The 229,240-nt window shown below is 40.1% G+C and overlaps 9 protein-coding genes and 2 long non-coding RNA genes across 24 annotated transcripts; 5 read left to right on the forward strand and 6 right to left on the reverse strand.

Annotated features, from left to right (window-relative positions):
- Positions 1 to 4,090: 4,090 nt before the first annotated feature.
- Positions 4,091 to 75,494, reverse strand: LOC145458784 (obscurin-like). Of its 5 annotated transcripts, none has more exons than XM_080337267.1 (51): positions 75,335 to 75,494; positions 71,025 to 71,130; positions 69,381 to 69,529; positions 69,194 to 69,322; positions 69,065 to 69,108; positions 68,920 to 68,983; positions 68,600 to 68,667; positions 66,786 to 66,864; positions 66,646 to 66,728; positions 66,390 to 66,590; positions 66,245 to 66,330; positions 65,790 to 66,187; positions 63,469 to 63,552; positions 61,348 to 61,431; positions 59,768 to 59,851; positions 57,961 to 58,044; positions 55,332 to 55,391; positions 54,680 to 54,822; positions 53,528 to 53,779; positions 52,250 to 52,385; positions 50,925 to 51,067; positions 48,666 to 48,917; positions 46,705 to 46,840; positions 45,561 to 45,703; positions 44,511 to 44,762; positions 42,911 to 43,046; positions 42,005 to 42,147; positions 41,007 to 41,258; positions 40,760 to 40,895; positions 40,440 to 40,582; positions 39,073 to 39,324; positions 38,141 to 38,276; positions 28,848 to 28,993; positions 27,623 to 27,874; positions 26,713 to 26,848; positions 26,283 to 26,477; positions 21,485 to 21,627; positions 20,990 to 21,241; positions 20,635 to 20,770; positions 18,767 to 18,909; positions 16,486 to 16,737; positions 16,176 to 16,311; positions 14,976 to 15,118; positions 12,279 to 12,524; positions 11,696 to 11,831; positions 10,417 to 10,644; positions 9,926 to 10,068; positions 8,990 to 9,241; positions 7,384 to 7,519; positions 5,608 to 5,691; positions 4,091 to 4,529 (listed from the first exon to the last, which is right to left on the reverse strand). In XM_080337267.1, exons 1-51 carry the CDS (start codon positions 75,456 to 75,458, stop codon positions 4,492 to 4,494), a joined length of 7,779 nt encoding a protein of 2,592 aa, XP_080193393.1. In that variant the 5' UTR covers positions 75,459 to 75,494; the 3' UTR covers positions 4,091 to 4,491. The 5 variants fall into 5 exon arrangements, with proteins under 5 accessions (XP_080193393.1, XP_080193392.1, XP_080193395.1 ...); XM_080337266.1 differs by having other exon boundaries at positions 26,268 to 26,477; XM_080337269.1 differs by lacking the exons at positions 48,666 to 48,917; positions 50,925 to 51,067; positions 52,250 to 52,385 and having other exon boundaries at positions 26,268 to 26,477.
- Positions 75,495 to 77,022: 1,528 nt separating this feature from the next.
- Positions 77,023 to 100,186, reverse strand: LOC145458786 (uncharacterized). Of its 6 annotated transcripts, XM_080337271.1 has the most exons (18): positions 99,936 to 100,186; positions 97,977 to 98,082; positions 97,320 to 97,468; positions 97,130 to 97,258; positions 96,120 to 96,163; positions 94,445 to 94,508; positions 94,204 to 94,271; positions 93,310 to 93,400; positions 93,170 to 93,252; positions 92,913 to 93,113; positions 92,768 to 92,853; positions 92,323 to 92,711; positions 91,821 to 91,904; positions 91,468 to 91,551; positions 91,115 to 91,198; positions 84,271 to 84,354; positions 78,398 to 78,481; positions 77,023 to 77,588 (listed from the first exon to the last, which is right to left on the reverse strand). In XM_080337271.1, exons 1-18 carry the CDS (start codon positions 99,979 to 99,981, stop codon positions 77,584 to 77,586), a joined length of 1,881 nt encoding a protein of 626 aa, XP_080193397.1. In that variant the 5' UTR covers positions 99,982 to 100,186; the 3' UTR covers positions 77,023 to 77,583. The 6 variants fall into 6 exon arrangements, 5 of the variants coding, with proteins under 5 accessions (XP_080193397.1, XP_080193398.1, XP_080193399.1 ...); XM_080337272.1 differs by lacking the exon at positions 91,468 to 91,551; XM_080337273.1 differs by lacking the exon at positions 91,115 to 91,198.
- On the forward strand, positions 85,296 to 90,263 carry LOC145458788 (uncharacterized). The gene is made up of 2 exons (XR_013921186.1): positions 85,296 to 86,035; positions 86,722 to 90,263. It is a non-coding gene; the product is annotated as an uncharacterized LOC145458788 (long non-coding RNA).
- A 3,175-nt stretch (positions 100,187 to 103,361) lies between the features above and the next one.
- On the reverse strand, positions 103,362 to 118,268 carry LOC145458790 (uncharacterized). Its single transcript, XM_080337280.1, has 6 exons — positions 117,371 to 118,268; positions 116,679 to 117,123; positions 114,604 to 114,742; positions 113,044 to 113,205; positions 111,731 to 112,027; positions 103,362 to 107,802 (listed from the first exon to the last, which is right to left on the reverse strand). The coding sequence occupies exons 2-6, from the start codon at positions 117,040 to 117,042 to the stop codon at positions 107,148 to 107,150; spliced, it is 1,617 nt and encodes a 538-aa protein (XP_080193406.1). The 5' UTR covers positions 117,043 to 117,123; positions 117,371 to 118,268; the 3' UTR covers positions 103,362 to 107,147.
- Positions 118,269 to 123,937: 5,669 nt separating this feature from the next.
- LOC145458793 (ankyrin repeat domain-containing protein 45-like) lies at positions 123,938 to 131,888 on the forward strand. Of its 2 annotated transcripts, none has more exons than XM_080337283.1 (6): positions 123,938 to 124,313; positions 125,666 to 125,835; positions 127,128 to 127,295; positions 129,783 to 129,880; positions 130,347 to 130,485; positions 131,430 to 131,713. In XM_080337283.1, the coding sequence occupies exons 1-6, from the start codon at positions 124,204 to 124,206 to the stop codon at positions 131,573 to 131,575; spliced, it is 831 nt and encodes a 276-aa protein (XP_080193409.1). In that variant the 5' UTR covers positions 123,938 to 124,203; the 3' UTR covers positions 131,576 to 131,713. The 2 variants fall into 2 exon arrangements, with proteins under 2 accessions (XP_080193409.1, XP_080193410.1); XM_080337284.1 differs by lacking the exon at positions 131,430 to 131,713 and adding an exon at positions 131,753 to 131,888 and having other exon boundaries at positions 124,083 to 124,313.
- On the reverse strand, positions 127,138 to 129,046 carry LOC145458794 (uncharacterized). The gene is made up of 2 exons (XR_013921187.1): positions 128,679 to 129,046; positions 127,138 to 128,095 (listed from the first exon to the last, which is right to left on the reverse strand). It is a non-coding gene; the product is annotated as an uncharacterized LOC145458794 (long non-coding RNA).
- Positions 131,889 to 134,948: 3,060 nt separating the features above from the next.
- LOC145458791 (high affinity cGMP-specific 3',5'-cyclic phosphodiesterase 9A-like) lies at positions 134,949 to 152,533 on the reverse strand. Of its 2 annotated transcripts, none has more exons than XM_080337281.1 (7): positions 152,373 to 152,533; positions 138,892 to 139,260; positions 138,594 to 138,732; positions 137,739 to 137,916; positions 137,481 to 137,670; positions 136,352 to 136,529; positions 134,949 to 135,287 (listed from the first exon to the last, which is right to left on the reverse strand). In XM_080337281.1, exons 1-7 carry the CDS (start codon positions 152,453 to 152,455, stop codon positions 135,129 to 135,131), a joined length of 1,296 nt encoding a protein of 431 aa, XP_080193407.1. In that variant the 5' UTR covers positions 152,456 to 152,533; the 3' UTR covers positions 134,949 to 135,128. The 2 variants fall into 2 exon arrangements, with proteins under 2 accessions (XP_080193407.1, XP_080193408.1); XM_080337282.1 differs by lacking the exon at positions 152,373 to 152,533 and adding an exon at positions 140,657 to 142,919.
- Positions 152,534 to 161,389: 8,856 nt separating this feature from the next.
- LOC145458789 (toll-like receptor 10) lies at positions 161,390 to 172,960 on the reverse strand. 3 transcript variants are annotated; one of them, XM_080337278.1, is made up of 17 exons: positions 172,774 to 172,960; positions 170,289 to 170,461; positions 168,485 to 168,659; positions 168,224 to 168,417; positions 168,016 to 168,158; positions 167,271 to 167,368; positions 165,842 to 165,966; positions 165,239 to 165,374; positions 164,995 to 165,180; positions 164,641 to 164,936; positions 164,378 to 164,575; positions 163,995 to 164,093; positions 163,728 to 163,915; positions 163,077 to 163,253; positions 162,982 to 163,019; positions 162,866 to 162,916; positions 161,390 to 161,602 (listed from the first exon to the last, which is right to left on the reverse strand). In XM_080337278.1, the coding sequence occupies exons 1-16, from the start codon at positions 172,934 to 172,936 to the stop codon at positions 162,873 to 162,875; spliced, it is 2,433 nt and encodes an 810-aa protein (XP_080193404.1). In that variant the 5' UTR covers positions 172,937 to 172,960; the 3' UTR covers positions 161,390 to 161,602; positions 162,866 to 162,872. The 3 variants fall into 3 exon arrangements, with proteins under 3 accessions (XP_080193404.1, XP_080193403.1, XP_080193405.1); XM_080337277.1 differs by having other exon boundaries at positions 162,856 to 162,916; XM_080337279.1 differs by having other exon boundaries at positions 162,833 to 162,916.
- A 2,011-nt stretch (positions 172,961 to 174,971) lies between these two features.
- Positions 174,972 to 180,808, forward strand: LOC145459087 (KICSTOR complex protein kaptin-like). The gene is made up of 5 exons (XM_080337683.1): positions 174,972 to 175,486; positions 176,098 to 176,263; positions 176,359 to 176,525; positions 178,311 to 178,517; positions 179,823 to 180,808. The coding sequence occupies exons 1-5, from the start codon at positions 175,121 to 175,123 to the stop codon at positions 180,285 to 180,287; spliced, it is 1,371 nt and encodes a 456-aa protein (XP_080193809.1). The 5' UTR covers positions 174,972 to 175,120; the 3' UTR covers positions 180,288 to 180,808.
- Positions 180,809 to 197,477: 16,669 nt separating this feature from the next.
- Positions 197,478 to 209,567, forward strand: LOC145458333 (sodium/glucose cotransporter 4-like). Its single transcript, XM_080336670.1, has 13 exons — positions 197,478 to 197,656; positions 198,523 to 198,699; positions 201,079 to 201,243; positions 201,974 to 202,160; positions 202,227 to 202,432; positions 202,495 to 202,630; positions 202,693 to 202,809; positions 203,729 to 203,870; positions 204,753 to 204,921; positions 204,989 to 205,204; positions 206,255 to 206,335; positions 207,271 to 207,337; positions 209,244 to 209,567. Exons 1-13 carry the CDS (start codon positions 197,522 to 197,524, stop codon positions 209,447 to 209,449), a joined length of 2,004 nt encoding a protein of 667 aa, XP_080192796.1. The 5' UTR covers positions 197,478 to 197,521; the 3' UTR covers positions 209,450 to 209,567.
- A 1,609-nt stretch (positions 209,568 to 211,176) lies between these two features.
- On the forward strand, positions 211,177 to 226,691 carry LOC145458336 (tetraspanin-18-like). Its single transcript, XM_080336671.1, has 5 exons — positions 211,177 to 212,573; positions 215,127 to 215,321; positions 218,831 to 218,989; positions 223,535 to 223,783; positions 226,395 to 226,691. The coding sequence occupies exons 1-5, from the start codon at positions 212,511 to 212,513 to the stop codon at positions 226,464 to 226,466; spliced, it is 738 nt and encodes a 245-aa protein (XP_080192797.1). The 5' UTR covers positions 211,177 to 212,510; the 3' UTR covers positions 226,467 to 226,691.
- Positions 226,692 to 229,240: the final 2,549 nt, after the last annotated feature.

Below are 229,240 nucleotides of genomic sequence, written 5' to 3' on the forward strand. Positions count from 1 at the left end.
TGATTTGCATTTAGAAAAACGATCTACACCGATTAAGCGACGCTGTTTCATATCTGATGAGTGAGTGAAATTTCCTTATGGTTTGATTTAGCGAGTTAATTATCGGTGATTCAATCAGATACAAGTAAGATCTTTAGTGACAGAGTATTGTGATGACATTTACTTTAGCGAATGACAACGGAAAAATTCTCGATTACATTGTCGGTGTATGTGTTACACAAATAATTCTAGTACACCTAACCATAGGGTACATTTGGCAAACATCGTACAAAGTGTTTCTTTGTGTTGGTAACGACTTTCAGCGGTTTGGTTTCATGTCGGGAATTATTATTTGAGGGTTCAAAAAACAATTTCAATCAATGCTACAAATGAACAACAATGCAAAACACGTTTAGTGAATTCCAGTGTAGCAAGTACTTCCTTAATATTACGATTGTTGTGCACTAGACATTTCTAGTTGAATTGAATGCGTCGAGCAAACATATTCAATTTACTTTTGTAATGATCAAAGTCTTAGAGTGCAACCTCGTGATATTTTACGTTTAGCACGTTCTATAGAAAGTGTGAACGGAGTTGAGTATTAATCGTGTACTTGGGATAGTGCTTTGATATCAAAGATATATTTTCACACTGTGTAATGTTTCGATTCTCTGTTGTGAATACCTCCAGTAACGACATTGATGTTAAATCCTCACTCTTGGTCATTGTAAGCGAATCCTAAACATCGCAACAGTCGGTATGGAAATCGAACGCATGCATACTTTTAGATAGGCGACACTAACAAGTTTATTACATCCGTGAAATACTCTGAAACGTCGATTCGTGATTGTGTTAGCTATATTCATCTTCTATATCTGTGGATACAAAGAATTCTTAACTTTGGTTACAGCTCATTCGTAACGAATTGTTGCGTGCAATCTAGAAAAGCACAAGTCGAAGACGAATGATTTGATTTCAATAAACTAAAAAAAATTCCTTTTGTTTTGATGTTGGATTTAATACAATTTGTATGACTATACCGAATCCGAATCCGAAAGTGCAATGTTACTTTAGTAGAAAAATTGGATGACTCGCATTTTGATATTGATAGATGTGTAGAGTAATATGACTAGTTTATAAAATCTCGGTAATGTTTTTTTTTGTCATGTCTGTGATCAACAAATATGTGATCAAGTCTTACCATTCGATATTAACTTTCGCAGTCGGTGTAATTTGTTGAAGTAACAACACCGACGAGTTCAATAATATTCTCCATCGATGCATTCGAATAATCCGTCAGCTGCACGCGGATTTAAAACTTGATGCTGTTTCGTGGTTAACTCAAGTCAGTGGTCGTGTTTGTGTTGATTTCAGGAATGATCATGACGAGTTGCCTGGGTAGATTAGTTAATGTGGTTGTAACTACGGCCGTACAGAGTTGCTGACACCCCAATATCTTTTACGCTGTAATATACGGATTTAATTGTGATAAATTAATTCTCAGTTATTGTTTGGACATTCAAATCTCGTATACTCAAAATATAATATGTCCAAGTCAAATCGTATATGTACCGATTAGTAAATACTTTGTCTTCAGAATAGTAACGACCTTTACAATCGAATAAAAAAGACCGATCATACGAATACAGCCAGGATGAATTAATTCAAGTTTGTGAGTTGTAGTGATATAATCAAGTAAGTGAAAACTAGATTTTTAACAATTGTTAATGTTGTGAAGAATTCTTTTGAGTATGGTAAGATGCTAAAATATCTCTTTGACAAACGGAAAGCGGGATCGCGAATAGAGTTGCAATGTTTCATTACTTGTTTCAAATCAATGTGCATATAATATCGAAATGGGACTGCGGGAAAGTTGGTAGTCATGTTTGTCAATCTATTTCAATTCAGACTATGTCAAAGTCCAAATATTTCATTTTGGATTATTTGGATTTACCTTTAGTACATCCGCGAATGGATTTAAAGTTGGTAAATTACCAAAATGATTGAATATTATCGGGTTAGAGATAGTTGGTATTGATTCTATAACTGTTAAAACAGCGGCGTGGAATGTGTGAATAATTCAATGTGACTGAAAGTCGGTGTCAGTAATATTCAGATTACGGTCGAATCAAAAGATCCCATTAAAAAGATTTCTCAAATTAATTAGAATTGTACCGAATTAACACATTCAGATACGAATCAACTTGAGCTGTGTAGTAAGTTTCATTCCATTCAATTGATACATTGCTTGAATATTCGCATGATTCTTATCATACAACTAAAGTCAAACACGGACAAAGTGTCAAAAACATATAGCGACCATACCAGAAAGTGTCAAATTGTTGGTTTACGAATCATCGTCTGCGACGACTCTGTGACAAACTAATTACGGAAATATTACCTTGTGAGCGGGCATGAGGGATCGCTTTGTCTGAAGCATTACCCTGTGAGTGTCGTAGGATTTTAAAATGATATCACACCCTTTTGAATAAGCGTTCACTTCACAAAGGATTAGGGTTAGAGCGGAAATAAGTGACAATTTGTCGCTATTCAAGTTACCGACACTGGCGGTCTGTTATTCGTTACTTATTAAATCGTACGAGTGAAATCAAGCTCTGTGCCAAACTGCTTACGAAAATTTCACCGCGTGAGCGATCGATATGCCTGTAACACGAAGCCGCGAAAGATGGTTATGTCCGAGACATTATCTTGTCAGCGATCGCGGGGTTTTGCAAACTATTTCACACCTTTTGAAGTGTTAGTATGTGAACGCGGCTATTGTTGGTATTTGAATCACCGTCTACGCCGGCTCTGTGGCAAACTAATTACCAAAATATTACCAAGTAAGTGATTCCTAGATTTAGCAAAATATTTCACACCCTTTTTTGCTAAAAGTACGACATGCCGCCCGCAGTCTATACACGAAAGTGCGAATCATCGCCGCATCCATAAGAATAACGATATATCGTAGTCGCGCTCACCGTAAACGTTGGGATTACTTCAAATTGGTCATATATAATAATTTGCGATATATACAATAATTAAGTACCAATCACGTGACTATTTACCATACCTGATATTCCACGCCGTGCGAGAGATAACCTATACCGAAAATGGTCACCGGTTCAAGACGAGTTTCGAGGCACCGGTTGAGTGATCCCTATACCGAAAAGGGTTACCGGTTCAAGACGAGTTTCGAGGCACCGGTTGAGTGATCCCTATACCGAAAAGGGTTACCGGTCGAGAGATGCCTATACCAACCCAGGCACCGGTCGGGTGGAAGGGGGGTCTGAAAGGGTCACCGGTTCAGGACGAGTTTCGCGGCACCGGTCGGGTGCACCCATAAGAACCCCATTGCGTCATGCGAGAGATCTATATAACTACTGGCGGGGCTGACAAAGAGCTGTTACGTTCCTTGTGGGGAATGAAGGCTCGGAATAAATCTGAAGTGGGGAATTAAGACAAAAAGGTTGGGAACCACTGCGCTAGGCGCTCAACATCCACGCATAGCATGGAGGAGAAAGTACGGTGGCGCAAACTAGATAACCCCTTGCTTAAAGGTCGTATATCACATCTCCGTCGTGAAAGCATCTCGATGGTGCAGGCGAAAATATATCTACCAAGATCTTAATTTTGGACTTCGATTCGAAGTAGAATTAGGCGGATTGGATGATTGCGCAGTGCGCATGCACATCCTGCATTCGAAAGGGCTCGTCAAGGTTAGGATTGGTATCATTCCACAGTCCACACACCAGCTGCAGCGAGTCATGATGAGCATCGTAGAGATCCCTGATCACCCAGTATAATGTCTCAATTATTATATGTCCATGCCGTGATAACACGCGTGTGTCACGTGACTATTTACTTCTACGCATCGCGTACTGGTGATAGCGGATATATTTAAAGTATTTGTATGAGACTCTTAACGACAACCAGGTCCCTTTTTTCGATATTGTGGAAGAGAAATATATTAGTAGAGTTGGTGTGGTCGGTAAATTCACGGTCGGCGCGACAGCCAGTAATCGACTCTCGGAGGCAGCAGATTTATTTGGGCAAGGCAATTTTACCTGACTCAGCATTTAGCAAACAAACTACCACAAAATCACATGAATACCATTATCATGAACATATTTAATTACGAACAAAACCCTCAAAATGTCACTCTACAAAAATATACAAAATCTTTCTCCAAGCCAGAAGCTAATTTTAGGGAATATCTCAATAAAAAAACAGATGTAGACAGGAATCAATTAGGCAATTTTCTTGATAAGCATCATAACAATAAAACAAGTAACAGAACAATATAACAAATAACTGAAATGGAACTAGCTCAATACTTGATTGTCGTGGATGTTGATAATAATCATTATTTCCCAAGCTCAAGGAGAGAGAATTAGCACTCCGCTGTAGTTGAGTTCGGGAAACTGCGGTTCCAACTTGAACTGTCGCCAAACACGGGCACGACCTCTTTGAAGAACATAGATGACGTAGTCATATTATCTGGGGATGTTGTTAGCGGTAATTCCACTTAAAGTGCGATATGGCATATCCTGCGAAATGAAAGTGAAGTGACATCCTGCACTTGAAAGCTTTATATCGCTGTATACCACACCAGCTGCTGAAACCCATCTATATATATTACATTTGGCAGGTTAAGCAAAATTACATCTGGGGAATCCTAAATTTTTTGCCAATTTCGTTTCTAACCGACAGATACTGGGATGCAATGCAAGTGATAAATAACACAACACAATGATTAAACGTTAGCAAGGTATATAAGGCATCAGAAACTGACTAATAACCAAGAATTCCTGAGAGTTGGTCAATCCTGAACAACTCGAACATGGGCAGAGAAACACAATCTCGTCTATCGATTACGACACCACACACGTTTCCCTTCCCTGCATTCAATTGTATTTATGCCAGAAAACGTTGTTTCCGAGTTTACATAGTACCGTAATTCATGAGGGACAGTCGTGATAAGGGCTTTTTAGGAGCACGGCGTTGGAAAGTGTATCATTGGATATAGACCTGTGAATCAGAATTTACTTATGCACATAATCGTTGCTGCGTTAATGCTTAGGGGAAGTTAATCGGAAAATGCAGTAATGCAGCCTAACCCGCATTTATAACAATCAGCACACAATTGTAAAGGCAAAACCCATACGAGAAAAATTATTATTGCAATCATCGGTAACAGTTAATTCTAGGCGGCTAGATACATTAGCACTTCCGAATTGTCTTGCAATATTACATGGCAGTATGTAGTTAACTCATTGCTCATACAGCGTACTACATGATTGACATGGAATATAGCATTAATATCAAAATGTCCAATCTGTCAGTATATTTAATCGTAAATATTACCGCACGGAAATGTACCACACCACAACAGTAAATAGATAAGTAATGTCAGGTATTGACACATTTATATGCTTTTGATGACTTCTGTCACAGCTACGCTGAACACTTCAGGTGTTAGCTGTTTCCTTCAATTCCTCAGTGACTTCTAGCAAAACCAGTGTATTTGTTTGAATGGACATCTTTCCATATAGGTTGCATGATGTTCATCAACAATGTAATGATATATAATAATAATAATTGGAATGAAAATAGTTTGGTCTTTACCTGTATGAGTTACTTTGTGCTGCTGCAAATGATGGCGTTGGCTAAATGTGGCCCCACAAATCTCACAACCAAATGGATTTTCACCTGAAAAAGCCTTGGGTAAGAGGAATGAAAATATTTGTAATTCTAATATCTTTCAAAAGCGCACTGTCTCCTTGACGCAATAGAAAATGGAGGTTGAGTGGATTATATTCAAAGTTTCCGCTACCACAATTTCACAAATGCCATATACTAGGCTGCACAGTGCTTTGCAGTGGTACGGGTGCCTAATTTGTCATCGTGTTGAGGGATATTTTGACCACGGCACACAATCTCGAGTCACAAAATATAAACGTTTCTCTTGCACGTTAACTCAGGTGAAGCCACGTAGACTACGATTCAAGCTAAGAACTCCGCTTAAATAGGGTTACCATATTTTGAGAACAGGAAGAAAGGACACTTTTTCCAAATCACAAAACTTGTAATATCGGACGATGAAACATGTAATTTGAAAATTTTGAAGAAAATAATGTTGCGTTGACTAGAAAAGGGTCATTTTTCCAACTCGACTCCCAGGAGACCCGCATTGACGTAGTTTAGGTTGTGGTTGACTTTTTTTAGTCATCCTTGCCGTCACTGTAGTCGAAATCCAGATTTTATGGCCCTTAAAGTTGTACCTCTACAATAGGGTTGCCACACGTCCGGAATTTCACCATTAAAACTACGTCCGGGTGGAATTTCTAAAATATGCCTAAATGTCCGGAATTTGGAAGGCTTGAACTAAGCTCATAATTTTTTCGTAAATCAACCTAAACAATAATATTTTTGGGCCGATTTATGCTGCATGAAATTTTTCTTCGGGCTGTGCGCCATTTAGGAACACAAATTTTGGTTTTGATACGGGGACTGCCACCCTCGCTAAAACTGCAATCAGAAATAAATAAAAATACCATTCATTTCCAAAAATAAGTCTGTTTGTAATCGCAATTACAAAATAATGGTATATTCATAGAGTCGGTTAAGGTTGTTGGGATGCTCATTCAAAGATGGTGGACTGCGGTGGTTCTAAACCTGGGGGTAGTTTGCCTTTATAAAATAATAAAGTAATATATGGAAAAACCAATATTATTGACATAATTCGTTCAAATCATTTAACGACCAGATGCATATAGAAACCAAATGCATATGGTAAGTCCCCAGAAGTTGCATGATTACCCTACGGTGAGCTCAAGATCAGTGTTTGATGGGACGGGGCTGAAAAAATGTGGCTTCGGCCCTGGTTAAAACTTACCTCACACAACCAGATTCTCCTGAACCGGATCGTGATCACTTCTAGTTGATAGACTAGGCTTTGCTGGTGTGACGCCATATTGATCGACAATGTGCTCATACCTCTTTCTAAAATCCGCTAGTGTGGGCTGAAGAGTGACCGGAATTTGGGTCACAAAAATATGGTAACCCTACTCTACAATCCCTTGGCCGTTAAAGCTACAAATGAGAACGAATTGCCAAAAGGAGTACAAATCCTCCTATAAGGAGGACATATGGTAACCCTAGTTTAAAGGGGTACTGCGCTCTGACTATGACAGGGTCTCGAATTAAAAGTGAAGATGTGAAAGCATTATTGGCAGCGAGCATTTTGCTCAGAAATCCAGCATACTCGAACTACGACTTAAAGATTATCACTCTAGCCATCTCTGTAATAACGAGGGAATTCGCCCTGTGATTATAGCAACTGTTATCAAGATTTTACAAATCGTAATAATAATAAGCGGCGAACAGTGATTCTCACGGTACCTTGCACATCAAGCTTTGTCTTTGATTTATCCTTGCCCACTTGAAACGAATACCGGCCGGAATCTTCAGCCGTGCAATTCCGTATCGAAAGGCTATGTTTAAAACCTTCCACGTTTGTAGAAATTCTGTCGGTGTTCTACAAGGAAAGGTGTACATTGGTCATATGAATTCACAATTTCCAAGGTATCTCAGTTCGATATATTGATAATTTCATCATTTTGAAACACAAAATGCGTTAAAATGTAAACTTAGAAGGAAGGTGTGGAAATACCTAGTCTTTAAATCAAACACCTACCGTAATTTTCCATGTATAATGCGCAAAATTTTACCGATTTTTTGCCCTAAAATAGGGGTTGCGTAGTATACATGGGTACAGCAAGCCTTGAAAAAAATACCTCGATCAAAAACTTGAAATCACACCATTCTTCATGTTTGTTTAAATCGCGCATCACCTCTAGCCATTGGGCCTCGTAATTCGTATTATAGAGTGTAACGGGCTGCCAAATAGAGCGCGTTGCCGATTAACGAAAAGCGTGTTTCTAATTAACGAGAGTCGTCTGCAAAGCACACGACCTCTTGTTGAGTTGGTTTACAGTTTGTACGCGAGTGAAATCAGGTCGCTGATTGCTACAAGTGTGCGCGGCAATCCTTGTTGATTCGTCGCGTCAACGACAGGCCTTAACAATCGCATACACAAGAGGCCATGTGCGCAAGATATAATTGCTTGCGTAATCAGTCGCATCTCCAACAGGACTGGTGCGCCCGACATAACCGTTGGCCTGAGCAATCACATCTGTAATTGTAATAAGACTCGTGTGCAAGATAGATGTTGTGTGTCGCCAGCCTAAACTATCGCGTCGCCGACCACACAGGCTTTGGCTACTATCAACTCTCGTTTAGAGACAATGCCGTTAATTGTATTTTGATTAGCGATCATTATTATGTCATGATTGTTCGACAGTGACATCGCAAAATGGAATAACATCGTGCACTAAAACGCAACTATTCATGTACTGCGAATGCAGTGTGCGTACTATACATGGGTACAGGCTTTTTCCCAGAATATACACGTCATTTTAAGGGTGCGTATTATACATGGGGGCGCACTATATTCGGATAATTACGGTAACTTGGCCAAGAACTACGGCTGAGCAAAACCGAGTACGTGAGTGATCCAATTGCGAATCAAGTATTAGGCTTCGAGTCGCGTTCATTAACATGTCATAAAATTATGGAAAACGTTGAAAGCTTAAAGATATACCCTTTATGTGAGCACATAGAAAAAATGACGCTTCTACTCCAAATAAGGGCAATATGGTATATTTTGGGTCAAGGCTACTTCATTGCACTTTGTTACAATGATGTGGGGTGTAGCTGTGGCATGAATTGACTCGGAACTCTGATGTACAGTATAATGAACAGAAAGTAACAGTAGATAGCAGAAAATGAAATGTCGGTATGCTAAATACATACATCATATCGCGGTCCGGTAATCTTGGACGCACACTAGTATTCATTCAGTAGAATCTGCTTATCTTTTACAGTTACAAAATCACGATTGAAAAGGGAGTTTACAGATGCATTTTATCTAGTAGGCCTACGTTACCTGAATACGACTTCCGTCTTTAATCCAGCAGTACATATTCGACGGAATGTCCGGGTGCGTCACTTTACATTCGAACACAACAGCTCCCGTGTCTTTGATTATAACCGGCTTGATTTGGGATGTGATGCTGACCGTCTGCACCGTTAATCTTCCTGAGGTCTTGAATATACCGCTGTGGAAGGAATACTCCCCCGAATCGTTTTCGCATACGTTGCCGATGGTGAGTTGGCGCAACCGCCGTTCGCATTTCGTCTAAACACCGCGCATAATCAACTCCAGTCAATAAAATACATAAAACGTTGAGGTAAAGATTAACATATCTGCAGACAAGGTAACATGACATTGAGGTTTAGTAGATCAGACCAGTTACACCGATGACAATGTACTGTCTTCTAAAATATCCAGAACGTTCACTGATTCTATTCAACGGTGAATCCAATCAGCCCTTTACTGGTAGATCTGCAATCACAATCACCAGAGGTGGTCCGTGGTCAAAGTAGTCATCGTTGTTACTCAAGTAGATTACGAATTTACAAGACATGCCAAAACGACTTCAAGTGGAGGTAGAAAATTAAAGATAAGACAAGAAGTAGTTTCAAACAAGTAGATGTGGAAGGCGGTCGCATGGGAATAGGACGCATCTTGGCAACCAACTCAAAACGATCAATGACACTGCAAATATGTGCATTTGTGCAATTTTCAACTACAGATTTAGTTACCCCGATTCAGTGACTATTTACAGTGGTTTTCATGACAATTTAATTCATAAAAATGATGAAGACTTGTGCTAAAATCGTTTTTTACTTTTTAAAATCTAAAAGTGTAAAATAATTACTGTTGCCTAAACTATTCAAGCAAAAGTGGGAGCAGTTGAAAATCATCACCACTTAAACAACAAAAATAATCCACGATTGTACCTTCAACAAATCAAAGCACCTGAAATTTCTCAGAAGACTGCAGGAACATGCCGTCTTTCGCCCAATACCCATTAATTCCGTCATTGGCCACCTCGGTAGTGAAAGTGGCGAGTCTATTCTCCATAATATGTTGGTCTCGAAGCTCGCGGATTATATCAATCGCTATAATAAACGACACGCACGCATAAACGCAAGGAAAATGTTACAACAAATTCACCAACACAAACATGTCACCTTACACAGAACACAATCAATTTTGACGTATTTCGTACATGGACTAGAAGTCCTTATTTCGTTAACAGAGGAGCACATATGTCCATTTACAGGAGAGTATAAGTGCAATACATTCATATTCACGACAGTATAGCTACTATGTTTCAGTGCGCATATTAATGTGCTTGAACGATGCAAATAAATACAACGATAGGCTAACACAACAAGGGTCTTGGAGCCTGAGCAAGGACTCTAAGAAAACATGCAACGATATGGAATTTCTTGGTGTGCCTTCACCTCCAGCATAAATTCTCCCAGAAGAGCTCGCGGAACCAGTCACATTGCCCACAGTCAGTCTGCATCTTTGGTCGTCCTTTCCTATGAGGTACTTTGCTCCATCGTGTTTAATATCACCATCCAGCTCCCATTTCACATTGATATTTTGCCGTGACAACTCCCCGGTAAAGTCTGCGTTGGCAGCATTGGTGACACAGATGTTTTCCAGAGCATTGCTCAGCTTTATCCCTGTAAAGATGACAGTCTTTACCTGCGGTTTTTAAACTGAGGTCAACGTACCACCCGCAGTAGTTGAAACTAGACAATTTTCAGTTTTTTTAAAAGTAGATTAGAATGGAAACTACTAAATTTGCTAAAACGTGGAAATTGAATTAGGCACATTTAGAATTGGAAAGAAACAAAACAAAAATTCAAGTTCAGATCACATCAAATCAGATTTCATAATCATAATTATGGCCACAATACACACCAACAAGATATCTAATTGATTACTAGTGCACAAAATGAACTGTGCATCAACAAAGTGTTAATAGAACTAAACCATTTTAATTTTCACACAAAACGAAAACATAATAAAGAATATCTATTGAAAATCAGAGTAACATCTGATGTTCTCATTCAGATATCAGCTCAGAGATGCGAGGCTCCACAGTGGAAAGTGTTATTGTATTGTTTGGTCGAAACGCAACAGCGAGATACCCATTGCTTAATTATTATTGAACATTTGATATTGATATGGCATTTCAGAAGGACGGGGTTTAAATTTTGAAACCCAACCTCTCCCGTACACGCCAATGCACACAACGTACCAACAGAACCGTCACAATTCGAATAATAATCGGGCCTAATTGCCTGCAACCAATGATGGCTAAGACGGGCACACTACAAACCATATGTATGAGCTGTGTGTCTTGACCTCAGCGGAACCCCTGGGAATGGTTCGTGGAGCCATAGGTGTCCCATGGAACACCGGTCAAGAACCGCTGAATGTTTTTGCAAAAGTATTTACACAGTTATGACATAACTATCCAACTCTTGAGAGAAAAACCTTTTTTTTAAATGGCATGTTTTAAACAAAGTGTATTAAAACAGTTCTTGGTTCAAATGCAACCCTAGTAGTATCCTATCGACATATCTCTGCCTCGCTACATTTTCCAGTCGATTCTTTTGGAGGCGTTAATTTGAGACAACCCGCGATCAACTGATCAGCCCTGCTATCACGATTCTAATGATAGTAATATCAGTAGTAATAAGCAGCAACCGGTTATTCTCAAGGTACCTTGCACATCAAGATTCGCCTTGGATGTAACCTTGCCGACTTGAAACGCGTGCTGGCCGGAATCTTCGGTCGTGTAATCCCGTATTGTAAGCGCGTGTTTGCACCCTTGCACGTTTGTAGAAATTCTGTCGGTGTTCTATGAGTAATTGCGTCCATTGGTCATATTTGGTCACGACTTCCAAGATATATTAGTTAAGTATATTAATAATTTCATGACACGTTGATAATATAAGTCCTTGTGGAAAAACGGTGTACTCGAGAAAATCATTTCTAAATACCACTCAACTCTAATCACTACAATCAATACTCGATTCAGATTCGAGGACTTGAAGCATTGTGAATCTAAAAACATAGCAAAAGATACATGTACCAGTACACTGAAGGAAAATTAAGAGAATGCAGAAAAGGACAGGTGATGAAAATTATGTGGCATATGGCTATATGCTGAATAGATACGGCATATCGCGGTTTGATAATCTCTAGCGCAGGCTAATTTTCATTCAGTAGAATCTGCTTATCTTTTACAGTTGAATAATCATGAATGGAAAATGGATTGACAGATGCAATTTATCTGGTCTGTTACCTGAATCTGACCTTTGTTCTTAGTCCAGCGGTTCGTATTCAGCTCATTAAGCGATACTGTACATTCGAGCACGGCCGTTTCGGTTTCTTTGATTGAAACGGGGTCGATTTGGGATTTGATGCTGACCGCTTGCACCGTCAATCTTCCTGACGTCTTAGATTTACCAGCGTGGAAGGAATACACGCCCGAATCGTATTCGGATACATTACCGATGGCCAGTTGATGCACCCGCTGTCCGGATTGTATCTGAACGCCGCACATCATATCAAATGCACTCATTGAACTACACAATATGGAGATAATAAAGTTGGATTAGCAATAAAGTCCATTATCGCGTTCGTCAAGATTTATCAACCCAAGATTAAGGAAACCGGTTGATCGCAGCGCATAAAGTTAGTTTTAATCTAATGATTTAACAAGGTTAGTCTACTGATTCAACTAACCAAAACAAACTATAGATAACTAGTTATCTATAAAAACTGCAAACCATTCCTACTCATAAATATTCCCGATAATGACCGAACTGATTGTCTCCTAGGCCAGCGGTTCTCAACCGGGGGTCCGCGGACCACTAGGGGTCCGCGAAGCAATTCCAGGGGGTCCGCGAGACCTCTAAATTTTTAAAATGGTTGATAACCTAATTTTTATTTTATTTTTTATTTTGAGAAAACATGCGGCAGTTTCGCACCACAACTGCTAAAATATCAGATCATCATAATAATCGTTTGACATGAACTATCGTAATGTGGAAATTCATTTTCATTGCCAATTTTCCATTAACCTGCTGATACAAACATATTGCTATTTAGAGACGTTTTGTTGGGATTTGTGGAAAAAAATGAAAATATGGCGATAGCAACGTCAATCAGGGTGACGTAATATCTGCGAAACCTTCTCGGTTTGAAGTTGTCAATCTCATCAAATTAGTGTGCAATCGTTTGAAATAAGAATTTCCGAAGTATTTCCCTAATTTGCCCCAATACAGGGATTGAAACCTCGTCACGAAATCCATTTTATCATGTAACATACATAACCACTATTTGAAGAGCTTCTTGGAGGTACAGAACTTCAATATACAATTTAATAGTATATTCATATCGAAATGAACCCGAAAATTTTCGGCTTACAATCGTCATAAATCGAACATGCTCTTAAAGCTCGGCTATCAGATTTGGCGCATTGTTATTGTGGATACCCTATCGACAAGGCTGGTTTTTTGATGAACAAGGAGTGTTTCGTTACTATCACAGCATTACGCTCCAACCCTGAAATTCATATCACCAGTTATATTGGTATGCAGCTTTGTCTTGTTCATGTTCAATTGCTCATGGTCGAAAATCTTTGCTCGTAAATATGTATGTAAACCCGAACAGGACAAGTCGTTTCATGACAGTCTTTCTCAGGTTGGAAAACTTGGATCCATTCTTTGGCGCATAAAATTTGTCTATACTTTTAGATAAGGATTTCACTTTGACGGTAGAAACTCTCTGCGGGCCGATCAAAATGCCGTCGCGGCGGCCGAATCCGGCCCGCGGTTCGTATGTTGCCCGTCCCTGCGCTAGATGCTGGTCATGATATGTTCATAAAATATATGTTTTTTCATTTTGGTGCCATAAACGTTGCGATCACACCAAATGTATCGTCGGAAGCGTTATGCGTTAATATTGCATTAGCCTCCATCTATCTTTGCGGAAATGGTTTTCAGCACTCCTCGTTCATATCAAAACGAAGACGCGGATTTTCAAGACACAACCACGTACGTCAAGAAATACAGCAGCAAAATTATCTTTACCAATTTCTCCATAAATAGTATGATGTTATTTTCAAGAAAAATCATTATTTTGCTATACATCACAAGCCTACAGTTCATATTTGCACAAGACAGATACGAAGGTTGCATCATAATAGAGCTAAAATTGGACTAAAACTCGAGGGGGTCCGCGAGGGTCCGTGACGGTCAAAAGGGGTCCGCGAAGCCAAAAAGGTTGAGAACCACTGTCCTAGGCAATAGCTTCACTAAACAATCAACGAATTATGTACCCACAATTGCAGAGCGATATCGATATTCTATATTCTGTTTTCTTAGCTGTACCGCACTAGTTTAAAACGACCATTTAGCGGTGATGATAATTCTACCAATTACAGTGGCAGTATCGTAATCAGCAGGCTGTTGTTTCATTCAATAAATTGACAACTGAGAGCCAATAACACGTTTTCGCATTATGATACAACAGATAACGCCACTTGATTGAAAACTCAGGAGAAACTGACTAATCATCGCGTGTAACCTCTTCCAACTTCATGCGTCGCGATTAGAAGTACAACTTTATTATTTCCGCCTAAAATGCATCCCGATTAACAGTTTTTAATCTCATCATTAGCATTTTCCAGGATCAGCTATCTTTATTATCTGCGCCCGTAGAGATTAACATGTATGCAGACAAGCTAACATTCCATAAAAGTTTAGTTATTTAGTAGATCACATTTGTTAGATATATGGCAATGTTGAGTACTGTCATCTAAAATATCCAGGACGTCTACCAGCACTTTTTTACCGTCCACCCCAGTAACAATTTACAACAAGAGGCACACGTAAGCAATACAACACCACACATTGCAGAACTCTCCGAAGTTGTTGAACTGGATCAAGTCATGACAAAAATATTAAACGATTTAAACTTCCACAAATCCAAGCACCTGATATTTCCCAGAAGACTGCAGAACCCTGCCGTCCTTCGTCCAATACCCAGTAATTCCGTCAACATCCAACTCGGCAGTAAAAGTGGCGAGTCCTTTCTCCATAATATGTTGGTCTTGGAGCTCACGGATTATAATAATCGCTATAATAAACGACTCACACGCATAAACAAGGGAAATGGTACAACAAACAAATATTTGGTACGGAAAATAATCCCTTTCGACAGATTTGATTCAGCGATCAATATATATCGTTGTTTCGTGAGTCAACGGATGACCACAAAATGTGTAGTCGCAAAACATGATTATTATATCTACTTCAGTGGCTTTAATTATGCGATGGAGTGGAACGATACCAATGAATATAAGGACAGACTGAAACAATATATCACCTAATTCAGTGCTTCTAAACCAATTTTATTTCTCAGTTTTCAAGAATATGAGTAGGCTAGTCCATTAAGCAGTAATACAAATACCATATTTTGATCTGATTTGGAAATTTGCGGATACGCTCAGATACTCAGATATCCATAAAATCTGCAGACATATATGTAATATAAAGGTCATGCATCATTAATGACGTGTCTAAGGCAGAATTGGAGAAATATAAAATATTCAGCTTTTTCAAATTATACAAAAATTACAATTACAGCAGCACCATTTTTTCAAATTAGATTGGAATTGTAATTATGGCCAAACATGACACAGAGTGAGCTGTGCCTCAACGGAGTGTTAATAGAACATATCCATTAAAATTCAGTGTAACTTCTGCTGTTCCCATTCAGATATCAGCTCTGAGATGCGAGGCTTCACAGTGAAAAGTGACACCAATCGTATAATTGCAATTGAACTTATAAATCGCCTATTGGAGATCGATTTGGCATCTCAGAAGGACAGAGCTTAAATATCGAACCCCCTCCCACATGTACGCCAATGCATACGACGTACCAACAGAACCGTTACAATTCGACTACTAGTTGGGCCATGACATAACAATAAAACTTTTGAAATGGCATTTTATTTAAACATGTTTTAAAACACTTCTTGTTTCAAATGAAGCCCTAGTACTGTCTTATCGACACGCCTTTGCCTAGCTACATTTTCCAAATGTATTCTTTTGGACGTGTCAATCGGGGCCAACCTGTGATGTGATCAGCCCCGCTATCACGATTAAGCGAAGACTTGTTATTTCCGTGGTACCTTGCACATCAAGCTTTGCCTCAGATGTAGCCCTGACGACTCTAAACATGTACAGGCCAGTATCTTCGGTCGTGCAATCCCGTATAGTAAGTGTGTGTTTGTGCTCTTCCATCCTAGCAGAAATTCTGTCCGTGTTCTATGATGAAAAGTATGTAGCATATCGCTATATACAGAATAGGTACGTCACATCGTGGTGTGCTTATCTCAAATACAGACCCGCCATTCATTCAGTAGAATCTGCTTATCTCTTACAGTTGAAAAATCACGAATGGAAGAGGGATTTAGAGATGCAATATATCTAGTATGTTACCTTAATACGAATTCCGTTCTTAGTCCAGCGGTTCGTTTTCAGCGCAATGTCTTTACGCGATACCGTACATTGGAACACAGCCGTATGCGTTTCTTTGATTGTAACAGGCTTGATGTGGGATTCGATGGTGACCCCATGCACCGTTAATCTTCCTGACGTCTTGTATTTACCAGCGTGGAAGGAATACTCGGCCGCATCAGTTTTGCATGCATTAACGATGCTGAGTTGATGCATCCCCCTTTCGCATTTTATCTAAACACCGCACTTCATCAACTCTCGTCATTGAACTACATAACATGGAGACGGAGAGATTAACATGTATGCAGACAAGTTAACATTTCTTGAAGGTCTGGTACAGTGGTTCCCAACCGGGCGAAATTCCACCCTTGGGGGGAATTTTGTAATTTTAAAGGGGAAATTTTTCTTTAGAATTGTAACAGCTTTACCAAATATTTCATCCGGAATATCCCTGTATTTCATGCCAAGACTATCAAGTAGTCAACTAGTTACTTTCAAACTTATGTTCCCTTTCGCTGGTTTATTGCTAGAAATATGTTCAAATGCTATTTGAAATCTCTCCTCTCCTCTAGCGAAAGTATTGATCTTATTTTCGAGTCAACATTTTCCAGATAGTGACAAAACATTCCAACGTCATTGATTTAAGTCAAAGAGATCGCAAGTGAACTTGCTTTATTTTTAGTGAACAGCTAGTGAGTGAGCAGTGTCCGGCCATAACTACGGTGATATGCTTAGCTAGGACAAAATGGGTAGGGCCTAGCTAGTCTCGGACCGCAGATACAATTGCTGTATCAGATTGCCCTGACCATATACTATATATGCACTGTTGCTAGTCTAGTTCAAGGAATTTAGGCTACGCAAAGCCACAATTATATTCTTGGCTCTACAAAGATTTCAATGTTTTGGTCGACTATCTCATGCGCAATCACAAATGTGCAATTCACTGGATTAGGGTGTTGAAAGTTGTCATTGTTGATAATCAAGCAGAAGTAGAAGAACAAAAAGGAATTTAATAGTACATTCATATTGAAATGAACCGGCTGTTCTTTTGAATTCTCTACTAGTTGCTGACGATCACCCCTGACGAGTGTCAGTCAAAAATATTCGGATTCATTTCAATATGAATATACTATGCAATTGTATATTGAAGTTCTGTACCTCCAAGAAGCTGTTCAAAAAGGAATTTGAATAGTATATTCTTATATGAATATTCTATTTCAATTGTATATTGAAGTTCTGTACCTCAAAGAAGCTGTTAAAAAGGAATTTACAAGACATGTCAAAACTACTTGGATTGGAAGTAGAGAAAGAAAAGTAAGACAAGGGACTTATTCCAAGAAGCATATTTGGCCGTGGGTCGTAAATTGCGAGATGTATCTTCATAACTAAGGCAAAACCACTTATGACACTACAATCAGGTAGAATCATTAAAAATAAATTTAGTTACCAACATTCTGCGACCACAGTGGTTCTGATTTGACACTAAAACTGATTTGTACTTTTCAAACTCTAAATTATGGAAGAAAATACTTTTCCCTAAAATCTGTCCAAGTGGAAATAGTCTAGAATCATAATGAAATGTATAAGTACTGCAACAGGTCACAGTATACACTCCGATACTCTGAAAATACAGGGTTGTATTGACTCGACTCAAATCCGACTCGAGTCACGATTTTCTGATGCCTCGACTTGACTTGGGTCATTTTCTCAAAATACGGAAATGACTCGACTCGAACCAAGTCATATGACTTGCGACTCAGACGGCCAAAACCGACATTTCATTGCAATTTCGATGAGTAGTTAAGTTACCACACAATCGGGATTTCGTCTATTGGTACTGGTACTTGAAAATGTGACCAGAATCTGCTAAAAGTGAGGAAAATTGGTGTTTTATATATGCCAACCATCCGATACCACCAAACAGAGTTATAGAAATTGGGTTTAACAGGAATTCAACCGGGAACTGAGCAGTCAGCACAATGACTTGGACTCGAGTCATAATACTTGGCCCTCTGCTCGCTGACTTGGACTTGACTAGGCGGTGAATTGAAAATGGCGAGACTTGACTCGAGTAAAAACCATAAAAGCGAGACAAACTTGTGGCTTGGTTATAACCCTGCGAAAACGTAGCAGTATGGCCACCTCTAAAACAATCTACACCGGGATTACAACACCACCCATTGCACAACTCTGCTATGTTGTTAGACTTTATTAACTCATGATAAAAATAACCCATGATATAAACTTCCACATATCGAAGCACCTGATGTTTGTTAGAAGGCTCCAGAACCACGCCGTCTTTCGTCCAATACCCAGTAATTCCGGCGTCATTCAACACGGCAGTAAAAGTGGCACATCTTTTCTCTGTAACTTCCTGGTCTTGAATCCCACGGATTATAACAATCGCTACAATAAACGACTCACACGCTCATAAAAGCAAGGAAATGGTACAACAAATTCAACAACACAAACTCGTCAATTTGTACGGAATATAAACACACTTTTGATATATTTGATTCATCGAAGGCCTATAAATCGATGTTTCGTGATTCAACAGAGGAGCGCAAAATGTATAGGCTCAAGACATATTTATGACAGTATATATAATTTCATAGCCGAAAAAAACTATATAATTTAGCGATGGAACGATGCAAATGATTGCAAGGACAGGTTAGCACAATAGATCACCTAGTTTAGTGGATCCAGATATCACTAAAATATGCTTACACGCGTCGTAAATGATGTGTCTAAGGGAGAGTTGGACAAATATAAAGTGTTCGGCTCCTCCAAATTATATTAGAATTGGAATTATAGCTAGACATTTTTACAAAGTAGATTAGAATTAGAACTACTGATTTCGCAACAGAAATACAATAAAAATTAAGTTCATTTCATGTTAAATCTGAGTGCAAACTCACAAGTACGGGAATGGCAAACGTCTGGACAGCAAGCTTAGCTCGTTTTGGGCTGAAACAGTGATTCCCAAACTGTGTGCCACGACAGATTCTCAGGTATACAGCGAAACTTTTTGTAGTTTTTGAACAAAACTTCATAATTTCTTTAATGAGACATGCATCCTAGTATATGTGACTCTAAAGCACTCCGACTGCTTCATAGCCGATAAATATGCACATGCGACCACTACAGTGGAACCAATCAGAGAGAGAGAGGATATTCATTTTCGCTTGCACCATCGACATGCTTTGACGATGGATATGCGATCGATCTTTAGTAAGGTCACATAGCCTGCAACCCCGTTTCCCCCTCCATCAAGAACTTGAAATCACACCTTTCTTCATATTTGTTTCCAATCGCGCATCATCTCTAGCCATCGTGCCCCGTAATTCGTATAGAGTGTAACGCGGTGCCAAATAGAGAAGCGTGTTGCCAATTAATGCCAAGCGTTTTGCCAATTAAAGAGAGTCTTTTGCAGAGTACGCGATCTCTTGCTGAGTTAGTTTGCCGTTTGTACACGAGCAAAATTAGGTCACTGATTGCTACAAGCGTGCGCGGCAATCCTTGCTGATTCATCGCCTCAACGACAGGCCTTAACAATTGCATACACAAGAGGCCATGTGCGCAAGATATCATCGCTTGCGTAATCAGTCGCATCCACACACAGGACTGGTGCGCCCGACATAACCGTTGGCCTGAGCAATCGCATCTGTAATTGTAATAGGCCTCGTGCGCAAGATGTCGCGTGTCGCTGGCTTGAGCTATTCAAAACGCCAGCCTCGCAGGCTTTGGCTACTAACCACTCTCGTTTAGAGACAATGCCGTTAATTATATTGTGATCAGCGATCGTTATATCATGACTGTTCGACAGTGACATCGCAAAACAGCACAACATCGTGTACTAAAACACAGCTATTCATGTACTGAGAATGCAGGGTGCGCCCTATACATGGGTACAGGCTTTTTCCCAGAATTTACACGCCATTTTAAGGGTGCGTATTATACATGGGGGCGCACTATATTCGGAAAATTACGGTATATATTATATACAATGGTATATACATAAACAATAAAATAAACGTTAAATAAAAATCAGTGTCGTAATAAGCCCCACTGTCACGATTTTGCTAATAGTAATAATAATAAGCGGAGAGTGGTAAGATATTCTCGCGGTACCTTGTACATCAAGCTTTGCCGCGGACTTGAACCTGCCCGCATGAAATCCGTACTGGCCGGAATCTTCAGTCGTGCAATCATGTATGGAGAGCGCGTGATTACAGCCTTCCACTTTTGTAGAAATTCTGTTGGTCTTCTACGAGGAAAGGCGTCCATTGATTGTACGCAATAACAATTTCCAAGGTATACCAGATCAGTATATTAATGACTTCATCATTTCAAAACACAGATAGAATGTAGACATATAAGAGAGGAGTTGAAATGCCAAGGATAGTCCGTCAAGGAGTAGTCCGACTTCATAGCATGAGGAAAGCTTCAAGACAGGGCCTCAAACTCAAATTATTTGGTGCGTTACCTGAATTTGACTTCCGTTCTTAGTCCAGCGGAGCATCTGCGACGTAATGTTCGGGTGGGACACTCTGCTTTCGAACAAAACAGTTTGCGTTTCTTTGATTGTAACAGGCTTGATTTGGGATTTGATGGTGACCGCTTGCACCGTTAATCTTCCCGAGGTCTTGGTTTGACCGGCGTGGAATGAATACTCGCCCGCATCGTATTCGCATACGTTGCAGATGGTAAGCTTACGCACCAAACTTTGGCTTTGTATCTAAACACAGCGCTTAATGAACTCCAGTCGATAAACTACGTAAAATGGTAATGTAGAGATTAACGGATACGCAGACAAGTTAAAATGTGAAAAAGCTTTAGTATATCAGATCCGTTTCACCGATGGGAAGATAAGGTTGTGTGCTGTCATTTAAAATACTTGAGTACTTCAAAAATGTAGCAGTACCTCATTAATGACCACCTATGATTATGCCACGACAAAAATAACCACAAATCGAAGTACTTGAAATTTTTCAGAAGTCTGCAGAACCACGCCGTCTTTCGTCCAATACCCAGTAATTCCGTCATTGGTCACCTCAGCAGTGAAAGTGGCAAGTCCATTCTCAATAATATGCTGGTCTTGAAGCTTGCGGACAATATCGTTTGCTATAATAAACAAAACGCATGGAAATTTTACAACAAATTCCCCAACACAAACACGTCACTTTATTTGGATAATAATCGATTGTGACATATTCAATATTTTGATTATAAAAGTCGTCACTTCTTGCATCAACAGAGGAGGCAAAATGTACATTTACAACTCAGTATACGCCTGAGACCTGGTACGTAGGTAGGTATTAGGGTAATTGGGCTAATATGCTTGGCTTTTTCATCGGGATAACAAAAACAACATATGGTGAATTCTTGTGTCCGATTGTCTGGTCCTTTGCAAACAATTAATCTCCAATATGATTAGCGATTGCTGTCATACTGTTTCAATTATAGTTACGTTGTCAAAAATGCACCTAAACTTACTTCATCATTGGTTTATTAGCAATTTTATCAGTTCAATACACCACAAAAAATGCGATACAATGAATAGACAGGAAGATGTCGAAGCGACTTGGATTTGTCAATTGAATCGGACACCCACCTTGGCCTAGGCGTAGTAAAGAGCAGGCATGCACACTGAATGAAAGTAAAGAATACAGTATAGAAAAAGAAAGCGACAAGAAATAGGGCGGCATGTCATGGGAAGCGAGATCGATAGGTCAGTCGTGGTCCGGTAATCTTGAGGATGGACTGTATTTATTTAGTAGTAATTGCTTGTATTTCGACTTGAATGTGGACATGCTCGTCGACTGTCGGATGGCCGGCGGGATACTGTTCCACACATCAGGTCCGGCATATTTGATGGAGCGATGATCTTTTCGGTCGATCATATGATATTTGGACGACGTGGACGCGCGTGTGTTGTACTTGTGCGCTTTTGATTCAGAGGTAGAGAAGTCATTGAAATATTCGGGGCAACGACCGCAGTGAAACTGATACATGAACTTGGCGATTTCTAGTTTCCGCATATCTTCTATGTTTAGGACGCCGAATCTCTTCAGCAGCGACTTATTGGATGGGCAGCCAGGCCCCTTTGGGGCCCTAGCTATGATTCGGAGCACTTTATGCTGTAGTTTCTGCAGTGGCTTGAGTGCAGTTTTACTGGCAGCCCCCCAACAGAGGATGCCATAATGTAACTTCGATTGGATTAAGGATTTGAAGAGTATCAGGAGAACCCATGCTGGCATGAAGCGCCCAAGGCTGTAGAACAGGCCGCACTTCGGTGATAATTTAGTTTCTAGGGATTCAATATGACTCTTCCAGGACATGTTCGAGTCCAGTAAAACTCCGAGATATTTGGCATTATCTGTGTTGGAAACGGGCTGACCAGCGATATTAACGGTTAGGTTATTTTTTGAATTTACTGTCAGCAATTGCGATTTCGAGGCGTTTATGCAAAGGTTGTTCTGGGCCGTCCACTCATGGACTTTGGGCATTTGGTCACCAGTCAGGGCATCCAGCTCTGCCGTCGAAGATGCGGAAGAGAGGAGGTGAGTATCATCAGCGAACAGTGTGGTGTTCAATGAGGAGGTTTCAAAAATGTCGTTGACATATAAGGTGAAAAGGACCGGTCCAAGTACTGAGCCCTGGGGCACACCACAGGTCACCGGGTGAGGAGAGGACAAGGTGTCTGAGATCGCAACCATTTGTTGGCGTCCAGTGAGGTAACTTTTCATGAGCTCAAGTTGTGGGCTCCGAAGTCCGTAACGCGCCAATTTCGAGATGAGAATTTTATGGTCTACGCAGTCAAACGCTTTTTTTAGGTCGAGAAAAATGCTACATCCCACATTTCGCTTCTCTGAGATATCATAGTACTGTTCGGCCACTGTTAGGAGGGCATGAGCGGTTTGGTGTTTGTTTCGGAAGCCAAATTGTTGAGGGGAAATGACAGACATTTTGGCGAGGAATGAGGACAGGCGGGAGAGGAGCAACTTTTCGAATACAATCCCGATGCATGGGAGAACGGATATCGGACGGTAGTTGGTGACATTAGTTCTATCCCCAGCTTTGTGTACAGGGACTACTCTGGCTTTTTTTAGATAGCTTGGGTAGACTCCATTTTCTATCATGAAGTTGAAAAAATGGGCCATATATTGACCGATATGCAGGCTTATCATTTTTAAAAACCATGATGGGATTTGGTCATAGCCGTCGGCCTTGTGCGATTTCAGTTTGTGGATGGATACTTCTACTTCGTATTTGGTCGTAGGTTCAAGCACAATTGACTGGGATATCGATCTCACCTCTGACCTGGCCGATACAGGTTTTGTAATAGAAGAAGCAATATTTGGGCCTACGTTACAAAAATATTCATTGAAGTGATTCGCGATGGCCGCCGGGTCTGAAAGTTTGTTTCCGGTATCCGAATTCACAATTTCCGAAACAGACTTAAGCTTATCGCAAAGAATCAGCTACACCCGTCAGATTGATACCATAAAATCAAAGTGTTGTTTACTGTTGATTTTTTAACGGGACGTCATGAATCCAAAAAATGCCAGTAGACGGTGGCATAATTATCTTTGAACCAGAGATGCCACTCCTGGGTTTTTCCACCCAGATCTGGGTTTTTCGAGCATCACCTGGGTTTCTGGTTTTTTTTTCAACATCGTGTTCGTCAGGTCAATTTTACGGCGCAAAATTGATTGTTAGATTAGTAAGATCTTCTAATGTCGACGAATTCCACTGTGATTGAAACGGCAGAGTCCAAAGAGACCCATTTACTATTAAAATGAGAGGTCTTGGCGTGATGCGATAGAGCCCTTCGTTAAATACTGACTACTAGGTCGCAGAAAGTCATGTTCACAGGGCAACTCTGATTTAGGACTTGAATGCTACCGGTAGCGCTGCAACAACTTCGTTGGCTGTCAGTAAATAGTATGTAACTGCTGTAAAGTATGCAATTTATGCACATGGAAAGACCAATTGTTGATCTAACTAATTTACCATGTTCACATCAGAGCATATTCACTTTCAACAGGGACACTCAAAGAGAGACATTTTGGGCAACCAGGCAAGTTATTCAGAGTGAGAGGGGTTTGTTAAATGCAAATGTACTCTTGATTTCATGATTTGGCAGTTTCTTTTTCGACTAAATATCCCAGATAAAAGTGTTTGTCCCAGGTTTAATGATTGGAAAGCTAATTCCAATCTATCTGGTCAGCTAGCAGTCACTAGAACTACCCTACAATCATCCTCACCATAGATGGGGATTAGCATTGTTACTAACATTACGAATATATAAAACACTACGTATTGACCCCCCATACCGAATGCCTGGTAGCAATGTATCGAGAGGAAAACATCATATTTCGATGGATTTGCTCATTAAACTGAGCAACATGCATATTATAGTATGGAAATGAGCCGTTGGGATTTCAATATCAAGGGCTAAAACTTCTTCTATGTCCGTATAACTGTCATTGATGACTCTCAGTCATTGTTTTACAGCTATATCATAGAAATTTGAGTGAAATAGAGGATCTGGGTTTTTCTGGGTTTTTTTAACGTCCAAATCTGGGTTTTTCCAAAATATCTCAGTGGCATCTCTGCTTTGAACGTTTGAGAACCACTGTGTTAGCTGGTGGTTCGGTAACTTCGGAGGCTGATCAGCATTCAGCATTTCCTATACCTTGCAGCATTCCTCATTCTCATTTAGATCAGGCTTACTACCGACTTGATATGTTATCTGGATTCAGGTGTACGAGTTCTGAGTAAACGTTAACAGGTAGTTCCATGCCACAAAGGGTTGAAGAGTACTGATACAAAGATCATGGTCTCTGTTTGACTACTTATATTACACCACACTGCTACAATGTTACACCAAGCTGCTTGAAAGTAGACTATAATTCGTTTAGGACCAGTGGTATGTGATGGTTAAGAAGATATTTTTAACAAAATCTCACGAAATCATAGAGTACAATTTAGCGGCGTTTGACAGTGAACCTATCAGACAGCAAACTCACATTTCCTTCAAAATAAACTCAACAGTCCAAATAAAGTTGGTCATTTTAACAGGACTTTGCCTTACAGAGACTTCAGAATAACTTCCCACTGAATTAAAGCTCAATTCTTCGTTATAAGCTGGACAGTTTTGTCGTAATTACATGTCGGGTTTATTCTGATTTTTAAAAGTTCACCTGTCCGCGGAATTTTATTTGAAATTTTGCCGGACCGCGAGCTTAGAAAGCTGAGAACAATTCATCTAATCCAGCGGTTCTTAACCTTGTCAGCACCCCCAGGGGGTGATTTGGATTTCGAAGGGGGCAGAGACGCTCAGGGGGCGTTGGGCTCAGAGGGGCGGTATGGGGGGCGCAGAGGTGAACGCAGAGATTGGCACGTATTGCCAATCGCAGAGGTTAATTCGGGATGTGTACATCGGGCTCAAATCAGATGACATGAGCTCGTACTCGATGGTTGTTATAAATAACAACCTTGATTTGATCCCGAATATAGCAGATACAATTATTACTAAAATTGTAATTATTTGAGTGGTCCTCGGGCGAGATTAAAGCGCGAAATAATTCCAATAGTAAATCCCAATCCATATAGACCTACCGGACTTCGATCACTCACCCATTGTGTCTTACTGCATTCCTTAAAATAGGGGGCGTCAGACCCAAGCAATTTGTGAAAAGTTGGAATAAAGGTCAAGAACCACTGATCTAAGAAAATCTGTAACGATAAAGAATTACTTGGAGTGCCTTCACCTTTGCCAGAAATTCTCCCAGAAGTTTTTGTGGATCTAGCGACAAAGCTGCAAGCCCCAGTATCTCGCTGCGACACGTCGCGCACGGTCGGGCTGCATCTTCGGTCATCCTTTTCTGTGATGTATTTCGCACTGCCTTGTTTAATCTCGCTATTTTCCTCCAATTTCACGTTGTCCATTTTCGCCAGAGATAAAACTGAGAAATTGAATGAGATTACGAATTAGAAAAAAATTTGGGTTCAGTTTATATCAAGTCACAGTTATCATAAGCATGAAAACGCCATATGTCTATAAATATATATAGGGATCCCAGAAAACAACTATCATAGACATAGCGGGCAAGACTTGTGATATGATAAGTGCCACAATCATGATTTCACCAATACGGTAGTAATAGTATTAAGAGGAGAGTATCGTGATTCTGATGGTACCTTGCACATCCAGCCTTGCCTCGGTTATATCATCGCAGACTTGAAACGCGTACCGGCCAGAATCTTCAGCCGTGCAATCCCGTATCCGAAGCGTGTGCCTGTACGCTTCCACATTTGCAGAAATTCTGTAGGAGTCCTACGAGGAAAAGTGTCTGCTGGTCATACGCCATCATAACTTCAAGATAACTCAGTTCAGTATATTAATACGGTACGCTCTCGTATTCGAAATTTCATGCTGGTGACGTCATATTTTGATACGATTGTTGATATACAATGTTCTTTCCAATTCTCTACTAGTTGCTGACGATTACCCCCGACGAGTGTCAGCCGAACATATTCGGGTTCATTTCGATATGAATATACTATTGAATTGTAGGGCTGGGCAAAATCGAGTACCGGAGTGATTCGATTCTGAATCATGTAATATGCTTCAAGTCGAGTGACCGCCAATTAAGGTTTCAAGGCTTCAACAGTGGAAATTAGTATCGAAACTATAATTCTCGTTGATAAATTAACTTTCAGTGGTGAGAAGCGCATTATTTCGGTACTCATAAAAATTGTCTTTTACCACTATACTTGAATCATTAAAATTAATACTCAATTCAGGTCCGCGTACTCGAATCATTGTGCCCAGCCCTAATCAATAGTATATTGAAGTTCAGTACCTCAAAGAAGCTCTTCATATAAAAAGAGGCATGTGAAGTACACCAAATGGAAAGCAACAGGAGATAACAGAAAAGGATATGAGGTGAAACTGAAGTGGCATTTTCTCCATATGCTAAATAGATACGGTTCGTCATACCGTGGTCCTGTGATCTCGAACAAAGACTAGTATTCAGTCAGTAGAATCTGCTCATCTTTTACAGTTACCGGTACAATATTTACAGATACAATTTATCTAGAACGTTACCTGAATCGCCTCTCCGTTCTTAGTCCAACAGTACATATGTCGCAAAATGTTCGGGTGCGATACACTACATTCAAACACGACATTTCGCGTTCCTTTGATTATAACCGGTTGGATTTGGGTTCTGATGCAGACCGCCTGCTGCAAAAATCGTCCCGAGGGTACGTATCCTCTAGTGTGGAAGGGATACTGGCCTAAATTGTTCTCGTATACGTTGCCGATGCTAAGTTGGTTCGCCCGCCAATTGCTTTGTATCTAAACACGGCCCACGGTCAACTCTAGTCAATAAACCAGTGTTATGATCAAGTGACTACCTCTAAGTCACCAGTCGTCTCGGGTCATTACAAATTTTGACCCGAGTCAAATTTTCTAAGTATGAAGCGTGACTCAGGTCACGAGACGGACTTCAGTCCTGCTACTTGAAAAATAGGGCCAGAAACTATTGGGACTGAGGAAAATTACGATAATATGAATGCGAGCCATTCTATGTCACTTGAGCAGTGTTGAAAAATGGGTTGAACCGGATTGAACTCAAAACTGAGCAGTGGACACAATGACTCGGACTCGGTGATAAATTGAAAATGACTGGACTTGACTCGAGTCAAAACTGTAAAAGTGAGATGGACTTGTGACTCGAAACCTTGTGACTTGGTTACAGGACTTGGGCATTCTATGGCCTACATATGCGTAGAAATACTAGACTACGTCAGTAACTATCAGCCAAATAGATAATAGGATATGAAACTTGGTGAGTAAATATTGCGCTGAAACGATTCTAGGGCGATAAATTGCAAGAGGGGCAACCTCAAAAATCAATTTGTTTCCAAAGCATTCATGCGCTTTCTTTGAATCGCAAAATGAATAATAAAAACAAAGCAGGCATATGTAACTAAAGCAGGGAATTGATGATCAAACACTCTTGACGTTACCATATTCTACATGGGTGCACGATTTTAGTAAACTTATAATAGCTACAAAAAAGCGCGTAAGTCGGAAAGTGGGGCCCATTCTAAAGCACCTATATCAACACGAGGTTCCCCGGTGACCGTTTACCTCGTCTACCCCAAAAGCCACCACTACGGTAAAACCACTTTCTACTTTTTATAATCTAAGTAACAATTTACACCATGATACAACATAATTCATTGCAGAGCTTTCCAATGTTGTTCGTCTTGATGACGTCACAACAAAAATAACCCACGATTATAACTTCCACAAATCGAAGCACCTGGAATCTCTCAGAAGGAATCACGTTTTGCACAAGCACGCCGTTTTTTGTCCAATACCCAGTAATTCCGTTACTGTACACCTTGGCAGTGAAAGTGGCAAGTCTTCTCTCTATAACATGGTGATGCTCGCGTGCGGTATCAATCGCTATAATAAACGACACACACGCATAAACGGAAAGAAAATGTTACAACAAATACACCAACAAACATACCCCTTTGTACAGATGATATTCAATTTTGATATATTTGATACATTGATTATAATTTAGAATATCATGAGATTCCGCGTCGGAGGTTTATCTGGGGTCCTCTGCCATGTCGCTGTTCTTAAGGCGACAAAAAAAGCCCAGAAAAAGACCCAATGAAAGAATGCACTCACAAGGAATGGAAAGCAGAGTTGGATCAATTACATTATTTCAGTTCAATTACAATTACAATTACTTTTATGAATGTTTCAATTACATTACAATTACAATTACTCCATGCTAAAAATATCAAATTACAATTACAATTACAATTACTCCTTGCATGCTTCAATTACATTACAATTACAATTACAATTGCTGCTGTTCAACATGTAATTTAATAATCATAAATCCAACCGTGCTCCTTGACAACCGTAGCGTCGTATTTAACAACAATTCAAGTCTAGTTCAGATTGTGTAGTAATAAATGCGTTTATGTGCGTACATAGTATGCTATGTGAGATGTCATTGTGACGTAATATAAGCGTGTTTTGAATGCTCGGTAATTATGGCTCACGTAATTGGAAATGTAAAATGTTATTTACCTAATTTCCTTTGGGTTAGGATTAAGGATAGAGTGCAGTATGTCGTTGAAAAAGTATTATAATATATGCACGTGTTGGATTTGCGTCTATAGTATATAATTAAAGAAATAATATTATTTTTATCGAGGGACGTAGGAATTAGGATGAGTGAAAACAAAACCGTGCTTTGTCAGATAAGACGTTATATAATACCCAGTGGTCTGGTTAGTTAGCCAGACGAAATAACGATGCAGCATCGTGATCTGAAATCGTATTGTAGATGAATGCACCGACAAACATACTGCAGAGCCGGCTAAAAGCAGCAAACTTTGTAGTCCTAGAGCTGGCGATCCATACGTCCAAATTTGATGCATCTGGTCTTTATCGTAAGCTATTGATGTACTAATTCCGAAAATACAAAATAAATCTCGTCAGGGCTATGTAACTGCTCCAAAATAGCCGTTTAAGGCCGACTGTTCTGAAAAGTGAGAGCGCTGCAGCAGCATGACCACAGCAATTACCAATTACGCCCAGCGATTGTTCAGAACAATGCCGATTCCCAGACTTTCACGACTGTTTTGGGATGGTACCATTGCCTGGAAATATACTTTTATTCGGAATCAGTGCGCACTAGCTTTCGATTAGGACCATACATATCAAATTTCGACGCTTGGATCGCCAGCTATGGGAATATCAATTCTGCTGCTTTTAGCCGGCTCAGCAGTTCGCTTCTCGGCGTATTCAATCGTGAGCCACGTGTTGCGAATCCATCCGTTGGTTAGTAATCTAAAAATTGTATACAATAGCAGCGGAGGCCAGCATAGCGGCAAAAATAAAAATTCGCCCGAAAGGGCGCAGTCAAGGGCTTCCGCGAATGGATCCACCGAATTCCTTGTCGAAATTTAAAGAGAATGCATCATAAGTCAATTGTTTTATGTTGTGCTTGTCAGGTCTCAATAGCAATTTATTGTAATTGAAATTGTAATTGAGCAAAATTTTTGTCAAATTACAATTACAATTACACAAAATAAAATGCTTCAATTACAATTACATTACAATTACATTGAAAAATGTAATTAATTACATTCAATTACAATTACAAATTACAATTGATCCAACTCTGATGGAAAGAGCAAGAAAGGGGACAGACATTAGCTTTAATATGAAGTCAAGTACTTTAAAAGATCTCTAAAAATAGCCGATAGTAAATAAAATAGGATTTGTATGTACCGTACCAACCATTATTATTGATGTTATTGACATCATTGAAAATCTTAAAGATATTATTTGCAAAGTGCCTGCCATTCACTTGCATAGAGAAGGAGCAATGCAAGATGCATCTCATAACTGATGAAATAGCGAATCGGTGTAACTTTTGGAATATACCTTGATACGGTGAAAGAGTAAATACATCGTCCAGTTTAGCAACTGACAACATCACTTTTAAAATTGATGCAAACATAACCGAACATTGCTTCCCACTTGACAAAATCAAAAAAATTCTAGAGGTCGCTCGGCCACTTATGTCGAACAAATAGTGCAAGTCGTTCATGCATACTTGACTAATAGGGTGGAGTGAAAAATGGAAAATTTTGAATTTCAAAACGGACACTTGATATGTGGTGCCAAATTGAAAAAAAATAATTTCTATAATAATTTTGGGCTCATGCACCCTCTAGTGGTCGTGCAATTGCACCGAACGAGCCAAAAATAGCTAATTTCGCTATATATTGATTACCGCTTATGCTAGAAAGCTGGTTTTGGGCTTGAAAGATGCGGAAGCAACAAGTTTCTATCTCACTTCCACAGAACTTTTGTCTTAAAAATGAACAGAAAAAAAGTTACAAGCAAATTATTGATTTTTAGGCTGTTTTTAGGTAAAATTAGGCACTGAAGCAGTGGCTATGATGCCAAAAGCTTGTAGTGATTGATCTTATGACTGACAACTCCATATTAAAAGCACATAAATTGCAAATCCATATTGAAAACACAAAAACATCAATTCTATATTGAAAAAAGATATATTTCAATATGGATTCACGACCAGAGTATTAGTATGCACAAACTTTAAAATCTTGTTTCGTAATAAAGGATTTCATCTGCTTTCGAGATTTCAGTCTTTGTGTGATGAGGCCATCTCTACGTTCTAATCCCGACACATGGGCAATGGGCATATGCTTCAGTCACCACTTTAACGTCTCTTTCCACTGCCTGGTTGTGCCAAGGATGATTGATCCTTAATGGTGATGACCTTGGATTTTCCAGCTCAAGATATGAAAAGCTTTTGATTGCTGGTGGATGTTCCGCATTTTTAGATGCAAGTTGACAATTTGGTGGTATGACTAGGCCTTGATGTTTATAATTGGGATTTTGAACAATCTGATTCTAGTGTCAACGCTGTTTTTAGGTTTCGGTACATTAACATATCCTCCTTCTAGGTCGCCAATTGGAATCTGATATTCTGTTTGATCTGCTCATAGTTATAGACTTGCAAGTCTTCTGAGGCCTTCATCATCATCACCAAGCATTCCCAGATGTGCAAAACATGCCTTTTGTTGTAGCAAAGATAGTGCAAGGTTACGAATTGTGTACTAGAAAGCTTTTGTAACATGGGAAACTATGTTGCAGAAGTTTTTAGCACCATCAACAATGGAATTGTGCCTTTTTATTTCAAACCATGACGGAAAATAAACCTCAATGCAGAATTGAGCAAGATAGTTCAGATCGCTTGATGGATGACTTTGTCGCACATAGAAACTCAAAATTCGGCATGTTCTATGTGGGACTGAGCAGTGGTGGCCCTAGGATTGGGGGGGCCCTGGGCGAAACTTCCAGGGGGGGCCTCATATATCTATAAACGCAGCTTCTGGGGGCTACGCCCCCCAGACCCCCCTCCCCTCTCCATACAACTATTACATATTGCATGTCTACAGATTACGTCATACTATATCGAATGATGATGCTGTATGTAACTATTTACTATAAAATCAATCACAATGTACACAGGCAACTGTGTCATTCAAGTTCAAGATGTGATTTTCATGCGTGAAAGTAATCACAAATACAGTGGCAATGGAAACTTAAGAAAAAGTTCATACTTTTTCAAGGAAACGATGGCAGGATTCCAATGACTCGACTAAGGATATTTTGGTGACTCGACTTGGCTCAGATCAAAATATAACTAGAATTGATATTTGACTCGGTTACAACCCTGAATGAGGACCAATAGCTAATCGATCACCAAGGTGACCAAACAATGAAGTTTATTGAACACATACATATAATTGAAACTTCCAATGAATGAAGAAACTACCATGACCGGACAATTGAATTGATGCATTTAGTACTTCAAAAATGTAAAAATCAAAATGATGATCTAGCAAATATGACACCAAAAGTAAAAAAGAACAACTAAATGGAAACTATCATACGGGTACAAAATGATATTGGCTTCGTGTAAACTTACCGAAGCAGTCGAGACATTATGATTCATGAATACTCAAAACAACAACAACAACAAATGACAGTGACTTCCCTTCTTTGAAAAGATGACTCAACCAAGAGGAGTTTATGGTCCTCAAGAATTATTACCGGATCACTCAACAAGGATTAACTCATGGACTATATTTGTACAGTGAAAATAAAATGATTTATTCCTAACAGCTAACACAGCAAAAGTACCTACAGAAAAGAACAAATACCGGTATATTACAAATCACCACTTGTCCCAGAAGTTTCCTAACCAAGACAGCTGCATGTTTATGGTAAATTTTACAATGAATGCTTGCAATGGTACCGGTCATAAAACAGCTTAGCCAGACAATATCGTCTAAACGCCTAAAGATAGAATAGAAGAAGCTCTTGATCCTGACAATAAAATGAAGTAAGGGGTCAGAACTAGGCTCATAATTTTCAAAATCAGTTCATACACAGCGTCAAATTCAAATATTGTTGGCGCAACACTGTCCACACGAAGATTTCGAACGCTAGTTTTAAGAGGAACTTAACATTATCCAAATCGCCTACTTCTGCCTACAACATACATTGCTGTCTCAACTTAAAAACTATATATTCCTAAAAACTCATTTTTCAGCATTCTTATAATAGCTTCCATATGATGACTAGTGATGAAAATTTTCAAGTTGACAGAAATGAGAGGGATACTCCAATGATTTTCATTAGCAATGACTGTAAACTTAGTGCCGTACACAAAAAGCTAAATTGTAACTTGAATTATATATTAGATCAACTTCTACAAGATAGCTCATGTACAGACTACAGACCTACCAGAAATTCTATCAATTTTACGATGGAATGAGCCGGAAAAGCTTGTTTTTCATCATGCGCTGGCTTGAAAAGCTGGATATTGCATTTAAAAACTTGAAATTGTGATGTAGGCTACTAGGATATATTTCAAAATCACTTGATCCAAATTTCTGTCAAATTTCAAAACTGAAATAAATTAAAAAACTGAAATAATTTGTTTTAGGGCTACTGACATGGAGTTAGCCTGTTACCGAAAATGAATGAGATGCACCGGTCACTGAAAATATATACTTCCTGTATATACTGTAGTAGTTTCTTGTCAATGTTATTGTAATTTTAAAGCACTGAGAAAAAGGTGTTGAATATTATTCAAAAATATCATGGAATTGATAATCCTTCACGACAAAATTTTACGTTAGCGGATGCGATCGCGTCTCACACACAAATCACCAATTTGATGATCGACAACCGTTTACGGTACCATATTTTACATGGGTACATATTTCACGGTTATTCGCAAAATGTTAACTATAAATTATTTCAATATAAGTAAGCTCTTATAACTCGTGCAGAAATTCAATTATCAACAACTGTTAACAGTACCATATGCTACATGGGTAGGCCTGCATGTATTTTCAGTTATTTGCAAAATGATAACAAAAAATTGCGTGAATGTAGCCCCCCCCCCCCCCCCTCATATATCGAAGTAATCTCGTACAACGCGTTCAGGATTTAATGATCAACAACTGTTTACGGTACCATATTCTACATGTGTACATATATTTTCACGGTTATTCGCAAAATGATAACCAAAAATTGCGTAAATGTAGGAGGGGCCCCCCTCATAAATCGAAGTAAGCTCGCACGCACAACGCATGCAGAAATTTAATGATCGACAACTGTTTACGGTTGGCCTACCATTCTACATGGGTAGGTCTGCATGTATTTTCACGGTTATTCGCAAAATGATAACCGAAAATCGCATAAATGTTGGAGGGCCATCCCTCATAAAATCAAAGTAAGCTCTTTTAACGCGCGCAGAAATTTCATGATCGACAACTGTTTACGGGACCATATTCTACATGGGTGCATTGATTTTCACGGTTATTCGAAAAATGATAACTAAAAAAATTAGAATTGTGATTGACCCCTTTTTACGGTACTGTACCGTATTCTTTATGGATACAAGGATTTCCATGGTTATTTAAAAATGGTAATAGTTGTAAAAAAGCGCATAAACCTGAGAAATAGTTGGTAAAAAGCGCGTAAACCGGAGAAATAGTTGGAAAAAAGCGAGTAAACCGAGGAGGGGGGGCCCCTCGAAAGCGCGTAAATCAACCAGGGGGGCCCTGGGCGGCCGCCCACCTCGCCCACCCCAAAAGCCACCACTGGGACTGAGTCATCCATAATTGTACCTTTTTATTTCAAACCATGACGGAAAATAAACCTCCATGCAGAATTGAGTAAGATAGTTCAGATTTCCTGATTTTTTGAGGTTCTATACATAGCATACATGTGCGACAGAGTCATCCATCAAGCAATCTGAACTATCTTGCTTAATTCTGCATGGAGTTTTATTTTCCGTAATGGTTTGAAATAAAAAGGCACAATTCCATTGTTGATGGTGCTAAAAACTTGTGCAATATAGTTTCCCATATTACAAAGCTTTTTGATACACGAATTCGCAGCCTTGCACTACCTTTGCTACAAGGAAAAGCATATTTTGCACATCCGGATAATGTCTTTTCGGAATGCTCGGTGATGACATAGGCGCCGAACGCTAATTTTCCTTAGGCATGCGAGTTCGATGACGTCACAAAGGAATGACGTCATGATCCGACGGAATTGATAATTAGGGATAATATAGCATCAATTCATGAGAGTTAAGTGCCTGCATAAATGCCGATTATGCAATATCTTCGTGTTAACAAACTTGCGCGTATGATAAGCTTGTCAACGAGTCCGGAAGTGCTGTCAATTAGCGAGTTCCTGATCGCTAGCGAACAATTAAATACGCCGCTTATCAACGCGTATTACGTAACCTCGGCGACGATTTGCGCAAGGCAAAATGTCAGAGTTGTTATGGAATCTGTTCTATAATGGCACGGACTTCAGGTTGTTCAAACCTTTCTCGTCTTTTACAACTCAAGCCTTGACAGTTGACACACATCTTCTGATGGTTATGTTTAGGTATTAGCGGAATTCACTTACGCATGCACGGCGCACTCACAATCGCACCTGTCTGCGGACATTCGATGTTATTCAGGTCAGCGATGTCGCTCTTTAATTACAATCGCTAACCAACAAACACCTAACGGCATTGTCACCAAGCCATCGAGAGATGGGAGCCAACGCATGCTCGGCTCTAGACGTGATAGTTGGCCAGCGATGATATCTTTCGTACCAGGCCTGTTGCAGATGCGATTGTGTAGGCAAGCGATAATATCGTGCGCGCCAATGCAGATGCGATAGTGCAGGCAGCGATGGCACCGGGCCTACTGCTGATGTGATTTCATGCTCAAGCAAGTGAAACTAGGCTTGTCGGAGACACGATAAAGCAGGCAAGCGTCCCAAACGATGATTGCCGAGCGCACGGCAATGAATGACACAATTTCGCGATCATCTCAGCGGGAGATCGGGGTTTATGCCGATTCATGCCAAACCGAATTCTAGGCATGCCGCATGCCTAAAAAAATGTCTAGGCATGCCTGGCATGCCTTGCATGCCCAGGTTCGGCGCCTATGGGTGATGATGATGAAGGCCTCGGAAGACTTGCAAGATTACAACTATGAGCAGATCAAACAGAATACCAGATTCCAATTAGCGACTTTGAAGGAGGATATGTTAATGAAACGAAACCTAAAAACAACGTTGGCACTAGAATCAGATTGTTTAAAATCCCAATTATAAACATCAAGGCCAAATCATACCACTAAATTGTCAACTTGAATCTAAAAGATATGGAACAGCCACCAGCAATCAAAAACTCAACATATCCCGAGATGGAAAATCTAAGGTCATCTCCTCAAACATCCTTGGCACAACCAGGCAGTGGAAAGAGACGTTTAAGTGGTGACCAAAGCATCTGTCCATGTGTCGGGATTTAACCGTAGAGATGACGTAATCAGAGAAAAACTGAAGTCTCAAAAGCAGATGAAATCTTTTAATACAAAACAAGATTTCAAAGTTTGTGCAGACTAATACTCTGGTAGTGAAATCATCTTCGAAATATATCTTTTTTCAATATGGAATTGATGGCTTTGTGTTTTCAATATGAATTAGCAATTTATGTGTTTCCAATATGGAGTTGTCAGTCATAAGATCGATCACTACACGGTTTTGGCCTCGTACCCTGCTTCAGTGCCTAATTTTACCGAAAAATGGTCTAAAAATCAATAATTTGCTCGTAACTTTTTTTCTGTTCATTTTTAAGACAAAAGTTCTGTGGAAGTGAGATAGAAACTTGTTGCTTCCGCATCTTTTAAGCCCAAAACCAGCTTTCTAGCATAAGCGGTAATCAATATATAGCGAAATTAGCTATTTTTGGCTCGTTCGGTGCAATTGCACGACCACTAGAGGGTGCATGAGCCCAAAATTATTATAGAAATTATTTTTTTTCAATTTGGCACCACATATCAAGTGTCCGTTTTGAAATTCAAAATTTTCCATTTTTCACTCCACCCTATTGACTAAGTAATGCATGCAGACAAATACTATTTGACTACTCCCAAAATTTTGTTTACGTTTATTCGTAATGAGAGTATCTGTACTTGTCAACAGTATTGTGTTTAGTGTTAGAATTTGCATTATTTGCCAACTCGTAGACAACAGCCGCACTTGTATTCTTTTTATCCACATAATAATTATACAGGATGTGATATATATAGATATGTATCATTTTGAATGATTTATACATATTAAAGTATTCAATGTTCATAGCTTGTCTATGTTGTTAAAACTTATAACGAACGAAACAAGGACGGATATTTCAATATGATGACAATCATACTAATTGCACAGTGAGGATTTGCTTTAATTAGCCAAATTAGACAATTAGACTTATCTAGTTATTCAAGTCTGCAATGTATGCAATGTCACTACAAGACGTTGTAACAAAAGTTGAATGGTATATGATAAGCATTCCGTTTATTAACCCTTATAAATGAAGCACAGAAAGCCTGTGATGTGACAATCTCAATATCAGGATTTTACTAATATTTAATAATACCAAGCAGTGACTAGTTATTCTCAATGTACCTTGCACGAAAAGCCTTGCCTCGGATTTATCCTTGCCAACTTGAAATGCATACAGGCCGGAATCTTCGGCAGCGCAATTCCGTATGGAAAGCGTGTGCTTGTACCCTTTCACGTTTGTGGAAATTCGGCCGGTATTCTACAAGGAAAAGTGTCCATTGGTCATACACAATCACAACTGCCAAGGTATCACTGTTCAGTATAATAAAAATTTCATCATTTCAAAACACCGCAAGATTATGATAAAATGAAAACCTATATCGAGTCGAAGTGCTTAGGGGTACGGTAGTCTTTCAGCCAAGCATCCCACTTGACCTGGAAGAAGCAGGGACCTGATTTGATTCCAAATCGAGTACTAGGCTACGACTCAAGTATTCGGGTATGACTCATTATGACGTCATCAAAGTATGTAAAATATGCAAATCTCAAAGATCTACCTTTGACGTGACCTCAAAATACCTCTCCTACACCACATTAGGATAATGCTACACTGAAATGACAATTCCAGAAACGTGTGTATCCTTGTACAACAAATTTTCGATGCTGTGATACGGCCAATCAAGGTTTGAAGGCTTCCACGTTGGCAAAAAGTATTGAAACTATATTACTGGTTGATAATAATATAATATTTGTGGAAAATTAAAATAGGCTCTAACTACTACATTCGGATTCCAGTACTCACGGCATTGCGCCCATCCCGATTTAAAACATATAAATAGAGTAGCCTACTTTACACTGAGCAAAAAGTAAAAGCTAACAACAGAACAGGACAGGCGATAAAAATGAAATGGCATACTTGGGTATGCTAACTAGATACGTCATATCGTGATTCGGGAATCTCCAGAGAAAACTAGTACTCGTTCAGAAGGATCTGCTTATCTTTTACAGTTACAAAACCACGAATGGAAAACGGATTTACAGATCTCATACATTACCTGAATCAGACTTCCGTTCTTAGTCCAGTAATTCATATTCGGCGTAATGTCCGGATGCGATACTGTACATTCGAACACAGCCGTTTGCGTTTCTTTGACTGAAACCATCTCGAGTTGGGATTTGATACTGATCATTTGCACCGCTAATTTTGCTGAGGTCTTGGAACTACCAGCGTGGAAAAAATACACTCCCGCATCGTTTTCGCATACATTGACGATGGTGAGTTTATGCACCCGCCGTTCAACTCGCATCTAAACACCGCATATCGTCAACTTCGGTCAACAAACCTCATAAAATAGGGATGTGCATATTAACGGGTACACAAATGATCACTAGGCGACATTTTTCAAATTTTTCATTCTTTTTTTCAAGCATTTAATTGCGTTTACCTAATTTGATTATGCTAATTCGGAATTCGCAGTCAGAATTTACGCATCACGTCACACTTTTTTGCAAAAATTGAATGAAATTTTCTTGAAAAACGGCTGTATTAAGGGCACCGTTCCAAACTTGGACTTCCGATGTGAGAACCAACACAGTTTGAATATAATTCCAAGCAGAATGAACTTAATTTTACAAAAATTGGAATTCAGGGTCAATACCATTGACTCTTTTATGCGGGTTTTACCAATGTAATATTCATATGCTGGATGACATTTGAGATTTGACACTTGGATTCCCAAATATCAGTAGCTGTTTGATGGTCTATATTTCCAAGTGGTTAAACTATGAAGGAAGTTGATCAATGATCTGTAATCAGTCAAGAGTCACACGATTTAGATCAGTGGTTCGGAGCCGCATTTCAAACTTCAGAGTACGTATGGAGCCACATGAAAACACTCCAGTATAGGCTACTTATAACGAAAATATAAAGGTAGCTAGCCTACCTCTTGATCTCACCATCCAGCTGATTCTAAAGCATGCACATTGCACATAGATTTCGATAGATTCTATAACGGTTATTTTAGCATTGATAAACGCAGATTGGCGAGTGCTATACATTGAAATATACTGAAAATGCCTATCATTACTATAACATACTATTATGTGATAGCTCTTCATACATTTCAGCACATAATGCACAAGGTTGCAGGGATTATACATTGAATAATATTGAACTTATTGCAATTTATACTTGACTATGAACCGTTATTTTGATGTTAGTAAGTGCCAAAATTTACTCTTCAGAGACGATACATAAAGGTCTATGACCAGCAGAGCTCAAGATATATCCATGTCTGACGGACACTCATCAATGTGTTTGACGCCAAGTCTGCTATAATTCTCTTTCCCGGTTTTCAGAAGCGGCGTTGGACGGGTTTAGAAACGAATAATCCCCAATTTAAACTTCCACAAATAGAAGCACCTGATATTTTCCAGAAGACTGCAAAACCACACCGTCTTTCGTCCAATACCCAGTAATTCCGTAATAGTCCAACTCAGTGGTGAAAATGGCCATTCTTTTCGCCATAATAAATTTGCCTTGAAGCTTGCGGGCAATATTAACCGCTGTAATAAACGACACAAACACATAAACACAATGAAAACATACCAACTGAATTAGTGTAATTGGACCACTAGACTTATCTAGTAAATATCCAAATCTAAATGTACAAGTCCCTGTCACTAAACCGAAATGGTATATAAGTATTAATAATAAGACATGAAAAGATATTCTCATTGTACCTTGCACGTGAAGCATTGCTTGTGATTTATTCTTGCCCACTTGAAACGCATACTCGCCGGAATCTTCTGCAGTGCAATCCCGTATGGTAAGCGATTGTTTGTACCCTTCAGCGTTTGTGGAAATTCTGTCGGTGTTCTACCAGGAAAGGGGTCCATTGGTCATACGCAATCACAACTACCAAGGTGTATCAGTAGAATCTGCTCATCCTAGACAGTTAATCAATCAAAATAAATTTAAGTACGTTACCTGAATCTGGCTTCCGTTCTTTGTCCAGTATTTCATGTTCGGCGTAATGTCCTGATGCGATACTGTACATCCTAAAAAGGCCGTTTGCGTTTCTTTGACGGTAACCGGCTTGAGTTGGGAGTCGATGTTGATCGTGTACACGGTTAATCTTCCCGAGGTCTTGGATCTACCAGCGTGGAATGAATACTCGCCCTCATCGTTTTTGCATACGTTGCTGATGGTGAGATGATACACGCGCCGTTCCACTTGCATCTAAGCAACGCCCATCGTTAACTCAAGTCAATAAGCTGCATAAAATAGGCATGCAGATCTTTAAGGGTATACAGATAGGTTGGCATGTAATAAAGTCTTAGCAGACAAGTCTCATTACATTACACTGACATACAAGTAAGTACAAGTAGAAGCCTTGACCATTTACAAGACAGGTCTTCAAGCGAGAATAAAAATTGAAGCGTTAGACAAATAGTTCCAAAAAGGAGATTAGATCGTGGGTCGCATGCTTCTATCAGATAATCAGAGGTGGTTACCTTCGAAATTATGAACTGTATCTTCGCGACCACTGTAAAATCACCAATGACACAACAAATAGGTGCAATCTTTAGATATAAAATTAGAAGCTACAATTCAGCGACTATTTACAGCAGTGGTTCTTAACCTTGACTATCCCGCGGAACCCCAAATTGTCGCTAAGTCATAAAAACAAAAAACTACCACAATACATACATCTAATATATTACTACAGATTACTGGCGCACAAAATGACCTGTGCATCAACAGAGTGTTAAAACAACAACACCATTAAAATATCCTCTTCACACGAAACGAAACAAATACAATGAATATTTATTGTTCGCCTTGGAAAGTGTCATCGTATTGTTCGGTCGGAATGCAACAGTGTGATTACAAATGAGCTTATACATCTTGGGGACATAATTGTAATTTGATACGGACAAGTTTTCGATTTCGATGCAGATTCTAACTTGCACATATCAATGCACCTGAAATCTCTCAGAAGACTGCAGCGCGACGCCGTCTTTCATCCAATACCCAGTAATTCCGTCAATGTCCACCTCAGCAGTGAAAACGACACGTCTTTCCTCCATAATATGTTGGTCTCGAAGCTCGCGCACGATATCCATCGCTATAATAAACGACACACGCGCATGAACACAAGAAAATACTACAACTAATTCACCAACACAAACAGGTCCCTTAGCACGGAAAATCAATCGCCACATATTGGATACGTCGAATATAATCCGTCATTAACTCAGTGGACAGAGAATCGTAATGTACTTTTACGGCAGAGTATGGACACAAGACATGTTTACAGCAGTATATATCATTTCGTAGCAGGAAAAACTATGTACCAGTTCCTGCAAGTGTGCGATAGAACGATGCAAATAAATACAAGGATAGACTAACACAACAGATCACCTAGTTCAGTGATTCTCAACCACAAGGCCGTGCCAATTTTCCAGCCGGTCAGTCAATTATCCGTCACGCTATGGGGTTCTTGGGGGCGAAGCCCTCAGAAGTTTGGTTTATCACGCTTTGGGTGCGCAAGGCAATCGTTTTTAGGGGGTTGACAAAGTGCTGTTACGGCCCTCTCTCTTACTCATTGTCTTTATTACATTCCTTACAATATGAGGTTGGGGGGCGCTGGAGCACGATAATCTTTGAAAGGGGGCGCTGGAGGAAAAAAGGTTAAGAACCACTGATCTAGTTAGTATCCAAGTCCACAATGTACATTGTACAAGTCCCAAGTCACTAAGCCTAGATATATGATAAGAATCCCATATAAATAACCCTTATGTAGGTAGCACACAAAACCTGTGATGTGATAAGCCCAATATCACGAATATTTAATAAGAATAATAGGTGAATATTTATTCTCATTGTACCATGCACGTAAAGCTTTGCCTGAGATTTATCCTTGCCCACTTGAAACACATACTGGCCGGTATCTTCAACTGTGCAATCCCGTATGGTAAGCGTGTGTTTGTACCCTTCCGCATTTGTGGAAATTCTGTCGGTATTCTATGAGGAAAATTGTTCATTGTTCGTACGCAATTGCAACTGCCAAGGTATCTGAATTTGGACTATCAACAATTTTATCGTTTCAAAGCACCGTAAGATTGTAATATAATGAAAATAAAATGAAAGAATGAAGTTAAAAAGCCTAGTAATATTTCAGTCATAATCTGAGCTTGGCCTAAAACAAGCATGTACCTGAATGATTTGACTCCAATTCGAGTATTAACGCTTCGACTTGGGTATTCGTATACCATTCATTATGACGTCATCAAAGTATGTCGAATTAAGAAAGCCAAAAGATTCACCCTTGATGTGACATCATCGAAAAAAATCAACTTTTCCACACCAAATATGGATAATTTTTTTTTTTTTTGGCCAAACCTATTTCATTGCCATTTGTCACAACGCCGCGGCAGATAACTGCTTTACAGAACTGACATTTTCACAAACGTGCGTAGCCTTGTACCAATAGTTTTGGAGACTGCGATGTGAACAATCATTGTTTGAAGGTCTCCACGTTGGCAAAAAGTATCGAAACTATAATACTCGTAGATGATATATAACTCTTTGTGGAAAAAAAATTTTAGTACATAAAAATAGACTCTGATTGCTCGAAATATTGTGCTCATCCCGGTTTAGTAGGCTACATAGAAAAAGAGGCCTGAACTTCATACTGAATGACAAGTAACAGGAGATAGCAGAAAAGGAGTGGCATACGTCGGTATGCTAAAGAGCAGGGTTGTACTCACTCGAATCACAATTTTTTGGTGACTCGACTTGACTTGAGTCATTTTTTCAAATGCATGAAATGACTCCACTCGACTTGTACTCTACTCGAGTCATTGTGCCTGATTCAGACCAAGTCATATGACTCGAGACTAGGGCGGCCAAGACAGGCATTTCATTGTAACTTCGAAGAATAGTAAAGTTACCAGATTATTGCTATTTTGTCTGTCAGTCTCGAAATTTGGAAAATGGGGCCGGAAACTGTTAAGACTGAGGAAAATTAATACACTATGTATTTGAGCCATTCTATATCACTCGAATTGAATAAGAGAGTTGAAAGGGATTGAAATGAAAACTGAGCAGTGAACATAATGACGTGGACTCTGACTCGACAATGAATTGAAAATGACTCGATTTGACTCGAGTCAAAACAATGAATGAGACTTGCGACTCGGAACCTTTTGATTTGGATACAACTATGCTAAATAGATATATCATATCATGGTCTGGTAATCTTAAGTGCAATCAGTAGAATCTTAAACAGTTCATCAATCACAGATGGAAAAGGAGTTTACAGAAGCAATTTTGAACAGCTTCTTTGAGTTACAGAACTTCAATATACAATTGAATGGTATATTCATATTGAAATGAACCCAAATATTTTCGGCTGACACTCGTCAGGGGTAATCGTCAGCAACTAGTAGAGAATTCAAAAGAAAGCAATTTCATCTAGTGTGTGACCTGAATCTGACTTTTGTCCTTAGTCCAGTAGGTCGTGTTTGACATGATGTCCGGATGCGATACTGTACATTCGAACACTGCCGTTTGCGTTTCTTTGATTGTAACCGGCTTGAGTTGGGATTTGATGCTGACGGTTTGTACAGTTAATCTTCCCGAGGTCTTGGATCTACCAGCGTGGAAGAAATACTCGCCAGCGTCGTTTTCGCATACGTTGGCGATGGTGAGTTGATGCACCCGTCGTTCGACTTGCATCTAAACACCGCACATAATCCATTTCAGTCAATAAACTACATGAAATAGGGATGTATATATTAATGTCAATTACGCGTACTGTAATCTAAAATACCAAGAGTGTATACTATGACCAATTGACCATCTACCATCTGACCATATAAGAGTTAATCCCAACAGCCATTCATTGGTATATGTAGAATCAATAAAGGTGGTCAAACTAGTCATCGTTGCTACTCAAGTAGGAGTAGAAATAACAACGTAATTTATATGAATGTACAAGTATAAGTGGCGATTTACAAGACAAGCCAAAACTACTTCAAGAGGAAGCAGAAAATGAAACAAGTGACAGATAGTTCCAAAAAGTAGATTAGATCGTGGATCGCATGCTTCTATCTGATAATCAGAGGTAGCTACTTTCTACATTTCGAAATGTATCTTCGCGACTAACGCAAAATCTCCAATATAGATTTAGTTGCCGGTTTTTAGTGACTGTTTACAGTGCTTTATGACAACTGAACTCATGAAAGAGATGCAGACTTGTGACAAGTAATTAGTTTTCCCTAAAAACTTTTCAAGTAGAAGTTGAGGTAGTCGCAAACCATTATCACTTGAGTAAGTAGTACAAGTAGTAAAAACATATGCTACAGTACAACAGATTAATAGAAGTACTTCATTACTGACCATCTACATAACAACGTACACTACGATACACACAAACAAAACAGCACAATTTATTACACAACTCTTGAATGTTATTGGACTTCATTACATCTCAACAAAAATAACCCTCAATTGTAGCTTCACATAACAATGCACCTGAAATTTATCAGAAATCTGCAGAACCACACCGTCTTTTGTCCAATACCCAGTAATGCCGTCATTATCCACCTCGGCAGTGAAAATCGCGAGTTTTTTCTCCATAATAAATTGGCCTTGAAGCTCGCGGGCAATATCAATAGCTATAAGAAATGACACAAATGCGAATAAAGTACTACAACTAATTCACCAACATAAACACGTCCCTTTGTATGGAATCAATTGTCATACATTTGATATATCGAATACAACTCAATATTACACAGATGCAAGACATATTTACACCAGTATGCATAATTCCGTAGCAGATGAAATTATATATCAGTGCTTACAATAAGGCGATAGAACAATGCAAATAAATACAAGAACAGGCTAACACATCAGATCGCCTAGTTCAGTGTTTCTCAACATCAGGTCCGAGTCAATTTTCTGACAGGTCTGTCAAATATGTGACAATTTTACTCTCAATTTACAAAATATGTGAGGTTGGAAGCTTGTGCCTCAAATAGAGATTATAAAGCCTACCGGTACCATATTTTGACCTGATCTGGAAATTTGTGAATACGCTTGGATATTCCAGATGACTAAAACCAACAGACATGTCATATAAAGGTGACATGTTGTCAATACCGTGTCTAGGGCAGAGTTGGACAATTAGAAAACGTTCAGCTTTTCGAAATTGGAGTAGAATAATACTTATAGCTAAACATTTTTCAAACATAGATTTCAATTATTGAATTCACGAAATTGGTATGACAAAATCCAAGTTCAGTTCATGTCAATTCTTAGGCCATGTAGTCGAGAACGAGAATGGAAAATATCTGCACATGAAAGTTTGTTCGTTTCGCACTATACAGTTTATATGTAACATTTTCAGGAAATTATACTAGAATCAAAATGAATTAGAAACATTTCACTAATTATATTACAATGACATTTTAATTCTTTTAACTAGTATAATTCGACAACTAGTTTAATTTCAAGTTTACAACGTACAAGTCCATGTCACTGAGCCTAAATTGTATATGATAAGAATCCAGTACAATAACCCTCATTTACGTAGCACACCAAACCTCTGATGTGATAAGCCCAATATACCCAATATTTCCTACTAATACGTGGTGAACAGTTATTCTAGTTGTACCTTGCACGTGAAGCTTTGCCTCGGATTTATCCTTGCCCACTTGAAACGCATACTGGCCGGAGTCTTCTGTCGTGCAATCCCGAATGGAAAGCGTGTGTTTGCACCCTTGCACGTTTGTGGAAATTCTGTCGGTGTTCTAGGAGCAAAAGTGTCCATTGGTCATACACAATCACGACAGCCAAGGTATCTCAGTTCATACTAAAAACAATTTCATCATTTCAAAACAACGCAAAACTGTGTTAAAATGAAAATATATCAGCAAGGAGTGGAGAGGTCTAGTAGTCATTCAATCAAACACCATCTTGGTCTAGACCAGGGGTGGGCAAACTTTTGAGCTCGCGGGCCGCATTCAACATCTGAATCCATTCGCGGGCCGCACTATATAAAATTGGGACTATAAACCAAAACGCAATATTGGTATTTGATTATGTAGTGAGGACATGGAGATAATATATATGCTTATTTACAACAATCCACATATTGCTTTGATGATATCGTACAAGCCTCAGACACAGTGGCGAGATTTCATAGGCTGGTCGGCCTCAATAACCAATTTGTCAAAACTATAGCGATGAAAGTCGGTTATCCCGATTCTTAGAACAGGATTGAAATTTAAATCGCAGAGCAGCGATCTGTTCAAAGATTTACTAATTCAACTTTTGGTTCAGTTCCAGGACACACAATGCTGACAGCATCATAACCATGTTAGCTTCAAACACGCTTCTACTATGTGTAGATAAAATATAAATACCCTAATTCTACGCACACATAGATCGAATCTACCTAAGACACGCGCGAATCGTTTTTATAAGCACATCACTGAAATAATTAAAACTGGAGTGGCCAATCTGAAATCACACTCGTGATCCGAATTATGTCAATCTCGTTTAGGATTTTTGTCATGTTTAGCAGATGAAACCTTTCAAACTGCGTGGGCTGATGGTTTGATGGCATGGAAGGTTACGACTGTGGATGAGAGATTTTTAAATATGAAATTCAGACTAAATACTGGGAAATAATTATGAATAGGATGTAAATCGCGCGAAGCGCGAAAAAAATTTTCAGTTGAGCTCAGCTTCGGGCCCCTGCCTTAGAATTATCATGGTGAAATAGGTTAAGAAAAAGTTTAATCAAGTGTCTGCATTAATTCGATATTTAGTACGCGTTTTATCAATATTTTTAATAAGTTTCTTTATACTCTCGCGGGCCGCACAGAACAGTGTGGCGGGCCGCATGCGGCCCGCGGGCCGTAGTTTGCCCACCCCTGGTCTAGACTCTAGACCTAGGGCTGGACATAATTCCGAATCCGAATCGAGTATTAGACTTCTAGTCGAGTATTCGGGGTCATTCATTATGACAAGATGTACCTTTTATCTGGCTGATAGAAAAAATATGCCACGTCCACACCACATAAGGATAATTTTGTATTTTTTTCAGCCAAGCCTATTTCATTGCACTTTGTTACAAGGTTGTGGGTTGTTAACGACCTCAAAGAAAGGCCACTTCCCCTAACGTACGTAGCCTTGCAAAAACAAGTTACGGATGTTTTGATTCACCTAATCACGGTTTGAAGGAAGGCTTATATGTTGGAAAAAAGTATCGAAACTATAATACTCGTTAATAGTATGAATGGAAAAAATTGTCTCTCACTACACGGCTCCAATGATTGCAAACAATACTTGATTTGGATTTGACTACTCGAAGCGTTGTGCCCAACCCGGTCCACAACATACAGAAAGAGACACGAATGAGGCACTGAATGAGAAATAACAGATGACAGAAAACGACCGGCGTTGAAAATGAAGTGGCATAGGTTGATAAGGTAAATAGATACGTCATATCGTAATCCTGTAATATTGAGAGCAGACTGGAATTCATTCAGTAAAGCCTGCTTATATTTTACAGCTACACAATCACAGACGGAAAAGGAGTTAATAGATGCAATTTATCTGGTGCGTTACCTGAATTCGAGTGCCGTTCTTGGTCCAGTAGTTCATATGCGACGTGATGTCCGGGTGCGATATTATACATTCAAACACAGCAGTTTGCGTTTCTTTGATTGTGACAGGCTTGATTTGGGATGTGATGCTGACCGCCTGCACAGTTAATCTTCCAGAGGTTTTGGATCCGCCAGCGTGGAAGGAGTATATGCCCGAATCGTTTTCGCATATGTTGCCGATGGTAAGTTGATGCACACGTCGTTCGACGTGCATCTAAAGAACGTGCATCGTCAACTCCAGTGAATAAAGTATATAAAATGGCATGTAGATAAGGGTATGGAGATGAGTTAACATGTCACAAAGGTTTAGTAGATCTAACTCATTAGACCGATGACAACGGGTATGTTGCGTACCATGATCAAAAATACCCAGAACGTCTACTATTACCATACAACAGTAGATCCCAATAGGCCTTTATTTGTATATGTAGAATCACCAGAGTGACCAAAGTTGCTAGCGTTGCTGCTCAAGTAGGAGTGGAAGTAAGGCCTTAAATTTATACTTAAGTACAAGTAGCCATTTATAAGACATGGCAAAACTACTTGAGTAATTGAGTAATTTCAAAAAGTAGATTTGGTTGAGTTCTATGCTTTCAGCAGACGACTTTTTTGTAAATTGTGATGTTTGTTAAATGTATCCGTAATTGCAATTGTGAAATGTATCTTTGCAACTATAGCAAAACGGCAAATGACACCACAAATAAGTGCAGTCGTCAAATATAGATTTAGTTACTGAAATTCAGTAACTATTCAGTATTTCTATGACAGCTTCACTCATAAATGTGTTGCAGACTTATGCTCAAACTAATTTCTGCTTTTCAAATCCAAATTGAGATTAAATAATTATTTTACAAATTGTTCCATTTGAGATAGAAGTGCTGTAATCATCACCACTAGAGTGAGTAGTCTTGAGTAGTCATAATTTATGCTTCAGTTCCACGGAAAATTAGAAGTACCGCATATACTTACTGTTGGGATTCAGCAGGCGCGTAGCCAGCCGAAAAATAAGGGGGGGTTGAAATAAAAGGGGGGGGTTCGATTTTTTCCGAATTTAGTAACGTAGCATAGACTCATTAGGGTTAAGTACATGCGATGCGTAAATAACGAATATACAACATCCCCGTGTTGGCGATTATAGGCGTATGATAAGCTTGTCGACGAGTCCGGAAGCGCTGTTAATTAGCGACTCCCTGATTGTCGTGAACAATGAAATACGCACGCGTCGAACATTTGAATACGCGCGCTTATCAACGCGCTGAACAATTAAATTCGCGCGTTTATCAAAGCGTCCAACAATTAAATACGCCCGCTCATCAATGCGTCTTGCGTCTTACGTAGCCTTGGCGACGATTTTCGCAAGTAAAATGTACGAGTTTTTATGGAATACGTGCTATAATGACGCTGATTTCAGGTGGTTCAAACCTTGACCTCTTATAACTCAAGCCTACTGGACTATAACTGAAGACTAGTGGAAATCAATTACGCATGTACGGTGTACGCACGCGTCGAACATGATTGCGGACATTCGCTGTCATTCAGTTACGAGATGTCACTCTATGATCACAATCGCTAATCAGCATATACTTAATAGCATTTTATCTAAGCCATCGAGAAATAGGAGCCAAAGCATGGTAGGCCCAAGACGCGGTAGTTAGGCTAGCGATATCTTTAGTACTAGGCCTATTCTAGATGCGACTGTGTAGGCCAGCGAAGATATCGTGCACACCAAGCCAATGCAGATGTGATTGTGAAGGCCAGTGACGATATCCTGCGCACAGGGCCAATTACAGATGTGATTATTCAAGCCGGCGGAATTAGGCTTGTTGGAGACGCGGTAAATCAGGCTAGTAATGATTGCCGAACGCCCGACAATGAATGACCTGATTTCGCCAATCATCTCAGCGGGAGATCGTGTCGCGTTACATTGTGCAGTGCAATGCGCACAGACGAATCTCGGCTAATTAGCAACACGCCTTTCGTTAATTGGCCGCGCCGCCTTTCGTTAATTCGCCGCGCGCAATACTGGTAATATGACTGATTGAATTGCAACCGAGTATTAGCGTCAGAGCGGTCATTTAAAAAGAGCAAGGTTTCGCGTTAAAGGAGGGGGTTTCGAGTTTCTAAAGGAGGGGGTTTCGACCCCCGAAACCCCCCCCCCTGGGATTCAGCATGTCACAACAACAATAACCAACGATTTAACAACTGCCACAAATTGAAGAACCTGAAATTTCTCAGAAGACTGCAGAACCACGCCGTCTTTCGTCCAATACCCTGTAATACCGTCAGTTTCCACCTCGGCAGTAAAAGTGGCACATCTTTTCACCATAATAAGCTGTCCTTCAAGCTTGCGGACAATATCAACCGCTATAATAAACAAAACATACACATAAACGCAAGGAAAAAAAATACTACAAAAAAAATATATCCCTTTGTACGGAAAATCAGCTGTGAGATAGTTGATACATTCAATAGGCTGTTAAGCGTTATTTTATGAGTCCACAGAGTAAAGAAAAATGTACTTTTTCAGCAGAGTACTGGTGCAAGACATATTTACAACAGGATACATTATTATATAGCAGACAAAACTATATAATAGCGCCTACAATAATGGGATAGAACAATGCAAATAAATACAAGGTTAGGCAGATACACAACAGATCAGATCACCCAGTCCAGTCATTCGCAACCACCGCTTCACGTCAATTTTCTGGTCGCCAGTCAGCCAAATATTTGTCAATTTTATTCTTAATCGTAAAATATATATATATCATATTTTGATCTGATGATTCAAACCAGTGGAAGTCGAGGTCAACCATATTGCAATTTCGGCCATTTCTGGACATAATAGTATTTATAGTGGCAAATATCATGATTTCACGCTACCAAAAATCGTGTTAAAGTACTGACCGAAGAGAGAGTGATCGTTATCCCACGCCATTTCAACCTTGACTCTTGCATGTGGTAGGCTACAGCTTCAATAACGACAACGATATGATTAATTAGAAAATTATGACACTGATTAGCAAGAAATTAGTGACATCCGAGATGGTGATATAATTACAAATAAAATACTTTTCACACTAAAATTTATCCTATATCACAGGCCCGAGTTAAGGTGAAAACGCTTGGAAAAAGTATCACTCTCGCTTCAGGCACGCTTGAAAAACGATTGTTGGTAATGTTGAAGTGACAAAATTTGCCACCGTAAATACTGTTATTGCCATAAATTGCCAAAATTTCAATCTGGCTGACCTCGACTTACACTGGTTCAACTCAACAGAAATTTACGGTGAAACATTTTTGACGCAACCTGACGATGTAAAAAGTGCGACGATGGAATATGGAAAAAAATTAATACCCTTAAATTGCTGAGATAACCCAGATATCAGAAAAAAGCAGACATTTCATATAAAGGTGGGCTTTGTTAATAACATTTCTTGGGGAGAGTGGAAAAACTATAGAATGTTTAGGTTTTACCAAAACTGAGATGTAATAATCTACACTATCACAATTTTACTGATATTCGACTGGTTATTCTCATGGTACCTTTCACTTCAAGCTTTGCCTCGGATTTATCCTTTCCAATGTGAAACGCAAAATGGCCGGAATCTTCAGTCGTGCAATCTCGTATTGAAAGCGTGTGCTTGTTCCCTTCCACGTTTGTAGATATTCTGTCGGTGTTCTACGAGGAAAGGTGTACATTGGTCATATGCAATCACAACTACCAAGGTATCTCAGTTCAGTATACTAATAATTTCATCATTTCAAAACACCGCAAGATTGTGTTCAAACGAAAATATACAAGGAAAGAGTCGAAACGCTTGGGAGTAGTCTTTTAATCAAACACCTTCCCTCGAACTTGGGGTGGACAACATAGAGTACCTGAGTAATTGGATTCTGAATCGAGTATTAAGTTTCAGGTAGCGTATTATGGTAGCATTCATTATGACGCCATCAAAATATGACAAATATGAATAGCTCGTCATCATCATTTTAGTAAAATCACAAGATTGCCATATAATGAAAAGATAGGAGGGTGCTGAAACGACCTGTAGTCTTTTAATCAGACACCCACCTTGGCCTGCAGCACGTAAATAAGAGGCATGCACACTGGAATAAAGAAAGGATAACATAAAAAGAAGCAACAAAATGAATACTGGATGTGTTGGTAGGCGAGGTGGATATGTCAGATTGTGGTCCGGTAATCTTGAGGGCTGACTTGTATTGACTCAGTAGAAATTGCTTGTATCTCGATTTGAATGTGGACATGTCGACTGTCTTTTACGCAACCTCATTGAAAAAAGATTAATTTGCTATTTTGGGGCCAAGCATATTTGATTGCACTTTGTGACAATGCTATGTGTTAATAACGACTTCACAGGAATGCTACGTGCGTAGCCTTGTACAACAAGTTTTCGATGCTGTGATATGACCAATCAAGATTTAAAGGCTTTCACGTTGGCAAAAAGTATCGAAACTATAATACCCATTTTATTAATAATATAACTCTTCGTGTTTACGTGTAATTTCAGTACTTGAAAAAACGTCTCTCACAACTCGACCATGATCATAACAATCAATGCTTGATTTGTATTCAAGCATTCCCTATGAAGAACATATGAATGAAAAGTAACATGAGCTAACAGAAAAGGACAGGCGATGGTTAAATGAAGTGGCATATGTCGGTAAGCTAAATAGATATGCCACAATGGGGTCCGGTAATATCAAAACTAGTTTTCATTCAATAGAATCTGTTTATCTTTTACAGTCACAAAATCACGAATGGAAAAGAAGTTTACAGATGCAATACATCTCGTACGTTACCTGAATCCGACTTCCGTTCTTAGTCCAGCAGTTCACATTTGACGTAATGTCCATGTGCGATATCATACATTCAAACACAGCCGTTTGCGTTTCTTTGATCGTAACAGGCTCGAGTTGGGATTTGATGCCGACCGCTTGCACCGTTATTTTTCCTGAGGTCTTGGATCTACCGGTGTGGAAGGAATATTCCCCCGAATCGTCTTCGCATACGTTGATGATGATAAGTTGACGCACCCGGTGTTCGCTCAGTATCTAAACATCGCACATTGTCAACTCCAGTCAATAAACTACATGAAATGGGGATTTAGAGATTAACGGGGTATGCAGAAAAGTTAACATAAAGCTTTAGTAAATCAGATTACAGATTAGGCTACTGTATAGCAGTGGTTACCAACAGCCTTTTATTGGTATATGTAGAATCATCAAAGGTGCGCAAAATAGTCACCGTTGCTACTCAAGCAGGAGTGCCAGTAATGCTGTAAATTTATACTCGAGTACAAGGGGAGTACGATTTACAAGACATGTCCACACTACTACAAGTGAAAGTAGAACATGAGGTCAGACAATAAGTAGTGTCGAAAAGTATATTTGGTCATGGTCACATGTACGGCTGGCCAAAATCGAGCACCACAATGATTCGTTCTGAATTGAGCATCAGTATTCGAGTATCACTCCTTATGACGTCATAACACTATGATGGATGTGGAGTGTTCAAATATGCACCCTTTATGGTATCACAAAGAATATAATTCCAGTCGTACATCACATAAAGGTAATGTGTAGTTTTGTAATACTGTACATGTTTTGTATGCGGTGATACTACCAATCAAGAATGATCGAGGTTTCCACAGTGGAAAATAGCATCGACATAACATATTTCGTGGATAAATTAACTCTTAGCATGGAGCGTATAATATCAGTATTCGAAAAAAAAATCCACTCTCACTACTGGACTAGAATCATTGTGTACATATCTAGTCAAATGCTATTGGCAGGTAATCGGAAAAGTACTTCGTTACTGACCACTGACCACCTGCGTGTACACTGCGTTACACACAAGCAATACAACACAATCCATAGCAGAACTCTCCAATGTTGTTGAACTTAAGAACAAAAATAACCTACGATTATAACTTACACAAATCAAAGCACCTGAAATTTCTCAGAACACTGCAGAACCACGCCGTCTTTCGTCCAATACCCAGTAATCCCGTCACTTTCCACCTCGGCAGTAAAAGTGGCGAGTCTTTTCTCCATAATCAGCTGGCCTTGAATCTCGCGGACAATATCGCTCGCTATGATAAACCACACACGCATGAACGCAAGGAAAACATTACAACAAATTCACCACCATGAACACATTACTTATTATGGATTGTGACATGGAATATAATCGTTATTTCCTGGGTAAACAAAGGAGCGCAAAATGGACTTTTGCAGAAGGCTATAAACACTTGACATGTTTACAAAAGTATGTTAATTTTATAGCAGACAAAACTATATTCCACTGCCTACAATACTGTGATACAACGATGCCAATGCATACAAGGATAGCCTAACACAACAAATCACCTAGTTACGTGGTTCTCAACTGCTGGTCTGCACCAATTTTCCGGATGGACAGTCAAACATAAGTCAATTCAATGCTCAATTACAGAAGATATGATGTATCCACCAATATGTGATATTGACACAATTTAATCTGATTTGCAATTTCGGTATAGAGTTCATGGTCCACAAACAGCATGCGCAATTGCCAACAATAACGAAGGGAATAAAATCATTGAAAAAATTGGGCCAACACCTGTATCAGTTCTTTCGTGACATTGCAAATCTCTTCCATCGCTAAATATCGCCCCACAGTCTGAAAAAGTTTTGGATAAGAAGACTTGAAACACTATTTTTCGTGATGGGACAAGCGAAATCAAATGAGCACATCTAAACACTTCGATTGTGTTATCATAGAAGAATAATGCGCATTAGGGGTCTTCAAAAATGAGTTTTTTTCTCAAATCGTACTGGCTACTTGATAAAATTGTTAGGTTACCTAATTTAAGCCTACACACCAAATTTGGTTCAATTCTAACCAGTAGCCGCATTGCTACAGGAGAAGAAAGTTTCTATTTATTATAAAAATAAATAACGACAAATTTGAAAATTTTCTGTTCACCCCATGAAAGTGTTAGGTTGTATATAGAAACGATGTTCACCAAATTTAGTTCAATTCCAACCAGTGTAAGCGGAGTTATTGCCGTCGAAAAATTTGGATTTGAATAAAATAGTATTTACGGTGGGCACCATTATAATAAATATTCAAAGAATTGGTCACCGTAAATACTATTTTATTCATAATCCAAATTTTTCGACGACAATAACTCCGCTTCCACTGGTTGGAATTGAACCACACCGCGGAGAGTCCTTGCGGTTTCTCTGCAGATTTGGTATAATTGGAAATGGCAACAAGATAGTTTATGAAGTGGAACAATTCACAATAAAACATGAAACTAAATTCATATCAGAACTAGAGAAATATGATAATCGAGCAACAAGCGATGTTGTAAAAACACTCAAAGAACAATAAAACCAACAAAGCTCAGAATAGCTTTTCGTTCCATAGTGGAAGTGACAGGTACAGGCTTAAGCTTTGTGATCGGTAGCAATTGGGAAATGGGTGAGTACCTGACCGAATCCTCCACCGAAGGACGAATAAAATTTTTAATTAATGAGGAACTTCATATGTGATGATATTTATTCTGTATGCCAGCTAATAAATTCGAACTGCATGGTGACAGCCGTCAATACATGGGTATTGAATTGGAGCAGGGGCGGCCAACCCCTGGCCTGCGGGCCAAATGTGGCCAGCGAGGTTTTGAGCTTGGCCCAAGATGTACTGTAATTTTCTGAATATAGTGCGCCCCCATGTATAATAAGCACCCTTGAAATGGCGTGTAAATTCTGGGAAAAAGCCTGTACTCATGTATAGTACGCACCCTGCATTCGCAGTACATGAATAGTTGTGTTTTAGTACACGATGCTGTTCGGTTTTGCGGTGTCACTGTCGAATAATCATGACATAACGATCGCTAATCATAATACAATTAACGGCATTGTCTCTAAACGAGAGTAGATACTAGCCGAAGCCTGCGAGGCCGGCGACGCGATAGTTCAGGCTAGCGACACACGACATCTTGCGCACGAGGCCTATTACCAATGTTCCCTCTAAGCTGCGCACGTGCGCAAATGCGCAGTACTTTCACGGTCTCTGCGCACAGAAAATCCAAGTTGCGCACAAAAAATCAGAAGCGATGACCGTTTTTTAGTCGTTACGCACTGTTTTTCAAGGGCCTGCGCATTGAGTTGGTGAGTGCGCGCAGACCCATCAAAAATTAGAGGGAACATTGCCTATTACAATTACAGATGCGATTGCTCAGGCCAACGGTTATGTCGGGCGCACCAGTCCTGTTGGAGATTATGCAAGCGATTATATCTTGCGCACATGGCCTCTTGTGTGTGTATGCGATTGTTAAGGCCTGTCGTTGACGCGAGGAATCAGCAAAGATTGTAGCAATCAGCGACCTAATTTCGCTCGCGTACAAACGGCAAACTAACTCAGCAAGAGATCGCGTGCTGTGCCGTTGACTCTCGTTAATTGGCAACACGCTTTTCGTTAATTGGCAACACGCTTCTCTATTTGGCAGCGCGTGACACTCTATAATACGAATTACGGGGCACGACGGCTAGAGATGATGCGCGATTGGAAACAAACATGAAGAAAGGTGTGATTTCAAGTTTTTGATCGAGGGAGATTTTTTCAAGGCTTGCTGTACCCATGTATAATACGCACCGCCCTATTTTAGGGCAAAAAAACGGTAAAATTTTGCGCATTATACATGGAAAATTACGGTAATTCTTGAAATTAGTTATAATATCAAAAAAATATATTACAAATGTAATTTATTGTGAACTTGCAAGATCAACCGAGAATTGAATAGCCTGACCGCGCTTTGGGATGTTGATGATTAAAATATCAGTTCCGACGCAGTGGCGTAGTAAGGAGCCACTCACATTTTCGTAGATCCTCATATATAACCACAAAGTAGAGAGTATTTCGTGGCAGATTTATTTGACTTGATATTTTTTAGCACTTTGCGCGAATTATTGTCACTCGATTCCTTGGTTTAGTATTGGTGCCCCTCCTGAAAATTGAAAATTAAAAAATACGCCCAATTTATGGAATTGAGTCTAGTTATATTCGCATTTATGAGAGAATGTGTCGTCCAACATGCGACTTCACGTCTGCACTCGCAGAAAGATCGATGAATAGCTACTCAAAGCTCACAAACTTTTTTGTGACTGGACAAACGTTGCATTAATAATGGCAACTCAGTACTTGAGAAACATTCTGTATGCAATAGAAACCAGTTGCTGTGTACCTGTATGAATTCTTTTGTGGTTCTTCAAACCATCTTTTCTGAAAAATCCGCTTCCGCACTTATCACACTTGAATGGTTTTACGCCTGAAAGAGTTTGGGAGGATAAGAGGACTCAAATCACAGTATTCCTTGCGATCTAAATGATACATAAACCTGATCATTTTGAAGCGATTGAATTTGGTATTTTTTTATTTTTCTATTCTAACCACGATCAACCATAGGTCGTAAGAAGCTTCTTTATTTCAGAAGTCATGAATGAATAATTGGATACCAAAACGGTACCGGTACATATCGGACATCGAATCTGTGTTTACGAGGGAAAGTATGTCTACTCGCTATAAGTCAGAGGTCTCAAACTCAAATGTACTCGCGGGCCAAATTCCTAGCTAATGCTGACGCCGCGGGTCGAAGTATCAATAGGTAGATCAACGGTCTTTCAAAGTAAGCCTTGCCGATTGCCATCCCACACACATCGTGAAAATGAGTTTTACTATTGTACTAATTCATGCCTGGCACGAATAAATCACGATTTCAAATATTGAATAAAATTGTGTTGTGCTTGATAGGGAATAAGCATAATTTGTAAAAATCATGAGATGATGCGGAGGACATATTCATCATGTCACCATAAAAGCTTGAGGGTTATAATTGCACAGCTAGCGAACATTTGATTGCCTATTTTAGAATTTAACAAAGATTCAGGTAATATCAAAGTATTCGAGCAGTGTTGCGTAATCCTGGTTTCGGGTATACCCCTGATCTATTGGCTATTGACCATTTAATTGCTCAAGTCAAATTAAAACAGCGATTGATTTACCTTCGAATATAGTAACATATATATCACAGCATAAATACAATGTCAAGTAATAGAGATGTCCGATCGCCGAACTACCAATTGGCTTTACAGCGATGGCGCGTACTACTGTGCTGCTCGCCACCTTTCAATGGCGTTAATGACAAGGATAAAGGACCCAAGACGTAACTAACTATATGAAGAGGCCACAGAATGCCAACGGTTGTCATAATTTGCTCAGATAACGGCATACCGAGTTACGACCTTCTGATCTATTTATCCGCATTACACACGAATAGTTTGTTGCGTCCATGGTTGTACCCAAGTCAAGTTCCGTGGCATAAGTCGTTCTTTGATTTTAACGTTTGAACCCAGTCAACTCGAGCAAAGTTTATGTTGCCACCAAGTCAGTTCAAGTCCCAGTAATTCTACGAAAAGTCGCGTCTAAGTAACAATTTTCAGCAACGAATCATCTACGGGTCATGTTCTATCAACATGAATAGGCAATGTGACGTAATGCAGATCTTCCACCGCATGGTGGTATTTGAAAATGATGTGAGAACCGCCGCTATAAGTCATACTTCAACAAAAATCCGCCATAACATCTGTTGGATGCTGGAATCCCCTGAAAATGGCTGATTTGTTGATACTTGAAATATTCTATATGATGCCTTTTTGCACTTGAATCAGTAGGGTTTAGAGTCGTACCTTGGTGTGGACACAAGCAAATCTCATGGCTCAGTGCCATTGGGTTGCGACATTCTTTCCAATTGACCAAAGGCAATTCACGGCACTATTTAGACTGGCTTGCCGAGCGCGAAATTTGATAAAATTAGTATCAATCGAAAGCTACCGCTTATTACAAATATTTAAATTTTAATCTGCTTGTGGTCCTGGAAACCGCCATAATCAGCCATGACGCAGTTTTCTGACAAGTGGAAAGCATTTTTAATTACAGGGCAAATGCAACAACAATACTGGTATTGACCATCATTAGAAAAACTTGACCCTCACCTGTATGAGTAACTCTGTGCGACGCCAAACCATCTCTTCGCCTAAATCTTGCCCCACAGATCTTACACTTGAACGGTTTTTCACCTGAAAAAGTTTTTGATGAGAGGACTGGAAACTTGATGTTGATAGTCAAGACAAGGGAAATATTTTGGAATTTATTTCTTGTGAAACGCAGAACCAAAAATTCGAGCTAGGCGAGACAAAAATAATGTTTTTTAGATGCGACACCACAAAGGTCTCCCATCGTCCTTTCCGCTTAAGACAGAATACGAGTCTCTTTCCCCATATTCTTAGGATAGAGAACAGGGTTTTTATCGTTCCGATCACAAATTTCGATTTGAAAATGTTCTGTGACCTATCTTCTCAATTTCGGGAGCTGAATACTAAAAAACTGATGAGAACCTTTACCCAAACCTACTATGTGGGAAGCTGACGACTATGTGCACAGCAATAGCCATTATGAAGACGTCAACCTATGTCTATCAACACCATAGCAATGTATATAGATCTCTCGTAACGATTTCTATCGATATTCAATCGAAGTAGTCAGGTAGGCCTAGTGCTAATTCGAAATTCTGTGTCACACAAAATTCAGATAACGATTCAGCTGCGTCGAGCGTGTGTGTGTGTATACACTGTTCATGCATTGCACCAGTCAAGGCTGTGTCAACAAAATGAGTTCGTGTACCATCTAAAAATAGTACATTGAACACTCTCTAATACGAAATTTCATGCTGGTGACGTCATATTTTATGATACGATTCTTGATACACAATGTTCTTTCCAATTCTCTACTAGTTGCTGACGATTACCCCTGACGAGTGTCAGCCGGAAATATTCGGGTTGATTACAATATGAATATACTATTCGGTCATTATATTGTAACTAGGGTCGAGTTAAAATTTTTGACATCACCCATTCTTTCTATTTGCTAAAATTACGACGCAGATTCTCTGGGACGGTTATATATAACAGGGAATAATTTTTTGTGGGTTCCGAGATAAGGACAGAATCATGCCTAGCCAGCAAGCAGTCAATAATTGTGTGATTCGCAAGTCACACCACAGGTTTCGTTACAAACTACCAGTCATGATCTTCTAAAATGAATGAAGACTTCTCCAAATGGCATCATTGAGGATTGATAAAACAATCCACCGATTGGAATCTATTTAAGGTGTTTTATTCAAATCAAGCAAGTCAAAGCAAACCAACATCACTTATCACATTTTGGGTAGGCTACACAGTATGTTGTAATTGACACAAACCGTTTGGAATGACAGCTACCAATAACATAGATAGATAAGTGCTAGCTGAGTTATGCAAAGCAATCTCGTGTTTGGAGATCCATCTCAAATCAGAAGTCTTTGCGATCTTAAAATCGGTTCACTTGGTAACACCAAACACATGCACCCTCATTTTGAAACCCCTGTATCACATCAAACCTGTATCCGCAGGCATCACACTGACACAGTTTTGTGCCTGAAAAGTTTACTACCATGTGAAAAATATTGTTCATTACGGGAGAAATGAAACGATAATAATAAAAGGAATGAAAATAGTTGAAAACCCTTGACCTTCACCTGTATGAATCATTTTGTGTGCCGTCAAACCACCTTTTCGATTGAATCTGAAACCACAGATCTCACATTTGAACGGTCTTTCACCTGAAAACGTTTTTGATGACAGGATTGGAAACGTAACGTTTCAGGGGAACGAAAATATTGGGAAATTTACTACTTATAAAACACGCATTGCAGAACTAGAAATTCGTGCTAGGCGGGAGAATAATAATGTCCCTCAGATGTGACATTTTCGGTTGGGACCGAACACTTTTTCCCATACTCCTAAGCAAATGACAAAACCGAGGATGAGCACGTTATATCCAAAGGTACCGCATTTTCGCATTCACATAGACTCCCAATCATGTTGGAGACTTTTGTTTATTGATCACATCACCGACTTATAGATCATTCCATTATTACTGGACTCATATTTCGAGTGCAGCTTTCTAAGAATATCATTTGAAGCAATATCTAAAATAACACTTATGTGTGGCGTCATCAATCATTCTGTGTTAATGGTGCAATATTGAATTCTTTCCTAATAAACCTTGCAATATTGTAAGTTGTCATCAGTTCAGTTCAGTTTATTATTGGAAGTTCATCATTTCAAAACACATGACTGCGATACAATGAAAAGATAGGAAGGTGTTGAAACGACTTGGAGTTGTCTATGAGATCAGACACCCACCTGGGCCTAGGCCAGGGGCGGGCAACATACGGCCCGCGGGCCGGATCCAGGTGGGACGGGATTTTGTCCGGCCCGCGGACATTTTCCCGACTTACATGATAATTTGGCCCGTGGCTCCAGTCTACCGAGATTCCCACTTCTTGCTTCAACGTCAAATTTTAGTGACTGTATGCAAGACCGTGACTGCCACACCCCAAACCCCCGAATTGGGGGGAGCGGAGCTCGAAAGGGGCCAAAAATATTTCGCGAATTTTACCGAATTATGAAGTATTTCTTTAGAAATTTATGCAACTTTTTCGCGCTGCACACGATTTAATGTTGACAATTACCTTCGTTATTGGGTACCTTTCCCCCAACAAAAATACGCATGATTTATAGAAATGGAGTCTTTGGCATTGGCCATTACCGCGCCACGACGCACCTAGACATATGAAGTTATAGGCCATGCTGCAACATGCGACTCTGAGAAGTGTGCCAGATCGATCAGCAGTGAGAAGACCTTGGCTGAAAAGGACTGCCCTTGTGCTGACCAAAAACTTCGATATATATATATATATATATAACTATAAAATATAAGTTTAAATGTCCATTGGCGCCTAAATGGCTGGCGCCGAATGTTCCTGTCCTGGCGCTCTGACCCCCATAACACAAGTGCAATAAAGCAGAGAAAAATTATATTAGCCAGTAAAGATCAACGTCTGGCGAAACGAGAGAGTAGCTCAGGACGCAACAATGCTGTCTGGCGAAATGAGAGAGTGACTCAAGAGAAAAAGAGCCAGACAGCATTGTTGCGTCCCAATGCCAATCTCCATAACAATGAAAAATTCGAGGCTGATTGTGGGAGTTCCAGGGCCACGAGCGGTATAAAATTTCTATTTTCGTAATCAGTGCAGAGTCAGCTTTCGATTGACACCCGCTTTACCAAATTTAATGCTCGGCAAGCCAGTCAAAAATGACCGTCAAATTGCCTGTAGGCAAATGGAAATTGTGACGTGAATCAATTTCACTGAGGCGTGAGATTTGCCTGTGTCGACACCATATAGGACACTATGATAACATGCTAAGTGTCATCATTCTAAATAATTTTTGGCCCTAATTTTGATGCACGTGCACTGGTAGCTACGAAATACCAATAATGTGGAACTTGACTATTCTTCGAAGTAACGCTGAAATGCCTGTCTCGGCCGTCTGAGTCCCCAGTCATATGACTCGGTCGAGTCATGTCGAGTCAATACACAAATGAACTGAAGTCGAATCAAGTCATTTTCAGTATTTGAGAAATTGACTTCAGTCAAGTCACCGAAACATCGCCCCTCGAAAGGTTTTTTGTCTGAAAATGATATGATGACAAATCCTTTTTGTGATGGGACAATCGTTACATTAATACTGGGAAGTGGCAACGAATTACATGTGGAACGAAGAGTATGCAAAAGTAACCGGTTATTTTATACCTGTATGAGTTCGTATGTGATACGTCAAAGCATCCCTTCGGCGAAATTTCCTTCCGCACGTATCACACTTGAATGGTATTTGGTCTGAAAAAGTTCGGGATGAGAGGACTCGGCTCTTGGTATTTTTTTCATATAAATAACCTACGACAACAGTGTTCATCCTGCGACTGCATGGCCGTGAACAAGTAATTTAATGATCATGTTTTGGAGTCGTGCGTCATTTCATAGAACTGTGTTGTGTACAATTGTTGTCTGTGCATACGCCCGTCAAATCGTAGCATACTAATAATAAAAATGCATTATTTTTTATGTGTGAGGCTTGGCTTGCGAGATGCCACTAAAACTCAAATGTTGGTCACGGTTTAAAAATTTTAAGAACCCCTGCTTTAAGGTTATTGAACTATGAAATTCCAAGTTGGATTGAGCTAAAGATAGTGAGAATCATGAAGTAGCAGGCTCCAATGTGCCTACTGCCTACTCTCCTTGATAGTTTTGTAGCTTATTTTCCAAACCATCAGGCAGCATTAGAACAAACAGCCCTCCAACGAACTAGAGTCTCGGAGACCTGTGTCATACTCGTAAAAAGGATTTATGCCAGAAAGCAAAGCATATTTCACTTGCGGTAAATACGCTGTTTTTTTAATAGGAGAGCTGGATGGTTCTTATAAAGACCACCGGACCATCAAAGCACTAGAGGTTCTGGTACAAAACCCAACAACTTCATTAACCGAAAACGATTTGGGTGCACTATAGTTGAAATAAACGGTGGAAAAGAGTTGTCTTTTTAATGACACACTTGATGGCCTAAACCGGTAGCCCACTTTTTGCACATCTGAACAAAATTGTGTTAAGTATCTTCATTTTCATTTAACAATTTTCGGTTGGTTTGTGCGCATGAAATATTTTCGATGCACTGTCTGCCTTTATGCATGACCATGACCATGCAACAAACAACTGATTTTCCGCTCAATTCGGAAAAAGCTGTTTCTTTGCATAATTTGACCAAAAGTGAGCAGAACCAAAGTGTATTTAAAAATTATTTGCTGAATAATACCTGCAATACCAGAATACAATCGAAAATGCATAAGAATAAAGTGATGACAGAGTAATAAATACGTTGCAGCTTTGGCCTGTCTAAATTTAAACTGGAATTGATTCGTCGTGTTTTACGAAGGTAAGTTACAGCTTTACCAGTGTGAAATCGGCTAATTCTTGATTTCTAATATTTGAGATTGCAAATACTTTTATCAAATCAAAACTAATGAGCAGGTCAAAAACGTTAGAAGCTACTAGTCTACACGCTTGCTCATTTAGATTGATATGTCAGAATCTTGTGGCCCCAATTATCGGAATGAGAAAATTAGGATTGTAAGTACTATTGCCTTTCTGTACACAACCCTGTATATATCAATATTGGCAGAGTAGAATTCATTAGCCCACTTCCTCCAATTCGTAAGATGTCACCCATGACGACACTACTTCAGCGACACCCCGTATCACATCATTTTATCACAACTTGAAGGTAAAATTGAAATAAATTTGAAGTCACTATGTGTGAGTCGGTTCCCACACATTCACACGCAGTATTATAGAGCTGAAAATCTTTGAAGTCCGGAAACTATAAGGCACCACTGCCCGAAATATACCCGGACATGATAGCTCAGAAGCAAGCCATCTTATTATTCAGAATCAGGATAACAAAATTCACAAATCCCAGTATATTTCCTGATGTGGCCAGGTTTGTCTCAGTTTTTTGCTGTGCGAAGTTACCATTCTCGAATTGCAATGAAATGTGATCATAGCTGGTAAGATTATAGTAAAATGACAGGGGTTCACAACAATGTTCATGTCCATACAGCAGAACCTACCAAGGTTCATTTGCAAAAACGAATCTGTGAATTAACACGGCTTGCATGCCGAACCCTGACATGAAATTAAGGTGCACATCATCCCAAGTAATTAGTTAAAATCGGATCAATTAGCTTTCTGAGACGCAGATGTTACTATTTGGAAAACCGCCAACTTCCTACATAAGAGAAGTTTGAAAACATGATTGTAAGCAAGCGACCACAAATCAGTTTGCTTATATTGTATCAACAACAATACGATAAGTTTTGTTGAGATAATGATGTGATAAATTGATACTGATTTTTTTAAATATGTTGACATTGTGTGTCGGAGTCAGTGCTAGCATAATCTGCACATTTTCTTCTGTAAGCACTTAGCAGCACTCGCAGACTTTGCTGACCCCAATACGCAACCCCAAAATGTGGCATATAAAAGTGCAGGAGAGCACAAAAAAATAATAATCACAACCTAACCTGCTGGAGTCATCTGAAGAACAGGTTGTGTGGTCAACTCCTCATCTTTTGCAACCACCGTATGGCCTTGCATGGCAAAATCAGAATAAGACTTTTCCTCAGATTGTCGTCTTGGAGAACAGGAGTTATCCTTCACGTCAGCATGATCAGATTTTAGATTGTCTAGTATTTCAGTCCCGTATCCTTGTTGATCTCTTGAAACTGGTTCCGATATAGCACTCTCGTTAGAGGTTGCGGGACAGAATTTTTGCTTCAACGATCCCTGTATACCGAGCTGTGACGCAAATTGACTGCCGTACCAAACAAACATCTCGGTATTTGGCTTAATATCGCAGAATGACCGGTAATAAATCTCCCCTCGGTATTGAAAAGCAACGAGATTTTGTTCTTCCTGATACCTAACATATGACAGCTGGATTGAAAGTCAAGTCATTGAATCCCTTAATCATTCTAACCTTGCACAATTGATGAACCTCATCCAATTGCTTTTCGAAGCATCACTGCCGTCAATGTAGTGGGATAGTTTAGATTTCTTATAGACCTGATGCATAAAATAGTGTGCCTGATTCAGTTGCTACTGTAGCTGGAGTAAGTCTTTACCTCCCAAGAATATCCCCCGCTGCAGACTTTCATCAAATGCTTGACATCATACCTCCCAACAATACAGCCTTCGTAAGGCCCAAATACTGTATTCTTTGGAACAGCAACATCAGCCCACACTCCGTAGCCTGCGTTGTAGACTGACGATGGGTCAATACTCAGTCCCGGTGGGCAGGTACGTCTCGCATAGTCGTGAGAACCCTGTTAGAATGAGTCTGGATTTCACTAGTTACATTGAAATTTGCTGGCTATGCACCTCCTTTGCATCAGAATCCTTCATTATCGTCAGAGGATGATCGGGACAATCGTCAAGGAACGATTTCTGGCAATCTTCACAATCTGAATAAATCCACTTACACTAATCGCAGCCTCAGTGTCAGCTCGCAGAGCACTTACAGACAAAATGGTCATCTTCAGGCAGGTACGGCTCCGCATAAGGTATATTTCGAGTCCCTCTGGTTCTATATCTGGAAACCTGATATTTGGCAAACATTAAGAGCTGACAAGAAATAAATGGAAGCAGTGACAGACTAGCGAAGCTGCAAGACTCATGTTACAGTTTCAAAGTTATGAGAAAAGAAAGTGCTGTATATTTTCAAATCATCACTCATTGAACAATTTATTTGCAATCGTACATGGTCGATGTGAGTTTGGAATGTGTTCATGTCCCTAGACCAGACCTGGGCAAAGTGCGGCCAGCTGACCTATTCTGAGCGGCCCGCGAACTGTTACTCGGAATACAAAACATAAAACCTACATTTGAATGTTTCAGCATGGACTAAAACCATAGAGCGTTTACTGAACCAGAAATTCGTTTACTTTAAAGCCTGTGCAATAATATACCGCTGTTACGTAGCAAAGTATGCCATAACAATTAAAGTCACACTTTCTACATGGTTTAGTTCAAACCTTGTTATTGTCACATTACACGCTCCATGGTCAGTGCCTCTGATTGTTAAGTGATACGTTTCCGAATCCATAGTTGGTAAAACAAGTCACTCAGTGTTCATGATTACTATGAGTTATCATTGCCCATAAAGAATTAACTAGCATGTCATAAAAATAAAACCGAAAGTTGAAACTTGAAGGTTTGTAGCACCAAATTATTTGTTTACTGAAAGGAGTCAGGACACAGACACCTGCCCTAGGGAGAGCTAATTTCAGAACTTCAAGCGTTGCGTTTAAAGAGAGTTTGAAATGTATCATGTTTAACATCGTTTCGAATTATGGAGGCAAATAAATATTATTTTTGTCAACCCTTTTCCCGCGGGTGGATCATATATGATCCATGCACAGTTTTTCACAAACACGCTTCAATCACTTAACGACATCTTGCGTTGTAGTGGTCATAAACGGTTACAGTTATCGTCTATAAATAGCTATTGTCGATACGCATACGACGAGCTATATATAACCCGTTGCCTTATCACATAACCTGTTCAAAATGCAGATTGAATACAGAAAAACGTTTCCTGCAAAATACAATCTGTAGCTCAGGACGCCTGAATGAACGCTAATCATATAATCCCTTATACCTTCCGTTCTACACGTCGTAAGCAGACACAGTTGTCGTTTTAGAGTAGTTGTTGATCGCAAGAAGTTCATTGAATCCATAATATTGGATATTAGTGGGATAGTTGGTGTGAAATGAAGCAGTATTCTGTTACGTGAAAAATGTTGCGCACGTGTGAGCATTGCCCCATCGCATTGCCGCATAAGGCCATATACATTCACTTATGATTGCCTTATACAGTTGAATGTCACACACATAGTTAGATGCAGTCCATAACACTTCAACTAGATCAGTATCACGGAGGTTGGTCTTATAAAAGTTACCCGACGCCAGTGCTAAACACTGCAGAAATGGATGTGTAAGTTACGTAAGTATGGTACTCGCGTATGTAATAACAACATCATACAGACAGTTGAATCATCCGTTTTAGATGTTATACGAAGTTACTGTAGACTTCAATGAATAGATGTTGATCATATGCCAATCAATATCAAATTGATCATCCCTGGCGCTACTAGACTACTATAGTAAGCATGTGGTTATCTAGTTATGTTGTTAGTTTGAAAACAGTGGAGTAACAGGTATGCAACTTATATAATCGCCAGTGCCGCCTTAACAGGGATAGCTGTCACTTTTGCAAAATTCGTGTGTTCCTGACATTCTTAACTCAAAATGAAACCAGAAGAGAATGACAGACCTCTTTGAAAGCTTCAAACTTTGGTTTCTCATCAACAACAATTCTCTGGGGTTCCGTGGGTTTCAGTACTGCAATGTAAAGCATTTTCAGGCATTAACAGTCACTAAAGTATCAGTTGAATCATACTCTATACTGGGGCATAATTTGGATAATGCTTGAGCGTCGGTCACTGATGTCCAGTGTTTGAGACATTGACACTAGTTTCAGGGGATTATTCAATTCACTGAATAAGAATACAAAAAAGAGGAATTTTGAATCTCATATGACCCAGCATGGAGTATTGCAACCAGCCTAGAATTAAAATATCTCAATGATGAAACCTTTCTTTCTTTTCATCTTCTGGCAAACAATCCGCTTCCCCGACTCCCGTTCTTCACAATATTTCTACGAAATGCACATTTTCAGAACACAACATGCATTTAGTGACAAATTAGCTAAGCTATTTTCAAGGTGTCCATCCCTTACCGCGATAAAGGACATGCGGGCCGCAGTTTCATCCCCCGATAACCCTGAAAAGACATGGTAATCTCTGTTAGTAGGTTCCTTGTTGGATAAACTTATTTTATTTGTGAAACGATTTCAGTAAGCACAAACCTCTCAGTAAAGTTGGATAACGGCTCGATTCCGCGTCTGAGTCAGAATCGGATGCTTCGAGTGGATGAGAGATTTGTCGCGGGAGACCGATTTTCTCGCGAATAATGTCTTCATGAGGAAGCGGTAGATCTAAACCACAGTTGCTCTGCATGGTATTTCTATCAGCCAATAAAGAAGAAACACGTACCTAATCGTAAAGCAAGAGTGAGCTTGTTTTCAATCCTAGAAATTCGCTTCTGATCAAATCGACACAACGATTCAAACTCTCCTGGCTTAAAAAGCTTTCTCAGGTTGACACGTTGGGCTGATGATAGCAGAAGGTCACCAAAATCCAATCTGGAAACGGCAAGCGACAATTTATAACTGAAGATTATTGAAATCTTATATGCATCGTATCTAATCTGTCTTCAGGAGTGTTAGGCACTTTAGGAATGATTGACAATCTGTAGCAAATAGCAGGCAAAGAGCTACTGGACTACGTTTGCTTCGCAAAAATCAGTCATCCTGGTAAAAACAACATCTAAAGTGGGAATAGAGGATAGCTGCAGTATCTCAACTATTCCTTTCCAAATGTGCCTAAAACTGGGAATCGGGAAATGAAAAATTGAAAAAAAAATTTCAATTTTTCTGTCGACCCCACGAAATTGTTGAGCTGTCTTCAAAGACCATGCAAAACAAATTTGAGTCAATTCCAACTAGTAGAAGCGGAGATATTTGAGTTTTTCTTTGATAATCCTCGGAATATGACCGATCAAGGATAATCCGAGAATTTCCGAAAATCCGAAAATTTGAAATTTTTTTTTTTAAATTTTTCATTATAAACTAAAAATTTTAATTGGATCTGCGGAGCCTTATACTTGATAGAATAGAACCGAATTTGGTGAGCAGCGTTTTTCAGGGTAAACTGACAATTTAATGCCTGAATGGCTGGAATCCAGAAGCAAAAGTTATTTTTGAACAGCCCTAGCATACAGGGCGCGTAAAGTAATTTTTTAGTTTCTTTCCTTTCTCTTCTCTTCTCTCTTTTGCTCGTCGCGTAAAGAGCCTTACGCGTAATGGTTAAGCGTCCAGCTTCTTGATAGGTAGGTCTTGGGTTCGATCCCCGGCCGGATCAGACCAAAGACCTGATTAGTAACACTGGTATCCATGACTTACCTGCTTGGCACTCATGCATTACTGGGATAGCATGGAGGGGTGGTGCAAGACTTAGAAAGTCATTAATGGCTATATCTGCACCTTCCTTGTCCAGCGGCATATGCACATAATGCACTCATGGTATGCATATGTACAGATCGTGTGTATGTATATCATGAGTCGGTGTATATGCCGCAAAAAACATCGAGGACAAAAATAAACTACGTCCTTTCCTTTACGCGGAGAGAGCAATTCGTACGAGCGTATTGTTGACTTGCCGATCTCAACTGTGAAAATTGATACCCACAAGGGATTGCAAAAGGCTCAGCTGACGCTCGGCAGCAACAACATGCGGAACAGTGCTAAATTTATTCTCGCTTTTCGTTCAGCGATGACGTAATCTCTCGTTTTGGCCAATTTAGTGAGAGAGTGAGAATCGTACGCGCGTACGTTTTACGCAAATGTGCACTACGCTTAAAATCTATCTTCAGCACAGTTGAGCACTTTACGAATGATTGACCATTTGCAACAATTACCATGCAAATGATCACGGCATTATTGGGCTACGTTTGCTTTGCAAAAACAGTCATCCTGCTTAATGTAACATATATAGCAGAATATAGATCAGAGCTGCAGTTTCTCAACTACCTACTTCTTCGTAAAGGTTACAAAATATAAAGGAATCTGGAAAATCTACTTATTGAATTCTTCAACTATATCGCCATCTTCTGATTCCAAGTCCGAACTGGATGTGTCATCGCTGCTCGAGCTATCTTCACTGCAGCTGGATGATTCAGCTTTGTCTGAAAACGGAAAAAGGAGGAAGCTGATCAAAAACACTTCTAAGAGACTTTGAGTTGGCTTTATCAAGTGTATGCCCTCACCAGACATGGGGTGATTACTTCATGAATGTAATCGATTGCGATTACGATTACTTCTGAATATCGCGATTACGATTACGATTACAGCAAAATCAGGAAGTAGTCGATTACGATTACGATTACATTGGAAAAGTAATCACGATTACTCACGATTACATTTATTTTGCTTCTTAAAATTTTATTTGAACACATATTGGAAGACAAAATAATGATTTTGATGTAAAGGCCTCATGAGAAAACAACTTTATTTTTGAATGAGACGTCATCAGGTCATCTTTGGTTACGTCATAATACACCCATTGCTCAATTATACAGCTAATGATTTGTTGCATCTAAAGATTTGCATTCTAACCAGGGCCGTAAGCAAACCTTCCAAGAGGGTGGGGGCGAAGGGCGAGCTCGAATTAACCTAAATTATTGAGTATTTTCGAGATGTTGATAATTTTAAAAAAATTATTCGCACTTCGCGATTTAATGTCGCTAAATATCTTGATTTTGGAATGCATATACCTCTCCCCCTCAAGAAAAAATATGCATACTTTATAGAACTAAGCATTTCGGTGCCGGCCATTACCGCGCCACGATACACCGGGACATATTCAGTTTTTGCGCGCTACCAAAAAGAGACCTTGGCCGAAACAATGCGTATGTGTCCATTTTCCATAACCACGCTGGATGGGCGCGACGAATAACCCTGTCCTACCGATCTGAGCCCCACAATACAAGTGTCACCCGGGACACATCAGATGAAAATACGCCCGTAAAAATGACAATTTCTGTGGGCGTCTCACGAAAGATTTTCTTCAGTTTACTTTAGTCGGCTACGTTTGGGCGACTCCAATAACTTTTGACAATAACAGGCGTGTGGTCACGAATTGGGCTCGCCCGAAGACATTATAATTATGAATTGCGTGTCCTAAATTTTCGTTAACACCATATCCCCAAGCTCGACCGGTATGACCACGGGGCTGAGAGAGGATCAAAAATGAAAAGTAATGTATGGAATTACCATGCAATACTATAGACGAAATTTAGTCATGAACTTGAAATATTTTTGGCACTTGGTGCGACTTGAAAGCAAATGCACAGCGAATCTACATTATACATCGCATCAAAACATGTCATTCAGTTGTGGCTAAAAGCCCGGTCATAAAAGAAGGTAACAGATGAACTTCGCACGTCAGAATTTTGACTGATCATCCTGGGGGCGAGACTAATGTTTCGGGTACGAAGTGTTGTTTCGATCCTGATTCTAGCTTTAACCCACGCTAGCATGGTTTATAAGTGGATGACTATGGTGGCTGATCCAAATGTTCAGTAACGAATTGCGAAGTAACGATTAATCCCCGTTTCAAGTAGGGCCATGATAATAAGACAAAGTGAACATAAAATTCGGCCTACAATAAAGATATCGATATTGAGTCATTTATATTTAATTCTTTGATGCTGTTGCCGTCATGTTCAATTAGATGAGTACAAAATTTCAAATCTCCGTCCGATGTACCTAAATGGGCCTATACTGCTCGACGCTCGTCAACCAGCAAGAGTCAAACTGCTTTATAACTAAGCGTAACTAAACATCAATACATACGATACGATTTAAAGCTAGGCTAAGTTGTGATTATTATTCTGCTGCGAGATAGTGGCATCTAATTGCATTGATAACCTGGTATGAGGCATGGTGGATGTTCTTACAATCACTCAACACATGTACAAATTGTACATCGAATACCTATCTATTTACTACGCGTGGACAATACGTTGCGCAATTACGAGCAAAGCGAATAGGCTACTAGTGATGTGACATAATAATGGGCAGTAGCGTCTGAAAATCAGACGTATGAGTAATGGCATATTATCGCACTCCTCATTTTTCAAGAATGCTCACTGTGCAGTTCATGTCATAGTCCTTGTACTAATAAAAAGTAATCGTTTTTTCACGAAGAAATCGATTAGATATGTGAAATAGTCGATTACGATTACGATTACTTTGGATTTTTTTCGAATGTAATCGATTGCGATTACTCGAAAATGCTGTAATCGTCGTAATCGATTACGATTACTAATCACGATTACCCCATGTCTGGCCCTCACAATGGCGAACATGAGTCTGAGAAAACCTCAACGGTCAAAGTATCCTGACTAGAATAAGACTGCCTACAAGACAACAAATATAGCCACTGATTTAATCATACATAATGGTGAGTGCTGACTCCTGAAGATCAGCTCGCATACAAGTTCGCCTTTCAAAACTAGCTAGAGGGCTTTTTTTCTGAGGAATGTGTCTAAAGAAGATGTCGAGGGGTGAAGCAAACCGAAGTCAGTAACAGACCTTTAACATCGCCACAGAAATACCCCCCAGTTACGAACAGGTTGATTTACTGAGGTATAAGAGGACAGCGCTGAGCAACACACCATCCTGATAACACACACGTCGCACATATAATCTGTGGTTCTATTATTTCCATCCACTCAATATACATAAGAGATGATATTCTTTTTCGCCTGCACTATCGATATGCTTTGACGACAGAGATGAGATACAGCCTTTTTAGAGAGGTCATCCAGTCTACACCCCGTTTTTTTTTTCGCCTCCATGCTATCCCTGATTGTTGAGCGCCTAGCATGATAGGCTCGGATACCAGTTTCCGATTCTTTGGTCTGATCCGGCTGGGGATCAAACCAACGTCCGATCAAGAAGCCGGATCACCATTACACTATCTTGCTCGTAAGTACAATAAAAGTGAGACCTAGGCAGCTTTCACACTTCATTTCACGTCAATTTACGAATGAATATAGTGGTGTCTTCAAAAATCTAGGCCTCCAATGCCGCACTGTTAAGACTATCTGTGTAAATCTTGCGAGTTAGCTTCAGGTTGGTTCATTGTTATTATATTTTTGTTAAAGCGTGAAGGATTTTGTTAATCACAGCATTCAAACATGCAGACATGTCACAATTGCTCCGACAAAATCCTTCAAGGGTCACGGGAAACATGGCTCATCTTTTATGAGACATTGTATGGCGTCAGAATTGTTGTAATCAAGGTTCGGAGTCACAAGTCAATCTCACTTTTATAGTTTTGACCCGAGTCAAGTCCAGTCATTCTCAATTCACCACCGAGTCAAGTCCAACTGTCCAAGTCAGTCAGTACAGAGTCATAGTATTTTGACTCGAGTCCGAGTGAGACATTGTGTTCACTGTTCAGTTTTAAAATCAATCAGCTTGAATTCACTTTTTTCAACTGTTCTCGAGTGATATAGAATGGCCCGCATTCATAATATCATAATTTTCCTTTATCCTAGGAGCTTCTGGCCTTACTTTCCAAGTATCAGGACTGATAGACGAATACCAATCATGTGGTGACTTTCCTATTCTTTGAAGTTACAATGAAATGTCTGTCTTAGCCGGCCTAATCTTGAGTCATGCACAAGTCGAGTCATTACATAAATTGACTCGAGTAGAGTCAAGTCATATTACGCATTTGAAAAAATGACTCGAGTCACCAAAAAATCATGACTCAAGTCGAGTCATGAGTTGAGTAATTACAACCCCGAGCTGCACAGAAGTTGGAACATATACCGTAGCCTACAGCAGGCTGTCAAAATCAACTTGGGTCATGCATGATGCCGTCTGGGAGCAGGTGAGAAGCAGCGCAAACCGCAAGCGTATTGGCCCTTGTTGCGCAACCGATTGGGCATTCACACTCTCAATCTTGTGCGCACATGCTCCTGAGCTGCTCCGGCGGCATAGTTGCATCACAATACCATACGGTAATGTAATATTCGAGGCTCATTTTGGGGGGTTCCAGAGCAAATTGCCTTTGGCCAAATGAAAAGTGTGACGTAGACCAATTTCACTGAGCCTCATTTCATATTTGCTTGTGTCAACCCCATATAGGACACTGTCGTTTAACACTCACTGATGTACAGAATGAAAAACTGTACCGGTATGTCATGCTTACCACTTCTTGCTTACAATATCAGAGGGCTCGCTAGATTATAATAACTGTCAGTAAAGATTGTCAACGATTTCAGTATGACATGCCATATTATTTCGAGAAAACAACGTCGCAAACCTACAGGCCGACCTTATCGAGATCGAGATGGCAAGAGAGGTGTGACTTACCTTTAACGTCTAGTTCATTATATTTTACATCAGCGCCATGCAGCGTGGAGCTTGGCACCATGTTTGTTGGGATATTTTCGCCCACTTCAGATGGTTTCAAAGGTGGCAGGCTGGCACCACACATAACTATTTCGTAATTCCCGAGCAATCATGATTTCCAGAGAATGATTCGTTACGCTTTCCGACCTCGAATTATTGATTGTGACGTAGAATGCTACTAAGCTGCGTCATCGTTCGCCTTGTCGAACTTGCATCACAATGCAAAATTCGAGACTGGTTATGAGCAAAGAATGTACAAAGACACGAATTACGAGGCCACTATTTCGTCACCTTGACCTTATCATTACGCAGCGGAAGCCATTTTTACTTCAGGGGCTTGACCGATATTTTGCACTGACAGTTACGAATTGCTACGTCCTCCATTAGGAGGATTTGTCCTTTTTCAGGATTTTGAAAATGTCCGGCGAGGATGCCGAAATGTTTTCCTTTTTGGCAATTCGTACTCCTTTACAGCTTTTAGAGCAAAGATAGGGGATGGATCCGAGTGAAAATGGGCAGAAATGACGTTAAATAGGAAATTCGTGGTTCGAACAAAAGTACATGACTTTTTTACTCTTAACCAACGTGAAGGGTGAAAGAAGAACTGTATTTCTGGAGTTGAGCCGCAAAGTTGACCTTTTTTTTAGTCAACCAACCACAATGTCGAGGAAAATTTACCACAAGTCTGAAAATTTTGCGAGTGTCCTCCTGTCTCGTTTCCAAAATATGGTAGCCCTAATAGGGTTACCATACTTCCGCCTTTAGGAGGATTTGTCCTCCTTTTTCGAGTTTCTAAAATGTCCTCCGAGGACGCTGAAATGTAGGCTACTTCTTTTTGGCAATTCGTCCTACTCTAGAGCTTTTACAGCTAAGATAATAGATAGATTCGAGTGAAAATGGACCTTTTTTATCAGTCAACACCACTAATTTTAAGGAAAAAGTGTTTAGACGGGAGTCGAATAGAAGTGATGACTTATTTTTAGTGTTTTACAGGAATAAATAGCGAAATCGGCTGTTTTCAGTTTTGTCCAAGTAGGCTTACTTTTCTGATTTGGCCAGTGTCCTCCATTCTCGATTCTAAAATCTGGTGTGGTGTGTTCTGGTTACGTTCCTACAATGACTTTCATGAGAGCTGCAGCGGGATAATTCTCTAACGACATGAACTTTGGTGATTCTAATCAAGCAGTAAACGCCGCCGAGTTTGAATGCGGAATAGTGTAATTTTATGAACGAAGATTGGTGCTTCGGTACTTGGCAGCCTTTTTAAACTCAATTTGGAAGGATCATGTAATCCGATATGTAGTACACAGTTATGTATGTTACAGGAATCGAGATTTCGATGAAGCGTCAACAAATGTGAAATCAATTTCGTTCACTACTGTCGCGTGAAGCGGAGTCGGAAGTGTCACTATGAGATTGTAACGTGTGGCAGTCACATGACGATTTTATACAGCCCCAATCGCGATCTGAAGTTGAGTGATTGTTTACGTGGCAATGAATCATATCGATCTCGTAATGATCTGTACCTTCATACCTGGCTCGAGGCTCTTCCTAAACAACGATTCATCGACTTCTGCTATTGAAGCCGCATCGGCCACCAGACTACAGTATAAAACATAGTCAACCATGTCGAAAAAGCTATACGGACACACAAGAAAATAGCTTCATTTATTTAACCACTGTAAATAACTTGCACAAATAGAAAGAAATCAGGAGGTACGGACACGAGGAAAGAAATGCCTCAGTTATCTATGTTCCGTTAATAACTCAGAGAACTTACATAGAAACAAAGAAAATTCTTCACGAGGATATTGCCTCAGTTATTCAATTATTCCTAATAATTCAAAGAACTTGCATACAAACAAACAAAATTCTCGACAGGTATAATGCCTCAGTTATTCAAGTACTGTTAATAACTCGGAAAACTTACATAAATACAAAGAAATCAGGAGGCACGGACACGAGAATAGAAATGCCTCAGTTATTTATGTTCTGTTAATAACCCGGAGAACTTGCATAGAAACAAAGAAAATTCTTCATGAGGATAATGCCTCAGTTATTTAAGTATTCCTAATAACTCAAAAGAACTTGCATAGAAACAAAGAAAATTTATAGGCGGATAATGCCTCAGTTATTCAGGTATTGTAAATAACGCAGTGAACTTCCATAAGAAAATTCTTCATGACTACTGGAAGGCTGAGGGCCGATTTTCATCCTGCAAAGAAAGATTATTATCGTGAAGATGACTTGCCGAATGATATGGTGTATCCAGATATCATCTCTTCGTTCAGACCCTGACCCAGTTATCAACTTTTAGATTTCAACTTTTAGCACCCTAATAAGGTAATTCAAGAATTAACTTTGAATACATGAATGAGTTCTTCTGTGATGCCGTAAATAACATCATTGCGCAAATCTGGCCTTAGACCTGAATGGTTTTGGAAAAGAATGAACCCAACCCAGACAGAGGGTTTTGGCCTACATTCGACTGTAATTTTGGGACAAGCAATTTTCGACTCTCCTATACCCTGAAACCGTTGCTGCAAGACTTGAGGTTCAAATTTGTTTCGGCGTCATGCATAATCAACGATCAACAGTTGTGGTCAATCGGGCTATAATTATTTAGTTGTACTTTTTACAAAGCATTTTCACCGGTAAATATATTTATATTATATTGACCGCCAATCATGTGCACTTATGCACCGATTGAGTTCTGGTACAAATTAGGGATTTGAAAATCATTGATGTAACAATTCGCAGTACAGACCGTGTAATTTGAAATGTGGCGATAGCAGCGGACAAGGTGAAACTATGCTATATGCTCGAGTTCTTAAACTTTTTGAGCGCGGAGGCGGACCCATAGTTTTTTGGGGGGGCTGTATTGACCCCCTATCACATAGATTTCTGTTGAATTGGATCAAAAGTTATTTCATCTAACCTTGGCCCAATTGCGGAACCATTGACATCTGATCTATTTGATATTGAACGACCTACCTGATCATAATTGAAAAATTAGACCTTCACCTGTATGAGTTCTTTTATGCTTGTTCAGATTAGATCGTTGGCTAAATGTGGCCCCACAGATCTCACACTTGAATGGTTTTTCCCCTGAAAAAGCATTGGATTAGAACCCGCATACATATGTAAAATTAACATCCAGTGCCTATGCACACAGTGATACATATATAGGGTTAAAATAGTACATTCATTCATCAAATACATTCATTCCTACACCAGGCAGAAGCGGCTGTAACGGTATTTTCACTTGGACAAAATTATGCCACAATACAATATGAATTAAAAGCTGAAGGATTTTAGCTGGTAAGGAAAGCAGTCATGGAAATAATGCTATCTGAAAGCTAAATCCACAAATCACAATGCTTCGGTGGGTTAGTACGCCCTTATATGAGCTGATTGTCCATTGTTACTGCCTGGAACAGAAAAAGTATGAATCTGTGTATTCTTCAGCAATATGCTTTTTCAGTTAAGCGAGTTTCGAAGCAATCTGTGCAGAAGCCAATGGTAGCCATACCACCCTTTTTCTATAAGCGTGGTAAATTTGTAACAGCAACTTTTTTGCAATCATACAAACTTCATATCGAACTCGACTCAATCAATTTCTAGCTTATTTGCCCTAAAAATCTATTATATTGTACTGATAAATGAACAATTATCAGCAGGCAGTATTTGACTTCAATTTTAAGATTTTCAAAGTGGGGAATTGGGTGGTTCCGATCCAGTAAAACGCCCTGTCTTGATCTCACCAGACGTGGCTCACCTACCACAAGAATAATGATGCCGGCCGAAAATGATAATTTACATTGATACCGTATGTCACGTTATCCCACTGAGATGTGCAATTGTGCATTTATTAGTAAGGCAAATGGATATGCCATCTCCTGCTGGTTGAAAATATGTTGGTGACATCGCATCATGCCGGTAATATGATGAGCAAATGAAATTGCATCTTTGTTTGTCTTCCAGTTGAAAACAATAATAATTATAATATGCATCAGATTATATTTTCATACGATCATGACACATAATTTACATGCGATACTCAACACACATAGAAAGCAATGTAATAACCAGATAGGATGCCAAGACGGCCAGTTGCTACCTTGGGAAATTTGCAGAATTCTCTAACCTCCTCCTTTACTTCACAGCTGGGTACTGATTTGCTTGATAGTATGGTTATTTTGTCACCATATACAAGGGGCAAGGTAATTGGTAATATTAAACACTCGAGACTAGCCATTTGGCAATTACACAGCCTAGTTATCAATTCGGCCACATTATGATGTGACCCCATTGTGACGTCTTTGAACCCACACACCTAACAAAATCATATATGTTTACAAAGCTACCAGAAATTGCTAGCCCTTTCTTGGTGTCCAACCGTGCGATCACGTATTCGGCATCCATCCATAGGCAGGCAGAAGTTGACTAGCCAAGCCAGCTTACCGTATTGTATTGATTATATCATTGCCTTACAACTTTATTAAACACCATCCGCAATTTGCAAAAAAAATCATCCGCACAAACCAACCAAAAATTGTTATACAAAAAAAAATGAAGATACCTAAAAATAGTTTTAGATGTGCAACATCTGGTTCAAGACATCAAGTATCCCTCATTTTGATTTAAACCAGTGCTTTTCAACCTGTGTGACGGTTCGCACCTGTGCGAATGAAAAAAATTGCAGTGCGAATGACGAAGGTGGTGCGAACGGGGCGAATGAAAATCCCGGATGAGTGCGAATGACGAAGGTGGTGCGAATGGTGCGAATGAAAATCCCGGAGGAGTGCGAATGAAATTCGTGAATAATTATTGGTAATTTTTCTGACCTGGAATAATTCAAATAAACCTAATAGGAAATTCAAGGGCAGTTTAACTTCTGTTGGTTCGACACAATTGTAAAAACTTGTTCAACTTACGACGCACCACTAATCGTAGCTCTCACAAGCCGTAGTGAACTAATATATTCGCACTAAAATTATTATGTAACCTAAAGTCTAGTTGGAAGCTTGTGTAGTGGCAGACATACAGCACAGCATATCAGCCCGCCTGAGCCCGCGACAGGCTGAAAAAAATGACCTCAATTTGACTTTCCGCTTTCATTCGCTAAACAATCATCACACTTTCGTAATAACTGTTCGATTAGTGCGAGGCACGAGGATAGTAGTAAATGCCATTTTTAGGCTATATAGTCACATTTGCAAGTTAACCCCTTCAAGGGTTATTAAAGTATGGACCACAACGGGTATAATTTTGAGTCGAGACGGTGCCAGAGATAGGCTATCTGTTAATATGTATGTAATACTTGTTTAATTTATTGCAAAAAATCCTGCGATAGTTTTTACAAATCTAAGGTCACGGTGTTGGGTAGCCTACTGTAGCCAATAAGCGAGAGACGCAGCAAATATGGCTTTATCATGAGAATTCATGATAAGATTTGTCCGACTGGTTTTTCTGGAAAAGGGGTGAAAGACCGTTGAGATGAACTAGTGTAGGGACTAGGGATGTGCAACGAGCGAGTTCAGGTCTATGAGACTCATTCTTTTCGAGGTCAACCCCTTCTGCGCCGGGTCACATGAAGACGTAAAGTTTTGCACAACAATCCGCTGATTAAATGCGGTGCCAAAAACATGAGCGTCGACAAAACCTCGGCCAAAAAAATGACCGATGCTGGATGGCCAAACCATTCGATATGGATATGCTCCGTTGTCGGCACGGAATAGTCCCGTTCTTGCAATCTGAGTAGACAGTAGTAGCCTACAACTGCGACACGCAGAGGAATTTCATTCACCCTAATTTGAAATCGCGGGAGTCAGACATATTTTGTACAGAGCTGTGTTGGATAGAATTGTGGTGTGCGCTAGGGTTATGACTAAAAAAAAATTTTTTTGCCTGTAGCAGGAATTGATGAACATTTTGGTATAAATTAATAAAATTATAATCATTTTGTTCAAATCGAAAAAAATGTCCCGCACAAACTAACATCAATTTTTCGACACTGGTCCAAATATGGAAAAAATTTAAAATTCAAAGATATTCTTTGCTACAAATTTAATCTTCAAATATATGTCCTTTCACACTTATTGCAAAGTTCATTCATCAATTTGACTTCCCTTTCTGTTATTATGTTAGCGCCAGGGACATCTACGATGGACATATCCGACTTTCAATGGGGTTTTGGGGCACTTTATCGCTGCAGGACATTCGACCGCAAAGATAGCAGAAAATAATCTTTGGTATATTCTAGAGCCCGACCGATATTGGATTTTTGGGTCGATACCGATAAAACCAATATCTCACACCTTAGCCGATAACCCCAATACATTCAGCCGATATTCAAAAGAAGTTGGATGTATACATAAGCACATTTTCAAATCTTCAGAGGGCATTTATTTGAACATCTTTACAGCCATTGTTATACTTGAACATGAAATGAACAAGAAAGGCTGCATCTGGGCACCTATAAAGTGTAAGCTATATGAAATATATCAATATTCTCAGTCTAGCAATCAAAGATTATAGTTTTCTGGCTTCCTTCCGCCATGTTGTGACGTCACACGCAAATTGCCGTTAATTTTCCAGCTCCAATGGCCGATACCGATAATTCTTTCAAAGTGAGATATCGTCTCGATATTATCGACGAACCGATAATCGGCCGGGCTCTAGTATATTCCAGCTTTAGACATCTGGTTAGAATACCAGTCTTCCTGACAAGCATTTGCGATAAATAAGCATCTCCAGAGTTATTCTCTATCTGGGGAAGTGGAAGTACGCAATAATGGCCCTTGAGCACCCTCTCGCATTACGTTTATGCCATTTGATCAGTGGTAATCTATAATATCTTCTTTGAAAGAACAGCATGCTCTGCACATGCCATAGATAAACTTAAAATCATCCCTACATCCTCGGTTTTCTAATATTTTCATCTGAAATTCGTGCTTGGTGGATTGCAACTAGTTTTCGTAGTGTTTTACCACATCATCTCCAAATTTGTAGCTGAGAGTTGGATTTCTTGAAGACGTTGGATCGAAGAACTCTAATATATGCTTTAAGAATCGATAATATGATGTTGGCAAGGGATATGAAAACCCATGCTCATTGCATTTCACAATTTCGAAACAACGCCATTCTGCCGTGTACAGATGCTACGGTGTCACATATGATGTATGAGATTTTCAAATTTTCCTGTACATCATATTCTTCTAAGCGGTTTTCTAGACCGCTGAAAATACCAAGAGTTGTTCTACTTTCGCCTTTTCGAACACCCAGTTTGATTTCTGCCAGACAAATTGAAATTATACGATATATACAGTCTACATCTAAAATCGGAATTAATAATTATTTATTAATTATTTAATATTGACTGTAAACAAGAAAACGATAGAAATAATTCCATATGGGCGATCAAAATGTACCAAAATACTATTTTAAATCTTCGCAATTGGATTTGGGTCCGTTAAATTCAAATCAGTCGATAAATAAATTATATAGTCTGTATCTACAAAAGAAAGCCTATCCTCCATACAGTGAAAACTGGAAAATTTTTGTGCGGGAGGTTTTTGTTCAAACAGTATTAACTTTTGTGAGTTTTGAAATCAGGACACAAAAGCTCATCATTTGTGACTACAGGACACACAAAATTTTGAATTTTTTTTTCTAGTCATAACCCTAGTGTGCGCGTTCTGTATGTCATGCATGTCCGTAAAATCGCAGCATACTGCTACTGTAATATTAAAAATGAATTCCTTTTCATGGGTGAGGGAGGTTCGGGTCGCGAGATGCCACAAAAACTCAGATTTTGGTGGTATGCTAAAAAGCTGCTTTAACGTTAATAAACTGTTACGAATTCTCAAGTTAGATTGATCTAAAGAGCAGAACACACAGCAGTATCGTGAGTTATTTGCTCTTCCCCCATACTGGCGAGACAGAAAATGGGAAATCGAAAAAAAAAGTAGTGGCAACCTATCATAAGGTAGCGAGCTCTAATGTGCCCACTCTCATTGATCGTTTGGACCTTATTTTATAAGACATAAGGCAAAAGACTCAACACAAACAAGTGGGTTTTTCACCCTTCCGACATACTGGAGCCCACTAGACCTTTTTGTCAGCTCTCAAACTCGATTTCTTCCAGCAAGCATTTTTCACTCGTGAAAAACACGCTGTATTTTGGATAGGAGGCCAGAACAGATTTTAAGACCTGGCCGTCCAAGCACTGGTAGACGTTCTCGTACAAAACCCAACGACTTGTTAGGCCGAGAACGGTTTTAGTGAAATAGTTGAAATCAAAACGAGCGAAAATTGTAGCCTTTTTAATGAGACACTTAATTGCTTACGATACCTGGTAGCCAATTTGTTGTACAAACAAATGTTGTATTTCATCTTCTTTTTGTATAACAATTTTCGGTTAGTTTGTGCGAATGAAATATATTTTACAAAAAAAGTGCGAATGAAGCTCGAAAAGGTTGAAAAGCACTGATTTAAACTATAGCTCACTAAAACCCTTTTCGGCCAAATAAATTGCTGAGTATTGTACAAAAACATCTAGTGCTTGGATACCAGGTCAATATCAAAACCATTTAGCAGTCCTCTCCAAAATGCAGCGTATTTTCTGCGAGTGAAAAATGCTTTCTGGCAGAAATCCTTTTGTAAGAGATACAAAGGCTCCAGTTCGTCGAAGGGGTAATAAACTCACACATTTGATTTGATCCTCCTGCTTGATGGCTTGGAAAATAAGCTCCAAAACAATCAAGGAGACTGACCACATCAGAGTTTGCTACCTGACGATACGCTGCTCCGAATTGTGTTGTGTTTTCTTTTTTCAATTTCCCATTTTCTGTCTTGCTAGTAAATGAGATCAACAAAGAAAACTTGAACTTCACCTGTATGAGTTCTCTTATGCAACTTGATATGACCTGCTTGTCTAAATCGGGCCCCACAGATATCACACTTGAATGGCTTTTCACCTGGAAAAGCTGGGATTAGAGAACTGAACAGTGGACACGTTACGTTGATAATCAAGGGAATGAAAATATTAGCAATGATATTACTAATTCTATCACTCGGGACAAAATACGAGTCTCTTTTCCTATATCCTAGAATATTGAGCCTGTTTGCAGCAATATTAAAGCAGAGGAAAAGCGAATTATATTCGGAGGGGCCACTCACACAATTTCATGAATACCAGATAATAGAAGTTTGGATTCACATTATTGCAGTAGATGTCTGCTGCACATCGATTTGCAGCACCATCTGTGCATACTTTGCTTTTGCGTCAAGGGGAATATTGACCGAAGCACGTATCCTTGCGTCACAAAATACAATCGGTTCACTTGTACATAAACTGAGGTACCGTCACATAGACGCTAAATTCAGTGTAGAACTTATGTTCAGTTGCCCCATCGCTGACTTCCAGCTCATTTCATTATAACTTCAACTAAATATCAAAATTTGGATAACAATGTCTAATTTTTATAGGATAAAATGATCCGCACTTTTCTAAGACCTAAAATTGCTTGAGCAAATTTCTGTGGCTCCTTCGATATGAGCGTAGCCACAAGTATGCTCTAGGCCAGTGGTTCTCAACCTTTTTCACCTCGCGGACCGGTAAAATTTCAAAAAATGTCTGGCGGACCGGTGGACTTTCAAAAATTGAAAGGAAGCCAAAATGTAAAGTATGCAATCGTTTGATGCAATTATATGGTGCTGGAGAGTGATATTTATAGGGTTTTTATCATAATTAATTATATTCATGATGGCATCCATGTGATTTTATTGTACTTCGTCTGTTGTGTCGAGGTAAAATTGCCTTGTACAGTTTTTCGCGAAAAGGCCGTGGGTTTAACCGACCACGCAAACTCGAATAGTCCACCCCAAAAACGTTGGTCTTGAACGACCACAGGGCGATAAGCCAAACTACTGGGGGCTTCATCCCAGACTACACAGTTGGGTGGGTGTTTTCACCTGTACTTGTGAGCTATTGGGTTGGGGTAAGTAGACGTTTCCTTTAGATGAAGATCTCGTGTAATGGGAATGGACATGTTTAGCAGGTATGAAAAAGTCATCAAACACAGGAGGCAGACTATTGGAAAAATATTTGTGAACAACTTTTGATACTTCGAAGCGATACAGTTCATCAACTCGCAAAATTCGATGCTTACGGTAGTAAGGCGATAAATTGGTACGTAAAGGTACAGATGAGATCAGCCGTATCGCACGGTTTTGCAGGGTTCGAATTCTGCACAAAAATGTTTTACATGCATTTCCCCATACTACGATTCCATACTGCAGATGCGAGTGGAAAAGAGAGAAGTAGATGGTTCGTAGTACTGATCTGGAAACCAAAGATTGGAGACGGGTCATTATTCCCACACACCGAGCTAGTTTTGATATTGTGCATTCAATATGCTGCTTCCAAGACAATTTGGAATCAATGGTGACGCCGAGATATTTTGCTGAGTCACATATTGAGATTTGTTTATGATTGATGTTCACAGTGAAATTATGACTGGCATTATTTAAAACGAGCATCTCGGTCTTATCTGCATTCAAACTTAGTTTGTTTGCTTGCAGCCATCTCGACACTTTTGGGAGTTCCCTATTCACAGATGCATGCAAATCATCGACAGTGTTGGAGGTTATGAAGAGGTGAGTATCATCAGCAAATAGCGTTGTGCGGAATAAAGATGCATTAACAATGTCGTTAATATAAATGAGGAAAAAAGTCGGTCCAAGGACTGAGCCTTGTGGCACTCCACAAGTTATATCTCTGGTAGTCGTTCTTAATGTCCCCAGTTTAACAAATTGTTTGCGGTTTGCCAGGTAGCTTTCAAGTAGAGTTGCTGCAATACCCCTGATTCCATAGTGTTGTAGCTTGTATCTTAAGATTCTGTGGTTAACTGTGTCGAAAGCTTTGCGGAGATCGATAAAAATGCTGCAGCCACTTTCTTTTTGCTTGATGGTTTTGTAATAGTCCGTTACAATTGATAGTATTGCATGGTTGGTGTTGTGGTTGGATCTGAATCCATGCTGAGTCGGAGACAGTACTGCATTCAATTCAAAAAAGTTCTCAAGTCGGCAGTCAATCAGTTTCTCAAAAACCGTGGCAAGATTTGGCAAAACAGATATTGGTCGGTAGTTAGAAATTAGCTTTTTACAGCCTTTCTTAAACACTGGCATTACTCTGGCAGTTTTCAGTGCATCTGGGAAAATGCCTAGACGTATCGACTCATTAAAGAAAATGCATATAACATCACCAATAATATTAAAGACTAGCTTCAGAAAGTGAGTTGGGATGAGATCGGGTCCTACTGCTTTGTTACTTTTCATTTCAGATAATACGATCGCAACTTCTCCTTGACTTGTCGGCTCAAGAAAAATGGATTTCTGAGGACCAGGACTCAAGTACGAGAGAAAGTCATCGGAGGAGTTTGGTATTGAAGCTGCAAGATCCGGACCAATGTTGCAAAAATACTGATTGAACTTTTCTGCTACTGCAAGCTGGTCTTTGATGATGCTGCCATTCTCGAGTAGCTGGATGTCATCAGTACTCTTGGGAGCATTACCTTTAGTTAGGTTGATAATTTCTCCAATGGTTTTCCATGTGTTCTTGGGATCTTTGGAGCACTCTTCGAATCTTTTTTGGAAGTATGCTTTTTTGGCATTTTCTTTCATATGCGTCACTTGGTTTGCATATTTTTTGTACACTTTTTTGCCTTCGATGGTGCCTTGCAGATAGTAGTGCAATCCAAGATTACGCAGAGTGTGATGCCGGGTACATCGAATTAGCAAGGGATATTGGTCGCTTGCGCTACAGCAACTTAAATTTAAGGGATCCGAGCCCTTAACCCTGGGTACGCCACTGCCTTGACCTCTCAAATACATGTTTATGCTGCCACGAGAATAATGATTGTGGCCGTTAAGAAAATTTACTAACAAGATGCTGCAATATCGATAAAATTAAGTACAAAATTAAAAATCTGTCAAAGAGCCATATCTTATAACCAAAAGAGCCATAGGTTCTCGACCACTGCTATAAATCATGCGTATTTCTTGGAGAAGGGCACCTAATAAGCAAGACATTTAGTGAGACTAAATTGCGCAGTGCGCAAAAGAAATTGAAAATTGTTGTAAATACTTTCAAAAAAGTATGCCATGATTTCTGTTCATTTGCAAAATAATTTTGGGCCCCTTTCAAGCTCGGCCCCTCTCTAATTGGGAGGTTTGGGGTGCCCCAGTTACGGTCCAGCACGAAATGAATGAATCGAAAACAAATGATCGTGGAAACTGCGATGTTTAGCGATGAGTCAGCTCTTATCTGTTCTGTACAAGTCGCTCGCATGTCGTTAAATGACACGTCTTGAACTTCAAGTCAAATCGAACATGTTCCAGCACTAATGTAGGGTTACCATATTTTGGAAATCTGAAAAGAGGACATACACAATACTGGAGTAAAATCCGAAAAAATGCTAAATTTTCCCGACTTCGTTGTTAGTTGACTAAAAGATAATTAAAAAGGTCATTTTTTCGACTCGGCTTCAGAAATTCACACTTTTGTTGAATTCTCCGTTCGTTAACTAAAAAAAGGTCAACTAAGCTCCAGAAATAGCCGCCGGAGCGTTACTTCAGTGCTGATTTACTGTATCTCACTCGAATTTAACCCTATACTAAACCAAAACTGTCAAAAAAGAGGACATTTGGGCGTCCTCCGAGGAGACTTTCCAAAAGGTCAAAACAGAGGACAAATCCACTTGAAAGAGGATGTATGGTAACCCTACCTACCCTAATGTTACCTCACGAAGTTCTGAATCAGTTAAAAATTTTATGTTTTATTTATTTTATCAATGGACAAGCCTTTAACATTGCATCTTGAAATTAAGGTATAAAATCGTAATACACCTGGCGGACCGGCAGCATTGTCGGTCCGCGGACCGGCGGTTGAGAACCACTGCTCTAGGCGGCCTCTGAATTGAGGAGAAAAATCTCTTTGGAAATATCCGTAGAACAACATATTGTCTATCTCAGACTATGGATAACTAACCCAAGGATAGATGCTAAACACGTGACTGCAATGTCAGACAACCAGAGAGGACCGGAAATCGGCATTGTTGCGAACAATCGGAGCGACGCAATAGGTCACTGTATTGCTGCGCAGCCATTGTTCAAAATAATGTCAAGTTCCTACTTCAAAACAAAGGGAAGTTGCGGTGCCCTGACCATATATATAAATATTTTAAAAATCATTGCAACAGTAGCTTTTTTATTCAAGACCACTGCTAATAAATTTTGTGCTTGTTATAAAATGACCATATATCAGTAAACTACCAGAAATAGCTAGTGCTCTCAACCGTGAAGTCATGTGTTTTGCATCTATCCGTAGCTTAGTAATCTATAATCAGACACCAAGCGTAGACATCACAGTTACACTTCAATGGTTCTGTAGCCTCATTGCACATTTCCTTGATAATTATTATCAGACACGTATTTGCATTATAAAATGTACCGTAAAAAATTGTCACATTGTGAGTACGCTACATCGTATATTGTATTGGCATAAACCGTTTTCAATGACAGCTACCGTAAACCGGGGTAACTTCGAACAATTTTCAACAATTTCACTTTATATCTTGGAAGAGCTAGAGTGTAGAAGAGGCACGTTTTGAGTTTTTCAGGGGTTATGGAGCAAAGATTAGAATTAACTAATCCAAAATCTTCATCGTCATAAATAAGTACCTTATTTTTGTAAATTACCCGTGTCCAAAGTTACTCCGGCATGTGGGGTAACATTGGACAATGTAGTTTTTTGTATGTCTTTACACTTCATTGTTTATGAAACCTCCTAAATAAGGCCTATTTGGTAAGAGTTAATGAGAGTAGTGGCTAAAACTGAAACAAAATAGTATACGTCAGGCATATTGCATGATTTTTTACCCCCTAAAATATGAAAAATTAGGTAGTTTATGAAGGCTAATGCCCCCTAATCTCAATTTCCTCTCATGTCTTCCCGAATTGGTAACACAACATATGGTTATCAGGGGTACCCCACTGGCGGCGGCGGCAGCAATCAACAGCAAACATTAAGCATGTTACCATGATTTATTGCTGATTTCAAAAATTTTACTGCTCTTTAAAAGATGCACTTTCCCTTTCCTATGTCCTCTGATGAATATATTTTGTTGCCATTTACAGTATGCCATATTCAGCAGGCGGATCCTTAAGAGTACTGTAGGTGATAATTTTTTCAAGGTAGCTTACACCCGATTACAATCTCTCCGCTTATTGCATACCAGTTTTTTTGATATTTTGGCAAATTCCTAATTTTTTAACTTTCTCATTCCATTTTAAAAAGCCATGAGGCAGGTCATAACGAATATAGTTGACGATACACCTTGACACAGATGAAGCAGCCACTTTCCAGAGCTCTAAATATCACATTTGAGGGGGTAACTTTGGACATCACATTTTCTTATATTGAGATTACTTATACTAACATTATTGCCAAGATGTATCTGCTGCCAAGTTTTGAATCCATAACTCACATGCTATCTTTGTTTGGTTATAAGAATTTTACCAGCCATAAATTTTGATGAAATTGACCCCTGCCATTAATTTATCAATGTTGGGTCAAATCCACCTTTTATTGAGACTACTTGTGATACTGTTGCCTCATGAAAAAGAATTGGAAATCCAGCGGCAACCCTTTTCCATCAATAACCATTTAAATATTTTACTGCTTAGTGTCCAAAGTTTCCCCGGTTCACGGTACCAATATCAGTGATAGATATAGCTGCCTTCTGCAAGGCGAGCAAGCTTCCCCCCCTGTTTCTCTGACTACTATCAATCTTGTATTTGCATAATAAAATGTACCGATTAGAAATTTCATGTCTCCAAATGTCATCACAAGGGATGGGTGAAACAAGTCAATCATTTGAGATTCATTCATATAATCTTTTATGAATTTTGACTCGCATCAATAGGTCAATTACATTGCTGGCACGATACATGGTATTTTGGTACTGGCATAAATCGTTTTTAAAGACAGCTGGCAATAGAAGTGATATATAAGTGTCATATGAGTTGCGTCAGACAGATTTGCTCAGACGTCCTTTTCAATGTAAACGCATAGCACAGTCACAACTCCTTCCGATCTCATAAGTTTTTACAGTCACACTTAAGGGACGGTTCCCAAGCTCATAGTGACCTGGGTTGCAAATTTTTTTTTGGCCGTGGCCAACTTTCCAGTTTAAAATTGTTCTCTGTGTCTCACTTCTTGTCCTAGAGTCATGGTCCTGTTCAATGAGTGGTAATCACCGGCGCCGATCTGGCTATTTCTCTAAATTATGCTGATTTTTACCTCTATTTATATCTAGCTAGACCTCCAGGGACATGAAATCATGCAAAGCGCGACGAAAACTTTCAAGTTGAATAATTCTCCTCCCACGAAACACCAACGAAATAATTTTGGTTTTTTTGATTACTCAAGCACCAACTTCCAGTTATTACGCCTATATATTTAAAATTATTTTCGTTGCTGTTAGCAGTAAGTGGTCCATGACCCACAGGTTGAGAATCCCTGCCCTAGCCTAAAAACCACAGTGTAACATCAAGCCTGGATTCACGGGCATGAGGTTTCCATCCTGAAAAGATTTCTGGCATGTAAAAAAATTGAACATTGCATGAAATATGTAACGATATTATATTACCGTGATTCGAATATTTGACCTTCACCTGAATGAATTCTCCTGTGGTACAGCAAATTACAACTCATGGTGAATCTAGCTGAACAGATATCACACTTGAATGGTTTTTCACCTGAAAAAGTGATGAAAACCCATCAAAAAAGGTCAATAATCCCTTGGAATGGTGATAACTACAAGCTCCAGTTAGCAATTTTTCACATACTACAATTGTGATCAAGCGCCAACACACCATTTTACAGTCACATTTTCGACTTACTTGCGGCACAGTAGCATTAACCTACTTCTTATATTTTTCGAACAACAATACGGTAACTCGATTTGCTTGGCAAATCATGTGATAGTGCTTTTCGAAATTTTGACATCCAAATATTTGATCTTCACCTGTATGAATTCTCCTGTGGCGAAGCAAAGTACTTCTAAAGGTGAATCTAGCTGAACAAATATCACACTTGAATGGTTTTTCACCTGAAAAGGTAATGAAAAACCATCAAAAAAGGCCAACAATCCCTTGGAATGGTGATAACTACAAGCTCCAGTTAGCAATTTTTCACATAATACAATTGTGATCAAGCGCCAACACACCATTTTACAGTCACATTTTCGACTTACTTGCGGCACAGTAGCATTAACCTACTTCTTATATTTTTCGAACAACAATACGGTAACTCGATTTGCTTGGCAAATCATGTGATAGTGCTTTTCGAAATTTTGACATCCAAATATTTGATCTTCACCTGTATGAATTCTCCTGTGGCGAAGCAAAGTACTTCTAAAGGTGAATCTAGCTGAACAAATATCACACTTTAATGGTTTTTCACCTGAAAAAGCAATGAAAAACCATCAAAAAGGTCAATAATCCCTTGGAATGGTGATAACTACAAGCTCCAGCTAGCAATTTGTCACATAACACAGTAACACACCATTTTACAGTCACATTTTTCGACTTACTTGCGTCCCAGTAGCATTAACCAACTTCTTATATTTTACTAACGACAATGTGGTAACACGTTTTGCCTGGCAAATCATATGATAGACAGTACTTTTCGAAATTTTGGCATAATATAAAGTCGGCATCACCGCTTGCACAGTATGCAGATTTTCTGTGAGCGACGCTCACGTAGATTGTTGACTTTTGTCAGCAACACTAAATAATAGACACATATCTGGCATGATATACAAGTGAGTGACCGAGAGAGCAGAAATAACTCACTCTGGTCATAATTGAATCAAACTGACCTGCAATAGGTCTCTGAGTAGGAGAACGTGCCGATAACTCCTGATCTTCAGTAACTGCACTATGACTTTGAGTGGAAACGTTTGAAGATGACGATTGTCGGCTAGGAGAACAAGAGCTGTCCTTCACATCGGCATGATGAGCTTTTGGAATGTCTAGCATTTCAGTCCTGCACCCGGTTTGTTTTGTTGAAACTTGTTCAGGCAAATCACTATCTTTACAGGTTGGGGAACGGAATTTTGGTTTCAACGCTCCCTGTATACCAAGCTGTGTCGCAAATTGACTGCCGTACCAAACAAACATCTCAGTGTTTGGCTTGATATCGCAGAATGACCGGTAATAAATCTCCCCTCGGTATTGAAAAGCAATGAGATTTTGTTCTTCCTGATACCTGATAGATGACGGTTTAATTAAAATAAATTCTGAAAATCCCTCAATCATTCTAACCTTGCACAATTAATGAACCTCATCCAATTGCTTTTTGAAGCATCACTGCCGTCGATGTAATGTGATAGTTTAAGTTTCTTGTGGACCTGACGCAGAAAATAGTGAAGCAGACTCAGTTCCTACTGTACATAATGTTAGTACCTACTTCCCAAGAATATCCACCGCTGCAGACTTTCATCAAATGCTTGACATCATACCTCCCGACAATGCAGCCTTTGTAAGGCCCAAAGACTGTATTTTTCTTGACAGCAACATCAGCCCACACTCCGTAGCCTGCGTTGTACACTGACGATGGGTCAATACTCAATCCCGGCGGGCAGGTACGTCTCGCATAGTCTTGAGTACCCTGTAACAATGGTTTCAGATTTCGCTAGTCATACCAAAATTTACATCTTCTCCGACCTCTTCTGCATTGGAATCCTTCATGATCGTCAGAGGATGTTCTGGGCAATCGTCAAGGTACGATTTCTGACAATCTTCACAATCTGAATAAAGCAACCATCACTAACCGGAGCCTCGGTGACAGCTCGCAAAAAACTTACAGATGAAATGGTCGTCTTCAGGCAGGTCTGGCTCCGTGTACTGTACAATTGGAGTCGCTCTGGTTCTATACTCTGCGCGGGACGTGGAAACCTGCATTTTGGTTAACATTAGGAGCTGTGTGTGTGCATGTCTGTCTGTTATTCGCAGCGCCTAAGCCGACATGGGTGTATAATTTCAAAGACTACTCTCAAAGTCGCTACAACAGCCCTTATTTCAGGAGTAGGAATTCAATCATTGTACAAGAGAAAATATTTCAACTTGAATCACCAGTTTGTCATCACCTGGATTTGCAAATTACCAGCAAGTTGGAGCTGGAGGACAATCGACTCACTCGCCTCATACTGATGTAAGCGGACGCAATCAGGGAAATACATGTCACTTTGTATGTATGTTCCAGACTCGAAATCAAACCACAGATGCTACATAGCATAGACCAGAGGTCACAAACACGCGGCCCGCCAAAAAATTTTGATATCAGATCAGTCTCTATTATCAATCTGTTAAATTCAAAATATTCATAGTAGCTGAATAATTATATCCCGATAGCTTTTATGATGGCATATCATACATTTGTCCGTCCATATGGTTTCTATATCTCATAATTAATCTATGTCAAGTACAACAACATTTCTATTCAAATAGTTATAAATGTGATGATTCTTTTCGTGCCAGTCCTAAATTGATACAAGAGTAAATCACATTTTGACGATGTGTGTTTACTGTCAGTCTGCTGGATCGGCTCACTTTCAATAGGACAAATTCATTCCCGCCAAATAAGGCCTACTTGGAAAGATATAGAATACCCATATAAATGCTGCGGCCCGCGGCGTCGTCAAAACTGGAAAACTGGCCCGCGAGCACATTTGAGTTTGAGACCTCCGGCATAGACAAACCTTTTTAAAAGCTTCAAACTTTGGCTTCTCTTCAACAACAATTCTCTGGGTTCTTGGCGGTTTCGGCACTGCAATGGAAAATATTGTCAGGCTTTGCTCAATATCAACGACATAATGGCACGGTATGTGGTGATCATTTCAACATCTTTCAATTCATTGAATGAGAATGCATAAGACAGTTTTGAATCCCATTGTGAGCCAGCTCCATGTCAAAGTTTAAATATCTGAAAATTCATGAAACCTTTCTTTCTTTTCATTTTCTGACAAACAATCCGCTTCCCCGACTCCCGGTCTTCACAATATTTCTACAAAACGAAAATTTTCAGAACATGATATGTATTTACGTGAAAATCAGGCGCGTAGCCAGAGGGGGGGTTTCGGGGGTCGGTACCCCCTCCTTTAGAAGCGTGAAACGCCCTTCTTAAACGCGAAACCCCTTTCTTTTGAAATGATCGTTCTGACGCTAATGGTCGGTTGCAATTCAATAAGTCGTATTATCAGTGTTGAGTGCGGCCAATTAGCGAAAGGGCGTGTAGCCAATTAGCGTCCGTGCGCGATGCACTGCACAATGTAACGCGACACGATCATCCGCTGAGATGATTGCGAAATTAGGTCATTCATTGCCGCGTGCTCGGCAATAGTTGCTAGCCTGATTTGTCGCGTCTCCAACAAGCCTAGTTCCGCTGGCTTGAATACTCTCATCTGCTATAGGCCCGGTGTGCACGATATCATCGCTGACCTACACAACCGCATCTGCAAGCGGCCTAGTATACGAAAGATATCGCTAGCCTAACTACCGCGTCTCGGGCCTACCATGCTTTGGCTCATATTTCCCGATGGCTCGGATAAAATGGTCGTTAAGTATATGCTGATTAGCGATTGTGATTAAAGAGTGACATCTCGAAACTGAATTACATCGAATGTGCGCAAACATATGCGACGCGTGCGTACGTACATGCGTAATTGATTTCCGTTAATACTTGAACATAACCATCAATAGCTGTGTGTCATGGCTAAAAAGAGGTAAGGTTTGAACCACCTGAAATCGGCGTCATTATAGCCCGTATTCCATAAAAACTCGTACATTTTGAATTGCGCAAATCGTCGCAGAGGCTATGTAAGACGTAAGACGCATTGCTAAGCGCGCGTATTTAGTTGTTCGACGCATTGATAAGCGCAAGATATCATTGGTTGGCCTACACAATCGCATCTGCAATAGGCCTAATACGAAAGATATATCAATAGATCATCGCTAGCCTAACTCCATCGCTAGCCTAACTATCGCGTCTCGGGCCTAACATGGTTTGGCTCCTATCTCTCGCTGGCTTGGAGACCATGCCGTTGATTGTATGCTGATTAGCGATTGTGATTAAAGAGTGACATCGCGAAACTGAAAGACATCGAATGTCCGTAAACATGTGCGACGCGTGCGTAATATATCTCCGCTAATACTTAAACATAACCATCAGAATATGTGTATCGACTTGAGTTATAAACTAGGACAGGTTTGAAGCACATGAAATCGGCGTCATTATGGCACATATTCCCAAAAATCTCGGACATTTCGACTTGCGCGAATAGTCGACGAGGCTGCGTTGATGAGCGCGCGTTTTCAATTGTTCGACGCTTTGATAAGCGCAGGTATTTAATTGTTGACGGCAGATCAGGGAGTCGTTAATTAACAGTACTTCCGGACTCGTCGACAAACTTATCAAACGCGTATAATCGCGAACACGAGGAGATTGTATAATGTATAATCGTCATTTACGCATGTACTTAACACTAATGAATTGACGCTATATTAAGTAAAGATCGAAACCCCGCCCTTCTATTTTAAAACCCCTTCCTTATTTTTCGGCTGGCTACGCGCCTGGTGACAATCCATCAAAGATATTTTCAAGGTGGCTTTTCCTTACCGAGATGAAGGCCATACGTGCTGCAGTTTGATCAGTCGATATCCCTGAAAAGACATATGGTTATTAGTAGGGCAATTTTTTTTGACATGTCAAAAAAGTCAAAATTAGGTCAAAATTGTAGCGTTAGGTCAAAATTTGTCAAAATTGTTTACAAAGTCAAACATTTTTTGACCTCTGCATTTCGTTTGTATCGTAGATTTTGCGCTGTCGGTGAACTTATCATTTGATATTTTACAGCTTGTAGCCTGCTTTATAGGCCTACCGTTGTAAACGGACCATCGTCTGCTCATTGTGAATCATAAATGGTCAAATGAAACAAATAGTGACATGGTTTTATGGTCAACGTACCGCAATATCCCAGCTGAAGCAAGACTGCTTGGACATTGCATGGTTCTTATATCAAGAAGCGCAAGCTGAAAAATTGTGATATAGACAACATTGTCAGAATGAAGCAACACGGTTTGTCACCAGCAGTGTGCACACAACTTGAGTGTTGTCAGCCAACAAATGCTGCTGTTGAACGTTCTTTCTCCGTTCTTGGCAAGCTACGTAGTAAGGACAGACACTTTCTACCCGAGAATGTAGGAAAGGATCTTTCGTTGTACTACAACAAATTTTAATTATTTCCACCAGAATACGTAATGTAACTACTGGAATTCTTCATAGGGCCAGATTTCGATAAAATACTAGTTTTTCATGTAAAAATCTGTCAGTTTTTGAGCCAAAAACGTTTTTTCAGGCCAATCTACTTTGTAAGGACAGACAGTTCCAACCAGAAATGAAGATAAGTAGTACAATTTTAACATTATATGCGAAAACACCTAATATGCATACGTGAGGTCAAAATTTGGTCAAATTTCAGTTTTTTTAGGTCAAAAAAGGTCAAAATTCAGATTTTTTACGTCAAAATCTTCCGTTTTTTAGGTCAAAAAAAAATTGCCCTAGTTATTAGTTATCTCTGTTGGTAGATGAACTCATTTTATTAGCAAAACATTCCAGTCAGCACAAACCTCTCAGTAAAGTTGGATTACAGCTTCTTTCCGCATCCGAGTCAGTATCGGATGCTTCGATTGGACGACAGTTTTTTCGCGGGAGACCGATTTTCTCTCGAATAATGTCTTCATTTGGGAGCGGCAGATCTAAACCACAGTTGCTTTACAGGCTATTTCCAGTAGCCAAAGAATACCAATCTGCACTTACTTAACCGTAAAGCAAGGGTGAGTTTGTTTTCGATGTTAGAAATTCGCTTCTGATCAAATGGACACAATGATTCAAACTCTCCTCGTTTAAAAAGTTTTCTCAAGTTTACACGTTGGGCTGATGATTGCAGAAGGTTACCAAAATCCAACCTGGAAACAGAAAATGACAATTTATTACTGAAGATTATTTGAAACTTTTATATATCATGCGGAATCCATCATCAGCAGTGTTGAGAACTAGGAATGATTGACCATTTGCAGCAATTAACTACCAAATGGTCACTGCATTACTGGACTACGTTTTCTTTGCAAAAACCGTCATCCTGCTTAATGTAACATATCGTGGCAGTGGTATCAAAGTAGCCTATGTCCAGTTTTCAAATTTTGACGGTCCATTTTTAAAACTGGAAAATTTTTTTTTCTCGATATCTTGGCCATGATTATGTCTGTCTCATGAATTCAAAGTTAATCAGGGCCAATATATGACTTAAAGAAGATGAAAACTTAACGTAAAGTCGATTTTCTCAAAATGTGTAGGATGGACACAAGTCACTTTGATACCACTGCGACGGTATATAGCCGAAAATAGAACAGAGCCGCAGTATCTCAACTACTCGTTCGTAAAGGTTACAAAATATTAGGAATCAGGAATATCTACTTATTGAATTCTTTCACGATATCGCCATCTTCTGAATCAGAGTCTGAACTGGAAGTGTAATCACTGGTCGAGCTATAGTCACTGCAGCTGGATGATTCATCTTTGTCTGATAAGGGAAGAATTAGGAAGTTGGTCCACAAACACTTGGAAAGTGGCTTTGAGCTGACTTTACTGAGTAAATGCTGTCGTATTGGGAAACAGGGGTTTGCGAAAATCTTAACGGTCAAAGCATCCTGATTCAAATAAGTTTACCTACAAGACAACTAATATAGCCACTGCTTAAATCTGATTTACCCATACATAACAGTGAATCCCGACGACGACACGCTTGGATGTAAGCTTGTGTTTCCGAACATTCTAGAGGGCGCTTTTATCTGAGCGATGGGTGTAAAGCAACTATGTCAAAGGGTGAAGCAACACACCACGCTCCCTCAAATGGAGGTCGTACAGATATGCATATGTCAAAGTGGGCACCAGCACCCGCTGGGGGTCACTGACCACGACCTAACATCAATCTCGCCTTCCGCCACATGTCACTTCATTTTGTCGCTTGCTTTTCATATTCTCTGCTTTACTTTTCATTCAGTGTGCATGCCTCTTCTTTACTTCGCCTAGGCCAAGGTGTGTGTCTGATCTCAAAGACTACTCCAAGTTGTTTCGACACCTTCCTATCTTTTCATTGTCTCGCAGTTTTGTGGTGTTTTGAAATGATGGAAATATTAATAAAACAGACTGATTGATTGACTATGAAATGGGCGATTGGCGGGCGCTGGCTACACTACAAAAAAAAATTGGACAAATTTGGTCTCAAATTTAAGAAATGAGGATGATTTGGTCTCATTTTCAACGATTTCAGTCTCACTGATGGTCTCATTTTACCCACTCACCATAAATGCTATTTTCGACTCAGACAACCATATATATATTGATCTGAATAGTACGTGTGAATAGTAAGTGGCATGTACCTTGATAACTATATCTAGTGAATACCTTGTAAACATAGTACAGGATCGTCTCAACACTGCAATTTCTGGTCTCTCTCACCCTTCCCCTCCTACGCTCAGACCCCTAACACTGAAAGGGATGCCCCCAAGGCACTGCTACTATTTTCGATCAATTTCTGGCTTACTTTTGAGACATAAAGTACTTGGTAAGACTAATTGGTCTTTAAGACTTTTTTTTTGTAAAAAATCGATTTGAGACATTGAGACCAAATTTGTCTGATTTTTTTTGTAGTGTATAAATTGAGAGCTACAGTGGCGCTGATACTTGACTTCTCGTGCAAGGGGCTCCAGCAGAAAATGTTTGGGACACACTATGCTAAAGAAACACAATGTAGACTAGTTTCAATAATTTTGCACTAGAAACCAGCTATAAGATTACCAAAGTCTCAAGGATTCCAATAATGTCTACAGATTACAGTAGCGGAGTGGCCTGTAGCTTATAATGAAAAATCATCCAACCCTTTTATCTACCGCCGTAGTATAGTTTATTGAACAATAATTGCAATCAGTATCTTTGCAGCAATGGGCCTACACTCGTTATTACCTCTTGCGCATATTTTGGTCAACTGTAGGCCTATGTATGTTGATGAATTATAAGGCAACACAGAGTTGGAAACTGTTTCTTATATAAAATAGAGTTATATTAATGATCAAGTAAAATGAATGTAGACTGAACAGCTGCTGCATATAGAAGTTGAAGAGCCACCGGCAGAATGAATACCGGTATCGATAACAGTAAACAAATGGCACCACTAGAGCTTGCTTGGTACTTACCCCACCGGTTGTCTGACTAAATATATAAAGACAATTTTTCGCTTTTTCCAGGTTTTGATATATGTTTAATCAATCTCTTGGATTTTTTGCTATATTTTACAAGCCTACCGGTCGACATTCATGGAGTTGTAGGGTATATGAGTTAACAATAATACGAGACGGCAGGAGGTGCGTGACTTACCTTTGACGCCAACTTCGAGCATTTCTGTGGGAATACTTTCGGCCATAGCAGAAGCTTCCAGTGGAGACAAAGCCTATAAGTTTAGCGTCATCATATCATAATAAATAAACACTGCAAGACTTGGCGGGAAACCAGAGGTTGGCATTTCGTGACCGGTTCCGGAGCCGAAGTAAGAGCGGGGCATTATCACTGAACTGAATCAACAAACACTGAATCAACATAACATTATCGATAGGGCATAATTTCGTCGATTTTAATCACTGAGCTATAGTCGGATTACATCCGGCTTTTTAATTTGCTTCGAACATTGGAGTTAGGATTTTTTTAGTGAAATATGGAAAAGAAGGAGGATTTCAGCAGGATTGTTCGGACTCTGAATTGTAAATTCACCTGGCACATATTTTCGAACTCGAAAATCCGGATGGATTCGTGTTCCGAAAATTGAGAATTCAACCATCTCCGTGGAAAACTGTTAGAGATTTCTTGATTGACGAGAAGAGGTGAGCGGATATCTAAATTTCGGAATCAGAAGCCATCCAGCCCTTAGAAATTTAGAATCCGAAAAAACCGCCTGGTGAATTTCAAATTCAGAGTACGACGGGGAAATCGCACTCAAATTATAGTAGTTACTCGATACGGGGTTTTCCGATCACCATGAAGTTTTAAAGCGCACGCTGAAATCTCTCACCTCCAAACCGCACCATCTGAATTTTCTGACACCCGTATCACAAATTTCCAAGCTCGCAATTTCTAGAATTCATTGTGTGTACCGGGGCTGTGCAGGTAAATTCGGTAAATTTTACCACCGACTCCAACTCCGACTCCGAACATTGTCAGCCAGAGATGAGCGGATTTGAAATTTCTATGTCCTAATCCAATCCAAAGCCGAATATTCAAATCCTAATCCGTGTCCTAATCCATAAATTTTGTATATTGCAAGATAGATAGATAGAGAGAGAGAGAGAGAGTCTTTATTTTCCTTCAAAAAACCGACGGCAATGATGATGGTACAGAAAATATGCACGCACACTTAATTTGCACAGTATTCGCTATCAAATAGGAATGATCAATACGACCGTGAAGGTCAACTATAGTCTGAACACGCCAATCCTAATCCTATCCCGATATCAACTTGGAATTCCTCTAAGAAATCCCACATCTTAGGCCTATAATTCTGTAAAAATAAATCATAAAACGCATGAGTGCATAAGTGCATCAAAATACTTTGGTAGAATGAAAAACTTTGTCGCCATTCGCCACATGACATCAATCTCCCGTAAGTCGGTAAATCCAATCCTAATTCTAATCCATTGAAAAAAATCTGAAATCCTAATTCACTCCTAATCCGACAAAGTTTAACAAATCCGGTTCTCACAAATCCTAATCCATGCTCGTCTCTGATACAGATTACAACTCCGATTCCAACTCCCGAGTCGAACCCAACTGAAACGGCCGGCCTCGAGTCCAAATTTCAATGCATTTAGAAAAATGTTCATAAAATCCGAACCACGAGACTTGAACCGACACCCAGTATATCGCTGTAATCGTGAAACAGCCGCCTAACCAACTGAGCTACTCTCAAAGCGAGAGAGAAACAGGTGATGCCCCTATACCAAGAAGTGTTCTCAACTTTTTGAAAATAAAAGAGAATTTGCTTCTTGAATTTGCGACTACGTCATACATAGACGTGCTCGGGATAGAATCATCGCCTGACTGATTTCACAGCAATATCAGGATTCCAAAATGACCTGAGTGAGGTTCTTACGATAATACAATCGACTGTAACGACCGCTGATATACCGATGGCTACAGTTGGCTATAGCGCGATTGATGCCAGGCGTCTCGCATTCAGTGCACATACACGCGCCGCGTGTTATTGTAGTATTGACGACGCTCATTCAATGATTCAATTCACAGTGCCGGACGCCGATGTATGTAATCGCTTCGTACGAGTTACTAAGTACTAGATAGTGCTTTATCGAAACACACCTTGCTCTTGTACAACAAGTAGAAATGAATATATATTGGTTGGATTGACAGGTAGTCATATCTGCAATATAAAATGCAGTGTTTCACTGCTATTTTACTGGGCATTTGAAGAAAGATTAGGTCATACGGGGCCTACGATAACTTATCGTAGGCCCCGGGTCATATTATGCAAGCCTTTCATCCACAATGGTGATGTAGACAATCGCTTTGAGACAAGGGCTGTCTATTGAACCAATAGGCATCCTGATAACCCAGCTATCACGACATGCGCATCACAGCAATCAGTTTCGAAGTGCACAACTCGACCGCCGACTCTACATACCTATTTCTTCGCTAATTTGACAATGGACATTGAACATTCAACCATATTTAGGTTTTGTTCTCTACCATGGGCCAGATCTGAAACATTTTCACCAGAATTGAAGCCATTTACGGACATAAATTTTCTGTCATATCGATTGCGCTTTGGAGATCTTGTAGCTCGCTGAACTGAACACCATCATGTTGGTAATGCTGTATTAGTATGAAAAGCAGCAATCGATATGCGTAATCTGCAACAGCGAATCTTCGCTAATCACAACAGCAAATATATTACCGCGTGTTATTGTTTGGGTGATAACATAGTATCGCGGACGTTGAAATGATTCATTTCACAACGCCGGTATATGTAATCGCTTGTCCATCCTTTGTACGAGTTCGTGCCATGTGTTGAAACTAACATTGCTGTTGTACAACACGCACATCGCAGCAATCAGTTTCGAAGTGCGTTCGTGACCGCAGACTCTACATACCTCGATCCGCTAAATTGAAAATCGACATTCAACCATATTTTTGTAAAGTAATTTATTGCGTGGCGCAATATATGCCATTGGCTTTGCTGGTCGTCAAATTTTCATGAATGACCTGCGCGTTGTGGACGGAAATCTCGAGCAGACACGAAAACACCTTTCAATACCAGAATCGCGACTGGAGCTTTGATGTGCCGGTACATTTCGTTTTATTCGCTAGGCTACTACGGGAAAGACGTGAAACATTTTCACCAGAAGTGCAGCCATTTACGCACATAAATTTCCTGTCATATCAATAGCGGAGATCTTGTAGCTCGCTGAACAATTACTACTGAGCAATTACTACTAAATAAATACAGTCCATCCTCAAGATTACCGGACCACGACTGACCTATCGATCTCGCTTCCAATGACATGCCGCCCTATTTCTTGTCGCTTTCTTTTTCTATACTGTATTCTTTACTTTCATTCAGTGTGCATGCCTCCTCTTTACTACGCCTAGGCCAAGGTGGGTGTCCGATTCCATTGACAAATCCAAGTCGCTTCGACATCTTCCTGTCTATTCATTGTATCGCATTTTTTGTGGTGTATTGAACTGATAAAATTGCTAATAAACCAATGATGATGATGATGATGATGATGAACAACATCATGGCAGTATTGGTGTATTAGTATGAAAAGCAAAAATATTCAATATGCGTAATCTTCAACAGCAACAGAAAATACATTGCTAAAACCCGCGCATGTTATTTCGTAAAATATTTTTACTTTCAGTTCAAATAATCTTCTGTGCGACTAATTATTGATTATAAGTATTCCAATAGATGGGCAATGGGCATAACCAACGCATGTTAGGAGAAAAGATCTGCAAATGAATTTGATGTCTCGGCGATGCGCTGATTTAGGTCACGGGCGCTGGTTTATCTCACGCGCGCACATTCACGCGAACGCCGTGGCGAATTGTATTTTGCGCAAAACGTTTTTATGTATTCAATCTGCATTTTGAACAGGCTATTCGATAGTATAAGATGTTATTTATGGCTCGACGTATGCGTATTGATAATAGCTATCCATCTGTAATAGTTGTAATTGTCTACGACCAGAACAACCCAGGAAATTTTGGATTAAGTAAAGCGTGTTCGTGAAAATACGCTCAGTTATCATTAATGAGTATGCCGTTTCGACCGCACCGACTCCTACTATTTTCCTCACAGAACTCCGACTCCAAGAATACTACAAATTTACTTCGAAAATTATATATGTCACAAGTGAAGGTTTAATGACTTTCATATAACCATTAAACATATCCAAACATATTTTTCACGATGGTATCCAGAATTGTTTCATTGTGGCATAGCTCTCAATACTTACTGCACAATTAACATGGAAGTTTTAATTTAGAAATATTCTTCATTTTTTCATAAGTTTTTATAACATATAGACAAGCCACGGATATTCTCTAATATTATATAAATCATTCAAACATGTTATATATTAGGCTTACCATACGTCCTCTTTTAAGAGGATTTGTCCTCTTTTTTGACTTTTTTGAAAGTGTCCTCGGAGGACGCCCTTTTGTCCTCTTTTTTGAGATTTTGTCCTCTTTTTTTAGGATTTAGAGCAGATTTAGAGCCAATTGCAAGTGATATGCCGCATACTAGCACAGAATTGAAGCTCCGAAGGGTGAAAAACGGTGATTTTAGCTCTGAGCGGAATGATGACCTTTTTTTTTTTTAATCATCCACCTAGCAATGTGGAGTGGAAAACGTTAATCTGAGATCTGAGCTGAAAAGATGACCTTTTTTTTTTTTTTTTAGTCAACCGATCACAAAGTGGGCGAAATTAACCGATTTTTGAGAATTTCACTGCGGTTTTGCAATTTGCAAATTTCTGAAAAAGTGTCCTCTTTTTTGATTTCCAAAATATGGTAAGCCTATTATATATCCCATCCTGTATAATTAAAATGTGGATAAAAACAATATAGTGTAGCTCTTGTACATGAGTCAGCAAATAATACAGAGATGTACAAATTTTCTCACTACACACTATATTCTGATTCAAGCACACGCTCTCTCACGACAAATAAAACGGTGTTCAGAAACGAAATTTAGGGAGTAGTCAAATAGCATATGTCTACATCAGGGGTCACCAACACGCGGCCCGCGAGGTCCTATTTTGCGGCCCGCGACCTGATTTGAAAAAATTTCAGAAAAACGCTTAGTAAATCATTTTGAAACGCTGAAACATAATGTTGTTGTTGTTCATAGTAATCCATTCTACTGTGCCCAATATCACTATTCCTCACTAGTAGGTACGGCTTCGGCATGGTAATATCATTCCATGGATGAAGAATTTGCTGGTACGAATGGGCATATTGCCTTGACGTGCAATGGCCCCACCACTGCCAAGACCGAGACGCTTGAAAAACGACTTCGGGCTCTCCAAAAGACCATGCTTTACGAGGAGATAGTTGTCTAGCAAGTAGGCCTATACCGTGTCTAGCTAACCCCAATATTGATTCTTTAATCCAGGGGTGGCCAATCTGCGGCAGTAGAAGGGCAATTATGCGGCTGTCGACACTTTTAATAACTACCCTAAGTTTTCGAAGATACACCCTGCATCAGCTCTATCGGTGAATCTGATCACATTGGCCGAGAAAGGATAAATATTTTATAGTAATAGGTGAAACTATACTAATATTTATTGACGAAATTCATTCATGAACATGAAAATTTTTTCGCGCTTCGCGCGTCTACTGAACGGTTTCCTGTGGCTCTTTACAACATAACTACTAACGCATAGTAAGCCAATATGCGTAAATAGATTAGTTCGGAGTGTACCGGCAATGGACAGGGACAGTTTAACGTGGGTATTTGGCCCCAGTTAGTTTATCGCGACTAACCACCGGTATGCGGCCGCAGGCTACATGAGTGATCGAAATGCGGCCGTGAATAGCAAAAATGTTGGCCACCCCTGTTTTAGCGGCTACAGAGTGTTGTCAGGTATCGTGTACAGCTCATAGTTCAAAATATAATGAAATTGATGATACTTTTCGTTGTATTTGTGTTTGTTCAATAAAATATTATTTCTTTTGTGGTGACTATAACAGTCGCGCATGTTAGAGAGCACAGCATTGTAATAACGTGGAGTTATCAGACGTGGTTATTGAACTGCGTTGCCTACTTTTATCTCGATATTGATGTCATGCGGCCCGCGGCCTCTAGGAATTTGGAAAAGTGGCCCGCGACCCATTTTGAGATGGCGACCCCTGGTACACATGCACTTAGTCAAGTATCCCTAGACTAGGACTATACTTGCACTCTTTATATTTGTTGAACCCAAGCGACTGAGATACTTATTTTATAATAAGAAATATATTACATTTTGGCAAGTTGGAAGCAGCACTTTACATTTCACAACCGATGTTGTCCCTTTTAAAACCACACGATTTATTAACTCTTTCACAGTATCATAACATAATCCCAAAAATTCCACCAATTTGTGACCGCATCGTCGATTTTGCGTTAATCACGAAGATGCATCTTGCAATGTTCTTCCTCTAGTCTATGCAATTGAATTGCAATTTGCAAATAATGGCAATTTATCAATATCGTTATCAATAACAGTGATTGTTGGTACAAACAAATCCTATTTTATTTAATATGAGTAATTTCAAGAGACCTGTGAAAGCACTTGCATGCTTTCATATTAAACAAGTTGGAGTCGGAGTCAGGACCATTTTCACTAACGCTGACGCCGACTCCAGCCAGTATTTTTTCACGGATCCGACTCCAGGGAGTGCTAAAATTTTTTAGACTTCGACTCCAATAAGGAAAAAATTAGCGAAACTACGACTCCGCTCTTCAACTCCACAGCCCTGGTGCCTACATTGTTTTGTTTTTATAATTATATGGGACAGATTTAGGTCGAACCACTGTTGTACTGTTATTACATTAAATATTTCTTTGCACATCCACTTTCGTGTCTTGTATAACACCATCTAACCAAATGCTTTTTTGATGGAAGATCCTGTAGCGCCTAAATCATCGTCCTCGCATTCGCGAAACCTATTAGGGTATTTGTTTCTTCATTTATTTAATTTACTGAAATTTGAACGATTTTCAATATGTCCAAGTCTGGCAGCCATTAGTAGTCGCCGAAAAGGTATAACACCATATGACAGATTGACAGCATCTATGAACAGAACGATAGATGGAGACTATGTAATATATTAAATAGCGATGATTTCGCGAATCGAGAATAATAGTTATATTCACATTCATCATTTATATTGTCCACGAGCTCCGTATTACTCCTAACGATGCGCTTTAGGAGTATCTCGGTCCGATAACGGTACGCGGCACAGCATTATATTGTAGGCTACTCTCGAAACAAGCTTTTCCTACCGCACTCGAATTTACTTTTTTCGATTGACTCAAAATTCAGATTTTATCGCAGGAGTTTGTTGGAACGCTCCTTCCAGCTTGTGTTTGCAGTCCGAAAGTGGACCCTTGCCAAGCTTAACTACGAACGCAACAGCACATATAGCGCATAGCGCGACCGGCATAGAGGCCGCAAAAGAAACAATCCCTAAAGACATCGCGAACAAGATGAAATGCATTTGGTCCGGGCATATCAAGTCGTCGTCCGGAATACTTCTGATTTCTTTGCTTATGACCGCGTTGTGCCTATTGAAAGGCGTGGCGCAATACGTACCAAGGTCCTCGTTATTACCGAGTTCTCTGTTTATACGTTCGACAGTGGCGTTGTTGTATTGTTTGTCTATCAACACTCGCGGACTTGCATCAAGCAATATCCCTCTTCGCGATATAAACCAAACCAGCGGCAGTAAGTTACAATCGCAGTTAATGGGGTTGCCGAACAGCCACATGGCTTCCAATCTCGGCACGTAGGATTCGTCGATCTCGAAATTCGATCTGGTCACTTCCCACGTGAATTTCAGCGAATACGGCGATACCGAAGGCTCGCCTATCGCCAACGTTGTGAGGGCGCATCCTTGCAAAAATAGAAAGCGTAGACGGCGCAGGTTTAGGAAAATGACGCTTGGGAGGCTTTCCAAATACCTATTCCTGAAATAGAAAAGAATAGTTTGTCATCCATACATTTGTGATTACGCATGAGATAGTCGGTCAAAAAATCGAAATCTTTTTAGAGCTAAGATTAAAATTGTGGTTATGCATTAACTGAATTCCTAGAACTATACAAGCGACAGTGCACATATAGTAGGCTGAATAGGCAGGGCAATCTGATAGTAACTATAACTGCGGTACGAGACTATAGCTACCCATTTTTCCATGCCATGTATATTACAGTGGTTGTGGCCTGACACTGACGCAAATCCTATCACCGCGTCGTTCCGAATTTCGCATTGGTATTTTTGAATGTCACAATTGATTGTGGTCGTTTTTCGTGTTCCAGTAGTGCCATCAATGGTTATTTGTCAAGTTTCTTTTTTGTTTATTTGGATGTTCATGACTTGAATGTGGGAGCGAGTAGCGCGTGGAACGAGCCAGAAGAACAGTAGAATTACCTATACAGCATAAGTTTTCTTCACATTAATATACCAATTCGTATAATCGTGTAACAGTAACAATGTACGAGGATATGTACTGGCTTCTCCGGTGTTGTCAATGGGCGGACTGGCATCCACCTGGCAATGTGGAGAGAAAAACGTTATTTTGAGCATTGAGCGGAAGTGATGACTTTTTTTTTAATTTTTTTTTTATAGTCATCCACCTGGCAATGTGGAGAGAAAAACGTTATTTTGAGCACTGAGCGGAAGTGATGACCTTTTTTTTTAGTGAACCGATCACGAAGTGGGAAAAATTTACCGGTTTTTGAGAATTCTTCTCCGGTTTTGCATGTCTGAAATTTCTGAAAAAGTGTCCTCTTTCTACATTTCCAAAATATGGTAAGCCTAACCATATGCCTTTAGTGATGTGGACTCTGCTGTACTGTACAGTTGAAAAATTGCAAGCTGTCAGCTGTGTATCATCGTAACTCCGTTACGCTACCATTTTTCGTGGTACCATATTGCAAATATTTCTTTGCGCTGCCGTTGACTTGTTTCTGATTTCCAGTTGGATTGAAGAACGTAACAGTTTCAGTCTTTATCTATTTTGATTCTGCATGCACAAAAGACCTTCTAATCGAACCATCCCGCACCCATTAGCCGTTTATACACGCTTTCTATTGCATTCATTCAGGACGATCAATTCGTAATATTAAATGTGCAGTTATTGCTCCACGCATCATCAATACATCACAAGGGGATGCGGTTTTGAATTATTAATTATTAATATGTTGGGATGGCATTTGGTCACTATTATTCGAAATGAAGAGAAAAATTTAACGACTCGAGTATAGATTGCTTAGCTAGCCAGTATCGATTCAATCAACGCGATGGATGGAATATCGACGTTCCTTGAATGCAAAGTCGATTTCATTAGAATTTAGAATCCATTAAAAGCCCACTTTCGCAACTGAACATGAACATTGAACATGTGTCTAGTAAAAATAGGGTAAGATTACAAAAATGGCGGCTTCCTCACGAACGCAAAATGCTTGGCTCAAGTGAATAATGTATATATCCTGTGAATGAAAAATATTGCGCGAAGCTAGTTAACGCGCAAATTAACTTGTAGCGACGCTGTGTCCTCTTGGTGGGCCCCACGTAAGCCTATACGTTGTAAGAGCGATATGTCGCGTCGCAATTTTAAAGCCTTCTCTGACCGGTGATTATGTAGGTCAGCAGACGATACGTAGCACTGAATACTGTGCAGATATCATGCTCTCCGAATCAAAACTCGGTAGCTTCGGTAATCAAATAATTTAGTAAGTAATCGATCTAGTCTAGAGCATTTTTCTTAACCTTTTAGCGATCGTATCCTTGTCTACAATGACCGACGGAAGTTTTCCGTTGTGATCATGTTGATATCCTCACTATGAAATCATGGCACAAAACCATTCCGTTCGTGACTCCTAGCGCTGGTCAAAATCGAGTACCTGAACTAGTCAGTGCCTTCTGCCTTCGTGTACCACTAGCACAGGGCCAGTAACCTTTTGTGTGCAGTGTGCCAAAATGTCAAAAAATGTCATATTTTTATCAGCTTTCATGCCAAACATTCAATTTATTGTTAATATTCAACTTTTCAAGCAAGGAATACCATGCACCATCCGTTTTTCTGCAGCTGGCAACGGCATCCGTTACGCCAGTGATCTTAAATTATTATTGGTAGCGAAGGGAATAAATTTTGGTCGCTACCGCAGCCGCACCCGACTTATCGCTTACGTGTATGTATTATTTACATAATTTATTTTCAGTCGCGCAATGATCGATCTTCTGTGGTAGATTTGGTCGTTTCCAAGTCCACTGTGTTCGGTTCCATACAGGGTTGTAATGACTCGAGTCATGACTCGACTCGAGTCAAACTCGAGTCACAATTTTCTGATGACTCGAGTTGACTCGAGTCATTTTCTCAAAATACGGAAATGAGTCGACTCGACTCCAGTCAATCTGTGTATTGACTCGACTTGGACTCGAGTCATCGCGCATGACTCGAACCAAGTCATATGACTCGAGACTCAGACAGCCAAGACCGACATTTCATTGTAATTTCGAAGACTAGTAAGGTAATCACACTATCGGGATTTCGTCTATTGGTACTGGTATACTTGAAAATGCGACCAGAAACTGCTAAAAGTGAGGAAAATTAGCATATTATAAATTCGAACCATTCGATATCACCAAACAGAGTTATGAAAAGTGGCTTTAACAAGACTTTTAACTGGAAACTGAGCAGTCAACACAATGACTTGGACTCGGACTCGAGTCACAATCCCATGACTCGGACTCGACCCTCTGCTCGATGACTTGGACTCGGACTTGACTCGGTGGTGAATTGAAAATGACTCGACTTGAATCGAGTCAAAACTATAAAAGTGAGATTGACTTGTGACTCGGAGCCATGTGACTTGGTTACAACCCTGATACAATATCCAATAAGTGACAGGCCAATCAGTGTTGTCACAATGATATGGTCTGGTGTTGATGAAAATGTGCCCACTACTGTATCATTCAAGTTGGTTCGGTGTCACATTCAGGTTGGTCTGCAGACCAACATCATGACACTAGAATTGTCTGCAAATGTCGCGGTAAAGCGGTATACATTGTGGTTGCTCCAGATAAATTTGGATCGCTTGCTCACCAGACGAAACTAAAAGAATATCTCCTTCCGAGATTCCAAATTCGCATTTCGACATGAGCTCATGATTTTTCTTGGTAGGTCTCATTTGATACGTGTGGCTCAAGCTGCGGGCGCTGGACTATTCGGCGTTGGTCACTTCGACGCCTTGACAGTGGACATATCAATGTCGAACGTTTTGGCCGGCATGCGGCGGTTATTTTGTCTCATGGTTTTATCGCCAGTGTCGCCACCGATCATTTTGGCAACACATACACCGCACGGGAGTCGCATGTTGTCCGAAACTTTATGTCTAGGTCGCGTCTTCTATAGCGTGAAAATTCCCAGCGCCGGAATGCTGGTTCATAAGTTGCGCTCCCGTAGGATGCACAGTGAACACTTCTAACATTTTCTATATGCATATTTATTTATTGGGGGGTTCCCACATTATAATCAAGACATAAGGTTCCAATAAATCGCGCTTCAGTTTTAGTCTTAAATTAATTTCAAGATAAGTCTTGCCCTAAAAGACTGTTTTATGTTGATTTACGAAAAGATTTTGGATAGCCTACGAGCTTTGTGCATTTTGAAAACGTCTGTTTCACTTTTTGCAAAACATATAGTCTCAATATGCCGTTTGCGTGAAATCATTTGACGTGCCATGAAAAATCATGTCGCGTGCCACAAATGGCACCCGTGCCGGGGTTTGTCGACCCTTGCACTTGTATATTACCACCCGTATGTCACGTGTTTGAATACACACAATCTTTTCGCTAAGAGTATACCCCAGTAATCGGTAGAAACGGAAGCTCACCCGTGCAGGTATATCGTGTCCATCATCACCGTGCGCGAGAAGATATCCGACGGGAGACTGAACAGACTGTTGCTGGACAAATCCAACTCGCGGAGTTTCGTCATGCTACGGAAAGCGTCTGCGTGAATGTCCGCGAGACCGTTTCCGCTCAAATTCAGTAATTTGACGTTGGGAAGGCTTCGGAGGTTGGCTGAGCTGACGGTGTTGATGTTTCTTATTTCGTTGCGGCCCAAATCCAAGGTTTCAATCGTTTGCGGGAGTTCGCTTGGAACTGAGCTCATCTTATTCGCAGATAATCTAAATCAATCGGCATTAGTTAATGCGCCTGGGTTCAGCGCAGTGTAATATTGATGCGCTGGATTAGGCTCGCTGTCCACATGGAACAAAGGAAACCGTGGATCTATTTATTCGTGCTTGCAACATCAAGTACGAACCATCCATTAATGCAGTAGGCGCTTGCCGAAAGCACTGACCGACGGGCCTTATTGTCTCGCTTTTACAGAATCTACATTCCACATTAAAAGTGCTGCATAAAATTAATTCACAAATACACAATTCGTCGCTGGTAGTAAAAATAATAATCAAAGCATAAGGTAAAACATCGCTATAGGCGGAATGGCGACAACATCATTACTAATTCCAACACAGTCGAAATATAGCGATGGGCATTGGGCATAGTGCGAGTTATTAGGCCTCTACTTCCGCAGCGTTGTTGTATATCAAAGCATCACTCTCTTTGAAATGTATACTAATAGCCATTCTGATAATTATGTTTAGCAACCAGCGGAAAATACTGTCAGCGGTGATATTTTCTGATTGTCAGAATCCGCTACACCGTTAATACTAAAAAACAGTAGGGTTACCATACGACCTCTTTTAAGAGGATTTGTCCTCTTTTTTGACTTTTTGAAAGTGTCCTCGGAAGACGCCTAAATGTCCCTTTTTGAAAATTTGTCCTCTTTTTTGAAAATTTTGATTAATTACAGGTCAAAATTCGACTGAGATATAGGAAATCAGTACTCAAGTAACGTTCCGGCGGGTATTTCGGGAGTTGAAGCGGAAAGTCGACCTTTTTTTAGTCAACCAACGGAGAATTCAACAAAAGTGTATATTTCTGGAGTGAAGTCGGAAAAATGACCATTTTTTAGTCAACCAATCACGAAGTCGGGTAAAATTTACCATTTTTTCCGGATTTTTCTCCAGTTTTGCAAGTCTGAATATTTTGAAAAAGTGTCTTCTTTTCAGATTTCAAAAATGTGGTAACCCTAAACAACTGAGACTGATTTAAATCCAAATCAAGTAAAAGCCAATACCTGAGAGTATGAAGTACCGATCGCCGATGAAAAATATTCGACGGGAAGCTTTCGATGAAATTGTAGCTGAGGTCCAGCACTCGTAATTCTTCCAGTTGTCGCAGAGCTCTTTCTTCCAACGTTCTGATCTCATTCCCACTTACATCCAGTGACTGTAACCACCTATTAGTCAGCAAATGGTCTGCAATTAGAGATATAACGCAACAAGCTCTCTGCCAATGAGCATCACCCTTTCATATGCATCGTGAAAGGTCAGGTCGACATGACATATCGATCTCGACAACCGTCACATGGCACCTCATTTTGTCGCTTATCCTTTTACAACTTCTTTTACTTTTCATTCAGCGTGCATGCATCTTCTTTACATCGCCTAGGCCCAGGTGGGTGTCTGATCTCAAAAACTACTCCAATTCGTTTCGACACCTGCCTATCTTTTCACTGTCTATACGTATATGCTCACTAGTCACTGCCCATCCGCCCCCTTAAAGAGGCCTTTGGTCGAAAGTGAACGGCTTTTTACTAAGTTTATAAAAAGTTATTTGAAAAATATCCCAGCGATGAAACGTATGGCAAGTTTTTTATGAATGCAAATTTCTAATATATAATGGTTCATAAGCCGCATGCGAACGCTTATACACATACCCTGATAGTCATAAGCCCACTATAGTTCCTGTAGTCTAGTACAATGCTTCTTATTCCATGAGCGCAGTACACGACAATGTTTTCAAGGGTATTAATGATCGGTGTTCTGTAATTGCAGTATTCTTGGACATACAATCCGCTTACGATATGGTCTGGAGAAAAGGTCTCTTGTTCAAATTGACGAAGCATGGTGTCAAAGGTCAAATGCTACATTGCATCCACAACTTTACGTCAACGCGTTATTTCCAAGTCGGGAATACTAGCTCATTTCATGCACCAGCAATATAGTAATGTACACGTCAGCCATACAAAAATGATGGACTTTTCTTTTTCAATTTTAATAATTCTTACTAAAAAATACTCCATAATCTATTTCGATTTACGGTATTATTTTGGGGGGTTTGGGGTGCCGCAATTACGGCCCTGAATCTGTATTAGATGTGCATTGTGGTAGGTTTTTATGACCCGGCGATGATTTGAGGTTCCACGAAGGGTTGCAGACTAGCATAAGTGTTCAGCAGGTTAGTAGAGGATAAGAACTGTCGTAGGCCCCGAACCACTGTACTAACACCTATACCTACACCTATATGCTGGTATTGCAAACCCCATTGCCTGTCCTCTTAGAAATCTATTTTGAATAGCCAGATCGATAATACTTCATGAGAGGCCGACTATACAGGAGATGCATTAATGTTTGCTCTTAGACATATATCAATTTGTATTTAGTCAATTTCCATCTTTCATTAATAATAAATGATTGGAATGTCAGGCCGTAATGCGTATTTGAAGTTAGGTTATATATATTATTTAGATCAGTAAGTGGTAGCCTATAGCCTACTTACGACACGAACCATTACCGGTACGATAGAAGTGTGGTATATCGACATTGACAACATAGTGAGTGCATTTTCTGCATACCGTAATCCCGCCAAGCTGTATTCTTCTACATTCGGCCCGATTTCGTTTCTCGCGAGATTAACCTCCTCGACGTTATGCAAAGTTGTAGTGAAGTGGTCGGCGTGCCGAAAGCAAGCCGGCATTTCGTGAAGATGATTATCTGTCAGAAAAAGTATAGTTGGCAACGCACAGCAACTAATGATAACTCTAAGCGTTGCTCGTAAGATATAAATTCGCTAAATGGGATGCTGACACGAGGCTTGCTAATGATCCTGCTTTATCGGCAGCCTAATCTAGCTCTACATCAGTGTTTATTAACCGGTGTTCCATGGAGCACTGGGGTTCCAGCAGCCAGTCTCAGCGGTTCCCCTGGAGGTCGATACATACACTAAACTCTTCTTGGCCACATTGGTGGCTGGTAATTATGCCTGATAAGTAGGGCAAGTTTTTGCAACTGTATTTTTTACAGCTTACGACAGCGTCGTAGATACTCAGAATCTATGTACTATGATGTTTCAAGCTGTTTGAAGGGATTTTATAGTGCAACTTTTTGCAGCTTTTCTCAATTCTTCATACCCAATTTTTACTGCAACTTTTATCAAATATTGCGTAAAAATGTAAAGGAATGATTTAAAAACAGGCTTTAAAGATAAACTATTTATAGTATAGTTCTATTCTCTTTGATTTGCATAACAAAGAGTTATATTATGGGTTAGCAGCATCTCACTATCTATGACACAATAGTTTGCAAGCAAGAAATTCAACTCCCCTGCCAAGCATGAATGAGCCCGGACAATATGTTAATAAATCGCGTTATTAATTATGTCGTGTAAATTTGAGATAGTTTCCCATTTCACGAACGCCCAGGCGAGACCAACGAAAATAACATTTTCACTAGGTCATCTTTCTAAGACTATTTATTTTGTTAAAGTCGCTAGGTGTGAGTTTTTCTGGAACGCCTTGGGTCAAGTTTGCAGACCTAGGGGCTTTGGGGTGCGTTACTTGACTTGTTTTAGTAGGAAGGGGTTATCGCTATGATGTTTGGCGTATGGGGGGAAATTATGCCCGCATTGTGTAGGCTTACTTGCTGTGTACCGGAAAAACTGTAATTTTTAGGCGGTCCAGCCAGAATGTCCGTGAAATGGCAAAGTGTCAAATTTGACAGCCCTGCAGAAACTAGGCTAAACAACGAAACCTTTCGGGTACCCAATACCCTAATAATTGAACAAAAATTATAAATGCAACCCTTTACTGCAACTTTTTTCAAAATTAAATGCAACTTTCTCGCATTTTTAGTGCAACAAAAACTTGCCCTACTGATAAGTCTAAGTCTTAGCCTATAATTGTGAAAGTTACGGTGTTATTTCGTCGAAACCCCTTACTTCTGAAATATAAATTCTATCTCCAATATTTATAAGCTTATTTGCAACTAAGCAATTGAAAATGTGGGGTTCCGTGAAGACTTGTAGATTAGCGTGAGTGCTCCTCGGGTTAGTTTAGGGTTACCATACGTCCTTTTTAAGAGCATTTGTCCTCCTTTTTTGACTTTTTTGAAAGTGACCTCGGAGAACGCCCGAATGTCCTCTTTTTTGAGATTTTGTCCTCTTTTTTGCTGGAGCGAGATACAGTAAATCAGCACTGAAGTCATATTCCGGCGGCTATTTCGGGAGTTGGGCCAGAAAGTTGACCTTTTTTTAGTCAACCGACCACGAAATGGCAAAAAATTGCCATTTTTCAAAAGTATCCTCTTTTCAGATTTCCAAAATATGTAACCCTAGGTTAGGTAAGGTTAAAAACCACTGGTATAGATACGTGTACGATATCTATACGGGCATTTGCGTGTTTATTCGCTGTTTTAACCTTGTTTTAGTCATTTCACATCGGATGCAAACCATTGACTTTGCCATCTCCGTAGAGTCATCGCTTTATTACGGGAAATTACAAATTCCGATTTCAAATTATCAAACCCCTGGCCAATGTCGGATCTCCGGGTTCACAACTTTAGGCGATGATACCTGGCCAGGATGATTTGGAGACCCGGCCCTATAACCTCATGGATATAAGTGTAAGTGAAGTATAATATCAATTTGATTTACCTGACAAATCGACATATTTGAGGGGCGAATTGATCGTGCTGCTGTTCATGGCCGTCATATTGAAAGCTGACGGATGGATAAAATCAATGTGGTTTCCTGACGCGCTGACTTTCTGGAGGCTTGTAAAGAGTCCGAAATAGTTTACCGGCACGTTCTCAAGGCTGTTGTTATCCAAATTCAGAATTGTCGCCGTGCCTTGCACCTCGCCAAACATGGGAACCTCCTGCAATTGCTTGGAACTGCAATCGATTAGCTTTCCCGAAACGCAGCTGCATTGGCCGCATGTATAATTATAATCGGCACCAACGTGAAATGCGCTCAGCAAGAACAGTGCTAAATGCAAAATCGTCTGTATTCTCCCCATCGAAGTTATGCGGAGTCGTCAATCATACGCCGCTATAGCAATTGAGCTTTAGGCAACTGCTCGCGATTCGGAATAATTGATCTGAATCAAAGAATAGATGAAAGTCACGTCAATTAGCAATGACACGGGTTTAATCCACCATCGTGTGGACACATCTGCTTCAGAAGCCCCCCAGAACTTCGGTTTATCATCATGTGGGGGGGGGGGCAAGACCAACGTTTTGGGGGGGGGCTGACGAAGTGCTGTTACGGCCCTTTTCCTCCCCACATGTATAACATAGGTGCGGACGTAGGTTATCTTATATAACGGCGGATTACAACTGTCCTACCTCAATGTGAAGAAAATCAGATATCGAGCCTGGCGCTCAGCATCAAATTTCGCACATATAATACAAGCATAGGCTACCTCTGTAAGATACAATCGAAGTTGTTACTATAATACATATTAATGGTAAGTCGAAAACTGGAATATTGGTAGAGTTGAATATATTTCAGTAGGCCTATTCATGCAAAGTTACGAAACAATTTCATGTCACTCTGAGTTCGGCTCACTCCAACTGGCGATTAGGGCTGGGCACAATGATTCGAGTACTCGAATCTGAATCGATTATTAATTTTAATGATTCGAGTCGAGTAGTACAAGATGATTTTTTCGAGTACTGAAATTATACGCTCCTTGCAACAGAAAGTTAATTTACTAATGAGAATTATACTTTCCATACTATTTTCCACTGCGAAAGCCTTGAAACCTTGACTGGCCGTGTTGCAGCAAACGAGACATAGCATAAAAGCTACGAACGTTACTGGAAATAACACATTTCCGAAGTCATGATCACCCCACAACATTCTTAAGAAGTGCAATGAAACCCGTATGGTCGAAAGAATACCAAAGTATCTTTAATGTGACGGATAACAGGCAATATGTTCTTTGTGGTGACATAAAGTTCAGTCTGCTGTTACGTCATAATGAGTAATACTCGAATACTCGACTCGAAGCGGAATACGTCATTCAGAATCGAATGACTTAGGTACTCGAATTTTCCCAGCCCTAATGGCGATATGGGTGTTTGTGACATTTGATTCAACCAAAGCTTCCATCGCAATCAGTCGTGGACAACAATATAATTCTAGTTGTCAAATTAGAGCAAAATGCCGCTAATGTAGTTCTAATCTAATTTGTGAAGTGTTTATTGTTCTAATATTAATTCTCATCTAATTTCTGGTTTTCCTAGGAGAACTGTATCGTGCAAAACGAGTCAAGATTGGCGTTAGGACATTTGTACCTAACTCGGACATTTGTACCTAACTTTTGTAGTTTAATCTTGAGTATTAGCCTACGTTACGTTACGTATTATTCTATGGCATGATCCTGACATATTATGTATATAGATATATTGGATATGCGAAAATCCATCACGGGAAAATATAGTATACCTTGTAATATGTTTACCATTATGAACCTTCACTTAACCTCGCTAACTCCATTTCTACAATTGCAATCCCGTAGGGAAATTTTAGTCGAATGGCGGCATGACTTTTCGTATGACTGATAAATATTATCTAGAGCAGTGGTTCGTAAACGCTTTGACACGCGCCTCCCTTGGCGATGGCAAAACAAATCGCACCCCCTTATCGCCAAATCAAAAAGTATTCAAAAGACCACTGGTGTTATTTGCAATACAGCGCATGGTGCCATAAGTCAAGCTCGACTCTGTAATCCCATTTGACTAGCATCTTATAATAAAGTAATGTTGACACATATTGGTAACAATAGGCATGTATCGTAGAGAACTCCTGTTTCACCCATTTGTCACAAAAATGCGCTGCTTCTACAGCAGTTATATTCTATAAAATCTCTTATAATTACACATTAGTGACCACTGGTCATACTTTAACGCTGCAAATGACCATGTTTCGACTATGTCTCAAAATTGTAGGCCTACTACAACCACTGACATAGATAGACCGTGCAAATACTATATATGGCAATCTACATATAACACAGGTGTCAAACTCGTATGTAAAGTAGTCAAGACTTCGATATCCGGTGCCGCGGCAGGTGAGGGAATAAATGGGTTTGATTTGAAACCAGAAATGAATTATTCGCTGCTATAATGTAACGATGATTCAAATTACGTCAGTGTTTAAATTGTTACGGTAACACAAATACACTTTGATTTAAGATCAACATTATTCTGTAAGTATATTTGACAAATTTACCAGCATTTGCTGGAGGTTCATTCCTTGTCAGCTCAACTGAAAATTTCAATTTTAGCAGGGTCAGCAGAGCCTTAATTGTATATTTAGTTCACAAAATCGTAAACTACTCGAAGCTGATAATTCAAGTCGACTAAACCATATAATTGCTTTAAAGGACTAGGCTATATAGTTTACATTCCTATAGCTAGCCTATCAAGTATCAATCTTATATCTGCTAATATTCCGAGATGGCAAAGCGAAAGCGGCACATGCTCAATGCTAAATTGCTCATCTGCAAAGGTATTGCGAACCGTATTTCAATTGAAAGCTATACCAGAAATGGAAAACTCCGAGTGACGGTCGTATAAAAATTTCTCGCTTTCACGCTAAATTGAATGCGTATGAATGCGAAGGCTATCATGCACTACAAAAGGAACAAGGCGAGGTCGCTACAAATCTAAAATTATTCCCTTGACACTGTCAAATATAGCTTCAGGTATTCGTTAGTATTACAGAGGGCTGGCGTGATTGTCATTCTGCTCTGTTCCTGATGCGAATTGATTCATACTCCTGAAACCCGCGCTTTCTACCATCCTCACAAAATTCTGAAGTTGCCTAGGTATTTCCAGAGTAAGCCGCGATAACTATAGTATCAATAAAATTTGGCTTCGTTGACAATCTTTTGTCATCAATTGTATCCCAAACAAAATCAATGACTCCGCACTATTGAAGAAAGTGTTACTTTCCTTTATCTGACTTTTAAGCAGTAACATATTGCGGGAGTTGTCCATAATGTCCATATTTTCCAACATAAATGTCATTTAAATTCGACTGCATAATGGATTGAGAATGACGCGCTTCAAGATCGATTGCAGTGCTGTCGTTCTAATCATTCTGACCAGCTGTTTCGCACTGTGATTTCCGCTAGTGTTGTTGGCTGTTTATTCCAGTGGAAATCGATCTACTAATAGTCTTAGAGAGCATATGCTCTTAGCATAGCAATGCATTTTCAATTCGATTTGTACTTCGTACTTTTTCCGAATAGCCGACCTCCAGTATTGCGCAGTGCGCGTATGGTCAAGCCAGAGAAGAATACGTTTCCCAATAGCTATATGTCCCATAATGATAAAGTCATGTGGTAAAACGACATCATATAAATAGCTGACATGTGTTTAATGGAGCGTGCGTAATATTGTAAAATGAATAATATATGGGGCATGTCTGTTTATATATATTTATGTAAAATATGCAGTGCACGCATGCACATAATTGCATATTGGTATTAGTGAGGAGCATGGACCGGAGCCGGATTGGATATCCGGCCGGATTTTTTAAATTTTGGGCCGACCGTATCGGAGCCGGATCAGTACTTTTTTGATATGGCCAGATTCTTTATGGGTAAGCATGACTTTTATAACTAAATAACTACCAACCAAACACACACAAGTAACATCCAAGCCTGTGCGAAAATAAACGAGGCATATTTATAAATTCACGGAACCCCCGTACCGTGTAGGGCCGGATTTCTGGCCGGACTTCTACATTTTTGGCCGGAGCCGGATTGGAGCCGGATCAGTACTTTTTCTTGATACAGTCGGAGCCGGACCGGAGCCGAGAGAGAGAGAGAGAGAGAGATTTATTGATTTGTCCAACCGTAAAGAAAAAACATCATTGGCTCATGAAACAACAATAAATGGACTTAACGGTATAGGACAGGGTGTGACCGATATGACTCTGGGTAGGGTCAACTAGTCTGATCACACCCTGCATTAACAAATACAGATAGCCTATTGTGTCATAAATTTGGACCAGATAATTGAACAACCGGATTGGAGCCGGACCAGAAAATGCATGCTCATTTTTCGGTTCCCAATATTTGGGGGGCGATGATCGGTGTGGAGCTGGAAATGGGGCCGATGAGTCGGAAAAGGTTGGGTGCCACTGGCCTAAAGGAAAAAGTGGACGAACGTTATCCGAGAGAGAGAGAGAGAGAGTCTTTATTTTCATCGAACCAAAATACATAACAAACGGCAGTGATGGTGGTACAGAAAATATGCGTGTACACTGTACAGTATTCGGTATTAGATAGGAATGATCGATAAGACCGTGAAGGTCATCTAGTCTGATCACACCAGCATCAAACAGGTACACTTGACTCAGAACAGTCTGGCTGTAAAAAAATGTTTAGTTAGGAAAGGAAAATAGAAAAAAAAATTAAACAATGGTAGCAAATGATCAAGATTACCGGACCAAGACTGACCTATCGATCTCGCTTCCCATGACATGCCGCCCTATTTCTTGTCGCTTTCTTTTTCTATACTGTATTCTTTACTTTCATTCAGTGTGCATGCCTCCTCTTTACTACGCCTAGGCCAAGGTGGGTGTCCGATTCCATTGACAAATCCAAGTCGCTTCGACATCTTCCTGTCTATTCATTGTATCGCATTTTTTGTGGTGTATTGAACTGATAAAATTGCTAATAAACCAATGATGAAAAATGATGAAGCAATGTCTGGGCGAGGTAGGGCAACAGTGGAGGAGCGTTGGTGTCCTTAGGTTTCAAATGACTAAGGATTGACGTTTCAAATAACCAACAACATTGCCAACGATCAAGGATTGATTCGACACTGTAACATTCCTTGGTCAATCACAACGTAAGGTCAGGAACACTGAGCATTGAATTACTTCGTTTCCATGCTCGGCCGATGGGCCTCTTTTCGAGAGACTCGTCCGACGAACGAGAGAATTTTGTTGCGCATTCACAGATTGCACACCCACGTCGGCCGAGAGTCGGCCGACGAGTCGGCCGACGAATGAAAGCTTCGGCTTAGCCCTTCGGCCATACTTGCGTTGTGTCCTCGACTAGCGAATTGGTATTCGCTACTTACAATACGCTTTTCGTATATAATTAACTATGGCTGCACTCCGGACGGATCTTGGACGCGTTGAAAAACCCGGAATTTAATTATGATTGCAATGGAATAAAGTAGTACCGGTACTGCTACGAATTACCCGTAGGCTACCGAAATCTTCGCGATCTGATCACGTACGCTGCTGCCACAATTCGAGGGTTTGTGTTCTGGTGCATGGGTACAACACAAACTGTACATTTTGACCACAAACTAGGTGATCTTATTCACATTCCCCTTGTAAGCAAATCATCAACAGGACACTGGAAGTTCATGTGTGGATCATGACGACGAAACAGTAGTACCGGTAGACTACTGGACAAGTTATTATTCTGTGCTCGAAATTATTGGACCCCGATATCCCATAGAATATCTATATCCCCCACATACTAAGATATGCCACCAATTTTCATCTTTTTTCCATTTTATTTTATCTTCTGTTCATCATGACCATTTTACATGTTGGATGGATTTAGGCCTACGTGTTCAAGGTCAAAGCGTGTTGTTTGATTGAATGACCGCTACAAGTCATCTCGGCTCATTCCTCCCGAGTCATTTTATCGCAATCCTGTGATTATTATGAAATTATTACTTAGTAAGCAAGCCAAAAACTTTATCGCGAACGCTTCGCCCACCTAGTTCGGTGAAGTCACGGTCGGATTACGCCTAGTCATGGAAACACGGCCGACATGTACAACGCATGCGTCATGGCCTTTCGGCCGACAGTCGGCCGAGCATGGAAACGAAGTAATTGATCCTATCGAGCCATCTGGAGGTAGCGTCATGCTTGACATATTTTAGATACCAATGTTTTGGTTCACTGATTCTCGGCGTTGTTGTTGCCAAGTACCGACAGACTACACAGATAACTAACCTCCGTAGGTTAATTATCTATAGACAGACACGGGTGATCATTATCAAACTTATTGTGATTACTGCTGCTGTGACTATTGCGTAATGAGCGCGGTTTGATAGAATTGAAGTTGTTGGGTTGCATTACAATTTAACACTCTGTTCCTACAGCAGCATATGATTTATGGGTGAAGAGTTTTATGTCCCAGTTACGGAAATGTAGATCCATTGGTTTTTGTTTGCCCGACCGACTGGCAAACTGGAAACACTGCTTGTTTTCGGCAATAAGTTGCGCGTCGCAAAACGGAAACGCTTAGAAAAATGAAGTAATTTAACGGAACATAAATAACAATCGTCCTTCAACTCGTCATTAAATGCGCGTGTTCAAAGATTTGCATTTCGTCATGTTGATGAACTCTAGTAAGTACACCGGTTCACTAAACCTACTCACTGGATGTACTTTCACAAAAAGTAGCAATGTTAACAGCTTGAACAAAATGCAAACAAACTGGATACATCATGCTTGAATATTGGTGTAGACATGAAAACTATTTATGAATGACATGTAATCTTGTGGTGTATTGATCTGATAAAATTTTTGCTGAACTGAACCGTTTATTTTATACTTCTATTGTTACGTTAGTTCCCAGATGACAGCGAGATTAAAACTGTTTTCGTTACACAGCCCTGCAGCAATATGACACATCCCTCCGATAGTGCTTGAGACTACGGTACTCTCAGCCACACTATGGTAGCATCTTTCTACTGGCATGTATTGTGGTACATACGGTAGATATAATTTAGCTGTAAAATATAAATATTTAATTGTAATGTGATCACGTAACTTTGTAACATAACTGAAATTGGATACAGCTTTTGTATAAGTCCCTTGTTCGTAATGAATAAATAATGATGGTTTTATGTCATTCAGAATCAAGGACATGTCTAATGGATTCGGATTTAATATCATGGACTCCAGCTAAATCAATCTTGTTGTTGCTGGCAATCAGTTTCATTGTTATGATCATATAGTCATTGAAGTCTATTTACAACTGGGATTGGATTCAACTGCTTTCTTGGTCTTCGGAAAAATTGTTATCCAAAATTTGCTTCTGAAATAACTGTTAGGTGCAGTTGACTTGCTTGCTACAATTTTATATGCTCACTTATCCTATAGTTTATGTACTAATTGCTTCAATGTGATGGAAGTGGAGGGCCCTATTGAAAACGACATTCATCAGGAACCAGAATACGATGAGGACAGTGCTATCATGCACTTCACGCTCCGCGGAGATCTGGAATTACTAACATCGTGAGTTGATATCACTGAAACTTTTGTTCAAATTTATGTTTGTTCATTGCTTAAAAGCAAGTGTTCAAGTGGCTGCACGAGTGACTTTTGAGGACTTTTAGACTAGCCTAGAGTTGCCATATTTTCGTAGCCCCAAATCGGAACATTATTTAGCGCAGTGGTTCTCATAAGGGCTATTTTTAGCATCAATTTTACGGACCGGGGAACCTTCTAAAATCTAAATTAACGGAAAATGCAATTATGACAAAAGTATGCAACGTAAAATATTAAAAACTTCTTTTTGATATTACACATGTTATATGTGGTTTTATTGATGTTTCTGCAAGGTGAAGTTCTTTTAAAAACCACTGGCTTGATTTGGATTGCTCGTTTTCTTTTGCTGGCCTAGGTATTATACTGACAAATGTCAGTTCAGTAATTTGTATTTCTGAAATTGTAGAAATTTCATTTAAAATATTTTCTCAGCAAGTTGTAGGCTACTTTTCAACCGTTTGATACAACACTTTGAGCATTATGAAGTGCCCGAAATCCAAAGTAGACCCTGACCTCTATATTACGACACATTGCATAATATATGCTTCAAATTCCTAAATTAATTGAATTAATTCCAACTTTGATGTTACATTTCTCTTATTAACGGACGAGTCTTCATTCTTACACTTTCCAATTGAGAACAGATGGTGTAGTGTACTGTATACTGTGTGTACTTCATTGTCGTGCAATGAAGAGAATGGGCTCCTCCATTCTAGAGCTGGGGTGCTCATAACTTCGATCCAAGTATATTGCGTGACCCTTTGGTAAATTGCAATATAGTTTCGGCAGACTGGACAGCTCATAACAGGTGAAATGGGTGATATCAACACCAATTAGTAGTTTTCGCCTTTTCGGCACAAAGAATACCACACTGTGATGGCAGCAAAGCAAAAATTAGGGCTTAGAAAGAGTGATGACTAGGGCGATTTTTTGTTTGGCATGTCAAAATAAGTCAAAATTGAAGCATGAGGTCAAAAAATTGTCAAAATTGTTTACAAAGTCAAGATTTGTTAGACCATTGCATTTCGTTTGTATCATAGGTGAACTTATCAATTTATATTTTACAGCTTGTAGCCCACTATATTTTGATTTTTTAGGTCAAAATCATCCGTTTTTTGGGTAAAAAATATCGCCTCAGTGATCTGATCACTTTTTATTTTTAGTAAGCAGGTAGGCCTATGATAGATCTAGTGCAGCCAAAGCTTAAGCACTCCTGTTCTAGAAATTTTGATGGTCATAGTTATGACGTCACGTCATTTTCAGAATGCTTTTCTTTTCACTGATGTTCTGATGTAACGATACTGGGTATCTTGTTTCAGATTTTTCGACGAGTCTGGCGACTTGGATCATGACCAGATAATTGAACAATTGAATCATAGAAACGATGTTGGAAAGACTCCTCTTGAGATGGCTTGCGTGCTCAGTAAAGATGGAGTCCTTTCAGAACTAATCAAAAGAGGTGCAGACGTCAACCTACGAACGAGTAACGGTGCGTGAAGTGACAGTTTTATTTAAGACGGTACACTCAATTCATGCTTGGTCATCGCTCAATCTCCGTTGAGCCACATTCATTGAATTAACCTTCAACTTTCAGTTCGACTTTTCAAACGATGTCAAAATAACTGCAGTCATCTTGAAAATTTACTAAAGCTCCAGCTAAATCTCATAGCGTCTGAGTAGCTGCCATGGCCAATCTAGAGTCAATTACATTTCAAAACTCTTGACGATCAGGCTGGGTATAGATGTGGGATAAGCTAAAGGTCTCACGGATGTCATGTTAACACTTACATGCCAATTGCCTACCTATCAAATACATATCTGGCACCCGCTTGCATATAATATTATTTGTGTGGGTATGGTGTTTCAAGCAGACTAATCTATCTTGTCTCAGGCAATATCCAATTTTCCATTTATGGGGATTTTTCAGGCACAATACCTATTTCAAAAACATACCAAAGCAGGCCTCGTAAAAATTACACGGGCATGCTCATTGCTCAAGACACAGCGGTTGCACTGACAAGCAATGGTTAACTCAATCTCTTCATTACTCGTCGATTTGTGAAACATAATCATCCCAAGACCAACCTGTTGTGACGAAGGGGGGTTTTCCATTAAATTCCATTTGCACTGTTTAAACTTGAACAATGAAACTATGATTTGAAAACCATGCAAAATTGTCCACGTGGCACTGGAATATTCAAAACTCATTATTAACCAAGGTTTGATTTTTAATGTCTTGACCCCAGTATATACACTTTTTTGTTGGCCTTGCACCCGGAATTATGGGACTGGTTTTTATATTTTAGCATTGTAATGTGAATCTACCTAACTTGCGACCTGTGACACCCTATAACTCGAATTTGCGATGAATTAAATATACCACTGTCAATCAATTTGATCATGCTCACGTTTTTGAAATGATTAGGCCCAAACTGACAGACTGGACTGTGGACATGATGATAGTGAAAGTTATTGCATCCGTGGAATGGTTTCTTGATATTCTCACTAAATATTCCACAATAATCACACTACCCAACCTGCAAGAATACATGCATTTAAACTCGATGACTTTTCGGGTACCTCAGCACACAAGAGGTTGAAAAGTCACAAACTTTTGAATCTGTCCGAATTTCTGTTAGTGTGTCGATAACACATGTTAAGAGGTACCCGAAAATTCTTTGAGTTTGCATACATGTATTGCAATGGATGTTGTGACGAAAGCTATCTTCAAATTCTGCACCAAACCCAGCTATTTGAATATTCTAACTTCTTCTTGTTCAGGCTATACTCCACTTCACATCGCAGCATGTTGGGGATCCCGACCGTGTCTGGAAGTCCTCGTTGAAAACGGCGCGGACCTCAACGCGAGAAATAAATATGGCGAAACGGCGAGACATTCCGCCATTCGGTACGGTATGGAGGAATGTATACAATATCTGGACTGGGCAGGTTCGATTTTATTTGCCGCATCTTCTGGATTTTCTTGATTGCACCAAAATACTGATACTTAATACAGAGATGGTCAGTAGGCTAACGAAGTACTTCTACTTTTATGGAGTACTCAAATAAGTTTTGCCTACGTTCAACACTGGGTAGCACTTCTAGAATTAAAATTATATTATTCAATTGTATACTGAAGTACTATACCCCCAAGATTCTCTCGTACTACTCCTGTATCACGGCTACTGATTATCGCTTGTCTGCTCTGGCTTTGTTACGGCCCAGGCACGACTTTTTTCGCTGCCGACACACAACGCACTGGGCATGTTGCCTAGGATTGAGCTTCGACTTACAGTCGAGATCGTGAGCAGGGCTCAGGCTGTAGACGGGAGCGTTACTTTTACATCAAGGTAGCTATTGCTGGAGCATTTAACATATAACTCGTTTTCCGAACTGTAGAGGCTGAGGAAATCGTTGATGGCGAGAAGAATGAAGTCAAAAAAAAGTGACAGGATCTATCTATCGACTGATGTGTGCAGGGAATACCGCCGGTGCAGAAAAGTTCCTTACATATTGAATATTGAATGGATTTATATTCAGCAGAAAGCAGATTTCTAGTGAATTTTTATGCATTTATTTCAGTTCAGGGTATTAATATATGAAGATATTTTGTAAGTTGGCACTTATCTCAGATTGTTTTGTAGGTGAGGTGAAAACAGGGCTTGTCATCTCTAACAGAATCCCATTCCAAGTTGGTTAGTCCTGTAACAACTATCTTCTACCTCATACAACAGCGGGAGTTCAATTATCTTATTAAGAAAAGAATATCAATCGTGGGTCGGAAGTGTAGCCAGAAAGAAATTGAGTAGAGGCAAGCGGATTTTCTACAGCTATTATTGTCGAATAGTATCACGCCGATGTCGCAGGTCTATATTTTCCAGTCTTGATCAGAACATGCATTTCCTCAGTTGTATTGATATTTAGTGCTAAGTTACTTCGATTGAAAGGACAGTGCTGTGAATGAAGATGACAAGACTACAACCAACATGTGTTAGTCTATGCAGTTCAGTGATACACCAGATGTCACATACCCCCCAGCTGTTTCCTATTAAGGTTTACCACTATATACCTAATGAAATCTGATCACTGGGGTCTTGTTGCTGGTGACTCAACGTCTAAAATTAATGAACTCGATAGAAACCGGAAGCGACTGTCATAGGAATTGCAAATGTGTTAATATTCGGCATGAACTCGTCCCCTCCCCTATATAAGAATAGAATATGATCTTTGAACTTGATCACATACCTGATGAGGCTGTAAAATAGTGAATGGATTTGGTCTGAAATTTGCCATGTTACTAAGCTGTCGACTTGACTTAACTCTCAGTCTTACTATAGCGATCATGATGCATCTCAAGGTATCGAAGATATAGGGCAGTGGCTCCCAAAGTTTACTTCAACGCGATCCTTTGGGCACTGAAAAAATATTCAAATTTGAAAATTCTTTCGACCCCAGCGATGTTGATATATAAAAAGTCATTTAAATTATTCATCAAATCAGTCCACAATCACATTAATGAGAATGATAGGCTCGTTTGCCATTAGTATGCTTTGGTATAAGTGCCTTTTCAAATCGTAGGTAAGTTTCAAATACCAACTCCAGATGATGCGTTCAGCACACATCGCTCTGAATCGATTGTATCGAAGTCAAGTTTTAGCTATTGGCATCAACTTCCGAATTGCGACATGTGAAGCAATTCGTTAAAGTGTGACCGTTGCACCTTGTATAGCCTTTATTTGGCCCACAAACTTGATATCTACATTGTATTTTAGCTCAGAAAATATATATGAGAGGCTGCTTTCATCAGATCTTACATCAGATCTTCCACTAGATGGCCACGGAGGCCAATGGAAGTCAGTGTAGCTTAGGGTTACCATACGTCCTCCTTTTTCAGGTTTTTGAAAATGTTCTCCGAAAAAGGTGTCCTCCTTTCCCGATTCCAAAATATGGTAGCCCCACTGTAGCCAAACCACTGTCCACATATGGATATATTATTCAATCGTTTTCTTCCGTTACGGGCCAGTTCTGCGTCATATTTGATCACAAACTTACGACGCACCAGCCACCAAACTACTTCGTCAAGGCACAATATTTCTCAACTGACCTGGTTGCACAGCTCTGATTTGGTTCATTTCCATTTTCGACCATATCATTCTGAATTTCCCACGTTCATTTTTTTTTCAAGTTACTATGCGAGCGATCTTTTACGTCACCGTTTTAAAAACGAAATTTTCCATTTCATTTGCATTTTTCAAGTGTTTCAGTGAAAGCGACTCAGAAAAATTTATGGAAGATATTAGGTATAGATTCGTATACTTTCCGTAATCGAGAAGATTGACTGTTACCGCCCGACTCAAATCACATTAAAATCAATACTTGACTCGGATTCCCGTACACGAAGACTATTAACCGAGGTTATCTGCTTGTCTTTTATAGACGCGCGCAAAACGTTGAAGGATTTGATAGCACAACTTCGTGAAATGCTCTCAGACCCAGAAAAGCTACAAGGTGTGAAGCTAACCAAAGACGAAAAAGTAAGATTCGTGATCCTTATGAGAGGAGTCCAAAAAATATTTTACAGACCTTTTACTGCAGTGAAATTATTTAAGTCTAATGTCATTTCAACGGTTATAGATCGCGATTTGTCGTTATTTACGTGGGAAGTCTGGAAATTCGTGTCATGTCAATAATTTGATCACCTCTCGTATATCTATTATCTTTCCTAAATCCTTTTCCTGCAGTCTACATGTATTTCGCAACACCATCTGCGATTTAGTGCTATTTGCCGTTGTATCGATCCCCTCGTGTGCCTACTGTGGTGTCGTTACTGATGAATTGGAAAGCATCATGTCATGAAGGCATAGTCGTAGGACACCCTTGTTGACTTGTGACGATATTACTAATCAGAAATTAATAATCAACGAAATATCGTTCCACGAAATTTAGACCAAGCCCATTCCCTGCATCACAAGCTAACTGAACAGGCATTTATGGATTTAGAGCACTGTGGTATCCGCGTGTAACGAAAAACAAGAATGGATAGATACTAATCCAGAAGCTACCGCGTCAGATTTTCTGCTTAAAAAGGCTGAACTGGAGAAGGACGTGGAAGCTGTAACTACGAAAGTAAACTCACCACGTAAGTTGATACGAACGCGTCACCTCGACCAGTAGAGTTTAGGGTGCAAGCCCTGAGTTATTTACATCCAATGCTTTGATAGTCATTACTGTCCTATTGATTCATTTATGTAGAACGCCACCTGTAATGTCCATAATCGAATGAAAGCCTCGGAAGCTGCACTCTTATGTTTACTGGCAGAATACGACACCTGACCAATGACCATGACCACTGACCATTCAGAGATGCGTGCGAAGGCGCCGTCGCCACTCATTGTATATGATACAATTACGTTCAAATCAATTATTATAGTCCATTTACAGGATTTTGGTCACATGATTGGTTGCGAACAGCAACAATCGACTGGTTAGCAAGCCAACAACCTCTTCGCGGTCTAATATCACGGCCCAAACTCATTCTACCGTTGTTTCAAATAGATCTACATATCATGCAGGTTGTATAGTGACACGTGAATGCACGATAAAAGAAATATCGGCGTATTTATGGATAAGGAGTTGTGCAGGAGGGTGGAGTGAAAAATATTTATAAAATTGAATTACAAAAAGTGATCTTAATATATGGTGCCAAATATCAATTGTAAACAATATTGCCATCATGATCTTGTGTTCTTGCACCCTCTAGTGGCCTTGCAAATCAAACGACAATAGCTAATTTTGCCATATCTTGATAACCGCTTACTCTAAAAAGCTAGTTTTGGGCTTAAGAGTTGCAGAGCTAGCATGTTTCTATCTCACTTGCATAGAACTTTGTCATGAAGTCCCCTTCAAGTATAAATACGGCTCGGGCTTCGAATAGCGACTGCTTGTACTGCGTGGTGGCCGTCAGTAGGCTACTCAGTAGCGACTTGCGACCTCACGATATCGATACATTTAAGACAGTGACCGTCAATAGACTTGGACCAACAGACTTCTTAGTAAAAAGTTATTACCAACATACAATTTTAGGGTTTCTATCACACAACTCCATATTGGAAACGAAAAAATTTAATTTCAAATTCAAAGATTGTTTCAGTCGCGCAGTGGACAACGTTTATTCTGTAAAATGGCCAGGCTGGAAACCACCAGGAACGAAGTGGGGATATTGTTGGTGACTTCTAGTTAGTAGTTACCTATGTTAATGACTCCATGTCTATATATACCAATGAGCGACTAGTTTGATATCAGATACATCATAATCTCTCCGGTTGATTCGTCGGATTTTAATCGAAGCCCTTGTTCGGATATGAAATCTCTATTTCCAATATAATTCGCTAAATACTGTTTCACAGCACCGAATACAGGAAGTACAGGGAAAAAGTGAAGGATCGTGGAACGTCCATAAAATGACATGTCCAAAGCTTCTTCCATATTTGCTACCAAAGCTTTATTTTTTTATTTATGAATATACATATATTTTACATAAAAGACTCTTCATTGTGCTGGGCATGGTTTACCTATGTTGATAGTTGGCACGGAGCCTACGAGACTTTTATAGGGAATGACGTGCCAATGAAGTTCTGCGCTACAATCGAGTAGGCGTCAAGTAACAATGAATACGCCACAGTAAGGTTTTCGTTTCTGTTCATAAAACCATGGAAAACCAGTTTTCCATGATAAAACCTACCGATAGATATCTGTCATGGACTGACGTCATATCGATAACCTTTACTTGTAATTTGGCCTGTCTTACATCTCTATAGTGACGCTGGTAATATACCGGTATAGTCGAGGGGCGAGACAGCGTAGTGGTATGATACGCAGGTGTAACACCAATGGGTTGCGGGCTCAAGTCCGAGCCCACAATTCCTACCCAAGTGTTGGAGGATCTAAGCTCCTCGTCATCTCATTCGTGCACGCGGTGTGTTATAAAAGCCTAGAAGCTGGCCGTGCTACAAGTCAGCAGCTACAGAATAAAATTGAAGAAAATTGACTAGGTATAAATCACAATCGTAGTTGACGAACACCACGAATAGGCGTCCACGCAGAACCTTTATGAACCTTATGTCGATAGTCGATATTGGTCAAAAAGTACATCGCCTTAAGGCGAAAATCACGATACTAATCAGACAAGCTATCCATAAGTGTTGTGGTGACTGACAAACTATAGATAACTAAGGTAAACCTTAGTACCTTAGTTATCTATAGACAAACACGCCGAATTATGAATTCTACTTGAGCAGACAATCGATTTTAGATTCTCCATGCCCGTTCAAGATTTCTGTCCTTTACTTGTCCAAGTATGGGATATGATGTCCGCCTGATGGCACTATAGGCAGTCTGCGGCAATCGCAAGCCATAGTGATGAACATCATTCAGATTCGGACATGGCTTTTGCACACTTTTGTGGCAGTCGGATCGGATAGAGATTCTATTTCAGATATTGATTCGGATAGCTGTAATTTCTGTCACGGAAACATGTGTATAATGTATAGTTGTAACCGGAAGTCAGCTTTGATTACAGACCAGAAGAAAAAATCATGAGCTACATAGCCTACCAAAACACAGACAGTAAACCTTGTGACAGCGACCGGTATCACACTCTTGTTGTTTTGTCAAGGGTCCTAGCAAATATAAATCAACTAATCCTGTAACCATAGCTTTTGTAAGCAGGCTATATGCCCTAACTGTGTCTGATTCCTCCGTACATTTAGGACTATCCGGGATTGTTATTCAATACGGATTTTTCGGATTCTTGGATGAATTCTTCATTCTTCTTCGGACTGATTGTTTCTCAGATAGTTAGGCTGTCGGACGGGTCCGTATTCTCAAAAATCATGATTGGTTCATCACAGGCGCAAACCCGTGAAATAAACTGAATTTATGCAAACGTGCAGATGACATTATGAATCATGTAATCCATCCTGACATGTCAAACATGCCGACCGCAACGTTTTAATCCGGCCTGTGATGCAATGACGAGTAAATAAAAAAATTCCAGTATCATCCAGTACATTTACATCAAAATTCGAGATTCTTAATAATAAATACTTCCACGCAAATAATTTCTCAAGACAGAGGAGGTCGAGCATGTTCATTGATAATATCAATCACATGTCACATTATAATCGTCCTGCGGTAATGTTGTGTCTTCACGCTAGTCGCCACTGTAGTAACAAGTCTGTGCTATCGTCACCAAATTCACAGTTTTCAAGGAAAGTGGACCGAAAGCTAGTTACTCACGTAGGTGAAAACGGCAAGGATAAACCTTTGTATGTAACTGGCATTGTTATTGCAAATTAATGTAGGCCTAACACTGCCCTTGGAATTCCTATTATTAGAGAATAGAATATAAGATTGAATTTCTATATAACTTCTGAATCAATCGGTTTCAGGCTCAGCCCTACAAAAATATTTATATATTAAAAATATCTTAGTCACACCTGTCGTTATCTTTAGTATCGTGAGTTCGTTCAAGGAGGCGGCGATTCCATATTCGTTTTTATCGTGACTCAAAATCCTTTCCGCGGAAACCCGAACGGTAATGAAGCAAACTCGAAGCGACCGTGTTTGAGGCGACATCTATTGTATTCCTCACAACGAATCACATCATTATTAAAACAAACATACCCTGGCCTATAGTATGCCAAATTATATCGTCACAAGCCGACGTTTTATTCGTTATAAACTGTGTTCAATCGACCAATTATTGTATGTTACCAGTTATTTGTCTCGAACCAACCGACTGTTGTAGCAGGGACGTAACATACCACTGTATTTCTCGCCACTTGCTAATCTAGTGAACACCAACCATCTCATTTAGCGATCGGGATCTGCACGTGAGAAGTTGTTATTTCAAATTGCAGTTTAACGCCTTTTGCCCAACGAAGTACTACGTGAAATCGTCTCTACTCCATTCAACATTGTGATAGTTAGAAATAATAATATTAATGGTGTGATGGTTTAATGAGAGCGCGTCTCCCTACATCTGTTCCGTTGAATATTTAGTTCGTAATCATTGTCAAAATGGTTAGTTATGAATTAACTCAATGCATATTCTCTTCAACCATCGAATAGGATTCAGAGACGCCACAATCGTTCAGTTTTCTTCTCACGGGCGTTGTCCGTTTAGTGACATTCGTAGATTGATTATGATCAACTATTCTATATACTCTCAACTATACCGAAAAAGATGATACACGCGTGGAATTCAAAATACCAATTATGCCATATTCGAAAATTATGGTATGCTTTAGTGAGAATCGTGGTAGGCGTTTTCTAGTTACTAACTATCACACCCTTTTAAATGTTATTACTGGCGAAAGAGCACTCAATTGGCGACGGAATAGCTGAGATGAGAGACAAGGCGACGGCCGCAGCTAAATTAATGAAAGCTACTCTGAAGAATCGCAGTTCCTATTACGCCACTTGACCGGCACTGATCTTCATGCATTTTCCCAAAAATAGCTTTATAATAACCTTTAATTCATATCTCAACCACGTCGTCACTCTACGCTTGAAGTAAAAGAATGCAATCACACCAGAAAATAACGTACACATCAAAAATTGTACTTTGACGGAATAATAAAAAATATATAGATCAACAAAATTTGAAAATCACAGTATTCACCATATATATATACTCCTACGGTGATCAAAAGAGGAGGTATAATTCAAGTCGACAACGCGTCTGTACACGTTCTCATTATATGTGTAATCAAGCCCGTTTCACATCGCCTCTCTCTTTTGTAATTCGTACCGGCGAAGCGCGTTTTTCAACGGGTTTACATAATAAATTCTTGCGTCCTTGATCAAATTCGCCAGCTCCGTATACATCGGCAGCATCATTCCTTTGATAAAACCCTCTTGCGAATCGATAATATCAACCTGAAAATGAGAAGAGCTGCGTCAGAATTCGCTGTAGACGGTGGTAATGTCATTATAAGTCGACACTATGCCTGTGGTTGCGGAAGAAAGCTGCGCACGATACCCAAAACATCTCACTGTGTTAAAACGACTTGTTATAATTATTTCTCCTTCACGCTTATCTGGAATTTATTCTCTATAAACTCCGTATCGAAAATGGTATCTTGTGCACGCCTGATCGGAACAGGCGATAAAAAGGCTTTCAATCGGAATAATAGCTCCCGACCTTTTAATTGAAAATATGGATGAAAATAACTCGAGGAGAACGGCCCGGGCAACTTTCAAGTACATCACCGAGGATATTCTAATGGAAATTTCCGAGCAAGGAATCGATAAATCGGCAACTTTGTTTTCGAATTGACAGCCCAACAATAACACATTTCAAAACAAACGGATGGCAATTTCGGTGTTTCAAAATCATGGAAGCTACTGTCAGGTGCACACCGGATCTAAATGATATGAATAAATTCGGAAATTGGCCAAATTGTAAAAATATGTTTGTGTCGGATATTACTTTAAAAGGCCGAATCTTAATGAAATTTTTGAATATTTCTTATCAATCACCTAGCACTTGATCAGATATTGCGATCTATTCGCCAGCGATTCGCGGAACAGGAACTATAGAGAATCGCGACTCTAATTGTTTTCACTTTACAGAAATATTTTCATGAGAAATAAAATTAACATCAAACAAAGACATCGATGTTTTGAGATGCGGCGACATGATTTACGGAAGTAGTATTAATTTCGGTCTTTAGGCCATTTCCAGAGTTTTAAAAAGACTAATCTGCGCGAAATCGTGACTGCTCCGACAAAAGATGTCCTCAAAAATGTGTGGGTTTCTCCTTTCGCGGTGGGGCCTCTGCCGTGGTACACGTGCGCCGTTAATGTTTCCAGTTACTTTCACGTTCTTCGTTTGTACTAGTGTCTAATGAATTACGAGGAAACTGATTTTCCATTTCTCTCCCGCGGCGCCAAGATCAAGCGTTGTAAATTATGCTGTAGCGATGGCGAGGTTTATTTACCTTTTCCGGGTCCATGTACGCGGTGACCGGTAGTCTTTCTCTTTTCTCGCGAGCGCTTTGCTCAAAATACTCAGAGAACAGCCTTTCGACCCAGGGAGTGGCGACATCCTCTGGTCGTACTTCGTTCGACACGTCCGCACACTTCACTATTATCTTCAACAGACTCATCACGTCGGCCCTGAAATTCATCGCACAGATTAGTACAGATGCATGCATACAATGCAAAAGCATAAACATCATGTGAACTATAAAGTGTGCTTAACCCCAATAGGGACCCGAAAATATTGACTTAAGGTCGTTAATATCAGTGTTGCGCTTGCGAGAATAGTCCTGATTCCGATGTGATTTCATTTTTAAATTAGTAGTTTGCTAAGATATGTCTTTTGGATTCATACATGGATATGGTTCCTTCATTTGCCATATCTTACCATCAGCAGATGACCAAGTCACTGTGTGTAAATGATTATGAATGAGTTAAGCATATATAAGAATATGTTACGAGTATGTAACATTTGCATGATGGCAAATGTTTCGCTCAAATCATGGCTTGAAACAGCTAACAATTTTTTCTTATTACGACGAAACATATCAAACACGCCTTTGTGAATAAAAGTACATTAAATAAACGTTTTCATTCGGCCGAGCAGCTTGTATGCTTTCATCTGTCCTATTTTGTTTTCAAACTGAGACTTAATCACGCTAAGAAACTTGTTTTCTGCGAAAGCATAATTTATCGTAATCGTAAACGAAAGCAATCACACTGGTACTTAGAACTTTGTGTGGTCATACAATAAGATCAACAATTTTGTCTTTTTTCACAGTCGTCTAACCCAATTTCGTCGCAGTCGCATGCATTAATCACTGTCGCTAGAGATCATGTAGTTCGACCGCAAATGCTCCACTGCTCGTGGATTAGACCGTGTCTGTGCGTCATATCACAAAATATTTACGTCAATGCAATTGCTGAGATTTGTGTCACGGCAAAACACAGATTACATAGCCAGACGGTAGTCATTACAAGATAGTGAAAATCTTGAAGTATGCCTATCAAGTCATCTGCGATGATTGATTGAGATAGTGTACGATAGCTTCCGATCAATCACAATCGAAATAAGTGTATATACTGTACCTGTTGCTGAAATTGAAATGCGGAATTCTTTTTGTAAAGTCATCCATTATGTCTTTGTGCAAAGCCAAATCGGTCGCCAATATTAACGATCGTGCGTCGCTCAGAATTTCGTCTCTGTTCGCCACGTTTCGGAATATGTTTCTTTCTTTATTCGTCAATATTCGACATGTCACCGCAAAATGATGCTGCTCTGTACAAATGTAACATTTTGTTAAGGGATTGATATTACACGCCGCAATGCGCTATGCGATTCCATACCTAATATACTTTTGTAGTCGTATAGAATCGCGAGGGGCGACTGAGCGTGGGAATGGTAGCCGTTGCTGAGTCCCGGGTGGTCGACGTCGTGGCATACGGCGGCCGTTAGTAGAATGCCGAGGTCGTCAACGCTGAGTAGGTTTCGCAAATTCAATTTCGATACCATACTGTACACCATCTGAAAAAGCATGGATATTTCTCAACACCGCACACGCGCTTAACCTTAACCGGAAACACAATTCCTTAAAAATGAAGGTTCGCGGCGTTCTGTTGACCATAGGCTAAAAGAATTCCCTGAATGTGACAAATCAAATCAATATTGGTATCATTAGCTGACGCGGGTCGTGGGGCTTAGCGGCGTAACCTATAATCATTGACATTCGCGCCTGATGAAGAACTGAAAATGGTACCATCTAAGTTCAAAATTGAGCGATAAGAGAGTGGTAATTTGTGCCTATTTTGGTCACATTCCTGATTGTTCGTGAGATAATGACGTCACAAATCTGTGGTTTGACGTTTCACAATCCGCCAGTTATTGTGTAGATAGCGTTAGGCAAGTTATTTCTTTTACCAATTCCGACAACTCCACATGCTGCAGTCAAGAGAAATAAACAATACAGGACGGGGGCATGAAAAGATGTCCGTTCCACCGGCACAGATAACCGCTATTAGTTGGTATTAACGTGACCACAGGAGAAGGCAAAGGAAGTTATGTTTGGATACGGCTGATAAGCTCGATATAGAAGGAATGATAAACCAAAAACGTGATGACGCTTTCAAGTGAAGACAGAACAGAAGCCGATATTGGTAGCCGCGAGTTCGCGTAGGAAAATATAAATGCTAGAAGAATTTTACCTGGGTTACGCAAAACGAATGCTTGAAGTTGTGATACGGATTATCTTGATAGCGTTCTCTCACTCCGAGTAAAAACATGCGAAGAGTAAGCCGTGGTATTTTCCAGGCCTGGGTCACTCCGAAGTCATTGTACATATACCTATGCAAAAGCAATTCAATATATAATATACAGATCACAGAATTTCTATAATTAAAATAAGTGACCATGAATTTGTGGAATGCAGATATAATGTAGTTCGTATTATGTCATGAAGAAGTGATCTGTGAAACATGACATTTGTAAAACATTGGTACTTACTGTATATGGTCAACCATTCCATCTCGTCCCAGTCTCCAAACATCGAAATCCGGGTCAGCTAATCGGTCCACGGTATCCAAAGGCCACGCAACATCATCCATCATGTCGACAACGTCTTCGTCGCAAGAGTCGCTATCCCGACACTGTTCGTCTGTATGGATGTTGTCTATTTCTCTCTGTCTTTTCTCCCTCCTGCGCTCAGACGCGTTGGCCGGCCCCTTTGTAGAATCGTTTTGCGAGTGATGGAAATCGTCGACCATCGCTTCGTTTCTCTCAGATTCAAACTGCTGTGCGTCCTCGTCTGGGATGTCTTCGGCTGATTTCTCGCTGCCTTGATACGAATTCTCGTCGTCTTCGACTTGGCCGGTTCTAAAAGAGAACAACATTGATCAACACTACAGCAAGTATTTCATGTTAGGGCGACATTAAAAACCATTCGTTTGGATCACCGGAGGCCAAGCGACATCGACACGTCCGCATTTAATATCCGTTAGATACCGCACGATATAATGCGAAAATGTTTGGCGGGAGTAACACGTCAACAAAGGCCTGCATGTTATTTACGAAATTCTGTTATCAGCCATCGAGTTCTGCTTTTTTGGGCAATGGGCATATTCTCCGTCACGATCTAATCGCCAAATAGAAGAGATTAGGTTATAATCTGTCATCTGACGAGTATTAATCGTGCTGGCATTCAGCATGTCCAAGCGTGGAACTAAATTGACCCGTTGCTCTGACTTCATCCGTAAGGGCCACGCGGTTTTACCAAAATGCTAAATAGCCACACTTCCAGTACAGACATATTAAGTAAATAAACCGCGCGAAATGATGACACCCCGATGCCACGCACGAAATAGTCATATCAAGTGAAGTTGTAAAAGGGTTAACAACCCAATCGGCGTATCATATGTTTACGATATATTGTATTACCACAGATAATATCAGAGCGCGCCCATCTCAATACGGTTATCTTAAAAAATATCATGATACCATGAAATCAACTGGTAATGTTAGCGGTAGATCATTGCACCCCACCTACAAACAGTACATCCCGACGAGCATTATAGTTGTTGTTTTAGTGTTCATCGTGCTTCGGCATCTGTGGTAATTTTACACAATGCCGATAATCTTCATTGCGATTCCTGATGTGCCTTCTATCATTTTAGACTCACTATCGTTTTAGAGTTAGACCTTTGTAAGACAATGCCTATGCGAATCGGTTGGCGATTAAGAACATAGATAAATCTTTAACACTTAAGAAGTGATTCCGAAATCAACCTCTACCGGACACTACCTAGCAACCCATTGATTTTGCAGCGGTGGAACTTACCTCTAAGCTTCTCGCCACCTACCAGTATTATTTCGCAAACGATATATACCCGTGGACAACGGAGAGCATAATGATGACCGAATTGAATATCCAAAAGGTTTTGTTAACTTTTAATGCATGACAAGGTAGTATATGTTACAACTGTACCAACTGTATTCATTGACACAGAACAAAATCTTTTGAAACAACGAGCATGATAGAAAATAGGGATATGTGTTGTAACCTATTCGTACAAAGTTTAATCGAGATAAAATCCATGTTATTGCGGTCTGCGTGATGGCGCATATTAATTCTCTGGAGTTCACGTGACGTTTTCCTTGTAGCTAACGTGACGTTTTCCTTGTAGCTAATTGCTAATAGCAATATTGCTAATTAATTACATTACAAAATTACAACACTTCCTCCGATTAAAGCCATCGAGCACTTTATACTTACGACTTAATAACAATTTGATTCCACTGTTTATCTTCTTCGTAGCGCAATGCGTTCACCGCTAAGCATAACATGTTGATCGGTAAGATTTTAGTCCTTGCTGCGTCGCGTCCGCTAACCTCCAGTATTTAGCCGTCGTGAGTGAAGACAAAACGTGTCTGCTGTCCGATCGCGCTCCGCTCGGCTATTTTATCGAGTCGCGCTCGCCCGGGGATGCGCGCTTCCTTCTAGATTTCGCGAAAGATCGCTATCTGAAGACTTCTTCGTTTTTAAGAATTGTTTCCTAAATACGTCCCGGGATTCTGTTATGCTTAACAATACATGTGACCGCAACGTCGCCGACCTCACGTAACCAACGTTGCTCATCGTGATTGGCTTTACCGATATGATGGATATCTCTGTCGGGGGATTGTTGATGCGGGTTATAGTTGCGCCATAATTCTCGCGCATATATGCCAACGGCTTGACCTTGAACTAACGGTGACTGCTCTTTGGGTTCCGCACGCACTATCGAGGTTGATTGATTCAAAAAAGACTTGCGCTACATGATTACCCCTCGTCGTCGGCATATACCTCGCCCAGACATCGCTACTATATCCTTGCATGTTTTTTTCTTTCTATTTTGGTTACTGTCATATCATGAAGAGACATTGCATACTTATTTGATGCGGGTGTGATCAGACTAGTTAACATCCGAGGTCGATCATTCCTATTGTCCAATAACGAATACTGCGCATTATGCAAGCACATTTTTCTGTGATGTCGTGGTTGTTGTTGTTGTTGTCTGCTTGCTCTGTATTTTGGTTGGATGGAAATAAAGACACTCTCTCTCTCTCTACACTTTCAACGGAGAATACTACAAAAAGGCCCATTGCTAGAAGGGCGGTTGCTGAAATTAAACATGCCCCTAAGCACGGCAAAACAGCCACTCTATCGCACGTCAAACGCGCGCGGGCTATCGGGCATCTCATCGCCGAATTTGGGTCATCCGAAAATATAGGAAAGGGTTGTTGAATCTGATTGCATTTGACTCAGGAGTCAAGATGTCATGCCTCGCCGAAAGTGACGACTGGATAGGATTGCTTGCGCGATGAATATGAAATCATATTCTGAGCGAAATGGGTATCTTCGCGGGCATCAGTGAAATTGATTTGTACGAAAACATGAGTTCGAGAACAACTTTTATTGTTTTCGCGTCTGGTCATTCGCAACTACTGGATGAGTCGTATCAACGTAACCAAAGCACGTGAACGACGTTAAACGTGTATTTGTAGGGAATAAGCCTCTATTCTGTATGCTGTTGGGTCATTTATGCTCCCAACAGCAAAGTACGAAACTTAAGGCGAAAGATACTAATGCTCGATATACACTATACAGCTATCGGGCCAAAGCGATTAAGTTTCAGCGTTCTTGGAATAACCTATACATGATTACATGTCCAAACGTGCGAAAATGCGTATATCATGCACATTTAAGCTAAGACATTTCTCATATCACCGATCGGACGGTAATCCAAACCATCGGATCAAGATCCGTCACCACGGGTGAAGTCAGTCTGAGATAACGAAGATTATTTCCAAGATAAATGTGCAAGTGTATATGTTGACGCGTTCGCTCTCTAACCCAAACAATTGAGAAACCGATTTTGAAAACATCTTCAAGACGAATTGATTTGGACGCGGTGTTAGCCTACACGCCGACATCTGCAAGCGCGCGTTGTCAGCTAAGCGCGTGAGCTTATCTGCTCATAAATCTGATATAGATTACTGATAACGATTGGTGTGTCTTGTTCGGCATCGTCCATCGCCCGTAGCGCACACCGCACCGTGAAAGCGACGTTGTCTGCAAGTTATGCAAATCTAATTACAGTATGGATAGCCTATCCAATTACCGGTTGATCAGCTCAGCATAAAACATATGCAGCGGTTAAAAATCGAGATAACGAGATTTTCAGCATAATCTGATAATGAAAGATAAGGAGAAATTCACAAGTCATTGGAATTTGGATAAGTTTAGAGGTGTGGTGAGCAACGCGTCTTCATGGAGATCTTAAAAACATGGGGCGAATTGTGGGACCAATGTGTCACAATTAAAAGCGCAGGATACATGGCTTGAATCGGCGGAATATTTTTCTTATCAAAATATAATATGGTACAAATATAGAATATTTTCTTCGTAACGAATTAAATATAGCATATATATATAGCTTGTATCATTGGGCCACCAAAAGTGCCTTACACAAAACTAACTGAATAGTATATTCAATTCATTTTGAAATGAACCCGAATATTTTCGGCTGACACTCGTCAGGGGTAATCGTCAGCAACTAGCAGTGAATTGAAAAGAACAATGTATATCATTTTATGTACATTGGACGCTCTCTGATTCGCAATTTCATGCTGGTGACGTCATATTTTGTGATACGATTGTTGATATACAATGTTCTTTTCATTTGTGTAGTGAAGTTCTGTACCTCTTGAAGCTATACAAAACTAACGGTAGCGAATACATATTGTTACGTACGTATAGCTTGGTACTATGTGACTTGACGAATTGTGTCACGTATTAAAGATATATTACATATATATATATACTGTTTGGTAGAAATTCCAGATTCTTTTGCGTCGCTACAACCTGGCGATGACTGGGTCAAACGATACCCTAGCTATCTCAATACCGAGGATTTAAATCTACTTCAGGATCTGACAGTTGTACATGAATAGTGAATCATAAATCGGTCAACTATTGGACTACTGTTCTCATTATAATATGAATATACTATACAATTGTATATTGAAGTTCTGTACTTCCTAGAAGCTGTTTCCATTATATTCAATGTGTATTCACTCTTCTTACGTGCACGAGTGCGATAACTCCTCAGGGAAATATTAATTAATCCAAAACTATGGATTCATCTTCAAATTGTCAGTTTCAAGCAAACAATGATTCCCCGCGTCTTTGATTAAGTGATCGGCGTTCTTAGTCATAGTGTAGCTTCAAGCGATATCAATCCCTATTTCTTTATTGCTTAGCGAAGAAGTAAACCAATTTAATGATGCGTCTCTTAAATAAACGATGCATGTCTGTCGTCTACCCACAACTTCTTCTCAATTCAGTAGATTGAGATCATGTTGAAACATACAAAAATATACCTGTAGCATTTTAATTTAGGATATAACACCACCAGAGTTATCGCAGCCTGCTCCAGTGCAGCATGATAGAGAACTAATATAAACAAAAACTTTGATGATAGTATACAAGCATATAAATGGTATAGGTAACCATTGATTTACAATTAGCGTGCGTATATTGCGTTACCCATCAACCATCTCTTATTTTGCAATCGGTGGGTTTAAAAGGGCATGGAAAACTCACCAGGGCGATAATGTGAGTTTTGAATGAAAGCATGATATTGAAATCTTCATTTCTATATTCCCACTTAGCGTACAGCCGCACACCGCCTTACCTGGCCTTTTGTCTGGCGTTGAGCACGGCACGAAAGAATTATCGTCTTGGAAGAATAACTCACTTTGACAGTCCACGTCCAGACCATCTCTATTAACTGTTTTGCGATGACTTTATAATCGGGCAATATGATCTATCCAGAAAAATCCGTCTACAATCAAATTTCAATGTCCCGTCACACTTTAGATTGATTGATGGTTTGTTATAGCATCTTTTTCGTCTTGAGGCTTATCAACTTTGAATCGAATATTACCGAATCGAAAAAGAAATCAACGTTAGATAGTGAAAGCTATCAATCTATGTGTAACATGCGATAATAATCAATGCTTGGGCAGTAATCAAATGGTACAAAGCGAACGTTTGATCAAACGGCGGGATTCGGCGTATTTAGCACAATCAAATGATCTGTAACAACCGCAAAATTAGTTTCGCAATATTTTCAGGGTCCGGTCGTGTTGCACACAAGCGAGTCATGCAGTGACACACACAATTGCACGGACGTAGCCAGATTGGAACGCGTACACAACAGTCGACAATGAAGCAACAAAACGTATATTTTTGAATATTATTAACAAATAACGTGACGATGTCCGAAATCCAACGTCTTGGGGGTGAGAATATTTTTATCGTCGTTGTTGCATACACACTATACACAGGCATACGTGAACGATATTGGATATTATATCCTGAATGTGTGGATTGAACGATGTAGTGTAGATGATAATCATTTCCCTGTGCTTCCCTTCGTCCGATTATATGGAACCGAACTTGCTGTGAACTTCTACTAAAGTGTCGTTAGCAGGTATACTCGCCAATCGGTAGATTGCACCATGTAACAAAATTTTGCAAAAATCTTAGTTGGCTAAAAAATTTCATGTATTGTGTTGCAGGGGTTCTCAACTTCCGTTGTATAACGGGCCGCATTTCAACAGCAAATGACGCTGCGGGCCGCAGAACATTATTACCTTGTATTTTTGGGCTGCTACCAATCGTATACGGACATTTAGGACATTTTTATGAAGTGTAAAGCATTGATGGGCGGAGTTCGTAAGTTTGCAGTTGCTGTATTTTTGTGAGAATAAGTATCTTCCAGCGGCGCAAGTAACTCCCTTCATGGAGCGTGCATTGCATTCGTTACCAAGTCGTTAAATGCACCTTTAAACTCTTCCACCATAGAACCGAACTTTTTGTTTCAATGCGTGAGCGAGCAAGCATTAAATTACTTTCACTTTTTCGGTACTGAGGCAATTATCACTTCAAGCTCGCAAATATATGAGAAGAAGTCTGGCGTTCGGGGTCATTTTTAAGCAAACCAACAACCCTTCTCCTTTCATTCCATAGTTAAAAAAGTCAGCTTTATCAAGTTGATGTTTTTCGCTGGTCCCTCCCCACTTTTGCCCCGCCAGCATTTCGTCTGCAAATATGCCCACTCTGATAAATGTACCCAGATAATTAGCTCTGCAATGTATGTGGAGCCAGTGGATTAGTCCAATGCGAGGCTAGAGTAGTCTTCGCGGCAACGTGTTTCAGAACATGCGGTAAAAGATCGACTGACATTGCTGTTACTCATCTGGTCACGGTTGAATCAGACAACTGTAGCGTCGAAATTTGTCAGGTGATGTTGTCCTTGGTGCTAAGCGCCGGAAACAGCGAATATTCCCACAGTATGTTAAAGTTTAATTGAAATACATCTTCTCTAGCAGATTTATTTGGTTTAGCGATATTCCAATCAATTTTGAACGATGCGTCTGTAACTTCGTCGGCAATTTTAACGATGTCTCGAAATTTGAATTGCTTGGTTTGACACCTAGGTAGCAGCGTTTTTTCTAAGATCAGGTGATATGTATAACTCCAGAAGAAACTGTCGTGGTACCATTGTAAGCTTCAACCCTTCTTTACTACAAGTGTTCTTCAACAAATATGACACATTGGTTTTCCGTTTATATCCGAGAAAGCAAATTCATTGTTGCGCGCAGAGTTACAAACCCAGTTTTCGACGTTTAATGTCCCGTTCCTTGTTCTTGTTTCTGTTCAAATCATTCGGGGTGAGTGGAACACTCTTTAAAAGTGTACTACGAAGCGGGGTCCCCTTGAACCAGAGTCCAGCCGAATACCGATTCAAAACAATAACAATCTAAGCTCGAGCGTATATCAAGAATCCAGAACACATCAAAGAATGAGTAATCAAATGAAACAGAGACGGTGCGATAGAGAGCCAAGTAGCTAAATTGATATGTAACAATACCGTGCCATTAATAATAGGTTCACGATGACAGATGTCGCGGGCCGCAAAATGAACGTCTGCGGGCCGCGGGTTGAGCACCTCTGTGTTATAGTATTCCAATCCAATTACAAAAATACCAAAATTTTTCCTGAAGTGTTCCGAATTTTGAAGAAATGTCAATTTCTCTAATTTTTCATTTTACTCATAATTACAATTTGTCGGTGTTTTAATCTTGTCGATAAATCACTCCCTGCGGAAAACGTGGCATGCCTATCGAACAATTTCAGACAAGTAGGCACATAAATCTATATGTGTGTACGCAGGCAGGTCTTCGGTTCATTTGCCAGATGCCAGCAATACTCCGTGAGGTTGGATTTGGACTCGAATGTATATAAAAAGAGATTTGAATATATAAACCGAAGTTGCACGATACCGGCGAGACCTGGCTGGAATTTCGATTCGGACTCATAATTTAGAATGGTCGTAAATGCTATATGACTTGGCTTTGGTCGTGAAACTGATTGATGAATGAATTCCAGATCATGGATCGGGATTTCAATTCGGGATGGTGCTTTCAGAATGCTATTCGCTCATCTGGGTAGCATACAGAGCAATAAAATGTGGTTCACGTTGATGAGTTCATGGTGTATAGTTACAATCTTGACGAAGACGACATTTTAAACGGTTGAAATTATTCTCTTCTGCAATAGTTTTGTGACATTCATCACGTTACAACAATTCCACATCTCAGAATGTCAAATCATTCTCCCAAGTTCACGAGCAATAGCAATAGCTTGTCGCATGGAATTTGTGATATTATGGGGTACGCTTCATCAGGCAATCCATGTAATCCTTTTGTTACGAACATAAAATATGGAAAATGGGGTATCATATGACAGCGATCTTGATAACGCTTAAAAAGATTGTCACGTACATATAATTGGGAATAATATGGTAATTGCTCGCGAATTCTATTTATAGAAAATATTGCGGTGATGTCACTATATACTATATAGCTAAACGACATCAGGAGATGAATATCAAGCGTCCATCGAGAAACGTCACTGAGATTCTGGTTGAAAAGGTCCGTAAAAAGTTTGTAGAATATAAAGAATCAGTTTCGAAGCATATCGTTTCTTTTTTGAGTGCATTCTTTATGATACATATTAATACCTCGGTTCCGTTTTTACAAAATATAACTATATTCATATTCAGACTTGTACCACTGAAAAGTCAATATATATTGTTTTCGGGTAATCTTCTTCAGAAACAGTCGTATAGATAAACAAATAATAATGACAACTAAAATAAAACCACACCTTACGTATCGAGAGTATTCGTTTCTGGTTTGCTGTACTAACTACAAAGTTTAGTAAATAGGCACATGGATGTATCTACAAAACTGTTGGTCATTGGGATCCTGCACAAATTAAACATCGATTCGGCTCGTCAACGTGGAAACGTGTATCATTTTATATTACAATACGGGATGCTTAAAGATTGGGGAGGTTGGGAGCTTTTCGATTCCAAGTTTGAGTTCTCATACATCGATGAAATTGATTTGGTTGACTTCGCGATAGAACACTACGTTCCATCCGGGTCAGTGGTGTTGCAAAACCCTCAATCTAGAATGAACGTCGGTCATGCTATAAGCGGACAGCAGGAATTGCAAACCGAATGCTGTAAATTGATCAGCGATGTCGAAACACCATGATAAAAAACAGCAACAACTTGAGTTTGCCTTATGCTCTCTCTCAATGACATGCTGACATACGATTATATTCAGAACACAGCGTATCAGTTCTATTGATATGATATAGAATGTTGTGTATTAAAAGAGGAGTTGCACAGAGTTCATGGTACTGTATCACGAGATCAAGCATTACGAAGTTGAACCAAGCGGTAATTTCCAGCACAGTAACAGCGAAAAATCTGATGTGACATGCTTTCGTATCGAAAAAGAGCAATCGAAGCAGACATCTATCAAGTTTATCAACAGTGTGAGGTCATTCTGAAACTACCCAATTGCGTTTAGTTGCCTGTTTGTGTAAAATGTAACAAAAAACGTATCAGACAGAAATCTATTTGTTATACTCATACTCACATCTAGCTGCGCTAATAAACATATTATCTTTGGACGCAAACCAGAATCGACCACAAACGACGGTGTTGTCGTCGTAAAATCGCAGTCATAATATTCAAGCACGAAAATAGCAGCCCCAATATATTGGAAAATAAACAGTTAACTGGTTACATACTTTCCTCGAGTAAATGATTAAAAAAAAGTGTCGAGTTGAATGAACGCCGTTTTAATGTTGTTGTAACGTACCAGGAGGGCAGTTTTCAGTACACAACCCACGAGGCGAACACATAAACGCAGTGTACTCTCGACGAAAAATTCTGCGCGTGATCCAAAACGCTAATCTGCCGTCCGCGGTAATTCGCTGGAAGCGACGTTCCGCGGAGCCCTACGAGGCAAGTCACGTTGAAAGGTTTTTCAGTAATTAATTCTCGGTAATCTGCCATCTGAGTCATGGCGATAACATACCTATCCGGGAATTGTAGACAATAAGATAATCGCACATTCTTATCTAAAATGATGAGCTTGGCCCTGCAATCGCGTCGTGATCGACAACGATACGCGCCGATAACATCTCAAACTGTAATCGAACAGGCGATGAATTATTAGCAAGTGACAGATACAACATATACATTACGTCTACGCTTTATTTCGATGTGGCAACATCAAAATATGATCTTACCCTAGTACACCACAGTTAAATTCGTATGGTCACGGAAATGACGAGGTAGGCCTACGCCAGGTTTTTCGGCCCAATAGTCGGAGTGCACGCATTGTCTCATGTAGTGTAGACGGTCCGATTGTAATGGCATTTGAAGTGTGCAACTGTGCATGGATAATATCCGATTGTTTTCAATGCCTCCAACCATGCACCATGCCCAACTCCAGGCTGGAGCAATCTATACATCTCGTAATACGTATTAGGGCTATATTGTCGTGACATTATGCTGGTACTGTAGTGACGATCCCATTAACTTCAGAACGACGACCTTTGCGTGCCTACAAACAGGGTATCGCGTGCGGAACCCAGTCCAACAAAAATTTGTATACACCCATAGAGTCATAAGAAAATATTAGCCGCATGGCTAACACTTGTTCATTTTCGCAACTTAATGACAGGCCCGGCAACTGCGCCAGAACATCAATGTTATCGCGCTGCAAATCTCAGTCGCCTCACTCAAACTCTCATGGCGCTACAACACCGTTGCACGACAAGGCGTTGAGTGGCTGTCGGTTTAATCATCTCTTCGCGTGACACCGTCGTGAAAGTGGAGCAAGCACTACTTTGGTGGCATTAATGACTGATGAAGATCTAATTCAGCTCTAATCAATCGCATCGCCCGCAACTTCATATAGACGAGAAACCGCAGACCAGCAGTTAAATTTGGAGTATTTAGCAGAAGCATGCGGGCATGCGTAGGAGAATTTAAAACACGCAAAATCGATTTCATTCGACGCTCCGTCAAAAAAAGGTTCTCTGGCGCGGAATACCTATCGCCAGATTCGCTCATTTGGAGATACCAATCTTGAACAAAAATCAATGATACGATAAACAACAGCAACGAGGGAGAATTCGTGACCTGCTCTTCGCCTGTTTACATTACCAGATGACAGATAAAGTCGTTGATAACCTACATATTGACCACGCCAGGATCTAGGATCAGATTCGAGCGCAAATCGAAAAATGAGTGCCTGATGACCGGATACTCGAGATTCCGGCAATCTTACAGCGGCAGTGTCCCGCACTGCATACAATCCCTACTCCTCAGATATAGTTTCAGTTCATTGTGAGCTACCGCTCCACCTTTTGCATAATAAGCGATCATGAGGATATCCCGCATCGCCCCTCTTCACCGCTCAACAACGATTGAAGTGTGGACGCCATTAGTTAGGGAAATATGCCGCGATGAGAAGATTTTGGTGGGACGCAAAACAAAGCTAATTACATATAAAGCCCAAACTGGCCATTATTGTCATATGCTGGAATGTACCGATACATATGCATGAGTGATAACTTCATTGCCTCGCTCAATTTCTGTCCATGCCCGCAAATTTTGCAGTTACCCCTTTCGGACGGTAACCAATCATAAGTCTTGTAATCGATTTTCCTCCGATCAAATTATAGCGGTTCTTCATGGACTTTCAATATGAACCCACTGCGTAACATGATACGAGGTCGCAGAAGTTATCAACCCGCGTCTATAATCAGCACAATCTTTTCTTCAATAACGGATTACTTTTGTACATTGTAAAGCGACACTACGCTAAGTAATAATAATTTCAGAACGTTTATCGTTCACGGATTCATTTTGTTCAATTCATTATGCGGTTCTCTATCGATACGAGTAGGTTCATGACATTCCCGAATGTCTCGTATCGAAAGCTCATTTTTGGGCCGTCTTCTGGTCCAAAGCATTCGGGTTCGGGCAAGGTTCGGGCCTTGTGCACCAGGACCGAACCCTCTATATCAGTGGTTCCCAACCTTTTTTTCTTAATTCCCTACTTCCGAATTATTCTAAGCCTTCATTCCCCACGTGAAATCTCTATATCCACCCTTTAAAAATGCTATCTCCAATAACATTTGGCAAGACTTTGCTTAATAAATACGTGCTATTGGTGATTGTTAAGATTCCCGGAAATTATAAACACACAATTAAATCAGCACAGCAGTGAACTGGTAACCGTAAACGCGCGTCCGTAAGTATGTATCTATACCCGGGCGCGGAGCTAACAGAAAAATAGGAGGGGTTTGAAAATTTTTCAATTGTTGCGAGGTAGCATCAATTTACCTGCGTAAATACCGAATAATATATGGATCAGATAAACTTCCTGACGTTGACGAACTCATGCGTGTGATATATATAAGCCACCGTAAACTATACTTTCGCACGCTACTAAAAGACCTCGAAATTAAAGAAATACATAATTTAATTTGTCGTAGCAAATCCGAATGTGGCAACGTGCTATCAATTATCGCGTCCGCGATCTCCCTTGAATACATATTCAGCAATATCAGCTCCTATTACAACGAATCAGGATACTTCAATCGCTCCATTTCATGTGCAAATGAATAACACCATATGTTGGAGATCGCGTGCCGCTATCCAGGCGATTCTCGCTAATTGGAGACACTGAATTGCTGATTTGCAAATGAGCTAAGAAATATTAGAGATACGATCGGCATTTCAAAAGGACATTTAAAAAAGGAGATTATTGCTGTGAATATTTTTTTCAAAAGCGAGTCTATTCCCCATCAGAAATCCCGAAATTCCCCACCAGTGGGGAATTCCCCACCGGTTGGAAACCACTGCTCTATATGGTTCAACCACATTATAATTTATGTGTTGTGAGTCGGTACCCATCACCATATATAAACCTTTACGAGACATAAGTGGTCATTAGCCGCACAACTGTTTCCTTAAAGTCAATATACTAAATATGTTTCTCGTTAGTGTGCGAAGTTTTTCATTAATGCATTGTTCTTGGTATTAACCAGCGCAGGACACTTCTAAAATAAGGAGAAATGTTGGAATTACAACCAAGCAGTGAATTTTATTATATGTCGTGTTTCATTGGAGATATTATCCTGACAGTAAGAGTTGAACGGAATCTATGTGGAATGTGTTTAAATTCCATAGGATCGCAAATTTTTCAGGAGCGCGCAAAACATGAGCGACATGCGTGCAGAAATGGAGGAGTCAACCGATCTGATATCCGACGTTCAACTGATTGAAAGGAGAAACGATATTGATCTTTTAATAGGGCCGGACTAAAATAATATTTTGGCCCACGCCGATGCGCAGAAGTCACGTTGAAAGGATCATGCAACGCCGCCTTTCCATCACATTAGTCTCGGATTTTTGAGAATCGGCATGTGACAGTACCGGTAACGAGAAACACCACTGCCTCAATCCATTCAGGATATAACAATGCACTCCATAACAACTCACTTGTCGTCTGTCGCGGCTTCTTCTACATCTTCTTTCTGCTGCGCCGGCTCCACAGTCTTCAGTGACATTTCTTCTGCCGACATTCTATTCACAGATTTCAAAATTCCAGTGGTATGCTAAACTGTACTCTGTACTGTTGAGATGCAACGCAAGAATAGATCGTATGATAATATATGTAAAGTAGGCTAGCTACTACTATTAGAAAGGTGCCGTAAGCACTATCATTGTATAAATTTACATTGCTTTAATCGATCGCGCTGTTAAGACAAACAGAAAACAAGAGTTGACACAGACACGGTCCGTATGAATGCTAAAACATGGCGAGTGTAGGTAGACTGCACAGTTGACGCGCAAGGTCGTAAATACGTGAATTCCTAACGAGACCGGAATCAATATTGAAGGTCGCGATATGTTTTGGGAAGGTAGGCCTACCGCAGAAAACCTATTAGTTCGCAGTAAAGTCTATCGATCCTCTTACTTCATCGATTATTTCGAAGTACTAATCCTGCAATCATGACTTATTATGCACAGCGATCAATAATAAAAACTACATTCGACACCACAGAAGGAAGCTTCTCCTACAATCTAGAATGAGGACAATTCCGCGCAGGAGCATTGACTTGAGTTATCTATGGTTCATCTCACCACTGTAGTGCTCCATTCTATTTGGAAGCTGCTCTCTTATCGCGACAGTCCTAGCAAGAAGTGGGCACGACTCGCGGAAATAGAACCCCTAAAACCAGCTGGCGCAGCCTGAGATTTGATTAGCACCTGCCAAGGCTTGCATACATTTTTAAACATCGATATAAAGTTCCTGAATCAATAACAAGTGCCTTGCATAATATATCCAGGTGACACGCTTCTCTTTTATGGTTAATAAGTTCCATGTGCTTGGGTCCTTAGGTAACCATGATTATTCTAAAAAGTTTGACAGGATGTTTTCCGTCGTTAATTCTATATAATTCTTGCATCCTACTGCGACGGCATTTAAGATCTCAAAAACATATGACACGCACAATGCACTAATGCAGTGTATTGGCTTAGCAATCCCGATACGTGGAATATACTTTCTCTTGGCCTGTCTGATGAGAATGAGTACCGCAACCTGACAATCTCCGTAATACATACCACCTCACACAAACAAAGGCTACTTGTATTTAACTAGATCTAAACTCACATCGTAAAATGACCAATGCCAATGTATGTACAATGTACATGGACAATTATATAACATACATATCCATTAATCCAATGTTTGAAGTTCATAAATAGCGCAGCTTCACAAAAGCTTTGTACTTTACAATTTGGCGACACCCGTGATCAATGGCAGTTGGAACAGCTTTTCGTACGGTATAGAACAAGTCGAGCGTATAGTAATAAATTATTACTATTAAGTACTGTAATAATAGTTGCTCGTCGGTGCCGAATAGCCTATATAGTGGACAGAACACGAAGTAATATTAAGTCCTATAGTTTATATACACGATTATATACCTACTACTCCTGAAACCCCTAAAGTTTAAACTTCGTCCGAGAGGCTTTCGAAGTGAAGGCTTGGTGGTATAAAGACGTAACTGAATAATATCTATGACAGAGTTATTAGAGTCATTGTTAATTCAAACCTAACTTCTTTGTTATGTTTGCTTAGGACACGGTATTATAATTTTCTTTTCAACAATAGCATAATAGCACGCCGGCTTACAATAACGAATTAGGGTGAGCACAATTTGGTAGCTACTGGATAGTGCTCCTGGCTTAGGCCTATTTGTCTTTTCTGAATGACGCTATACAGGAGGGAAATGATAAATATTAGTAATGACGCCGCCCTATATGGTATTCCTTTCAAAGTTGTAGAAGGTTGCTATTATTCTACGTTATCATCTCGATCGTGACCATTTGTCACTGGGGTTTGGTCGTAACATTGACTTTGCCGCGCAATAAAATGGGGCCAGAAACTATCACAGCGTTATGGCGTTCTGACTATAACGAAAATATTGAGTGTTACCCATGCCTGTAGCCTAACAATCACGTAAAATATCGGCTGTGTGTATGATTCCAAGTTACAGAAAAATTATTAGCAAGTCGCTAATTCGTTGTTCGCAACAGTGATACTCAACACTGAAAGGTGCGCATTGCGAAATCTCATCATCGCTATACTTAACCCTCACAAAAACGTCAAAGCTGTGTCATCCATTGACGTCAATTGTACGGGATATAATTCGTCATTCGACAACCATGCTGTGGCTACGTAATCTATCTTGTAAGGGGTTAATTAGTAGATAGCTGTGCTGTGTCACAGTTACGAGGATAGCAAATTACAAATTGCTAGCGTAATTGCTACTGGCGACTATCTGATAAGTTATAATTATGAAACTGCTGACATCTAGCGGATGTAACCATTTCGTATTGGTGGCGTAAAACATGGGTCGGCAAGCTGTTTTGCCCCGCGGATAGGTTCTAAAATAAATATTCTTTTCGCGAACAGGTCTTCAAAAAACGCAAATGTTCAACATTTGTTCCACGTCATGCACAATGAGGTTGTTATAAGGTACGAGCCTTGGACTTGTCTTGCCGTGACTGTAAACGCTTTCCACTATAGGGATGGTGTGAACGTGAGGTTCACGTTCGCGTTCGGTGTGTGAACCTCAGAAATTTAGAGTTTCACGTTCACAAACGAACCTTGGTAGGTTCTGCACTGTGAACCTTTTTCGTAATTACAATTTTCACCTCGTTATAACATCTTTGGATTGAAATTGATTGCATTTCAACTGCGGGCCACTCTATGCATGGCGCTGGCAGAATAAAAATTCAAACACTAAACGGCCATGCACCCTGACCAGGGATATCTAGACTAGGGATTGATAACTCTTTTTTGCCCGTTACGTGATGAGGGCTAAATTCAAATTATCCGAGGTCTGCTGTTTGCACCTACTACCACTACCTACTGTTGCCCACTATTACTCCTTCAAGTTAGATAGCAAATTGTTGATGACATCATATGACCATGACGTCATAACGACTATGACGTCACAAATACTTTTCTTTATTATAATATTCTCGTGAAATGGCATGCAATTAATTTACTAGAAACACAAGATAAACTGTTACAGGACATGCAATGCCACCAATTCTGATCATGTCAATCCTTGGAAACCTTTGTCGTAAGCGTCCTCATTTAATGTAGTTTCTTTGCTGGCGGCTCAATTAGAGATGGTGTGCTGTTGAATCGCGTAAGTTCCTTCTTCGCAAAGCAATTGAAAGCTGCCTGGACGATGGAGTTGCAGTGTGCTTGACCTGATTGACAGCAGTTATTCAACAGAGGGCGAATTAGGCTGGACAAATGAACCACCTCGTGAGTTGCCTCCGTGAAAACAAATCTTTGGTTTTGACAGCAAGATGAATGGAATCACTTATGATGGTGAAATATTTGACAGCAAGCGCCGTTATTACAAAGCATAGCCCGGTAGGCTCAGCAAGTCCAACTCGATCAGCCATTTTGAATATTTTTTGTATTCTTCTGGGATGCATAAATCCAAATCCGGAACGTCACAGTTGGTTATCAGCAATTTCTTTGCAATCCATGCACTTTCGTCGCGCAGAAATTCATCGGCCAATGTACCCACTGACAAAATATGTGACACTGGCCTCTTCAATTGTGATGAAATTCAGCGGTGTGGAGATAGGCAAAAAAGCTCACCATCTATATATAATCTTCTGCAGGTTGTGGACACATCCTTTCATTTCTTGTAAAGGCATGTAGAATGGATTTCTCTTCCCGGTAGCTTTATTGGGACTTTTCACTGACACGATAATCGATATACTTTCAATGAATTCCAGATACTGCGCAGTTTGTAAAAGTCCAGAGAATTTGCAAGAGGCTTCTTCATGCAGGAAAATGTATAGGCGACATTCGAGCAATACCGCTAGGATTCAAAGATACTTTAGTCAATATGCAAGCAGCTTAGACGGGAAGGCCATCTTGAACTTCATACAATATCCGTTTGAGGCTGAACTTCGCATTGCACGACACTCCTAAATATCCTCATGACCAGCAGTGGGAGGATTCATCCGATTCATTCTCTGATGTCTCTATCCAGTGAAATTGCAGCGAATCATTGGTGCGCACAGAACTATATATGGATGGTAGTGTCTCAATCTCAATTATCTCCTGAAATATTTGCTTGTTACGGCCCTCAATCAGAGAATTTTGCGTATCACGTCTCGCAGAAGCACTTGATTTGGTACTCAAATACTCCGACAGATTCGGGGAAAATATGAGGAACAACACCCGGTTTCAAACGCGATCTTGATAATTTCTGAAATTGATGCTTGTTTCGGCGGGTGCTGTTTGTATCACGGGTATCTTCCATGAAGTCATCAGGAGAGAAATGCTTTGCACACACCCTGGTGTATATATAGTGACTATCCAATCTTTGCGTGGAATCGCTCTAATCCATTTTTCGCATAAATTTTACTCTGGTGGAAAAAGAAACAGGCGCTTATGTAAAACTGAGCCTTCATCTATTGTGGCACTTTTTCTGGGTTTGTATCCAGTACGGTAATTTGGCACACAGCATGTAGGCCTATGTACCATTCATCATTCGTAGTGTCAGCGTCAGATATATTCAAGCCTAGGATAGTTAGTTCTAGAAATTAATGGTGTTAAAATGGAAATTATATGATATAGGCGTGTAGGCCTATAGGCCTAAAGCCCTGCACGCCTATAGGTATGTCTGTCTATATATGGTATAGCATCAGTAGATATAAGTATGTCAATACAAAAAACAAACGAGTACAAATCCGCCAGTCACTACCAGTACTGAACCAGCATGGTAAAACGTAATGACATGTGTAGCCACTAGCCATTACCGATGACTCTCCAGCATAGAAAAACTGAACGAATCTAGTGGCTATTACCGGTACTGCTCATGCGTGAAAACTGAACGACCTGACTAGTGAGTAGCCAATACCGGTACCGCTCCAACATTGAAACTATAAAAACTTATCCTTAGCTCACTTCATTAAGATCTACGGTCAGTCCATATCTTATATCACGACGCAGTTAACGATGAACGCAAACCCTCAACCAGAATTTGAATTAGGAATACCGGTACTACCCAATCGCGACCGCCATCGACGCTTCGCACAAGGTTTATGAGACAGGCGAAGGTTGCCAGCTGACTACGATGTACGTACAATGTCCGTAACTTATCTCGTAGATGCCTGGCGAAGAGTATATATCCCCGTAATAACGAATAACAACGAACACAAACTGAACTGCGAGCGGAACGACACTCCTCCGCCTCAACTCCTGTTGGACAAGAATGCCCTCATTCCGTCAACTCAGTACGCGGTCACGTGACTAGTTATCAATCCCGTAGTCTAGATATCCCTGACCCTGACAGTCTCAAAATTTTACTTGTTTTGTTGCAAAAGTTTGCTCGAAATATCCAGCTTTCCGTTTGAGAATATTTAGTGACTCTTTGCTCCTGTGAGCTAGATCCGCAATCACACAACAGCAAGAGCGAGATACACTACATGTATAGTCAGCGAATGATGCTTGATCAATGATCATCCAATCAATGAAATTGATATCGTTGTCTGATGTAAAAAATGTAGCGGGCGTATGGGGTCAATCTTGACTTCATATGTTTATTGTATCATAAAAACCAAATCCGTGCTACTGCTGTTAATGAGGAAATATCGCGACAAGTATAGAATGCAGTTTTACACTCTGCTCAATATCAGCAACGTAACCATACTCAGACGCCGAATACATTGTCCGGTCTGGCCTAGACCGTTAAAGCGTAAGCATGTATTCCGTTGCAAGTCCTCGTCGAAATTGTTGGCAAAGCGACGAAAGATATTGATTTTATGGGATTATTGTATCATTTGATTGCTCCAGTTGATACATTTTGCGACGATTAACACGTCAATACGTACTTCAGCATAGTGGCATTATGTGGCCCGAGTCGTCGCTATGCTGTATCGTGTACAATAATATATCACTTCACTGAAATACAGGGTTAGAATTAGCAATATGACGTCACGTGACGTCATGAGGTTCACGTTCGCGTTGACACAGAACCTTCAAAAAGGTTCGCGTTCACACGAACCTGAACCTTTCAGAGGTTCACACCATCCCTACTTTCCACCTAGGAATTCTATAATTTGATGACACGCGAAATGTAGCCTATCATGCGCGTCCTTCTTCTTTTCCTGATTTCGTCTTTGTTTCTGCCATTTCAAAACTCGCATAAATATAGGATATCACGAATGGAAGCAAGGCTTCAATGCTTTGTATTGCACTCTTAACTATCACGAATATGTTCCTTGAATTTACGTGAAGTCCAAGATTATACTGGATTGATAAAAGATATTCCCAACAAACTACTTTCTAAAGCATTGGTTCCCAAACTGCGAAGCGTGAGAGCCTTTCAAGTGGTATCGGGCGACTTTTAAGTATCTAGAAATTTGTGAATTTTGCAAGTCGGAAAAGCATAACAACTATAAATGAATGGCTAGGATTTAGAGTCGAGTATCAGTAAACCCTTTGAAAAATCATCTGTTAAGGCAGGGGTTCTTGAACTTTTTAGACCGCGACCCATATCTGAGTTTTATTTCATCTCGAGACCCAAGCCTCATGTCGACATGAATGTATTTTTAATGTCAGTATGACTCGAAACAATAACTTCATATTGTTAATTCATTCGCTAAAAGCTTTTCGACTGACTCAAATGGCTTGTTTAATGCCAGTATGCTACGTATTTACGAGCATGCATGAAATAGAGAAGGCGCAGACAACCAGTTGTACGCAATGCAGTTCTATGAAACATGTGTCATGCACGCGATTTCAAATCGGGGTGCTTTTTTCCTCTGCGGGCCACATTGGTACTGCGGGGCTCAGATTCCAAGGACGAGACTATTCGGTGCCGACCATTTCGAAGACCAGATATTTCAATATTGAAGGTTTTGGCCAACCAGCAGTGGCCATTTTAGTTTTTATCGCCTTCATCCTGCATTTTTAGCACCGCATTTTGGCCGCAGCCGCATGTAGGCCAATGATGTTGTAAAGCGAACGCCAAGTGGTCGTGCGATGCGCAAGCCGAAGAGGTTCCAACCGACTTGATTGCCTGATTGTTTTTTCATTTGAGTTGATTACCTAGTGCGTGTTACCTAAGGTGTACGTTAGATTGTGCTTTGAAATTCAGTTCGTTTTGGGTGCTGTGCACGACGGTTACCTTTATTGAACGGCGCGCCGAATTGACACGTTTCGAAGACTATTGAGGGCTGAGACGGCATCGTATTTAAACTCTCACGGTGTGAGGTGTTGGAGTAATTTCTCGTCTTGACTTTGATTTATCTGTATGCAAGTCACTGATCTTTTTTCGGAATTTTGTTAGTAAAATTCTACAAATGCTTCATGTTTCATGTGTCCCGGCGCGGGCGGAAAGGGTGGCCTCGAAATACCGTTGCACAGTGCACGTCTTACGTTAAAGCAGCCCAACGGTCACCGGGGGCGTTAAGCGATACTAGGAATATTCTGCTCTTTCACAATTGCGAATAAAGTCGATTCATTTCTGTAAACTATGCGTACAAAAATATTGCGTGCGGCAGTTACGCCAGTGCTCTTTCCTTCCCTCCACCCTGCCCGAGTATTACCCCGTGACAGCAAAACAATTCCAACCAGTGGAAGCGGAGTTATTGCCGTCGAAAAATTTGGAGTTTGAATAAAATAGTATTTACGGTGACCGATTCTTTGTTTATTTATTATAATTGTTCTCACCGTAAATACTATTTTATTCAAATCCAAATTTTTCGACGGCTATAACTCCGCTTCCACTCGTTGGAATAGAACCAAATTTGGTGAGCATCGTTTCTATAGACAGCCTAACACTTTCATGGGGTGAACAGAAAATTTTCAATTTTTTTATTATTTGTTTTTATATAACAAATCGAAACTTTCTTCTCCTGTAGCAAAGCGGTTACTGGCTGGAATTGAACCAAATGTTGTGTGTAGGCTTAAATTAGGTAACCTAACAATTTTATTGAGTAGCCAGTACGATTTGTGAAAAAAAGTCATTTTTGAAGAGCCCTATTGTGCAGTCCATATTTTTGGATTTCTAAATCTCTCTGTAGTAGTTATAGTTCGAGCACTGTATTTCATACAATGGGAACTATTCATTGCAGTCTTGACTCTTGAGTTCTTTATACTCCCTTTTTGCGTAATGAAATGATACATTCACTCTCTCAACTAGGGCTGGACAAAATCGAGTACCTGGGTGATTCGATTCCGTATCACGTATTACGCTTCGAGTCTAGTATTCGAGTATCACGCATTATGACGCCACAACAGAATGTACTATGTCAAAGTTCAAATATGTACCTTTTATTCTACCACAAAGAACATAATGCCTGTTATCCGTGACATTAAAGATACCTTGGTATTTTTCGACCATACCGATTTCATTGCACTTCTTGACAATGTTGTGGGATGATCATGACTTCGGAAATGCGTTATTTCCAGTAACGTACGTAGCTTTGCACTATTCTGCGACACGGCCAATCAAGGTTTCAAAGCTTCCTCAGTTTCAACAGTATCAAAACTATAATTCTTGATAGTAAATTAACATTCAGTGGCGAGGAGCGTATAATTTTAGTATTCGAAAAAATTGTCTTTTACTACTCGACTCGAATCATTAAAACTTATACTGTATTCAGATTCCAGTACTCGAATCATTGTGCCCATCCCTACTCTCAACCTCCCATGCGATGAATCTGATATATTGGAAATTTCACATAATAAAATTCTTTAATAAAGGCTGATTCAAATAGCATCAATAATAATATTAAACAAGTGGCTAAAGTCGTTCTATTCGTACCTATCTATATAGATATGCCGATATTTTATCAATTAATAATGACGCAGCAATCTACTACCATCAAGGTATTTCCGTAATGAAATGGACAACGCCGAATACGATTGAACACAATAAGAACTGAAATTTGTGAAAAGAAATAGAATATAAATAACATCAACAATCAGCATTCCTCGACACCGTTGAAGGAGTGCGAAACGTTATTCCTCTTGCTTGAACTCGGACACGTTGATAATGATTTATGATCATGATCATGCTTGTCTCGTAATCCAGCATATTGTAAAATCATCGTTTCTCACCACGCACAGGCTTCCGTAGCACCGTCACAACCCCATTCCTTCAACGCGATATCTAGGGATAAATACAGAATATTGACAGGAAACTTGACTATTATCAGAACTAATAGCGTATGTGTCTGTCACTCACATCAACATTATAAATCTCCATTAAGTTTAAGTAAATTCCTGTGTTTAAAGTAGCCACAATTCAATCGAACAAAGGTTGAAATGACTCGAGTCGCAATTTTTAGTTGACTCGACTTGACTCGAGTCAATTTGTCTATTGACTCGACTTATACTCGAGTCATTGCGCATGAATCGACCAAGTCAGATGACTTGCGACATTCTATATGACTTATTCTAGTCTCAAATATCAGGAGTGAAAATTTTAAAATAGGCCCAGAAACTGTCTTTTATCTGTTTGAATAAACATGTTTAGAGTGAGAGAGAGGACTATATTATGAATCCGAGGCATTCGATATCATCCGAGAGTTTCACAGAAGTGAATTGAACCTGACTTGAACTTGATATTAATGACAAGTAAGCACTACGACTTGGACTCGAGTCTTAACACTATGACTCGAACTCCGCCCGTTGCCCCCGGCTTGAACTCGGACTTGACTCGGTGGTTGATTGAAAATGACTTGACTTGACTCAAGTCTAAACTGTAAAAGTCAAATCAACTTGTGACTTGGTTACAACCCTGAGGTAATGCTGGAAATTGGAATCATATACTCCGGGTGAAGCAGTCGACGAACCACTGGTATAGCCAGAACTATGGTTGCATTTAAAACAAAAATAAATATTAAACAAACATGTTTAGAGCATGGTCCTTTTTTAACCATGACGTCGCGTATCTTCAATTGTGACGTCACATCGGATTGACATTGCCAAATTAAAATATAGGATGAATATGGCTCCTTTGACCAAAAAGGCTTCCGACCCCTGTCACTAACGGACTAAAAATATCTTTAACCATGACTACATCGTTATTCAGCATTTTTACCGTGAGTTGTCATCATCATAAGAACACCCATTCCGTACCAATGATCCGACGACGATTTCGAGGGTTCCAACCATTCCATATCGTAAACGTCGAGCATATCAAGTGAAAATCGTCCGTATGGGCTTATACTACATGTTTTATGGAGTATTCACACAATTATGCCATAATTGTACAATGTTTGAAAAAAAATCTGTTTTCATGACTTATATTTAAATCACTGTTTAAAATATGTTTTAAACAAAGTGTTTTTAAACCCCATTTGCTTAAAATCCTACCCTAGGCAGAACCTACTCCTACCTGGGTTTGTAACTTGCTCTCACCTGTCGATACATCGTCGCTAATGCTCACTGTCGTCCGCGTTCTCGTCGATGATCCCGTACCCTGTTTCGCCACAAGAACATGCTTATTTCAACACTAGAATATCACCGAATATTTCCCGCACTCACTCGATCCCGCTGTGCTGCCTTTCAGTGTCGAACCCGATCTGAACAATCGAGGCGGATTCAGATATGGATTAGGCTCCGATACCAACACGACTTACTCGTATATTTTCGATCCCATCCTCATCTTCCTACCTCCCGTATTCCAGTTGGGTGGTCTACTTGGCGGAGTTTCGTCTTCTTTTTCTGCGAAGATATTTTCCGACGGTTCTTCCTGCTGCCAGTACTCGAGTTTTTCACCGTCTAGATTTTCTCTTCTGTTCGACAGAGTCGATTGACTATGTCGTAATAATATAGGTTGTCATCCTCAGTAACGATTTATATATCTGCTTTTTGGGATTAATATACTCATTCTCATTGCACTGCTTATTGCATACTCAGGGATATCTCGAGTTCTAGATATCCTTACTAAAGCGGATGTGTGTTTAAGATCAATTCCAATTCTACTAAACAGTTTAATTAAGTAGAAAATTGTTCGGGGTTGGTTTGTATCATTTTTGTGAGTGAAATTGTCGTGTCAAATGAGCGGTGGTAGCAGAATATGTCATCGAAAGATGCTCTATTAGTGAAGTTATAAGTAGTTTTTTACCTTGCCGCGAAGATAAATCCAGCAATTTCGACAGTATAACCCATTTCCATATATGTTCACATCATGTTGTAACACTTGTTGATATAAAAAATCAAACCACTATCATTTATCATACCATATATGTCTTTTACCCGCGATTACGAAATACACAGTTTCGCCTTACCGGTAGAGTTGCGGGCACAGTGACTCCCAGAAATGCGCGTCATTACCGGCATCTTGGGGATACTGAATGAACGTTTTTTCCACCATTAAGAATTTCAACGCTTGTGGCATCGACGACCATGCTACGGCGCCCAGCACCAAAATAATGACGGAATCTTCTGGGCTGTCGACAGAGCGCTCTCGAATTACCTGCAACAGTAGGTTGGCACCGGAGAGTTAGTATAGCGTGCTCCATAATGGCTAACGTATTTAAAATTGCAATACATACATTTAGTAATAAAGTGCTGGAATCTTCTTCGATGAAATTATAGGAAACAACTATGACCACTCGTCTGTTCGAGTCCATGCATTTTGACAATCTGTCAATCTAAAATTAAAATTATTATCAAAGAATATGTATCGCCCTGGTGCAAAATGACATTTGTAGTTGCCCTCGACACACCGTGGGTGCCAAAACAACAACATCTATTGCGATAAGTGTCGCTTCAAGAATACAATGATGCTGCCGCGGGCAACGGGCATAGCCTATACTCGGTCGAAGCGATCTGTAGCGTATTACTTCTTTAATGTTTTGATGACATCCGTAATTATGACGTCAAAATTGAATTATGGCGCATTTAGGAAGCTTCTTAGCACTCCATTTTCTCTCACCTTTATATTTTTTCCTACTGTGAAAACGTTCAAAACGAGCCGCCCCTCGTTCCTGCTCAGAGTCGAATTCTTGGCGTCTTTATCGTACGGCAGGGCCTCGTTGCCGTGACGACGTATCTCCGGTATCAGCCGATCCGTAACCCAAGACTGGTCCAGGCTGCTACACAACACGGCGGCGTCGCCTGCGTATTTCCTTCTCTATACACGGTAATTGATAGCAATCATTTCAATGCCTACACTCGCTAGACTCAAGCAAGCGTTACTTCGAGAGTAGTACCCATCGTGGAAGTGAAGTCCAAAGCAAATGCTTCGTTCTGCTGTCCAATTTTAGCATTGGCTGCGGCTCTAGCTGCTCTTTTCTTAGCTATTCTTCTTCGGTCTTGCCGCATTGCTACGACGATAATGATAACTACGATTATAATAATCAGACCGAGACTAGCGGGTGCAGCGATCGCCACTATGTTAACTTTTTCTTCGCTGTCGCAAACCAACGCGTCGATATCAAGCGTGAGCAGCGGTTTGCCTTTGACCTCAAGCGGAAACGCGCACGCGTAATGCACTGCAAAAGAAGACCAGCTTACATCGGTAAACGTTGCGTTTGAGGGTGAAAAGAGTACCGGAATATCCATGTAAGTTCACAAAGTCGATTTCGCCCGAATGGTATCGGATCAACTGCAAAAATGGCTTCAGCTGACAGTCGCATCTCCATTTGTTTCCCGCGAAATCCGCCCTTTTTAATGACGGTACTTTCTTTCTGTTCAAAGACCCCACCTGTTCCAGGATATTGTCTTCGAGGTAGAGTTCTGCGACGGGTAAGAGACGTTAAGCCCGATTCATTACGAAAACGCAGCTTGGCCCGACCTTCTAACGCTGATAAGCTTTGCGTTTTGAAACGCATGAATTGATTCCCACTCAAATCTAAAATCGCCAAATTCTGCGGGTACACAAATGTGTGCGGATGGAACAGCGATAATGTGCATCCGCTCATGTTCAAAACCTGAAAGAGTTCTGTGATAACTTCCGCCAATAATATACTAAAGTGTCCTGTTATGACTATGGGGCTGGGCACGATGATTAAAGTATGAATTACAATTATTCGAGTCGAGTCAATTATTCGATAGATGTAGTACATGGTTACACAGTACACACTACACACGTTAGTGGAAATAGCATTTATGAGAAGTCGTGACTCGTGATGAATCCACAGCAATTTCATGGAAATAATATATTATCTTTTTGTGGTATAGAGCTGGTATTATATTCTTTGTGGTCGCAGAAACGGTGACCTGTGCACTTTCTACATCAACTATACTCTTATGACGCCATAACGAACAATACTCGACCCGTCTTAAGTATAAACGCAAAACTATAATATAATAGAATAGACCAGTTGACGAAACAGGTTGAACTGTCGTAACTACTAACTATATCCTCGACACATATAAAGATTTGGAATGAACATACCTTCAGATTTTCCAAGTTCAGAAAGTCGTCAATGCATAGACTTGTTAATGGATTACCGTTCAATTTCAATATCCGCAGGTTACTGAGATGGGACAGATCCGACCCCACCGGTCTTGTCAGATATCCTAAATGTAGGGGTCAACGATTCTTATGATCCACTCAAAGACACTGACACATATATAATATAGGATAGGCCTTATGTATACACCCATGTCATGTGACCGTGATTAGATATTATCTCCTGTCAATAAGAGCCTTCATTTTATCCCATCATTCTATAAGGCCCCTATTCGATGTACTGTTCAATTTGCTGTAATGGTTTCTGTTTGTTACCAGCCGGTAATTCTAAACGATGTTGCTTATATCTGAGCCAAAAATAATTCGTGCCTTCATCAATTATGTAAAATCTTGTCCTTCTTGGTTCTGGACTTCCGGATTCGGAAGGTTTTTATCTACTTCGTAAAGGATAATAATAAATTCACGATTTTAGAGCAGCTTGATCATGATTATAACAATCTGGAAATCTAAGAGTGATCATATAAAATTGTGCTGGGACGTCTTAACGTATTAAGCTACTACACGCGATTGGGTCTTGGCCTTAGGCATGGCATGGAATGAATCCAGAATATTGATTTACAATTGAATAGTATATTCATATTGAAATGAACCCGAATATTTTCGGCTGACACTCGTCATGGGTAATCGTCAGCAACTAGTAGAGAATTCGAAAGAACTGCGTATATCAACAATCGTAACACAAAATATGACGCCACCAGCACGAAATGTCGAATACGAGAGCGTTCAATGTAGCCTACTATTTTTAGATGATACACGGACTCTTTTTGTTGACTCAGCCTTGGCTGGTGTATTTTGATAAAAGTCGACTCCAAGGCACACAAATGAAAGTGTGAGCGACCCTTTCCGAGTATGCGAAATCTGTCGTCTCGATAATTTTTCGCACAGGCGGGATTATCCAACAAGTGTTTGCCAATTGCAGAATTTATGGCCTTTGATTGTTCCGCATCAATCTTGAGCGGGTGAGTTAAGGGTGAGCTTTTCACCGAGCGTGTTTTAATGAATATTGATTTGAGAAGCGACATTTGAAACTCACATTTGGAATAGGTTATGAATTTGAAGTCGTCAAATCCGCTACGATCTGCCATTTTGGATTCAAATGCGGGAAAATATCCAATACAAGAAAAATCGATTAAACATAGTGCAAATGCTTCTACAGCTCGCATTTCCTTAGCTATGAGTTGAGAGCATGGCTTAGTTGATAGGTAGGCTTGCACGAAGCGCTATATCATACAACAGGCGAACGAGAAAATCGGTGGTGGGATTGATATTACACTCGCAGTGCGAGGACTAAGGAACAAATCCTTTCGTAAATACTTTGATCAGTTTATGTCCATCTGATTAAGCCACTCACCGCCACCAAATTCGTCAAATTCACCAGCAGCATTCCGGTATAAATTCTCCTTCAACACCTCTTCTGTTGCACATTCACCTTCCTTTAGGTCAGAGATTCTGAATTCATATCATGTTATAAGTAGGCGGGGGAGAGAGTGTAGTGGTTACGATAAGCGCCCACCAATCTGACGGATCGGATTCGATTACTGTCGGAGGTTTTATCTGAGCTCCCCGTTCCCCGCTGTTGCCGTTCTTACGGCCCAGTAAAAGACCCAACGAAACAAAGCAAATGAAATCAAATGAAACAAATAGGTTGACATGGTGTTATGCTCAACGAGCCGCAATAAAATTTGTCAGTTTCCAAGTCAAAAAGTTTTTTTCAGGCCAAACTACTTCGTAAGGACAGACAGCTTCAACCAGAAATGAAGGTAAGTATTACAATTGCAACATTATGTGCGAAAACACCCAATTTACATACATGAGGGCAAAATTTTGTCGTTTTGTCATTTTTTGGTCAAATGTTCGGTTTTTAGGTAAAAAAATCGCCCTAGTTATAAGAATACAATGTTATTTATATATTGTCTACTCTCTACTCCGTCATTGAAGTATCTCGGCCATACACTATAGCCATAAATATTGCACAGTTTCAAGACTGACATGTTGAAAATTATAATCAGGGCATTTCCCAACGTGCTTCAACAGCCCTGTCGCGCGGGACCTTGAATCATGATGAAATATCACGAATAGCCCAGTAATGCGTTTACCTGTTAACGGATAGATCGAGTTCTATCAGCGTGATCGGCAACTCAGCCGGCACTCTCTTTAGCGCGTTACCGCTGAAGTCAAGACGTTGCAAGCCAGCAGCGCTAGAAAATATACCCCTTTCGACGACCTCAAGTTTCTTTCTCTGACAATATAAATTGTGAGTAAAATCAGCTGCTCTCCTATACAATGAAATCCAGAAATCATTACCCCAGTTCGTCTACACCCGCGCATCGTTACTTCTTCCAAGTTTTCCAAACCGGAGAACGTATTCGTTTTTAAAACTCGCACATCCAAGCAAGACAAATCCAGAAATTTCACTGAAGGTGGGATCCGACCCGACGGTAGTACAGATATTCTATTGTTACTAATCGTGAGATAGGTTAGTTTCGTCATATAAGTACCTGGTAATAAACATGATATGATAAGCATGATTGTACGATCATGGTTATATGGGTACTTCATTCTCACGCGATCTATCGTGCAAATCCGGCATTGAGCGCAACTGCGTGTCCGAAATTCGCAGAACCTCCAGCTTCAACGCGGTCGGCCCCAACATGCTCAGCGTTACATTCTTGATTTCATTCGATGACAAATCCAGTAACGTTACTTTAGCCAGGTCTTTGAATGCCGTCAATTCAATATTCTGAAATATAGATGGTTGACTTCCTATTGATCATATTCATAGTTAATTCCGAGACTTTCACCACGTTCAATATTACGGGGATATCGATTTCTTACATGCTAACCGAATATTTTAACTAGGGCGATTATTTTAGTCACAATATTGTCAAACTTGTCGCTTTAGATACCGTTGAATAGATGGTACAATGCCAGATAACTGTGAATTATAAAAAGTTAAGTCAAATAATTAGGTTGATATGGTGTGATCATCACACCTAATTCATTTTGCGGCGAGGATGTGTTGGTAAGCCTCACCACTATATACCAGCCTCTCAAAAAGATGGTGAGCTTCTAATATACGATTAACCACGCTTTCTAGGTATTGTGCCGTCTGCTAAATTTGTTCATTGATGGACAGGATCAACGTTGTCAAGTAGCAATGGGCTTTCCGGTAGAGCTTAATAAATGGACGGACGACCCTAAACTGCCCTGACTGACTCTATTTTGAATGTTACTGCGTATTAATAGCTGCTTTATTTATCAATCGTTTCAACACTACGCAGCAGTTGCCTTCTAAGCCTGCTCCGCCCCCAACTGCACTCTGTGCCCCCTACCACCCAATTTTATAGCTAGCGCACCCAATCGCCCATTTTATGACTAGCGCCCCCTTCACGCTAGCGAACGCCTCCTTTGGAAACTACTGGATTACAGGAACTAATTTTGCCGTTATAAACGTGATTACGTGAAGTATCGTGTGAATACGAATCGCATTGGTGCAGGAACTAATTTTGCCGTTATAAACGTGATTACGTGAAGTATCGTGGGAATACGAATCGCATTGGGGCTTCCAAACCACTGTCAAAAAGGATTTCAATACTATCTCGAAACAGGACCACGGAGACGTGGAAGCAATGATTCGAGTAATAATTGCAATGGTTCGAGTCGAGTGGTCCGACATAGTAGTGTGGAGCATGGACCGGAGCCGGATTGGATATCCGGCCGGATTTTTTAAATTTTGGCCGGACCGGATCTGAGCCGGATCAGTCTTTTTTCAGTTACGGCCGGAACCGGATTGGAGCCGGATCACTACTTTTATGATATGTCCAGAATATTTATGGATACGCATGACTTTTAAAACTAAATAACTAGCAACCAACCCCACACAAGTAACCGCCAAGCCAGTGCGAAAATATACGAGGCATATTTATAAATTTACGGAGCCCCCGTACCGTGAAGGGTCGGATTTCTGGCCGGAATTTTACATTTTTGGCCGGATCAGTACTTTTACCTGATACGGCCGGAGCCGGATCGGAGCCGGACCAGAAAATTTGTCGATCCGCTCCGCACTACAACATAGTATGCGACTTTCGATGGGTTTTATTTGATGGGAAATGGGTGCAAATGGCTGATGTAGGGTGAAGTTTGCCAACCCTTGGCCGAAGGATACGATAGATAAAGACTTACAGAGGCTTCTGTCAATAGATGGCCCTATACTAAAGTTTGATGAAGAACTTTCAGATGAACTATACTGATACCGTCGTTTCGTTTGAGGCATTGCATTGATTCGATCTAATATACCGAAAACGGGGACCATGAATATTGTGCGCGGTTTAGACTTTAGAGTCAATGCTTAAATACCATTATTACGTACCTCTATATCATTGTGTGATAAGTCCAGGTACAGCACTTCATGCAGGTTATCTAATATTCCTCTTGTGATTTCACTGATTGAGTTTCTGCTGAGATTAAGTTTTACCGTGTCTCCCGGGATGTTTAATGGGATGGAACCTCTACCAGTATTGTAGCAATTCACTTCTTTCGAATCTGAAAAAGAAGATACTTGTAATGACACAGATTTGCAGGGATTTCTTCTATTCCTGGCCCGCTTTCTGTTTTAAAAATGTTCTGCTCGAAATTCAAGAATATTGTATGTGTGACGTAATAATCAAAATTATGCCGTAGACCAGTACGATTCAACAGTTTTATCTTCCGTTGCGTCGACCCTAACTAGATTCCCATTAAGCCTCCGCGTGGGCGAAGACGAGCAACGCCATGATCGCAAACTGCTTTCATATGTTCCTTGAGGTCGACTGACCCATGTTCAACTGCTACTCATATGAAACCCTTCGAGTTTCAAATGTCTCATTTGAATATTTGGTACTGCGATAGTGCGATCGCGGGCGACTCCTTTGGTTCTCCCGGGCTACCGGCTATCCTTGCTACGTCTACAAAACCATGTTTTCGTTTTACTGCATACGAGGAGGATCGGAAATAGCTTATGGTTCCCGAGCTTCCATTTGTATAGGCCTACAGTGCGAAACTCAAAAACTGCTCGAGCTACTTGTACAACACTGTGTACAGCAGAGGTCTCAAACACGCGGCCCGCGGGCCGCATGCGGCCCGCGAGACCCTTTCGTGCGGCCCGCGACGGCATTTTGGATTTCGAAGTATTCGACAATATTTAACTCCGATTTTTTTTAATTTGAGAACTTAAAACTCGCTCTAAAACTACTCCAGAAGCCTGAAACTACTCATCAAACCTCACTAATACATCACTTTCAAAAGTTACCACGCAGTGAAAGATCAACTATTACGTGACATTACTTGTTTATGATCGTAAAACATGACCCGTTGATCATTCGTGACTGAAAATTGTGATTTGGACTATAGCGCGCGACCTTCTGTAGAATTACTCGTACTCGTACTCGTCGCGTCTAACGTTACAATCAGAGAAGGACTTTTGTGACTTGGTACAACCACGCACGCAACAAACCATGGTGTCCTATATGGTGTGGACACAAGCAAATCTCACGGTTCAGTGAGATTGGTGTACGTCACACTTTCCATTTGGTCACAGGCAATTTGACGGTAATTTTTTACCGGCTTGCCGAGCATGAAATTTGATAAAACGGGTATCAATCGAAATCTACTACGGTACTGATTGCGAAAATATGAAATTATTCTGCTCGTGGTCCTGGAACTCCCCAAAATAAGCTTCAAATGTTGCATTGTAAGTGAGTTTGGTATTGTGACGCAGCAATGACGTCTGGGAGCAGGTGAGGAGCACCACAAGCTGCAAGCGAATTGACCATTGTTGCGCAAGCGATTGAGCATTCACACTCTCACTCTCGTGCGCATTTGCTCCTGAGCTGCTCAGACGGTATGGTTGCGTCACAATACCAAACTCACTTACAACGCAACATTCGAGGCTTATTTTGGGGAGTTCGAGGGCCACGAACAGAAAAAAATCTATATTTTCGCAATCAATACGGTGATAGCTTCCCATTGATACCCGTTTATCAAATTTAATGCTGGACAAGCCGGTCAAAAATTACCGTCAAATTGCCTTTGAACAAACGAAAAGTGTGCCGTAGACCAATTTCACTGAGCCGTGGGATTTGCTTTTGTCCACACCATATAGGACACTATGAACAAACTCTGAAAACTGGTATGAGAAATGGTAAAATATCAAAAAGTCGTAGCTTGTGTTGCATAGCTTATTTAGATATCTAAGCAGGTAGGTATGGCAACCGCCATTGGCATTATGTTACCCCTTTGATGTATAATTGGATACATCCTGTGTCATCTTGGGCATCTTTATATATGTCATTATCGCCAGTTTAATGTGGCGAGTATTAACTAGTCGTAGCCTACGCTTTACAGCTGTAACACCAATGGATTCTTCGGCGATTGCACATTTCTATTGCTATGGCACAGTATCCATTATGTTCAAGTTGTTATTGACCTATTCCAACATTCGAAGTTAAAATCAAGCGCTGATTCTATTTGACTTCGGTAAAGACATGATCAATATAGCCTAGTTATCAGGAGTAGGCCTATGCTCGAAACCCGGAAATAAGGCCTACTTTGAAATACATTGAATTCCCCTATTATTGGTGCTGCGGCCCGCGGCGCCATCCAAAAGTAGGAATTGGCCCGCGAGCACATTTGAGTTTGAGACCTCTGGTGTACAGTGAGAGGTCGGCGTTATCAGGCTTGGAACGATTTGCATGATTCCCACGTGTTCTTATATCGTGTGTTTGGATATACAAAATACATTTTGTAGGCCTACTTCTCCATGTAATTTTAAATCATGCAAACTTTTCGTAGTAAGCATCTGCAGAGTCGCCACTTACTGTCTCCGTAGTCCGTACATATGCATTCTTCTGGACAGATAAATGACCCTCCTTGGGTTTGTCTCTTCAGCCTGCGACTGATCTCTGTGTCAATTGAGACAGAACTGCATCTCAGTACCAACGAAATAAACACGAGACATGGTAACCGGATTGAACAAGTCATAAGTTACTTTCTACCGGTATTCTATTCACTGAGTTATATAAATATTCTATTACATACAAGAAACCACAGAAATTAATTATGCTGTAAAGGAATCCTCCAAAAGTTCATTCCACAAAACAGGAGTCATGTATCTGTGGCATAAAATCGAGTGAAAAGGTATGTACATAATACATGGCGCGACGCAGAAAGCTACAATCAAATGCAATTACTCTGCTCGTAAATTAGTTATCCAAACGTGGTAGTTTACACTCAAATTTCCTGCTAACAGCTGATGTACTTGGCTGCTGTTCGTTTGTGTGTTGTAACGAAGTATCGCCTCGGGCGAAGAGAATTGTTTGGAACGTTAGCTACACAATCGGTTGAATTTCCAGTTGTAGCAACGATGAAGGTCGTGTCGTTGCGTAATATTTTCTTATTTGATTGACACTTGCTGCGAATGATGCGAAAGGCGAACAAGCATATACTCTGTAAGATATAAAATACGTACTGGTCAATATCCCAAAAAATCACACACGATTACTTTACTTCGACAGATTTCTAATGAGTTAGCGCTTGTTGAAAGAGTAATAAATGGATCTATGCGGATGGTACATACCGCGTAGACGGGTGTTTGGACGATTCTTCAATTGTAAATCTATCCCTGTGTACAACTATGTATTTATGTTCAGTTCATTTGTTCATTGCAATCTTGATTACAGTACCGCTTTGGAAATCATTTTCATGTTATCTTTTTCGACACGTCTGGAACAGTTAAATGGAACATATGTATGTAACGTAGGCAAGTGGGAAATACACCATCAATCATATATCTAGCTAATTAATATTAACTGCAAATCTTGTTGTCTTGTCTGACTTGTAAAAGTCGTAACCACTAGTGGGCGCGATTCCATTGATTACGAACGGATATTCGCTGCCATTACGATGATGACCATTGACGATATACCATAAGCTACACAGCAAGAGTCCTATACTTCGCAGAGAAATTATTCTTGGACGGAACAGGAAGCCACGAAAACCATTACCCTAACTGAGTGCCGCGAGTTGGCCGAAATCTTCGATGTTATTGTGCGTCACAATACCAAACTCCGCTACAATTCAACATTCAAGGTTGATTTTGGGAGGTTCCAAGGCCATGAGCAGAATAAAATTTATATTTTAGCAATCAATACCGCGGTAGCTTTCTATTGATACGTCTTTTATCAAATTTCACGCTCGGCAAGCCGGTCAAAAATTACTGCTTTTAGCCAAAGGGAAAGTGTGACCGTGACGTAGACCAATTTCACTGAGCCGTGAGATTTGCTTGTGTCGACACCATATAGGACACTATGGTTGGAGCAGCGTGTAGTTTGAGTACACGCTGGTTGGAGTGAAGAAATTACAGAATTTTATGTTTGATGCATATATCAATGATGCATATCAATAACAACATCATCCAGCCAACCAGAACGAAGATGTATGATCGATGATTGCCGACTCGGTTGCAGAATGCAGATGCGCCCGATCTCGCCGATGTGGTGCAGCTGCGACTGCGAGCTGCGAGCTTCGGACTCAATAATGTGGAGACAGAGCCCTGTCTGTCACGTCTTCTTTTGCTTGACTTATTAGGCAAACCATTATAACTGACTTTGAAGATGGAAAGAAAATACGCTGTATTACCCAGAGCTGCAGATTTATTGTCTTAAAGTTACGTTTATGAGGTGGCGGTGATAATAATAATAATAATAATAAAATAACACCCTGCTCGAACTCGGCCTCGTCCAATCCAGACTTCGACAACGGACAATTGGATAATGCTAGTTGTCAAATTGTAATAATTAGAGTAATACGCCGGTAAACTAATTACGGTATAAAGGAATTTAATTCGAATGTGATTTCTCGTTTCCTGAAAATGCTACAGGACAATTATACAGTGCAAAACGAGCCAAGCTTGGTGTACAGACATTTTCCATCCTCATGCTTATAAGGATAAATTCTGATTTGATATTAACTGAACTTGATATTCGTTGGTTTCTTACTAATTCAGGACTTTATTCCAGTTTCTGTGAATTCAGTAATTCTAGTGTAGTTTAGAAAAGATTATCCTGTTTTGAACTCTGCCCTAGTCCTGGTACAGTGGCACTGACCTCTGACCTGTCTGCAGAAATTGCCATTGGTATCTTAGGTACCATTTTAGTGAGTCAAAATATGGCCTCTATGATTTCTCCGAGATCCTGTGACTCCGATCGAGCTGAGCAAGAAAGCCTGCAAAGCGTAGCAGCCCAGTACCCAGAAGAATTTTTCACAGAAGACAGTTTCCACAGTTTCATGAACGGCCTACCGACTATTTACGGAATAACATCAGTCACCGGAATGGGTTGTACCGACAGCTTAATTGTTGCTTTGTACAGGGGCAAAGTTCTGTCTTACAGCCTGAAGAGCAGCGGACCGTCCTTTGCAAACCCAGACTGTTGCGAATTGTTCAAGTCTATGACGACAGACACTGTATACACAGCGGTTGACTTCATGAAATTGGGAAATGGTGGATTCGCACTCGCACTTGTTTTCTGCAAGGTGGGTTTAAGAAGATGTATTTCAACTTTGACCCAGTGCGATCATACCTTTTCATGTTGAGATGATATGTATGGGCGGTTGGGATTATTTAGACATGAAAATAGCAAACAAGTCTATGCAAGTCAAGGCTAAGCAAAGTTGTGTGTTACTTTAAATATGCTATTCTCATTGATATCCTGTAATGCTATGCAGAGGGTTCTCCAATCAATATTATCCCTCTCTCAGTAGGCTACTTCCCACAGAAACGCCCAGGCTGCGTGTTCGTTATATTGTTTCTGTCGGCAATTTTTTCCTTTGACTGAAATTATTGAGGTTGCATCTCATTGTTCAATCTTGACACCTGCTGTGTCATCTGTATGTATATACATTCAGTATGCTGCCATGCTAGAGGAAATTTAGCTCTGCCATGCTGTTTGGGCTGTAAAATCCGTCTCGTCGTGAATTAACATTGTCCAAATGCTGCTCTCTCAATGCCTCATATTGCCTTTTAGTATTGACTTATTTTACTGTTCGACGAAATTTGTATATATGTGGAACGGCTGCCAAAAAGTTAATATTAATATTAATATTATGATATCTAAAATCACACTTATCTTCACATCGTACAACAGGAAATTGGTGGGAGACAAGTACATACCTTGAGCATCTGTGCCAAGGCTTGTTCAAAAAAAGATCATTCATTACTGGAGAATATTGAGTTGAGCAATCCAGCATATTTTGAGCTTGGCGCTCAGCCACCGTTTCAAGTAACTCATTGCCAAGCAAGACCAAAGAAAGGTAAGTCTTGGCTAAATGTTTCAAAACTGACTATAATTAGTCTTATCAGCTTTGGATTTGTACCGAATTGATATGCGAGTCTGGTTAATTTACAGTTGTGAATGAATCGCTGACTCCAGTATTCCTTCTACTCGGGGGAGACTGCCGAATTCGCGTCTTCTCGCAGAACGATTATGACGAAGAATTTTCAGAGAGATTGCTGCATGAGTATTTCCCAGAATTCGAAAATGTGACGGTGGCTCCGCTATGTGTTGATAGCAAGGTAGGACCGTACACCAGGGGTGCTCATTACATCGATCGCGATCTACAGGTAGATAACTTTGTCGTTCGGTAGACTCCCAAGTACTTCTAATCTTCCGTCAGGTGAAATGAATGATATCAATGCCAGAATATATTTGATAGGCCTATGGTGACAGTGAAGTTGACTGTAATCGATGAGACCTTTTTTAGTCGATCACCTGAAAAATTTGGACTGGCAGATCATGGTATGGTCCGCATCTGAAAAGTAATCGCATACTAGCATAAGTGTGAGCACCCCTGACATAATATTATCTTATATTTGAAATATACTATTTTGAATAAAGTACAATTTCAAGCCGAACATATCTGTTGGATAACTCTACCCCTGGGTGATCCCAGCAGTGTTGCTACTCTGAAATAAAAGTAACACCTTGAATTTCTACCCAATTACAGGTAGAAGTACTGTAGCAATTAAGATTTAGATATATCAATGTCATTAAAAAAGTAGTGTTGAAAAATTGATTTGGTCGTTAGCTTACGTATAGGCTATTTAACAGTTATGATTAGGGCGATTTTTTTTAAACCTAAAACGGAAGATTTTGACCTGAAAAATCTAAATATTGACTTTTTTTGACCTAAAAAAACTGAAATTTGACCAATTTTTGACCTCACGTATGCAAATTAGGTGTTTTCGCACATAATGTTAAAATTGTGCTTCTTATGTTCATTTCTGGTTGGAACTGTCTGTCCTTACAAAGTAGATTGGCCTGAAAAAACGTTTTTGGCTCAAAAACTGACAACTTTTTACATGAAAAAACTATTATTTTAACGAAATCTGGCCCTATGAAGAATTCCAGTAGTTACATTACGTATTATGGTGGAAATAATTAAAATTTGTTGTAGTACAACGAACGGAAGATACTTTCCTACATTCTCGGGTAGAAACTGTCTGTCCTTAGTAAGTATCTCGCCAAGAATGGAGAAAGAACGTTAAACAGCAGCAGTTGTTGGCTGACAACACTGAAGTTGTGTGCACACTGCTGGGGACACACCGTGTTGCTTCATTCTGACAATGTTGTCTATATCACAATTTTTCAGCTTGCGCTTCTTGATATAACAATCATGCAATGTCCAAGCAGTCTTGCTTCAGTTAGGATATTGCGGTACGTTGACCATGAAACCATGTCACTATTTGTTTCATTTGACCGCTTATGATTCACAATGAGCAGACGATGGACCGTTTACAACGGTAGGCCTATAAAGTAGGCTACAATCTGTAAAATATCAATTGATAAGTTCACCGACAGCGCAAAATCTACGATACAAACGAAATGCAGAGGTCAAAAAATGATTGATTTTGTAAACAATTTTGACAAATTTTGACTTAACGCTACAATTTTGACCTAATTTTGACTTGTTTTTACATGTCAAAAAAAATCGGCATAGTTATGATATATCTTTGCAAGTAACACAAAATGACGAAGAGTGGAAAAAAGTGGGTTAACATGACTTGAACTCAAAACTGAACAGTGAACACAATGACTTAGACTCGGACCCTAGTCACAACACTATGACTCGGACTTGACCCTCTGCTCACTGATTTGGACTCAAACTTAACTCGGTGGTGAATTGTAAATGACTCGACTGGACTCGAGTCAAAACTATAAATGGGAGACGTCGACTTGTGACTCGGAACCTTGTGACTTGGTTACAACCGTGTTGGCTTGCATTCGGACATGACACGAAATGAATTGTTGATATATATTTGCATTTGAAAATGTCAAGCCCGCTTATCTCTATTGTATAGATCACTCAAGGTGGAAGGAAACGGATAAGTGTGCTGGGCAAAGCATCCGGAGAAGTTTCGCTGTATGTAACCGATTTGACGTCCGATGATTGGGTCAGATCCTGTCATGAAATCCAGTGCGATAGTCCGGTGACGTCAGTGAGATTGTTTTCGAAGTTTTCAAGCTCGCCAAAGCCCGAGTTCCTGACAAAAAAGGTCGACGTTGCAGTAAGTGAATGTTACGGTTGTTCAAAAATGACTTTTTTTCCGGATTCCGGGGATTCACCGATTGATTTGCTAGGTTGCCTAAAAAAAGAGCTGCACACAAATTTAGCTCAATTCCAACAGTAGAAGCCGACGCAGAGCCAATTTGAATTATACAGTATGAATAATGTTTGCATCAAGTGAGGTGAATATCCAAATTTAAATGTACATGTAGACTATTAGTTCATAATAGCTTATTCTTTGCTGCGTGCCTCGGCGTTGCAGAGTTCCTACAGAAAAATCAAAACAGCTTTCCAGGAGAGTAAGAGTAAATTTCAATGTCAAAAGTTATCCCGTGCCTTTTCATTGTAGATCTGTTTAAATAGTGGTACCATTCGAAATCAATTTCAAATAAAGAAAGTATGTTGATTTGTTTATGCATTATCATTATATATTAACAAAAGTGGTCCGAAGCAAAGTATGCCGTCTTTTTCGGAACACCATAATATTTACTGGAGCGGTTATGTTTCCATACTACTTCTACTTGAACAGCTTTTATGCAAAACCACTTATGTTTAACCGTTTGGATTTTGAAAGTGATTAGTAGTTTTTTGAGTTTGCATCACGTTTATCGGTAATGATGTTAGAAGAACCGTGTGAAATAGCTCATAAACGCTTGAGTAAGCATAACAAGTAGTTGAAAGTCTCAAAACCTGCTTGACTGCTTCGGAAAAGCAGTACTACATTGGTGAAAACTAGCTCAAGTTTTTGCAGCTTTTTTTACAGCTTCCGGCAGCTTCCTAAATACTCGGAAGTTATGTAGTGTATGGTGTTTTAAGCTGTTTGGAGGATTCTTATATTGCAACTTTTTGTAACTTTTTCGATTTTTCATGCAAATAACTTTTTACTGGAAATATTTGGCACTGTATGTAAATGATCGCTTGATTATTTCACTGTTGTTCAAATTTAAGGCCCTTTCTGATTTGTCGTACGTTCAGGATAGACCACCGAGAGGTATATTTTCACTGGTTCAAATTTTTCTGGCTATTGATTTTGTTGAAGTCGCCGACACTGAGTTTTGCCGCAGTGCATTGAATACGGATTGATTTGAGTATCTCATACCCAAATAATTTGAAGAAACTTGTCCATATAAATGCAACTTTTTAGTTAAACTTTGTGAAAAATGAACGTAACTTCGTACTGCAACTTTTGTGTAAAGTAAATGCGACTTTCCACGGATTTGACTGCAACAAAAACTTGCCCTACGTCACAGGCTACGTTTTGTTTCCCTAATGACTCTGCTATTTCAAGCAATCCTATTCTCCTTAGGTGGATCCCGTTCCCGAAGAACCCTACCATCTACTGGTGACGTGCGCCCGCGAGTCCGCCGTCGTGTATTGCTACTGCGGAGAGCAAGGCTTCCAGTTCCCGCTGCTGCTGGAGCAAAGCTCAGACTTCGACTGCGTAACTTGCTGCGAGATAGCCGACGTGAACAGAGACGGCAAGCACGACATAGTGGTCGGCACGTACGGCCATCAGCTTTTGGTGTATCCGTTCGACGTGCCAGCGCCGCCGAGCAATTTGTGTTGTCCTACCAGTGTGTATCCGGTTTGGACGAAAAGGATGTGTTATCCTATCGTGGGGATCAAGTTTTTGGACGTGAACAGCGACGGTCTAGAGGAGATGGTCGTTGTGAGCACGAAAGGCATGCACGTGCTGCACTGTGACACGAAAACTGCCATTGACGAATGCATACAAAAGCTGGAGTGGCTTAGGAAATTTGGAATTCGTTAGCGCGCTTTTCTGTGTGCTGTATTCTTGTTAGCTTTGTGCAGTCGTGTGGGAGTTAGGAGGCGGTCGGTTGTCCGTTGAGAATGGCGTGAAGTAATGAATTACGATTATGCCTACCTGATGCCACCAGTGGCTGCGAGAATAATTGGAGAGGTTGGCACGGGAGATTTGGTCGGTGTGCTGGATCCATACGCACGCATACGTCGTGGCAATAATTATTCTTCGTCCGAATTTATCTGTTTGAAATTATCCCGCTCTGGATTTTCTGGCTACCGATGGAGAAAGTGTGTTGTCAATGCTGATCTGAAATATGTGGATAGTGGATGTGCCGTCGATATCATTCGTACGAACAAAATCACGAAGGACCGCTAATATACTATACCAGGGGCGGTCAACTTCTCTAGTCGGCGGGCCGGATATAGGAAAATTAAATACTTGGCGGGCCGGATAGCTGAATCGATACATTATTCGCCCGTTCATCCACATATACAAGAAATATATCGTATTTAATGAATGTATTTTAACGACAGCAATGTCACTTCAAAACCATTTCTCACCGATAGTGACGGAGACAATGTGGATTTGAGAATAGCATTGTCATACAGACGCCACCATGTCTGCTTCTATCTGATCAATCAACACACGGTGCAACTATCGAATGTCACATTCGATAGTGCAACCCTTAATTAAGATTTCAAGGCGTTCGATAAGCTAGTTACCCCGAATTTACCAAGATATCAATTCATTAGGGTTGAGTATAGGTGACGAGACAGCGTCATTGTTCAACTGCGGGGCCTAGTTAATCTCGATATTGGATTTATGCGGCCCGTGTCCTCTACGAAATTTTAAAAGTGGCCTGTGACTAGTTTTGCGTTGGCGACCCCTGGCATAAGCGGTGTCTTACAAAAGCCTAGAAGTGTGCCGTGCTTCAAGTCGGCGGTTACGAAATCAAAAATAAGAAATACCGGCGTGGTGTACATGACCATCATTGACCATTGTAGTCGACAAACACCATGATTACCACAAACGACATTAGGGTTGAGTACATCGTAAATGCCGATAACGCAAGTCTTCTCGCTTCGACGAACATACGCGTGAGCTCCCCTCTTCCGCGCTGCGCATACACGTATATAATAACATACAGTCACTGAAATTTGACGTAGTAAGCAAGTAGTGGGGAATCTCGGTAGACTGGGGCCGCGGGCCACATTATCATGCAAGACGAAAAACTGTCCGCGGGCCGGACAAAATCCCTTCGCGGGCCGTATGTTGCCCGCCCCTGTACTATACTAACCAAACCATCTAACTCGTATGATTTTTGTCAGGGTTAGGCCTATATATCCCTGATTTTTGTTTTAGTCCGACTTGCAAATCGATTATGCGTAATCGAATCAGGGTTGATGCGAACTGACGTGAAAGTTAACAATCTGGTAAAAATAAAAGGATCTCCCTTTGTTCAGAGAAAATATAATATCTAGAGTGGTTCCAAATCCTGGGTTCCGCGAAACCTGTAAAGTGCCGCTGGTTAAAGTGCCGCCGTCGGAGGTTATTTTGGGCTCCTCGGTCCCCCGTGTCGTTCTTACGGCGACAAAAATAAAGCACAGAAAATGACCGGATGAAGAACGAAAAAGAAATCCGCAAGAAATATCTCTACAAAAAAGGATCGCCGAATAAAAATTAACATCGGAAAACTGTGCGATCGGGCGCCATAGGCCGAGGTGGATGCCAGGTTAAGAAACAACAACTGAATGGACGTTTCGGCATCCTATCTGTTCATTACATCACATCGTGCCCCATCGAACAAGATTATCCCAGTACTACCGCAAATACAAAATTCTAAAATTTGACGATATTTTTACATTTGAAGTAGCTAAATTTATGCATCAATATTTTTCAAATGAATTGCCTCCTGTGTTTAATGATTTCTTCGTCCTTGCTCAAACTGTTCACTCAATACCAGATTTTCTTCCCAGGGCAACATCTATTTTCATCGACCCACCAGTAACCTCACAAAGAAATCGATCGACTATGCCGGTCTTTCATATGGAATGCTATACCCTCATCAATACGGGACCTCCCATACCACTCCTTCAAAAAGGAATTATTCAGTCACCTCATCTCCCATTACCAATGATCCGCTTGTCTCACACCAAATTTGTAGTTTCTTTAGTATGTTATTTTTATGCTAAGCTGAATTGATTGATCCCAACCAATGCATCCAAATTAATGACACATTATCTGTATTTGGTAATGCAGGGTGTGATCAGACTAGTTGACCCTACCCAGAGTCATATCGGTCACACCCTGTCCTATACCGTTAAGTTCATTTATTGTTGTTTCATGTGCCAATGATGTTTTCTTTACGGTTGGACAAATCAATAAATATCTCTCTCTCTCTCTCTCATGGAGCATTGTACATTGTGTGTGTCTTGATCGGGTAAAAATATAATCAGATGATTATTATTGATGTGATGGTGTTTAACGTAATGATTGGATGTGTGCTCTCGAGTCGCGAGTCTCAACGCTCCGACTAGATCCTTGGTCGATTTGTTCATGTCACATGTGATGGACAAAACGGGCGCGAAGGCGGTGTAACTGGTGTGTTATTCAAGAGGACCTTGTAAGAATACATTGGATCTTATTAAAATTTATATTTAATCAGCGGGCAGGCGCCTAAACCAATAAACATATTTCTGTTTAGAGATGTTTTGTTAGGGTTATTGGAAAGGTTTTGAACAGAAAGATCAATGGGCGGTGAGTTCGCGATGTTTGCAAACCTTTCTGGGTTTATTGCTCTCAGTCTCAGGAAATTAGTGAACTGTTACGGTAGCTAAAAAGTAACTCCTGAACTATTTTCCTAATCTGTCCCTAATAAGGGGTTGAAACCCCTCCACGGAACAGACGTAGTAACGAAGTACTTCTACTTTTTTGAAGTACTCAAGTAGTTGTCCTCTACTTCTGGTAGTTACTCAAGTAGATTTGATTTTCGATACTTCTACTCCTACTTCGTAATATTTTGTGATCTACTTACTTACATTTCGCTATTTTCAGTTTGTTATGTAGAAGTAGTTTAATCCTCAAATAAGGAAGATAGCCTGAGGAATTTCGGGGCTGTTTTCACGGAATATCAACATTTAATTTTATTAAATGTTGAATAAAGCCCAGAATTTTCGTCGCACTTCGCGCGCGTGGATATGCAGTGACCAATATGATTTCACGAAAGTATCGGTGAAGATAATTTAGTTTAGGTATAGCGAGTTGCGTGTTCCCAGCACACCGCATTGTCGCCCATATGAAATATTTCATCACAGTATATATGGCCCACTATAACGTTTGAAACCGATGTTTCGCAATGTATACTCATCATATCGTATAATCTAGCAGTCCACCGCGTGTCCTAATTTGGAAAAGTGGATTCTGACTTTATTTTAGCCTTAGACATGTTTTAGCATACCACCTTTGAAATTTTCTCGATCAAAGACATCAAATACATTTTCCGCTTTTAGCTTTTAGAAGTAGTATATATATTTTCTTCTTTCAATTCCCAGCATTATAACTTTGAGTTGAGTTGAGAATTAGTTTCAGTTCTTTTGTCTGGAGAACATACCTGTCGAAGTATAAAAGCAAGTGTAGAAATGCCTTTAATTTCCGGAAATAAAGCTACACAATATGGTCCACCATATTTTTTATTTACGTTTACCAATCGTGCAATATGTTCACACCGTATCCGATACAACTTCTCTGTATTGCTCTCAAACTACTACGGACCTTGGGAGGGTGCCATACTATGATATTTTCGAAAACGGGGTGTTTGAGTAAACAGGATTAGTATCGCATTTCCATATCAACCCTATCATTTTCATCCCATGATGCGGACGAATGCTTATGCTGTAGAAAATGAGATACATCCCGGTATGCATCAATATGAATCAAGCTTTGCAGTTTTCGCATAGCTCAATTTGCAGCTATTTACAATCCATGCGAACGAATTACGATCGTTTTCACAACTACTTACTTACTTGGGTAGCTTTAAAGTCAGTCAAATCTACTTCTACTTCAAGTAGTTTTAGGTGGCTTGTGGAAGAAGTACTTCTACTACCTCTCTAGTACTTCTAGTACTTCTACTACTCTACCTCTGCCACGGAATCGATTGTCCCGTGATAGACATCACTATTCCAAAAGAACTTTCAAGATGTTAAAACGAACGAACTACTGCTAATTGTGTCATATCCTAACGATAATAATTGCGGGCCCGTATCCCGATTAATCAGATAATTGTCCGGATTAACAGGAGTTTTGCACTTGCAATTTTCACTATTTTGTTCGGTTATTTCCTCATAAAGCGGCCGCTGTCCGGATTTGATTGTATTGGGTGTTCAGTGAAAAGCGGTGATGAAAGTATTCTCAAATTTCGGAACTCAATCGAGTCCATCCGGCTCCGGTTGGCAATTTGAAATTCAGAGTCCGGCAAAAATCATTCTAACATTGTATATTCCAGTGGAAAAATACTGCTAAAATTCGATTTTCTAATCAAATTCAAACTCCAGAACCATCGGTTAGTTTGAGCTACTTGATTCCAAATGCTATCCCGTGGTAGGTACAAATAAAATAAAAATTTAATTGCCGTTGACATCTTCAAGATTGCATTCAAAACACGACCCTTGTTTGAAATCTGCCCTCTTTTCTCCATGATTTCGAACAGACGAGAAATAACATCGGAAATTTCAATACTGCGGTTTGCGTGAGTTCACGGCATGGGAATCCTCGAATAGGTGCTGATTGTATTCGAGACATATCGTCACGCCTAGGAATGATGAAGATATGCGTTTCAATCCAGTATATATGGTAACTAATTTACTGTGCCCACTATTGGCCGTAGCTGGTATAGTTCCTTTGGTGTGCACGTGGGATGACGCAGGCGTGTCGAGGTTTGTTCATTACATGAGGTTATGTCCAGACATGGGGTAATCGCGATTAGTAATCGTAATCGATTACGAGGATTACAGCATTTTCAAGTAATCGTAATCGCAATCGATTACATTCGAAAAAAATCCAAAGTAATCGTAATCGACTACTTCACATATCTAATCGATTTCTTTGTGAAAGAACGATTTCTTTTTATTTGTACAATGAATATGACATAACCGAACATTCTTGAACAAGGAAGAGATATTATACCAGGTTATTGATAGCGCAAGCGGTTGATTTTCAAACGCCACTGCTCATTATTACGTCAGAAGTATTAGCTTTGCTCGTCCTTGCGTAAGAAGTATCCACACGTAGTAAGTATATATTCGATGTACATTGTTGTGTGATTGTTAGAACAGTGTAAGACATGCTGTGTATCAGGTTAGCAGACGCCACTACCTCGAAGCAAGATAATAATCACCACTCTGCCTAGTTTCAAGTAGTAACAACTATGTATTGATGTTTGGTTATGCTTATAGTTAAACGCAGTTTGACCGTTGCTGCATGGCGAGCAGTAGGCCTATCTATGTAGTATACGTATGTATTGTACGTGCACCGGACAAAGATTTGAAGTTTTGTACTCGTCAAATGAAACATTACGATGGTTTAAATCAACAGATGCGTTTATGTATCATAACCACTGGCGTAGCCAGAGAGGGGCAAAAGGGGCGATCGCTCCCCCCAAATTTTGGGAAAATCTTCGTAAAATCAATAAATATTACAGTATTTTTGGGCAGATGAATGCGACCTGAAAAATTTCTTCGCGCTTCGCGCGATTAAGTGGCCAAACATGTGTTTATTTTATTATAGGTATTCCGAAAAAAAATTCTTCAGCAAATACCCATAGTTCAATTTAGCTGCATTCTCAATTATGATAATACACAGTACCAGTGTTGGGATGACTCGAGTCATGACTTGACTCGAGTCACTTTTTCGTATGACTTGACTTGACTCGAGTCACTTTGCTAAAATGACTTGACTTGACTTGACTCGGCGTATCAGAAATGTGGATTGACTCGTGACTCGGAGCAAAATTCACGAGTCAATTTCAAGTCATCAAGTAATCAGTATCGATAAAAATCACTGTATCTTGCATATGTTCGGATCGCTGGTGTAACCCGTGAGAGCTACCAATCATTCAATGATCGTGCGTTTTACTGAGCCTCCATTGTCCTCTCACAAATATATTGATCGCAAACGAAGTGATCGAAGCTTACAGCTTTTTACGCTGTCGTAAACTATAGTATAGTACGGTAATTTAATAGCAAAATGTCTATTTCTGTTCTGCGTTCTCAACTTGACCAAACCTCTTGTTTTGTTGAAATTGAATTCGAAATACATAGTCCTCAACCATTGGCGCAGGGTCGCATTGTATCATATCAATGTGCAAAAGGGTAATGTATTGCATCTTATCAATTCGTTTCTCTATTTTGGCTGGTAACTATAAACTGAGGCTGTGCAATTACTTCGTAGTTTATTAGTTCTACTTGTATATGAGCGATACAGCGCCTTACTTTGGTGTATCTTTAACTCTGTATTCGTTCATCGGTTCAAAATCAATGAACAGTGAACACTCAATCTGTATTTCAGACAGCTAGCAAAATACAATGACGCAATCACGCCTCATACCTCGAAAAGGCAATTTGACTTGAATTGTGACTTGACTCGTGACTTGACTTGACTTGACTCGAGTCACCTCCAAAAATCGACTGACTTGACTTGACTCGAGTCACCTTCGAAAATCGATTGACTTGACTTGACTCGAGTCAAAATGCGCAATGACTCGAAGGTAGTGACTTGATCCCAACACTGCACAGTACCAGTATAGATAAATTCTGTAGGGTAGCCCAAGGTCGTTGAGTTGATTGAGTATAGGGGTGTCAGTTCAGTATGGGGATTGGGGACTGTTAGTTCTGGCAATTTCCGTTCCGTGACACACGAAGACATAATAGAGTAGGCTACACGCGACTCCGCAAAGTGCACTCCCAAAATAACTGACGCCCATAAAACCGACGCATGTATTCCGAAGCCTCCTTCGATATAGATTTCCGGTTGCTTATGGCTGGCGCCTAATGTTCTTGTCCCTGCAATCAGACCCCTCCTTCATAAATGCGTTTTTTAAATTTGGTCAGGTATGTATTAGCGATTCCAATCTTCAAAGTGGCGTCAATCTTTACCAGAGGTTACTAAATAACCGTGCTTCAACGAAGTAATTATAATAAGAATGGACAGTGGACACCACTCATACACACGCGCCAATATTAATAATCAAATTCTTTCATTTATTCAAAAAAAACTTTACGCTCCTTGCGACTAGGCCCGAAATTCACACTCATCGTTCATTCCAGCGATTTTGGCTCATCCGTGAAACGATCGGTGAATACAAGCTAGGCTATAGTTGGCAACTGTAAGCTTCCATAGGGTATGTGTGTGTGCGTCTAAGAATCATCGTATGCATGAAAAAGGTAGTGATGAAATTGCCCATGGAAGGATCAACGGTTCTGCGAGGTGTTCCCACCAGGGAGTTACTCAGAAATAATTAGCCCCCTATGAAAAAAAATTATTTTTCTGGCTACGTGGCTATGACCTTGCGTGTGAGTGATCTTCTGAATGGTGACAGCTTTCTCCGCAAGCCATGAAGTAACAGCAATTAACGACAACTGTCCCGCCTGGCGCCCACTCTCTAGAAATTCATAAATAGTCTTGCCGTGTCGTATGAACATATAGTTCAAGCTGTACAATTAAGTGCCCCCTGAATGACCCCACTTCTCTCGGCCCTTCCGGTAGATCTGACAATGAAAACGTATTTGCAAGACGCAAGTAATAATATAATGAACCAATTCCATTCATTATAACCAAGAAAAATTTTCGCGCCTAGCGCTAAAGTTTTGACGCCCGAGTTTTTCACAATCATAATATTATCACATCACTTTATACCTGTGAGCGAAATATATGTATAACGATCGCCCCAGATGTTGTGTTAATCATCCAATAAGGGCCCAAGATCATCGTTTTTTACCTATTTTTCGTTATCTTTATGGGGGGGGGGGGGGGTCATTTCCGTCATCGAATTTTTCGCCCCCCCCCCCCCAATATTTTTTCTGGCTACGCCCTTGATCATAACCGAGCCGTTCTTTGCCGTTTCTCGTAACGGCATAACGGCAGCTTGCAGTATCTGTATTAAGTGGAAGTAAGAATTATAAGTTCACTTTATCTTATTCTCATATGACTACTTGAAACGGGCGCCAATCGTTATTTCACAATTCCTCACTCGACATTTATACCTGTCGCCATAGCCATCCGCTTATACACCATGTTAGCGTGGATTGTAGCGTAGGTACAATCACGACCAAAACAGAAATTCGCCCTCAACTCCAAACGTTGGTATTGGTAAGGTTGTAACCAAGTTAAAATGTTGTGAATCACAAGTCAATCTCACTTTTCTAGTTTTGACTCGAGTAAAGTCGATTCATTTTCAATTCACCCCCGAGTCAAGTCCGAGTCCAAGTCAGCTAGTATAGGGTCGAGTCCGAGTCATATTTTTTGACTCGGGTACGAGTCCAAGTCGTTTTGTTCAAATATCAGTTTTCTGATCAATCCGGTTCAACCCACTTTTTTTCAATTCTGCTCGAGTGATATAGAATGGCTCATATTCATAATATAGTAATTTTCATCAGTTTTCACAGTTTACGGCCCCATTTCGAAGTATCAGGACTGATAGACGAAATAACTTTACCATTCTTCGAAGTCACGTGAAATGTCTGTCTTGGCCGTTCTAGTCTCGAGTCATCTGACTTGGTTCGAGTCATGCAAAATGACTGGAGTACAAGTCGAGTCAATACAAAAAATCACTCGAGTCAAGTCTAGTCACCAAAAAATCGCGACTCGAGTCGAGTCATGACTCTAGTCATTACAACCCCGGGTATTGGGGCCCCCATAGGGTGGTCAGTTTTCAAGTTGATGACTGAATTTCGTCAATAATATTGGTAATTGCATTATCTTGCTATTCATTCAGATTTACCAGTAGAGCTGGGGGCAAGTAATTCATAATTATAGCATCTGGTTATGCTGTTATAATTTCATTATTGTATGTTGTTAATTCGTGACCTCCCGCCTTTTATATAATCAAAAGATACTGTATAGTCGCCCAAACGTAGCAGACTAAAAGAAAAACTTTCGTGAGACGCACACACAAATTGCCATGTCTGTGAGTGCCTCGGGTGGCATTTGCATTGTTGGGGCTCAGATTGGAAGGACCGGACTATTCGTCACGCCCACAGAGCGCGGATACTGACAATGGACATATACCCAACGTTTTGGCCGAGGTCATTCTTTGGTAGCACACTTTGTTGAGTTGCATGTTGGCCAAAATTGCATACGTCTTTTGGTGTGTCGTGGCGGGGTAATGACCGCCACCGAGATGCCTATTCCTATAAATTATGCATGCTTTTTTTCTTGGGGGAGGGGGGAGGTATGCATTTCTAAATCAAGCTATTTAGAAACATTAAATCCCGAAGCTCGAAGAAAATTTTCAAATTAATTAACTCTCTAGAAAATATGTTGATTTACGAAATACTTTTGAGTCCCCTTAGAGCTCTCTCCCGGTCCTATTGGGGTGTGGCAGTTACGGGCCTGGCAAGAATGCAAATCGTTGGGTGCTACGAATAGTCCTGCATGGAGGTGGGCAATGGGTACATTATGACGTAACAAGCCAATGACGTATGATTTATAAAGGAAGTTGTTATCTCATTAGACCTTTTCATCGCAATCCTTATTTATATTGTCTTCCAATATCTCTTCTGAATTTAGTTCCAAGCAGCAAAACAAATGTAATCGTGAGTAATCGTGATTACTTTTGAAAAGTAATCGTAATCGTAATCGACTACTTCCTGATTTGACTGTAATCTGTAATCGTAATCGTAATCGCGGGATTCACAAGTAATCGTAATCGCAATCGATTACATTTGTGAAGTAATCACCCCATGTCTGATGTCACATCGTATACTTTTTGTTTGTTCAACTTGAGCATACTGAAGGGCTGATCATTGTGCCGTCGTGTGTATCGTATTGTAAAGTCACTGCACTCAATGGCCGTAATCGCCTCATCATACACGATCTCTCTTTATATTTTACGACAGTACTACAATGATTAAAATCCAGCAATCGGCCGTTCATAAGTAATTATTTGATGTATCCCAACAAGTTACTAATCCCTGTGAATGTGAAGGCTATCATGAGCTTACAATTTGAGAGTAGGCCTATACCTGGTTTAAATGTGGAACGTAGGCCTATATCAGGGGTGTCAAACTCGATTTCGGTCGCCTGCCAGATTCAAATCTTTTGATCGTCTGCGGGCCGAATCAGTCAAATAAGATGCCAAAATGCAGGGTTGTAATGACTCAAGTCATTTCTGATGGCTCGACTTGACTCGAGTCATTTTCTCAAAATATGGAAATGGCTCGACTCGAGTCAATTTGTGTATTGACTCGACTTGGACTCGAGTCATTGCGCATGACTCGAGACTCCGACGGTCAATACCGACATTTCATTGTAATATCGAAGAATAGCAAGGTAACAACACCATTGGGATTTCATGTATCGATACTGCTACTTGAAAATGCGACCAGAAACTGCTAAAAATGAGGAAAATTAATATATTATAAATGCGAATTATTCCATATCACCAAACAGATTTATAAATATGGGTTTAAAAAGACTTCAACTGGAAACTGAGCACTGAGCAGTCAACACAATGACTTGGACTCGGATTCGAGTCATTATACCATGACTCGGACTCGACCCTCTGCTCGATGACTTGGACTCGGACTTGACTCGAAGGGAGATCGACTTGTGACTCAGCACTTTGTGACTTGGTTACAACCCTGCCAAAATCTCACCTCCAAATTCATACCTTTGCTTTTGATTAGAATACCAAGCCTACGAATTACGGGAGCTATATTCTAGCAATCTAGCAACACCTTGATTCGGAAACAATGGTATTCACATATCCACAATATGGCGGAGCATGGATCGAAGCTGGATTGGATATCCGGCTGGATTTTCTCATTTTTGGCCGGAGCAGGGCCAGTACTTTTTGTGATACGGCCGGTTTTACTAAGAATATGACAGCCTTACCTTCTTCCACCCTCGAATAAAGTGAAACGTTCATGGAAATAAACCACATGCTATTCCCAAGTTGGCATAATTATTTCAGATCAGGTTTGAGCTTGATATCAGAATTTTTTATTTCCTGTTTGCATTGTTTCAATCAATATTTAATGCCATCGTGTGAGTAGATAATTATTATGGTATTTTTTAGGACCAGATCACAGTCATATCTGGATAATATAAGCATTTTTTAATTTACTCAGCAGTCAGCATTGCTTCGCGGAACGGATGAGATCGCCCGTATGTTTTAACACCCCTGGTCTATATATGCTTTAAATATGTTGCTGATTACATGATGCTCGGTTCAGTTTATGAAATATTTTATCATTTCAAATCAGCACAAGATTGCAATACAATATGCTACACTGCTTAGTTACGGAACAGCTAATTTTATAGGTAGGCCTATACCTAGGAGTAGGCTATCATATGACCTCTTTTAGAAGGATTTGTAGTATTTTCTCAATATAAGTGAAGTATCCGCCGAGGACGCCCAAATGTCCTCTCTTGTCGTATGTCGACCCCTTTCTTTGATTTCAACTATACTTTTAGGCGATTAGACAGCGAAGACTAAAAATAGGTCACCGCCGCACAATGTGTTCGTTGATACCGTTTATTTTTCGACCTTTTCACGACGCGTTGAGTAAAAGAGAAAAATCTCTCCCGCGGCCCGGATAAACTGTCCTGTTTTAATGTTAACCTTTTTGTCTATAACCTCCAAACTTGCCACTAATAAGACAGTGTCGTATTTTTGGGTCTGAAAATATGGTAAGCCCATACTTATACCTCTTTATAGGCTACCTTTTACAAGTGAGTATAGTACTCTGAAATAACAAGCTCATTTGGACGGCTATGTGGCAGCTTACCATAAGCAGTAACTGTAAAAATTGACGAGTTGGCAGCGAATCAAACGAGTCGAGAACCTGCAACCTATTCTATAGCGCTTACAGCTGAAATATAGTAGCAGTATTGAGGATGGCATCTTATAGGGCCAAGACAGAGTTGGAAGTCTGGTCGAGATTTCCCGTCGGATTCGGCCAATTGGCAGCCAATGCCCGTTCTCGATATGAATTGAACGTTCGCTATTCGCTATACAGCCATTTCCTTTAATTGCAGTTAATGGTGGCTGAAGTACACGGACAGTGCAAGTTTAGCATTTTAGATAAGGCATTTGGTAGTAACTTGGTCGCGTCAAGACGAACCTCCCTTTACGATATCATATGTAAACTTAAATTGCTTTTCCCAATGCGCGTATACAAACGAAGGTTCGTTACACAACAACGAGTGTATGCTTGTCTCCCCGAAATGAAATCCTTGAAAAATTCTAAATGTCGCATTGAGAAAATATTTGCCTTCACGTTGAGTTATGGCTCAAGTATATAGGCACTTTACACATTCACGGTATATAGGCAATCTACGTTGTCTTTACACATGCACGATAACTGACGGAGAACGATTTGATGAATCATTAATCACATATTCTCTAAACAGTTGCATAACGATTTGGATCCGTTCAGAAGTCCTGAAGTGATCGAGGGCGAAACAGGGGGCATGTATGAGGAAACGACGGAGAGCAATTTAGATATAGCCTAGTTAGCTTTTTTTCCGTAACTGCAGGTAGGAACCTCATTTATACTACGTAAAGTTGAAACCTACAATGACTCCAATTTACCATTTGCTACCAAACACATTCACTTCGAGCTATTCGAATAAATTGACATTATTAAGAATATCAATATACAATTTATGCATATTTTATATTTTCAACTTCTGAATCCCTAAAAGCTTGTTATATATAAATTTTGTTCCGGTTTTCAACTAATTTATTCACCTCCGACTGAAATACGATCGAAAAAATAGCGCATACTACACTAGGGATAACATAACTGAAAATTTGCAGCGATGACAACTTAAGTACAGCTAAAATTTGTCTTCATAGTTTTACACTAGATTATTAAGGCAGCCAGCAAAAGGCGGTACTATACCAAATAAGCAAAAATCCTCAAATCAAGACGCCTTTCGCCAAGTCAACAAAAATATATTCCAATGAGTATCGCAACCCCCAACAACAATGCATTCTCCGAAATTATGAAGTTTTCCCCCTACTTCTATGACACTATATACATCATCACAGTACGATGTAGATTTGAATGCTGCGACCCGACTCTATATCGGAGACTGTCTTGGAAAACTCAGATTCTACTCGGCATAAAAGCTGACAGATCCGACGAAAAGCGAATATAATAGCAATGATTGATAGAAATACATCCATTAACTGGCGTTTTTCCCGCCCCATACTTTTGTGGTGGTGCAAATTAACTGAGACGTTTGGGGTTGGAGACTTCCATTTCCTTTTGTATATACTTCCGTAACTATAAAAGGCAAATTTGCAGATTTATCATTTTTTGTATGTTGCCGAACCATTTACTTCAATGAATTGCATAATCTAGTGTTAAACTAGGAAGGTCCAACAGATATATGAAAAGTGTTCATGGGGCCGCTGACCCGTGCGCCGTAGTTTGGACGACTTTTCTGTGGCCTGTAGGCTATACTGAAAATACTGCGGTCATGTAAAATTAATTCTGCACTTTACTGCATTATGTCCAATTGTCCAATAGTCCATTGTTCATGTTCCTGGTTTATAAGTGTATCGTGTCATCGCTTTCCAACAACAATTTTTCTATAGATGACTGGGCAAATCAAATTGTTTCAATCCAATAAAATTCGCTAAAAAAGATCCTATGCAGCTTCAGGAGAAGAATAGATTCGGCTAATATACAGCAGAGTAAACTTTTGAATCAGTGATCAGGATGGTATTGAGTTCATTCGATGTTAGATGATTCGTGTGGGTTCACCACCGAGCTGTCTTGCAGCGTCATTCCCCCGTCACTTCACCTTTTTTCTTTAGATATAGCTCTCTCCAACGATAACGATTTTGCTTGGCTTCTGGGTGCTATTCGATCGTTAATTAGGGTTGGGCGAAGGCTTTGTGTACGTTGCCCTATGTAATTTTTTCGGTTCAGCCAGTGTAGTAATGGTATTGCCCGAAAAAAATAGCCGTGTCAGAAATGGTAGTCTCTGGCGATGAGAGCCGAGGAGCCTAGCCCTAGATTATCCCTCTGCAGTTGAATAACCGACAGACAGCCAGACAGATATATTGTTTTATTCACAAAGTATAAAAATGGCGAACAGAAAATACCAAAATTCATTTTCATAACAGCGGACAAAGCTGCGCCGAAGGGACTGGTTAGTATAGTCAAGTTGGCGTAAACTGGTTCGGCGGCTGACCTGATCAGGCTCAGTCGTAGTCGGTGCATTTGCGGAGAGTGAACATTGAACAACTGCCCCGTTATCGCCATTGCTGAAAGCTCAGTACCTCTCTGTGGCTCGTGAGAATGACAGAATAGCATAACAAAATTTTCGAGTGATAATATTTAGTGGGTAAAAATAATGCAGTATCGCTGTTTGTTTTCAAATGCGGCTAAGCCCTCGTCATTTCGTATAGCATCATAGGTAACCGACCAAAACTAATGACGGTGATGATCTAGTCGATTCATAAATCCACGAGATTGGACTATTTTTGAAGCAGTCCGTTATTGGCTATGGAGCTGTACCAAAAATATTGCAGCCAACTCGCGGGAGTGAGTCATCTTCGTTATTACGTCAATGAAGTCCAGGCTATGTGTATAGTTGACCGTGTTGTAAACTCTAAATTTGAAAATTGACAAATATTGCTATCTGTGTAATCACACATAAACTTTTCAACGAGGTGTCTGATCTCGCCCTAGTTTGCAGAAGGCACACACATCTCCTTACAGTAAGGCTCGGTCTATGTACCATATCTCAAATTGCGCAGTCTGCAACTGTGCATACAACAGCGTGCCAATCGCGAGTGACCACTTTTGAGTATGTTTATTCTTCTTCACCTTATTGAGCGAATCTGGCTATTAGTGATTTCTATGCAAATTCATAATGGGGTCAGATGAACTCTTGAATCTTGTATCGCAAGACGTCTAAAATTCAAATGCTGAGATTGAATGCCATGAGAATGTATATAGGTTGCCCTCTTGACCGTCATTCATAAGAATTTCTCCGGAGTAGCGGGTGGGAAAATGCTGTTACTAAGGGGATACCCTTATTGAATGCGCATTAATACGGAGTCAGGGCCGTTTGTATCGGATATAGACACGAAGTACGCTGCGTGTAGTAGTAAACGCGTCGACACTTAAATATATCGATTTATTGCAAAATAGTTGGTGGGGATATATTTTGCGAACTTGTGAAAATGATTTTATGAGTGATATAGAAGTAATGAGGTGGCACAATAAAATGACGCTTCGACGGGTCTGATATACCTTGTTTACCTCAGAGGTCGCTTTTTCTTCAATTTTGAAAACTGAACATAAATATTCAGAAATGAGACGCCGATAGCAACCGCTTAATTGATATCATTGTAATAGACATTGGTATTTAATTTTAGTTCTCCGCGACCCAAAAGAATAGGCAGAGCGGGAGAGAGTCTTTATTTTCATCCAACCAAAATACATAAAAACAGACGGCAATGATGGTGGTACAGAAAATATGCATGGACAGTATTCGGTATTAGATAGGGATGATCGATACGACCGTGAAGGTCAACTAGTCTGACCACACCCGCATCAAACAGACACACCTGACTCTATACAGTCTGGTAAACGACCCCATTCGGGCTGCGACACCTAGTTTGGGAACCCCTGATTTAGAAGTTACTGCTATTTGTAGTTTATAGTGAATAATCCTGTCAGCGTCACAGCACAGCGATAATGTGACTTCGGAAGAAAGCTAAGAAAACCTTTTTGAAATCGTGAAATTGACTACAGTTTAAACATACTGTTGTTGTTGTTTCAGAATAAGCAATTCTCCTGTGGCCAACTTGACTATTCGTCACTAGCTAAAACGGATTTGGCAATGGCAGCAGCATTCCATTGAGTCAGAATCATCTGATATGAATGGCCATATTGCCTTAACTTGCAATGGCCCAAACAATGCCAAGACCGAGACCCTCAGAAAACGGCTTAAGGCAGTGGTTCTCAAACTGGGCGCGTGAAAGAATCTGAAGGAGCGAGGAGCTGCGGTGATTTTTTTTCGCGCTCCGAGCGGTTTATATCATATTCATAGTTATTGCTCTGTGTATAGTCCGGAATTCATATTATAGAATTCTCTCAGTCACAACGCTCCATGCCATCAAACTATCCGTTGGGATTGCTAGCATTCTGCTTGCATTTTGTGATATGACGAAAAGGGGGTGCGAAATTTTTCAGTATCATAAAGGGAAACGTGTCTAAAAAGGTTTAAGAACCACTGGCTTAGGGCTTCCCCTCAGGATCAGGCTTTACGTGGAGATGGTCTTTCAGCAAGTAACGTATCTCGCTAGCCCCAATATCGATTCCTTAGTCGCTGCAAAGCGTTTCCAGGTATCGTGCACAGCTCAGAGTACAAATTAAAATGAAATTGATGATAATGATTTTCTATTGTATTTGTATTCCTTTAATAAAATATTACTTCTTTTGTGGTCACTGTGGCAATCCACTATGTTAGGTAGCTATACTTACGTAAAGTTTTGAAACGTGGTTGCTTATTTTAAATCGATATTGAATGCATGCGTCCCGCCGCCGCTACGAAATTTGAAAAGTGGCTCGCGACCCGTTTTAAGTGGGTGACCCATGATCTATACGATATTTTATTGGCTGGTTTCCATATCCTGAAAATGTTTCGTGCGCCGTAGGAAATAGTGCGGGTAGGATAGACATATTTCACTTCTTCAAAATGGAAACCGGCCGTATCAGAAGAAAATATGAATCCGGCTCCGATCACGAACAAAAAAGATCCTGTCAATATCCACTACGGCTCTGGGTAAATCCTGCGCGCAACTCCCTTGTACTTCAGGCGTATTAGAAAAAGTACGAATCCGACTATGACCCGAGTCCGGTCTTATCAGTAACAGTATGAATCCCGATGCAATCGGGCTCCGGCTCGTGCGGACGCATCCTTATGAAATATGTTTGGCTGTATTTAGCGTAATGTATTACTTTTTGCGATTACAGGTTTTAGACTAATAGCTTAGTATGGACGCCACCACTACTCTTCCGAACATATGTGGTGTTAGTGACGCAGATTCCTTACCTGAAGCTGCGTTGGCACCATGGGATATCGCTGTAATTGCCATATACTTCATATTTATACTGGCTGTTGGATTATGGGTAAGAAATGATCGATACAATGCAGTCTTATATATCTTACACACAGTCTTACAGCTTACATGCGTCGGAAGACCAATGACCAATGGCGCCAATTGAATGGCATTTTGAAATGTCATACCAATAAGGCAACATCATAGGGATGAGCAGACGAGAAAATATCATGCGACACGTTAACTTTGTTGACTTGTTTCAAACAATTTTGAGTTTGAGATGGTTTCAATCTGCAACCATGTGATGTCAGTTGTTATTAAATTTATGAGACCTATTCCCATTAAAGCGTTCTTGTTTTGTTTCGAGTTTCAAATGCAACGATCACGTCTATGATGTACGCGAGTATGTGCCATAAAACTGTGTGTTCCCACAAAACACTCTGATTTTACGCAGCCCCATTCCCTTGATGGCTTATAAATAAGGTCACAGTTATTGCGTTACATTGTGAAGACTTGAATAGCTACGTCATACTTTGAAAAATAGTTTTTCATTTAATTATCTGTTGATTTGATACATATTTTGTTAATTCTTGGCAATGGACAAATGAGATCTCTTCGAGTGCAGTAAATTGTACTACAAAATGTGTAGTCCTGAAATTTACTATCACTACAACCAGTCACCTGTTCATTGATTCTTATATATTATTTTGATAACACCACACGAGTGCGAATTTCGATACAATGAAAAGATAAGTAGTCGAGACGACTTATAGTAGTCGTTCAATCAGATGTATGTGTAAATTCACACTCCTGAAACTAAAACCTTGTGTGAAAGTACCACGTGTCTTCGATACCTGGACGGGCCACTTATTACAAGATAGACAATAGACATCCTTTCAAACTGAAATCTCTCAATCGCTACTATCTGATTCGCAGGCCATGTTCAGCGCTGAAAGGGGGAGCGTATCGGGCTTTTTCCTCGCTGGAAGAAGCATGGCTTGGTTTCCCGTGGGCGCGTCGCTCTACAGTAGCAATATTGGCAGCGGACACTTCGTGGGATTGGCTGGTACTGGAGCAGCTTCGGGGATTGCTCAAGGCTCATTTGAATGGAATGTAAGGTTTCGCGATTCCGCAACTTCCTGGCCTTGATGTCAATTAATGATATTGTCAATTCTAAGAGTCCATTTACAGATGTGAATAGACACATTAGACAGCCTCACCGTAGGCTGTAGCAGCCCGTTCTTACATTTTAAGTTTAATCTATATTTTTTACTCTCTTTAGTCTTGTGCTTGTCCGTATCCGCATCATATCATAATAACACTTCAATTCAATCTCGCTATTTTCCTTATAGGGGGCAAGATGCTCCCCGGACTAGGCGTGTATTTACCAGTTTTACTGTGAATTAAGAATGTAATAGTAATACAACAATTTATAGAGCGCAGAATGTAGCAATATATCATCCCTACACTAGGGCGCTGTACACAAGGCCAAAATGCATAAAATGTATAAATCTATGTATCAAAGAGGGCATAGTTATAGGGTATGAATGAACATTACTGCATTAAAAGAGTTTTGATTTTACACTTTAAAACATAAAGTGAGTCAGAAAATCTGATAGAAGTTGGAAGATTGTTCCACAGAAAGGCAGCTGAAGAAGAAAAAGTTTGGTCACCGCAGGTCGATGTTTCGACTCCTGGTACCGTCAAAGTTTCTGCGACTTATGACTAGGGCTGGGCACAATGATTCGAGTATTCGAATCTGAATCGAGTATTAATTTTAATGATTCGAGTCGAGTTGTAAATGACCTTTTTTCCGAATGGGCCTACTGCAATTATAAGCTCCCCGCGAAGGAAAGGTAATTTACTAACGAGAATTATAGTTTTGATACTATTTTCCACTGAGGAAGCCTTGAAACCTTGACTGGCCATGTCGCATCATACAAACATAGTACAGAAGCTACGAACATTACTGGAAATAATACATTTCTGAAGTCATGATCATCCCACAACATTGTCAAAAAACGCAACGAAATCGGTAAGGTCGAAAAAATACAAAAGTGTCTTTAATGTGATGGATAACAGGCATTATGTTTTTGTGGTGGCATAAAAGCTACGCATTTGAACTTTGACATAGTACATTCTGTTGTGACGTGATAATGAGTGATACTCATACGCACAACCCTATTTTCTGATGATACTCACCTCTTTATAGCCTCCAGCACTATCGATGATTTGCATGCATCTGTGAATAGGGAACTCCCAAAAGTGTCGAGATGGCTGCAAGCAAACAAACTAAGTTTGAATGCAGATAAGACCGAGATGCTCGTTTTAAATAATGCCAATCATAATTTCACTGTGAACATCAATCGTAAACAAATCCCCCATATGTGACTCAGCAAAATATCTCGGCGTCACCATTGATTCCAAATTGTCTTGGAAGCAGCATATTGAATGCACAATATCAAAACTAACTCGGTGTGTGGGAATAATGACCCGTCTGCAATCCTTGGTTTCCAGATCAGTACTACGAATCGTCTACTTCACTCTTTTTCACTCTCATCTGCAATATGGAATCGTAGTATGGGGAAATGCATGCACAACATTTTTGTGCAGAATTCGAACCTTGCAAAATCGTGCCATAAGACTGATCTCATCTGTACCTTTACGTACCAATTTATCGTCTTACTACCGTAAGCATCGAATTTTGCGAGTTGATGAACTATATCGCTTCGAAGTATCAAAAGTTGTTCACAAATATTTTTCCAATAGTCTGCCTGTGTTTGATGACTTTTTCATACCTGCTAAAAATGTCCATTCGCATTACACGAGATCCTCGTCAAAGTAAAATATCTACTTACCCCCACCCAATAGCAGCCTAACTAAGAGATCTATTGACTACTCGGGACCTATCATCTGGAATGCATTACCACCACATATCCGTGAATTGCCTTATAATAGATTCAAGAAAGACCTACTTCATCACCTCCTGTCGTTATACTACTAACACTGTTGCCCTACCTCGCCCAAACATTGCTTCATTGATCATTTGGTACCATCGTTTAATTTTTCTTCTATTTTCCTTTTTTAACTAATAATTTTTTACAGCCAGACTGTTCAGAGTCAAGTGTAGGCCTACCTGTTTGATGCTGGTGTGATCAGACTAGATGACCTTCACGGTCTTATCGATCATGCCTATCTAATACCGAATACTGTGCATGCATATTTTCTGTACCACCATCACTGCCGTTTGTTATGTATTTTGGTTGGATGAAAATAAAGACTTTCTCTCTTTCTCTCTCTCTCTTTCTCTCGACTCGAAGCGTAATACGTGATTCAGAATCGAATCATTCGGTTACTCGATTTTGCCCATCCCTACTTATAACGTAATGTCCTTCTGGGATTGCAGATTGTCACGAGCTCACGAAGATACGCTGATGTCCTTATCAATAGCACATATAGCCTTTGATTTGAATGGAATATTTTCCAATACAGGCCATGGTCACCCTCATGATGCTGGGATGGTTGTTTGCTCCTGTCTATATCGCCAGCGGTATTGTCACCACTCCTGAATACCTCGCGAAAAGATTTGGTGGAACTAGAATCCAGCCGTTTCTGTCCCTTCTCTCGTTATTTACCTACGTCTTCACGAAAATATCGGTAAGCACAATATCAATATTTAGCGGGATTCTGAGAGAATTATGTGTCGTACTATATTACAAATAGGGTTGCTTAAAATCTGCTACAATATAAATCACGTGAGCGTGATATATCCTAACCATGGGCATTTCCGGGACTGCAGACTTTGTATTACACACAGTAGGCCTGTACCACTATATGAGATCGATCGGATGAAATGGCAGTGCGGGTAACATTGCGATCCAACGGCAATCGGAATGTAGGCGATATATCTGATTTAACCTTTTTATATCCCTGTCCCACTACCCGCTTTGAAAATGCTCCTTGGTCTACCTTTACAAGATATTCTGAAAATATTATGTGACTCCTGTTTTTGTGATGTAGACCTAATAGCCTCGAAAAATAACTAGACTTTTAAATGACATATCACATATGACCCTGGCAAAGTCTTATTACCAATTAAATATCCAGTACGTAAGTGATAAAAGTGGCTTTTGTTTACTGGAATAAAACTTTCCGTATGGATAATAGTCAGTCAGTCAAATGGTTCACAAATGCACCATCTGCGCGATTTACAATACGCTGTTACGTACATTGGCACCGCTTCTCGTCTTCAAATCACTCTATATGCAATGATGTTACATATATTTGATAATATACCATCACCATCATCACTCCGCCAATAGAACGACAAGTATGTAGGTATAGTTATAGTACTTACTACTTACGCATATGAAAACCCTAATTGCAGGCCGATCTTTTCGCCGGAGCCATCTTCATTCAAGAAGCACTAGGTTGGAGATTGTATCCCTCTGTCCTCGGCCTCTTAGCAATTACAGCACTGTATACCGTTACGGGTGGACTGAAGGCAGTTATTTATACGGACACCGCTCAGACATTAATTATGTTGTTCGGGGCATTCTGGATGATGGTAGTGTGTGAGTATAATTGTACTCGTTCTTTAGTTATAACGTGTCTTGTCTAATCGCGGTACCGGCTTTAAGCTTTCCAGCGCATCGGAGGATACGCTAACTTGGAAGACTGCTACATGCAAGCTATACCTGATGAAAGGCCTCCCAATACGACTTGCGGGCTCCCTCGAGAGGACGCTTTTCATGTTTTCAGAGATCCGGTCGACAGCGATCTCCCTTGGCCCGGCATGATTTTCGGCATTACTATTATCGCGACATGGTATTGGTGTACCGACCAGGTATGATTTTCTACTAGATATTCCCCAACCTACTATAACTTGATCTTGTATCTTGCGTGCAGGTCATTGTACAGAGGACATTGGCAGCGAAGAACCTTTCTCACGCTAAAGGCGGTTGCGTTTTTGCCGGTTTCGTGAAATTCACACCGATGTACATGATGGTAATGGTGGGAATGATTAGCCGAATCGTGTTTCCGAGTAAATTCCTTCATACTAGTCAGAGACGATAGTGACTCTAATGTTACACGGTTTTGCTTCAGATGAAATTGCTTGTGCCACGCCGGAAACGTGTATGGAAGCCTGCGGGAGCGAGAGTGGATGTTCGAATTATGCGTACGCGAAATTAGTTCTGCTTCTCATGCCAACTGGGTTAAAAGGTGAAAATGATTGAAAAATTACCCATTCGGCAATATAGATATGCGATAAAGGACATGGCGATAAGCAGCGTGCTGGTGTAAAGCCGTATCCACTGCATCTGAAGCAAGGAAGTTCCTAGTTTAATCTTCGAAATTTGTGAAGTTTCTTTTCTCCTCGTGAAGATTTCTAAAAGAACGAAATGTCATACCGATTCTTACGGATACACAGATGCGTTCAGTAACAAAGTACTCCAACTTTTTCGAAGTAGCCAATTAAGTTTGCACTAATTACTCAAGGGGTTGTTTTTAGGTTACATTCACATCTACTTGAACAGTTTTAGACTTTGGATGTGGGAAAATAAAAAGCTGTTTTGGGATAAGTTTTGGTGTGCAATCGTCATAAGAATCTCGTGAAATATCCATCACAGTAACTCCTGAATATATTTTCGAAGATTGTATGTATAGGCTACAATAACATATCTGTATTATGGTCATTATTAGTCATTTTGCGTTAGTCGCAGAGATGCATCTTGAAATTCCGAAAGTAACCGCCACTGATTAACTGCCGAAAGCATACGAACCCTCGACCAAAATTACTTTCGAAACAACTTTTCAAACCTTTCGTTTTCTACTTTCACAATAATTTTGAAACGTCCAGGACTCTAGGGAATGGCTAGTTCTACTTCCTTACGGCATTACTTCTAGCATAGCTGGTCAAGGTCAGTGAAAAAATTGCTCATAAACCAATGATGATGAATAGCCTACAGCAGGGATTACTACGAATTATAGTGTAATATAGTTGCTGATGCATTCATTCATATAACTCCCATTACTGGCACCGTCCATTTAACCTTATGCTGAACCTTTTGACTCCAATCTAGCAGCGTATATTACATAATTCCTCGAGAGCGTGTCTATATTGGTTGCATGTTGCTTTCAGGATTGCTGTTATCTGTCATGGTCGCTGCTCTCATGTCTTCACTGACGTCAGTGTTCAACAGTTCAAGCACGCTATTCACGTGCGATTTGTGGACGAAGATCCGTCCTCGGGCAAAGACAAGAGAGCTTATGATTGTTGGGAGGTATGGAAACTCGCAATAGCGAATGCCGGACAACAGTATATACATAAATTAGCACAATAACGGTAGGCCTACCATTTTAGGATGGCAAAATGGTGGTCATGGGCTATTTTGAGTGTTTGCGATAACGTTGGACCGGTCACACGGTTGTTAAATCCGTTTCCAGTGACCTTTTTCAAATCATCATCACCATAAATTCACTAATGCCATTAACAATGGAAATCTTCCTGGAACAGCAGTTAAACAAAGTTCACTGGCGAATCTCACGTTCCATTATGCCAGAGGTCATACGTATAGTCATTGATGATATTCAAGTATAAGTTGAATAAAACATAATGTTATGACTCAATTACAGAGGTGGTCACTGACAACTGGTGAGAAACGAAGTAGGCTACTTCTAATTTTTTTGGACTATTGCAGTATATTTCGCCGACTTGTACTATACTTCCTCCGGTCGTTATGTTTTTAGACTATCTCCAATTTTACTTAACATTTCAGGCGCAACTACTTACGTTTTTGCACTTCGGATTTTCACAAGTAGAAAGTTCTTTCGGGTTGAGTTAAATCACGTTTATGGGCGAAATTTTCAATGACAAAACCTACATGAGTGAGCCTGAAAAGTACTTCGTAACTGACCCTGACCACCACTGTATATATCCCAACCACAAATCATCGGAATCAGTACTGTCCTATACTCGTTTTCCTTAAACGGTTAATTTATGTTCAAATATGAGTACAAATAGCAGTGAAATTTGAATATAGTAGCACAGACAGGTGAGAGCTATTCAAATGGCCATGTCATCAACTATACCTCTGTATTTTGAACCATAAAACTATCACCTTTTATGACTTGAGATGGATCACGTTTTATTCCCGTATATTCAGAATTTTCGTTCTCGTGATGGTGGTGGTGAGCATATTGTGGATCCCAGTTGTGAAGAACGCCGCCAGCGGACGACTATTCGACTACATCCAAGCCGTAACCAGCTATTTCACCCCACCCATCACGGCAATCTTTGTTCTGGCAGTGTTTTGGCCACGGTTGAATGAGCCAGTAAGTTAAATGATCAACGGTTATGGTCAGCAACAATATATATATATTAAATTCACGAAACTTTTAGGGCTGCTTCTGGGCGCTTGTTTTGGGCATGATTTTGGGTATCCTCCGATTCTTCTTTGAAGTTGGAGTGAGTTCACCGAACTGTGGAGAACCAGAGTACCGACCGATGGTTCTTACCAAAGTTCACTACCTCTACTTCGCTATGATTCTCTTTGGACTTTCGTGCGTTATCGCGGTTGTTGTATCTTTGCTGACTCCTCCTATTGACGAAAGATGCGTAAGTATATTCGTTGTCTGTAGTTGGATTGTATGGGTCGCAATTCTGCTTTTAACTATGAATAGTATTAAATCGACCTTGATTCGACTCGAATCCTCAGCTCATTGGCTTTGCGGAGGTAGAATATAATTTCGCAATGGTCCAATCCGGGACTCGAATGCTACGCAAAAATTCATTTGAATATATTCTAATAAGCGTCCGATACGAATCACCCAACCGTGCAACAACCAAGTTGACAGTCGATATCACCGACAATTGTTGACATCATTGCGATTTGAACTGTCCAGTTCTTCGCAGTCGGTATGGTACCACCAAAGGCGATGGAGCATACTACTCAAGTAGAAGTAGAAGTAGCCATACGGAATTTCTCTCAATTACTAGTAGAGTAGTGCTTTTGAAAGCAGCTCAAAACTACTTTGAGTAGGAGTATAATTCGATGCCTTTGAAAACTACTCAAGTAATTAAGGGAATAGTTTTGAAAAGCAGCCCTTAATATGCGCTCAATGACCACATGTGCTGGTGCATCTCATCCAGGAGATATCTATTTTCGACATCATAAGGACTCGACCTCGTCATGATGCACAAAGAATAGCTTTGCTATAGAGCAGTGGTTCCATTCTTTTTTTTCCTGTCCAGTATAAGAAGGTGAGGGGTACTGATAATTTGTATCGAATACCACATTTACGCTTTGCGCGATTGGCATACTAGCAATTGAAAATATGTTATATCGTATAATTACAAACTTTTTGCTGAGCTCTATTCACTGTGATGAAACGGTGGCATGGGTGACTAAGTGGCCTTAAATTGCCCACATGAACCTCGGCACCTCCACATGTAAATTTTATTGACCGAGACTAGAAACAGATTAGTCATTCTATATCTACAATCTTACATCTTCTATGTTTGGCGACGTGTAAAAATGTCCTTTGTTTCGTGAATGGTAAGCTTATGCGTCAAGGTAAGGAGGTCCTGTCACTGTCGTTCATGCTTCACATTGACTAAATTATGTTCCGAATCCGGGTGCATTTACTGTTACCATTTTGACTACAGCTCATTCGTTTGACATGGTACACGAGGCAAAGCAAGAGGAAGCGTATTGATTTGCAAGAAGTTGAAGAATACTTTGCAAAGGTATAGCCTACATATGTGGATTCGACAAATGTTTTAGCGCTTATGTTAGTCTACTAATACCACATAACCGAACTCATTTCAGTGTATTGTCAACCCGATTAGGGTGTTGACACTTGCCAGTATCACAGATTAGACTTCCTTATCGAATTCTATAGTCCAAGTATAAAACATTTAAATACTTGATCAGGATAACTAAATCGAATGACGTGGACGCCAATTGTACCGTTTCATTTAGGCCCACTAAAACCAGAGATGGTCGAAGTAGTCACCGTCGGTACTCAAGTACAAGTAGATGTAACAACGTAAATTTCTACTCAAGTAGAATTAGAAGTAGCAATTTGCAAGTAAGTAAGAATCTAGGTATTTTAGACCCAGTTTTGCTTAAGAAACTGAAAACTGTCAAGTAGAAATAGAAGTAGTCTGAAACCATATCCCCTTGAGAAAGTAGTCGAGTTAGAGGCAAAATCTACTTGAAGTACTTGTACTTTGAAAAGTAGAAGTACTTCGCTGCTGACCACCTCTAACTAAAACATCCGTCTAGTAACTACTAGATTATCGATCAGGGAGGAATTTTCGAATTATCGAAGAGACTATGAGTCGAGTAATTATAACTTGATTTGCGATACGACAAGTATGAAGACGAAATGGCAGGAACGTGCTGTTATCCTATCCCTAGTATATATGTCTTTTCGATGTCAATCTATAATAATTATACGACCATGAATTGACTCATTCAGGTGGTCGATTTTTTCAAACCCAAACGAACCAAGCCCTATACGAAGCTAACTTCTGCTTGAAATTGTGTGCTAACTTAAGGCTTTTTCGAATCGCATGGAATCGATTTCGCATATATTATACCACCACGATCATATGCTATATTCTCAAGTTTCCGTCAATAGTCTACAACTCAGCATTATTGTAAACATTTTCCCTAGAAAAACCAGCCCAAGGAAGAAGAGGAAGAACCAGTGTATGAGGAGGCTTCAAGCAATGGAGATGAGGGTAAAATGCACCAGTTGTTCGAGTAACTAGACTAGGAATATTCAAAAGTACCTGTTCCTTGATAGAAATCTAAACACCCTATTCTGTAGTATACGTTGTTCAAATAGAAGTATTTCGCCTAGAACAGTGGTTCCCAACCTTCCCCCGTCCACGTACCATTTCAAGGTTTCAGGCAGTGCTCGCGTACCACCTACAATCACCATTTATGACGTCATAATCACGTACTTGACCCATGCGAGGTTTAATAACAAATTCTATCCAACTAGGCATTATCAGCCAGGGTTGATCGGATGCATGGAATTGTCTTTCACCCCCGGTCACAAGTAGAACAACATAATGAAATAACAACAAACAGCAAAAGTCAATTTGGCGATGGCTGCATTTGTTAATTTTCCACTAGCTGGTCGGTGCGTGGCATATACGTTTGCTCGCAGTATAGGACACTATGCGCACAGAGCATCAAAAGTTATGCATGGGCGCAACAAGTCTGTTTCGTTTCTTCGACGGCTTCAAAAACTCAAAATCAACCCCAACTGAAGTAATAACTCCCTTCGGTCGAAAAAAAAACAGAATCTACTCGCGTACCACCTGGAAGACCTTCGCGTACCACTAGTGGTACGCGTACCACAGGTTGGGAACCACTGGCCTAGAATATAGGCTGCTTGCAAATAAGTTACAAAGCGCGTAACCAAAGTCCTATAACCATTTTGAATGGCTTTTTGAACGGGAGACGGGCCAATAGTAACTTGAGAAATAGAACAATACCCAAAATATGTAAAATGAGAGTCCATCGGCGTAGCCAGGCTGCAATTTGAAAGAAGACAAAAGAAAGCAGGGGACGGTGGGGCATCATGGGCCAAGCATACATTTTTAGCCATAAATATATTTCGAATCCAGAAATACCAATGAACTTTAACAAAATGATGAATGAACATGAAACGCATATTTCCGAATAAAAATGATTTGAAAATACGATGAAACAACCAAAGAGACCCATAGTGCCCCATAGGGATATGAGATAAGCGGTAGGGGAGATGGGACAGTAGCCTACTAAAAATTAAACACCGCATCAGTCAGCAAGAAACTGAGAACCGTTGAAGAAAAGGACGGACCAGCGGGTGTCCAAGACCAGTTATAGTTTACATTCCAAAATTTGGAATCGTAATTAAACTTGCATGATGATCGCTGCCGCGGCTTGCCGCGTGCCGTGATTATTAACGTCCTTAACGTCCTCCATTTATTGTGTGACAGTGCAAGGGATCTTTTTAATGGAGTATTGGTGTTTTTATATATTTTGTAAAATCTGCCTTTGGATTTCATTGGACCATTGTACCATTGTACCCCACCCACGTCTTCAGAGAAACCCCTCCTAGAAAGACCTCTTTAAAATCGCCTAAAATACCATACAGGGTGATTTTTAACTGCCATGACTAAGCTGTATACCAATTTCAAGCGCAGCAAACGAGATATACCCACCTAAAACACGATTGAAAGGTAGTGATGTAAATTTACGCAGGTTGGCGAAATTAAGAGACTCGCCATTTTCTCACAAAGACAACGATCCTGGCGAAATAAAACCACATCAGAATTACGGCTGATATGACACTACTAAATCATCGAAGCGGTGTATATTCTCCATGCAGAGTTTTAGAAATATGCAAGATGTACCATTGTGTCCCGGTATCCATTGTCTCCCACCTTTCCCTAACCATGTCATCCCAAAACAACTGGCGTACCTATGAGTTTGCCGAGCCCCGCCGTCGGTCAACACCTTCAGATGAATAATTGCAGTTGCAGTGATAGGGCATAGCCTCCACACCTGCAAAATGAATTTCATTTTGACAACATTCGAGGCATTCTGGTAGTCCTTCACGCCTAAAACGATACCATGTACATTCTGTGACAGATCGTCCGTGGTATAAAACTTTGTGGACCAGTTTCTGCGGATTGGAAGACAACTCCGCGGCCCCGAAAATGACATCGGCACAACAACAAGCTGCGCAATTGCGACAAATCGATATCAGTGAAGAAAAATGGCCTTCCATCATCGTCAATGTCGGCGCGCTGGTTATGCTTGCCGCAGGAGTGTTTCTATTTGGTTTCTACGCCTAATTCAGTACATAGCTCACAATGTTATAATTGTTCTACACGGAATCTGTACAAGTTCCCTTTCGACACCGCAACACCGTGGTAGTTATCTTGCGATTTACAATAAACCATATATATGATATATTTGTGTTGATCAGAAGCTGCCGCTAACAGGAGTCGCGATAAATGTTCGCAGTCAGGCGAGTCATTTTCAATTCACCACCGAGTCATCAGTCAGGTCCGAGTACAAGTCGTCGAGCAGAGGGTCGAATACGAGTGTTATGGCTCGAGTCCAAGTCATTGTGTTGACTGTTCAGTTTCAAGGTAAAGTCTAGTTAAACCCACTTTTTACAATTCTGCTTGGTGATATCGAATGCTTCGCATTCATAATATATTAATTGTCCTCGTTTCTGATCGCCGCTTCAAGTACCAGTAGGCTACTAATAGACGAAAAATCAAGTGTGGTAACCTTACTATACTTCAAAATTTGCAATGAAATGTCGGTCTTGGCCGTCCCAGTCTCAAGTCATATGACTTGGTCCGAGTCATGTGCAATGACTCGAGTACAAGTCGAGTCAATACACAGATTGCCTCAAGTCGAGTCGAGTGGGTTTCCGTATTTTGAGAACATAACCCGAGTCAAGTCGAGACACCAACAAATCTGGACTCGAGTAATTGCAACCCTGCTGTATTGCGTACATGGGTGGAAAATAATTGTATTTTACGAGATTTCCAACATAGCGTAGGGTGCAAAACTGCAATCAAGCCACCCGCACTTTCTGACACCAAGTTTCACTTTCAAGGCCATAGGTGAATCAAAGCCAATCCAAAACACCCATCCTTACTGAAACCGATGGGTTTACCACTTACCCCTTCCAGGGAATTCGCGACTTGGCGGGCTATAATCTTGAACTCGAACGGACACCAACTTTAACACAAACCGAATACATTGATGCATACCAATTGCATGCCGTACGCTCATATAGTGAAACATTCATTTTCGATTTCATCAATACAATATTGATGAATCGCTTTAATATTAATAATTATATTTCTATTTCCAAATTTACTGGCAACCATTTACATGTGCCGCCTTTTTACGGTGTTGCACGAAAATTGCACCTATTTCACCCCTAGGAAATATATCCACGGAATCAGTGTAATTCACTTCTTTTCATCCACTGTAATAGGTGTACCTGATTTGCACTCGACGCTATGGTGGAAATTGGCGACATAGGCAGTTTTTCGTTTACAGTGCAAGTCTCAAACTCGCGATAAACCCATTATGTAGTTGACCAGCTGTGTTATCGGCGATTGTGGTTATACCGCTATCGTTCAATCCATGCCGAGAGACTTCTTCGACATAATAATATTAACCCTACTCGAAAGGCCGGCCTCTAGTCCAAATTTCAAAGCATTTAGAAAAATGTTCGTATAATCTGATCCACGGGACTTGAACCGACACTCGAACCGACACTCGATATATCGCTGCAATCGTGAAACAGCCGTCTAACCAACCGAGCTACTCTCAAAGCGAGAGAGAAACAGGTGATGCCCCTATACCAAGTAGTGTTCTCAACTTTTTGAAAATGAAAAAGAATTTGATTTTTGAATTTGTGACTACGTCCTACTAGTGCTAGTCACTCATACATAGACCTGCTCGAGATAGAATCATCGCCTGATTGATTTCACAGCCATATTAGGATTTTAAAATGACCTGAGTGAGGTTCATACGATAATACAATCGAGTGTAACGACCGCTGATATACCGATGGCTACAATTGGCTATAGCGCGATTGATGCCAGGCGTCTCGCATTTACCGCACATACGCGCGCCGCGTGTTATTGTAATATTGACGACGTTTAGTTCACAGTGCCGGTGTATGTAATCGTATTAAGTACTAGATAGTGCTTTGTCGAAACACACCTTGCTCTTGTACAACAACTAGAACTGAATATATAGCCTAGTGGTTGGATTGACAGGTAGTCATACCTGCAATATATAATACAGTGTTTCACTGATATCTTACTGGGCGTTTGAAAAAAGATTAGGTCATATTATGTAAGCCTTTCATCGACAATGGTGATGTAGACAATCGCTTTGAGACGAGGGGCTGTCTATTGAACCAATAGGCATCCTGATAACCCAGCTATCACGACATGCGCATCGCAGCAATCAGTTTCTAAGTTCACAACTCGAACGCCGACTACAACTAGACATTAGACAACTAGAACATGTGAAGCTATCTTAAATGAGGTGGTCGCGTCTAAATACTAGCAGATCTAGTTATCTCAGGCGTGTTGACTTGTTCGTTTGGTATTGCATCAAATTCCCACCTGTAAATATATCCGGCCCAGTGAAGGCGGTCAACGGGATGACAAGTCAATCGAACTTTCAAGTGTTGGAGGTTTACCTAGGCTCCTCCTCGCCACCTTATCCGCGTCAGCGGTGTCTTACAAAAGTCTAAAGGTGGGCCGTGCTATAAGTCGGCAGTTACGAAAAATAAAAAGAATATCGGCCTGGTGTAAATGACCATAGTAGTCGACAAACACCATGAATACCCCAAAACAAACAAACAATCGAACTTTGACGCCATTGCCCTGTGAGTAAGTTTTCCCGAATCTTAATTGTCGTAACAATACGTAAGCATGTTCGTTGCTGTATGACAAAAGGGCACTCGCATTTTAATTTACAATGCCTACATATATGTGTGCAATTCCAAGTATGAGCTGCCGTAAAGAATCATATGTATGTTCTTGGCTGTATAGTATGATAAAAGGGCTATAGGATTTTAAGTTACAATGCATACATATATTTGGGTGATTCAGAGTAAGGATATCCTCGGATCATTTCGTACCAATGTAGAATAGCAATGGATCCTCATTTCAAATAGAACGAGTCAAGCTGTTAAGACAATCTTGAGGGAAGAAGTTCTTGTTCGACGAGAGCGTAAGGCGTCATTATTAAAGAGATCGTGATAGCCTACTCATAACCCTGATACTTAATATTTCTTTTTAATACAATGCAGAACATATACCAAATGAATTTGAAGTGCTATAGTTGTTGAATAATAATACCAAGAATATGAAGTCGGGATCGCTTGATTGCTTTAAATGTTTGATGTTTTTCTTCAATCTGCTGTTCTTCGTAAGTATTCGCGGCCACCAAACGGTCATATTCACAGAAGGGGAATCGTCCTCAGTACGAATTGTAGTACGAATTGTACGATGAACAATGAACACGTTGTAGAAATACTATAATGATATGTTTGGTGCTTCCATAACACAGGGAATTGATCAGCGTTCATCGCAAATGAGTTGTCGATTTATGCCAGTTACGTTTCCAACTGTTCTTGTTCGTTTCATGCGAACATTTTCATGATATCTCGACTTTATGCCATGGTGCCGCTTCTGTACAATGGTGTACAATGTACAATATACATATGTATATCGCGGCGTACTTGCTCTGGGTGTGCAATGCTTAAGTGGCGGTGAGGAATGTCGGAAAACTTGGGCACGAATTCTTCGCATTGATCCTTCCATTCCATTCATGGCGCTTATAATTTGTTAAGAATGATCACTGGTAATGATCTCTTTTGTCAAAATTATTCCACACCAGAGTTGAATCAATTGTAATTTGTAATTGGGCTGAATGTAATTAATCACATATTTTCATGTAATTGTAATTATAATCAGAGGTGGTCAAAGTAGTCACCGTCGCTACTCAAGTAGAAGTAGAAGTAACGCCGGAATTTCTACTCAAGTAGAAGTAGGAGTGGTGGATCACAAGTAAGTAAGTAAGTACGTATTCTACGCTTATTTTTGCCTACAAAACTGAAAACTGGCAAGTAGAAGTAGAAGTAGTCCAAAATCATAACTACTTAAAAAGTAGTGTGAGTAGGCAAAATCTACTTCAAGTACTTCAAAAAGTAGAAGTACTTCGTTACTGACCACCTCTGATTATAATTGAAGCATTTCTATTTTGTGTGATTGTAATTGTAATTGTAATTTGATGAAAATTTTGTTCAATTACAATTTCAATTACATTGTCATCACGACATAACATGATCAATCATCACACCAGTGAAAATCCGGTATGGACCAGGGGCCCGCAAGGCCTTATTACACAGTCACCACCTGTAATAATTAGCCTATTTACATCGGTGTTCTATGCGTGCCGCGTTATAACTAGATAATTCAGCCATGCTAAACTGTCTCCCATACTTCAGTAGCAACGAAAAACTTTGTGAATTACAGTACAGGTTAATCCAGTGGTTCTCAAGCTGGGGGGCGTGCCCCCCTTGGGCGGTGTGAAAACATCTGAAGGGGGCGCGAAGCTCCGGTAAACTGATTTTTTTTTCACCTTCATTTCAAAGCTATTGCATTGTGTATAGTCCGAATTTCATATTGCAGAATTCTCTCATCAACAGTCACAACCTTCAATACCATTAAACTATCTGTAAAGATTGCTAACATTCTGGTTTCCATGTGTGATATCACGCTAAAGGGGCCACGAAATAGCTCACTGTCATAAAGGGGTCGGGGCGTGTCTAAAGAAGTTAGAGAACCAGTGGGCTAAACTAAATCCTAATATTTAAAAACTGGATGAACGGCAAATAAACTCTTCTGAAACCTGTGCTGAACCATTTCCTACACCACGGTCAGAATTTTTTTCAAATCTTCGACCAGTACCGAGGCTTGCTGCAACAATTGCAAAAGAAATTTAAATTTCCAACCAAGGCTCCATCAAACTTGATCACGCATTTGTAGAGATGTTAACCCAATCTTACCTCCAATCTTGGCCAAATTTACAGGGGACAGAAACTTTCGCACCCTAACGTTCGTCAAATGCTATCTAACAGTTTCCGACCAAGTGAAAATGTAAAGGCGAACCAAAATGTTTTAATTCATAGTTGTCAGGAGGTTCTTTCCTTTTGCATTTATTTTAATTTTACACACCTTATCTGTATTACCCTTATCGCTGGCGCCTTACCAAATCCAATTCATTATTCTACTCTGCTCTGAGTAGCATATTCGTTTGATTAAATTTCATTGACTGTCCTGTGGCCTATTCGCTGTTAGTCGCTCAAATGTTTGGTTGTTAACAGTCGCTTGAAACAATGTCCTGTGTTTGTAGTTTTCAGTACTCATGATTAGGAATAGTTGGAATAATTTCGAGTTTTTTTTAATTAAAGGGTATTCTACGTATCATGAATGAAAAATTAATAGCTTGAGACTGTTGCTAATTACGTCGCTACGGTAGTCAAAGAACACCTCTATCGCATCAATTCCATGTTCACCAGTAATCATAATTGTAATTTTAATTGTATTTAATTACATGTTTAACAGTAATTGTAATTGTAATTTGATATTTTTAGCATTCAGTAATTGTACTGTAATTGAAACATGTAAGGGAGTAATTGTAATTTAGCTGAATTATTGTAATTGGTCCACCTTTGTTCCACACTCTATAGACACGTATCATCACGGAGCTCAATTAGTCAAGTTCTATTCCATTTTCGGGAAATGTTGAAGCACTAATGATTTTTATGAATCTTCAAATGTACTGTGTCCTGCATAGCATGCGTATGACTATGATTATGGTATACTCTGATACGCATATCTCTGTCTCTCTCTCTCTCTCTCTCTATATATATATATATATATATATATAACCTTTGACGTGACATAATTATGCCAGATATGTGGAGCAGCAACGTTGGCGGTGGGGATTTGGGCAGCCGTGAGTGCGGGTTCCTTCAAAGATGTGCTGGTCGACAACCCAGTCATCTTCAATGGGGTGTATATTATCATTGGCGTAGGTGCGGCACTTTTCCTAATGGGCTTTTTGGGTTGCTGCGGGGCTGTCAATGAAAACAGGTGTCTTCTTGGGATGGTAAGTATCCGCGGTTTCGTAGTATTTCTAAAATGTACAGTAGGGCTCTTCAAAAATAACTTTTTTTCTCTAATCGTACTGGCTACTTGATAAAATTGTTAGGTTACCTAATTTAAGCCTACACGCAAAATTTGGTTCAATTCCGGCCAGTAAAAATTTGGATTATGAATAAAATAGTATTTACGGTGACCTATTCTTTGTTTATTTATTATAGTTGTGCTCACCGTAAATACTATTTTATTCAAATCAAAATTTTTCGACGGCAATAACTCCGTTTCCACTGGTTGGAATTGAACCAAATTTGGTGAGCATCGTTTCTATACACAGCCTAACACTTTCATGGGGTGAACAGAAAATATTCAAATTTTTTATTATTTATTTTTATATGATAAATAGAAACTTTCTTCTCCTGTAGCAAAGCGGTTACTGGCTGGAATTGAATCAAATTTTGTGTGTAGGCTTAAATTAGGTAACCTAACAATTTTATCAAGTAGCCAGTACGATTAGAGAAAAAAAGTTATTTTTGAAGAGCCCTGATGTACAGCTGTAAAATGTAGATTTTTCGTTAACGATGTCAGAATCAGAAAAGCATATTTTTGAGCAGGGAGAATTATTGATGCGTAACATGTCTGCAACTTTCCCGTCGTTATGCTGGAACTCCTATAATGTCTATGTGAGATTATAGATAACTAACCTACGAATAGATGCGCATCAGGTGACTCACGGTCGAGTGATGCTAGAGTAGGGTTGCCATACGTCCGGAATTTCCCGGACATGTCCGGAATTTCACTGTTAAAACTGCGTCCGGGAGGAATTTCTAAAATATGCCTAAATGTCCGGAATTTTGAAGGCTTGAAGTAGCCTCATATTTTTTTTTGTAAATCAACCTAAACAAGACTATTTTTGGGCAGATTTTTGCTACATGAAATTTTTCTTCGCGCTGCGCGCGATTTAGTATCATATATATTGGTTTTAATATGGGGACTACCGCCCTCGCAAAAACTGCGATAAAAAAATAAATAAAAAATAACATTCATTTACAAAAAGAAGTCTAATTGTAATCGCAATTACAAGATAACGGCTATCCGACAGTCGTCGAGCATGTCCGCATTCAAGTCGAAATACAAGCAATTTCTTCTAAATCAATACTAGCCAGTCTTCAGGATTACCGGACCACGACCTAACATCGACCTCGCCCTCCACCACATGCCACCCCATTTTGTTGCTTGCGTCTTATATTCTCTGCATTACTTTTCATTCAGTGTGCATGCCTCTTATTTACTTCGCCTAGGCTAAGGTGGTTGTCTGATCTTAATGGCCACTCCAAGTTGTTTCGACACCTTCCTATCTTTTCATTGTATCGCAGTCTTGTGATGTTTTGATACGATGAAAATATTAATAAACCTGATTGATTGATTGATTGAACGGTATTCATAGAGTCGTCGTTTTAGGTCGTTTGGATGCTTTATTCAAAGATGGTGGTTCTAAACCTGGGGGTAGTTTGCCTTTATTCTGGGATTCGCGAAGATGTTAAAAGTAATTAGCTTCCAAAATAGGCTGTGAGTAAGTCTGGGCAAATGTGCCGACCTTTAATTAGTAATCAGCTCATCAAATTTTGAGCTGGGCCACGGCACATTTTCAAATTGGAAATGGATTCGCGACCATAAAAGGAGGGAAACCACCGGATGTGCGGTGTTTATATAGCTCAGTGGTGAAGTGCACACCCGCATTAGGCTGATAAATAATCTCATCGGCGTGACATAAACATGACTTAACGATGTACAATCACGCCCCTTGCATTTTCGAAGTCACCATCCTACACTAGCTCTATTCTACCGCTGACTCTGATTATGTGAGCGGAGAGAGGATTAAAATTATACTGTAATATATGGAAGAACCAATATTATTGACACAATTCATTCAAATCATTTAACGACCAGATGCATATAGTAAACTCCCAGAAGTTGCATCGAATACCCTACGATGGGCCCAAGATCAGTGTTTATTTGGGCGGGATGGGGCTGAAAATATGTGGCTTCGGCCCAGGTTACAACATACAATACACAACCACATACTCCTGAACCAGATCGCGACCACCTCTAGTTGATAAACAAAGCGTTGCTGGTGTGACGTCATATTGATCGACAATGCGCTCACACCTCATTTCGAAATCCGCTAGTGGGCGCTGAAGAGCGTCCGGAATTTGTGAAACAAAAATATGGTAACCCTATGCTAGAGTCGCAAATTTTTTGTCGCTTCATAGCATGAAACGGCAACGTAATTGCTAATACCATAGGTCACGACCCTAGCACTCAAATTTATTAACGTTGATAGTATTCGAAAGCTACAGTCGGGCAGCCCTGCAGCCCTGATATATAACATACACGTGATCAGATTCCCTGCTGGAGGTCATCGAAATTTAGGACACCCATTACCAGGGTTGTAACCAAGTCACAAGGCTCCGAGTCACAAGTCAATCTCACTTTTATAGTTTTGACTCGGGTCAAGTCGAGTCATTTTCAATTCACCACCGAGTCAAGTCCGAGTCCAAGTCCCCAAGCAGAGGGTCGAGTCCGAGTCATGGTATTATGACTCGCGTCGAGTCAAAGTCATTGTGTTGACTGCCCAGTTTCCAGTTAAAGGCTTGTTAAATACACTTTTTATAACTCTGTTTGGTGATATCGAATGGTTCGCATTTATAATATACTAATATTCGTCATTTTAGCAGTTTCTGGACGTGTTTTCAAGCACCAGTACCAATAGACGAAATCCCAATAATGTGATTACTTTACTATTCTGTGAAATTACAATGAAACGTCGGTCTTGGCCGTCTGAGTCTCGAGTCATATGACTTGCTTCGAGTCATGCACAATGACTCGAGTCCAAGTCGAGTCAAACACAAATTGACTCGAGTCGAGTTGAGTCATTTCCGTATTTTGAGAAAATGACTCGAGTCAAGTCGAGTCATCTGAAAAACGGACTCGAGTCATTACAACCCTGCCCATTACGTTTCGGCAACATTGCACCAAGTTTTCCATGTCTTTTTTCGATCGGGTAGCTGTTCACTAAAAATAAAGCAAGGCTAGCGATTTCTTTGACTTGAATCGATGACGTTGGAATATTTTGTCACTGTCTGAAAATGTTGACTTGAAAATGTAAGATAAATACTTTCACTAGAGGCCTTGCTGTGATAGATTCGGTACGAGATTTTCTCGCTTAGGATATATTTGTTTGAGAGGCCGTCGCTGGCCTACAAAATTGTCTTGTATGTGAAAAAGAGATTTCAAATAGCATTTGAACATACTTTCAGCAAACAAAAAAAAAACATAAGGAGCATACGTTCGGATATAACTGGTTGACTACATGACAGTTCGGACATGAACAATATGGGAAATCCGTTAACTTACCCCTAAGGGGGAATTCCTCCCCGGTTGGGAACCACTGCATTAGGTTATATCCCGTATCCTACGATGTCTACGTGGAGAGATAACCTACATTCATTTTTACAGCTCTTCGTCTTCGTCCTGATCATATTCATCGTGCAAATCGTGGGTGTGATCCTTGTTTTCGTATACTTCCCTCAAGTAGAGGCAACTGCTCTCGAATCGATATCTTTGTACAACACTACGGCAGCCGTGAAGCAAGGATGGGATACGTTTCAGGCTACCGTGAGACTATAGCTTTCTGCAACTAATCATCAAATGTGGATTGGATATACCGCGGCATTTTGTATGCTGTGCTGAATTAGCTGTCATTGGGCAGTGGATTGACGCATCATACTATCAAAAACCACCTTGTAACGATCGTCACGGTTTACTAATGCGTACTGTAAAGCAGGGGCGGGCAACATACGACCCGTGGGCCGGATCCGGCCCGCGAAGGGATTTTATCCGGCCCGCGGACAGTTTTCCGTCTCACATGATAATGTGGCCCGCGACCCCAGTCTGCTGAGATTCCCCACTACTTGCTTAAACGTCAAATTTTAGTGACTGTATGTTATTATATACGTGTGTGCGCAGCGTAGGAGAGTGGATCTTACGCGTAAGTTCTTCGAAGCGAGAAGTCTTGCATTATCGGCATTTACGATGTACTCAACCCTAATGTTGTTTGTGGTAATCGTGGTATGGTATGGTAATCGCCACATGAATTCAATATCGAGATTAATTAGGCCACACAGATGAACAACGACGCTATCTCGTCACCTACTCAACCCTAATGAATTGATATCTTGGTAAATTTGGGGTACCGGGTAGGGATGGTGTGAACATCTGAAAGGTTCAGTTTCGCGTGAACGCGAACGTGAACCTCATGACGTCACGTGACGTCACATTGCTAATTCAAACCCTACATTTCAGTGAAGTGAGAGCTTATCTATATTAATGTACATTGTACACAATACCTAGCGACGACTCGGGCCAATAATGCCACAATGCTGAAGTACATATTGGCGTTTTAAACGTCGCCAAGCGTATCAACTGGGGCAATCAATTGATATAATAATCCCATAAAATCAATATTTTCCGTCGCTTTGCCAACAATTTCGACGAGGACTTGCAAGGATCATAAACTTGCGCCTTAACGGTCTAGGCCAGATCAGACAGTGCATTCGGCGTCTGAGTATTGCTACGCTGATATTGAGCAAAGTGTAAAACGGGTTTCTATACTTGCTACCGATAATACCGCATTAACAAGTTATACAGCAGTAGCCAACACGCCAATCGCTAGGATCTGGTTTTTATGATAACACAAACAAAGGAAATCAAGATTGACCCCGTACGCCTGCTAGACAACGATATCAATTTCAATAATTGGTTGAATAAGCATTATTCGCTGACTACATGAATGTGGTGTATTTCGATTTTGATGTTGTGTGATTGCGGGTCAAGCTCACAGCAGAGAGTCACTAAATATTCACAAACGGGAAGCTGGATCTTTCGAGCAAACTTTTGTAACAAAGCAAGTAAAATTTTTGAGATTGGTGGGTGCATGCCCGTTTGGTGTTGATTTTTTTATGCTGCCAGCGCCATGCATAGAGTGGTGCGAAGTTGAAATGCAAAGGATTCCAACCAAAGATGTTATGATGACGTGAAAAATGGTAATCTATAGAAAAGGTGCACAGTGCAGAACCTACCAAGGTTCGTTTGTGAACGTGAACCTCTAAATTTCTGAGGTTCGCACACAGAGCGTGAGCGTAAACCTCAAGTTCACACCATCCCTAGTACCGGGCTTATCGAACGCATTGAAATCCTAAATAAGGAATGCACCATAGTGTCCTATATGGTGCCGACACGAGCAAATCTCACGCCTCAGTGAAATTGATTCACGTCACAATTTCCATTTGGCTGCAGGCAATTTGACGGTCATTTTTGACCGGCTTGCCGAGCATTAAATTTGGTAAAACGGGTATCAATCGAAAGCTGACTCTGCACTGATTACGAAAATATAAATTGTATTCCTCTCGCGGCCCTGAAACCCCTACAATTAACCTCGAATTTTTCATCGTTATGGAGATTGGCATTGGAACGCAACAATGCGGTCTGGCTCTTTTGCTCTTGAGCTACTCACTCGTTTCGCCAGACATGGCGACGTCTGTATGACAATGCTATTCTCAAATCCACATTGTCTTCTTCATTATCGGCGAGAAATGGCTTTGAAGTGACATTCCTGTCGCTAAAATACATTCATTAAATAGGATTTATTCCTTGTATACGTGGATAAATGAGCGAATAATGTATCGATTCAACAATCCGGCCCGCCAAGTACTTAATTTTCCTATATCCGGCCCGCCGACTGGAGAAGTTGCCCGCCTCTGCTGTAAAGCATGTTACAGCTGATTTACAAAACACACTTGAACATGATCCACAAGCAACAGCATCTCCATATGGATTTTGAAATAAATGAGAAATATTTGACAGACATGTGAAAACGAATTCCAAGCGTAGACCGAAAAGCGCTTGCCAAAATTTCACTGTTGGTTAAATCAAAACATGTTCCAGCGATTGCAATCGTCATCACGCCTCCCGATTTCAAAACTGTCCTGCAACTAAATGCGTTATAGCTACGCTCTGTGGCTTTTCGCACAGCTTAGATACGCTTTAGTGACAAATGCACGATATGTCAGCGAATCACGAGATTGCATCCCGCCAAGTAGATTAAAATCGGGGCATTGCGATTCAGTCACTTGTGTAGCTTCTTGATCATCGAGACCAGGGGTGCCCAACTGGAGGTCATAACCATTTTTAAAGGGGTGGGGGCACAGGGCATGATAAGATTCATCATCACCATCATCTAATATATTAGTTTTCCTCTGCAACAAAAGACAAAATAATTATTAATCAATTCAATAAAGTAATAGTACAATAATAGTACAGTATATTGTCATGTCATTGCTGTTGCCAGTGGTGACCCTACGATTGGGAGGGGGGCTGGGCGAGACTTACGGGAGGAGGGTTATAAGTATGTAATCGCGGCCTCTGGGGGCGGAGCGGAGCGCCCCAGACCGGAGCAGAGCCCCCATACCCCCTTTCGACTCTGTTGTTGCCAACTTAATATTAGTGCGCCATTTGGAACGGGATTGCGTGATGTGTATATGAAGCTATAAAAAGGGCTTTGAAGCAGGCCGGAATGTTGAATTGCTGTAGCTCCTGAGCCTCCTTTTATCATACATTGTCAAATTATAAAAGATGTGAACCCCCACCCGTCCACCGCCCACCCCGCAAGCCACCACTGGCTGTGGCCTTTCTCATCGTTGCGCATAAAAGTTTTCAACAATGTTACTTCTGAAAACAAAGCAGCACAGTGTCTAGGATATTCAAATTCAGTATGACATATGGCTGTTTCCGCGACCAAACCAGCAGACTCTTTGAAGTTGGCTACGGTGTAAAAGATTTTGGGAACCGCTGTTCTACGCCAATGAGCTATTTTCGTACAAATGCATTTCTTCAAAACAGCACCCAGTCTTTACCCTCTCCTACCGTCGTGCGTCTCGTTTATTACCTGATTCTCCGATGGTTTTATATACAGGTGCGTTTGATGAGGGATTTTTTCACTCTCTTCCGATGATATCATTCCGGCATGCTTTTAGAGTGGTGCTGTTACTCAACTGTCAGGATTATGGACACAATTGTTTAAATGGAGAAAAGTGGCGTTTGTCGCCGATTTCGCGCTGTGCCGAACACTTCTAACAATATATTAGAATATACATTAGCTAAATTGAAGGAATTTGCTGTTAGAGATAGGAATTCTGCCACATCGGGCGTACAACTACGGCGATGGCAGGATCCGGAAGTTGCTTGGAACCCGTAATGTGCCGCGATGACCAAGCAAAGAAGTTCAATGGAAATCGGATCAATGGTATATTGCCTGCAACGGCGCAATTGTCTGACACGTCGCACATTGCTGAATCTAGTAAATTATAGTAAACTAATGTGCTGCAACACATCAATGTCCAGCTCGTTTGGTATCTGCCATTTTAGGGATATCCAGACAAGAGTTCTAGACATCCCCTTACCGAGGATTGCTGAATTGAACGCGCCTGGTATTATCAAGAATAGTATGGCGATTGCAATCCATATTTGTAAATCCACATTGTGAATATGTCAATAGTACTTAGTCATATACAGTAAGCAGGTCACAGTCTCTTCATTTGAATTGCACAAAGAGTGTATAATTACGGTCTTGCTGAATTAAATATTATCAAATCCATAAGTCGTTATTTTCTCAAGATACATATCCAACGCCCAATTCAGAATTAATTTTCCATATGTTAAAATTCAAGTCCTGTAATTAAGGAGTTTATTTCAAAAAGTCACATCAAAATTGTGATTGAAAATTCCGCTGCGAAGTCAAAATCCAAATCAAACTTTCCCAATCAGGGCGCAGTTTCCACATCTGGTTTTTCGTTCCGAAGGACACATCAGAATTGTCAATAAAAAGTACACCACCAAGTCAAAATGCAAATCTAACTTGAAAAAAAATAATAATTGTAAATCCGATTTTGACGCCAACCAGGACAAAGTCTCCATATATCGTCTTTCTAATCCGAATTGATATCTATGTTCGCCTTTTGACCCTTTCACCTGCGCGCGTACTGGAAAGATTGTATTATACCTTATGTATGTACGTTCACTAGAACAAAATCACTTCTACCCATCGTCTTATTGTGAATCCTGTTACCGTATTTTCTTATTCAAGTCCCGGTCGGGTATTTCTAGATTGGCTGCTGTGGCTACACCACCTACAGCAATTGGAAGGATAATCAATTATGGAACGCATCATATTCCGATTCCGTACCTACTTCGTGTTGCGCTCGTGACCGTCTGTCGCTGGAAGGAACCATCGATAATGTAAATCAATGCAAAGACGGAGACGTGCAGTATATCAACACTGAGGGATGCAAAACCAAGTTGTCCACCTACATTTGGGTCGTCGGCGGCGTTGGCTTGGGAATCCTCGTCGTTGAAGTGAGTGCTTCCAACACTTTGCTTGATCTGTATTTTTACGAGAACAACCTATTGACCATGGTCCACACTGTGAACGAGATCAGTGCATTTCGCCGATTTCCGCATTAACGTAGGGGCCAAATCACAGATGGTGGACTCTATGGTGGAAACCTTGAAAATAGGTCGTTTGTTCATCTATGCATTTGCAGTACAGCGACAGCGTGTGTCACATCGATTGACCCTGTGAAGTAACCCTAAATACTCTATACTTGAACAATAACAATTACCATCAAAGATTGAAATGAAGAATGCATTATTGCCAAATGTAAACAGTACAGCAGGCGTACGGAATCTACATTTCGATTTGATATGTTCACTCTGATCGATGTCAATGTAGTAATAGTTTGACGCCTTAAGAATACATAGTGGTGTCTAACCTAGACCAGTAAGGCGTAAGCTTATCTTCCCATGCGATTCCTCATCGGAATTGTTGACAAAGCGGCAGAATATAATTTTACGCGATTACTATATATCATATGATTGTTCATGTTGATGCATTAGGTCAGTGGTTCTTAACCTTGCCTTCAGCGCTTGGGGCGGAAACGCTCAGTGGGCGATATGGGAGCGGGGGTTGGGCTCAGGGGGGAGATATGGGGGCTCTGAAGAAAAATTGCTTCGCAGTAGATGGTCAGATGGTGTGGTAGTATGATATATCCTTAATGAGTATCAGAGCAAACTAACATTTCACAAATCATGTAAAATCCCGAAATTTTAGGTCGCGCTACGCTGACGATGTTTGCTATGTTTTCATAAATGTAATGGGTTATTAGGCCTATAATTCCTGAAAACGAATTTTGCGAACTTTTAAATCGTCAATTTCCCAGTAAAACACTGCCGTCACGCTTGGTAGGGTTATTTTCACCAACATGTAGGCTATCACATTAGGTATTATATACCGCAGCACATAGCGTGTGAAAATCGAAGAAGGAAGCGCTGTATATCACTTTTGAGAGTGAGAGCCCCTTTTACATAAATTAGTTTTATGCGCGGGATGAATAACTAAATATACTTGTATTGGAGAATGGAGATCTACAAAATGAAATCGTCAGGATATCTCTTCATCGTATCAGAAAGGGTAATGCTAACTAATGTTGTGGTTAACAACCTCACATGAACGTTATATAATATGAGTTGCTTTGTTTGGAATACATTCATGTTAAAATTAATACCTGAGTACAGTACTAAATTCAATCTGAGCAGATAATGCATCTTATTCTCAGTGGGAGACAAAGTCCAATACCATTAATTTCCCCGTATTGTCAACCCCACAGGACAAATAACATCCATCAGTGAAAATTATTTGCCACTAAACAAATATAAATTTTGAATGGTGTGCTTACTTTGTTTTAATACGTTTACGCGCTTCATTATCTTTTGTCTATACAGCGGACAACGGGACAAGCGGTAACAAAATATCAACATGTAACAAATTATTTGTACCAACGGGCAACCCCGAATATGTTCAATTAATAATTACGTGACCTTTATTTTCCAATACCACAGCTCACTCAGCGCTACTGGTAAATCCGATTACGTGGGGTGAAAGGATAAAAAGTTTATAGCGACACATATTTGCAATTACCACCTACTCATTCATGCATTATCGAAAATGTTTATGCCTAGGGCGACCAGACCACACAAACTTTGCTGACCATCGAAATCACGCTACTTGGTTCTTGGGGGAGAAGCCCTCAGAAGTTTGGTTTATCACGCTATGGGTGCGCACGACAATCGTTTTTCAGGGGGGCTGACGTAGTGTTGTTATGGCCCTCCCCCTTACCCATTGTCTTTATAAGAGTCCTTACAGTATGAGGGGGCGCTGAAGCACGATGATTTTTGAAAGGGGGTGCAGGAGGAAAAAAGGTTAAGAACCACTTAGGTGATGCTTAAAATGTCAGCTTTTAGGCCTACTTCATTATTGTGGCATAATGTGACTTGACTCGTCGCTAGGTGCCATGTACAATAATATAGTACTTTACGGAAATATAGGATTTCAATTAGCACTGCGACGTCACGTGACATTGTAGGATCGTGTTCACGTTCACTTTTGCGTTCAAATGAAATATTTTAAAAAGTTTCGCCTTCACACGAACCAGAACCTACCGGGAGTTCACACCACCCCATAAAGTATCTTTAATGAAAGTATGGAGTAACTTGAAACCTATTGTGACGTGATTCTAATCCAATGATATGATGGGTTGCGCCACGTGCATTGTCGGGACAAAAGAATAAAATGCGTTAGCCTGGATAGAATAGCCACAGACACGCTCAGCACGATTAAAAATTGAAGCAAGCACTTTGATAACATCAATCTGTCGAAGATATGATCGGTTCCTCGACATACCCGCACTTTCCCTGATATAGCTCATTAGTTATTACCTGACACAATAATTACAACTGTGAAGAGACGGATTTGTGACAACAATCAGCGGTGAGTTCTCATTTGGCCATTGAATCAGATCAATCCAATTAACGAACAACCAGCTCGAGGTAATGCTTTTCCGTGCTTCGCTGCGTGATAAATGTTTTTCTCTTTTCCTCATGTGGTCTCAACGATGATTTAATTTTACAGGTCCTTGGAATGATATTCGCGTGCGGCCTCTACAGAGCGATAGAGGTTGATCGACGTGATCGAGTCTGGTAATATCAATATTCTATATCTATAAATATTGACTGTATGAAGCGATGGGATTCTCCAGAGTTAGTTGGTAGCCTAGCTCGTGCGACCCTCGTCTTGATCGGTTATATATTTGGCTTGTTATTCTGCACATTGATAGAGAATCCACTTTATCGCCATATACCGTGACCTGTGATCACACTATGTTCTATTTTTTGACTATTTTTTAATAAATTACTGTAACTTGGAAAATCATCGCTGCTCACCCGATATATCAGGCAAAACGGCCAGCGATTCCAGTCAGGTCTCAAGGGAAAGCGATGGCTAAATAGAAATCTCTGACTTTCATCAACTTCATTTACTGGAAAATAACGTTAATGGGTTGGATAGATACTGGGTAGGCTACCGTACTTCCACTACAACTATGCTGTATCTAGTCACTCATATCTAATACCTATATCCAGTAAAGATACGAGTGCTCACAGTGGTCAGTATCCAGTCATCCCATCTAGTACTGTTACAGTAGTGTTATGAAGCAATTTTGGTGCGCACCAATCCCCGCCTCTGAGGCTATTATGTTCGTCGCTCAGCGTTAGATTATCGCGATCGAGCAAACCTTCATGCTTCAGAGTGGCACGATATTTCTGAATGGTCCCGCTTGTGGAATGTACAAAGAGTTGATCCGAGGTCACTTCTGCCCCATTCGAGGCTTCGATAATAGAAGTAACAGTAGCCAAGAAACATAACTACTTACTGTAAAATCGTTACGTAGAAGTGGTGTTAGTCTACGAACATAACCACTTACTTACTTTGAAATCTCTACTTGCACTTGTATTCGAGCAGAATTGCGCGACGTTGAGAACCATCCGATAGCGTCTATGATAGGGTTGCCATACGTCCGGAATTTCCCGGACATGTCCAGAATTTCACTGAAAAATCTGTGTCCGGGAGGAATTTCTAAAATATGCCTAAATGTCCGGAATTTTGAAGGCTTGAAGTAGGCTCAAAAGTTATTCGTAAATTAACAGAAATAATATTATTTTCAAGCAGATTTATGCTATTCGAAATTCTCATTCGCGAATGCAACGTATATTGATATCAGTATGGGCAGTGGGCACTAGGCATCACCCTCGCCAAAAAATGCAATAAACAATATATATAAATGACCATCACTTACTGAAATAAGTCCAATAATTATAAGCTAACGGTATATTCCTAGAGTTGGTTGAGGCCGATTGGATGCTTCAGTCACAGATAGTTGTTCCAAATATTGGGGTCGTTTGCCTTTATCTGGGGATCGCGAAGATGTTTGGTGTAATCAGCTTCTTAGGCCGTGAGTAAGTTTGGGCAAGCAGAAATTTTTGAGTAATCAGCTTATTCAAGTTTTGAGCTGGGCTTCGGAACATTTTCAAGTTGGAAATGAGGTCGCGACGATAAAAGGTTCGAAATCGCCGGCTGTACAACCTGCTAGTGCATTTTATAGTAGCCTAATATACGAAAGAATCAATATTAGTGACAGAATTCATTCATAAAATTCAACAGCCAAATGCATATGGTAAGTGCCCAAAAAGTTACATCGATTACCCTATGGTGGGCCCAAGATCACTGCTTTTTTGGGGAGGAAGGGGGCAGAAAAAATGTTGTTTCGGACCTGATTAAAACACACAATCTGATAGCCGAACCTACCTAACAGTAGGCTATCGCAGGGCTGTCAAACACAATCCCGACAGGCCAGACACGGCGATTCCATCCGGCCCGTGGATAAATCTATTGCGGACCCTAGCAAGTAGCAATCACAAGAGGTCACATTACAGATGGCCCAATTCATGACATATGTTCCAGAGATGAGCGGATTTGAAATTTCTATGTCCTAATCCAATCCAAATCCGAACATTCAAATCCAAATCCAAATCCATAACTTTTTCATATTCAAGTCCATGTCCAATCCTAATCCAATTCCCACTGGAAATTCAGAAAAAAATACTAATTTATGCAACGGAGGGATTCGAAAATTTTCTTTCACAACCAACGATTCACTTGATTCAAGATAACTTGGTAACCATAATTACATTAATAACTGATCTGAATAAAGTTTGTCGCCATTCGCCACACGACATTTCAATCTCAAAAAAATAGGTAAATCCAATCCAAATCCTAATCCGTTCTGAAAAAAATGTCTAATCCAAATCCAATCCAAATCCGGCAAAATTTCACAAATCCTGTTTTTTCAAAACCTAATCCTAATCCATGCTCATCTCTGACATGTTCCACTCCATTGCTGTCTACAGTCGATTGGCAATGCTTTGCTAGTGTGACGTCATATTAACGGACAATGTGTTATACTTCATTTTAAATCCGCTAGTGGGCGCTAAAGAGTGTCCGGAATTTGCTTCTCCATAATATGTCAACCCTAGTCTTTGTAAAATTAAGGTTCAGTACTCGAGTATCTATGATGGGTCGTATGGTGTTTGATGAAGGAAGTTGGTCTTCTATTCTATTCCAAAATAATCAATATAGTGGCTTTAATGATATCGTTGGGTTATATTTTTCATCTGAACAAGTCACACACAATGTACATTGCGATAAGACACAATACGATATCTTGAAAAGATAGGATGCCGTTTGATTTATCCTCGGTACAATATATCTGGAAAAGGCAACGGACGTCTGTTGAACTGCTAGTCAAGGAATCACTCGCCAGGACGTTCGTCTCAGCTATACTGCCAGTCGAGTATATTTGTAAGCCGCTATCCGCAGATAACAGACTCGCTGTATGCCCTCACAGGCTATCGGACACGTCA

The sequence above is a fragment of the Botryllus schlosseri genome, chromosome 16, assembly GCF_051294905.1.
Source record: "Botryllus schlosseri isolate E-star chromosome 16, Bs_hap1, whole genome shotgun sequence".
NCBI classification, from domain to species: domain Eukaryota; kingdom Metazoa; phylum Chordata; class Ascidiacea; order Stolidobranchia; family Styelidae; genus Botryllus; species Botryllus schlosseri.

Excerpts from the sequence above, each read along its gene's own strand:
- LOC145458784 (XM_080337266.1), bottom strand. The coding sequence starts at position 75,458 with ATGTGTGGTGCCAGCCTGCCACCTTTGAAACCATCTGAAGTGGGCGAA. Across the intron at positions 58,045-59,767 it reads GCACAGAGTTACTCATACAG|GCGTAAAACCATTCAAGTGT; the intron begins GTGAGGGTCAAG and ends AAACTCTTTCAG. Across the intron at positions 45,704-46,704 it reads GGCAAAGCTTCACGTGCAAG|CTATTGATATTGCCCGCGAG; the intron begins GTACAACTAGAA and ends CATTTCTTATAG.
- LOC145458786 (XM_080337271.1), bottom strand. The coding sequence starts at position 99,981 with ATGGCCGAAAGTATTCCCACAGAAATGCTCGAAGTTGGCGTCAAAG. Across the intron at positions 98,083-99,935 it reads GCTCGAAGTTGGCGTCAAAG|ACAAAGATGAATCATCCAGC; the intron begins GTAAGTCACGCA and ends TTCCCTTATCAG. Across the intron at positions 94,272-94,444 it reads GAAAATGAAAAGAAAGAAAG|TGCCGAAACCGCCAAGAACC; the intron begins GTTTCATGAATT and ends TTTCCATTGCAG.
- LOC145458790 (XM_080337280.1), bottom strand. The coding sequence starts at position 117,042 with ATGGGGAGAATACAGACGATTTTGCATTTAGCACTGTTCTTGCTGAGC. Across the intron at positions 113,206-114,603 it reads TACAGCTTGGCGGGATTACG|GTGGTTACAGTCACTGGATG; the intron begins GTATGCAGAAAA and ends GCTGACTAATAG. Across the intron at positions 107,803-111,730 it reads GACACGATATACCTGCACGG|GAATAGGTATTTGGAAAGCC; the intron begins GTGAGCTTCCGT and ends TTTCTATTTCAG.
- LOC145458793 (XM_080337283.1), top strand. The coding sequence starts at position 124,204 with ATGGAAGTGGAGGGCCCTATTGAAAACGACATTCATCAGGAACCAGAA. Across the intron at positions 125,836-127,127 it reads CAACCTACGAACGAGTAACG|GCTATACTCCACTTCACATC; the intron begins GTGCGTGAAGTG and ends CTTCTTGTTCAG. Across the intron at positions 130,486-131,429 it reads TACGAAAGTAAACTCACCAC|GGTTTCTATCACACAACTCC; the intron begins GTAAGTTGATAC and ends ATACAATTTTAG.
- LOC145458791 (XM_080337281.1), bottom strand. The coding sequence starts at position 152,455 with ATGTCGGCAGAAGAAATGTCACTGAAGACTGTGGAGCCGGCGCAGCAG. Across the intron at positions 138,733-138,891 it reads GGAATGGTTGACCATATACA|GTATATGTACAATGACTTCG; the intron begins GTAAGTACCAAT and ends GCTTTTGCATAG. Across the intron at positions 137,917-138,593 it reads ATTCGTTTTGCGTAACCCAG|ATGGTGTACAGTATGGTATC; the intron begins GTAAAATTCTTC and ends ATGCTTTTTCAG.
- LOC145458789 (XM_080337278.1), bottom strand. The coding sequence starts at position 172,936 with ATGACTTGTTCAATCCGGTTACCATGTCTCGTGTTTATTTCGTTGGTA. Across the intron at positions 168,660-170,288 it reads TATCACACAATGATATAGAG|AATATTGAATTGACGGCATT; the intron begins GTACGTAATAAT and ends TCTATATTTCAG. Across the intron at positions 164,094-164,377 it reads CAGTAGGAAAAAATATAAAG|ATTGACAGATTGTCAAAATG; the intron begins GTGAGAGAAAAT and ends TTTTAATTTTAG.
- LOC145459087 (XM_080337683.1), top strand. The coding sequence starts at position 175,121 with ATGGCCTCTATGATTTCTCCGAGATCCTGTGACTCCGATCGAGCTGAG. Across the intron at positions 176,526-178,310 it reads CGCTATGTGTTGATAGCAAG|ATCACTCAAGGTGGAAGGAA; the intron begins GTAGGACCGTAC and ends TCTATTGTATAG. Across the intron at positions 178,518-179,822 it reads CAAAAAAGGTCGACGTTGCA|GTGGATCCCGTTCCCGAAGA; the intron begins GTAAGTGAATGT and ends TATTCTCCTTAG.
- LOC145458333 (XM_080336670.1), top strand. The coding sequence starts at position 197,522 with ATGGACGCCACCACTACTCTTCCGAACATATGTGGTGTTAGTGACGCA. Across the intron at positions 205,205-206,254 it reads CTCCTATTGACGAAAGATGC|CTCATTCGTTTGACATGGTA; the intron begins GTAAGTATATTC and ends TTTTGACTACAG. Across the intron at positions 207,338-209,243 it reads TTCAAGCAATGGAGATGAGG|ATCGTCCGTGGTATAAAACT; the intron begins GTAAAATGCACC and ends ATTCTGTGACAG.
- LOC145458336 (XM_080336671.1), top strand. The coding sequence starts at position 212,511 with ATGAAGTCGGGATCGCTTGATTGCTTTAAATGTTTGATGTTTTTCTTC. Across the intron at positions 218,990-223,534 it reads GGGATACGTTTCAGGCTACC|ATTGGCTGCTGTGGCTACAC; the intron begins GTGAGACTATAG and ends GGGTATTTCTAG. Across the intron at positions 223,784-226,394 it reads TGGGAATCCTCGTCGTTGAA|GTCCTTGGAATGATATTCGC; the intron begins GTGAGTGCTTCC and ends TTAATTTTACAG.